This window comes from Onychostruthus taczanowskii, unplaced genomic scaffold (genome assembly GCF_017590055.1).
Source record: "Onychostruthus taczanowskii isolate IOZ18803 unplaced genomic scaffold, ASM1759005v1 scaffold54, whole genome shotgun sequence".
Taxonomy (NCBI): Eukaryota; Metazoa; Chordata; class Aves; order Passeriformes; family Passeridae; genus Onychostruthus; species Onychostruthus taczanowskii.
The window spans coordinates 1,369,158-1,652,465 of NW_024503013.1; the positions used below are offsets into that span (position 1 = coordinate 1,369,158).

The 283,308-nt window shown below is 41.4% G+C and overlaps 12 protein-coding genes and 9 non-coding genes across 35 annotated transcripts; 7 read left to right on the top strand and 14 right to left on the bottom strand.

Moving 5' to 3' along the window:
- The first annotated feature begins 25,785 nt into the window (after nt 1–25,785).
- CEP295 (centrosomal protein 295) lies at nt 25,786–68,273 on the top strand. 9 transcript variants are annotated; one of them, XR_005953559.1, is made up of 29 exons: nt 25,786–25,824; nt 27,290–27,423; nt 28,135–28,335; nt 30,070–30,194; nt 30,969–31,062; nt 35,776–35,889; nt 36,784–36,924; nt 37,976–38,159; nt 39,941–40,132; nt 40,522–40,746; nt 41,987–42,117; nt 43,583–43,795; nt 44,784–44,875; nt 45,007–46,072; nt 47,014–47,185; nt 47,328–47,480; nt 48,873–49,109; nt 54,477–54,583; nt 56,091–56,205; nt 57,808–58,041; nt 59,533–59,693; nt 59,923–60,079; nt 62,166–62,809; nt 63,465–63,638; nt 64,835–64,952; nt 65,518–65,724; nt 66,286–66,394; nt 66,487–67,022; nt 67,905–67,951. XR_005953559.1 is itself a non-coding variant. In XM_041417012.1 (29 exons), exons 2-29 carry the CDS (start codon nt 27,316–27,318, stop codon nt 67,950–67,952), a joined length of 5,622 nt encoding a protein of 1,873 aa, XP_041272946.1. In that variant the 5' UTR covers nt 25,786–25,824; nt 27,290–27,315; the 3' UTR covers nt 67,953–68,273. The 9 variants fall into 9 exon arrangements, 4 of the variants coding, with proteins under 4 accessions (XP_041272946.1, XP_041272947.1, XP_041272949.1 ...); XR_005953561.1 differs by having other exon boundaries at nt 42,014–42,117; XM_041417012.1 differs by having other exon boundaries at nt 66,923–67,022; nt 67,905–68,273.
- On the top strand, nt 55,749–55,832 carry LOC121342566. The gene has a single exon (XR_005953573.1). It is a non-coding gene; the product is annotated as a small nucleolar RNA U2-19 (small nucleolar RNA).
- A 104-nt stretch (nt 68,274–68,377) lies between the features above and the next one.
- On the bottom strand, nt 68,378–81,742 carry TAF1D (TATA-box binding protein associated factor, RNA polymerase I subunit D). Of its 4 annotated transcripts, none has more exons than XM_041417018.1 (15): nt 81,673–81,742; nt 81,276–81,348; nt 79,327–79,575; nt 78,777–79,245; nt 78,348–78,523; nt 77,714–77,774; nt 77,130–77,416; nt 75,609–75,660; nt 73,841–73,975; nt 73,464–73,511; nt 72,665–72,697; nt 72,285–72,351; nt 70,571–70,638; nt 69,635–69,707; nt 68,378–68,991 (listed from the first exon to the last, which is right to left on the bottom strand). In XM_041417018.1, the coding sequence occupies exons 3-7, from the start codon at nt 79,560–79,562 to the stop codon at nt 77,261–77,263; spliced, it is 1,098 nt and encodes a 365-aa protein (XP_041272952.1). In that variant the 5' UTR covers nt 79,563–79,575; nt 81,276–81,348; nt 81,673–81,742; the 3' UTR covers nt 68,378–68,991; nt 69,635–69,707; nt 70,571–70,638; nt 72,285–72,351; nt 72,665–72,697; nt 73,464–73,511; nt 73,841–73,975; nt 75,609–75,660; nt 77,130–77,260. The 4 variants fall into 4 exon arrangements, with proteins under 4 accessions (XP_041272952.1, XP_041272951.1, XP_041272954.1 ...); XM_041417017.1 differs by having other exon boundaries at nt 72,665–72,701; XM_041417020.1 differs by having other exon boundaries at nt 72,665–72,701; nt 78,777–79,224; nt 81,673–81,741.
- On the bottom strand, nt 69,462–69,591 carry LOC121342571. The gene has a single exon (XR_005953578.1). It is a non-coding gene; the product is annotated as a small nucleolar RNA SNORA25 (small nucleolar RNA).
- LOC121342570 lies at nt 70,792–70,912 on the bottom strand. The gene has a single exon (XR_005953577.1). It is a non-coding gene; the product is annotated as a small nucleolar RNA SNORA8 (small nucleolar RNA).
- On the bottom strand, nt 71,624–71,755 carry LOC121342565. Its single transcript, XR_005953572.1, has one exon. It is a non-coding gene; the product is annotated as a small nucleolar RNA SNORA18 (small nucleolar RNA).
- LOC121342564 lies at nt 72,426–72,498 on the bottom strand. The gene has a single exon (XR_005953571.1). It is a non-coding gene; the product is annotated as a small nucleolar RNA Z40 (small nucleolar RNA).
- Nucleotides 73,179–73,310, bottom strand: LOC121342572. The gene has a single exon (XR_005953579.1). It is a non-coding gene; the product is annotated as a small nucleolar RNA SNORA1 (small nucleolar RNA).
- LOC121342569 lies at nt 73,628–73,766 on the bottom strand. The gene has a single exon (XR_005953576.1). It is a non-coding gene; the product is annotated as a small nucleolar RNA SNORA8 (small nucleolar RNA).
- On the bottom strand, nt 74,081–74,207 carry LOC121342567. The gene has a single exon (XR_005953574.1). It is a non-coding gene; the product is annotated as a small nucleolar RNA SNORA40 (small nucleolar RNA).
- LOC121342568 lies at nt 75,803–75,874 on the bottom strand. The gene has a single exon (XR_005953575.1). It is a non-coding gene; the product is annotated as a small nucleolar RNA SNORD5 (small nucleolar RNA).
- Nucleotides 81,743–81,801: 59 nt separating the features above from the next.
- Nucleotides 81,802–93,398, top strand: CUNH11orf54 (chromosome unknown C11orf54 homolog). The gene is made up of 9 exons (XM_041417021.1): nt 81,802–81,873; nt 84,492–84,614; nt 86,643–86,741; nt 87,673–87,746; nt 88,313–88,414; nt 89,368–89,544; nt 90,271–90,420; nt 91,000–91,116; nt 93,125–93,398. Exons 2-9 carry the CDS (start codon nt 84,557–84,559, stop codon nt 93,296–93,298), a joined length of 951 nt encoding a protein of 316 aa, XP_041272955.1. The 5' UTR covers nt 81,802–81,873; nt 84,492–84,556; the 3' UTR covers nt 93,299–93,398.
- Nucleotides 93,399–93,741: 343 nt separating this feature from the next.
- Nucleotides 93,742–106,238, top strand: MED17 (mediator complex subunit 17). Its single transcript, XM_041417081.1, has 12 exons — nt 93,742–94,068; nt 94,341–94,507; nt 94,912–95,131; nt 96,534–96,670; nt 96,768–96,852; nt 97,978–98,130; nt 98,902–99,032; nt 100,113–100,297; nt 100,812–100,949; nt 101,901–102,018; nt 103,191–103,350; nt 105,306–106,238. Exons 1-12 carry the CDS (start codon nt 93,837–93,839, stop codon nt 105,509–105,511), a joined length of 1,932 nt encoding a protein of 643 aa, XP_041273015.1. The 5' UTR covers nt 93,742–93,836; the 3' UTR covers nt 105,512–106,238.
- Nucleotides 106,239–110,141: 3,903 nt separating this feature from the next.
- On the bottom strand, nt 110,142–115,354 carry VSTM5 (V-set and transmembrane domain containing 5). The gene is made up of 4 exons (XM_041417087.1): nt 115,165–115,354; nt 111,951–112,273; nt 111,711–111,851; nt 110,142–110,185 (listed from the first exon to the last, which is right to left on the bottom strand). Exons 1-4 carry the CDS (start codon nt 115,251–115,253, stop codon nt 110,142–110,144), a joined length of 597 nt encoding a protein of 198 aa, XP_041273021.1. The 5' UTR covers nt 115,254–115,354.
- Nucleotides 115,355–126,458: 11,104 nt separating this feature from the next.
- LOC121342534 (high affinity choline transporter 1-like) lies at nt 126,459–133,925 on the bottom strand. Its single transcript, XM_041417054.1, has 8 exons — nt 133,748–133,925; nt 132,624–132,737; nt 130,885–131,040; nt 130,255–130,403; nt 129,610–129,753; nt 128,478–128,631; nt 127,409–127,626; nt 126,459–126,980 (listed from the first exon to the last, which is right to left on the bottom strand). The coding sequence occupies exons 1-8, from the start codon at nt 133,923–133,925 to the stop codon at nt 126,459–126,461; spliced, it is 1,635 nt and encodes a 544-aa protein (XP_041272988.1).
- Nucleotides 133,926–140,847: 6,922 nt separating this feature from the next.
- LOC121342548 (transmembrane 4 L6 family member 1-like) lies at nt 140,848–151,670 on the bottom strand. The gene is made up of 5 exons (XM_041417071.1): nt 151,490–151,670; nt 147,937–148,002; nt 142,341–142,486; nt 141,375–141,561; nt 140,848–140,897 (listed from the first exon to the last, which is right to left on the bottom strand). The coding sequence occupies exons 1-5, from the start codon at nt 151,658–151,660 to the stop codon at nt 140,877–140,879; spliced, it is 591 nt and encodes a 196-aa protein (XP_041273005.1). The 5' UTR covers nt 151,661–151,670; the 3' UTR covers nt 140,848–140,876.
- A 19,143-nt stretch (nt 151,671–170,813) lies between these two features.
- On the top strand, nt 170,814–203,573 carry HEPHL1 (hephaestin like 1). The gene is made up of 20 exons (XM_041417065.1): nt 170,814–170,983; nt 179,356–179,600; nt 180,372–180,584; nt 182,355–182,534; nt 183,422–183,676; nt 184,748–184,916; nt 185,585–185,721; nt 185,880–186,011; nt 188,490–188,701; nt 189,174–189,324; nt 190,415–190,627; nt 193,196–193,409; nt 194,970–195,109; nt 196,294–196,434; nt 199,440–199,546; nt 200,037–200,259; nt 201,019–201,158; nt 201,748–201,909; nt 203,214–203,292; nt 203,371–203,573. Exons 1-20 carry the CDS (start codon nt 170,814–170,816, stop codon nt 203,571–203,573), a joined length of 3,486 nt encoding a protein of 1,161 aa, XP_041272999.1.
- A 4,345-nt stretch (nt 203,574–207,918) lies between these two features.
- On the top strand, nt 207,919–233,310 carry PANX1 (pannexin 1). Of its 2 annotated transcripts, XM_041417059.1 has the most exons (5): nt 207,919–208,116; nt 217,577–217,716; nt 226,895–227,118; nt 228,579–229,249; nt 230,961–233,310. In XM_041417059.1, exons 1-5 carry the CDS (start codon nt 207,936–207,938, stop codon nt 231,044–231,046), a joined length of 1,302 nt encoding a protein of 433 aa, XP_041272993.1. In that variant the 5' UTR covers nt 207,919–207,935; the 3' UTR covers nt 231,047–233,310. The 2 variants fall into 2 exon arrangements, with proteins under 2 accessions (XP_041272993.1, XP_041272994.1); XM_041417060.1 differs by lacking the exon at nt 226,895–227,118 and having other exon boundaries at nt 207,936–208,116; nt 229,042–229,249.
- Nucleotides 233,311–240,781: 7,471 nt separating this feature from the next.
- Nucleotides 240,782–244,709, bottom strand: GPR83 (G protein-coupled receptor 83). The gene is made up of 4 exons (XM_041417076.1): nt 244,323–244,709; nt 243,353–243,478; nt 242,211–242,344; nt 240,782–241,406 (listed from the first exon to the last, which is right to left on the bottom strand). Exons 1-4 carry the CDS (start codon nt 244,707–244,709, stop codon nt 240,782–240,784), a joined length of 1,272 nt encoding a protein of 423 aa, XP_041273010.1.
- A 3,271-nt stretch (nt 244,710–247,980) lies between these two features.
- MRE11 (MRE11 homolog, double strand break repair nuclease) lies at nt 247,981–268,247 on the bottom strand. Of its 3 annotated transcripts, none has more exons than XM_041417079.1 (19): nt 268,036–268,247; nt 267,354–267,486; nt 264,796–264,956; nt 264,104–264,191; nt 263,058–263,199; nt 261,529–261,643; nt 260,312–260,497; nt 259,675–259,846; nt 258,882–258,962; nt 258,205–258,331; nt 256,339–256,439; nt 255,014–255,187; nt 253,756–253,818; nt 252,562–252,778; nt 251,557–251,634; nt 250,490–250,545; nt 249,975–250,045; nt 249,518–249,596; nt 247,981–248,357 (listed from the first exon to the last, which is right to left on the bottom strand). In XM_041417079.1, exons 1-19 carry the CDS (start codon nt 268,053–268,055, stop codon nt 248,313–248,315), a joined length of 2,109 nt encoding a protein of 702 aa, XP_041273013.1. In that variant the 5' UTR covers nt 268,056–268,247; the 3' UTR covers nt 247,981–248,312. The 3 variants fall into 3 exon arrangements, 2 of the variants coding, with proteins under 2 accessions (XP_041273013.1, XP_041273012.1); XM_041417078.1 differs by having other exon boundaries at nt 253,756–253,839; XR_005953570.1 differs by lacking the exons at nt 247,981–248,357; nt 249,518–249,596; nt 249,975–250,045 and adding an exon at nt 252,417–252,503 and having other exon boundaries at nt 250,502–250,545; nt 252,625–252,778; nt 253,756–253,839.
- A 51-nt stretch (nt 268,248–268,298) lies between these two features.
- On the top strand, nt 268,299–270,535 carry ANKRD49 (ankyrin repeat domain 49). Its single transcript, XM_041417080.1, has 3 exons — nt 268,299–268,357; nt 268,865–269,135; nt 269,579–270,535. The coding sequence occupies exons 2-3, from the start codon at nt 268,878–268,880 to the stop codon at nt 270,035–270,037; spliced, it is 717 nt and encodes a 238-aa protein (XP_041273014.1). The 5' UTR covers nt 268,299–268,357; nt 268,865–268,877; the 3' UTR covers nt 270,038–270,535.
- The last annotated feature ends 12,773 nt before the right edge of the window (nt 270,536–283,308 follow it).

Sequence of the window (283,308 nt, forward strand, 5' to 3'; positions counted from 1 at the left end):
CGCCCGGAGCGGACCCCGCGGGCCGGGGAGCTGCGTGCGGCACGCCCGGCCCCCTCAGGCGTCGGCCCGCCGGCCGTGTGGGGCGAGCGCGCAGGAGGGGGAGAGAGAGGTTTGCAAAGGAGAACGCCGAAATAGGTGGGATCAGGAGTGCAATTCCTTTTTTTTCCTTGTACCAGCAGGACGGAAGCGCCTGTTGAGTTGATCAAACTCCGCGATAACGCGCCGATAATAAAAATGGAGGGCCGGCTCCGCGTCCTCCGGGAACAGGGGCTGTGTGGGCAGAGCTGCGGGACTGGGGTGCTGAGCAGCCCTGTCACACACAGAGCTGCTGTCACCTCTGCACCAGCGACACCCCAAAACACCTGCAGCCGCCTCTCTGCACCAGCGACACCCCAAAACCCCTGCAGCCGCTTCGCAGCTCCCATGGCTTAGGCTGCCACGGAGACACTCTGCTCTCTTACTGCGGAGAAGGGACCTCTCACTGCGTTCCTAAACAGACAGTAGCTGTAACTGGTGGAAAATTGAAGACCTCAGACATCTATTTGTCTTTTCTTCTTGTCAGGATTACACGTTTTGAAAATAAAAGAGGTTTCTTGGCCTGGGATTGGCTGCAGTGCGCCTGACACGCAGCCTTCTACTGAAAAAGTTGATTGGGAGGAATGGTGCCCTTCTTCCATGTTAATAACAGCTGCAGAACTTTTTCCAAGCTTAGTGGTTTCATCCTTTTCCTCATGCCTTTCTTAAAGTGTTTCCTGTGAGAGTGTTAATGACAGGCACCTTAGTGTAACCTTAATAAAGCTTCTAATTGAGTGGTCTTAGACTGTCATGTTGCTATCTCCTATTGCTCTTCTTTCTGCTGAAAACATCCATTTCTCAGAGTGCTGGGCACAGTTTTAATCTCGAGGTGCACTGCCAATTTGAGGTTAGGTTCTGACTTTGAAGTCATAAAGAAGTGCTGTTGCTGATGTTCAAATAATGCTGAACCGCTTAGGGCTAAAGCAGAGAAGAAATAAAATTGTGCTTTTCTAAAACATCTCTCGCACTGTGGTTATCTCAAAGGGCTTTATTAAGTAATGTCAAGTAAAGGGGCACCTTTAAGCATAGCAGCAATGCCATGCACAAACGTACCTCTGAACGGGGAAAATTTTGGCATTAGAGTTATCTACTCATTTAGTAGGGCCATTATGTATGTTTAATGATCACTTGCAGTACCATGAGAAATATCCAATAATGGTCACCGCTTAAAACCATTAAGGAAAGATAAATTATGTGTGTATATTCAATTCCTCCTTGGGCTGACTCTGAGTAAGAAAATGCAGCCAAGTCGATAAAAGGTTAAAGTAAATGTGCGAATCTTTGCTACCTATTCCAGGAAAGCTGTTAAACTTACAAAGTACATGATTTGGTAGTTATTAAGTTACATATTTATGCTAAATATGTAACTCCAACACCAAACTATACTGGAACTTAAAAGTTTGAGCAGTAGATCCTGGCTGGCTGGCACTGTTACTTGCTACTGTGATCACTCCAGCTTCAGAGATGCCCAGCAACAGGATGTTGCCATTTAGAAACACAGATTCCTGTCTAAGCTTTAGGCAGAAGACATTGTGTGGGCCATATAGGTTTCCAACCTGCAGCTGTCCAAAACAGATATGATTAAGTGCATTTTTGTTTAGCTATTGATTTATTCACCTGGCTTCCTCAAATATCGGATATATGTATGTCTCTTGTCCAAGAAAAATAGGGCTCTTCGGAGTATTGACTGCGGCAGTGGCGTCTGCAGTACAGCTCAGTAAAAGATTTGGTTCACATTTTAAGACATTATACTGTTCTAGGTAGTAGGTAATAGTGATAATAAACCTACATGTCCTTTGGATGTAGGTGTAAAAATCTGCTGCCAGGATTATAATCTTTATTATTTATTCTTAATGTAGAAAAAAAAATCATTTCAGGTTGAGCTATCAGTGTGCAGTAATTTCCCCCTGAACCTGCTGAGAATTTATGGATTTGTTTTATGCGGTACTGTAAGAGCATGGGAAATGCTATTGCCAAATTCAGTATTTTGTCCCTTTGTTGTATTCTACTTCTGTGACAGTAGCAGCTTAGTCTTTTAATAAACACATATGGTTTTGCATATGTGCATGTATGGAGAGAACAAGAAAAATAATCACACATAAAGTGCAACAGAAGTGCAGAAACTGCGGTGTTCATTACAAGTTCTAATACAAAATATAATTGAATGGGTTCATATATATGTACACTTACAAGGCCCTTTCCCTTGAATATTTTTCCTTCTCTGGAAACTTACAGTGGCAAAACCCTACAGATGATATCCTTCACAACTGGCAAAATATTTTGTGACAATAAGAAACAGATGTTGCTTGCCAAGACTCTTTGGATTTGTGACTTTCACAGTCTCTGGCAGTTTTGGACTTCTTCTCCAATGACTGGTGGAACCACAGCACAGATACTTTCCACCTCTGTGCAGTTGCACCCCTGGGTTTTGCTGGTGTCTTTGCCTTCCAAGAGCTCCTTTGCCTTTCTTTTGATTTCTTTTTGGTTCCACACTTCCTTCATATTTACTCTGGGTTCTTGTTTTCCTCATTTTCTGTTCATATCAATCTCCTGTGAGACTTCCCCTAAATCTCATCATCATAGTCTTCTTTCTCTCATAAGATTCAACATGGAAATCTCACAGTTACCTCCAACACTCAGATGATCTGTCAAGCTTTGTGTGGGACAGAGGTGCCATGGAAGCGCCTCTTTATCTCTTTCTGACTATGAAAAGTACATAAGAAGTAGATCAGATTTAGACAAAGTGGGGTGAGATTAATTCCATCTTATGATACTTCTCTGTTGCCAGTGAAGTCAAAGACAAATTGAGTCATTTCAGTTCTGAAAGATAAGAAATTTTTATGTCCTAGTAACAGTGGTACCTGAGGGGATGGATAATGAATGCTTTCTTTTCTAACTCAGCAGCTACCTCAAAACACAAGTGACCATTACTTATTTGTAAGTAGCTTGGTATTCTTGGAACAAATGAGAAATCCACATGGCTTTTAGTCTGTGTTTTCAGTGATTGCTTCATGATAGATGTCACTCACTGAACTGTCTCAGAGACCACAATGCTCCTTCTCCTCTGGAGAGGAGATCTTTGGAGCTCCGTCTGTGTTAGAACAAGTATATCAAAAAGGTGCTTTAAGGAGCACAGCAGCTCAGGACTGGAAGTAACTATGTATGAAACAAGATCCTAGGAAGAGATTGTTAACTAAAGTTAAAGCTCAACATTTTCACACTAAGAATAAGATTAAAAACATGAAAGCAAATAAAAAGCGAAAGTAATATACATCCTGTAAAATTGTCAATAATAATAATGTCTAAATTGAGGTAGGATGCTTTCCTGATTTGGGCCCAGAAATTATGATGACCTCTCTCTATACAGAAAGTCAAAGTAAATTATCACAGTGCTTTCTTCTGACTTTACAAATTACCGAAAAAGCTCTTCAAACAGAAAGCTGAGCCATACTGACAAGGTAGAAGAAGCTGGTTTGTACTGTCACCATCCTGCAGAAATCTTTTCTGAAACCTGAATAACACTTTCACAGTCACAACAATTTGCCCAGTATAGAGCCTAAAATAACCTTTAGAAGATGTGAGCTTTGATACAAAACAAAAGACTGGATTCATCTGCTGATGCTAACTTGGCATAGCTCCATTGAAGTCAGTGGAATTGTATTGATTTACAAAAGGAGCAAGTATGATCTATAAACATTTGAAGCTAAGACTAACACACACTAAGACACTATCCTTTTTCCCTAGTACTCCAGGTTGCAGCAGAACTCTTGGACTTTAAGATTCCTTTTTCAGCAGAACATGATATGTAACATTCTGAAAGATATTACAGAAATGTGATGTCACCACAACTTTGGCTGATCTTACCTGAAAACCGTAAAAATATTAGTCAGAAGCTTCTGAGAGATAATTTATATTTTGTGTGTTGGATACATGCCAGTATATTTTGCAGGCTAATTCTGTAGTGAAAGTTTAGTCTTTTTATATTTCATCTGCTGTCAAAAGTGATCAAACGACAGATAAAAACTTTACTTGATAATAATTGAGTATGTCATCTCCTTTCAAAGGCTCACAGTTCCAAAACCAGGAAAGACCGAACAAGGAGAAATGTATAGTGTCTCATTATACTTTATTTTTCAGGTAGTTAAATATTGTGACTAAAAGTCAGACCAGACAGTTACATCTGTACCATGTTTTACAGAAGTGGAAAGATAAGTCACAGACATTGACAAGGCTTTCTTCAGTACATTCTTATTGAAAAAAAAGCTTTTGTTGATCTGCTTATAATTTTTCACGCTGTGTCCTCTTTTGGCACTGAACTCTATGAAATTGACAAAAGCAACACCTGCAGCTCTCTAAATCACAGCCCTTTTGAAAGTTGATGTCTACATATAACACCCTCACATTCAATCAACCTAAATGTGTTAACAGCTATGTGACTTACAGTGAATCCCTGAAGACTTACGCTTGAGAAAGAATCTTCTTTGTTTGAAGATGTCTCTTTCTGAAGAACCTGTCATGCCAACTAGACTTTCAAACTCTGCTCTATAAACACCATGGCGCAGTGCTGAGCAACTTCCTGCGAGTTACTAAGTGCATTCAACTCTTACTGAACTTTTAGGAATTGTAGGAAGTTGACTATTTACAGGAAGAGCTGAGACTTTTAGAGAATGAAGTGCAAACTAATTTTATTAGCTTACATGCTTGTAGCTACTTTTAGGTATAGTTTGACATTTTCTATTTTTTCTTCTTGACATAAAAATATACTTAACTGGCAAAGTCTTGCTGTCACTTCAATTAAGATTCTCACACCAGCCATCAGCTTCTTCTGTTGCTGTTGATGTTAGGGGACAAAATGTTTTGGAGGAACTTATGTGTAAAAAGCTTTAGATTTTTAAGTTAATATGTAGTGCCATGAATTTCAGCAGATACTTTGCTCTCCTTACGTATATAAATGCACTAATGCTGTGAGCTATTTCATATTTTTCCAAAATCATAGCAGTCAGATATCCAAAGGAGCAATTTGGTTGTGAACTTTTCTCTAAACAATCAGTATATTTCCAGACCAGAGCTGTTGACTGCTTAATGATCTGTTGAAAGATTCAGTAGCATTTGGCACATAGATATTGTTTACAGCATGCCCTTCATTCTCTCTGGCACATAACAGAGCCTTCTGCTTCCTTTTGCTTCCCTGATGATCACCTTACAGTGACTCTGGATGTAAAATAATAAAATTAAAGGGAGTGTGGGTGTCTCCAGATATCTCCAGGAAATCACATAGCAGGATTATCCAGATTTGTGCTTAGCAAGTTTAGCGGAAAGATGGGTTCTGTGCTTTTTGACATAGATGTCACTATGATTTTTTGTGATGGGCTTTCACATTTGATGATATTGCAAAAGTAGAGTGGGATAGATTTAACCTTGAAATAAATTGCAATCTGTGTGAATAATTAAACAGGAGAGTGCCTTCACAAGAAAGTGGTGGATCACTATAACTTTGCTTTTTTCAAAGAGTTTATATATTTTTTACAAAATATGCTTAAATCATCTGGAAGAAATTTACAGCCCCTGTACTGAGATTATGGGCTGGAGACATTATAATTCCTTTTGATTTCCAGAACCATGAATCTGTGAAGAGTTTCTTTTCTTTGTGTATCGTGGCATAGTGAGCAGAATTGTGCCCATAGTCCTTGCTTTGCTCATGGTACTAGTAGTTCTGTATTACATTAATGTGTGTAATTAAAAGTTGTCTCTCAGGAGTTCAGATGATTTCCTGAAGTGGTTAGGAAGTTTTCTCCACCTTGCCCCCTCACTTGCCTGGGCAAAACTGGCGGGATGTACTTTTATTTATCTTTCCCTCCACCAAACCCATCAAAAGTGAGACGCTGGAGAGCGTAGACTGGTGGCTGGAGAGGGTGAAGATTTCACACCGGCTGGCTGGAGTTTCTTGTTCATGACCCAGCTTTGGGCCTAAGGAAGAGAGATCAGTCATAAGATGAATGTATATGTTTCTGTCAGAAAGGAAGAGTTGGGGGTTTGTGCTTACAGTTGGGTGGAGGAGTGGAGTAGGTTCTGGCTGCAGATGGGTTCCAGTAATATCACTAATTATGTCACTATCAAACATTTTCATACATAACATGATTCAAAGAGAATGTGTGGTTCCTGTTGACCTGCCTCTGAGAAGAAGTTTGTAACTCAGCTGTAAAGTCTGAGGGTTATATTGCTATGCAGATTGAACTAGGCAGTAAAGACCTGTTCCTCATAAAACTATGCAGGCTTAATTCCAGCCCCCAAAACCTTTTATTTATTAATACCAGACTTGGAGATTTTAGGAGAAGCATAAGGAACTGTCTTATATCAGCAGTTCTTTCTGGGCTCAATTCCAAAGTCTTTCTCCACATTGTATCCATGAATATATCTAATATTACATCTGTGGACATTCTTAATAATTCAGTTCCTTGGATACCAGAGGCCAAATTCATAACTTTCTTTTTTTTTCCCCCTCAAGGTTCTACACTTATAATGCAATGATATATATTGCACTTTTTCTTTTTTTCTTTTTTTCAGTGTTGTGAGAAGTGGAGAGATACTCTTGCCCTCTTCTCCTTCAGGTCCCCTTCTCCTTCAGTCTAATAACTTCCATGAGTAGGTGCTACTCAGCATGAGGGACTATGAGAGCAATCTCACCAAGCTGGGCTGGGCATGAAATTCTACTTTGAAACTGGACCCACATAGAAGCCCACAGTCAGGGGTGGTGGTATTTGAAATAGTACATTGCTGATGGCTTCAGATTTGGAGTTCTGGCTTTGGATCTTTTCCCAGTGGAGGTAAACATGATTATACACCCTAGCAGGTGTTATATAATCTCTAGTCACATTTGGATTCACTGCTACGTATGTTTGATACTTCCTCTCATACAAAATATTAGAGATTAGTTCTCTTCACCTCCATCTGTGTAACTGGGATTTTTTTCCTATAAAATTCAATAACAAGAAAAATCCAATGCATTTATACTCAGAGAAAACCAGTCATGCAAAGCACTCGTTTATGAAAGAGAGATGGTTACACTGAGTCAATACTAATACAATTACCTACTTGAACAAGCTCAGTTACTCAATGCATTACCTAATTCTGTCTTTTCAGAGTCTTGCTAGGTTATTTTTTTCTTAAGGTTCCCTTTCTGTATGCTTTTATTCTTGTGTTTTCAGGAACCACCAGTAGCTAGAAATTTAGAAGTACACACTGTTGTCATGGAAAACCTGACTTACCTACACAGATATCTTACCATCACTGTAAACAAAAAACAGATGCAAGATTTGCAAACTGTATTTACAGATCTGAGACACAGTAGCCTATTTGGTAGCGCTGGGAAATATTTTTTTCTCTCTGACAAAATCTTGAAAAAACCTTTTCTTATTCCCAGTGGGACTGAAGTTTTCTTATTCCAAGTGGGGTGGGACAAAGGTTTTGAGGGCCAGGGAAATGAGTGGGATAAAAATTGTCTATATTAAAAATTTATTCATATTTTATTAAAATTTTATTCATATTTATTTATATAAAAATAATTCTAGATTACTTCTCATGTTTTACCTTATTCTATTCCAAATGTTTTGTTTCAATTTAATTTTCTTATGAGTTTCATCACTAAATGGCAAACCATATTGAGGTTAAATATTTCTAATTTGGAGAATATGGAAAGAGGAATTTTTTACTATTTCCTAATAGAAACTGCTTTGAAATTGATAATTTTACATAACCCCCCCCCCCACACACACACACACTTCTGTAAAAATGTTGCTTTTCAAATAAAATATTTATGTTAAAAAGTGTGACTACTCTAGTTTATCAACAATTCTTAAAAATTGAAGATTGTTGGTTTGGGGTTATATCTGCAACCCTCTGAAATCAATGGGAATCTTCGAGTTTACAGACACTATATTAATTATTTTTCCGAAGTGCTATGTGTCAAGGTCATTAAAAAACCACCCTTATTAAAGCCAAGCTCATATTAAAAACCAACTTTAAATAGGTTTCATTTCATCTTAGGGACCTCCTGAAGTTTACTATAGCCTGACATCGTTGCCCAGGGGCAATGAAACAGGAGCTGATTTAAACTCTGCATCCAAGGAGCATGGAGATGTTGGTTTTTCCGCTTGTAGTTAGAGGAAGTTACTCCACTGCACTATACCTGTATGATTGCACTTGATCCTCCAAAATTGTGGATTATCCCAGTGTGTCACAGTGATCACAGTTTGAAGTCACTTCAAAAGGCACCAGAATCCAATTGTGATCCATGTAGAAGTGAGTGGTAAAGATGCTCCTCTACCACAGCTGTTCATCTCATAACGCAATGTCGTGAGCAAATTTAAGTGTGTGCCATTATGCATTGCCTGCTTAGCATTAATCTTAGGTTTCCCATAACATATTTAGTAAATTAAAACTCATGTACTACCTGGAGAACAGACAAGAAACCCCATTCCTTCTCCAGTCCCCACCTTAATCACTAAGTTACAAGTCATACTCTCTCAGGTCCCTGTGTATGTCAGTTGTTCTACATAGAGTGGAACAGCTTCAGCAAAGGTGGTGAGACAGACATTCAGAGTGCTCTTTGACATTAAGGCACCTTCATGGGAAAACAAGCTCAAACCTTTAAGGCAAATGAAGTAACTGGGGCACTTCTGTCCTATTCTGCATTCAAACTGGAATCCTTATCAGTGAGTTGTTAGGTAAAAACACTTATCCAGCAGGCCCAGAAGAGCTCAGCTTTGAACCTAATCCAAAGCAGTTTGGTAGCAGTACACTGGTCACAAGACCAAGGCTGGAGTTAATAATTATTTAGAAATAATGGCTGCAGTGGTCTGGTTTTGGATCAAGCAGAAAGAATGAGGGTAGAGCAGCCCTCATATTTGCTGTGTCACTCCCAAAAGGCGAGCATGAAGCAGTAGCTCTTTGGGAAAGCTCCTGCTGGAAGTCTGCACCCGCTCCATCGCTCTGCAGCTCACCACTGGGAAAGGGCCGGCTTTGCCGAGCTTGGCAGCAATGAGCATCGCTCGGCTGGCAACTCAGAAAGCTGGGGCTGGCTCACACACAGCCACTTCCAGAGGATGAGCTGGGTCAGTTGGTACATTCACTTTGGGAGTCATAGTAAGAATACTCTCAGTGTGAGCGAGGCTACACTGCATGAGTATCTCCCTCATAGGAAAGAGAGATGAAGGCTGCCTACAGGACAAGATGTGATTAGCATGAGGGAAAAGAAAGAGAGGCAGTATATCTTTGGGAGAGAATAGTTTCATTCATTTTCCCTTGATATTTTTGAAGGTTTGGGGTTTTTTCCTTATTGTCATGTATCCCATTTGTAGCCAATGGGACTCTATGATTCCACCCTTTCCCTATTTTTTACATACACTGCACAGAGGGCACAGATATGGGTGTAACTTAACAGTTGTGCCCAGACTGCATCTCTTCTCCAAAGAAGAGGGACCATTACTTTGCAAAAGACTCGGGAATTAATGACTCTTTTTGAGAGTAAAAGAAGTGCAGCTAAACACAGGAGGGGACCAATCTCTATTGGGTTACAGTGTAAAAAGAGCAGATTTCATGGATCAAATGCCTAGCAGTAAGCATCCCTTCATTGCTTGGATTCTGAGCCGTCTGGAGCAGAGCAGGTTATTTGGTTTGATTTTTTTGTTTTATCAGGTTGCATGATATGGTATGAATAAGAACAATTCACAGTTCCCTTCATTGCTTGGATTCTGAGCTGTCTGGAGCAGAGCAGGTTGTTTGGTTTGATTTTTTTATCAGGTTGCATGATATGGTATGAATAAGAACAATTCACAGTTCAGTACTGCTCTTCTAGGCAGTACCTAATCTTTTTTGGCACAGGGAAACAATGAGCTCTTGGCTTCTTTTTTTTAACGTGCCACGCACAGGAGGAATTCCTCAGGTTTTATACAGTCAGTTGCTGCTAGATTTTTTTCTGCCAGTGGCATTCAGTCTTTGTTTTTGCTGCATTTGCCACAGCTCTAAGTGCATAATAACAATACTATACATATTAGTCAAAATATAGTGACCTGTCACTTGCTGCTATAGCTACTACAAGAACAGTTTTCTCTTCCTGTTTCTGTGCAGGAGGAGAACCTTTCCTAAAAACCCTTAAATAAATCAAATATTCCCAGTGTGCACCTTTTTCTGTCAAACTTTCCTGCTTTTAGGGCAGTGTGCAAGTGTGCAGGGCACTGTTACAGCCTGTGAGCACACAGGACACTGTCATGAGCATGGTATGTCATGGAGGAGCTGGGCCACTCCTCTATCACAAAGGGCCACGTCTGACAAGAGCAGAACAGGCTGGAATCAGCTGGAACCAACTGGAACTGGCACCTGCAGGGTGCAGCCCTTATACTTCCAGACTTGTTGCCTCTGGTCTGTTTACTTCCCTTTGGGACAGCTCTTGGACTCTCTTATCCCCATTAGGACAGCTCTTGGTATCTCTTATCTTCTTGGTATCTCTTACACACTGGGACAGCTCCTGGTAGCTCCCATCCTCCTACTGGTACAGCTTTTCTACTCTCACATCTTCCCATTGGGACAACTCTTGGACTCCTCACATCTTCTGCTTTGTATAGAGATGTGTCATTGGCAGCCTTACAATCCTGCAGTGTTAATCAAACCAAACAGTGGGCTTATTTTGTTTCTAATACAGATACAGAGTCTTAATTACTCCCGTATTGTTTTAACTACCTCAGCAAGTTCTTATCTGTTTTACTGCACTTCATTTCATATTACATATTTCCAGTTGGAGGCTTGACAGGAGGCAGAAGCAATCAAACCATATTGTCTTGCAAAACAGCGGGGAAACTGCCATGTCTCTCATGCAAAAGATTAATCATAGACTGTGTGCTGTCTTTGTTAAACAAAAACATGTCTCCCTTAAACAGCTTAAAAGTTACGTCCCGTGTGATGCTGTCAGGGTGGGGGCCAAAAGTCAGACGTCTAAAGAGTCGAATCTTTGAAGAAGCAGCCGCTTTTTTTTTTTTTTCCCCCTTGTAAATCATACCATAAATTGCTGCAGCTGATCTGGGAGCACGATGCTTGCAGGAGACTGCTGCTGCAGATAGGAAGGGACAAACTGTTGCTGGGCAGATTAGTGGGGGAAGCCGGCAGTGCTTCAGGTGGAGCAGGAATAGCCTGCTACTGCCAGCCGAGGGAGCTGTTTAGGTGCAAGCTTGAATTTTAGATCCAGACACTATCTCTGGAATATAAGGAGCCTAATTGTGTAACTGCTGTCCTGAAATACCCGTGAAGGGCAGAGACTTTATTTCTAGGTCTGACAACAGCTTGGAGAAACCTACATAGGTGCTGTCTCCCTCTTCACTGTGTTTAATCTGAGGAGGTAGGGCTATGTCCAGAATTATTAAACAGAAAAAACAGGAGTAGCACGACTTGTGAGGAGGCAACAAAATTTCATTTGGATTTTTTTACCCACAGATTTATTAATGAGTGCTTCAGAAATACATGAAATGGCTGTAGGGACTGATTTTCAGACCAGGAGTGTAACTCCTCCATATTGCATTTACTGTGATCCATCTTGTCCTAAATATCTGAATTGAAGGTAATGCAGCACAGAGCACTGGATTTTTATTAATCTCACCAAAATACAGAGAAATGGTTAAACATAAAAAATTTGCAGGTGGTGGGGAGGAGGCAAATAGAAAGTCCTGGCACAGGGACTTATCCTCTGCTTGCAGGGAATGTGTCTAATCTTCATTAAAGAATTCAAAGCCTGCTTGGCATGGATCCTAGATGTATAGCAGTTTGTTTAGTGATGATGGAAAGCTCACTCTACATTAATTCCTAATGGTTTATTGCAAAATGTTCTGTAATGATGACGTGCTTGAGCTGTTAATTGATTATGAAATGCCTTGAGATCTTTATGAAAAGCATAAGATACAACTATTATTGGATCATGCCGCTCATTAACTTTAAAGAAAATAAATGTGCTGTAATTCCAACTGTCCTGTAAATCTCTTCTGTTGGGAAATAATTTTATGTTATCCTTCTTTTCTCTGGTAGTATCAGTGTTTGCTACTTGCTCAAATTCCAGTACATTCAGGGAGATTAAGGGCCTGAACCAATCTGACTGAAGTCAACCCGAATTTTTCCCATTGAATACAGAAGGAGTTGGACCAGTCCTTGTTCACTCTGTCCAAGTCTGAAAAGAAAATTGGAAGAGTGTGGCACCCATGAGACTTTCTGAAGAGGGGGGATGTGAAAATTCTTGTTTCTGAACTGAGAGAACTGCTTTATCCTAGAACAGTTCCGAGCTCCCAGTTGTATTGTTGTCAAAAGAATTCTGCGTAAATGGTGAGATGTAGGGATTGAGACAGTGTTTGCTGTGGTACTATTTCATCTGGAATACTCAAGATCTGGCTACAATTACCCCCTAACCTGGTTTCAAGAGGAGTTTGAATTCTCAGGGTACCACTGAGATGTGACAGGGTGACACTGGCTAGTGCATAAGGGCCAATCCAGGAAAGGAGATTAATGATTAATGAGGGCTTTACCTTCTTCTGAATGGGGCTTAGGGAAGAAGCTTGCTAGTGAACATCTGGTTTCAGCTCTAGTTCTCACACTTGCAGCAAGTCTATAACAAATGGAGAGCTGAGAATTTTTATAATTAATACATTAGAACTAATTTAATTGGAGACATGAGAGTTGTATTTTTAAGCATTTCTACCTTTAGAAATCATGCTGTTGCCACCAGTTATTTGGGAGCAAACATGTGTTGTAAAAAAAATTCCAATTTGATCAGAAATAGTATAGATCCCTAATTTCTGCAGAGCATTCTGTCTAGAGAAGTCAGCAGACTCCTGCATTACTCCAGACCTCAAATGCTGACAGGTAGCACTGGCACTCTGGAAGGTGAAAGTGAATTCTGGATATTCATAAGTAAATTGCAGTAACTGATGTCCCATTGTTCTTTTGCTTTCAATTAAAAATGAAGAGAGAGAGAAAATAAGAAATCCCCCCAAATGTAATGAAGCATTTGCACATAAAAAGACCTTAAACTTACATTCTTTGCTCATTGGCAGTCTTTGGAAGCCCATAATTCTTTTCTGATGTTAAATTTACTCAGAAAAAAACTTTCACATTTCTGGGGAAGCAAAAGTTTATTTTAAAAAAATTATTGTTGTTCATTTATTTTCACAGGATGCAGACTGTTCTAGACACAACAATTGTTTCTAGACATGAGCAGGAGAAAAATGTAAGATTCTGTGGTGGTGTGTTATTTTGGTTTTTTTAAAATATCCTAGATAAAGGTTTATAGATGCTATATCAGTAGAAAATCTTATTATGGCATCAAAGGAAATGTGGATGTTTTCAGTTTCTCATCCTGAGTGTGCAGCTTTGTGACTAGATAACCGTGAACAAACGACTTATTATATCAGGGACTAAAGTTAGTGTTATTTCTACTGGTGTAAATCTGGAATAACTCCACAGAACTCAATGGAGTTACAATGCTAATCCAATATTGTTTCCTCATTTGTAAAAGAGGTTAATGACATTATCCTCTCTTGGGGAATATGTCAAGGATATTTAGTTAATGTTGACTCTGTAAAATGCTAATTATTTGTTAGTGCAAAATTTGTACTTTACAGGTGAAAGAAACAGCACACAAGATACCCATGCTTAACCCACTCTGCTAAAGATAGATTGGCTTTCACTCCAACATCTCAAACAATTTTCCCATTATCTCTTTCATTTGGGAGGGAAGACTGATCCATTCTATTTGGAAAGCAACCAGATGAATGTAAATAAATTCACACCAAAAGATTACCAAGCGTAGCATGTGCATATGTCCTACACTATGCAGCTTGTTTGCGTACCGGTCCAAGGAGAACATTGTAAATTTAAAATAAGCAGCTTTGATTCTGCTAACTAATTTGTTGTTATATATAGACTGAAAGAGCATAAAATATACACAGACAAAATGGTGGACAGATAAATAATTACTGCCAGAAGTGACCTGCAGCTTTCAGGCAATCCTTTCAACATTTTTCTGTCTCATTATTTCTGTATATAAATGAGAAGTGTCTTTGTAAGGAGCAGCATGAAAGCCCTGGTATATGCCTTTCCAATGCAAACAGCAACATGACTGTAATTCTTAGTAACTCAGAATTAGCAATTTGTGAAGCACTCATGGGACACTGTCACAAAGCAAGTAGAAGCATGCAAAACTGCAGTAGCAGTAATTTCCACCCTTGTTCTGAGGTTCATGCTGGTAATTCTCAGTGCATTTTTCACAAATGGGTGCATTATTCCCATTTTGCAGATGTGGAAAGGGATGGCCCTGGGGCAAGTGCCTTGCCTGAAGAAAAGAGCCGGTGAGGGAGGTGCGAGGAAGCCACGCAGCTGCGTGCGGAGAAGAAAAGGGCAGGAGTGGGGGCTGCATTTCCAGCTGCAGGCAGCCCACAGAGCCACTCCCATACCCACTTTCCCACGTAGAAAGAGAAACTTGGCCTACCAGCTCCCATCATCTACCCACTGACACTAGATTAAAGGTAGAGGACAGAAGGATACCACATAAAATAGCGTCAAGGAGCTCTTCCTTATGAATGACCAACTCAAGTATTGGGATCTCTTGGATGTTTTCAGGTGCTACTCTTCTCAACACTGTGTTAACACAGATGTTCTGCACTGCATCTTCAACTAACAACCTGCCAGTCTCCTTTTGTTGTCCCCTCTACTAGTGCTGCAATGATGAGGAGGCTGATTGAACAGCTCTCATGTTGTAATCTTTCCAGAGCAAATCTCTCTCTTGAATCAGGTCTGTAGGACACATCTTTCCAGCACAGACCAGCTCAGGTTTCTGCTCCGTCTGCAAGGACTGGTGAAAACAGACAGTAATGGTTAAAGCTTCCTTCTGTCTTAGCCATGTGACTGTGTCCAGTGAGACAGTATTTCCCGAGAAAAACATTGTTAACCAGTTCTGTATTGACCAATAATATTTTTACATGGAACTCTTGAGCTGGCAGTGTAATTGAGTGGCTTTGGGCACCAGCTGCCAAGTGTTTACACAGGATTTCAAGCTGGCTTGTTCCATTCATGCTATGAGAGCTACACTGCTGCTGGTTCCTCAGTCATCATGATACACAACCTGGGTTTATTCACACGACATAAGAAGATGCTAGACTTACCTTTGTTGCCAAAACATTTGCCAAGGAAAACCCAAAAATTCTACAACAATCACTTCAAATTACACACTGAGAAAACATTTTATTTCCAAAATTAAGTTTTTGTATATTCACATGCTAAAAGGAAAAGCAGCAATAATATTTCCTATAAAGTTTTATTTTAGAAAAGAAAATGATCAAGTACCTTTTTCAGTAGCCTCTATAAATTAGCAATAACACAGGTTTGGCCAATTTGTCCTTAAAATGAGCTCATTAAATCTAATTGTACACACTGTATAGCAAAGAGTCATATGAAAAAAAAAAAACTCTGAGTTTTATATCCAATTAAAAGAATACTCTGTGGTGTTCAGCACTGATTCCAGTGGTGGATGTCTGCCAAGATACATTTAACTAAAATAAATACACTTCGAGATAGAATCAGCCCTGACGACAGGAAAGTAATCTATTAGAGGCAATAACTCAAAGATCACAGCAAAATTACATGTTAAAAGAAATCATAAACTTGGGAAAATGTCGATTTTTATTAAAATTTATTTTTATTAAAATTTGTTATCTCTGATTTAAACAGATGGCTTAGTAGAAGAGATTAAGGTATTTTTAAGATTTTGTAACTTGACCGTAGTGAATCAAAATGAATGAACACATGCCTTGCAAGTAGAAAATAGGGCTAATATCCTCCCCTACAGTCAAAAGCAAAGCAAAAATGAACAACTAAATAATGTGAGGATGAGATCCAGAGTGCTTATTTACGCATCACAAAGTCTGGGCTCAGCAGGGGAGCCCAAATAACTAAATGATGCATGTCAGCTCCATATTCCCAGAGAAAATAATTAGACACCGTGCAGGGTAGCCCATGCTACACAAGGGCTTAGTGGCTGGCCATATGAGATCCTCAGTTCCTGCACCTCAGAGCTTCTTTCTCCTCAGGACACACTGCACAAAGACTTCCTCCCACTGCAGTGGCCCTAGCTGAGCATTTATTCTTTCCAGGTGAATGGAATGGCTGAAGGACAAACCTAACGTGGAGTCTCGACTCATTCGTTCACTTTGAAAGTTCATCTCATGACTGCCTGATGTAAAATGCAATGATCATTCAGAGCAGAGCAGAGCAGAGCAGAGAATTCAATCTTGGCCTGATTTCCAGGTCCCCTCACCTTTCTCTCTGGCACTGCCCTGTCTGATTTCTTTCCAGTCTCATTCCTGGATGTGCAGCAGCCCCTTTGGCACAGGACGTGCCCCTAAGAGACTTTTCTAGCCTGACACAGGGTATTTTCAGGTTAAGGATTAACCCCAGATCTCCACTGCTCTGGGTAACTGCTTTGACCACTAAGCAACAGGACTGAAGAAGGAAAAGCAGCATCACTTCTGTAAAGGGTAACTTGACTGTCACGCTTTATAATGAAAAAAATACAGTCCTTATGTGATGTATATTTAAGTTTATAGCTCACATAGTCATTTCTGGTTGCATCATGGTGGACCTTCTGTTTTCACCAAGCAGGAACCTACTTTCACAGAAAAGAACAATACACAGAAGTCTCATTTCATGTGTTGAGAGAACTTCCAAGTCAAATAGGGGCATGCCATCTCCAAGAGCAGGTTTTCTGTGTAACATGGGATTTTGAAGATGAATTTCTTGTGTTCTTCCAAACTTCTTGTCTCTAGGCACAGAAAGGATGTCCCTAGAATTGCTCCTGGCTGCAAAGCATGATACCAGCTATGGGACAATTGCAACCAAAGGACAAACTTGAGTTTCATACATAAAACTTTACCTCCACAACTCTCATCACATTTTGTTAGCCCAGTTCCCAGTCTGTATGGTCTGAAATGGACAGTATGCTTCAATATACTTCTCAAATGCCTTCCCTCTGTAGATCAGGATTTCTCAGAACAAAACCTCATATTAAATCTTTAGTATTGTAGAGCAGAGATTAAAAGACCACATGCAGTGGTAGCTAGCAAGCAAGCAAGAAACTTATGTTTTCAGTAAATCTGGATATTTGTGTGTCTCCCATTACTGCAGTACCTGGAGGATTTATTGCCTTTATATCATTAGTATTAACCTAATTTTATACTGGTCACTGCAGCTCGGCTTTTTTAAGTCCCAGTCCAGCCCCAGTAGCTCAGGCATTCTGTTTTTAACTTGATAATTGTTTTTTTTCTGCCAGTGTTGCTTTTCTAGAAATAAAATCAAGAACATAAACATTGTCTAATTCTGTCTCCTTCATTCTTAAACCAGGGCTCATTTCCATGGAATAAAATTTGACTTTTGGCAGAGGACTGAGCAGCAGATCTAAGCACATTGACAAGTGCTGATTGGCCATGTGTGCAAAGAATTCAACCTTGGTCAGTCTTTCTCATCCAAACAATCTCAGTGTCTTTCACTGATTTGCGCCTGGCTGTTCCCTGCCACCTGCACTGGAATGAGATGCCTAACCAAGCAATCCAGCCTATCTGAAAGGAAGTTAACAGATAATGTGCAATAAAGCTTTATTGTTTCCCCAGTATGTGTTTACTCTCCATCACAGAGAATCAATTTGTCAAATATTAATTGAATTCTTCAACATTTGGCATATTTGCATAAGTATTATGAAACAGAGCATTATCTCCCTTGGTATTATACCCATTTCCCTTAGATGGTCTCTCTTTGATACATAAATCGTGTTTCCTGTATCCTCCCACAGAAACTTAATTGCTCACATCCTGTAGAACCCACTCACAAAGAAAGAAATTAGCTCTATGTAAATCTAAGGTTATTACCTTGCCTCTATAAATGTAAAACAATTAAATTATCCTCTAAAAAGGACAGTGATAAAATTTCAGATGAGCATTGATCACCCAAAGGAGCAGATTGAGGCGATTTTATTGGACCAGTGAGGAAAAAAGTGGTTTTGCTCTACCAAGGACAATACTGGGGCAAATGATACTGCTGCCTATGTCTGTCTCTGCTACTGCTGCTGTCCCCTCTACTGACTTCAGTATTACTTTAATATCTGAAACAAGGGGTTAGATTCAATAGATGCCTCCAATTTTAGTTCTGGTGTAGCCTCATACTGGTGGGCTTTGCTGGAACCTCAAGGTATGATCTAAAGATGTGAGCACACCATTAGGGAGCCTTGTAAAATCAAAGGTGCAGCTGTCTAGCTGCCTTATAGGAAATACTGAGAACAGGAATATATCTTTAATTCCACCCCTCAGATCTGTAAGGATATGATTTTCGGAATATGTATCTTTAGCCTCAAACATCTACTAAATATTGGAATCCACATGAAGAACCAAAAAAGCCTTCTTGAGTACACTAGATTGTGATGTATATATCTATATATATATATAAAAAGACATAATTCGTGAATCTTGTTCTAGTTCAGATTCTGAGCCTTTCAGTCCTGCCAACATCAGAAGATCTTGAGCATATAAAGATCAGCAAATCTAGAAGCTCATGGATCTTTAGCATTGAAAAATGTTAACAGATTCTAGACTTCAGTAGCTTAGCAAGGCTTTTCAGTATCAAGCTTCTGAGACTTAGTTCCATTTATACGATTTATCCCAAAATGCCTAAGCCAGCATTACAGGCACAGAACTCTCTCATCTTGTAGAAAGCAGAAGCCAAGACTCCAGTTTACCAAACCAGCATCTAAATCATCGGTAGCTTCCTTGCACGTTTGTTTTCCTCAGACTTGACTCTAATTCTTTGCAATCGCTAAAGACCCTTTGTTCTTTCCCCCTTCCTTGGTTTCTACAGTATTTAGCAAAATTATGACAGAAAATGTCTCCATGTCTTTAGAGAGATTGGTTTCTGTTAAAGAGTAAAATGGGAGCAGTAAGAACCAGTATATCACTACTCCATGTTCACTGCTTTCTCCTGAACTCATTTGTTCCCTTTTCAGCTTTTCCAAATTTCTTCTCTTGGTGCAAATTCATTCTCACTTCTTGTAAATTTTTCTTCACCACCCATTCCTTTTCTAAGGTTCTCTTTGAAACATATTTCATCCATAAAGCCTTTTAATGACTTCATCTATATAATCAGTTTCTTTGACTAAAGAAAACATCAAAGTTAATCTGCACTAGAAGTGTAATCTGCTATATCACAAGTCTGTCTGATCATATAGTCTCTTTGATTTACAGCATAAAGGTCTTGATCAAACCAGGATCCACTCTTTCGCACTGTGAACATTTTTGCTGGTATTTCATAAACAATATTAAGATGTTATAACAGCTGTCCAGGAACAATGACATGTACTTTCCCAAGAGGAGACCTGCAACCTGTATCATATCCTGTATGCCACCCACTGTATAGGTGAATTGCCAGAGAGATAGCAGAAGCCAGCATTAAGGAAAGGGAGTGTCTAACACACATTTTTAATTGCTTTATGTATAAATGACTACTAAGACACCAAAAAGGATTCTGGGGTTCTGTGCTTGAATTGGTCAATATATTGGCAGGTCCTGGCAATTTCATTTTTTATGATTTTATCCAGAACCTTAATGAAACCTCTTCTTTGGACACTTGTAGACTTAAAGCCTTAAGCTATTCTTCAGGATGTCTTTGCATTAATTTTTTGTTTACAGCATTTGAACACCCATCTGAGAGAAACTGAAGCTTGTGAAAACTCCCATGCCTCCTGTATAAAATGTAATAGACATAATCCATCAAATGGAGGGGGCAAGCAATACAGAATAAGTCAAATTAAGTTGGAGAAAAAGTAATCATTTTGAAATTAGAAAAAAACCCCTAGTTTTCTCCTTTCACCTTTACTACATGCTGAAAATACAATGCTTACTAATAATGTAGGACTAAACTAAAAAGGCATTTTTCATCACATAAGGAGGGCTTTCCCTACAATGCAAAATTTTAAGCCATTTAAGAGGTCTTGCTGGAGTAGAATCTGTTATTTAAAGAAAATGTCAGAAAATCCAGGATTCTGCTTTAAACTACCTGCAATAAAGAAAGGAATGTTCAATATATTTTCTGAAATTGAATAGAAGTGGATATTAGAAGAAGCAGCTCAAGAAGGTTAGCCAAACAAGATATGGCACAGTAGTTGAGAAAAGCTGGCAAAGACCAGCTGTAAACTCACTGGACTGAGCATAATTGGCCTATTAGTGCACATAGTTACTATGTATATTTTAAGAACTAGAGAAAATTCTGTGTATGGTTACTATATATTTTAGAAGGCTGAATGCAGGTTACAAGAATTTAGCAAAAGAATGTGCACACACCAAGTTTTCATTGTAGAAGTCTACGCATGCTGGCATCACTGAGTAATTAGGCAGACTGGTTCTGAGGATATACAACAGGTACACAAGGCTCTTTTTTGTCTGTAAAACCTGAGTCCAGCTCAGTTCTGTTGGCTTCACAATCTGGGAGAGTTCATTTTTTTGAGAGCCCATTTTAAAATGACCTCAGGCAGCACAGTGGTTCATGCATGAATGATAAGTTCTTAGTCACTTGTTGCTGCTCTTACCACCCCAAGGCTGGTTGTTTTCCAGTGACCCAAATCATTAAGCTGAGCTAAGGATGCTGGGTGAAATCCCAGGAGCATTTGTGACACAGAATGAGCCTGGTTTCCTAATAAGAACTTCTAGATCAATGTCATAGGACAGCCAGCCTTTTTTTTTTTTTTGTCTGTAAGACAACACCATATATGTCCGAAACCACATCTGAATTTACAGACATTTCCTTCCAGAACAATACATTTAGAATGTATTTAATTACACATAATTATCATTTTGCCAGCTACCTAGCCTTTAATTCCTCATATTTTACTTCTTTTTTTCTTTTCTTTTTTGAAACTGTAGCATCTTTTTTTTTTTGACAGAATCTGCACCTTGAGAATTTATACAGGCACAGCTCTGGATACAGTTGCTTTGGTACTGAAAAGCGTAGTTTTGCAGCTTTCTATTACATGACACAGAGTATAATAACAAAAGCTATTCTTCCACATCTGTCAAGAAAATTTATCTCCAAATCAGTCTCAGACAGAAACTATTATAGGCTGTGCTTGCACAGGCTGACCATGGTAGATTAGTCAGCCTCAAAAATAAAGATTAGCCCTTCTTCCTTCTTAGGAAACGCCACGTCTTTTTGCAAAGCTTACACATGAATGTACTTATTGCAAACTATTTAACAAAAGCACTTTGCAGTTTTGAAAATGTATGAACTGGAGGATTACAAACATTTGTAAAACCATATCCTGTCAGCTCCTGGCGTTCACGATAATTAGACATCAGGTGCCAGGTGCTAAAAGAGAACAGCATGGGAGAAGTAATCACACATCAAACCAAAATGAACCATAGGGGAACTTTTAAGATTATATGACAGTGTGGGATGTGACATTGAGGAATACTGAATGTGGAAAAAGGCCAATTCAGACTGAGATAAATTCTCATTTCATTCTGATACTTCAGTTATCAGCAAGAAGGAGACTAGAAGCAGAAAACTGCAGTAATGTATAATGATGTGTTAGAGGACTCAGGGCAGGGAGATTTCATGTCTGAATATGACACGTTTTTTAAAGCTCTTCCTTCAGGGTTTTTCAAGGAGAATACTTAATTCATGCAGGGTACCAAGTCCTGTGCAAGGGTGAGCTGTCAGGCGTTTGTACTGTTCCATTACTAGCTTGCAGAAAACCTTTAAAACCAGGGCTTCCCTGCTAAAGATGCAGAAAAGCCTACAAAGTCATCTTTCCCTTGTGCAAATGAGAGACATGAGTGGACAGGGAAGAATTTCTGATGAAGAAAGGAGCAAGCGTTCCTGTGTGGTAGTAAAAGATAGAGGTTGCTTATGCTGGTCTGCTCAACCTGCCCGTGAAACAGGGATATTTTCTCTCAGGCCACACAAGGTCAAGTCCAGCCTCATGGATCTCATATTCAGACCAAAGGGTCCCACAGAGCACACCAAGGCCTGTGCCAAAATCTCTTGCAATGGTCCATCTACTGATGGAATAAACCTCCTCTGTGATAGGGAAGTACAAACAGTCTGCTCTCAAAGACATTTTCTGGAACAGCACAAAGTCTCTTCTGTGATTTGAGCTCCTGACTGTGTACTGCAGGCCAACTCATCAGTGGCTTTCACAGTCATACAGCCCCTCTTCAACCTCAAATGCATTATACTAATACGATTTCTTTCAAATCTGTGTTTTCACATAAATTCACTCTGAGACATTTTTTATATATGAAAAGCATTGTGTTTCTGAAAAGAAATTCAAATTTTCCAGTGGCCATCTTGGGACTTCGGAGATAATTCCTGCGAGTGTAATTTCTTTTCCTCAAGAGGAATGTGACCAATAATTGAAGCTCAGTACCTCCAGTTTTATGTATCCCTGACTAAATGAACCACTACTGCTGCATCACTATTCACCTTTTATAAAAGTAACACCATCTACTTCACATGGGGAAAGGATTAATGCAGACCTGTAATACTGTAATTCAAGTGTGTGTAGTAAAAAGTAGAAAACATTACACTATTAAAATTCCTGGTTTTCAGTATAAGCATGTAAATTAAGCAGTAGCAGAAATAATTCTGCAAGACAATGACAGAAAGCACCCTTGAAACAAAAATCTTACCCAGCACATATTGGTTTCATAATATCCCTTTTATTCAACAGTATAATTGAGGAGCATATATTTGACCTCTTTCACATTTTATAAGTGGAGGATTAAAATCCATAATCTCAATTACTCTCTTAATAGACTATCTTGACTTTTTTTTCACCTGTTGACTTGCAGGATAAAGCTATTTACAAGTGATGTTATTGAGGAGAGCGCTGCCATAATGAAAATGCGGTAAGACAAAGAAATCTGATAAGGAGACCAGAAAACACATTTGGAAGCGCCCTTCTCAAGTCTAATTTATTCAATATGAATACTGTGAAACAACTGTGTGTCTAATGTAGAATCAGGTATTAACTTGGTACCAGCTATTTGAGTCAGTAGTTTGCAGCAAGTTGCAGGCACTTGTCAGAAAGCAAAAGTCTGTGAACAAGAAGGTAGTTTAGCAGTGAAATGCAGAAGGCAGGGAAGAAAGAAAGCACATTAAACTGCTATGCTATCTCCTCTCCTTATGCTGACATCTTTTCTCTTGCAATTCTGTATTTTTTTAGTCTATTTCATGTGCAGCCATGCAGCTGCATGCACCAAACCGCTAAGTTTTACTGAGTAATCTCAGCCCTCCTGGTTTCAGTCCTGTAGGGGACAATATGATGGGTTACTATGACAGATAGTTCCTAGTAAAATTCTTTTTTCCCTTTTCTATAAGAAATTGCCAAAAAAGTAGCTATATTTTGCACTCAAGTTTCATCACAAGACAATTGATTATCCTCTTTGTGCCTGATCTGTTTTAAGTCACAAACACTTCTTTCATTTTTGTAGCAGCAGCTCAGACCCTTGGAATGTGCTCCATGCAAACAAACAAGACTAACACAGCCTCTCTTGCCTCATCTGTATGTGTAGCAGAATTGTTTCCCTCAATACAAATACAATTTACATTCCTCATAAATCAAGGTTGTCTGATGTCTCCACTTTCAAATCCCAGCTGCTGCAAATCTTACACACATGATAAATCGTTCCTTTTAGAAAGAAAGCTGAAGCATGAGGAAGAATCATAGAATGGTTTGGATTGGATGGGACCTTAAAGATTGTCTGGTTGCAACCCCTCTGCAATGGGCAGGGACACCTTCCACTAGACCAGGTTCCTCAAAACCCCACCCAACCTGGTCTTGGGGGATCCAACTTCCAGGGATGGGGCAGCCACAGCTTCTCTGGGCAACATGTGCCAGTGCCTCACCACCCTACAGTAAAGAACTTCCTCCTAATGTTTAATCTGAACCTATTCTCTTTTTTGTTTAGATCCATTACCCCCCTTGTTCTGTCACTACATGCTGCCAGCAAAGAAGCAAGCATTGCATCAGATTTACAGTGAGCAGACATTATTTAAGAATTAGATTTACAAAGGAAAGGTGTAGCTACAAGGTTGAGGCAGCAACACAGATGTGCCCGTTGTAGAAGCCATGTGCAGGCTTAGAAGATAGGCAGAGCAGCACCACACGGACGGGGCACTGCCATAGCCTGAATGGGGCTGGAAATAAATGATCTTCGAGGTCCCCCTCCAAGCCAAACCATTTTATGATTCTATGATACTCCTTCTACTGACACAGTGCAACCAAAAAGAGCGCTGAACAGGGAAGCTGCATAGAAGTAACACTAGTGAGACAGAACTAGCAAGATTCAGTTTTATTCTGCTCTGTCAGTATGGAATACAAAGCTGTGTTTCATGTCAGTACATACAGGCAACGTGTGTATTAGTGATTGTGATATGTGTGGAAACCGACCATGGGACAGTTATAAAGATGAATTCTAATAAATAACTGAGGGAGTAAAGCATGGAAGAAGGCCTTTGAACCTATCCTTTGTTCACAATCAACCTTTATAAGTCTTGAGTTGATTTAGGAGCATTTGCATTAAAGCTTTAAGGATGTTGCTGTTTGACAGGAACTTTCTTCTTGTAGCTAAGCCTTAAAGAGATTTGCAATAATAACCTTTTGAAGTATAATTTTAGAATATTGCTTGTAGTGAGGATCTTTGAAACTATAGCATTAGAATACATAAAGAGGAAACATGCTTATCTCGATGCCTTAACAAAACAGTGAAAAGCAGCTTGAGAAAGGAAGATGAACATTAACTCAAGGATTGATAGTTTCAGCCAAGGGAAGCTGGACATCACTGTTATGAGATTTCTAGTCCTTGCAATTAAAAGCTGGACCCACATCTGGAATCTAGACCTCACCAGCTGGGAGACTTCTTTCTTCTTTCGGAAGCTGGATCCCACCATCTGGGGATACTCCTTTCTGGGACACATCCTGAGAAAAACTAAATCACAATAGTGTATAGAATTGTGATGTAAAAATTTGGAATAGAAACTGCTGAGAAAGCTTATGAATAAATATAAATAAAATATAAATACCTGTAAGCCTCAACTATCGGTGTGCAGTTGGAGGGAAAATTTCCCCCACTGTACCCAGCGCTGTATTGCTCATACTTTACCATATTAATTAATAAATTGATTTCTGCTTGTATATTGGCCTAGTCAAGCTTCTCATTTATAACATCAGCGCTCAAGTTCGGCCAGTGAGTGCTCCTCCCACACGAGCACTAGGGAACTCCGACTGCGGGCTCCTGGGGCGGTGTTGTGAGGGAGCCGCGGTGACGAACCCCTCCCCTGCCGGTATTTCTCCACGTGCGGGCCGAGATTGCCGCGTTAGGCGAGCAAGGCACTGCCCGCACTCAGATGGGCCATGGGGGAGGGGCTGACCGGCACACAGGAACCCCCAAGGGGCCTTGGGGGACAAACACCTTCTTCGCCCACAGAGCCGCTTTTATATAGGGCGCGCGCGCCCCCCCCGCCGCCGTCGCGCGTCCCAATTGGCTACAGCGGGACGGGGGCGGGGCTCGAGCAGCCGGGAGGGCGGTAGCGCATGCGCTATTGGCGGCTCGTTGGGGGCGCGGGGTCACGTGGCGGGGGCGGCGGTTGTTGGCGCCTCAGCGACCGGGAGGGCCCAGGCGGCGGGTGCGTGAGGGGCGGCTCTGCTCTCTTCTCCCCTTCCCTTTCCCCGCTCCCTCCCTTATCCGCTTTCCCTTCCCCCGCTGGTTTAGTTTCTCTTCCCTCCGCGCTGTCCCTCCTCTGCTCGGGCGGACTCAGGTGCGGCCCCGGCGGGGTGTCCCGGTGAGTGGCGGGAGCGGCCCGGCGGAGCCGCGGCCCTCTCCGGCCCGCCGCAACCGCCTTGTGCTGCGGCTGAGCCCGGGCAAGCGCGGCCTTCGCAATCTCTAGCTCCGCTCTTATCCTTTGAATCCAGGCTTTGCATTGGTCATCGTCTGCATTTTCCCCTCTTTAGGAGTGCGTCTATGTGCGTGCGTGTGAGAGAGAGAATGTAGCAATTTGCTACTTAGTTTTGTGCCGTGGTAAACTTCTGTAGCTCATCGGGTGACTGAGGGAGGGCTGGCAGGATCCGGGATGCTACTGACCCTCTTTATGCTGTAAAGAGCTTGGGATTCATTGCTTTAATAACCCTTTACCGAAAGTGTCTCACGGATCTTCGGCTTTACACCTCACCTGATTTCTTTACAGTGTTGTTATTTTATCTGTGATACTGTGTCTCTCTAAATGTACCAAGATCAGTATATATGATGCTGAAAAGAGTTGTTTCCTGGTGTGTCGTGTTGGTTGAACTCTTAGTACTATATGAATTGCTCACTAGATTTTTTTAGAATTGGCAGTGGCTTTTGAAAGTCTTTGCTTGCTTTGTATCAATATTTTCAGGGTTATAAATATTTCAAGATCCAGTAAAAATCTTACTTGATTTGGGGGCAGGGGAATTTTAGGCTTTCACAGTAAGATCTTGAGGGAAATATAATTTGAAGTTTGTCTTCTTAGGAAATCTTGAATGAAAAATCGCTAGTGAGCAGTTTCAGCTTTCCAGTGAAACACTTGGCACGCAGACTGTTGCTAGAGTTACAGAGTCTGTAGGGCAGAAAACCTTGGAGTGCAGCCAAAAACATCAACAAAATTGCTGTTGGATCTTAAGTCTTCTCTCCAACAGTTAAGAGAGTGTTTCAGTACAAATCATCTGAGTGGCCAGCCTGCTTACTGTGTGGTGTGCTTTTCAGTAGTTGGTGGGTTTGTTTTTAAATCTTCCCAGGAGCACTTTGCAAATGATGGTGGCTGGTCCATAGAGTAGACTGTGAATGTCATCCTGCTGCAGTGTTTGGTGCATAGCTCAAAGAAGTTCAAAAGCGTTATCTTTTGTGACTGTGACAAAGACAGAGCCAGTGCTGTTGATTAGAGTCGTTAAGGTTGGAAAAGACTTCTGAGGTGTCAAGTCCAGCCTTCAGCTGGGACAGACATGAGCAGTTGTAGCTCTCACATGCAGATGCCATGATAGAGTTACAACATCATGACAGTATCCTGTTTTTGTAGCTGTTTTGCCAGTGTCATTTATGCACAATTTCTCTTTTTCTTTGCATTGTTCTCATAGAAGTTGATTATTCAGCATATCCAAAGATGAAGAGGAAACTTGCGACAGCTGGGACCTTGAGGCTTAGTCCTAATGAAGAAGCCATGTTTCTGAAAGAAGAATATGAAAGAAGAAGAAAACTAAGGTTACAACAGGTATGCCTGTATTTTTCCATGTGTTGTATTTCATTTGATGATGTAACAAATAATTTAGGAAAAGTAACTGAAAAGATTATTTCCTGTAAGCTAAATTTCAGGGTAATAGTATTGTGGAATGGTGGAATTTTTTATATTGGAAAAGACCCTTGAGATCATCATGTGCAGCTATTAATCCAGCACTGCCAAGTCCACCGCTAAATCATGTCCTGAAGTGCCACATCTACATGCCTTTTGAACTTTTCAAGGGCTGGTGACTCAACCACTTCCCTGGGCAGTTTGTTCCAGTCCTTGACAGCCTTTTCTGTTTAAAAAAAAAAGTCTAAAATACAAAGTGGAAAATAATAAACTATGTTTACTAGGTTTTCAGTATAGTTGTTGATTTTTTTTTAATCTCGAATGGTAATAGGAGCTTGTCATAGATTATTGTGTTGTATTTTTGGAGGGAAAGATATTCCAAGCAGTGTTTACTGTTTGTCACTTGTATGTCATTTTTTGGACTTTAGCCAAAATGTTTAATTAAGATTAGATTTATTATTTTAGTTATTAATTTTGGAAAAAGGTAACAGGAACTTGAAAGTGTTTTCTGGACAGATTGTGAGTGGAGTAGTAGGTGAGATGGAGGGAGGGTAAACTGTTGTGGAAAGTCTTGCTGCAAAAAGTGTTATGCTTTTCTTGAGTTGCTGGTAAACATAAATGCTATTTCTACAGGTCAGAGAGCAGCAGAAGTATATCTCCTGCCAGATAAGGCAGAAGGTAAAGCAGAGGAGAGAAGAACAACTGCATCAGTTAGAGGAGGCACTGAGAGCTGAATGGCAGAAGGCACAGGATGAGAGGATGAAAGCCCTGGAAGAACTTTATCTGTCAAGCTTAAGAGCAATTGGGGAGGGTCACCGACAGGCCAAGGAAAACGTAAGCGAGCTTAATATTATTGTGTCATGGTTTCACCCCAGCCAGCAGCCAAGCACCAGGCAGCTGCGTGCTCACTGCCTCACCAGTGGGATCAGGGAGACAATCAGAAGGGTAAAAGCCAGAAAACTCATGGGTTGAGATATAGACAGTTCAATAGGGAAAGCAAAAGCCACACACAGAGCAAAGCAAAATGAGGAATTCATTCACATCTTCCCATGGGCAGGCAGGTGTTCAGCCATCTCCAGGACAGTGGGGACCCATCATGTGTAATGGTTGCTTGGAGAAGACAAACACCATCACTCCAAACATCTCCCCTTTCCTCCTTCATCTCCCCACTTTATGCAGTGAGCATGATGCCATGTGGTCTGGAATATCTCTTTGCTCAGCTGGGACCACCTGTCCTGGCTGTGCCTCCTTCCAGCCTCCCACGTACCCCTCACCCTCTCACCTGTGTGGCAGCACAAAGAGCAGAAAAGGCCTTGGCTCTGTGTGAGCCCTACTCAGCAATAACAAAAACATTTCTATATTATCAACCCTGTGTTCAGCACAAATCCAAAGCACAGTCTCATACCAGCCACTGTGAAGAAAGTGATTTCTATTCCAGCCAATACCAGCATGTATCGTCAGAGCCAATTTTGATGTTTTAGAAATACCAAAATTGCTGTTTGTTTGGTTTTCCTTTGACATTCCTGATTTTGAAGTCCTGATACGTAAATAGACAACATTATAAGCATGGAAACTTTCTTGAAATGGTTGTGTACTTTTTTGCAGGTATCTTCCCACAGTCTATGGGCCTTTCTGTGAAGGCTTTTGCTGGGCAGACTTTAAAGCTTCTTTGTGTTAGCTTCTATGATCATGTACATTTGTACTTGACTAAATTGTACATAATGACTCAGTATCTCAATTATGCCAGTTATACAGTAATTTTTTCTCCACCATGGATCTTTTCTATGGTTAAGAAAACACACCTAACAGTTTTTTCCCCTTCAGTGCTCCAGTGACACGGAAAGTCTTTGTAAGGGCTTCAGAGGCCTTTGCCTCGACTACAAATGGGTGTCACTTTTTAATTCTGCACCTATAAACTGGTTCCACTTTCTTTAAAAACCTGTAACTTTTGTAGGCTCTGCTTGAGAGATCACCGAGATTGCTGGGTAGAATTTTTCTGTAGGTTTGTCTCTGAATCAGGTTTACAGAAATCAGCTGAAGATTTCTTACATGGATTTTGCAAAGTAGCTTACTTCCTGAATTAGTCAGGATCTTTAAACCCAAGTAAAATAGCATTATGCTTTTCCATTTATCCGTGTCTCTTCTTTATTAAGTCCTTTCCAATGCTAGGATGGGTGAGTTAGCAAAAAACTATGGAACCAGTGTTATAGGAAGGGTAGTAACACGCTTCTTCTACGTAGTTTAGTCTGCATTTGCTACAGGGTGTTTAAATAATTGTGTTTCATTATCTTTTTCATCAAACTGATGTAGAAGAAGCTAGGATTTCTACATCAATATTTGGTTAATTGGATGAGGGATGTGGCAGGTTCGCTGCTGTTTTTGGCAGAGAAGAAGAAAATAAAAATGGCAGAGAAGGAAAAGTTATTAGAGTATTTTAACCTTAATACAGTAAAAGGTGGTTTTGAGGTTGTGCTTCTTACCAGCAGTATGTAATTAGAAATATCGTACTGATAGTATGCAATGTGAGTAAAATTCTATGTTAAGTGATTACAATATTTTAATGTTAAGGAACCTGACTTAGAAGCTCTGGCAAAGCAAGCAGAGGAGAGGAAACAAAGAGCAGAGATGAGACATAGAAAAGCTCTGATAGAGCAGAAGCACCAAAAAGAAAAATTACTTTGTGAGCAAGCCAGGTATGCAATACTTATTTTGTTTTATTAAGAATGAACTTTACAGTGTCACAAGGTGAAGGGCGAAAATGTTGATGCTTCTTGGTTGGAGCTTTTTCAGTCTTGAAATTTTATGGGTTAGAGAATTAATGAGCTTGTGGCTTTTGATAAAAACTGTGTCTTTAAAACCAAGACAAGAATGTCAGATATTCAAACTGGCCTTATAGATTCTCCAGGAGTTCAGTGACATATGAAATGAAATGTTGTCAGGCCAGTTCCTGATGGAGAGCTAACCACCTGGAAAAAGGACCCAGTGCATTTGTCATGGTCTTCCTTCTTAGGTTTTTTTTATTAAGCAGATTGGACCAAACTTGAGCTGGTATGGAATTTGGTCTGTGTCCACTTGGGCATAGTTGTGCTTGGGTAGAGCTAAGACTTGTAAATTAAGTAGTTAACTGTATCTACACTCAAGCAATTAAAGTGTGTTAAAGTGCACAGTGCTTTCTGAAAACTTAGGTCAAAAGCAGAGATTTTGTGTTGCTTTTGGGATGCTTTTTTTTTGTATATATGAACGTTTTTGCATAACTTGAAGAAGGTACTTTTTAATGCTGCCTCCCAGCCCAAGTTCTGTTGTCTTTTTAATATGCTTCCCCGTGCTTATGGCCCAACCATTCAGTGCAGGTACTTAGGAATCTGATTTCAGGTTTACCTTTTATTTTGCACTCTTCTGTCACTGTTGCTTGAATAATTTTCCATTTCTCTTCTCTTTTGTGGTTTGTTTTGTTTTTGTCCCCCAAGACGAGCAGATGCACGCAAACGTGCTCTGGAAGTGGAAAGACAAAGAGCAGCCAAAGTTGCAAGCCTGCCACCTCCTCCACCACGTCCTTTTGAGGTATGTATCTGTGATACAACAGTGATCACAATTTCAGGGGTACCATATATATTTATTGGTCTCACTCCTTGCAACAGGACATCCAGAGTTGGTTTTGCATATTTAAGGAGAGTGGTTCAGCACAAACCAAGAGAATGAATTAATTAGATATTAGCAGATTTCTTGCTACTAAGCTTGGGTACTTTATTGATGTCCTGTTATACGTGAATTTTACTTCTTGTAATCAGACTCTTATTTTTGTAGTTTAATCTGTCTTTTTAAACTTTCATCATAGCTCATTTTCATTTAGTAGCCCCAGTGATATGCGACTTCACAATGATTTCTCTCAGCATGTACATTACCTGCCTCCTCAGCCTGCTGTCATACTGGTGCAGTTAGAAGCATTTTGTTTAGTTCTGTAAAAATTCTGTCTTTTTAGCTGTGGGGCAGCTTTGTTGGGATTTTCTTCTCCCTTCAATTTCTTTTTCTTGTAGGGGGTACTGAATAAAGGGGAAGCTCTTTAATTTTCATAGGAAACCATCACCCAAGTCTGTTGGGGAGGCTGCAGCCTTTTGAGGTGTGGCTTTGTACCCCATTCATACTGCTTTGGTTTCACAGAGCTGGTGTATACATTTAGAATTTCCTATACGATTGCAGATCTGAACTGCAGAAAGAATATTACGTGCATTTTTACTTTGGAGTTAACTAATAGAACTTCATGAATGCAGAGTTTAAAATGCCCCTCATGTGGTGTTGTGCCCTTTTGGACCTTTGGGTTCAGGGATGTTCATACTACTGACAATAAAAGAAAGGGTTGAGGTCTCCCAGCCCCTCTCAGAGCCTGTGAAGCTTTCAAAACTTATCCCAGCATGTTATGTACAGGTTAGCGTGCAGGATGATAGGGTTTGGTATTGTATCTGGAAAAAACTGAGTAAGGTTTGACCCTCCCAGTTTTAAGAATGATTAGAAGGAATACCCGTGGCCTTTCATTAGTACAAGTTTCTCTCTAGATCTTTTTGTTGCCTGCCCAAAGGTTCTTATGTTGTGTAAGGTGGATATGAGTGAAGATTAAAACAAGTGGTTTAAGGGAGTGGTAAAGTTTGGGGTTATATCTGGTGAAGTATATGCTGTATTGAAATTTAGTACATCTGGAATAAGGTCCTGTGTGGTACAGTTCAGGTAAATTCACACACCCTTTCACGCTGCTCTTGCCCTCTCTGTTGTGCCACAGGGTGTGTTCCTGGTGTTGAGCAGGTAAGTTTGTATCTGTCCAAATTTGACTCTTTATTTCCTGGGTTTTAGGTGCTTCTGTTGCTCAGTTTGGCATTGCTGGGAAAGCATGAGATGCTGTGGCTTTGCTTTGCAGTTTAGAATGGGTCTTATGTCACATTTTATTTAACCCTTCCCCATTGATAGTCACTGCAGTTAACCTCCATAACAACTAAAATGACCCAGTACTTAATATGTAATATTTTTATTTAATACTTTTATCTAGCAACATCAATCATGCATCTTCCTTTCCATTTTATAAACACAGAATTTTCTCCTCATTCTTTATTGTTTTGTCATCAGGGGAAGCAGGAAGGCTTTGTTTCCAGGTTCTGGTGAGACCAGAATTGCATATACAGTTGTGTTGGACGATATGTCTGGGTCAGTGCTCTATTTAAGTATTGTTCCTTTCCAAAAATTAATGCATTTCCATCCATTAGCAAGTGTCCTTTACTCTCCTTTTCAACAAATGTGATTTGTAACTCACATTTACTGAAGTTTCCAGACATTGGATTTTCTACAGTGTGTGAATTTTGTTTCTGTTATGAAGTTCATGTTGTGATAATGGCAGATTGAATCAGTAATTTTGCAGACATGTTGAGTTTTTGTTGATGAAAAGAGATTGACACGCTGTGCTGTATGGAAACAGAGCTATTTGTTCTATTTAAAGACTAGCTGACTAAGCCTTTTTTCTAGTTTTCATATTTGTGTAGATTTTAATGCTCTTGTTGTAGACCTATGGCTGGGAGGGCACAGGGCTAAGAATAAAGTTATTTTCTTCAAAGAGTTATTGGGTGCCATGTACTTTATGGGGGAAAATGTTAAGTAATTGAAAGGTTGAGAGATTTTTATTCCTGTTTCTGCTTCAAGAGAGAGAAAACAAAAGATATTGACTGTCAGTTGGGGGAAGGTAAATCTAGGGCTTTGTCTTGCAAATGTGTTACTCAAAAGGCACTGAATTTAAATTGTTTAACTTTAAATCCTGTGAATTACAGCAAATTACAGAGTCATCTGAGTAGTCTGCTTGATTTTTTGAATGTTTGCATAAGAAGCTTATTAAATGCAACTATAATCATAATCTGATGCTCTGTTGCAATAACAATTGACGATAATTTCATAAAAAGGAGCTAGGGCATTGTTGCTCATAGCATGATTACTTAGAATATAAGAAACATTCTCCAAAGATACTCCTATTATTGTGATTTTACCCAGTTAGAAAATAAGTATTTTTACTCTAAGGTCATAACCCATTTCGGTTCTCAGAATTACAGATTTTAGAAGTCGAGGCCGTATTTAGTTAGACCAAATGAAAAGTTACTTAATTGAAGTTAAACTGTAAACACTGTCTTATTGAAAAATGTTGCAGAGTTCTTGGAAGCTTACTTTTTCTTACCTGATCTGTTAGATTTTTATGGAATGGAAACAATACCTAAAAAGTATTACTATACTCTGCTTGAGTATTCATAGCATTTGTAGAGCTGGGGTCAGGAGTTTCTTGTTGGGTTTTTTGTCCCATTTCATGATACTTTGCTGCTCCAGTTTTGTGAGATTTTAGTATAGAATTATTTGCTTTTTGAAAGAAGGAAAAAAAAAAAAGAGGAGGGAGGAGTTAAAAAGCCATGATAGAAGTATGGTAGTTTTTTCAACCTAAATTGCTTTTGGCACTAACTGAAAAATTGCAGCCTCCAACATAATTCTCACGTCTTCATAGCTTTGGAATAAAATTCTGGAGGTTTGATTGGTTATATGTAATTAATAATTATTTGTTACTGGTTTGTTGATTTTAAGTTTTTTAAATAATTCAGAAGAGATGTTTAATTGTACATTCTGAAAGTAACCCAGTACAGGGTAAGCACTGATAACCTGGCTAATGACTGGGACTTGTCTGGTTTTATAGCTATAGTCAGTATCTGCAAGTGTTGATCTGTTTCAATTACTATGATTTTTATTGATTATGAAATTCAGCATGTTGTTTAAGGACCATAAAATAAGCTACTGAAGTTCTGTTGGTAAGGCTAAAAGTAGTTTTACTGGTTTTGGGTCCCTTACGACAAGAAAAACATTGAGGTGCTGGAGTGTGTCCAGAGAAGGGCAGTGGAGCTGGGGAAGGGTCTGGAGCACAAGTCTGATGAGGAGTGGCTGAGGAAGCTGTGAGTGTTTAGCCTGGAGAAAAGGAGGCTCAGGGGAAGCCTTGTCACTCTCCACAAGTGCCTGAAAGGAGATTATAACCAGGCAAGGGTTGGTCTCTTCATCCAGGTAACAAGTCATAGGACAAGAGGAAATATCCTCCAGTTGCACCAGGGAAAGTTTAGACTGGATATTAGGAAAAAATTCTTCACTGTCTTGTCAAGCACTGGAACAGGCTGCTTGGGGAAGTGGTGGAGTCGCCATTCCTGGAGATACGTAAAGGATGTGAGTTGGGGCACTCGGGAACATCATTTGGACTTGGCAATGCTGAGTTAATGGCTGGACTTGATGAAGGTTTTTTCCAATATAAATGATTCTGCGATTCTTTGATTTTCATTTAAAGACTTTACTTTCTACAGTCTTCATAAAATAGTAATAGTTAATCCTGAAATTGTGTATGCCTCATTTTATGCAGAGATAAGTTTAAGATATTCCTGAGACTTAATGCTGCTCTTTGTGTGTGTGTGTGTTTCTTTATGGCCATGTTAGTTTTAGAGCACTCAAGCTATGAATCTTTCCAGTTTAGCTAATGTGGATAAGCACACCTTTGTAGGAGAAGGTTGAGGAAAGAGGAAGCTGAGAGAAAATTAATGGAGGAGATGTTAAGTACAAAGACAGGTCCTACAGGACATTGAGTAACCTAACCTGGCTGCTTTGCTACTGAGAACATGAGGCTAAGCCAAGGAAGAGGGAGGGTCTGATGGCTTATTGTTCAGATATCCAGAAAAGAGTTGAAATGTGTTAGTGTACTCAAAACTTCTAAAAAAACAAAGCAACTTAGCATTCTGTGAACAGACACTTTTCAGTGAAGTTACAGAAAATAAATTGGACATAATGGCTCTAAGTCTCCTAAAGCAAGTCTGTACTTGACAAGTGTTGCTTTGCTGTTGGGTATAATTATTTTGTGGGTCTGTGGCTGCCCTGCTCTGAGGTGAATGTGACAGCTGTTGTAAGTGGGATTTGTATTAATGCATTAAACTCAAGTGCTTTTAAATTAGTGCTTTTGAAACATGACACTGGTGAGCATAAAATTCTGTGCAGGGGTTTGCCTAAAACAATTAGATGCTCTCCATTATTAAAGCCCTCTAGATCTGCCTTGAGCTGATGTGGTTTATTAATTATTACATGTATATAAGGTTTTAAACACTATTTTCAGGACAGAATTTGATGGGGTGGGTTTCTTTAAATAATAATTCAGGTATACAGATCAATTCTGTTTAGTTGCTTTGATGGACATACTGTTCTGTGATGCAGCTGTAGTTTTACTTTTCTTCTTAGAGTTTTGAAGTGAAGAAGATCCTTGGGATGAAGCCCTGTGGTGCTGGCAACTTTTCTGTTACACGTTACCATATTGCTGAAGCTTTGGTGGACAGAGAAGTGGATGGAGAGCAGGTGATTAACTCCAAGTGTTTGTGCTGCAGTCTTACATAGGTGTTCCTTTACATTGCATACATTGTCTGGATATCAGCTGTTGGATTTTCTAGAAGCTGTTTAAAGATACGAACTTGTATAAAGCAGCTTACACTACTCACTAAAGAGAGTCTCAGATAGGAAGCCTTGTAAAGCCTGTTACGTGCTCTGTCACTTAGGGGATCACACCTGGCAGTCCCTTGTGAACAGGCTATTTTACTGGAAGGTGAGATCACAAGACTGGTATAATGTTCAAACACCCAAACTGGAAGACTTGTGGCTCATGCTGAATTGATAGCTGCTGTTGCCCCGTTTTTCTCTCTTCCCTTCTTTTCAGCAATGTACTCCCAGACTTGCCTTGTATTTGCCTTGCTTATTTGGAATGAATTTTTTTTTCCTAAGTATATTTTTATGTTAGATGAAGATTTTTCTTTCAAGAAAGTTGCAGATTGTTTCTGGTTTCCCAAACGAGATGAAAGATACATCAGAGATATTTTCCCCCTTGTTTAAAGCAAAACTACGAGCATAGAAGTACTCAGTCTGTAATGTTGACCATATCATTCATTTTACCATGTATTGTAGAAAAAATAACCACTCTGTGATAACAAATAAATAATATAAATTATTGTCTCTGATACAGTTCGAAATTGGAACACTTTGTCACCTAAACTTACAAAATACGTAACAATTAATTTTTTTTCCAAAGGTAAAAAATTATTTTGGTCCTGCTTGCAAGATAGACATTCAAGGATGTTCATATGGCATTATATGTCTTTAAGTGCTTTTGCTGCAGAATTATTCATTTATTTACTTATTGTTACATATACTTTATACTGTCAAAGAACTTTGTGAACTAAACTACTGATTGATTGCCAGCCAGATGCTCATTTAGCTGCTGAAGAAGAAGGAAGACGTTTGGAGGAACTGCACAGGGAGGCAGAGAGGGAAAGAAGAAAGCAGCTTGAAAAGGCACATATTAGAGGAAGTCATGCCTTGAAGAAGATCCAATTGGCCAAGGTAGGCAAAGCAGTTATGTCTGTTTTTAATGTCAGAACCACCACTGTTATGTAGGTTGTAGGTAGGTGATTAATAAAGGAATTACACTTACAGGAGGGAGATTGGTGGACTAAATAAAGTTTGCAGAATGTCATTGAAAAAAAAAAAGTCAAAATCTGTTTGCTTGTTTTGGCATCTAGAAGGAGTGAATATCCTCTTAACTTTTGTTATCTGAATGTTTGGCCAGCTATTAACCAATAGGTAGTAGTCAAGCAAAACTTTTTTAATATGTAATGAGTTCTGCTTTTCCACATTAGCTTTAGTTGGAATTGGTCGTTCTATACTTCAGGGGAAAATATTATTGCTAAGGAGGTAATAAAGTTTTTTTTATTTTTGAAAACTTTTCTAAGTTTTGACCCAAAGACTGATATTCTGTTAGTGTGCAAGTCTGGCAATGTTGAAATAGTTTTCTTTAAGGAACAAAAATTAAACTACTGAGAAAAATCTTTGTACTGAGATCCGCAATCCAAAAATTTTTGCGGTCTGATAGCTTCGCTATCAGTAGTTTTGTTTGCTAGAAAAAGAAATGGGGATTTCTGGAAATATTACTGGTGCTCCTTAAATTAACAGAAAAAAGAAAAAAAACCCCAACAATTTTTTTTTTTTTTTAAATTGCTCTCACATATATTCAGTGTGCCAAAGAGTATTTAGTTTGCATCTTAAAAAGAAGCAACTGCTGAATTACACACTAGCAAAAGTCACTTGACAAAAGAAATACTCATTTACCTTATAAAACAGGAAGTTTAATTATCTTGAGGAAAGTTGGCCTGCAGGTGTGGAGTCTGATCCTTTATTTAGCATCACATCTCCTAGGTAGTATTGATGACTTCTTTGTCTAAAGGGCTGATACGGCCTTCTCCTGTGGGAACACTTTCTCCCTAGAAAAAGATTAACTCTGAACATTAACCAAACATCATGGTAACCAAATGGAAGCATTTTGTATCAGTCTTGATGCGTGGCTGTCTGAATGTGAATACTGAAGGTTTGTGTTATCACTTCTTCATTCTTGAAGGACAGGGAAAGACTCCTGGAAGAACTGGAGCAAATGCACGCTCTGGATCGGATGCGCAGGAGACAGGTTGTTGCCCAGATGCCACCTCAGCTTTCAGTGCTACCATACAAACGCATGGAAATAAAAGAAGAATGGCAGAGAGAACTGGAGTCTGCATTTGAAGAAATGTGCAGTGAAGACAGGAGTAAGTTCTTTGTTGGAGGTTGCTGAATCTGGTACCCAGTAAAGGAGAGGCTGCTGCAGCTGCCTCTTCCCAGGTGCAGCTGGTAGCGAGGCTGTGTGTGTATTCATAGTTGGCACGCACACAAACAGCCTTCCAGGGCACATCCAGGCCAGCAGGAAAAACACAACACTCACATTAAGTACAAACAGCACAAATGGCCTCTTTCTGTTTACTGCTCTGGCTGACCAACATAAAGGCCTTTTGTGGGATGTATATCTGTTGTGTGGTATGGATCCCTCCAGTAGTTGATCTTAGAGACAGTCAGTCTATCCAAGAGTTGTCTTCTGTATCCCAGATCTCTATCTGCTACACTACAGATCCTTCTCAGGTCTTAGACATCCAGTCTTGTGTCCAGTGATTCATGCTGGAGCCTGGAACCTTAGAGTTACCTCTCATACTCATGTATGTACTCAAATGCACATGTGCTCAAATATGTGCTGTGGCTCACTTTAGACACTCGCTCTTACCTGGCTCTTGATCCTTAGTCTTCCCAGTTCTGGCTGCTGGGCATGTGAACCCCCAAGATCTGCTGCTCCACTCCAGTTGTTACTGCACAGACCCAGCTGGGCATGTGAGTGTATGGTCAGACATGCACATCCTATGGATTCCTGTGGGAACTGACTTTATATACTGTCTACCCAGTAGCTGACCCTGGATCCTCTTGTAGTCTTAGAGATGCACACACATGTGCTGGCAGGTTTCTTAGGATCCCTTCCTCTCCTCTGCAGCTGGTTTGAATGCTTGAATCTCCTGATCCCTCTCCTAAACAGCTTGTAAGCCCCCTGGCCTCTGCAGTACCCAGCCCAGGCTTGCAGCTGCCTGATGCGTAGCTCCTAAGCCTCTTACCATTCTTGCTAGCTAGTCTGGCTTGTGATTTGCTAGCCACTGCATGCTGATAGTCATACCCACCCGAATGCACTCATTATGGCCTCTGCAGTTGGCAATGCTCTAGACACAGGTGCACCTGTGACTGCTGGTCCCTGTTCCAGTTACTGGCCCTTACATATATATGTACACACATGCCTGCAAAACACAGCGTTCCTTACACAGAAAAACAGCTACAGGTGGATTTTAGTGAGAAAACAGAACAGACTGTCAGGTACAGTGCATGGGCAGGCAAGTGGACTGACTGTCTCATTTTATCTCACTGTTTTTACACTTCTATCTCATAGTTCTTCTGCCCTGACTAACTCGATCCTTTCCTTTCCCTGCCTTGGGTTCCTCCTCTAAGTATATGTAACAAGCATAAAATTTCAAGATGATCTTCCCCTGTGTCCCACATCCCTTGTAGGCAGTAACTCCCTCAGTCAGTAAAGTGATCATAAGGGAATTCCTGTTGTGCAACCTTCTGGGATTTCACACCTGGACTGTGCAATCACTCTCCTGTGGCAGCCTTGTGAACAGCCAGGTCAGGGTATGTCTTTTCCCCAGTGAAGTTATTTGGATCACGTGTAATTTTTCTTGTGAGCTGCTTTTGGTGTAAAGCTGAGCTTTTCATCACATCAACTTTTATTTTGAAAAACATAGCATATTCTAGTGGAAACTGCTGTGGGGGTTCTGAATGAATAGATGGCTATTGATCTAAACAGTTTTGAATCTTGTCTTTTTGGCAGGAAAAAAAAAAGCTGGATTAAATTTGTTGTGAAATAACCTATGGGGATTTGTGTGTGAGTGTAGTCTTTTAATGTTGTTTGATTTGTATTCCAAATGGTCATTTTATTTCATTGTGCTCTTTTAATTAGACATGAAAGGAGAGCTGATTCTGCAGTTTGAGCCACAACCTTTGCCAGCCCCTTCTGACAGAGCTCAAGATAATGATCTTGATATCTCCTTGGAGCATGAATCTGCTTGTGACACTCAACCAGAGCTTCCTTGTGATACTCAACGAGAATCAGGACATGTGATAGAAGAGGAGGTCCCTAATGAACCAGAAAGTAAAACTTCTAAACTGCATATTTAAATTAAGCCTTTTCATTTTATATTAGAAAATATTAGTCTAGTATATCAAACAAGTTTTAGTAATAAGTAAAATGCCTTAGGTAGTAAAACTTCTTAATGTGTGTAAAATAATTCAGTACAATTTGATTTATGTTTAGCATAGAGGATAATACCCTAATGATTATTAATTTAAAAATGAAAATGTGTGCAGAGACAAGTTACTGCTTTTCTCTTGCAGGTAAGAGAAAATTTTGCTAAGATTAAAAAAATACACCTAAGGTATTTGTCCAACTCTGTAAGCAATAAAAAAATAGTGTTTTTTAATGATACAAAGATATTTATTACCCAAAACTCTTAACATTCTTAACATATCTATTCTTTATAGGGCATGAAGAAGGAAAAACTTGCCAACCTCGATCAAAACTTGCCTTAAAGAAACTGTTGAACAAAATTAGAAGCCAAAAAGAGGAATGGACATCAAAAAGTGAGAAAGCGAGTCAAAGTGAATTTGAAACTATTGAATCAGGCACAGTTGCTAGTGAAAAGAGACCATTATGTGATTTGGAACTTAACAAGGAGCAGCAGAAAAATACAGTGTCTGAAGCCAAAGGTACATACTTGCATCAAAGTTTGTTGTGTAGGAGCAAAAAGACTTTTACGGGGGGCTGTGACAGTGACTGTGACAAAACTGTTTAATGAGCTTTCAGTGTTAAATATTTTGTCACTCTGAATGAAAGTACAATTTCCTGTCTGTGCCCACAAGGCATTGTGGATTTGTTGAAACTACAAATAGGAGAGGTTTTTTGCTCTTATGTCCAACTTGTCCGTTAAGATCTTGAAGAGAACAGATGTCCAAAATACATTTCTCTTTTAAATCTCACTTAAATTGTTGTCACACTTCATATTGCTGTACCTTCAATGGATGTTTGCCTCCAGGGATAGAATTGTCAGTGCAGGATTCAGCATTGAAGTTCTGTACCTGTTGAACTGGAAAAGCTGCTTTCTTTGGAGATTCATAGCTATAAATGCCCAAGACAAGCATGAGCTGATGAGTGGAGTTTTTTTCTGCTTTTAGGCACCATTCCGAAAAACCTTTTTGTAAAATTGTAATTTATAGCAGTTAGACACTGCAATTTGTGTTTGATAGCCAAATCATCTTGGGGTTACTTCCCATGTCTGTCCTTGGTGCCCTCCTGGTTAGGCTAATGCTGAATTGATGGCCTTGTATGTAGAATGGGATTTCTGAAGTTTTCAAGTGATCAAGTTGTGGCATGTGGTTTTGGGTTTTTTGCTTTTGGGTTATTTGTTTTCATACGATGCTTGTTTTTTTAAACAAGATAAAGTGATTTAGTTCCATCATGTACATGGCTATGCCAACATAATGCCTGGGGACTGGAGAGTGCAGCATGAGTGAAACCATGCCTTGGGGAAAATGTGCTGCTATTTGAAGTTAACAGTACAGGATTGAGGCTTGCTTTTTGTGCAATAGCCAAATGTTAGATCATTTGCCCAGTATTGCCAGTTTTAGATCAACTTTGTTCCAAGAGGTTAATGTGGCTTTTGATTCTTCAGGATGGTCTTGCTCTTGGCCTCCCAAGTAATATTAGAAGTAATTTTCAGTCCCATTGAAGCTGGGATATTACAGTGTATTCGAGAAAGACACACAAAAAAGGGCTATTAAAGACTGAAATAATACAAAAAATTATTTTCGAGCTTATGGAGACAGGCAGAGTAGGAGGATATAGATCTTTTCAAGAGCAGCTTATGCACTTTGTTTAGAGGTATTGGGAGACTGTAAAGAAGATCCAAGGTTCGCTCTGACTGCAATTACAGTAACATGTATATTTTAGACTCTATGAAAATGTTGGAAAATACAGTTGCAGATGAAAAGTCAGTTCTAATCCATCCTCAAGAACAAGCAGCTAAAATCAGAATGGAAGAGGCAGCTAAAATAAGAATGGAAGAGGAGAGACAGAAGTGGGTAAGTGTTTGTGTTTATTCTTACCTCAGTTGTGGTGTAAAAAAAAGATTTACACAAGACTTAAAGATATTTTAGGTTATACAGCAGCTATAGGTACTCTTAACATTTGAACTTTTACTGTAACATTTTCTGTATTTCTCAAAAGTGATGAAGCTTGTAGCTGGAATTTGCAATAGAGTGGAAACCCCCAGTTTCTTCAAATCTAACAGGTGCTGTAGGCAAGGGTAGTCTTGGTTAAATGAAAATCCCAGTTGTAAATTAATACTTTTGTTTTATAAAGGGAGGGTATAGTCAGCAATACATAACTCTGAAAACTTTATTTACCCTGTGTAATAATGTAGTAAAGTCTGTGGGATTGTGTTTAGAGTGGAACCTTAAGTAATTTTTTTTTTTGTTACCTAGGAAGCAAATGGAGAAAGTTTTTTGTATCTCTAGGAATACTATATTTGTCATATTTAGAAAATAATAGCTTTATACATTCTTTCATTATATCTGTTGCGTATTGTGGTTCACTGTATTTTAATTTTTGTTGTATCCCTAGAGACCTACCAGCTGTTACGTGGTGGTTTACCAATTTTTTAGAAAAAGTTGAATTTTGGATCCATGTGCAGCCTTCAGTTGTAGAGTTTAAGTTCGGATATCAAGGAAATAAAAATTTGCCAAAATAGTAATATTTTAAAAAAATCAACAAGCAACAGATTCTTTATGAAAGTGTGGCTGCTTTCTTTAACCTTCATCTCGTCCCGCTTTGCACCTGGCCAGGTGTATGTAGTTCTGTGTCCACATTAACTGTTCTCAGGTCCAGCATTTTCTCAGGTTGCTTTTCCTGACATCCCCATTCAGACTGTTATTAAAGGCTGTTGTCCACTTCATCTTTGCCAGTACTTGGAAATTTTTCTTTGCTTCCATTCTAAAAGCAGATATGCGGTTGCTAGGTGTGGATCTAAGTGAATTGTGGCTGATGGGTATATGGAAAGAGAACAAAAATAAGCAGACTACTTCAGAGGTTTATGGAGTGCTCTCAAAATGGTTATATGTTAGCTATTCCAGAAGCTTTTGTGAAGCTTGAATTAATGTTTAGATGTGCTGTACTCTGATGAAAAACTGAGTAAAATGCAAAATAGATTTTTCAAGTAACTTCAGGAGAAGGACTTCTTTTGCAGTCTTTGGAAAATGATAACATATCTTGAATGATTTTATCCATTTTATTAATTTGAGAACAGATAATAATGCAATAATAAATGGACTCAGGGATTGTTAGAAACATTGAGCCAGTAAAATAAAGTTATTCCTGTAGACTTTGGAACTGCTTTTAAAGGCCTGTTACAATTTGGAAATACATGTCACCAGCAATAGAATTTCTTCTGTAATTTGGAACAAAAGTTTGTGTGTGGTGGTGTGTGTGAGCAGTCTGGTTTCTTTGTCATTCAGTTCTATAGATTCCCCCTCATTTTTCTTTTGGTAGAATGAGGAAATAGAGAAACAGAAACAGGAGCAGCTGGCCTTGATTAAAAAAATTGAGGAAGAGAAAGCTCTTTTGGAGGCTGATTATCTGAAGATCCAAATGCAAACATGTTTGGAGCAGGCTAAGAAAAAAAAGGAAGAGGAAGAGCAAAGTCAGCTGGTGCAAAGCCACAGTCTCCATTCCACAGATCAGCAGAACCAAATGGAAGATGAGGTGAATAATTACGGAAAATTGTGTGTAGGTTTTTATTTACTATTATAATAAAAATAAAGAATGCCATTTACCAATTTTGAACTATTATCAGTTAAGACATTTTTTAGTTTTTAGGCTGTGAGTTAGAAATTTGTACGTATTAAAGCTTCTTTCTTCTAATGTATAAGCTTCTGGTTTTTAATCAAGAGGATGGTTGGGCACTGGAACAGCTCCCAGAGAAGTGGTCAAAGCACCAAGCTTCTCTTGAGTTCAGGAGAGTTTGGACAGTGCTCTCAGATACATGCTGTGACTCTTTGGGATGGTCCTGTGCAAAGTCCAGAAACTGGACTTTGATGACCTTGTGGGTCCCTTTCAACTCAGATATTTTGTGATTTTGTGGTTGTGACTTTTGCTGTTGTATTGTCTCTCTATGGTTCAAGGGGAAGCCTTGATAATAATACTTAATGTTAGTAAAACTGGTTATAGTCACATAATGATTGTGCATATAGACATAACCTTTTTCAAGAAGGTAAAAAAATCATAGTGGGAGAAAAAAGACAAAAATCTGCCTCTGTTTAAATCTCAAACAGCTGCTTAAAGAAGAGAAATTTATGGAGGATGTTGAAGGAAAGTAATCTTTTTATGTATAAAATCTTGCTTCATTTGCACAACCGGTTCTCTTTTGAGAGCCTGATTACCTTGGAAATGCAGCTACATTGGCTCATTGCTCCCTGAGTTTGCAGGGTATATTTACCTCTTTAGGCTGAGCTGCTGTAAGCACCATTGATTTCAATGGTGTGTGCAGAGAGGCTGTAGCTGTGGGCCATCTGTTCTAGAATCTCCTTTAGCTTCATTGCCTCAGGCTGAAATCTCACACACTTCAAACATGGTGGTACCCAGCAGCTCCTGTAAACTTAGGTGCAAGATCATACAGCTTAAGGTTGATGCCATAATAGTTTTCTGTGAGTTAGTTATATATGTTGTATATGTATTATTTTATTTTGATTAGACTGGAAATGTATCAGAAACCAGGAGTCCAGGAGAAGACAGTCATAGACAGACGATACATAATTTTCAACAACGCCTTCTGCAGCAAAAAAGGTAAGTGTCTTTATGAATGCAAAGTGTCTTTATGGAATGCCTGTTCAAAGTAATTTGAATTGCCTTGATTATTGAAATTGCTGTTTCTTTTTGCACTGCCTTGAAAAGATTAATGTTTTCGTTCTGTTCAGGTTGCACAAACAAACCATTGAAGAAGCTAGAAAGAATCTACAGGAGTATCAGAATACACTGAGGCAAAGGTACTTGTCTGCTTCTGAAATACCTCTGAGCACAAGGGAAACAAAACCCATTAGTTTAGAGCCTGTCTCAGAGCCACCCCTACAGATGCAAGGAGCACAGCCAACACAGTACCAGGCACCGGAACAAGTTCATGCCCAAGAGTATGTGCGGTCATTACCTGTGTTTTCAGGAGCAATGGGTATGTTGGAAAAACCATCTTCACAGAAGCAGCAAGAGCAAGTGCATAATATTTGTCCTGGAAAATCAGTGCAGTTTTCAGAAGCTTCAGAATTGAAGCATGGAGGGTTTCACTTGCCCTGTGACTATCCTTCACAGGAACAAGTAGGAATATTTGAAACTGCCAATAATCACATCAGAGAACTACTCCAATCCCATTTACCATCAGGGTCAGTCAGGAAGGAAGTGACTGCAGTAAGAACACACCCAGAAGCACACCAACAACACTTTATTATGTTGCCTGCAGAAAGTTCCTCTGAGTCTTCAGAAACAGTACACTCTAAAGAGTTACCTCAGAAGATATCTAACTGTCCAAACAAGACAGAAGCTGGAGAACAGCATCCATTTAAGACATCCCTCATGCCAGCCACAAAGAGATCAGCCTTGTCTGATGCTTTAGCCTATCAACAGGGATCTGTAGAGAGCAGCAGCAAAACAAGCCCTGATCAACCTCTCAAGCTTTCTGAACCCACAGTTCTAGCACATGAAGAATCTAAAGTCCAGGGAGTTGAGAAATTCTCAGTATCAAAAGCAGGAGATGTATCTTCGTTAAATTATTCTGGTATACTGAGCTTAAGGGACAGAGTGTTGGCCTCATCAGAAAGCATCCAAGCTCAGCAAAAGTATTTGAAAGAATTGCAAGAGCAGCTAGATGCACAAAGAGAAGCTCTTCTTTCTAAACAGAGAATACAAGAAAAACTACTTTTACAGAAGCAAGATAAATTGAAGGAACAGATGCAGAGACAGCAACAGGCTTTGAAAGAGCTTCTAAACAAGCAGGTAAGCTTTAGATACACTTTGCATGGGTAATCATCAGTAGATGACCAAACCTACAAGTCAATGCCACAGTGTACCCCATGGAGTGTTGATAGTTTTAGGTGATTTCCCATAATGAAAATTTTAATTAGGACTTGTGATTTGTAATCAGTGCTTTTCCTCTGTAAAGCTCCAAGAGCAGTTTTAATAAGTCTAACAGAAATACTGTGAAGGTCTGTGCTTGGCGTCTGAACATAATGCCTATTGAAATTGTTGTCTGAAATACCTTTAGGTAGAATAGTCTTCATATCTGTAAATGCACCTCTATGTGTAAAGCAGCCCTTATATTAAAAATATACATACTTAATACCTGAAAGGATATCATAAGCATCTTGAATAAATCATTTTTAAAGCTTGTCTTTTTGTGTGAAATTGGTTTGGCTGCTGCAGTCTTGAGTTGTAATTTGCTTGTTTCTCAGTAACAGAAGAAAAATCCAAGTTTATTTTCGAGCTTATAAAGAGCCTCCTTTTGTCTCTCCTTGTGTTTTTGGTTTTTTTCTTTAACAGAAGCCATCTTAGAAGAATAACTGTTCACAGTAGTTCCTGTCTTTTGATTTTGCAGTTTCCAAGCAGCTAAAATTCTGGAATTCAGGAGCTGGAAAACTAAAAGAGACTTTTCAGGAATTGTTCTTGTTAAAAATGATGAGTACTCGATCTAATCTCACAAAGGCCTTGAAAATGTAACTAATTGTGTTTTAGCACATGATGTTTGTAGAGCTCAGTAAAATACCTTTATGTCCAAATGTTTTTGTGAACTAAGCAGATCTGTCTGGTGTCCTGCATAATTGAAGTACTTTCTCAATGTACTCAATATTGTCCTGCATGGAATACACACAAGAGAAAATGCTCTTTTGATAAATGAGTATAAATACAAACTTACATAAAACTGCTTCCCCCCTTCTCAGGTGAGATATATGTGCCCAAATGAAGAAATGACAGAGGCACAAAAGTCTGTCAGGATTAAGATAACTGACTTCTTCCAAGTCTCAGAAAACTACCAGCAAGAGAATTGTGCCAGGAATAAATTTCACGGGAGTGAAACAATTTCACGGTGCATTGGCCCAGTTGAGCAAACTGGTAAGGCTGTTATGGTGTTTTTCATTATAATTTTTATTGCTTTACAGCTGAGATGGAGTTCTCTTCCATCTCTCCGACTTAATTTGAAGAGTGTGTGTGTTTGTACACATATTATTACAACATAGTAAACTTTGTTTTACAGAACAAGCTGAGAAAGTTCTCTGTAGAGAGCAGAAATGGAGATCTTCCAAACCACCAGTGACAAAAGTCAAGTTAAGGCTTGGTTTGGAACAACATGAACTTAGTGTTATACCAGAGGTAGACACACCGAAGAGTTGCAGCCTCTCCTTGGCAGGTAATGTATAAAATTTAATGCTGTTATGAGTAATAGATAGGAGGAATATAATCTTTTCTGAAGAATCTTTGAGATTTTTAGGAAATTATAGCTGATACTTACTTGCCTTTCTTAAAGTATAACTTATACTGGCAAAGTTGTAGTTCAGAAAAGTTTTCTTCTCTCAGTGTCTGTCTAGAAAAACTCAATTTAAACAAAATGTAAACACCAGAAAAAGAAAATTGAGTTACTCCATGACCTGAGCTCCCTGTTGGTATTTCTTTTGGGCAGGATTTGTGTTAATAAGTAGTTGTACAGTAACTCCAAAGAAAAGTTGGTTGATTTTGTTTAAAGGTTTACTTTTTGATTATACCAAGAAAGTGACTATGAAATCTTTCAAGTAAGGTGTTAGTATCAAGTTTCTACAGAAACTTTTAGACCATCTTTTTAAGTTGTTTTTTCTAGTTAAAAAACACTCATTGCAAAAATTTGGAGAGCAGTAAAAATTTTATGAATATATTTGTTACAGTCTGCTGGCAATGCTTTGCAGTTCTCTCTAAGGAACATTATTTAACAGGTACCACACATCCATGTTTTCTAAAGGTAAACATTTAAATTTTTTTCAGTGTCTCTTTACATTTAAAATGTAATGCATATTTTACAAAGCTTTTTATGTTGTGTTCTTAAAAAGGCTCAGCAGAACAATGTGAGTAATTACAGGCCAGTCAGGCTGGCATTCCTTGCAAAATAATGAAACAGCTGATACAGGGCATCCTTAATTAAAGAAAAATAATTAATGCTAGTCAGCATCAGTTTATGCAGAAGAATTCTTGTTGGACTGATTTGATATCTTGATTAGATAGCAAGTTCTGTTGGGAAAGGTTTTGATGTAAGAATATATTTAGGTTCTCCAAAGCACTTGGCTTAGTAACTTAACACTTAGCTGTATAATACTGTTATGATCCATAGGTGATTAATTCTTGTATTATCAAACCATTGGTAATGGTTGGTAGTAAAAACTTTTATTTGATTGGGTGGCCAGAAAGGGCTGTTTTGTGGGCTGGATTGTAGAGAAAAAAATCTTTAAACCACAGCAGAGAAGTTGTATTGCCTGTGGATCTGGAGAAGTTACTGCAAGTTTTCTTGGATTTGCTGTGTGAAAAAATTTGTTTGAGATTTTTTTGAAGAAATACTGTGGTGGAGTTAGGAATTAGTTTTTGAGAAGTCTATGACCTGCATAATCTTTCAGCTTCTATAGTACGTATGTATAATGTGTAATGATGTGATATGGCTAAATTCATTAAAATGGAGACCATAAAAATTCAGCAGTTTATTTCTGTAGAATAGAATGTGCCTCTTAATGTTCCTCATGAAGTGCAAAACACTTCCTTTTTATACCTAAACTTCTTACAGGTGTTTTAAATTCAGGTAAAACAGATGATGGTACTGGAGAAATTTCTCAGATTTCGACCTCTGGGGAATTTGCATGTGTGAAACATCACAGTCATGCTCTTCGTGAAGTTGCTTTTCCCTCGGGCATAACAAACTATGAAGGAAAAGCCTCCAATGGAAGTCCAAGGCAAAGTAGTCCATCAGGAAGATTATTACAAGAGTTGCTGAAGATGGCTGCTGAAACTTCATGTGATTCAGGTGAGGAAATCTTCTCCCTTCGAGAACGCCATTCAGCATTGCTGATTTTGCTGCTCTTTATTTGTAGAATATGATCTGTTAAAGAACATGCCAGGGTTATTTAATGCTATTGAATTTTGAATGTAAAAGTGTTTCAAGAAGCACTTGTTTCAGAATGAATGAGTTTTTATCTATTGGGTGTTTTGTGATCTGTTACCATTCTGGTAACAAGTCCACATTGCAGGACACTTCGTTGCTGGTCAACAGTTTCTTGTCTGGGGCATGTGCTTTTGACCTGTAACCTTTAGAATTGTAAATGTTTGTAGGTATTCAAGGTGGGAACCTACTTTGGGCAGACCGCTGGTGTTCTGGATTCAGTACCCAGTGATTCTTGTATTGATACAAAGGAAATCGGTGCTTAACAAGACCTCTGGAGTGTTAATGTGTTGATGTAGACATCCACTGAAAGATCAGTGTGTATAATAAATTACTTAAAAATATGGTTGAGATAAAAAATAGAAAGCTGGAGTCATCGTCAGCTCAAAAAACTTTGAAAGAATCATGTCTTAGGTGTGACAGACACAAAAATTGAGAATTGTAGAATATTTCAAATTTAAAGACGTATAAGGTTCATAGAGTCTGACTCCTTGCTTCTCCCAGGATTACCTAAAACTAAACCACTGCCCAGTGCTCCTTGAACTCTGATGGCCTTAGTGCTATGATCACTTCCCTGGGGAATGTGTCCCAATGACCAACCACCCTCTCAGTGAAAAACCTTTTCCTAATGTCCAATCTGAGCTTGCCCTAATGCAGCTTCATTATTTCCTTGTGTCCTATTGCCTTGTTTAGTGTCAGGTAATTATTTTGTATCTGCAATTTCTATTTAATTAGGAAGTTGTAAGCTCACAGTGTATTAGCCTTGACTATCAGCTTGTGAGATTAACAGAATGCTAGAGCTGAGCCAGACACCTGGCATTCTCAAGTAGCTGTGACAGCTCTCCTGTCTAGGAAAGGTCTGTGCATAGCCAGTATTCAAGAGAGGTCCATTCTGCTTTGACCTTTTCTACTAGCCATCATAGGCTTTTCACATGCTCCACTGAATATGTCAAAAGGAGCAGCAGTGTAATACTGTAAGGACTGCTTTAGCTCTATTCATGTCTGTCTCTGAAGAGCTTTTATTGAACAAGAACATCTTTGAGGATAGGCCATGTTCATAGGTGGCAGAGTTATTCTGATTCCATAAAATAAAACAAGTTGTTTTGGTTATCAAGAAAAAGGTTTTTTGTTAGAAAGTTTTGTGAACGTTCAAAATAATTTTGTTACAGGGACATTGAAACCTACTAAGCATATTATGGGTAGCTTGACTGGCTTTATAAAAGAAAAAATATTACTAGTTTGTAAAACATTCACTAAAGCAATTTGAAGCTTATTACAGTACAGTTTTCAGTATCCATCTAAAATATTATTGGAGCTGCAGAGGAGTTCTCAGTAACTTGGCAGCTTTCATATGCCTGTTGTTACAAGCAATACAGCTATGTAGTATGTGTCTCCTGGTTTTGCTAGAAATTTCATCACAGGCCCTAAGCTTTAATTTTTCATTTCATTTGCATTGAGACATCATTTCCAATTCAATCGAATTTCCTTGGAATTGGAGTTGTTTTGAATAAGTACATATAAGCTCATTTTCCTTCAGCTGTTTCTTTATTTCTCAGAATGCCCCTTTTGAAGTATATCTATCTTTGAACTTAAATTATATGAAAACATTTTGTCTTTTAACAATATTTGAAGAAAAGACTTGTATTTTTCTGAGCAAGTTGTAGAACCGTTGCTGGAGCAGCTGTTACCAAATTAATATATCTTGGTGTAGTGCTTTTTTACATTATAGACTATTGTATATGAACAATGCAATAGTTTATATAAGAGGATTAGGAAACTTTATGTGAACGTCTACATTAAAAGGAAAAACCCCAAAGCTTTCTGTGATTATATGTTTAAGAGGATTGCCCTCTTGAGCAGATCAGCAACCAAAAGTGCCAGCAATAATCTTGAAAACATGTAGGCTGTGAGGCTCTCTCTGGTACTTTCAGTAACTAGTGTGGTATTTCAGCAAGAAAATCTACAGTCCCTTGCACTTTAAATACAGAGTTTCTGAAGGGAAAATTTAAGGTTCATTTTAGGTTGTTGCTTATGTTTTTTATTTTATTTTATTTTATTTGGTTTTTAAATATTTTTTGCTACTTGATTCTTACCAGAACATGTTTGCATTTTTTTCATGTTTTCAAGATGTAATTGTATCTCTGCAGGTAAGAGCAATTGAGTTCTTTGTGTGATCCTTGACCTTGTTCTTTGAAGTAATGTTCTTGCTGGTTTGAACCTTTGACCAAATAATAGAAGTCTTTAAAACTTAGGAGTTATACTGCTTTCATGACTACAGAACCACTAGATGAGTACAAATCCCTAGTCACTGCTTACATGCTTTTTCAAATCAGAAATAAAAGATGAAAAGAGAAAGTTGAAGTTGGTAAGTCTGCTTTTTACATGCAGATGTATTACCAATAGAGGTGAGTTTCCTTTGATAGGAGAGTTGCCTTGGGTAACAGGCAGTTTTTTTGAAAAGTCTGTAGTAAGCTGCCTATATAATTTGCCTCTCAAATTTCAAGGCAGCCATGTCTGTAAAATGGGTCTTAAGGACTGCTTGTGGTTAGGTGGGGATGAATTCCTGTGCTCAGTACTGAGTGGTTGCAAGTGCTACTGACCAGCTGGTTGCAGCCAGAGGACAGGTAACTGCTGAAGTAATGTTGCATTGAGTGCCACCAGTCAGTCTAAAATCTGAGTTGCTCTTTTACACGTCACTGATGCATTGATAAGATGAGTTGGGAACTTTGGACACTTGATGTTCTTTCCAATCCTATTTGGTTAGAATGGGCCAATAGAATTCAAACTGTTAACAGGGAATTGCAGAGTAACCCTGCAGATGAGACAGGCAGTTTGATAGGATAAACCTGATTTCCTTAGGAAGTCAGCCTGCAAGCAGTGACTAGGTTTGATACATACACCTCTTCCACGGTGTTCCTTGAGAGCACATCAGCAGGCTTGTCTCTCTGTATATCTCCAGTGGTTCCCTTGAGCAGTGTTCCAGATGTGATTATCTTCATGTGTTGCTACTCTGTACAGGGATGTTATTCCAAGCATGACTTTATTTTGAGATCCAGGCTGACCTAAGATTTCAGTTTATCTTTAGTAATCACAAATAGTTGTCTATAATTTGGCATTTCAACAGACTGTCTTTTCCATTACCAGTTTAGCTTTTGTTTGTTTCTTTGTTTGTCTACATGGCTGGATTTGGACTAATCCCTGTCTTAACGGAGTGGTTACATTTTCTGTAATTCGTCTTTCAAATTGCACCCTAAAATAATTGTTGCTGTTTTACTGCCATTCCTCCTGGGGGAAAAAAGTAGCATTTGGGTTATTATAGATTCGGCTTTTAAATACAAATTCTTTGTGACATTGTGGTGGCCAGAAAATTAAAACATTAAAGTCCCATGTCAATGTCAGGATGCTGTAAGGAACAAGAACCTTGCACTGTTATTTTAGAGGAGGGAGAGAAGACTGAAAAACCTTCTTTTATGAATCACCAAATACAGGATTTTTACAGATATTAATATAATAAAATCATGGGATATGGGCATGGATTTTTAATTAAATAATTTGGTTTATAGCATGAAATTGGTACTGTTCATCCCTGGTATTAATATCACAAGAACAGTGCAGGTCATTCCAGTTCAGTAATAAAATATTTGTAACACAGCTGTCCACAGAATTTATATAGAAGAGATTATTAAATGCTTGAATCTCATCTCTAGTGTATCCTGAATTACTGCCTGTCATGGTGATATTCTAGAGAAAATAAAGTATCTCTAATTTTGATGGAATGGTATCAAGAAATGGAGAATTATGTGGTAGCTTGTTCCAGCATTTACTTTTTTATTACATTTTAAAATAAACAGTCTATTTCTCGTTTCTGAATCTCTGGCAGGCATTTCTAGACTGTGCTTCTTGCTATTACTTTAAGTTTAGCAATCATTTGTGCTATGCATTTTTTTCTCCTATGGAGATATTTAAATAGCAATTGATTAGATGATTGCAGTTTTCATGCTTCTTCGAGGAATTTTTTTGAAGGCCTTGCTTATTCCCACAATCCTCTGTCTCCTGTATCTTGCTCCAAGGAAGAGGAGTAGACTTGAGCTGAGTACTTGATCTCTAATAAACATGTTTTAGATGTATTTTCATTCATGTTTTGTACTTTCTCCTAGATGTCTACTGGGTAATAGTGGCTGTAAGAAATCTTGGATTTTTTTTTCCTCTCCCTGAAATGAGTTTCAAAATGTTTCGTATTTATTGAGAACACAACCTTTATTATTGTCATATCATATCAGTCCATCACTGCTGTTGCTTTACAGAGGAAACGTCTCGCTTTTTTTATAGTATGAATTAGAACAGCCAGAGTTTGCCATCTGGTAAGAAGCTGAGCTTCAGCATATACAAAGTACAAACCAGTGTTAGGATTCAGAAAAAGTTAGATCTGCCTAAGTAGAGAGTCTTGTAAAAGCTGGGGATTTGAAATGTCTGTCATTAGCAGCCTTTTTAGAATTGAGAGAAAACATGCCTACTTTACCTGTGTTTAATTTCAGTTTCATACTTAGTATTTCTTTCTTGAAAACTATACTGGAAATAAGAATATGTATTTGTTTGTGACAGTTAATTTATTATCATAGAATTGGTAAACTTTGAAGGTGCTTATCAGTACTGAATGCAGAAATTGCATTTTTTGGGTGCTGCTGTGGTGATCTTTTTTGCACAGATACTGATCTTACTTACTTTTATGTGTAAGAGCATTACAGCAAAAGTGACTCAGTTCTGTGGTATTAGTCATGCTTTAGTTAAGCAATTCAGTTCTTCTGGTTTCTCTGATTCACTTAGAATGTCTGCTTTTCTTTGTAATCAGTGTAATGGTAGATTGTGAAGGATTCCCCCACTCCAGTGAAATTATTGTGAAACTGTTATATATATATGCAATATATGTGAAACTGGCAAAGCTACGTTTCATTCTGCTAAGCCAAAACATGAATTGTGAGCTCTTCCTGCCTGCTCTGTGGTAGGTAGAAATTACAGGAAGGTGTGTCAAGGACCACAGGGCGCTGATGAAATTGGTGATATGGTGCAGCAAAAACCGTTGTGTGGGTGAAAATGGTTAAGGACGGGCAGAATCAGTGCCCGGAGAGCGAGGCCAGCAGCAGTGGGGTGTTACTGCCCTCTGCTGGGCATTGCTCACTAGGAACTCGAAAATGGCTTTGTGTTCCTTATTGCTTCTGTTACTTTTGTATTCAGCCCAGTCCCAGGATTCTCAAGTGTCTCAAGATTCACCAGTTGTCGCTACTGAAGGTGGAGAGAGACTTAGAACAAGTTCTGGACCATCATTCAGGCTTGATAATACGGTTGGTCATAACAAAATAATCATAAAACTCTTTATTTTGTGATGTAATCTGTTTTTCTCATATTGGGTGACTAAGAGTAGGTGCACTATTCTAGATGCAGCAGTAAAACAAGCACCAAGTAAAGAGGTAACCACTGTGATGCATCTTCTGGCTCTGTTCCTGTTCATACAGCATGGGATGCTGTTGCTCCTCAGTCAGGGCACGCCATGGGCTTACACTCAGCTTGCTGAGACTCCTTTTTTACAGTGCTGCTCCCCAGGCAATCCCAGCTGGGACTGGTGCTCTGCCTTTGTCCTTCCCCAGTGCTGGACTTTGCCCTTGCTGAATTCGTACCATTCCCGTAGAGGCAGCCTCAGAGGTCCTTCTGGATACCAGCACTGCTGTTCAGTGCTGGTATCCAGAAGGATACCAGCTCTTCCTGCCTTTGTGTCTGCAAATTTGATAAAAGTGTGGTGTCACCTCCTCTGGGTCATTGCCAAAGACAGAGCCCTGTGTACTTGTTCCCCACCTCCACAGAGTGTGTAACCCTTCAGTCACTGACTTCTGAGCCTGATTATCCAGCCAGGTTTTTACCCTTCTTACTGTCCATCCATCCAGGTTGCAACATCCAAACTGGGATCTTAGAATATTGTGGGAGTGTTAAAAGCCTTGCCAAAACCAGCACCAGTGTCCCTCCTTTCGCTCCCTCAGATTCCATCATTTTGGTAGCAGATTAAAACAGTATTTAAAACATTCTGTTTATGACATAGATATATAAATGTACCTTGGGATGTAAATGTTCTGCATGTGTCTGTTCAATACACATATATGCATATATATATTTATAGTAGTACGTAATGAGAAATGTAGCAGAAGGGTTTCCTAGATTTTTTTTTTCTTAGGGCACATTTTAAGTCAGCATTTGGGAAGTACTGTTCACATCTAATTCTTCAAAATTTTGAAGTACAAGAACCCTCATTATGTGCTTTCTAACTTTGTAGAGCTTACCTTAGAATTAAAGAAGATAATGCTTTAGAAGGTTTTGTATATTTTAGTTTACTTTCATAGAATTAGATTTTAAGTCTCCTGTATGCAAAAAGTTCAATATTGGAAGTACTTGTAAAGTTCATGAGTTTCCAGTGTTTTGCATGTATGTCCCTCTGAGATCCACAATTCAACTGAAGTGGGTCTGTGATGAGAAATAGCCAAATCTGACCACCAGAAGATAAAACAATCTTCCAGGTGCCATGATTTGTATGCAGTTCTGAGAGGCTTTATATGAGAGTGAGTGTGTGTATGTGTGTGTATATGAGAGACATAGAGGGGGGAGGGGGCTGTTGGGGGGTGATGTTCCTGGGACATGGGGTGTGAATGTGTTGTACTGAGCAAGGATGAATCTATATTTGCCTGACTGTGCAAAACATGAAGGCTCCTACACTTGAACTGAGCTCAGAATAAAATGTGTGGGTTTAAAGCTTTACTTCTGAACATGTGAATACATGGTCATAGGTGTGTTACTTTATCCTAGGAAGTGCCAGGTTCAGAGGCTTCTATGCAACGAATACCCTGTGATGGAACTTCAACAGTTTCCACTGGCACCTTTTCAACCAGTGAAATGTTGAATGCAAGCCCGCTTGACACCGGTTAGTGTTCAGGTTTTGTTGTTCTTGTAGAAGGAAAATTGTGGTTTAATTTTATGGCAGAATGCGTCTAACTCGCCCGACATAAGTTCTGAAATAAGCTTATGTCAAACTTCACTGAAGGTTGATTAACACATCTTACAGAGTTGAGTATAACCAGTCTGTTTTCTTAGGTGCTCATGATTTTTTACTTTTATGATAATTTAATATTATTATACATCTGCTTTGGCAAAGGATATTTTGAGTTTTATTATGCAACTGTAATGCTAGCAGCTTTCAAGTGGCAATTTTTGTTTAAAAATTATCTTCAAATGATACACTGATAAAAGTTTTCTAATCGGTATATATATCATGGGTTATTGCAGAGCTATGATTGTCTTGCTGTTAAGAGACTTGTTCCATTATCTGCTTGTCACCACAGGAATTCTTAATGACTTATTTGTGAAAATATCATTTGAATGCCATAGTGCCTTTTAATAATTTTCTGGGAAATACGTGTTCTTACTATTTTTTGTCTGTAGTCTGCCTCTTGATGTTAGTTTTTCATAAAATTAAGAACAATTCCTTTATAATAGATACATAAGTGCTCTTGACATTATTACTTGTGAACATGGAAGTGAGTTTGAAATTGGTTAGTGACCCTTGGATTTACTTACTTTGAGGCTTAATATTGAGTTATTCTGACACGCATGTGATTTCTTAAGAAACATACGTATATGTGTTATTCCATGCTTGTAAATCAGTTTCTGAAGATTACAGTTTTCACAGCCTGAGATTTCAATGGGTAAAATTTCATTAGAGTTCAATAACATGAGGGTTAAATTTTATTTTAACCCTAATGTTTCGAACAGATGTTATTTTGAGTAATAAACCTTATAACTCAAGTGACACATCTGTGTTTTATTGATGTAAGAAAGCTAAAGCTTTCATTTCTAAGAAAATTTTATTGTAATTTTTCTTTATTCTTTTTTTAGTTGTGAAAGAAGAATACCAGAAGTTTTCATGAAGAAAAATATCAGATGTTACTTGACTAAATAAATTTTTCAAGTCTAGCTGTGTCTTCACCATACACTCAGTGCTTAGTAATGACCTTTTCTGGTAGCTTTGTGCAGTTCTTCTGTAAGCTTGTGGATAAAGAAGGGTTAGTGTACTGTTTAGGAACATGATTTTGGTTGTCTTGATCCCTTGGATTTCTAGTGTTGGTATAAAGCAATTTCTGTTTGATCATGAATAAAACTACTGTGGGGTGTCATGAAGATATTCAAGATCACATGAAAGGATTGACGCATTTATATGCAGTAGATGGTAAAGATGTGCTAGGTAGCATAAAATAGCAATATTGATTCTTTTCTGATTTTATTTCAGTATTTCCTAAGTCTACATGCTGTAAAAGTGCTATGTACTGACTGCTCCCTAATTGGATATTAGCAACTTTTGTTTGTGAAAATGTGTGGTAAGGTTTGTAGGAGCGTTGACAGAAGACAATTAAAGAAACAAAACCTCAGAACTCTTTATGAATATTTCAGGATACTAAGCACTGTCTTTTCAAATTATAATGTCAGTAGTTTGTATGCAAAACTGTGAGCATGTAACTTACTATTTCAGGATTGTCTTCTGATAGTAAAGAAGATGGAATTTTGAGAGAAACAGGAAGCCACCCTTGGAACTCCTCGCTTCCTTTTACCTCGCAGCGAAGGCAGGAGAATTTGTCTGGAGCATCTGAAAGTCAGTTGTCTGAAGGAGAGATGTGCTTTTATAAAGAAAACCAGATACAGCAGATCTTGGGGAGATCTACTGGGAACTTGAGCTCTTGCTCAGAAGACAATACACATTTCCAAGGTATTCATTATTTTATAGCATTTTTGTGCTGCTCTCTGATCATACAGAATGAAGAGCTTGCTCTGTGTTAGGCATTGGTCTGTATTATTTACATTCCATTTACATTTTAAAGTCAGTAAGGATTCTGCATGCAAGAATTCAATACTTTGTTGTTCTTGGAGCTTGGTGTTAGATATATGTTCACAAAGATTATCTAGTGCAGAAAAAAAAAGGACTGACAAGGTCTCTGTCAATTCTGTGCAGCTTCCTGCCACTGTGGCTGGGGTGCTGGCTACCTGTGCCATTTTTGTCATTTCTTTGTGCACAGCTTTCACTTCAGGAGGGTAGAGAAATACTATATAATACTTCATTGTTCACAGTGGGGCCACATAGTTGGTAAAACTCTGACTGGCTGGCTGGTGGGAGTTTTATGCTCTCTAGAAAAGTGTAGCGATTCAAAATGTAGAAAATTAAGTACATCATTATTAGCTATCATGAAGATTTAATTTAAATCACTTCTTCCTGGAGTGTTTGAAAACCTCAAATCATCTAATTATAGATTAATCTAGACCTGGAAGAACCTTCTAGTTATGTGACCCAAATTCTCCTTCCTGCTCACAGCAGAGCCAGCTTAGACCCACCAAGCAACATTTTAATAACTTTCTTCTTTTCTTGTTTTTTTTTCTTTTTTCTTCTTTTCTTGCATGTTCAAGGAGACTGCATTTTCTTTCAACTGACAGAGGACAGATTCAGATTAAATACTAGGACAAAATCAATCATAGTGAGGGTGTTGAGGCACTGGTACAAGTTGCCCAGATAAGTTGTGGATTCCCCATCCCTGCAAGTGTTCAAGGCCAGGTTGGATGGGGCTTTGAGTAACTGCTCAAGTGGAAGGTGTCCCATAGCAAGGGGTTTGGAACTAGATGATCTTTAAGGTCCCTTCCAACCCAGACCATTCTAGGATTCTCTGTGCTGTACCTCTTCAGAGTTAGTAGGCAGTTGACATTTTTTGTACCACTTCCCTCACACCCCAGTTCCTCTTTTAAGATTGAAAAAGTTCAGTTACTTAGCTGCTCTTAGAACATCATGTGCTACATCCATCCTCTAATCATCCTTGTAGCTCTTCATTGCTCTTGTTGTGTTGTGAGTTTTGTACTGAGAAACCCACACTACTTCTGAGGCAGTCTCGTAAGAGCTGAACAGAAAGCTTACAGACTTCACCTTTTCATTTAAAGAATAATAAAATTGAATCAGGGTAGCATTTTCTTACTGCTTTTTGTAGCTGCATTGTGTCAGAGTCAAAGAATTGGATGCTGTAAAGATTTATTTTTCAGCTGGTAGTTGTATACCTGCAGAATTCTATATAGGCTTTATTTATTGTATGTAGAAAGAGTTCATGATATATCCATTGTTTGGGGGTTTGGGGTGGGTTTTTTGTTTGTTTGTTTTTATTTTGGTTTTGGGGGTGTGGGTGATGGTTGTTTATTTTTAAAATAACCTTTTCTCTTATAGCTCTAGCAACTGAACTCTGTTTTCCTGAAATGGAGGGACCTTTTCCAAACTTCCATCACCAGATTTTTCAGCCTTTGGAACCAAGTGTTGACTTTGATACATCATCATCCTCATCCTGTTCTCAATACAGAATTTCCCAACACAGTAAAGAATTTATCAAGGTACTGCAGAAAAAACTGTGGTGGAGGAAGTGCTTTGGCTGAAGATTTTTTAAGATTTAAATGCATAATCCCTACACTATTTAGAAAAAAACACAGTTATTTTTTATATATGTAGATTGCTGGTTGTAGCAGAAACATGACCTAAAAATCAAAAACTACCTTTTTCTTTTTATCCTTCATATTTCTGAGAAAATTAATCTGAAATCAAAAATTTTTTTTATGCCACTAGACTTCGGAATTTTTAACAGGAAGTCCAGATGTGTCTACATTTCTAGAAGAGGAAAACTCTGGTCTGAATGGACAAAGAAGCAGTCTTCCTTCTAGTCTTGAAACAAGTGGGCAAAACATTTCATCAGAAGGATTGGTTAGGGAAAACGTTACTCCAGGTATGTTCAGTGTACTTTTCAAAATCAGCTTTGTGCCAGTGTATAAATACCAGCCCTTAATGTGGGTTTGAAATGGGGGCAGATCTCGCTTCTCTGAGCCCTGCTTTGAAATGTCTTAACTCCACTGCACTCTCACACAGTCTCCTCCACCACCTTTAATGATAGAATTCCTAAATTTTTTAAAGTTCATTTCTTAAGCAGTTATGACTGTGATACAAAAGCAAACCAGGTATTCAAGTCACTGTAACGGATATTGTGTTACTTACTCCTTCTGTGGTGATTTGGTTGGCAAAGAAATACCAACTCTGGCTGAAACTGTCCTTTTTCAAGTATTTGTTAATGTATATCCATTACTTTATAAGTTTGAGTAAGGTAAGGAGGTTCCAAAAATTGATTAAAATTTTGTTCATGTGTTAGAGTCTCTCTGAACTGAGTAATTTGTCTTTTACATACCCTGTGTTCTTCAAGAAACAATTCCACTTTCCCACTGTTAAGTCACAGCAGAATTGTGCACACTGTGATACCTGGTTTGATTACAGAACTGCCTTAGGTCTCTACAAAATAAAGTGGAGGACACGACAGCAACTTTTGAGCTACAGTATTATAATTAATTTAGTGGATTGGAAGTCTGTGATTTAGTTAACTGCACCTTATAGCAGGAAAAATATTTTGTGATATTTTGCAGTTTAAATTAAATTAACTTGATATTTCTTGTAATTCTAAATTCTAAAAATTCCAAATGCAGGTAGTAGTAATCGAAGTATTTCTGGAGCACGTTTCAGTGTTTCCAGATGCTCCAGGAAAAAGCTGAACAGTAACAAGAAGTGTATATAATTACACAAAAATCAAGTAATAGATGTAGTTATAATGTAAATGTTACTGGTCAGTTATATTTGTGACTTGCAAAGTAATAAAAAATGCTAGAAGAGGTTGACACTCCAAGGTGTTGTGATTGATCACGGCAAATAGGATTTAGGAAGCTCCATTCTAACTTCAAACCATTCTGTTTCTAAATTGCTTTAGACAGAATCTTTGTGGTTTAACTGCAAAATCTTCCCATCTCTTAAGTGTTTTTATAATCCCAAACCAATTATTGTTGTGCTTTAAAAAGAGGGAAAAAATAACATAAGGAACAGGCTAAGCAAGTAAAAACTATTTGGGATTGATTGTTCAGGAAAGGCTGATGTGCAAGTGCATCATCCAGGGAATTTTCTGTTGATGGCTGATGTCGCAGTGTAATTCTCCCCTCCCCAGTATTGTCAGCTGTTTATCAGCAGACAATATTCTTTATACATGTAAAACTAGATATTTTCTGTGTATCAAAGAATGCAAAAAAGTGTCTAAAGGAAACCATTAAAGTTTTCTGTGGCACTTTCCATGTGTATAAAAAGCCTGGTGATAGCACAATGCTGTAGTCTGTGTAACTGATTTCAGCAGACTTAGGACAAAAAAAAGTGATTTAAACAACACTGTTGTCTGTTTGGCACATGCTGTTCTGCTGAAATACCTCCCCAATAATTAATGTTGATACCCAGTCTTTCTCTTTGCCCAGCCTCTTCTGGGGAAAAATGGTATCTTGACTTCTATGCTCAGATAAAGAAAGATAATTTAGGGTGCAGTAGTGTACCTTGTAGGAACAGTAGTCTCTGTTCCAGTTTGAATGTTGCTTTCTACTTTGAAGATTTTCTACCCAAGTAGTGGTGTTTTGGATGGTTTTCTTTCTGGTTTAGAGACTTTGTTGCAGGCCCAAAAGAGACTCAGAGGACTTCAATTTACAGACTATAAGCTATAAAATGTTCTGGCTTCCAATGTAGTTATGTCAGCACCATCACAAAGTCCATCCCTAAACATACTCTAAAAGCAGCAAGAAGTGTTGTTTCTTGAAGTTTTGTGTACAGTGATGGAATAATTTTCTGTAATGTTAATGGCATTATGTTTGAGGAAACTTGCAGTCTTTTAAACAAAATGTTCCCTTTTTACTAGACTTCTTGTTATACATTACTGAAAAGTCTTCTTATAGAGAGACTTAAAGTGGAAATTCTGTTTTGCTAGCAAGAAGTTTGACTTCTGACACTTTTTGAAACAGGATCTGAAGAATCTTTTCACCCACTGCAATTAGACTGTACTCTGAGTGATGACTGTCAGAATGCTGATCAGCCAGGGAATATGAACATTGTGTCACAGAGACCTTTTGAACAAACCCCTGGAATTAAAAACAGAGGCAATGAGAGCTGTATTACACCTGCAAGTGGATATGAAGAGCTGTCAAGAAGTATGGGTTGTATTAATCTCCAGTGTTCAGCGGAAGATCTGCAGAATGAAAGTCTGATTCACCTGGAAAAGCCAAAATCATTTTATCAACTAGATCTCGTACCAGTTACAATGGATGAATCTTTCCCTCAGCAGTTAGTAAAAGAGACTGTGTCTTCTGAAAAATTGCCTTTGGAGGCACTTGGTAAGAAGAAGGACGTGAAGCTTCCTGAAAAATCAGTTCCTGTAGATGAAGTAAATAAAGCTGTGGAGCTGCATTCTCAATGCAATGTGGATATAAAGGAGCCAGACCAAAGCTTTCCAGAAGGACAAGAATCTCTGAGGGTTCTCAGAGAAACCAACTTGGAAGACTCAGACATGGGTTTGCACACTGTTGTACAGCAGAACAGTTCTTTATTCCAAGGACATGAAAAACATTCTCATGCTGCGCCCAGAAGCTCAAGTCATGTTCCAGTCTGGGTGAGTTGAACAAATTTCCAAAAGCAGGGGTTTTGTTGTTGCACAAAGTGCGTTAGACCTTTAATATCTGAAAGCTTGGCAAGTGTTGATTTTTCAATTCTAGTTCCTGTTTCCTGGAGTTTTGCCCTACTACTTCTTCCAGATCCTAGCACTGAGATAATTAGCAGTAGTTTAAATGAGCTGAGTTCCCACAATGGTTGGAGGAGCTGCAGCATCCCTACTGCATCTCCTTCTCTTAGCACCAAGTGATAGAGCTCATGCAGCTGGGTTACGTGGCATGGGGGCCTCACTGAACAGCCCCTGGCTCCATTTGGAAGCCTGAAGGAGATAAATAAATTAACCAAAGCATAAGCAAACTTAAAGAAATAGCGTTGATGTAGCTTTAAAAAAAAAATGTTTTCCCCAGAATTAAGTAATTTAAACTTGTGGAGAGGGGGAGTTTTTATTTATTTGGTTGCTTTGGGTTATTTGTTTCAGTTTTTTGAATTCTGATATACAAATATTCTTTCTGCATTTCATTTACTGCCTGGGCAGGTTTTCTTTTTTCTGTATGTTAAATGAGCTTCCTTTTTCTGACAACAGTTGTTGCTATTGCTGAAAATACTGGGTTTTTACTTTTTTTCCTTACTGATATCTTGATTAATTTATTTTCTAGGAGACTGAGTCAGGGCATGGTATTATGGAAGAACCTGAGCTCACTCTGATAAGCTCCAATGACATCAGTATTGTAGAATCAGACAGTGAACATCCTAACCAAGAGAAAATTAAGGAGGATGCAATGCAGAACTCAGCATGTGTGGATCAGTGTGAATGTAATGTTTATCCTGAGGTGAGCATTATCTAATGTGAGTCTGGTTTGAACTTAGTATTAATCACAATAAGGAGAGGCCTCATTGTAGCAGTTAGTCCACTGTTGAAAAACAAGAGGTTGTTGGGTTCTCAAAGTTTTGTAATTGCTTTGGATCATCTTGTTTGATGTTGTGTTTTCCAGACAGATCGAATAGGTTCTAAATTTGGGATATTCCTTAGAGTCACTCCCTCGTCACTAGATAGAGTTTGGGAAGGCTTGCTGCAAAAAACAAAACCATCTTGCTGGTGTTTGCAAGATTGAATTGTATCTTTCTAATTGAAAACTGGATGAAAGGAGAGTGTGGGATAAAATTAAAACTACAAGGTAGACAGGAAAAAAAAGGAGAAACCCCTCACCTTGTGAGGATGGAGCCATACCAGACTGCAGCAGCAGTTAGAGGGAAAATTAATCAGCTCTTCATAACTGCCACACTTAATTAACCTGTGGTGTTCTTTTTTGCTGCTTGCTTATATAAAGCAAAGGCTTTTGTAAACTGCAGAGGGGTGGGCTGTAATTACACCATAGTTTGGGTGCTGAAGCACTGATGTAGAACCAGTGTCTACAGTGTAGAACTGTGTCTGTTAGATGAACAGATCAGATCATGCACTAATTGCAAGAGCCATCTAGAGAATTCCTGAAAGTGTCTTAAGGATGGGTTTTTATCAAGTAGCTGATACATGGGAGAGGTGCAGGTTGGCAGCAGGAGGCTGTACTGCTGCAGTGGGTGTCATCTGCCTCTGGGAAAAGGGGGGAAAAGACAGAGAAGGAAGAGAGTGATGGGAAGAACTGAAGAGAGCAGGAGGAAATTAAAATAAATTGGATTTGCAGACCTGTATTAAGAACACGCAATTGAAATCTGGTGGGCAAAAGTCTTTAATGGATGTCTTTGGGTTTTTTGAGGTTTTGGGTTTTTTGGGGGTTTTTTTTGGTTTTTTGGTGGTTTTTTTGTAGGTGTTGTTGCTTGTTTTTTTAAGTTTTAAAATGTTTTTAGAAAACAGCTTTTTCATACCTATTATCAAAATCCGTTTCTGATTTTTCTTTGCATCAGGCATAAAGGCAAAAGCAAATCTTTTATTTGTATTGGGTCTGTGCTAGTGGTACAGTAGTACTGCTTCACTCAAATTTGTCATACATGTTAAGCATTTCCAATCCAATCACTGATCCTTTTGAAACAGGAGAGAGAATTTCTACCACTAGCTCCAGATGCAGATGATTCAGCTTTCATAAGGCCTGACAGTTCTCCCAAATCGCAGAGTCCCAACAAGAGTCACTGTCCATCACATCAGACTGCAGGTAATATGTGGTTCTTCAATACACTGAAGTAGAAAGTATTTTTTTAGTATAAAAATCATCGACAAAATACACCTCTCATTTGGAAAACTTAGAGCTGATTTTACTTAGGCAAGTGCATCCTGCTGTTCAGGCTTGGTCTGTAATACCTTTGACTGAGGCTTAAGTGTGTGTCACATTGACTTGTCTCTTCCTGGGCCAGGTTCTCTCTCATGAAACTTGAGAATCTCTACCACTATACTTGTTTGGTTTTGTAATTACTTCATTTTAAAAAAATCTGTGTCCTTTTCTGATTTGTTGTCATAATTTATGTACCTTTGTTTATTTCTCATTTTCTGGTAGTCCCCCCAAGTCCTGTAGCCAAAGAATTGTCCTTTTTCCTATTCTTATGGTGATTCCATAGGGTCTGAGCTGCTGCTGGTTCTGCAAGGTGCCTCATCATTCAATGCCATTCTCCTCGTGCCATTTACAAAAGTGCTCAAGCTCAGCATTTTAGAAAAACCTGGAAATGCTTCATTGCTCATTATTAAAAGTAAAAGATGTGGAGACTTTTCCTTTTCTTTCACAGTGATGCTACTGGAGTTTGCAGCTACACCCGGAAGTTTACAAAAATATTTTTTAAAAAGAAAGCAGAATTTCATCCAGGAATCTCTGAAAAGAGTAGAAGCAATAAAAAATAAGGAGAGAGAAAATGAAAAGCTGGAAGCAAGAAAGCTTCTAGGAGGAAAGTCGGATAATCTAAGAAGCAGACAGAAGGAGTCTGGTCTTCTCTCTGGTAGGTTTATGTGGGGGGCAAGACACAGCATTAGGCATCCCTTCAATTGATGTTTCATATCAAATAATAGATTTTATATTTGCTACATGTTTGCTATTGCAAACTGGGATATTCTTTAATTTGTTTTCTCAGGGAATCAGGGAGCTTTGTTTTCCCTCACTGTCTGGCTGCCTGTGTTGTAAAGCCCCTTATGGGGGCTCTTCATATTTCTTCATATTTCATTCAGCCCACCATTATCGTCATAAGGTGCCTCGGCAAATCACAGCTGCCTAGCACAGAAGAGCCATGTTATCAAACTGGTGCAACTCTAGTGCCTGGTCCTGGGGACTTGGAGGTCGGCTGTGGAGATCCATGGATGGCCTAAAGCACAGGCACCAGCCTCAAGAATGAGACTGGGGGGATTTATTTTAACTCGGGATGTAATCTCTGTTGCTTCATTCTGCTAGCTTGTCTTGGGTTTTGTCATGACATTTAAAAATCTTTGGAAATTTCTCATGCTTTTGAGTTAGCTGAACTAGAGATTTAAATTTAGGATATGTTTGGCTTCTTTTTTTCCTCTAGGAAAAAATGGTGCACTTGCCAATCAGTTGAAAAAAGTAGGAGAAGTGAAAGTATCTTCTCCAGAGGATAGGAAGTCTGGAGAAATTGAAATGCACCAGCGTACATCCAGGTATTGCATGAACACAAGTGGGAGAAGTTTAATTAAAAAAAAAAAAAAAAAAAAAAAACAGAAAAAAAGTAGTTAATCTGTGTTTTGTGAAGGCTGCTGCTCAGTCTGTGCTCTTCCAGCTGGATCCAGTGCTGCTTAACACTGAAGAGGTGGGAGAGGCGCCAGGTGTGTTTGATGCAGGTACCTGCTGGGAAATGCCCTTGCAGAGGTGGCACTGAGGAAGGTCACTCTGCTGCTGTCACCCTGCTGAGGCAGCTGTGCCACTTAATGCCTGACATGGGATGAAATATGATGCCAAGTTCACAGTTGCACTTGGGAGCAGTTACAGGCAACAAGTGCAGCTCCAAGCAGGGAAGGTTTGTTTGATGCAGCTGAAAAAGAATTTGAAGTGATTCTGGATTACCAGAGAGTGCTGTCAAATTGTCCCAATTGCTAGCAACTGAGCCAGGGCAAAACCTTGTTACCCTGCTTCATCTTTGCCACTTCCTTCCTGCCCAGACATTGATTTTTTTTTTTCTGTTTTCACAGACTTTATAATCAGCTTGCAGAAGTAAAAATTAGAAATGAAGAAAAAAGAAGGCAAGAAACTTATGCTAAAAACAGAGAAAAGGCTAAAGAGTTTCAAAAGGTGATGACAGTTTGCTAGCGTTTTCTTGCCCTTTGGTCTCTTGATTTCACTGAGCTTCCTTCCAATCAGAGTAATTGAGATGTGTGAATGGGGACCCTCAAACCAGTCTGGATGTTAAGTGATGCCATTGGTACAGCCCACGTAGGAATTTTCTTGTCAACAACTGAGCTCGTTTTCTCTAAAAAGTATCTGTCTCAGGCTGAATATTTTTATGACCTAAGCTTGAGCAAAAAGGCTCCAGCTGCTTGAAACTCTGTAGCAAAAGAATGGCAGCCTTTTTCTTAGTCCAGACTTCACTAGATTTCCATTTTAAGGCAGCATTCTGGGTTTGGTGTTTTTTGGGCTGCTTTGGCTACTCCAGGTAGAGTAAGAGTCTGGGCATGCCCAAACTTGAAAGGTGCAAGAATCTTGTCAGGGTTTTGATGGCAGTAGTTGTAGAATAGGGTTGAACAAGAGGCCTTAGGTTTGTCTGTTCCCCCTTTCCCCTGCTGTGCCTCAGACAGCTGAAAGGAAGGAAATGCTGGATAATCCTAACAGGCTGTGGGGAATCCAGGTCCAATTCTTGCATTTAGCCATGACCAGCTCACCTGCTCTGTGGTGGAAGGAGTGGCTTTGTTACATTGTTTTACCATCATTAACAGAGAAGAGAAATAAGCACACTATCCTCATGCCCTGTAATCTGTGGCCTCTGGAACAGAGGCGGCACAGCTGATGTTCTGGTACCCAGCCATGCTGGCTTTAGGACAGTCACTTCAGCTTCAGTACCGTTCCAGACCAGCACTACCCATTGCTGATGTTCTGGTTGCAGTACCCAGCCATGCTGGCTTTAGGACAGTCACTTCAGCTTCAGTACCGTGCTCTCATGGTTTGCTGTATTTGCAGAAAATGCTGGAGAAACTGCGAGCCAAGAAGACTTGGAAAGCACCATGACAGGGCAAGAGTGAGCAACAAGGACACACGGTGGTGTTTGTACAATCCAGGCCAATGAGTGGTGCAGCCTCTATGGTGCACTGCGAAGCCATTTAGGAATCCTCAGCTTTAAGCTGTAGGAAAACTTGAGTACCCCAAACCCCCGTGGTCCCCTGGTCAGAGCTCACCACAGCAGATGGACTGTGCTGCTTTCTTCATTGTTTGTCTCAGATTGAGTTACTGGCCTGAAAGGCTTTTCTTATATGTTAATATTTTAAAGAGATACTAAGTTTTGTAACATACCTGTATAAAATGTTTTCAAATAAAGTTTTAAAGTTATTAGAATCTCTGGGTAACAGAATATTACTTCTGTAAAGCTGGAATTTTTAATCTGTTCTTTGCACTATGTGATTTAAAATTGAGAATGAAAAATCTCACAGTTACTTCTTCCAAAGAGGGCTTTTCTATCCCTGTTTTCTGAGCTAAGCATGTATCAGGTCAAATTCAAAGCTCAACTTTTGCTGTAAACTTGGTTAACAGGTGCAGTACCAGGGGATTTTCATTAATGCTCATTCTGGTTAAAATGCACCACAGCAAGCCATGCAGTAGTTAGGGGAGGAGGAGTTAGTAAAGGTCCTGCTTAAAGCTCCAACAAGATCTCCCCAGAGCATTTTCTGCTCCAGGAAAAACCCCAGCTCTGAGCCTCTTCCAACAGAAGGTGCTCCCTCCCTGTGCTCATTTTTGCAGCCTCCTCTAAATCTGCTTCAAGGGAGCTCTTGAAAAGCTGATTTTTGATAAATTAACTCTACACTTCTTTTCACTCATTCCTTTCAGTCTGGTGCAGTTGCATGTACTGCAGTGGTGAAGCCAGAAACAGTTTGTTCAACTCCATGGAGTCAGGTGGAGAATTTGTAGTTCTGGGATTTTCAGTAGAGCATGGAGTAGCAAGTTAAAATTAATGCTTAATTCAAAAAACTGCAATAAACACTCCAGAGAAGGTTCTTTATTTGGAATAGCTGTGCAGTTCATTGGAGTAGGCTTGCAGCAACATCAGCAGGATCTAAGAGAGGAAAAATATCCATTAGCATTTTCAATCCAAATAAAAATTTTCTAATATCCAATCTAAACCTCTTCTGGCACAACTTGAGGTCACCTCCTCTCATCCTACTGCTTGTTAATTGGCAGACCAACCCCCACCTCACCACAAGCTCCTTTCAGGTGGCTGTACAAAGTGGTGGCTCACCCTGTGCCTTCGTTCCTCCAGGCTTAACAACCCCATCTCCCTTAGCTGCTCCTCATCAAACCTGTGCTCCAGAACCTTCCCCAGCTCCCCTGCCCTTCTCTGGACACACAAGCAGCAAGTGGGCTGCTCAAACCACAATTGTAGCAGCCCTGTTCCTTAATGCCTCATGCTGCAAGTTATTGCTTCAGAATGGAATGGAGTAGCCTCTCCTCTACATCAGCATCAGAAAACCCCATGGCAGCAGGGTTAAGGCCCTTCTTCAGCCCAGGAGCCTGAGTACACGAGGTGTTATCTCCTCACAAATAGACCATAGCACACACCGAGTGTCCACGGCATCCTGCAGAGGATTTCAATATGCGGTCACCGCGTTAAGAGCTGCTGGTTTTTCAGCCATGCAAACCCTCTTTGAAGTGACCTTCAATTTCTTGACAGCACCGGCTTTTTTGGTAAGTGCCCTTACCTTCACACTCACTTTGGCAGCTCCCACATGGTGTTTCTTATCCCTCTGACACACAGCAACTTGGTGGCAGACCCTAGGAGTTAGAAGAGTTGGGTTTGGTTAGTACAGGGGAAAAGTGCACCTTGGGTGTAAATTGCATGAACAGCCTATGTCTCCCCTTTTTTTCTTCTGTTCCAAAGAACCATCTTTCCAGCAGGAGCTCTGGAGTTCAATCTACAAATTTCCCTCAACTGGAACTTTCTCTCCCCTGTAGCTTAAGCCTTGAAAGTGCCCAAGGATACATCCCTGCAAGCCACATTCCTACACCTCAGGAGGAACTTGCTCTTAACAGCAGAAGAGAGTACTGTGTCCTTGACCTGTGTTAAAAGCTTTATTCCCAGCAGACTTGGTGCCACACCATGTGGCAAGACAGGAGTCTGGTGGATTTGCTTTATGGTCATGTCCACAGCTCACCAGAAACAGTAACATCCCAGCAGCCTTGGTAATGACCAGACACTCCTCTCTCACTGCTCTTATGGGACTTCACTCAATAACCCAGCTGCCCATCGTTTCCAGTGAAGGACCAATCAATCCTGCTAATATATAACCCAAGTTGTGAACAAGCCTAAAGTATGGCACAAGTTCCAAGTACTGAGGAATTCCTCACAACCAACGGCAGAGTAATTCAGACACTTGTACTACAAATGGCTGCACAAGTGTGACAGCAATCTGAAGTATGTACACACACACAAGAATGACTCACAGATGAGTGATCTGCTCAGATACTGCACAGAGCTGCAGTGATTACTACCCAGTAATCTCTGGTACTACACAACCCGTTCTACACTTAGTTCTACAACAGTTTAGTAGTTCCCATGTTTACAGTCATACAAAGCTAATACACCAACTAATACACCAAAGTAAAATTGTATGGAACTAATATAACCAAGTGCTTACCTGTCAAACAAGTTGCTTCCATCTTTTTTAACTTGGGGCAGTTCACTTCATTCTGTATTCTCAAGCACCTGTTATAAAAAATTGAATACACTTACTGAGTTCCAGAGGCTAGTAGCCAGTTTTCACAGAGATAATCAAAATGAAGACAAATGAAGACATCTACTTTCATTTGTTACGTGAAAATACAAACTAAGTACACTGAAATCCGTGAAGAGGTAAAAGACTGTTTCAGCAAAAATACCAGGTTTAACCGACACAGCAGACTGAAAACCAAGGATGCCAAATGCTGCACTGCTTTTTCAACATCCCATCAGGACAAGGCTGCTGGGTGCAGGCACCGTAACACTGCAACAGCTCAGTTTACAATTGAGCTTCCTGCAGGCACCAGTGGGTGTCAGGGAGTAAGAGGTTCTCTTCACAAAACTGCCGTGCAGCTGAGAGGGAGAACAGACTAACATGAACAGCAGCTTCAAATTCTCCTACGTGAAAATTTATACTTTTTACAGAGTACTTTGCTTCTTTTACTTTGAACTCTGTTCTATAGAACAAAATCCAGGAATTTTAGCAGTATAGCAGTAAGGTGCCTGAGCTGCTCAGAAATGAACTCTTTAAACCCCCATACTTGAAGAACTTAACCAAGTATTGCTGCTCAGTATGAAACTGTGGAGCATCTCTTGATACAAAAAAAATGCAGCAAGTTTATGAAGCTGGTTCATAACAGACATTACGGTGTTGTCTCTTCTTACCTATAGCCACTGAAACAAGAAATAATAATCACTCCTGATGATTAAAGGGGGGAATAGACTGTTTCAAGCCATCCAGAAAACAAGCAGCAAAAAAAAAACTGTGTTACAAGTCCTACACAAAAACCTGGCCAAGAGACTAAGTTCAGCCCATGTAATTCAGAATGTCAGTTGCACCTGAAGTCCCAGAACACACAGACTTTTTACTCCAACCAAGCTTTTCCACTTGAAACAATTTTTGTTTTGTATTCCAAGCATGTTTCAATACACCTAACAGAGATCACTGGGCATCCTCAGATTCTACGCTAAGATTTGTCTTGCAGTTGTATCCCACAGAGCTAACAGGTAGTTAAGTGGGTAAAGCCAAACCACAAGTTTATTCTGTGAGGCGTTTCCAACGACACGAACCTACGGAAAAGATCCCATCGGGATAGACCTCAACACTTCTGGTACTATAAATTAACACAAGAGATAATAAAAATCAAGCAGACTGGGAAGATATCTGGTAGAGATCACAGTAAGTGTCATTTTATGTTGTTTCAAGACATTTTGGGGAAGGAAGAGAGTAAACTGATACACTAGCATCTCCTTCATATTACTAAGTTTTTAATTACATGTTACCTGAGAAGCAAACATCAATGGGAATTATCTACACAACTCTGCAGAATCCTCCCTGTAGATTTCCTATTACATGTAACTTACTGATCAAAACTATTAGTTTAAGGAGTTGACCTGTTCACCTTGTTCTTGACTAAGGAATTTACATGAACATTCCTTGGGCAAACTTAAGTTAGGATAAATTCTTCCCTTAACAGGATGAATGATCTATTAGGATATACTAGTGCAATGTTGAAAACAGTCCCTGAAGCCTTCACAAATCAGTGAGCTTTGTCTGAGAGATTTCTGGCCTACTGACAACCAGAGCGCCTCAGTCTTTGAGGTATGGGTAGAACTTCAGATGTCACACTAACCCTTGAAGCAGCTTCAGACTTCTGTGAAACAGCAGCCTGCATTTCTTCCTTTATTTTCTCTAAGTACCTGCCACCAGAAAAGAACAAGTAAAGTTACAAACCAGAACATAAATCAGCAGAACCTACAGCAATACTAAGCAGATTTGTTCAGAAAGGCTCTTCTCACTCACTCTCTTCAGAGCAGTTGAACATTTTGCCGATCATCACAACAATTTTCTCACAGCATTCTTAAGTTAGGGGAAAATAAGTTCTCATGTTTTCAGAAACAACATTGCATTTTCTCAGTAAGAGAGGAGCAGCAGAATACCAGCTCACCAAGTTAAAGACAGGTGGCTGACCTGAAAAAGGCAAGGGTAAAAAAGCCAGTGACAGAAACTTACCAAAATGCTCTTTCAGACTGGACATAAGGCACACTTCCTAAAATAAAATAAATTGTTGTATCAAGTTTCCTCAGTATTTTAGCAGTTCATCAAGACTTGGGTGCTTTTATCCCAGTATGGAGCCAGGCAGACAGTAGTCCAGTTACACTGGCTGAATGTTAATGACACAACAAAGCACTTTATCTGCAATCAAACCATAGCCTAGTTTATCACACAACTAGCAACTAGGTCCATCTGCAGCTGAAGGAACTGGAGCACTATGACACAGAAGGTAAAACTAAGGGAGTTACCTCACAAAGAAAGCATGGAAGAGACCACTGTAAGACACCTTCAAAATATGCTTTTAATAAACCATCTACAGGAATTCAGCACTGCAAGTATTTTTCTCTACCTGCTAATTCTACTTCTTTTAGTACACAGAATGCAGAATTGAGGCACATCAACTGACACGTAAGCTTAAACTTCGTAGTAGCTGCATTTTTAAGTATGATCGCAGAACTGTCCCACTAAGTGAACTTGTTACAGGTCTCATTGTCACCACTGCAACAAAGTGTACAGCGAGGAAAGCAGAACCTGTTACTCTTCTAGCCACGTTTTCCAATTCAGACACACTGCAGGTTGTGTCTAGCTGCTGAAGAACGAGGCATAAAAACTGCACAATGCCTTTAGCATAGCCTGGTTTTTAAAATACTTTTTTTTTCTAGTCACAAAAGGCAGCCTACAAGATAAGAATTGAGCTTTTATCTTCACACAACTACCTCCACCTAGGAAAAAACCCAACTGTTTCCTCAATACTTACACTTGAGTAGAAGCTTTCTAATCTGTTCCACACATCACAGGGATGCCCCTTTAAAAAAAAATTTTTGGAATAATGTCACTAGTCACTATACTTTTATCCCATAACAGTTTAGCAGTTTTTTGATGTTGTATTTGAAAATCTGCACACTAAAAAACACTAAATCTACTTGTTTCAACAGAAATACCAAGTTTAACCAGCACATCTGCATGAAAACCAACGATGCCAGCTGTTGAAATACTGTAGCACTGCTTTTTGAACAGCCCATCAGGAAGACACTGCTGGGTGCAGATACCATACAGTGCACAAATTAGTCTGATTACTTGCTGTGGGAACAGCACTAAACTGAAGAAACCCAATGGTCTTATGGTGAAGCTCACCTCTTTTGCTTCCATGTTGCACAGATGTCCACTGAAGTAAAGGATTTGTGAATCAGGTCAGCAAACAGCCATAAGAATTAAAGAGGTCTTGTAATCAAGCAGTTACAACTGCTGCTGCAGTGTGACTGTGCTCATCTGCAAAGGAAGATGCAATCAAACTACACTTCTGAAAATTCTGAACACCAAACTCTAGATTGATCAGTATTTGAACAAATGAATGCTATTTGAGGCCATGCAAATATTGTCCCTTCGGGTAGGTAACACAACCGATACATTCATCGGCTGTGGGTTGCAAAGGAAGGGCTTTTTCTAAGCACTAGGTTCCAGGTTTTTGTCTACAGCCAAAGACAAAACCTGATCAAGTGCTGGAACAGACTGAACACATTCATTTTTTTGCTATTTTTGAAACACCATTTCAAATTACTTCCCAATTGACTATACACTTAGTGTTAGCAGTAGAACCTGACAGTTACCACGCTGTCCAGTCCTAGAGACAGGTAGCTTGAACCAAGGTAATTGTGGTGAGGAGTTCAGAATCACATACACTGTGCCAACCTGATGTGCTTCCTAGTGCAGTTCTCCACCTACAGCAACAGCCAAGTGAGATGTCTGCTCCTACCCTTTCACTCAAGAATATTCTTGTAAGGTTTCACTACTTGCCCACCCTCAGCTCAGTGTTCCCCACGTCAAAGGGATTTTCCTATGCTGTATCCTTACTAGGTGCTTTCTTCCATGCTATTCCCTACACTGCCCTGTTGAGAGCTTTGTAACAAGCTGGCTCCTGGATAAGGGTCACAGCCAGATTAATCTGCCTGAGATACAAACAGGGGAAATGTAGAGGATTTTGTAGATAGTTAGCTAGCTAACAAAGATCATGCTGGAAGCAAGAGGGAGACAAAGATAAAAGCGGCAAGGTCACTGTGCCCTTGCTGAAACTTGAGGTTGTGGGAGAGGTTCGTTAGCTAGCAAGAATGAAGGAAGGATAGAAGAAACCATAACAAGGTGAACACAAGAATGTAAACGTAGACGTAGTTGACTGATAAATGACTAACCAATGATGAGCTCAATTTTTGCAATATGCATTAGCCTTATTAACACTGCTATAAATGTGTGTGCCTATCCAATAAACTTTTGAGACTTGTTGTTCATCATCTAGTGTGCAAGTCTTCCTTCTCCATCACTGCCCCAAGCCATGCAAACTTGGCAACATCCTACAGTAAGAAGCTTTCACAGCCATGTACATGCAAGACTACCAGTTGCTCTCTGCTGTCCCTCCTGCTCTTGGAAGAGATATAAATTAAGGTGGAATTTTACCATAGGGAAGCCACCAGAAGCTGCAGCTGTTGATACACCCTGGCACAGAAAGTGTGGGTGAGGCACTACGAAGACTGAGAGGAAAGTAGCTCTTCAACATCTTCAGCAGAGAAAATTCCAGGCAGTGTTGTCCAAGCCAAATCAGATAAGTTGCAGCATTTGACAGCAGGTAAAACTTTTGGTTGTTAACAAAAACTGCACTTTGAAGTATTCAAGAACTGAAGTTTTTGTTTAAATAGATGCTACAGGCTCTAATTTTGGTCAGACTGATGAAAGGTATATAGCACTGAACTCACACCTGGGAAGTTTCACACTCACAAGCTGCTGCTCAGCTGTGGAGCACTGTAATATATTAATTTTAACTATGGAGCACTGCTTTTTCAAAACCTTTTGTGAAATAATGCAAAAAAAGCTACCTAAAGGAAACAAAACTGAAACCCAAGTAACAGCTTACCTTATGCAGCAAGAAAACCAAGCGGTATTTCATCTTCCAAAAGCAACATAAACTAGACAGGAAAGACAAGAAAAACAAAGTGAAAAAACTGTCATACAGTCAAATAACTAAAGATTCCTGAAGCCAAAGCCAGATTTTAACAACCAATTTAGCAGCTGTAATAAGCTTGACTTTCATGAATATATTTATCCAGTTCTAATCAATATTGAAATTTAGTTTACTTTTGAGTCACTCAGCAGTTGAACAGCCAAATTCACCACATGAACTGCAGAATGAGCAGGACTCCTCATACACCACTCACTGTGCCCTACCAAGAACCCCACTCCTTGATCCAGGGCAGGTCTTCCAAGCCTTTAAGTATTTTTCAGGAAGACACCTAAAAGAGTTACATTTAGCCATTAATTATGAACCAGTTTTAGTTGTGATCTTTAAATGCTGAAGAGTAATTTTTGCAGTTCTAGCTAGAGCTATCAAGATATGTTTGGGAAACTTCCTTACAAAGGTCTGGGACCTTAATTCAAGCATGTAAATAACACAGCTTGACTTGCTCTCAATACCGAGCATCTACTGCAAATCTCCTTAAGTTTAATTTGAAGGAAATTCCATCAGCAGACAGAGCATTTTTCTGACAACACACTTGTTCAGCACAGATTACTTTTACCTGCTGAACAGCTGCCAGTTACCTGCTGACAGCAATTTGGTTAAGACTACTTGACTGAGGCTGTGAGGTGACTTGTTTTTAAATTTTCCTGATTCACAAGTGAGCATTTTAAACGTTTGTTACTTCAGCTACCAAAACAGCTGCAAGAGGACACAGTGATATTCAGACCACTTCTAAACACTAGCCATGTTTCCCACGGACTAAAACACCTTCCAGAAAGGTATTTGCAGCTGGGGCAATGCCTGGCAAGTACTGTTAATAAAGAGCTTTTAGCTTCTGCTAAGTCATGTCCATATCAGAAGCCATTCTGGACAGAGGGGGGAAACGGAAAAAGTAATTTTTGATTCAAGATTCACTATACTGCTACAGTTATTGATACAGTAACTTACAACTTCAGATTCTTGTATTAGATTAAGGAGCAGAGAATTCGTTTTCTGAGAGTTTATTCCACATGGAATAGACAACCTCAACCACACAAAATTGGATTTTATTATCATTCAAATCCATTAACCACATTTTTTCAACAGACTTTTGTCAAAACTGACCAACCACTTTTGAATTTTTATGGTTGGCACTTGCATAAAGTTTTAATTCTTCTTCAACCCTTTAACTTCTAAAGTATTTCAAACCTGCACCTCTAAGACAGAAAAACAACCTCTCAAGGACCACCCACAAAATCATCTATGAAAGAAAGGCTCTAAACTGCCCTTTCAACTTGATGTATGCATGCTTTTCTGTATACACATCCTTTTCTATCCAGTGCTCTTGATAGAGAACAGCACAGAAGACATTTAAAAGCTTAGCATGAGGACAGGTTATTCTATTTTTGTAACTGTCCCAGACACAAGCTCAATACTCACAATAAGCCAAATGTGCCTAGGCATCTGGGTGGAGAGCTGAACACTGACTCCAGAGCAATGTTTTAAACCAAACAGGCCCAAGAAAGGCATCTGAAGAACGACCACTGCCACCTCATTGGTCCATCTGCTGTTCACCGAAGTGAGTCCTGCAGAGGCCCAGAGTTCTTTTCAGCACCATCTTCTTCATCCTCTATTTCAATCACTTCAGGTGGTTTTGCACGTTTTCTTCTTGGCTTTGACTTTTTTTTACTGGGAATTGTGCTGCTTAGAATGAAAGAGCTGTTCTCCTAAGAAAATTGGAAAACAGAAGTAGTAACAAGTCTAGTTTTGAGATACTTATGTAAGATTTTAGTAGTAAATATGTGGATTTTTAAGGACTCTACAGAATTCCTATACATTTCAGCATTACATTGAAGAAAAGAGTGGACTATCAGCCTCCTTCTGCACTAAGATCAGAATTCAGAGGTCACACTTAACTCTGGATCTAAGCTCAAGAACTGAATACTGAAGACATTATCTACTAATTCTTTAACTTCAGAACAGAAAGGCTAGAGTGTTTCTGAAGTTAAGGAGTGCTTACTTACCACTACTCTGGCATCAAGTTGTTCCCGAGTATCAGAATTCAAGCTCTCCTCATCATCATCACTGAAATAAAAAATTTAGATCAAACTGTGCACTTTTATGGACCTTAAAATGAGTAAACTACAAGCCCTTAAGTGAACAGTAGGTGAAAGACAGCATTGCACCTTTAACACTGTCTTTTAGGCTTTCTAAAGGTTACTTGCGGTTGCATTTACAACAGCAAGTATTCTTGCTGATTTCCTGATCTTTTTACTGCACTAAGCTAATTGCTTGACCCTGAAGACCAAAGATAACACTTTGGTTTTTAATAATGTAAAAAGGTATTAAAATTATCCTTTAGTCTTTGTTTTAGAAAACTGTGTTTTAGTCGGGATAACATTAGAGTGCATTTCACAAAATACTTTATTTCAATTTCTGCCAACAATTCTCAGTCTTCAGATCAAATTAAGAATACTTATTTCTGTGAGAACTTTTAAGTTACCATCTACAAACACAGAATATCCCAAGTGGTAGAGTGCTTTGCTCCCAAAATAAACAATGCTTTCATAGGTTAAAAGGACAGGACAACAACTGAACTTGATACACACACATTTATATATTAGTAAAGCACAAAAAAGTAAGTAAAGATGAACTTACTCTGTCTCCTGAATAGGGGAAATGGGGCCTTCATCATCTAAGTATTTGTGTTTCCGTAACACCATACACTCTTTTTCTAAGTCATCACTGGCCTGAAGAGCTTTTAAAGCTTTTTTAAGATGTTCTTCATATTTAAGCACTTCAATATACTTGAAATATCCCTTTGCAGCTGCTTGCTGTAGAAAAAAATACTCAGGTAAGATCTGAAATGTAATGCATTTACATAATGAACTGATAATGTAATATTCTACCAACACCAATATATATTCTTGCAGTATTTGCTTTAGAAGGTATTAATTCTACAACATTGAGTGTCCTGATTAATAGAAGTAAAACCTGTTTTATTCTAGTAGAAGCACAACATAGCCCATTTTAATTCTTAATTTTTAGACTTGGGAAAATATTTATCCCACAAAACAGAGGACATACCTCATAGCCAAGAACCATCTTTAAGGGAATATGCTTCTTCCCATAATGTTTTTCAACAAAGGGGAATTGAAAACCTCTGTCTAGGAGCCTCCTCTTTTGTTCCTGTGGTGAGGCTGTCAGTGGGGGCCTCCCTGTGGGCATGTGTGTGCTCTCATACTTTTTCTTCTTGCTCTTCCGTGCGTAAATTTTGTATTTTCTGTGTGCGGCTGCTTTGAACTTCCTTCCCCTGAAGTGATAAGCAAAAATGGCCTTCAAGTTGAGTTTTGACTTTTGCTGCTTGGAAACGTCTAATGATTTCCCTGGACTTTGAGGAGACAGTGAAGAATCTGAGGAGCTTTCATTGTCAGGTACTTCTGTAACAGATTCAGCTTGTTGCCTTGAATATTGAGATCGCCTTTTCTGCTTTGAAGGTGCAATGGAACACTCAGGACGAGCATCAGAGACATCACTGAAGAAGAAAAAGTATTTACTTTCAAAAGAAGGCTCACTTTTATGATACATTACACAGGTTCTCCACAGGAAAAATTCTGGACTAGAGATAAAAACTCACCTTTTTGAATCACTGCTGATCAGTAAAACCTCAGATGAAGCAGCTGATGATTTACACATGCTCTTAAGATGATCTGAAGACTCCCAAGGAACAGCCACCTTCTGCCTTGACCACTCTGTTCCTGTATTCCTTTGCCATAAACACACCTCAGATGGCTCCTGCTGCTGAGGGCTGATCAGCTCTTGGGCATCAGGGTAATCAGAGCCAGAAGTCTGGGGTTCATCTGTATCAGTCATCTTTCAGTTTGTCCTAAAAGGCAATGAGAATTCAATAAAATAAAAAGTTACATTAATCAGGTAACAAACTTTCCTCTACTCCACTCATGATCACAGGGTAAACTTAAGAACAATCCTGAGGTAACCTGAGCAGAGATTTTCCTATGAACCATGACCAGTTATATTCTTCATACTAACATTTATTAAGTCACAGCAAATTACCCCAAAGATATTCACAGCATAACTGAAGTCAGAAAATTTTTTAGTCTTTAGTTCAGTTCTTGCCCAGAGGAAGGCAAACATCAGTGGTGCAAGAGATTGTTCAGAGACTTACTGAGATGAATTCTGAATGTTTGAACCCTCTCCCTACTTAGGGTAAGTTTTCCTCCAAACAAGTACACATACACACAGCCAATGCCTTCTTATACTTGTAAGGATATTGCAGTTTTAAGTCATACAAAAATATTTACTTTACTGTGGTTTAAAACCTTAAAATTAATGCAGTGTCATCATGAGAAGCTATGCCATCTTCCTTCTGTTTTGTGAGCTCTAAGATATCTAACATCTCCTGCTCTTAACAATCCATCACCCATTTGTTTGGCTATTAATCATTAGAGACCAGCCCCAGAACAAAAATGCTAATTTTCACTTGAATCTGCAAGACAACACAGTCCAGCTCTTTTGTGGTCCAAGTCTACACAAAACAGACTGTAACATACAGCAAAGGAATCTAGCTTTCCTCTGCATGAGCCTAGAGTTATTTTACCTGTCATTTACTAGCCCTGTAGACCTGTATCTTTCTAATTTTACTGTGAGTTTTAGAGTTTTTTTCGAGTTTTACAAACTTGATCATCCTGAGGGCACATGCACAACAAGCAAAGGACTGGACCTAGTCAGCATGAATTTAGGAAAGGCAGGCCCCAACTGACCCACCTGATCTCCTTCTATGACCAGTGTATGAGGCAAAGGCTGTGGATGTCATTTGCCTGCACTTTAGTAAAGCTTTGGACACCATTTCTCAGTGTTCCCCTGGAGGAACTGGCTGCTCATGGTTTGGATGAAAAACTGGATGGATGGCTGGGCCCTGAGAGTGGTGCTGAATGGAGTTACATCCAGCTGGTAGCTGGTCTTAAGTGATGCTCCCCAGGGATTAGGTCTAGGTCCAGGCCAGTTTATTGTCCACTGACGACCTCAAAAAAGGGATTAAATGCACCCTCATTCAGCTGGCAGGTGACACCAAGTTGGGTGGGAATGCTGATCTGCTGGAGGGCAGGAAGGCTCTGCAGAGGTGTCTGCACAAGCTGGATTTGACAAACTGAAGCCAAGTGAGTGAGGTTTAACAAGGCAAAGTGCTGGGTCCTGCACGTGGGTCACAGCAGAAAAGGCCATGGGGGTGCTGGTTAACAGCAGCCCAGTATGATCCAGAGTGTGCCCAGGTGGCCAAGAAGGCCGATGGCACCCTGGCCTGGATCAGCAATAGTGGAGACAGCAACACCAGGGCAGGGATCATACCCCTTTACTCAGCACTGGTGAGGCCACATCTCAAATCCTGATTTCATTTTGGGCCCCTCACAACGAGAAAGACTTTCGTGCCAGCTCTGCTATGCCTCTGCAGGCACACTGCTCAACGCTGGTTCACCCGTGGCCTGACAAACACGAAGCCCAGAAACAAGACCAACCAACGCCAGCGGCAGCAATGCCACTCTGAGCGCACAGGCCCCGCCTGCTACTCACAAGTCGCAGCTCAGCATCCTTCGAGGTCCCTACCGCAGCTCCGGCCTGCGGCGCTGGCACGGCACGCAGATCCCTTGAGAAGAAAAACAACCACCTAAACTTGCTGAAAACCTGACCAAGGCGCCAGGCACACCCCTCGCCAGGCTCGGCTGCAGCAGCGCGCTGGGGCCGGCGCCACGGGAAGGCCTTTGGGACGGGGGGCAGGCACCATGTCATCCGGGCCGGGGACACCCCACCGGCACCGCTCCCGCGGGGCCCCTCACCGACCGCCGCCACACGCCCCGCTCCTCGGGGCATGACTCCACACCGCTCGGACTGTCCCTCCACCCCCGGCTCCCGCGTTCCCGGGCCCCGGCAGCGCGGATGGCGGCGGATCCGCCGGCCGCGAGGAACCTACCTGCGCCTCCCCCTGCCCCGCCGCAAAGGGCGCGCAATGGCCGCCCGCGCCTTAAATAGCGCCGAGAGCTCGCGAGAGGCGCGCGGGTCGACGGGAAGGAGGGGGAGGAGGATGGCGCCATGCTGGGAGTGGCGGCGGGGCGGTCGCGCTGGGGGCGGAGCCGAGCGGAGCCTTGCTGTGCCAGAGCCGGCGGCAGGGCAGGTACGTGCGGTCGGGCGGGAGCGGCTCTCCGCGCGTGCCAGAGCTCGGGCAGCTCCCGGCTTCCCGCCCGGTGAGAGGCTCCCGTTCCTGCTGTGCTGCTTGTCCTTCCCCAGGCTCCCCGAGCTGGCTGCTCCAGCCTGAGCAGCCCCTTCCTTCCCCCCGCAGCGGTGCCAGGCGTGCCGCTGGCTGTAGCGCTCCCTCGCTGCAGTGCTCTCCGCTGCCTTTGCCTGCCGGGATGCTCTGTGTCCCTCGGACCCCAGCCTCGCCTGGCACGCCTGTCAATACCCTGCCTTGGCCCGTCCCTTCCCCAAATTCCCAGCCGCTCCAACAGTTGCTTCTGCTGCCCCGTACGGGATCTCCGAGCACCGCCCCAGGAAGGAAATACGGCTTCTGCATCTGTGGATGTCTTGCTTTTCTTGGTGTCATCGCTAAACTTCTCTCTCACAATTGCCATCTTCAATTTTTTCCACGGATAGTTCTTCCCCCACCACCCTCCTCCCCGACTCATGTCTAGCCTGCCTACAACCTCTCCTTTTTGGCTTTAACTCTCCAAGCTAATTTCAAATCAGCTTTTGACAATAGACACCCCCCCACACATAATTAATCTAATGTTTCACATTTCATCTGTCTTCTCCTGGTACCTGACTGCTCTCTCTGATGTTTTCTTCCCACTTCAAAGGTAGACTTTTAAGTCTTTACATACTTGTTGCTTCCATTCTAGTTGCACCATCCCACATCTATAACTTTATCACCCCTTCAGCATTTCTGTTCTTTCTCTGAAATTTTTCTGTAACAATTCAGTGTCACCGCACCCCTCCATGATGGATCTTTATTATGTGCTGTTGTCTCAGGTTCTCTCTGTCCCACACCATGCAATTCACTCCCCTGTGAATATTTGCAGTGGTAGGGCACAGATTTACTCTTTTGTGTCTTTCCTGGTAAGAACTACTGTCTACCAATCAGATTGGGTTTATTATGGTACAAACAAAATTTTCCACAGTCTTTCCCTCCTTTCTTGATTGTGGGGAGCTAACTTATTTGAGTACTGTACAAGTCTTGTCTCTGCCTTTTGCACAACAGCAGTTCTAGCTTGTCTTCTCAGACTGTTTAAGGACAACAGTGTGTTGAGTGCTGGCACAGCCTCCTCCTGGATGTGGCAAAAGGTTCTTGAGGGGATGAGGATCACATAAAACAATCCTCCCAAAGCCATGTTCTCACTTTCTGCCTATGGCTAATCACTCCCTTTCTTGGTGCACACTAGAAGTCTTGTGGTATGATTCACTCTACCTGACATGAGGCTTCTACCAGAGGCACCAAATCCAGCCTGCTGATTTTTCCCCCAGAGCCAGAGGAGGGACGAAGTCAACTGTGGAGACAGATAAGACCAGCTAAGATGAAAATTATTATACACAGGTTGCAGTCTTTCTTCCCTTCTCTACTGCTTGTTACAGCAGTAATTTGGGGTGGCTGAGCATTGAGCTCAAAGATTTCAGTTAAGTGACTGCTACGATCTCCCCACTCTTCTTATTTCTTTTTTTTTCTCGCTGGTTTGTTTTTTTGGTTTTTTGTTTCCTTTATGCAGACTCAAGAGGCTAATGGTGTAAGGACAGTTACATTTTTTGACAGTCATAAAAGTTAGGATTTTTTAAAAGCAGAAGCTAGAACTGTACATAAGCAGCTGTCTCACACCATAGTCCTTCCTAACAAAGACTCAATCAGGTCTAGGAATGTAGTTAGGATTTTGGCTCTTTCCTTCTTCCACCTGAGATCTGGGTAAAAGGGACCCTTTTTTTTTTTTTTTTTTTTTTTTTTTTTTTTTTTTTTGCTGTGTGTAGCAAGTATGTGCCTAAGGAGTTAATGATTGCTGCAGCTGATTTTTAGGTAGTGTACAATCAGTTGTTTCTGCACTGACCTAGTGCCTTGCCCTTCTAGCTGGCTTTGCTGTTGCATGGCTGACTGAAATACAGTTCAGTTCTGAAGGGGCTCTTAAACTCATGTTCAAAACTTTTTTGTTACATTATTTTTTTTTTTAACATACTTTTTGTATGGGTACAGAGCCTGATACTGCAGGCTGTTGATTTCTATTTTGCTGCTGTTGATTGCTGCTATTGATTTCTATTTTGCTGCTAGCCTGTTCCTCTCTGGAAGGGGAAACACATGCCTAGAATCAACTGGAGATCATGTCACAGCTGGGGTTGAAAGTCCACCATAGCCAGTGCTGGAAAAGTAAACATTAAGTTTGGGAAGACCTTAGGAGACAGTTGATGTGCTCACAAAAGCTAGGTTTCTTTCAAAACTTTATTGTGACTCCAGGCTTACAAAAGACACCCAAATCTCCAGATCACTTCATCTGCATTCAGTGTAGGATATGTTTTCCCTACACCCAGTTGTCAGCTTGAGGACTAATATGCGTAATGCTCTGAGCCAGCTATATGGCTGACAGGATCTTCTTCCAAAATGCGTAAGAAATTTAACATTGCTATTGAAGCTGTCAGTCTCTCCTGTGATGCCAGAACTACAGTTCTATTTTTTCTATGTATTCTAGAGTGAAATTGAAAAATAATTAACGTGTTGAAAGGAGCCTGTTTAAATTGTTAAACTATTATCTTTGTTGGCAGACCAAATACTCTGCAGTGTGCTGTACTGTAACTTCTTACCTGAAGAAATCAGCACGAATCAGGAAATGGCCAAAGTCGAAAGGTTTGCTTTTCATGTCCCAAGTCTGGAGGAGCTTGCTGGGGGTAAGTAATACAACATGTGACTTTATACAAAGTTGTAATGTACTCTTCAAACTTATCTTAAAGCTCATACCAAAGTCTTTCTACAGCTAGTACATGCAGAATTCCTGTTTTTAGTACACTGAGGGGTGAAGAACAGCACTATTTCTCTATATGTGATGATTTTCTTAGAGAAAACAATGATTTCTCTCCAAGCCCCCAAGATATTTAAACACAGATGGGCTCTCAACTCCTTTAAAACCACTGAATATGCAGATTTCTGTGCAGGTCAAAAAAGTTTGACCACTACACACCAAACTTCTTTACACGTACAGAATCATCTGTCCTTCTCTACCCTCTAGTATTTCTTTCTTTTTCAGGACTGCTCAAAACATAGTTGACAAGATGCAGTGTAGCATGGCAGATCCTCTTGCTTGAACCTAGTTGGCTCCTCTTTGGTGACTGCCTTAGAACAGGGCTGCAGGAAGCAGCTTGTGTAGATTACTTCTGTAGATTGCCTTTGCAATATGTGCTGAGACTAACAGAATGGTTGAAGTTGGAAGGGGCTTCTGGGTTCAGCCCAGTTACTCATGAGCTTCTTTTGTTGCCCTAGTAGGAAGACATTATTCCTTCTGGCAGTCTCTCCCCTGCAGCAGATATACTGAAGGTTTTTTTGTCTTTCACATTGATCCTCAAGTTCAGTTTGCTACTTTCCCAAATCTGTGTCAGTTTGACATTTCCATGTATTGAGAATGTGTGGTCCCAGCAGTGCCCTGGGTGGTTCCCAGTGTTCGCCTCACCCTGTCAGACAGGGGCAGTAGGCCAGGGCTGCTGTAGAGCTGTGAGCTCTGCAGAGAACACCACATACTTGCAGTAGAACAGAAAGAGTATCAGAAAAATTTTATCACAAAACAGAATTTTTGTTTTTTCCTCCATCTGTCCTGAGGATCTCCCGTAAGCTGGGAATTGTGTTGTTGTTCATAATTTGAGGAGGGCTCTTTTATTGTCCTTGTCCATATGCCAGAAGGTACTGAGATGTATTTAGAAATGTGCCAAGTACCAGCTACTACTTTTGGTCAAGAGCTTGATAAATCTGATCTCAAGAAGTATGGTATGGCTGAAACCCTAACTGGAGGAAACAAAGGCACAGGAAAGTCTGTAAATAAGGAACCATCTGATTTGAGATCACAGACTGGATGTTCTGCTCTTTAGTTTGAGACATCTGTCAAAGCAGACCCCCAGGCATGAAAGAACCTGGACCTTTCAACATAGTATTTGAAGCAGTGTCTGTGAAGACAATCCCACACTAAAGGTTTGGAAGTTGTTTCCAAACAATGCACTCATCTAATCCTCCCTGTTGTTTGAGTGACTTTGCAAGTTCTGAGCCTAAAAAGACATTGATATGAAGCAAACCCAAAATTTTAGATTTGGTTCATTATCACTAACACCATTCATTCTCTGTCTTGCTGTGACAGTAGCACTTGCCAGAAAATCTCCCCAAGAGCATAAATATGATAGGCAGTATCCCATGGTGGTAGAAGTTTCCAGACAGCAGAGACAGTTTGAGATTATAATCAAGCTATTGCAAACTGTCTGGTTAATGTATGTAAAGAACTGATTGTTGCTTCAGCTAAAACTTGCTTCCTCCATTGCTCTTGCATCATATCTGACCATGATTGTAATTGTCCGCTCTTTGAAGCAAACCCACTGCTGAATGAGATTGAAGTTTGCCCATGTTACTTCACACTGTGCTGCTCCTAGTGCTCCCTGGAGCAGTTAGTCACTGTATTTCAATGAAAATGGTTTTTAAATTCTTTAAATTAATTAATGTGGCAAACAGTTACCTGCACAAACTTCTGCTCCTCTCTGAAGCTCAGAGTAATGTAACTAGTGCCTGCAGACATTTAAATCAATGGAGTTACTTTGGGTAAGCATAAATAATGTATCTTGCAGAAATAAAGCACAAACAGATACATTTATTGTTGTTAGAAACTTGTCAGACTCTTGGTAATTTTTCATTGTCAATAATTTTGCCATTATTCTTTATTACAGTTTTGCAGAAAGGGCTTAAAGAGAACTTTGCTGATGCTCAAGTCTCTGTTGTAGACTGTCCTGATCTGACTAAGGAACCCTTCAACTTTCCTGCTAAAGGTGACCTAGAATTCCTGTCTTTCACTAAGACTTCTCCAGTTTTTTTTTTTTTGCTTGGTTTTGATCCTTTAAAGATGCTGAGAGAGCTTAGAATGTTTTTCCGGTAACACATATGCATGAGAGGAGAGCTACATTTTATTTCTGGATTTGCTTCCTAGTTATGTATGAACAAGGACAAGTCATTACTAAGTACTTGTCATATTTTTCTTAATCTGTGACTGCATACCTACTTACTTCATAAGCTTTATTTAGTGTACTGAAAAGGTTTTGCATTTAAGTTGTTATCTTTCAGATGGAGAAATTTTTTAGAACCATGCCAATCACTATCTGAACGTAAGGAATTGTACTTCCATTAATTTTTAAATTCTTGGCATTCATGTATGTCAATGAAGTGAACCTGCCTTACTCTGGATGGGATTCATCTTTTTTGACACTAGCTCTCTGGAAGGCAGACATGTCATCTGTGCTACTCATCTGAGTTCCCTCTGGCATCAATGTGAAAGAAACACCTCCAGGAGGTTATTCATCCCTTATTAAAATACATATCCAAATAAGTGGGATGAATTGTCCTGAGACAGCTTTCAGCTTTGCTAAAATTTGCAAGTGGAGTCCCAGCAGAGTTCTCTACTGTGTGGTGGGGGCATTACTGGAGAACTGGCAAATGGAAGGTGTTGTCCACTCTGACAATTTCTTTTGTGCTTAGAGAATGTTATTTTACAACATGTTGTGTAGCATTAAATCCTACAGTGAATAATCTTAGGGCTTGGACTTCTTGATAGTTCAACGCTTTATCTAAGCATGCAAGGGAAATAGTATTCTCAAAGGTTTGAGAAGTTTGAGGAACCAGGTCTTTGGTGGGTTAGAGTGTGTGCTTATTGAAAATTATTGGGAAAAAAATATTTTACCAAGCTAACTGGCTGTATTTTTCCAGGAATCTGTGGAAAGCCTAGGATCGCAGATGTGGGAGGCGTTCCTTACCTCATACCTCTTGTACAGAAAGAAAAAGTGAGTTTTTCTTGTATCTGTGGGGTTTAATATATTTGTCAAAAGAAAAGCAATAAACAAAACTAAGGACTAAGAGATACTAGGATCTAGATACTAGGATTCTACACTTGTGAAATACATTTTTCAGTGTTTAATGAGAGTGATTCTGATGTGTGTTGTATGTCACTAAATCTAGTAAGAACAATAATTCAGTCTTTGAATATAATGAGCAGGGAACATACAGGCAGAATCTATCTTTTAGCAAACAAATGGACATCTACCAAATTTGTTATTACTAAACATTGTGTTCAGAAGCCATGTTCAACATAACTATCAAAATTTTAATGAGGGTGGGTGTTGTGAATTAAATGCCTCCAGGACTACAGTGAACAGGCTGACAATTGCAGATCAGAGCACCACACCAAAATCATAGAATGGCTTGGGTTGGAAGAGACCTTAGAGATAGTCTAGTTTCAACCTGTCCTGCAGTGAGCAAGGATGCCACCCTCTAGGCCAGGTTGCTCAGGGCCCCATCCAGCCTAGCTTTGGACACTTCTAGGGATGGAAGTATTGTTTTTCTTTTGCAGGTTTATGATCTAAATACAGTCGCAAAGGACATAGAGCTGCCTGGAGCTTTCATTCTTGGAGCTGGAGCTGCTTCATCCAAAATTCTTGGAATAAATGCTGAGGTCAGTATGTAAGTGTGATGGTTCTCAGTGAATTCATGGAAGTATCATAACAGTAGAGCAGTATCATGCTGGGTATTTCCCATTTACAACAATATATCTAATAAACACTTTCACACCACAAACACATAAAACACATTAGAAGGAATTGAGATGAGGGGCACCCACTGAGGCAATAGTCCTGAGATAATAAAGATTAATTTTTAACTTGTAATTCTTCAGGAAGCATGTGATTACCTTGAAGCATGCAAGAAACATGTTTTTTGAAACTGATTGACAAAGACCTGACGAGAGGTTTTAATTCCAAGATTTAGAAATGCTTCTCAAACTTACTGGTAAATGCCTTTGAGATACTCCCTGTCTTTTGCCCTCTTGGATGACTTTGCTTCACCGTTGTGAATTTTAAAGATATCACATAAAAAATTAAAAACTGCAGGAGGGGTAGGAGACAAAAACTATTGCCTATGGAGACCTTGGTTAATCACAGTTTTTTTCAGGCATAAACCTTTGGTCTTGCTGTCTCCTTTTGATGGATTTATTGGTAGATGAGATAGTCCATATCAGCATTAAATTTGGGCCTCTATAATAGTGGTTGTTACTGTACACTGAGAGAGTATTGCATAGAATTCCAATACTTGCATGCAGACTATAGATTTTTTTTCTTTCTTTTGTTTTTTTTTTTTTTTTTTTAACACTAGCATTCATCTTTATATAACATTAAGTTTAATTATTCAGAAAAAGTAGACCTGTTTTCTGGACCTTTCAATTACATTACAATATTAGTGCATTTTTCTTACCAGTACAAACCTCATCCTGAGAGACAGAGCTGTGTGATGAAGTGGATTTTTTTCTTGGGATCATGGTCCAAAGCTTAAATTACGTTTATCTGAGTTCAGTTTGATTGGCTGATTCTTAGATGTTCTTATTGACTTATTCTTACATGTTCTTTATCCTAGTTTATCCCTATTGTTCAAACTAAGAGTGAAAAAAAGCCTGCTGTAAATGGGAGCTACATTGCTCAGATAAACCCTGCAGATAAAGGGTGCCTGCTTGAGAAGTACAGCAGTAAATACACTGATTGTGAGTTCGGACTGTTGGCCAACCTTTATGCCAGCGAGGGCAAACCTGGTAAGGTATGTACTTCCATCTAAGGTGATTTTGCAGTGCTTTGTGACTGAATGATGGTTCTCCTATCAACATTCTGTGATAATAGTAAAATAGTAATTCCATAAGAGAAATATGCAAAAATAAGGAACTGATGCCAGTGATTGAGGAAAAGAATTAGTGCAGACATGGACATTTGAATTTTTGAGGGATAGGTATTAGTTTACAAAAACTTTTCCATCATAAACCATTTATCCAAATCCAATCCAAACTAGCAGTGACTTAAGGTAATGGTGCAGTGTACTCGTGTAAATGACACGCGGGCACTTAGGCAGTTTTTTGCACAAGTGCTTCTCCTGACACAGCTAGCACTACGAGGTGCTGGCAGAACAGTCGAAAACCTTAGTGCTGCATGGAAACTGAACGGCCTTCTCCGTTACCCAGTGTTTCTTCCTGACAGAGTGGAAGCCAGCTGGTGGACAGAAGGGAGTTGCTCAAGTCACTGTCTCATGTATAGGTAAATCTCTTGCTACCCAGCTCCCTTTACAGGCAAAGCTAGCATTGAACAGAACTAGGGAAAAGAGAGTTGGTCACAAACTGGAAAGATGCAAATGCAGCAGTGCTTGCATGGAAGCTTATCTTTTCAAAAAGTGATCTTGGGTTATCAGCTTGGGATAATTTCAGAACAGCTTTCACAGACCTTTTCAGACTATTGCGGCAGGAGACGGCAGTGACAAACTGACTTTATCTTCCAGGTCATTGAAGTGAAAGCCAATGGAAGAACTGGGGAGCTTAACTTTGTGACCTGTCTGAGACAAACTTTAGAGAAACACTATGGAGAGAAGCCTGTTGGGATGGGTGGTACATTTATCATTCAGAAGGGGAAAGCAAAGATTCACATTATGGTACGTTGTTCTCAATGCACGTAACTTTATTTGTCTTCCTGAAAACAGAAGTATAAATCAGGGTGTAACATCTTAGTTCCTTCACTTTATTCTGTATTTTTAAATGTATGTATAAACTATTAGGATGAGCACTGTATTAAAGTAAGGAGTTGACATTACAAATCAGTGTTACAAAACTAGTAATTCTGTTTTAGTTGGCACTAATGCCATCATATTTTGAAATCTGTGTGCAGCTAAAGAACTGGAGAACTATTGTAACATGAATTGAAATGAAATACATGAACTCAGATGATACTTGTAAGAAGCATTAAACTTTTTTAAAAATAACTGAGCTTTTAACATGTACCAGGAGAAGGAGCATCCTCACTTCAGTTCTCTCACTACCTGTGCAATAAAATATGTAATATTCTGGTCGCTTCTGTTTCTTCCAGAAACAGAGTGATGGACACTGTGAGCTTCTTTCAGTCAATAAGGAAAATGAACAGAATAGTGGGGAGGGGAAAAGCAAAGTTGCTAGAGAAAAAGTATCCTGATGCAAGTGTCTTCCTTTTACTTAAAAAGCTTTTATTTTTGCTCTAGCCTCCAGAATTTTCTGCCTGTCCCCTGAATACTGATGAGGATGTGAATAACTGGCTCAAATTCTTTGAAATGAAGGCTCCACTGATTTGTCAGCCAGTAATAGTTTCCAGAGACCCGGTGAGTCTCTTTCCTTTCTAAGTATAGACTGAGACCTGTAATGAATTTTTTCTTGGATGTGATTTTCCTTTCAAGAATGGGAGTGAGTGTGTGTGTGTGTATATATATATAGTGTTGGACTCTTCCAGAGCTGGGGCAATGATTGAGAAGCTTCTCATTTCTGTGAGCTGTTTGAATTGTCTGAATTGAGGCTAGGTGAATCTGTTCTGAAACCTAGTGCTTGTTCATAGTGGATTAACTTCATGGTTCTCTTGTATGTGAGCACATGTTTGCACCCCAAACCCAACAGTACAGTTTACATTCACTGCTGGCCACACTGGGAGAAATGTCAAGAGCATGGAAGGTGGTTCAGCCACCTGTTTATGCAGTTCACTTTCATAACAAATCTCTCTGCTAATGCTGTGTCAAAAGACATGAAGCATATGTCCCACTGCTGATGTAAATTACAGTCTGCAAAGTCTCATGGTGGAAACTTACCTAGCATCTTTCACAAGCACCAAGTTCAACAGCAAATAATTCAGGATAAAACCAATCTGGTTTCAAAAACCATTAAGGTGTTCATAATTAGGAAAACTATTTGTTTAAAAGTAACCAGAAAACCATAGATGAAAATGGCTATTTTATAAATAACAACGCAGTCATAAGTAATATAAAAACGTTTTTTTTTCCAGGGGTGAGACATACTGTAGGCTTAAATATGTTGAAGGGTGTGATTTTATTGTGTCATTATGTGGCAGCCTTTGGCCTAGGGCTAAACTGTATCTTCCCATAATCCACTGACCGTCCTTTGAAAGCAGCCATCTGCAGTTGCTCCATTCAGAACAAATGTAACTTGTGTGGTGGATGCCTCTGGGTTTCTCCTGTTTGCATCCACTGCAAGCCCAACAGCACTTGGCTAGGCCTGTGGTTTTGGAAATGTCTGAGTGTCACCACAAGAAGAGCAGGAGACGATGGCATTCCAATGCCATAGCACTTTTCACCAGTATCCCCTTGCAGCCCAGGAAACTAATCATGTCCTGGGCTATGTCAAACTAGGTGTGGCCAGGTCAAGCAAGGCAATTCTTTCCCTCATGAGACCCCAGCTGGAGTGCTGCTTGTAGCTTTGGGGTCCCAAGAAAGATGTGGACCTGTTAGAGCAGGGCACAGGGAGGGCCATGAAAATGAGCCAAGGGCTGGAATACCTCTTCCTAGAAGAAAGACTGGAAGCTGACATTGTTCAGCCTGGAGAAGAAAAGGCTCCAGAAAGACCTTATCATAGCCTTCTAGTACTTAAAGGAGGCTTCTAGGAAACATGAAGAAAAACTTTTTACTGGGACGTGTAGCAACAAAAGGACAGGCAAGGATTTTAAATTGAAACTGAACAGATTTAGGTTGGACACGTGGAAAAAAAATTTTATGCTAAGTGTGGAGAGACATTGGAACAGGTTGCCCAGAGATATGGATCCTCCATCCCTGGGAGTGTTCAAGGCCAGGTTAGATGGGGCTTTGAGCAAGCCGGTTGAATGGAAGATGTCCCGGCCCATGACAGGGTTAGAATAGATGATCTGTGAAGGTCCCTTTGAACCCAACCCATTCTAAGATACATAAAACTGGTGATGTTGATCTCATGGTTTAGGATGTTAGTTGCTATTTTATTCATTGTTCTTCCCATATTCATCTAAGCTGGCTCTCAGTATTGGAGACAATCCATTTACCACATGGGCCTGTGGCAATTCAGTGCAAAGTGGTTTGATTTCCAGTAGAGGTTCCTTGGTGTGACTGCATTATTTAATCCCAGTGGAAAGAAAGGTGGGGGGGAGAAAAGGGTTCAAAAGGACATCTCAGGCAGATTAACACCAAAACTTGGGGGCTGTCAGGGTTTCTAAATTGTTTTGTCTTATTGGTTTCACAAGTATCTTGTGAGTTTTCACTGCTTGGAGATGTGTGGAAATACATATTAGGATAGACTATCCTGTGACTTTTACTGTTCCCATGAGCGCGTTGATGACGGGCCTCTGTCTGGTGGCAGGGCTTCGATCTGCGTGTGGAGCACACGCACTGTTTCAGCCACCACGGGGAAGGAGGCCACTACCACCAGGACACCAGCCCGGACAACGTGCAGTACCTGGGCTACTTCCAGCCCGCCGAGCTGCTCTTCCGCATTGACCGGCCCCAGGAGACGCACCTCGTCGGGAGAGACTGAGCCTGCGGGCCGACTGCGTCTTCCTCAAGTACAAATGCTGATTTTTGTAATGATTTCGATCATCGCTTACCAGATTTAAGAATAAATATGAGAATAGTTAGCTGCTGCCTTCTTACTTTTGTCAAAGGGCAGAACTCGGCGCATACGTGTCATTGGAGTTATGACCGAATTCAAATGGTAATTTAATGGCAATGTTATTGTATGTTTTCCTTTTGTTTGGCTGAACTTCCTGCGTGGCCACAGCTGACCACGGGGAACTAGAGGTGAAGTTATGTTTAGAACGGGACATGAAACCAGCTTCTGGTGAAAAATAAGGCCTTACAAAAAATGGCAGCACCTCCGAGCTTCTGCGCTCGGCACCGTCCCCTCACTGCGCTCGCCCCGCCCCTCGCGAGTGCCGCCGGAGGCAGCCGAGCCCACTCGGCGCTGGCCCCGCCTCCTTCCGAGCTCTCTCCGGAAATAGCCGAGCCCGCCCGGCACTGGTCCCGCTCCTTTGCGGTCCCGCCCCCTGCCGCCTGCGGGCGGGGGTCGCTCCAAGATGGCGGGCGTGCCGGCCGTGCGCATCAGCATCGAGTCGGCGTGCGAGAAGCAGGTGCAGGAGGTGGGGCTGGATGGCAGCGAGACCTACCTCCAGCCTCTCTCCATGTCCCAGAACCTGGCGCGCCTGGCGCAGCGCATCGACTTCAGCCAGGGCTCCGGCTCCGAGGAGGACGAGCCGGGCTCTGCGGGCCGGCCCTGGGCCGAGCCGGGCGAGACGGAGGATGAGGAAGGTGAGAAGGGCCGCCGGCCCGAGCCCTCCGCCGGGGTGCAGCTGCTGGAGGCCCGCCGCGCTGTGCCTGCGGCTCCGCGGGTGGCTGGGCCTGGCCTGCCTTCCCCAGGGAGTGGTCGCAGTGTTCGTGACCCAGCCCCGGTAAATTGGAGAGGGAAAGGACAACAGCAGGTTGGATGTCGTGCTGTTATGATCTCTCTGTGGTTCAAAAATGAGCCTTACACCGTACCTTTGTAAAGCCCTTTGTTTTTCTTTCCTTTGTTTTCTCTTTAGGGTTGGTAAAGTTCCAGCCATCCCTCTGGCCTTGGGATTCAGTGAGGAACAACTTAAGAAGTGCCTTGACTGAGATGTGTGTGCTGTATGATGTCCTTAGCATTGTGAAGGATAAAAAGTTCATGACTCTAGATCCAGTCGGGCAGGATCCCCTTCCTCCAAAACAAGTATGTTGTACCTAGTTGAGGACTTTGTGTGTCTTGATGCTAATGATTTTATTCCAGTGGATTTTTTTTCACGTGTGATACGTACAAAATTTGTCAAAATGTTCCTTTTGATGTGCTAGTGCAGTGCATTGAGGGTCAGAGTGAGGCTGGAAATGGGAGTTGAGGCCAATTTCAGAAGCCTCTTTGCTGAAGCTCTAAGTCAAAATGCTGCTTCCAATCACATAATGGTGGTATGAAAGTAATTCTGAATAAATTACTGGTCATCCAGCAAAAGCAATGTATCAGTCACTGTCAGTTAGTTTCCACTAATAATAAATAAATATTAATTTAAATTATTCATAATAAATAATAGTAGTATTTTGTGAATTAAAGTGCAAGTGTCTTGTTGTTGTGTTTGGTACTAGAATCCTCAGTTTCTACAGCTGATTTCAAAAAAGAAGTCATTAGCTGGAGCAGCTCAGATCCTGTTGAAAGGTGCAGAAAGATTATCCAAATCAGTTGCTGAAAATCAGGAAAATAAGCGACAAAGAGACTTCAACTCTGAACTGCTAAGATTGAGACAACACTGGAAGCTGAGAAAAGTGGGAGATAAAATTCTTGGTGATCTGAGCTACAGAAGTGCAGGTAAACAGTAGGATCTTTTTCACAAGAAGGGATATTTTATGAAATTGTCTTTCTGTAACTGGAAAAAGAGATGGAATCTCTCTTAATTTCAATGTGAATTTATTTATGAGATAGGTTTATAAAGGGACAACTCTTGTTTTAGTATCAGGGAAAATACCTTGGCATCTTCAATCCAGAAAGTGATTTTGAAGGCCAATTGTAGTATTTTACGAAGAATTTGTTCACAAAAACAATACTGCATTTGAATGTAGTTGATCAGCTGACACACAGACTTTGTAAATCCTTGGCTTTTATCTACGTTTGGTGTGTAAAGCATTAAAAAAGGTGAAGAGTTGGTTACCTTTTTTTTTTAAATCAAAGATCAGAAAATCCTAGATTCTCTCAAGTTAGAAGGGACCCAAAAGGCTTATGATGTCTAACTCCCTGCTCCTCAGTATTTACACCAGGTGAAACTGAACCATGTGGCTAAAGAGTGATGTTGAAGGTAGATTATTGTACCTGTTATTCCTACAGCTGAGAAATGATGCTGAGAATATGCCTTAATTCATGGATTACATTTAAAGGGGGGTGAGCAGCCCAGGTTCTGGGGGCTGTTATGGGGTGACAAAGTGAATACAGAATCACACAGAACTGCGATGTAGGTACAAAGCAGGCATGAGGAACGGATGTGTTGGGTTCCTGTTGTCATTGGTGAGGGAGGGGAAGGACAAATTGAGACTTGTCCATGAAAAAGCTGCAGATGTACCCCAGGCTATGTATCATTTTTAGATGTTTTACCCTGGGCTAAGTGAATTGTGCCCCGAATGAAAAAGGTGCGCAGCTAGGACAGATGTAGGTGTCTGCTTTTATCAGTCCCTAAATGACTGGCTATAGAGTTACCTTTTACAGTCAGAACATGGTCATAGTTTTAAGATTTCTAGGCAGACATCATCAGAATTCCTTTAAATCAAGAAGGGTATCTTACTTTAACTAACTACCTGCTTGCAAAACTTCACACATTTACTTTTTGTGTTTTTTGGGTTTTTGGTTTTTTTTACCAAATATCTTTTTTTTTTTTCCTTCCTTGCACCTAATGACTCAATTTCAAAAAATTCTTGGCTTTCTCCCATAATTATTGAATACTCTGTGTTAACTTACTGTAAAATATTACATATTGCACAGTGGAGGATTGACATGCTGGTACAGTGGCATGAGCTTCCTAATTTACCTGGGTTTTTTTAAGAAGTCATTAGGAAATATGAGTCAAGTGCAGCTCTGAAGATTTGGAGACTGAGCATTACATATTCTTCCAAAACAGAAATATGAGCTTTTTTTATTTGCAGAGGTGCTTAATATTTATTGCTTAATAAAAAAAATATTTATTTATTTATTTATGTGTATGTATTTGTCCTTCTTTATTCAGGCTCCCTTTTTCTTCATCATGGCACATTTGAGGTAATAAAGAACACTGACATTGACCTGGATAAAAAGATACCTGAGGATTACTGTCCTTTGGATGTTCAAATTCCAAGTGATTTAGAGGGATCAGCATACATCAAGGTTTGTCAGAGAAACCTGAATAACTTAGTGACTTCTGTTTCAGATTTGTGTGCTTGCAACAGAGAACAAACATTAAATACTGTTCTCTCTTGCCTAGGTTTCTATTCAAAAACAAGCACCAGACATTGGTGACCTTGGGACAGTCAATCTCTTCAAAAGACCCTTGCCAAAATCAAAACCAGGTACAGCTTATATGTTGTTTTATGAATATGTTCTCAAGGGATGACTTTGGATATGAGGCTTGTTTTAAAATTTCAGCATATAGCTGGGAAGAAGAGTGAATAAGACTTCCCTTGTTTAAACTGAAATTTTCTGTTTGGGTGCTTCTTGGGCTTTGGAAATCATGCTTTTGAAGCATGCTCCTTCAGTTTTTCATATGTGTTTATTCAGTTCTGAAACAAAATTATTGTGGTTGTATTTTGTGTATTCTGGAGCTCCTTTTGTTAGACATTAAAAGTTTGAGCCCATAACTGAAATCAAGCCAAGGTGTTGTGTTTCAGTCAGTTACATCCCATTAATTCAGCTGAACTAGTGATTGTTCACTCTTAACTATGCCCAAAATACATCATTTGTGTCTGTTGCTGATATGTTTTATCTGGATCTGAAACTCTGCTGGTGGTCTGTGTGTTAATTACCAACAGCTCCCCTGGCAGATAGTATACTGATTCATTTAATATGTGCCAGTATGTGAAGTTGTAAACTTTTGGATAAAAAACCCATCCTTTACTCTGTAAAGTTAGAAATAAACTGGCAGGATTTTATGTTGCAGTTGTCTGATGTAGATGTTGGTGCTGTCCTGAAATAGACAGAGTGCTGTACTATGAGGTGTTTTATACGGTATTGGGGTACATTGTGCAGCTTGTGTGCTTACTCACTCTGGAATCTCCCAAGAATTTTGGGTCTATAAACCCTGTGAAACCACATACATGCACTGAACATTATCAGGTAGTTCATCATAGAGTGAATTTAATAAAGCCAGAAGTAGCATTGAAAGTAAACTGCAACTTAAGGAGCACAGGTTCATAAAGAGAGGCCTTCTCAAAAGGCCTGGGAGTGTAATACACTGCTCCATAAGGGTGTTGCACTTCACAATACACATATATGTAAAATTGAATCAAAATTAGTTTCAGTTTTACCTTAAAGTGCTTGCTTAACTGAGATAAAATTCTGATAATACTCAGTTTGGGTATAAGGCACTGACTGCTTTATCTTAGTGATCACACCTGGCTACTGCATAATATTTGGCATCTGAACAAAAAGGTGGCTTCTCTTCTTCCCTCCTGCAAACATTGATTTATACTTTTCAGGTTCAGCACACTGGCAGACAAAGTTGGAGACTGCACAGAACGTTCTTCTATGTAAAGAAATTTTTGCCCAGCTGTCACGAGAAGCTGTTCAAATTAAATCACAGATTCCTCACATTGTAGTGAAAAATCAGATAATCTCCCAGCCTTTCCCAGGTAGGATGCTTTTTAAGATGCTTAACCTACAATTATTTCCTTAAATACTGACTGATGTCACATTTTTAATGGTTGATCCTTACAAAAGGAAAAATAAACTCCTTGATTTTCAAAGGTTTTGAAAAACGTAATTTCAACTAATGCAGTAGTTTCTGATGTACTCTGTTTTCCTTTGTGGTTATGTTTTTTGTGAGCAGCACTTAAAACTGTCAGCTGTAATGCCATGTGCATGTGGCAGTTTGGAGCTGAGCATAAGTCATTGCTCCTGGATTGCATGTAAGAAGAAATTTAAGACTTGAGTTTATGGGTCCTCCAAAGAACAAAAGCAAATGCTCTTCAGTGAGGATAATTAAACAGCATAAAGGTAGCTCAGAGTCAGTGGTGAATCCTCTGTTCTTACAAGGGGTGCACAACTGATTGTGTCATCAAAGAATATGTTTCTGGATTGCTTAAAATGTGTGTGATGGTTAATCACTCCTTCTTTGAGAAAGGAATGGGGTCCTGGGGACTTCTTTTTGTGTGGGATTGAGTCATAGAAATTGACGTGAAATGCACCTGGTGAGTTTGTTTGTCAACACTTCAGTGAATATCAAGTTTTACTTGCCTTTGGTGCTGTGCTTTCCATCATTTTTTGATTTTTCTCTGATACAGTGAATACCTGTTGTTAAACTACTGAGTATAAAACATGAAGAAAAGCAGTTCTCAATAGCAGCCTTGAAAATTGTCAGTGCTCACTTTTTAAAACCTTTTTTTTTCCATCTGTTTGTACAGGTTTGCAGTTGTCTATTTCTCTGTGTCACTCCTCCAATGATAAAAAGTCACAAAAGGCTGCTTCTGAAAAACAGAATCCAGAGGATCATCTCTATGTTCTGGAACATAATTTACATCAACTTATCAGAGAGGTACTGCATCTATGGCTGAAGTACTGAAGAGTTTTTGGGCTTTTGTTCAGCCTTCTGCCCAGTGTGTGGCACTGGTGTGACAGCCGAGTGCCACTAGAGGCCAGTCCTTCTCCATCCATTTGTGGAAGGCAGCCTGCTGCTTGGATTTCCATGGGTGTGGGTGGTTTGGGAGTTCCAGTTAATGCTTTCGTGGCATGCTACTTCTTTACTTAACCTCAGACCTCGCTGCTCACTTCAGAAAAGCCATGCAAAGCTTTTCCAGTAGAGTTCATCAGTTCTTCCTTTTTTTGTTGTGTCTAATAGTGCTTACCAAGCACTGTCAGTGAGCATCTGGTCAGCCATACCCTCAAGAAGGAACAATCAATTGCCATAATAGCTTTGTTTATTGAATGTCCACTTCTCTGCTTCAGCATTTTAGATTCTTGAATAATCTAGCAGAACCTGGGGAATGAGGTTGAGGTTGTGTCTCTTCAGGCAAGAAGCTCAGTTTTGTATCTCTAAGTAAAATTGAAACCATGTTCCAGAGAGTGTTCACCTCCTTAGAGCATGGCTCTGCAAGTCATGCAGTCATGTGGAGCAGTCCAGTATTTTAAACACTGATTTAGGATTCATGAAGCTTTGGCTCAGTGCCCACCTTTCCTGTGGATTTTTTTTACTTTAGACATACTGCTAAAACTTTTTGTACTTCAATTTTTTTTGTCTGAAATACGTTGTTTATTTTTAAGCGACTGTTCCAGTGACCATTCTTTCTCTCTCCATAGATATATATAAAGAAGACTTATTAGTTGGAACTACTGCCATGGTACCAAATTTTTGTTAGCTAGCCCTTTTTTTTTTAATTAACTTTTTTTTTTTAATTTAACTTTCTATAATGTTTGAAAGACACATAAATGGAGGAAGCAAACTACAAAGAACTGTCTTTAAAGTGCAGTCAGGTTGATAAAGTTAAAAAGTTGCACTTTTTGAAAGTATGTACCCTCAAAAAACCTGATGTGAAGCAACTTATTGTTGGATACATATTATTTCTTGTAGATACATTATTTGGTCCCTTCCTTTTGTAACATCTGTTGGTTGTTGCAGTGTCACAAGCAAACCCTGAGCTCGACAGTGATGCCACATCCTGCTAGTGCACCTTTTGGCCATAAGAGAATGAGACTTGCAGGGCCCCAAGCTTTTGATAAAAACGAAATCAGTTCTTTACAGTCGAATGAAGGACTTCTGGAGAAGATCATAAAACAGGCAAAGCACATATTTTTGAGACGAAGGTGGGTCACAAGATACTCTTGTTACAGTAACGTGTACCATTAGGTAGAATACAATTGATCTATTTTAGGTGTTCTTAAAACTAGCTGCTGTTTCCTTCATGGTTAATACAGTCTTTTTTTGTAAGTAGTAAGAAGCAAAAATTATGAAAAAACATGAGAAAATAACATTCAGCTAGTAAAAAGAAAAAATACTAGATTTCTTTGACATCTCTGTGACAGTTGCAACATAAGCTGCTGATAATTGTCCCTACTTATCTCAAAGTGCATAAAACCTTCTTAGTATTCTTAGCAGTGCAGTAGCTGATACTGAGTAATACCGGTTCAATACTGCTGCAGAATGTATGAGAAATGTACAGAATAAACAAGTGTACTTCATTAGCACCAAAACAGTGCTGAAATGGAATTTTGCTCCACATGTTTCCATTAAATCTAATAACCTCCTTGCTTCCTGTAAGCAAGATTACAGCACAAACTGCCTGGATTATTGTGTGTGGAATATGGCTTTATCTTCTAGAACTGCTCGAACCATTGACAGTCTGGCGAGTCGTATTGAGGATCCTCAGATTCAGGCTCACTGGTCCAATATCAATGATGTTTATGAATCCAGTGTTAAAGTTCTAATAACTTCTCAAGGATATGAGCAGATATGCAAGTAAGTATGAGAATGCATGTCCTTTTAGTTGTAGAAGCATGAAGCAAAGGCAGCATGTATTCACATTTTGCTTTAAAGGTTTAGATTCTCTTCAGACAGACAAGTAGGAGTCCCTTATTTTGTGTGTTTTTCTGAGTTGACCGTGGGGTGAACAGTCACCTTAAGAAAACTTCACCCACTTTGCCCTTTAATGAAGATATTTAGTACATCTTTAATTCGTACAGTTTCCTTTCAAAGAAGAAATTTGGGAGTGGAAACTTGGGGGAGATTTATTTTGGTTAGAGATGACTGAATACAAAGTATCACTTGATGGTGCTGGATTCTAAACTTCCAGTCTGGTCATGGAAAGCTAATCAATGCTCAGTCCTAGCTTGGTTGCATAGGTACTGAAATGTGGAACTCATGTAGTTCATGCAATAATTATGCATGTTGTTACTGAAATACAAGATGTGATGTTCCAGAAGGAAACCCTGCAGACTGACCAGCAGTGAATTCATTAATGCATCAACAGTGTTTTTTTAGAGCAGTGATCTCTGGCTGTGACCATAGTGTGGGGCAACCTGCAGTCATTGGTGCTTTTCCAGTCTTGGTTCCAGAGTACATAAGCTGGCCAAGTTTTGTCTGTAGCATAGAACACACCATTTTCCCCTGCACAATTGGAGGTAAACTTGGGCACAGGGCAGGCAGGGAGCTGCAAGGCTTTCCTGAACTGAACAAATGGTAGGCCAGGTCTGGGAGACTGCCACAGAATATGTCAACTGCCATACAGAGGCAGCTGTTGTGGTGATAGATGGAACTGGAATGTTTGGAATTGCTGTCCCATTCTGTAGGCTTTGCTCCGTCTGTCTTAGGAATTCTTGTCAATGATTGGGTGGGATTCTGTATTCTTAGTTTCCTGTTTTCTTAAGTGTTTTAATGCTTTTTGAATAAATATGGATCTTGTCTTTAAAGATCCATTCAACTACAGCTGAACATTGGAGTTGAACAAATCAGAGTTGTGCACAGAGATGGAAGAGTTATTACATTGTCCCATCAAGAGCAAGAACTGCAGGATTTCCTTTTATCTCAGGTAGACTCACGTATGTTATTCTTCCCTTTCTCGTGGGAAACAGAAGAAGTTAAAATCTCACTTTCATCTATGTAGAAAATATTAAAAAAGTTCAAATTAAGGTAGTGAAGAAGGGAAGCTGGATGACTGAATTTTCACTATGTTTGTATAGAGTCTTTAGCAGCTGTTACTAAAATATAATGCCATTTTTTACTAGGGTCAGTAGCCATAATAATTTTTCCCTCCAATTTAAAATGCATTTCTTTATACTGCTCATTATGGGAGAAACAAGTCAGTGGTAATCATAGCAGACAATAAAGTATTCTATATATGAAACTTACTGTAGCTAAGTTCTTAATGAACCCACAATTACTGTCATTTCAATGTTGTCTGTTAATGCTCACTTTGCATCTGTTGTTACTAAATCAGCTGATACTTGAATGAACTCTGTTTTCTTAATTGCTTAGAACAACCTGCTGATTTTATTCAGAAGTAACAATCTCCCCACTATGCATTATAAATAGTCAAATTACAGGTCTTTAATAACAGTGGTTGGCCTGTTGCAGTTTTATATAACTCCATGACACAGAAAACAAGTTGAAACAGATTCTGCTGAGGTCATGTCTTTTTACTCAAGTGTTGTCAGACTTGTTCACAGAGAACTGCTGAATGGTGCTGGATACTTCCTTGTTACAAGGGTTAAGTCATGATACAGGAAAACATTAGCATTTAAACTCCTAAACTGTTTGAGCTCAGTGCTTAGACTTGAGCATTACTGGAGATAATCATGCATGTGAGAACCTCAACTTTTTTCTGAATTTTCTCTGCTAATATTTTCTCTGCTAATATTTTCTCATATTTTATATATTTTACAGCAGAAGTCTTTGTTTCTATTGAAAGGATTGTTTACAAACTAATTTTTTGAGACATAAATAGAGATTTTTGTAAATTGATAGCAGCATTTAAATAAAATGGCTAAGTGCATACTGATGAAAAAATCATTTAACTGCATAATAGAATGATCCTCTCTTCTGTGGAGGAGCTAGTCTAAATTCAAATAACACAAAGCCCTACCATCATATAAAAAAATTTCCTCTGAAAGTAGAGAACTTAGTCGCTTCTATAAGTAACTACATCAGCAATTCTTTCTATGGTCTGCAAATGCAGAAAACAAACCTCTTGTTATGTTTCAGATGTCACAGCACCAAGTGCATGCAGTCCAGCAGCTTGCAAAGGTTATGGGATGGCATGTGCTGAGTTTCAGTAATCACGTTGGTCTGGGGCCGGTGGAGAGCATTGGCAATGCTTCAGCAATAACTGTAGCATCACCAAATGGAGACTATGCCATTTCAGGTAGTGTTCCCTCTTGCAAACAGAAGTCAAATCTTTCTGAGAGTGTTTGTAGAATATTTTGCTATAAATTGATACCATACTTTAAAAGTCTACAGACTATCTCTTTTGTGTATGGAATTGACATCTAAATAGGATCAACACCTTGCCCAGGAAGCCACTTAATATAAACCTGATTATATCTACACAGACTTGAAAATATTTCTTACATTTACCATGGAAAATTATATGTATTCTATCATATGTATTATATTAATATATTATTTTAAAATATTGTTTTGATAAATATTATATATTTGTTTGTATAATATGTAAATACATATAATTAATGTATTATTATTAGCATAAAAAAAGATATTACAGAAACCGTCAGGATCCTGAGAGTAGGCAACAAGGTAAACAACAGGATCACAACTCCAAACTCAGGGAGAACAGTTTTGGTCTCTTTAAGGATCTTTTTGAAAGAATCCTATGGGATATGATCCCATGGGATGGAAAGAGGAGGAGTCCAGGAGTGCTGTTTGATTACTGTCTTCAAGGGTCACCTCTTTCAATGGTCAAGCTCAAGAATGGTCATTCTTAATGTTCAGGAAGTTGTACAAAAGTGACAGAAGACCTGTATGTATGAACAGGGAGCCTGTGGCTGAGCTCATGACATAGGAAGGAAGCTCCAAGAGATTATAAGTAGTTGTCCTGGGAGAGATATAGAGATCCAAGCATGCATTGGTAAGGATAGGAAAGCTAAGGACAGGATAGCAATCTGGTGAGGGATGTACAGGGCAGCAAGAAGAGCTTCAAAAGGTATGTCAGCAGCCAAGGAAAGATTAGGGAAAATGTGGGACTGCTATTAAAGAGAGAGAGTACCTGGTGGCACAGGACACAGAGGAGGCCAAGGTACTCAAGTACCTTCTTTACTTTGGTCTTAAGACTGGCCCTTCAGAAATGGATCTGTGAGACCCATGGGAAATTTTGGAGCAAAGATTCATCCTCAGTAGTGGAAGATCAGGTTAGAGAACATTTGAACAGACTTAGACATATGCAAGTTCATGGGACCAGGTGGGATATATATCCATGACTGCTGAAGGTGTTGATTGATGCCACTGCAAGGCCACTCTTGATGCTAAAAGGCCAGGCTTGGGAAGGTCTCCTGAGGACTGGAAGAAGGCAGATGTTGCATCCTGTATTTAAGAAGGAAAACATGGGGAACTACAGTCTGATCAGCCTCATTGCAATTACTGGGAAGATGAGTTGGAAAAAAGTAGTCTCAGAAGAATTCTCCAAACATACTACAGAGAATGTGGTGATGAGGAGTAGTTGGCATCAATTTATGAAAAAGAAATTCTGTTCCATCAGCCTGATAGTCATCTCTTTGTAGAAGGTTAGCTTGGCAGATGGGGGAAAAGCTAGGTGGTACCTCTCTGTTTATTTAAAAAGCCAACACACACCACTCCCCAACATGAAAACACAGAAACCCATCCAAGCCAACAAAGCACCAGCACCCCTCCACTAATCTCACAGAATTTTGTGATTAAAAGTAACTGCCTAATGACTTAGATCTTGTCTATTTGAGATAAATCCACTAGAAACAATGCATTTTTCAACAGAATAGTGGGGAATACATCCAAAGAAAGAATGAGCAATGAAGCCTTTGCCCTTCCTGGCATCATCAAGGAAAAAGAAATGAATTTGTAAGGTGTGCATTTGGGGGTTTATTAAATGTTTCTCTGTCTTGATCTAACCAAGAGCCTGCAGTGCAAAAGCAACAAAATCATAGAGAAGTGGGAGATGAGAGAGAAAATCCAGAGAAAAAGCTTTTAAAAAGAAAGGAAGAGAATTTCCCTGGTTTGCTTTCAGCATGTTTGGAATTGAGTAGAAGTATAGAATACACAAGGAAGAATATTTAGTATGAGGAGTGCCTACAGTGTAAAAATGCTCATTGAAATCTCCTTTCCCCACAGTCCGTAATGGTCCGGAAAGCGGCAGCAAAGTCATGGTTCAGTTTCCACGGAGCCAGTGCAAGGATCTCCCCAAGGGCGATGTCCTGCAGGACAGCAAGTGGAATCATCTCCGGGGGCCGTTCAAGGAAGTGCAGTGGAATAAAATGGAAGGGCGTAACTTTGTGTATAAAATGGAACTCCTCATGGCTGCCCTAACTCCTTGCTAGTGAAGCATCAGTCTCTCTCTGAGTGCTTTGAAGTGTCTCTGTGCAGTGGTAACTGCCAGTGCAGCAAAGGGAGAGGGGAGCTATGGGCCAATACAAGAAAGCAAAATCAAATTTATTTCCTGTACAGAAATAACCATTTTGATATTTGTAAAAAAACCTTCTTCAGTGGCATATAAAATACATACAATTTTTTGTAAAAGTTCCTTTCATCTATATCTTTGAAATTTGCTCTGTCCAGCGTGACATAGATAAGTAATTAATGTATTTTTTGTTTATAAAATTAAATTTGGTAGTCCTCAAGTTGAAGCATTCTTGAGTTGGAATTTTTGTACATTGATGGGGATTCTGGGCGACCCCTTTATTTTTGAGAAATATGTTTCCTTGGCAGTTTAACTTGAGAGAGTTACAAAGTCACTGCCTGTGGCAAAAGTCTTTCCTCTCTGATGGCCTGTGTCATGTCAGCTGCTTTGCTTGTTTTTTGACCTTGTTTTTTGCAAGTATGTAGAGGAGACGGTCTTACTTGGCTGGCAAGTTCTGACAGTTTGAGTTTGTGGGTGACTTGTGTCTTAGTGACTGGATAGAAGGAGGTAACTCATGCAGTAGACCTCCACACTTGAGCATCTGCGTCTTTTTCCTGCATTCTCCATGATTATCATCCAGGGAAATAATATCTTCCCAAATATCAGCTCTCTTGAGTTCTTTCAAAATAAAAGTCATGTTTTTTATAGTTTTGGTTGTAATTGTAGTCTTCTTGAAACTTACAGTATGGTGTTCAACAAAGCTTTCATTTTGTTTGGTACTTAAGTGCTAAGGGTCTTTTTGCAACTTGTCTGTGTAAACTGGTTCATATTCATGTCCATGTTGTCTTATGAGGTGTCTGTATTTATGTATATACATGAACTTCTTGCACATAAACATGATCAAATTGAGCATCACACTTCCATGGTGACAGTTGTTATTTTGTTGTATTGTCAAGTATAAAGAATAATTGTTTGAAAATAAGCAGCAAGCTGCTGCTCAGCAGGTATCCAAAGCAGTTCTTGTACTTACATTGGTGTTGGCCAGCACGCAGCATCTTGTTTCAGTTCCTGGTAGTACTTGCTTCTGTGTGACTGATCTAAGAGAGAGAAAGAGTTTTCCTTTCATGTGCTCATGTGTTACCCAGGACAACTGACGAAAATTAAAAGCCCTCGTTGAAAATAAGTCTCTTGATCTTGGACCCCTGTGATGCCAGGTCCTGTATTGCTGTGCCAGCAGACACTGTGAGATTACAGGCAGAGAGGGGGTTGTTCTTTGGTGAACAGTTCGGCCAACAGCCTGATGCATGTGTTCGTGCATCTGACTAGATGAGGCTGTTCTGGCTCCTGCCAACACAACAAATCTCTTATTAATAATTAGAAGATGAGTCTATGAAACTTGAACATGTCTTTATGCTTTATTGTTCTTAACCTAAATTGACAGGTCTGCATGTAGCAATAGCCTTTTCATCAGGTAAGTTCTTAGTTACCAAGTAATCAGATCACTGTAGAGCTATTACAGTCTCATGGTTACAGGACTTCTCTCTTGGAAAGAAAGACACATCTTGTGTGGCAGAACAGCAATCTCTGCGTGTTAGCATGAAAACACTTGTAAAGACTTCTAGGTCTAGCTGAAGAAAGAATAATAATAGTAACAACATCAAAAAAAAGAGAGTTGTTAGAGACCTGGGGAGTCTGTGTTTTGGTGTTGAATACACAGGGATTCCTGATTTTAATGGAAAACAGACTGATTAGACAGCTAAAAGAGAGATAGTCTTGAAACTTGGTAGTGCATCTTTGAATATGAGATGATGACATTAGTGAATGATTAAGACCTTTCCAATTGATTGCCAATGCAATCTGGTGAACTTGGACATCTCTTTAATTCAAGTTTAAAAGTAAAATCCCTTAATCCCTTTGATCATCTAGAATTCTCTACATATTAAATTTGCTGCTGTTCCCCAGGGAGTTTGCAAGTACAGTAAGAGCAGCTGTTTCTGAATTTATATTGTAACAACCTTCCATAAGACTTTAGATGCTCCACAGTAGCAAGAAACTGCTACAGTTTAACCTCACATTCTGTACCTCAAATATGGACCTCAGTAATACACAGTGACAAACAGCATTTTCAGGAAAATGTCAGTATTTTTCAAGTAACGTTAGTTACCTGTGTAGAGTAAGCATGTTAAATTGTGGGTAAAATTTTTGGGTGAGGAATTGTCTATAAAGAAAGCTACATACAGGTTAACTGTACTGGATGTTCTCTCTGAATACTGTTTGAGTCCGCGCTATTCATATGGGATATTACTGCCTAAAAGTGAGGTTGGCACCAGGTTTAATAGCCAAGGATGGGTGCCTGAAGTTGCAGTGACTTCAGCCAAGCTGAAAGAGGTAGAAAAACTATGCTAGCTGTAAACTTTTGTTGTAGTACCTTTTAAACTGAAGAATTTTAAGTGTTCATTTCCTACTTTGCTGCCAGCTTTCAAACATTGTGGTTTAAATGTGTATGTGAGCTCTGCAGTCACAGCAATGCACTGGAATGGCCATTCATGTCTGGATATGTTTCCTGACTTCCTCTGGCAATTGCAGTGTTCAGGTCAATGTTAGCAGGTAATAGTGGTTTTATGTTTAAGCTGCACTTTTTGAACTTTCTAAGTCTGGCAGAGCATCTGCTGTATATTCAGCTCAGCCTAATACCTTTGCATTCAAAGTGCTTTAATACTTTTTGCCTTAAAAGTGTAAGATGCATTCAAAGTCTAAGACTTAGGGCTCAAAAAAGAGCCCCAAACATGTTTTCCATATTCTATAAGCATACTTTACCAAGTAATTCAAGTTTGGTGATTGACGTAGATGCACTTACAGTTTCCCTGCTGTCAAAGCTTAGTTCACTCAGACACAAAAATGGGCAATATACATTTAAAGTAGAGAATTGGAATAAACTGTTACTTGTCTGTGCTGTTTCTGATACTTATTTCATTTCTCACCTTTTTTGACCTGTTTTAGATGTAGGAAGGAGCAAACTGCTGAATCTGGTACCTCACTTTATGAGTTGGAGAGAGGCCCTTTGTACTACAAATGGCCAGCTCAGGATGGGATGGGTTAAAGGAATGATGTAGGAAGGAGCAAACTGCTGAACCTGGTACCTCACTTTATGAGTTGGAGGCCCTTTGTACTACAAATGGCCAGCTCAGGATGGGATGGGTTAAAGGTATTGTGCACAGGGTGCTTTGGCTTGTTTGGCGCCTACCTGCATCGTTATGCACTTGGTGAGAAATTCCCTGAATGTTTTTCCAAATGGAACCCACAGTACCTCTGCACTTGAGCATCCCAGTCCCTGACCAGAGGCAAAGCTCTGTCAGCCTGTCCTGTAAAAGGTTTTTGCAAACAAGTGAGATGAAAGGCAGTTCCAGCAGTTTGACTCAAACAGCAATGTGGCAATCTACAGGCGCAGACTAGTCCATGATGTCTTCCAAGTTCAAAGTTTATTTCACACTGCAAAATTTTCATTACAAAAGCAAAACAGAATAATTTGGAACTTGGTCAGTTCACTGCTTTCTCACTGACAAACACAAGTGTTATTCCACCCAACAGATCTACAGGTGGAGAATTGCAGTATGTGCAATATGCAGATTCAAGAAAGATTAGTTGGGTCACTTTCATGTTTTCTTACAACATAGGGAAAGCAAAGGTGGCTTCTCAATAAGAGCAATTTTAGAACTGTATTTGTAAATACTATATTTCAAAGAAATGCTGTTATAATTTTTTTTCTCAGATAGATGGTTCAGCACTAGGCTAAGTTTGCAAAGGACTTGACATCTTTCACTTCACCACTTTGCCACCCCAACTGGTGTTGTGTGTCAGTGTTTTATCTGACCCCTCTAATCTTCACAGACGGTGTCCTCTTTAGTGCCTGCCTGCACTGTTCCTTGTACAACCACCTGCTCTAGTAATGTCATAAAATGTGAGTTAACATCCATCCTGGGGCAGTGTAAACAACTGGAAACACAAGTGGGAGAACTTTGACCAGCTCAGCGTTCTTTCAAAGTCAGTTTTGTCTTATGAAAAATTGCAGTTTGTCTTCAGAGCTTCAGGAAGTTCCTGACACCCAAAAGTAGCAGCATAGGTGCAATAAACAGGATTCAATGCTTGCAATTAATTTTTTAATGTAATACTGTAATTAGATATTTAATTTATTATGTTGATGGATGCTAATGACCACTCTGTCTGTAATAGGAGACTTGCTGTATCCAAAATGCAGGTGTCCTTCAAGACCATGATAATTTCCTTTATGGGTTGATCTTAGAGGCTTGGTTGGTTGGTTGGTTGGTTGTTTTTAAGAGTGGTAGAGGCTGTAGATTTTATTAGCTAGCCGCAAAAATGTGTTCATGCTCAGCATGAAAGCATACTCTTTTTTACTCTGACCTTGACTAGCAGAACTAAAAACTTAACAGGTTGAAACAGCTCCATCAGGCACTGCTGAATTAATTACTTTGCAAGTCAGGATGCTTCTGCAGTAGTCACAAACATTTTACCTTCTAGGTTTGTTCTTGCTTTCTTGGCCAATACTTTCTCCTGAGGTAGAATTGTTATTTTTATTATGATACAGTCCTTGGCTAACACTCAATGGTTTCCAGTTCAATCTCTTCTGTTGTACTTGCTGTAAATGAAAGGATATTGTTATTGACTGGCAAATGGATTGGAAGGCCAACATTCCAAAATTAACTGTGCTGAGACATTTTTAACTTTTTAATATTAGCTCAAGCTTGCTCATCTAAAATTAGGTGTTAAATACATATTTTCAAAATATTTAATTGGTTAAAGAGGTTCTCACAATCTTTAAAGTGACAACGATTTCTTCCAGTACAACGCTAAAGGCACTAAGAAAACTAAGTCCATAGGGGCCCTTCTTACATCTCTCTTCATGGCTTCTGAAAGGAGGGCTCTTCTGAGATAGAACTGGGGCAGAAATTAGGTCTCTGCTTTGGACCATTTCCTGGGAGATCACACAAGCTTTTAGAACTGTGCTTTCCTGAGCTCTGCCATATGTTACATGAATATGTCTATTCAGTTCAGCTCAGCTCTGTGGGAAGACTGGCTTCAGCTGGAGGAAGTGGCTTTATCTAAACAAAATCCTGTATATTCTGGCATGATAGGAAAGTTTTCAGTAGCTACAGAAGCTTGTGAGTGGTGTATGTACCATGAAAACAGCAGCAACCCTTAAGAGCTGTAGGTGAGCAACAGAAGGGAAGAAGCAGCTCAAACCAAGTTAATTTCTTCTTCTATTAGAAGTCTGGGCCATGAATCTTAGGATGCTTGAGTGTCTCTGTTGGTCCAGTAAAATACTGATATCTAGGCTGCTTGTTGTAATGTAACACTTATTATAGACGAAATACAGACCTTTTACCTAGAGGGCAAGAAACCACTAGTGAATCTGCACTTACAACGAAGGGAGGTAAACATCTGAAATATTATGAAGTGGTAAAGGAAACCTCCCATTTCAAACATGTGCCTAAGAGCTTGATCCCAGGCCTGTAATGTGCACCTTGTCTTTCTGCCTAGGCCAAATATCCCTGGCAGTGGCTTGGAAATTTATTCTCTTATATGTCCCTTCATTGTAGCCCTTGTATTCCCTTGACCTGCTTTTCATGACTGTTGTCTTCAGTGTCAGGTTTTGATATTACTCAGTGTTCGTTGGAGTCTGCAACTGGATCAAAAGTGAACAGATGAAGAGGGCATGTGAGAGGAAGAGATGCAATTCTCCACTGAGGATTGAATTGAGGTGGGGGCCACTTCCAAGGGTCATTTGAATATTTTCCCCTAGGATACACCCTGCTGATGTGAACTGAGAGAGTTGCTCATGCTCTTGACTTTGTCTCCTGCCCTTTGATGGGAGGTTATGCAGCTCTGGCCTTTTCTCCCCAAGTTTTGCAATCAGCAATGTTGAGAAGTATTTTATTATTTCTAATGTGAAACAAATAAGGTAGATGTCCTGTGGATTGTTCTTCAACTAAACACCTGTTATTCAGTTGCCTCAGCTAGTAAGGAATTAGAACAGGACAACTGATCTGAGCCCTTCAGTCTTGTTTCTCAGTGGCCCTGTTTAGAACCTTTATGGTACAAATTTTAGGCTCAAATTTCAGACTTGAACACCCTATACCCTGACTACATTTTTAGGGAAATACCTGTTAGTTTGTGTGTTGTCTTCTTCTGAAATAGATGCAGAGATTTATTACACAGCCACATGAAGCAGATTAGAATGGCAGATACTGCAGCGAGAAATGCGAAGAGAACTGCTACAAAATGCAAATCTTCGTAGATAATCTCTGCAGGGAAAATGGAAAAAATTAATATTATAAAATTGATTACAAGCAGATTGATGCTTAAACACAGCGTAAAGCCAAGAAGTCCCGTCTAGTTTGTACCGTAAACATTGACTATGATGGTGCCATAGGCATTGGTTCCATGCTCCTCCATTACAGTGACAAAATAGTAGCCGGCATCTCTCATGCCCACGTTCCGAAGCTGTATAGAGCCATTTTCAAAAGTGGTCACTCTGTCCTTGTAGGCTGTGGATATGTTGACATAATTCCCACTTCTCCACTCAACAATGCTGGTGGTGCCCCAGCTTGACACATGCTTCCACTCAATGGTGGCCACACCTCGGCAAGAGTATTCAACTGAGAGGAGGATGTTTTGTGCCACTGTTGCATTGATGTTGGGTTGTGGGACAACTAAGGATACTCCTCTGGGAGCTGAAAGACAAAGGAGAGTGATGAGTGTAGAGGTGATGCTGCACCAACTGTCCCGGGCAGGCTGGGACCTCTGGATCCTGGTAATTCATTCTACCTATCTCAGTGATCTGTTTTAAGAGAGGATAGATTATGCTTTTTAATACCTTCTTCTTTCTGTTGCCATAAAAGTAACATACATACTTGAAGACTAAATACACATTTATAATTTGTGATAGCAAAAATGCTTCCACTATAGAGGACACATAATTGTATGTGTTTCAATGTTTTAACACCCACATAGAAAGGGACTTTGGATAAGCATAACATTTTCTGAAAACTGAGTGATGTTATTTTATTTATCAGTAACTGGCTTCTTTTAAAAATCCTGCATTTACATGGAAAGTTTAGTCGCCATGTCCAAGGTAATCTATCGTATTCATTAGCTACCATCCCCCAAAAGCAAAGACTGTAGTAGGCATAAGTATGTGAAATCTTGGCAAGGACTTTGTGTTGTGTTTTCAGGATGTGTAATCAACATGAGAAATATCAGCTTCTTAAAGGCGACCAGTTAATAATCCAGTGCAGATAAATCACATGTAACCAAAGGTACGCAGTTTCATGAGAAGTCAGGGAGTTCATGTTCCTGATGATATCTGGGCAAAAATGCATATAAAGGAATATTTAATTCTCACCTACTTCCTCCTGATGTGATTACGGAGCTGTTCGTGACTCTGTGAAACTGAACCTACGGCTTAGTTTAATGTGTAACTTCAATAATTTCTGTTTGCATTTGGTGTTTCTGCATGAAGATTTGGATGAACACCAACACTGGAGTTTTAACTGGCATACATTTTTTCTTTTGATTAATGGCCTGTTTGAGACCCTTGTCTAAAGACTGAAATCCTGTTATCTACCCACAAAAATCAAAGCAGACGAAAGGCAGATAAAGCACACAGTAAGGCTGAATGCCTTTTCCTGCTTTGGCTTGGAGCAGCTCACCTGCTCTGCTCCTTACTGTGGGAAGAGTCTGACTGCAAGAGCAAAACAAAAAAGAAATGCTGACCTGTAAATGTTCGTAACCCAGTGGGGGAGTGAGAATGAGACCCTCAACTGCACTACATGAGGGCAAAGCAGGACACCTGGGCATGATCCTGGAGGTTCTGCACAGTCTTCAGGGATAAGAATGATTGAGAAAGGCAAAGGAAAAAATCTCTTAAGGAAAAAAAAAATCTTAAAATAAGAGCCCTCTATGGTCAAAACTCCACAGCCACCACAAATGGAAGAGATGTGTGAATTACAACCTGACTTCACTGTATTTTGGGATCTGAATTCACTAACTCTGCTGGTCATGATAAGGTAGGGGAGCTCAAGAAGCCAGGTCAGTTCCCAGGCTCTCATCTACAGTACCAAATAGGATCTAGGCTTTTTCCAAGATAACATTCCTGGGCTCCCCCTTTCATGAGCATGTTCCATACTCATGCTGCCCAGTCCCCCTGCAGGAACATCAAGCTTTCCGGGCAGCTTAGTGCATCCTCAGCTGAGCTGTGGTCTGCTGTTCAGCCTGTGTGCAGGAGAGACTAACCAGAGCTGTGAAAACGAGGTTTGTGCCAGCTACAGAAACAGAACAGCCGGGAACCTCTGGTAATCGCTGCAAACTGTTCCAATTGTTTTCTGGTCCATGTGTTTATTTAAAGGCCTTCCCCACTGTTTCTGACCAGACAGGAGCTGTCTCCCCTCAGTGACCCTTTCATGGTATTACAGAGGCTTTGTTTTGAATATGCAATTGCAAAATAAATGTAAAAAGAAGAGATAATTTTAATCTTTCCATAAAATTATTTGCAAACATGTTCTGTCCCTATCTGGTATGCAAAGCTAAAAAAGGCAGTACAGTATCTAACCATTCAAAAATATTTTTAGTAGTCTGTGTGCCTAGATCACCTGAACCGGTCTAATCCAACAGAGCTGCACCAGGCTGGAGAGCAAACATCACACCCACACGCAGCGCCCTATGCAAGGTGACAGCTCTGCTGCTCGCAAAACCAGCCCATTCACACCCAGCAGAACACACTTCCAGGAGAAGAGTGTGCAGAGTTGCTCAGAGCTCACTGAGTTTGCCGTCCTGGCATGCTGCTCTGCTCCAAAGTATTTGCCTGGCCAAGAGTCAAAGTGGGAAGCGCGGCTCTGTGTACCAGACCTGGCCGCAGCACGCAGCTGGGCCTGCAGAGTGCTGGGCAGCGAGTGGGAAAGAAAAAGGCTGGCAGCGAGGGGCCTCCACGCAGGAGCTCCGAACTGGGGGGACAGCTCTAAAACGGGGCTCTGAAACCCTGCGGACTGTTTCGCCACCCTTCGGTGTCCTGCTTGGGCGTCACTTCTCTTGCCGGAGCGCCGTGACCGAGCCATGCTCGCTGGCGGCGCAGACACCGCGGTGCCCCGGCGAGGGTGGGGCCGGCAGCAACCTCCTTCAGGTCCTTCCGGGAGGGGAGCGCACGGCTCCTGCGTGTTGCCCTATCCCCACTCACCCCCGTGCGGTGCTGGGTCGGAACCCACCCTCCTTCTCACCGCCGCGTTTCCCAGCGTGACCCGACAGCTCTAGGGCTGACTAACCCGGTTGTTCCCCTCTCCACGCCGTGTCCCCTCGGTCGCTGGAAAAGCAGCGGGGCACGGCCGTCCCTGCCGGGAGCTGGTCCCGCTCGGCTCCTCCGCTCCCTCCGAGCAACAGGAGCGGGGACGAGCCTCCCCTGACGTCCCGTCCCCTCCCCAGCCGCTCCCGGTTGCGGACGCGCTGGGCAGAGCGCTGGCCGCGGGCGGGGGTCGGCGGCGCTGGGGCTGAGCCGGGCATCGCGGCGAGGGGCAGCAGGAGAGCGCCGGGGGAGGGAGCGGGGCAGGCAGGCACGGAGCCGGACACTTACTCTGCAGAGCCCACCCGGCGGCTAGGCAGAGGGTGACGGTGCCCACGACGACGCTCCGGCCCCGAGAGCCCCGCAGCGGTCTCATGGGCGGGAAGCCGATGCCCCAGGGGCTGCATTTAAGTGGCTGGGCCGGCCGCTGCGGCCCGGCCCCGGGGGCTGCCTGCCCCAGGCCTCTCCCTCGCTTCTCTCCCTCCTCTTCCTCTCGCTCCCGCCGCGCCGCCGGGGCTGCTCCCAGCTCCCCCCGCAGCGGCCCCCGGGCGCTCCCCGCCTCACACCCCGCGATCTCCCATCCGGGCTGGAGATGCAATTGGCTGAGGAAGGGAAGGCGCTGCCCGTCCGCCGGCCATCGCCCAGCCAGGAAATGAGCGCGATGGGCGCAGCCCTGCCCGGCCGGAGCCCGGAGCCGGGAGCCGAGCCCGGGATCGGGACACCTGGCCGAGGAGGCTGGTTTTAAGTGTGATTTGGCATCCGCAAGGCAAATTTCACTTCGGGGTGCTAAAACGGAGTTTTTTGTTCCAAGAAGTCTGGTGATGATGCAGGTGAGACAGGGATGGGGGGAGGGCTGGAGAGCAGCATCTCTGTGTCCCTAGAATTCATCTCAGATGACCACGCTGGAAAATGAACCTGTTCCCATCCCACTGTACCCGGCACATGCACTAGGTGCTCCTCTCTTTCTATTGTCGTCCAGAGGAGGTCCCCAGCAATCCTTGTGCTTCTTTCTGAAGCACCGGACAGTGTGAGATAGTGGGAAACGTGATTAGAAAACATGAGAGCATCCCAGTCCTGAAAATTCATCCTTTCTCAGAAGCATCCTTGTATATGGCTACCAGAATCCATATACATCCGCAAGAGATCTGCCCCTCTGACCAGGGAAAGAGTTACATACCAGATCAACCTTTTTGCAGATTTTCCATTCTCTTCCTTGCATTTCCCTCTCCTCAAGTTTTCGTTAGTAGAGTTGTGGATTAAAGAGAGACGTTTCAGCGTGCTGGTCAGTGCAGGCTCCTCAGGGTGAGTGGGGGGAAAGGACAATCACGCAGGTGGTGAGGGACAGCTGAGATCTGCCTGTGCTGAGTAGCCACTTTCCCCCTGTACTGTATGGTTTGCATGCAGGTTTTACATGCAGGTTTCCTTATGTGCTGCCTGTCTGTGAGAGCAGGCGAGTCCCACAGGGGTCTGGATGGCTGAAGCACAGCTCTGGATGGGGGGCTGAGCAGGAGTGAGGCTCAGCTACAAGGGACTCACTCCTGCTGGGGCTTTTCAACCAAGTGTGATGTTATCATGTGCTGCCATGCTCCATATGGCATTACAGCTTCTTTCATGCACATTTCAGGAGGGGACTTCCAGGACTTAAGTCATGCCTTGGACAAGAGAGAGTGCAATCTTCATGGACTCCACGGCCCAGATATTGTTCAGGTGCAAAAAAATCTCCAGCTTCACTGACTTCTGGTGCATCTCCTGAAGCGTCAACGATGATATTCAGATGAAGGGGCAGGAAAGGAGACGTCAGTGAGGCCGTTCTGCCCAGGTGTTTGTTCCACACAGGTTTTGCAGCCTGCCATGGTGCTGGGGTTGCCTTGGGAAGTGTGTTTGCACTGGATCTGCGGAAGCAGGCCATGAAGTGCTTCCCTTCCACCTCGTCTGTCTGAGCTGCTCCTGTGCTTTGCCAAATCCCCTCTGCTGTGTCAGGCCAACGCAGTGCCTGGGTGTCCCTGCTGAAAACGTAATTGCATGAAAAAGTGTGTAGTGCTTCCCCTGGGAGAGATTGTGTCAGATGAAGTTTCTTCCTGATCCCATCACTTTATGGTAGTTTTATTCCTCAGAGCATTAAAGAAGGTCTCATGGTGATGTAACTTTGTGTGATTTTCCTTTTTTATTTCTTTCAGCCTTTATTTAAATTATTTGTGAGTTTGTGGCCCAGTGAACTATTTTGGCAGCACAACTCATGAGCTATATTCTCATATAAAATTAATTGAACCCTGCATATTTTAAATGTATCAAACTGGTTGCATTGAGTAAATGCACTTTATTGTAAAGACAGATAATAGTAATGAAATTGAAATACAGACTTGAGGTCCTCTCAAATTTTCACAGTTTTGGCTACTGTAGGTCAAATGTTCAGTCTTGCAATAAAAGGAAGTCCTGTGTTTGTGTTTAGCATCAATAATTAACAGCAAAGAACTTTTAAATTCCTTCTTTTTAAAGGGAAAATTATAAAATATCTAGAGGTTGGATTTTTTTTAGTATAAACTGCACCTCAAGAAATACATATCACAAAGTGCTCAGCATTAAGAAAGCATTTAATCAAGCTATTATAAACCATATTTATTTGAAAGCTGGCTGGTTCCTCTCTCCCTGAGAGCCACTTGGAAGCAATGCTTCCTCTCTCTGTGCTGCAAACATCCCCCTGCAAGGGAGGAGGTTTCTCTTAAGCAGAAATACATTGAGGTGTGTGAAATGGCAGTGCTGGGTGACAGCTGGGCAGGGTGCGGGCCCACTGGCAAGGCAGGGGAAGTTTTCAGGGCAGTGTTCTTGCTTGCAGCCTGTGGAGAAGTGTGGCCATATGAGCTGCACTGTGGGGGCTGGTGCTGGAGGCCATGGGGTGCAGCCCCATCAACAAGAGACTGGAGAGAATCACTTGGCTTCAAGGACTCATAGAATCTGTTTGGCTGGAAGAGATCATCAAGCCAGCCACTAACCCAGCACTGCCAAGTTCACCACTAAGCCAAGCCCATAAGAACCACATGTACATGTTTTTTAAATACCTCCAGGATGGTGCCTCCACCACTTCCCTGTTCAAGTGGCTGACAACACTTCCAGAGAAGCAATTTTTAGTAACATCTTCTGGCATAACCTGAAGTCATTTCCTCTTGTACTGATGATGGCTGGATTATTGATTAGCAACCAATCTAACTGAATTTAACCTTGATGCTTGACCCATCTGAGTCCCACCAGCACCCACCTGCCTCCCAGCACCCCAAAGACAATGGGGGATGAACTTCAGTAGATATCTGCAGATAACAGTCCTGCTGTTGGGCTGGAGTTTGAAGAGGATGCTGTGGACATCCTGGGCTTTGGTACTTGGGCATTGGTGCAAGGCTTCAGCGGGGAACTGTTTCTGCCAGGTGTGAGTGAAGGGATGCACCCTGCCTGGCTCTGCTGTAGGATTTGGTAGTTAACTCAGAGTAACTTTACAGAATAGCCAGATTGGAGTGTTATTCTTAATTTTACTTACCTTGGCATATTCATTATGTATTTTCCTAGCAAAACTTTTTATTAAAATCCTGTCCAACCACATTCAGATGAGGCTAATGATATGCCACTCCAGGTTCTAGGTTTTTCATCCATTAGTGCTGCTCTTCTGGTTTTATTTTTCTCTGCTTGTCAATCAGCAGTTCTAGAAAGCATAAATGTATCAAGCAATATAATGCACACTGTAAAACATTAGGTTGTCTTTATTTAATTACAAATTGGCCTTAAACTACCGGGCTCTGGGAATGACTTACGAGGTCTGTAACAGATTTAGTTTGCCATTCCTACCCTGCTATAGGCATCTGCAGAGTTTATTGCTACATGCTCAGTATTTTAAATCTTCCCTTTGCTTATTTCCATTATTTTAAATGTTTTTTTTTTCCTTTCTTCTCATTGCCAGATGTGAAACAACAGTCTCTCAAGTTTGTTTGGAGGGCCTGATTTCTCATTCTGGTGCCATTAGTAATGGAACAAAACCACATTAACGATTGCAACAGCCAGATAGGAGCCAGAAAGCTCCTTTTGCTCTCTAATATGCTGCATGAGTACAATGAAGTGCTTTATACAGAGGGTTTGGGGTTTTTTTCTCACCCTTTTGCACTGATGTCTTTTTTGGACTTGATAAAATGTTTGACCTTGTCTTTTACCAAAGAAAAGATAAAAACCACCAGAGTTAAATATTCGAAGAGATTACAGACCTGAGATAGCCCTTTAGAGGTAATTTCATCCTGCAAGAAACCATAGGAGAAAACTCAGCAAAGAAATGTTAACAGCAACTGCAGGGGCATTGCATCTGCCTGGTCAGATGGGCTGCAGAGGCTGCTCACTTGTTTTTGGTTGATGTTGCAGTGAGCTGGCAAACACCTGGCAGAGAGCAGGAGAGAGCTGCAGGCTTCCAGACCAGCAAAGAAACATGCACCTGGCACAGGAGTAGTCAAAAAATAAGTAACATTCTGCTGGCCCCTCCTCTTTCACATGAGGTTAGTCATCTGTGTTTAGCTTATTCTGGTCTTCTGGAAGTGAGAAGAACATTTGTTGTGAGGTCTTGGTGTGTAAAAACATTCCTTCCATTTGTATAAGATGAAAAAGGATTTTTCAGCATCAGAAGTAGAACCTGGTCAAATCTGCCTCTGCATGTCACTGGTTTCTTTTTGACTTTTATTTTTTCTGCAGAGGCACGGTACAAAAAGGCCCTTTCTTACCTCAAATCAATCAATAGCTGTAAGAAGAAAGACAATGGGCAGTTCTGGTCTGTCAGCGTTCCTCCACTTTCTAAGCTGTCTAGACTGCCTAAATCTGCTGGGTTTAGCCTGTGGGTTTGCAGGTTAGGGAAAGAGAGGAAAAATATCAAATGATGATGCAGAAATGTTTATCTGAGAATGCACAGATCTTAGTAGAAAGGAGACATTTAGAAATAGCTTTTATCAAATTGGAGGTGCTCAAAGCACACCTTTGGCCAGGGATGGCTGACATTTGACCACTGGGTGCTGTTGTGGCACCAAATATCTTCCGAGACAATACATCCTCCCTCTATATTCACAGAGAGTGGAATATCCCCATCTTCTTCCACTGGAAAACCAAAGCACAAAGTTGCTTTTTTTTTCTAGGAAGTTTATATCAAAACAAAGAAAATAAATCCTCACTATCTTGAGTCTCTGAGGTAGTCTTTATCCTGCCTCTCTGAGCAACCTCTTCTAGTACTTCACCACCCCCAGTATAACAATTTTCTTCCTTATATGTAATCCAAATTGAATCTCTTCCAATTTAAAACCAATGCCCCTTTTTCTTTCACTCCAGCTGCTCCTTGGCCTTCCTCACCCTATCTTTACACACCTGGGCAGTGTCCCTATACTCTTCCCAGGGTGTCTGTTCCTGCCCACTGCCTGTGCATTTCCTTCATGCCCTTTAGTTTCTCTAGCAGGTCTCGAATCAGCCATGCTGGTCTCTTGCCTTCCTTTCCTGATTTCTTATACCTGGGGATTGAGAGCATTTATGAAAAATGTCCTTTAAGATCTCTCAGCTCTCTTCTGCTCCCTTGCCCCTAAGGGCAGTTTTCCACAAGTGTCTTATTGACTAACTCTTTGAAGGATTGGAAGGTTTTTTTCTGAAATTCAGGGTCCTGATTTTATTCTTTGCCTGACCTTTAACCCTCAGGATGTGAACTCCACTAGTGCATTACCACTGCAGCCCAGGCTGCCTCCATTCTTGATGTCACTGATTAAATTAACTTGTGTTGTGGTGGTAAAAATAAAGTAAGATATTAATGCAATTCCAATTAAATAAAATAATTATGTTCCACTTTGGGCACCAGAAGGTCAGTCATTCCTACAACCCTTGGTGAAGGGCAGGGACATCAATGTCCCAAGGGGTTAGTGTTATACCATACAAAGAATATACAAGAGGAGTGCTTATCATGAGGAGGATTCATCTGACCATTTTCCAAATTTCTAGTTCAATTTTGCAGACCCATGGTATTTTTCACTGTTGCTCATTAGCAATATAAGTATTTTCAATTGCAGAATTCAGCAAAGTGAATGGCATGTCTATCCACTGTGTGCAGAATGAAAACAGTCTCAAAAAGGGAAGGGACAAGTGCAAAAGGGTCTCTTCTGTCTTCCCTTTTTTCCCCTCTTTTTTCCCCCTTTTTTGTCTCCATTGCTGTCCATTATAGCACAAGCTTTTTTCATCTCAAATCTTGGGATGCTCCAGGTGCTCAAGCCTGTCTTTCATCTCTGATTTGATCACTAGGATGCAGGATATGTACATTATAGCTTAATCTGATAGGTACAGGTTGGGCGACAAGTAAAATTAAACATGAGTAATAATTACGAAAAGCAATAATTAAGCATTATTAAGTTGGTCTAGTTGAAATGCATTGTTTAAATATTCACACTTCAGTCTTAACCACACTTTTTATGTGGATCACCTAAACAGCTCTCCAATTCATTTGGCCTAAATTTGGTGCAAAGTGTTTACTTTGCCCTGCCCTGTCCACACAACTGCGTCCTCATGGCGTCTGAGCTGCCAGAACCAGAACTCTTTTTTCTACCACTGATTTAGGCTCACTATGGGCTTGCTGAAGCACTGAGCAAGGGCTGCCACAGGGTCTCTCTAGAGAGCCAGACTTGATGATCCTCACTGCAGGCAACCTCCTTATCTGTGCTGGTTCCTGTGCCTGGACACAGCACCTGCAAGGCAGCTGGAATACAGAGCACTGAAGTGAATTGAATCGAGCCCGTCTGGCCTTGCAGAACAGCTGCTGAAGCATGTCAGGCATGTGGTCTTTCAAATAATGACTGTGATTGAGCAATGGTGGTGTAATTGTGGTGTTTCCCCTGGATACAAGTACGGGTAACTCAGGGCAGTCACCGCTCAGACCCTTGCACAGGCACAGTAGGTGGTTTCCCCCTGGAGCACCACACATGGACATCACAACACCTCTTACAGCCTGGGCCTTACACCCCACCTCAGCCTGTGTGTATGGAGGACTTAGGAACTGCTCCCAACACAGCAGAGATGGAAACTTGATTTTTCAGTGCAGGATGGGTAGGTGGCTGCTGGAGGAGTCATCCAGCAGCATCACTGAGAGAAGACTTTCTTCCCTAGTGTTCGAACAGACCCCTTGGGGTCCAGGATACAGAGAGTCTGCTGACGGAGCACCCAGTTTAGATTTAGAAATCCAAATCACACTGTGTTCTTGACTTCTTATTGCTGGAGTTCAAGTGTGGCAAGCAGGGTTCTGAGCAATGTCAGCATTAAGACAGAAGTGGCAGTGATTACCTCAGTGGTACCTGATTGCTCATCTCCAGTAGGGCTGAGAGAAGTAAGGAACAAACAATGTTGCTGGGATTTGTCAGTCTGAACCCTGGGCTGGACATCAGATACCCTAGGGCTACACTGAATGGATTCCTCTTAAAACAGAGGGATAACTTTGAGAAACGCTTCCACTTTCACTGTAGCCTTTTCAGTGATGGCAAATCCACCTCAGCCCTTGCCAACTTGCTCTACTTAATGGACTTTACATTTAAAATGTTGAACCTCATTTTAGTCTTAATTTGTCTAGTTTTAACTTCCAGACACTGGATGTTGTCATAAACCCTGCCTGTGAGGGAAAAAAAAAGAGACAAAGTAGCAGGAGCATGCTCTGGGTAAGATTGATCTCACCTAAATCTCGACATTGCAGTGCATAGCACCACTCAGGCCTTCCTTTGAGGACAGCACAGCCAACAGTTGGTTTTAGGCTGTGATACACTTGATCTGTCTGTAGACACCTGCATTAGAATGTCCATGAGCCCACACTGACCTGCAGCTCGTCTGACCAGCTGAGCACATGATGTGGACTGCTCCTCATTGCCCACCCCGTCACTGGTAAGTGCAGTTCCATAGCACAATGCCAAGGATCACCCTCCTAGAGGTTCTGGTACTGCATGGTAACTTCCTACTTGTAATTACATTTCAAGCCTGCCAGTTAATGTACCTAATGCACATGGCATTGATTTTGTATGGTTCTTCTTTCTTAGTAAAATTTCAGTCTGTTACCATCTCAGATGCTCTAAAGATGAACTGTAAAAATGTCAAAGAAAGACAAGAGAATGGAAGCCTCAAGCTATCTCAGAGGATCCCTCCAGCCAAAGAAACAATAGAGTACTGCTGGATGCTGGTGTTTGCTGCTTTATGTAGAAGCTGTCTAGGCTGAGAAATGTTAATCAAAACTGAAACTGTATAGAGTCATTGTCATGGACACTTCTAAGGGTCAAAGGAGGTAAATCCACATGTGGAGAGGTAAACTGGAAGAAAAAAAAGGGAATATGAACTGGAGGCTGTAACCCATGAACAGAATGGCTTCATAGGAGTTGGGTCATTATCCCCCATGCTGGCAACACCTCAAGGACCTTGAGTCTGCTGGACTGGAACAACTAGGCATTTGGGCATTAAGTACAGGATAAAAGTACTTTTGTATTTATTTTACTTGCAGCTTTATTTTAATTGCTTCCAAAACTTTGTCCGACCTTGATGAATGTTTTCTTTTTAAGCTTGCTGGGGGATGTTCGGAGGAGAGAGTCATATAAGGATGGAAAGTGGTAAGCATTCATGAGAGTTACAGTAATTGTGTTTTCGCCATTTTCCTCTCTTCACACAAAGCAGAGCGCTGTTAGTGGTATGAAATTTAGGGAAGCTTTGCAAGGGCCAAATATGGCTGAGTATGCCAGATAACCCTGGCAGCAAAGCCTCTCATGTTTGAAGTCTCTGTGAGTTTCTGTGGTGACGCTGGGTGGTAACATGGTGGCAGTAGTGACACTCTTCAGCAGTGTTCTTCGCTGCTCTCTCAGGAAGCTGTGGATCTATTGCCTGCCATGCCAAACCTGTTAGCACAGAAAGACTTCAATATCAGACTTTGGGCCTCTGCAGGGTAAAAGCAGGAGAAGTTGAGCACAACAGTGGAAAGGTATCTCCAGATGTAGGCATTTGCCTGTCAGAGCTGCTGTGTGGAATGGATCCTGCAGTGCTGTATCCAGCTCTGGGGTCCCAGCACAGGAAAGACGTGCTGACTGTGTCCAGAGGAAGCCACAAAGATGATCAGAGGGATGGAGCACCTCTCCTGTGGAGACAGTCTGAGACATTTGGTGCTGCTCAGCCTGCAGAAAAGAAAGCTCCATGGAGTCCTCATGGTGGCCTTCAAATATCTTAAGGGGGCTTATAAAAAGGAGGGAAGGGGACTTTTTGTGTAAACAGGTAGTGAGAGGACAAGGGGCAGTATTTTTTAAATGTAAGAGGGTATTTTTTAAATGTAAGAGGGTATTTTTAGATTAAATAATAAATCTTTACTCAAAGGTTGGTGAGGCACAGGAACATGTTGCCCAGGGAAGCTGTGGATGCCCATTCCCTGGATGTGTTCAATGCCAGGTTGAATGGAGCCTTGAGCAACCTCACCTAGTAAGTGGCATCCCTGCCCATGGCAGGGGGCTTGGAACTGGATGAGCTTTGAGGTCTTTTCCAAGCCCTTAACATTCTATGATTCTATGGTGAGGAAGTAGTGTGATAATCTTGGCATGAGGACATTGGGGTTTCACTCCTATCTGGGTCGTGCAGCAGGTCTGTGCCCTGGTTCAAATGCAGCATGTTGGCTTTGATCTGCCCCACACAGGGGGATGGACAGGTCCCCAAACTAGGTCACCCCTAAGTCTCTCAGGGGAGTATGTTTGAATCAGCATCCAGCAACTGTGCTTTAACAAGAGCCTTGTTCTCCTGGCGCTGGGGTAATGATAGCTTTGGTGCCTCCCTTGCATAAGCACAACCTCACACGCTCCCACTCAAATCCCTGCTGTGCGAAAGGCTCCTGTGGGTGACAGCCTAGGGCCATAGTCATTGGCAAAGCTTATGATTTTTAAACCAGTTTTTTTTTCCCTTTTCTAGACACGTTATAATTAATATTTCATGGCAGTCTCTAGAGACACAGGAGAGAATTTCTGGTCTTGGTTTAACAAAGTATATCAACAGGACAGCTGTGCACTGGAAGCATGCCCAGGTGTTCACTAACACTGGCACAAAACATAAGGTTATGTGAAATTTTTCTGAGGAGGAGCAGAATCTCCACCTTGCTGAGGATGGATATTTTAAAAGAGATAAATGATCCCCCACAGGGAGCAGAATCCTCAAAGCCATATCTAGAGTGTAGGGCTGACAGTCTTCCTCCCAAGCCAAGGCAGTTGCCTTGGTACAATTCAGAGTCTTGTGGCTTCTTGCTGAGCTTGCTGCAGTGACCCTGGTAAGATGCTGCACAGCTGATGAGGGAAGTATAAAATGACAGCAATCCGTGAGCCATTACTATGGAATCCTCCTGAATATTTAATTCAGCTCACATCTTAATGATCCATCTCACTGGGGCATGTTCTCAGTCCATCAGACTTCAGGCTAGAGTCCAAAGTTGCTATTTGTCTGGGTTTCTTGTCTTCCAAGCCATTAAGAATTTATGCAAACAAGGTATTGGGGGTTTTTCTGTACTTATCTGTGGCTTGAATCTTTTGGAATCGTGCCTTCAGCATTTTAGGATTTTGTGTCCCTGCAGGAACTTTTAGGATCAGTTTCCAGCACCTTTCTGTCATCACAGTCCTCTGACTTCTCACACAGCAGTCTGTGTATGTCACACACCATCCGGTTGCTGTGCTAGGGTAAAACCTTGGTACAAGTGGTTTAACAGATTTTAGACAAAATTCAGGTTTAAATTTAACAGGTTTTAGACAAAATTCCAATAGTCTCTCGGGCACTTCTATTTTCCTATCTGTTTTTTGTTAAATAGTGGCTATGTAAATGTTTCTTAGTGAATAATTAAGGGCTGATTCATTACCTTGCTTACCATCACTGCCCTACCAAGTTTTATAGAGGGGATGTCTCACACATTTCCAGGCTGAGGGATCCACTGGCAGACACTGCAGTAGGGAGAGATGTGCAAAACTTTTGCAGTATGAAGGAAAGCTTTGTAAAGCATATAAGGAATGGTGCAGAACTGATATTACTGCTGCACTGCTGTGGCAGTTGCACTGCTTTCAGTAATTTGTGTTTTCAGGGTATTGATGTGCTCCCCAAGGATGATTATGCTAAACCCCTTGCTGTGTAATGGAAACAGGTCTGCTCACCTTTTTTTTTTTTTTTTTTTTTTTTTAAATCAAGAATACCCAATCTATCAGACCTTAATTAGTCTTCCTTTTGGCTAGAAAAGTAGGTGACTTGGGAACACCCAAAGTGTTGAAGCAGGATTATAGCTTTGCTTTCACGTGGAATACCAGGGGCACCTCAAAGCAACCACTGCTGGGGCCTAAGGTGTCCCATGGTCACCACCACAAGATTGTTCTCCATCACCATGTGACTTTAATCACTGCTGACTTCAAACTCACATATTCTCCTTGGATGAACAGAATGCCTCTTTATTTCTTTGTGAGAAATTTAAATAAATCATTAGTGGAGAAGGCAAAGATTGATGCTGTCTGTGCCATGCTGTAACTGCTGAACACACCATGGCCTTTCAAATGAAACCCGACATTTAATCGTGGTTCTCTTCTAGTGCAGTGGTTGGCAAATGCTCCTGTTTCTCCACCTGCTGCAAGGGGATGAGGGCAGCGGTTCCCCCTGTGATATTGCAAACATCCCAGCTGCGAGGGAGGAGGTTGTTCTGAAACAAAGCCTTGGCCAGGTGTGAAACAGCAAGGATTGTGCCCAAGGTAAGAAGCACAGTGAATGTTTTAAAGGGGAAGAGCTGGCTGTAGGTCCCATTCACCAGGGAGCAGGCTGGGTAGTGGATGACAGGGGGGATGCTCAGGGCAGGCTCCCCTGCCAGTAGCCTCAGCAGGAGCCCAACCAAGAAGCCAGCAGCTGATCCGTAGGTGTTTGTGCTGGGTACAAAGAGTGCACAGCAGAGCTGGGGGAAGAGGAGGGCGTACACCAGCTCCCCACTGAGGAACCAGAGGTCGTAGACAGAGCTGGAGTAAAAAGCCAGACCAGCAGCCCCGGCCCCAAACACCAACATTGAGGTCCTCATGGCCCACAGCACCTCTGTCTCTGAAGCCTGTAAAGCAGAGATTGCAGCATTAGAGACAGTGTTTTCTGGCAGGATGGCCAGCACTGCCCTGGCCTGGGCTGGTTCTCCCCAAGCCCTTGATGCTTTCAGGCATCACTTGCTACCAGCAGCCAGGCAAGGCAGGTACCCCGGAGGGGCCCTCTGATTTTAAGGGTCATGGCTTTATGCTGTTTCCATTAATACCTTAGTCCAAATTTTACACTAGTCTTGTTAGAATGAGCAAAGCTCATCAGTATGGGTATTGGTACCCCTGCCAAGGATATGAACATTCCTGGCTTATGTTTGGAGCTCTGTCTCCAGACACCAGTTCAGCAGCTGAAGGACACACACCTCCGGTCAGAGACTGGTTTAGAAATAGCCTTGAAACAAGACTTTCTTTCCTGACACCAAAACTACTGAATGCTGCAACCAAGTACCTTTTTCCTCAGGATTTTCCTGTAGATATTGTGAGCGAACATGGAGCCAGTGGAGAGAAGAGCTGAATCTGCAGAAGACATTGCAGCAGCAGCGATGGCTCCCAAACTAGTAATGGAGATATATGCTGGGCAGAGATGTTGTAAAACAAGTGGTAGGATCATCGCTGACTCTCCTCTCTCAAATGGACTTGGAAGACCATAGCTTGTCTGATTCCAGTCTTTAAAACAAAACAAGGAAAGGTCACAACAAATCCTTCGTGAACATTTCTGCTGGCTTTGAAATTGCCTTTTCACAGGGGCAAGTCACGGAAGGGCTAAGAACTGAGATCCACTCAGTATTTTAGGACTTAGATTGATTTTTTTTGGGTTCTTTTGTGATTCCCCTTAGCATGCTGCAGCTCCCACTAGATCAAAAATTTCCCTTTTCCTCAGCAGCATCTATAGGAATGGGTGTGCTTTGTGTGATTCCAGAGTTGAATCAATTAAAGGTCAACCTCTAGACACTGCTCATCGGATGAAGTCATGACTTCAGCTGATTTCCTTAAATGTTCAGTGATCTGGCTGCCCTTTAACCCTTGCTCACAGCCAACACAGGACTGATTCCCTGCATGGAGACTGTGAGTTTACAGGACTGAACTTCTTGATTCCTTCAAGCAAGAGCCTTATTAACAATCTGTAGTAATACTGCTGTGTCTTACATGTCTAATGCATGAACAGAAGGAAGCATAAAATTTCTTCTAAAATAGGATTATATGGTTATTATAAGGTTTTAGAGAGTTTGCCTTCATCTTTCCTCAACACAAATTCTGGGAAAAGTCATTTCATCATAAGGAAATAGCTTTAAACAGGTCTTGGGGCTGTTTAAACATCTGTAAGTAGTTGTACAGTGTACCTCAGAGGGTTCCACATTTTCTGGACAGATCACCTATCTTGGTGTCGAGGACCATGGGACGGGGTAATTTGAAGTCTCTGTCAGGACTTCTTTGGATCCTGTTTTAATCACCTTTGCTAAAACCACGTTGGTTACTCAGGGACAAATGAGTTTTACCTGTTAAAACAAATGTTTTACCTGTTGATGCTGCGACTGCCCCAATGAGCACCGGGGGGATGGCCATTGCGAAGCACCCGAGTCCAGAGAGGTAGGAGATGAGCCTTGCCTGTCCTGTCGAGGCAGCAGAGAGCATCCTTTGGAAGTAAGTCTGCCACGGGATGCTCCCAAACACCTGAAACATTCATCGGTTACCAGTGGTACTCACCAAGGTGCTGTAGAGCATCATCCGTAATAAATTATAATTTCAAATAATCAAATTCTCATTTCACGTGCATAAATGTTGCCCAGCTCTGACTCTTGAGGATAATATTTCTGATAGTTGAGAATTCCCTGTTGCCTTTGTTTTCATGCATTTCACATTGGATGTGAAATTTTAATGAAAACAGGTTAATGGTTTGGCAGATGGAGAAAGCTGAAAAATGGTTGTTTGGCATTGTGAATCAGGCACAGAGGAAGTGAAAGGGAAGTGTTTCAGGAATGTAGCTTTTGTAAATAAATCTACCCAAACTTAGCTATTCAGCTTTTAAAACAAAAAGTAAAACCATTATTTTCCCTTTCTTAGTAAACAAAATGAATCAGATAAAATCTGAAGATTCTGTCTTCACCAAACAAACTTCTAGGTGTCCCTATTATGTGTTTAGTAAGAGCAGAACAAGCTCCTGGAGTCTTGGCTATATTGGTAACTCAAAAGTTGTGTTGTGCAGTGGAGCCAATTGCACTGTGCTTGCTGATGACCTGCAGTCATGTCATTTTATTATTTTTTTTCAAATAGAGGGAATTTTGCATATTTATGTTAAAAGCAATATATTGAGGCTGCAAGACCAGCATCTCAAAAGGTAGGAAATTACTCATTTAGGTGCCAGGAGAGGAACTGGCTGCCTGGATGGTCTTACCCAAGAGGTATGTTCCTCCATGTGGGTAAAGGATGGAGTGTCCCTACTGCTTCTTTTCATCCCACAGCTGAGCCCTGGGTCTCCCCAGTCCATTTAGGTTGCTGCAGGGCGTGCTGAGGGACAGTTTTACACCTCTAGCCCGTGTCAACTGGCCATTCAGTACAGGGCTCCTGGCTGGTAGGACTCACAAGCTTTCCAGACAGAAAGTCCCCACACAATTCCTCCTCCCAACTACTTGTCCAAGAAATACTCCATACCAAGTAGAAGAAGTCATCCAGCCACCTTCCAAGATACTGTTTTTCTATCTTCCCAATCCAAGGGTCTTGGTAAGATTGATGGATTGCAGTGTAATAAATACTTTCTGTTGCAGAATTCACCAGGGCAAAGGGGATACAGATCCACTAGGATAGAAATGGAAGTTGTTAACCATTTTCCCAGTGTCCTTGTTCTTGGAGAACAGATACCTAAGTTAAGGTAGATGTAGAATGTTGAGCCTAGACTTAGAGTCTTCCTTTCTCCCCCTTTTACATCTACATCTATCTCTGAATCTACATGTTTCTGGTTCATGGCATGATCAAGTTCATGAGTCTGTAATTCAGGTTAACTGGTACTTTCTGTAGACAGATCTCTCTCCATTCAAGATGGTTCTAGATAGGTTCTGCAAACTTCACTTTTGTGCAGACCTTTTTGTGTTCACCCAGCAAGGCCAGTGGCTTGTGTGAGCACTGTCTGAAATGCATAAGGTACAAAGACTTATAAAGACTGTAAATTTTTTTAGCAAATATCCTCCTAAAGGGGAACTGTAGGTCAAGGAAGTTATTTTTCATCTTAGACATGCTGAAAAGAAGAGCAGGACTTTTCCCTTTAGTTAGAAAACTACCAAAGAAATGCACAGCACTTGCCAGGCTGAGGGTAATGAAAACCATCTGGATGACATCAGTGTAGGCAACAGAGTAGAGGCCTCCCAGCAGAGTGTAAAGTATAACAGTACAGGCAGAGATGGTGATAGCCAAAGAGCCTCCAATATCCAAGATGACCCTCATTGTTGCTCCTGCAGACAAGGACAGCAGTCAAGTATTTTAAGACAGATTTCATATGTGCAGAATACAGGATAAATAAGGATATGTTATTCCCCTGGTGCCATTACAACACATTGTATGAAAAATGCAGTCTACACAGAGCGTGCACAGTGGGAGCTTGAGAGAGCCCATGATTCCTTCCTGCTCTTGCTGCTTCACCTTGCTGCATGGCCATTGCCAAAGCACTTTGCCTTTTTACATCTGCTCTCCTACAGGCAAGAGGAAGGTACAAACTCACATTGGAAGAGTTCTCTATTATAATATAATGAATACATAGTACTATTTGTTTTAAATCTGAAAATATATTTTATAGAAATGAGAAATGCTTGTTCCTCTCACAAAAGGAGACATAAAGCACAGCTTTCTACAATTCCCAAAGGTGTACTACACTCTGTCAGTCCTTTAAGACCTGTCATGACCTTTAAGAAATATAACAGGAAAGCAAGTATTTACCCAGGGATGCCAGGATGGCTGCAAACCAGAACACCTCTCCTAGCAGTGGTGGAATGAAGAGTAAGGTTCCCATCATGTTCCCATAAGTTTCTTGAAGGGGGTCCATCACAGTCACGTAATTCTTTGATCTCATTGGATTTACAAAGAAGAAACCACCTATCAGAAAGAAATTACATTTTGGTAGAATTTTGCATATTTTATATTTCAGGAAAAAAAGAGGTAAGAGTAATATGGCACATGTGTATCAGACCCACTTAGTGAATTTGTACATAATGGACCCTAAAGAATGATGCAGTTAACCAGACACCAGGGTTTAAATTCACTTGCTAAATGTAGGGTTTCATCCATTCTAGAGGTGCCATCTTATAAAGGATATCTGCTTACAGCTTATATATATGACTGTCCACTTTTGGCACACCTAGATCTTTCTGAAGTGGCTATTGGAGGTCACCCCCTGTGGCACCCCAAATGGCACAAAATACCTGTGTGACTGTAACAGGAATTTAGCTCAGTGGATACCCCGATATAATTTCCTCTGCATTCTCAAAGACCTACCAATCCGAGACATAAAGTTTTCTGAAAAGCATCCCACGGAACATGACAATAGACAAAGTGAGGCATTGAAATCTCATATTTGGCTAAAAAGAAGGCAAATTTTTGTCCTTGGTCATGTGATGCAACCTGTTAATGTGTGGTCCTTTTCTGATTACATTTTTCGTTTTGGTGGCTTCATTGTCTCTTCACAGAAACTATATTGTTTTAATCTGCACACTGAGCGGAGTCCCACCCACCTTCATCTAAATATTGGACCTCAGATGTGCAGCCATCTCATTAAAACCAAAGGATACGTATTGTGTCTAACCCTGAAGCCAGCAGGACTGCTTGTTTGGGCACTACTGACCTGAGCAAAGATTGCAGGATCAGACCTGCACTCCTCAGTTTCATTAGTAGGAATTACTCACATAAGCAGTCCTGGCAATGTATTTCCAAGCTTGATTCATATTCACGTCAGTTGGACTCTTTTCTTTGACTTGAGAATAAAGGTTATTGTTCTTTTAGAAATTCCTGTGTAAGGTCTGCACAGGTCTCCTTGCTTTCATCATCCTGTGTCCCTAGAGAGTTATAGTATAACAAAATGTGGCCTGAAAGCAACTTTGGTCTTGGCAAGAGAGCTGAACCTCAGCATGAGTCCAGTAATTCTCAGAGTTAGAAATGTCAACTCAGGTATAGAACATTGCATACTTAGCTTAGTTTAAAAAAAAAAAAAAAAAAAAAAGACTAGCTACAAAGTGGAATAAGCTGGATGCATAACATATTCATCCTGAGACGAGACTACTCAGAAGAATGCATTTTAGTGGAAAAATCAAGATACTATTATTTCATCATTCAGAAATTCCAAGGAAAAAATTACATACCAATACTCTCAATAGTCTGTGAATTAGAAACCATGTGAAAAAAGCAATATGCACAAAAAGCAATAGACACATTCTTCTGAATCCTCAGATTAGATTTTTGTCCCATAAATTACTACAAGCAGGCAAAACTCTACACTAGCTCCAGGTTACCCTAACTTATGTTTCAGTTCAGAGGACAGCATTATAAATGCTTATTCTTGATATATGGGAGACTGAAAAAACAAAATCACATTTAAAATGTACTCCATATTCTGTTACATATCTTAATATACTCCTATGATATATTTTTAAAGCCTATGTGTCCTAACCACATGAATTATTTACCAATAACAAGGGACAAGGCAAATCCCACAGGTGCCTGGACCCACAGTAATCCTTTTGAAGGCAGGTAGACAATTTCAGCTGTGCTGTTGATATATGCTCCTCCAACCCAGGTAGCTGTAATCATGGAAGATGAAAGGTCAGAACTGAGAGACACATTCTCAACTAGCCCTGCAAAACACTCTGAGAACTTGTAAACATTTTTCTCATACAAATATTTCATCAGACCTCTATTTTCTTTGCCAAGTTTCCTGCCATACAGAGATGTGCTGACTGTAGGTAATATTAGGTAGTATTAGAATCTCACTCTAAATAATTTTCCAGCTTCAAGAATGAATATTTGTGTGTGCATGGAAAAGCTCAATGTTTAAACATTTAAAGGCAATTTGAATATAGTAATTTTTAATTACATTTTTTTTCTCAGAGGAAGACTTTTGCTAGAGGAAACGGAATTGCCTTTGTCGAATTGCCCTCCTTCAAGAGCATCACTTACAGGGTCTAAGAAAATACACATTAGGGAAACAAACACAAACAGGCAATGCAGTCAGATAACAAACCTACAACAACGATTTAAGTGTCTTAGCCATGCAAATGCCACTGGGGGATGTCTTTACAAAAAACAGGTCAGGGAAGCAAATTTCAGATTATGCCAGGCAGCAAGGAGAGAAAAGGGAAATTGAGGGAAACTCTCTCTTTAACAGAGGGACCAAAGCTCACCATGAGTGACAATTTATTTCACACAGAACTGGACTTTTCTGTGAGTAAAATTCTTCTGTTATGTTGGATAACAGAAACTGGTTCCCGGTTAAGACCACAGTCCTCCTTAATGAAAAGTGTTGTATTCTTTTGTCACTCTTAAATGAAGCTCTTAACTCTTAACTAAACTCTTAAATGAATCTCTTTAATTTAAGAGAATATACATAAACATTAGGTTCTGCTCAGTGTGAAGAGGTTTGTAAGAATCCATCCCAAAATGATTCATGAAACCATACTCCTTTAAAGTCACACTTAGGCAAAATCTACCCTGACATTAAAGGACTTCACTTCCTTTGAAAGAAAAGTCACCTAGATCTAAGCAATACATGCGTTTTAAGAAGAAGTTTTAAAAGTCTTTTAAGAAAGCTTACCTGTTGCAGTAAACAATCCAATGAAAACATGTATATTCCTGCCTCCAACCATGGCCATCTCTGTTGGGCTCCTGTTCTGCTGATCCTTTCTGCTTTTCCAAGAAGCCCAAATTCCAGTAGCTAAAGTTAATGCAAAAAATCCACTCAGAGATACTAAGCCTGGTATATTTAGAGCCATTTTCTGTTGCTCAATTTAGGTTATAGAGAGGAATAAAGGCGTGATGATAATGTTCTTTGATCAAGTACACGATCAGAAAAAATCAGTGGAAAGAGTGGTGCCTTGTAAAGAAACTGCTGAGCGTTTGATGGACTTTGCAACAAAAGAAGCAGTATGAAATGGAGTGAAAAACCCAAAAGTCTGGAGAACCAGATGCAGGATCTCAGTCTTCGGAAAAATACTGGCAATTCTGCAGCCTTCCCCCTTCTCCAGTAGATATCCAATCTTACTTTTGTGAGGAGAAAAGATTAAGAGCACAGGAATTAGTGCTGACATTCCAAATGGAACACTGATGTGTGGGGTATTACCAGATTGGCTTAAAGTAGGGGAAATGTTATATTTTGGCTGATATGAAATAGTATGAAGATAATCCATATTTCTCTGGGTTCTAGGCACAAGGCTAAAGCAGAAGATAGGGCTAAGAATTTGTCTGTTTAAAGCTGACTAGACTAAACTCTCAGCAGTGATCAAAATAAACGTAGGAAACAGTAAAAAAAGATTTGCCATTGACCAATGAAAGGTGATACATGATGATACTCGAAGCAATCATTGGAAAGTGGTAACAAAGCAAGGTGGTGTTGGACTCTTCAGTGAAACTATAGGAATGATACAGACTTTTAAACTTTGTGAAGTTCTCTGCAAACAGAAATAATTCTGGGGAAAAACCTCATATATGCATTATGGAATTAAGTTGGCTACATATATTGTACATTTACTGTAGAGTTGCCACACCAATATCTTTTTAGTTGCTCTGTCAGTCTTTACCATCTCTCCATTTGTGGCTCTTTATAACCAATTCTATGTAAAAACTGCCTGTTTTAGGGTACATATATGGCTTTCCTGGATACCTTTGTTCATCTGTGGAGTGGGTAGCTCATTTCCACAGTGAAATCTCCGATTTCTTCTCAGATGCACTCTGAGTGAAAGGCCAAATCTTTAGGAAGGTTTTCTGCAGTGTGCCCGCTCCTGCAGACAGACGGGAATGGCTGTGCATGGAAGTGACAGTGGCATAGGCTAAGCATATCCTGTTGGCAGGACGTGGTAGGAACACACAGGCACATAGGTGATGGCTGTGAGAAGAAAAGGGGAGAAGTGCAGGAACTCTGTGTTGTCTGTGACACCACTCTGTACAAGGGGAAATAAAGGTTTTGGTAAGATATGCAGCAATCTGGTGGGAAGACTCTATAATTAGTGTTTAAAAAGAAGTGAAAATTAAAAAGAGATGAAAATGCCTGACAATCAGATGATTACTTAACCTACCTTAGGAGAAATATTCCTTTATATTTATAATCAAATGCTATTTTCACTGAGTAATGACTTTTAAATTTGACGCAATTATTTTAAGTACAAAAAGGGATAGTGTGCAATTTAAATGCACATTTTTGGGGTGGTAATTAGAAACACTCCCACCTTAAATGAAGCTGTTGCAAGGTCCTAGAAACTGCAGCTCCATTGCCAGTGGCAGTGAAGCCATTGATTTCTCTAGTTTGCCCTCCTTGCTCAAAATGTTCCACAAATGTTCCACAAACTTTTAAAACAGTGTACACATACTAAGTTTTTTTCTATGAACAAATGTTTTGTAGCATATTTTGTAGGCAGAAACAGGGAAGGGTTGAAGGTGCACATGGCTGAGGGTGAATGCAGCCAGGTCTCAGCCTGCTTTGCAATCAGACGCTCCTGGGAGGACATACCTGACCTTGCACCCTTCATGTGAGGGTCAACTAAATTCAACATGCCCAAAGCAAGATTTGAATTTGTTCTTTGACACCTGCAGAGAATGTCTGGACTGACCCTGCTTTTTTTCATCTCTTGGGAAAAAAATAAAAAAAATTGCCAGACATAAAATTCTCCAGAGAAACTCCATATAAAGACCCAGAGGGATGGAGGGCAGATGTGGTCAGACACAATGTAAGTGAAAACATGACATAATGGGATGAAGGCAACTTAGAGAAAGAGGATGTGTAAGGTAGTTCATCTGAATCTGAGTGTTTTTGCTGATATACAGGGCAAGGAAGAAGGACTGTAAAAATACAAGCTTGTAACAAGAAGACCAGTTCCTCTCTGAATCTGTTATTGTACTCTTTCGCCATTAAATGACTCTCAGCTAAAGCATCTATTTTAAGAGGGGAAAAAAAAAAAAAAGAAATCTCACCAAGAAAGAGATTTTTGAGGTGGGTTTCACTCCCTGCTCATGATGGAGGGCTGCAGCTTTGGGTGCCAGCTGCTGTGCTGCTCATGTCCAGCTCCTGCAGTAACCCATGGGGAGAAATCTTAGTGGGGGATTGACTGACCCGTTTCTAGTCTTGTGAGGCAGGACAGAGTGAGGACAGGTCTCAGACTGAACTCAGGGTTGCTTCTAAGAGCAGTGTCACTGTAGCCAGTAGATGTTTCAGAGCCTGATTCGAATGCTCACATAGAGGTGGCTGGTGTCACCTGAGATGCTATAAAACCTCTGAGATGTCCACTTGGCCAAGCAGAGGTTACAGTCCATGTTGGAGGCACCTTGCCCTCCTGGAATAGCAGCCAAGACACTCTGGTGTATCTCCAATGGTTCTGAGCTTGGAGGATACAAGTCCTTTCCAGTACCTGAAGGGAATACAGGAAAGCTAAGGAGTGACTTTTTAAAAGGGCATGTAGTGACAGGACAAGGAGTAATGACTTTAAACTGAAACAAGGTAGGTTTAGATTAGACATCACAAAGAAATTCTTTACTGTGAGGGTAGTGGGGCACTGGCACAGGTTGCCCAGAGAAGTTGTGGGCGCTGCACCCCTGGAAGTGCTTCAAGGCTGTGTTAGAGAGGGCTCTGAGCAACCCAGTCTGGTGGAAGGTGTCCCTGGTCATGCCAGGGGGTTGGAACTAGATGATTGTAAAGTCCCTTCTAACTCAAACCATTCTATGACTCCACAATACTCAGCTGACCTCTTAAATCTTACACCTCATTAGTTGACTTTGATGGAACAGACTCTGACATGGGCTGCTGATAAGAAGAGAGAAAGTAGAGAAGTGCTGTGTACCAGTGAAGTACTATGTATTGTAGAAATTATCTGCACTGTAGTGAGCACTTACAGCTTTGTAAGTGTAAGCACTGCAGTGAGCTACTCAGCTCTGAAGCTGAAGAAAAAAAAAGATGGACAAAGCAGTGGCCTTTGTGCCTGAGACTGTGCCTTTGCTCTTCCTTTCTGGGTAAAATGTGCTACATTATTGCTGATGGCTCTCTGTGGCCCATGGGCTCAGGACAAAAGGGGTGCTTCCAGGTGAGAGAGGTCCTACAGGGAAGGGCATTTCTGAAGGGTGGCTGCCACTCCTCTGGAAAGGGACAAGCCCAAAGAGCTGGTGCTCTGTAGGAGATTAAATAAGGCACACTGAGAGTCTGGAAAGGCTTGGGTTTTTTTAATTCCCGTTGGGATTTTTAAAGTTTGTTTGCACAGAAGAGTTCACCTGGGAGCAGAGGCACAGTACTGGGACTGGGGCAGTAGAGCAGAGGCCATGGCACTCTGAGGTCTGCAAGGATCAACCTGTCACTGGTTTACTTTGCTCTGCAAGCCAAAAAAATCGAGAACATCGAGTGGTGAGGCCTGAGGCATCTAAGCCATTTGCATCAAAATGAACTGACGGGTCCTCTTGAAATGAGAGGGTATGAACTAGTATGCGGTGTCCAGTCCAGCCCAGGTATTTAGATTGTGTCCTTGATCCTGACAGCTGAAACATGGGGCTGTTGGTCTCCAAACATTTACATTTTTCAGATGATGTCCTTGGTCTAAATTTTTATTCTTATCCCAAGTTAGTCCTAATTGCAAGTGGCTGATCTCCTGTGTGAGTTTCAATGGCAGGACAGAGAGGGATAATTTGATGCAAACCCAACACATTTCAGTCCTTCAATCAGAGCCTGTATAGTGTGATTGCACAGGGAATTAGTATCAAAATTACACAAATACTTTTGTATTTATGTCTGGGTAATTTTTGACTATTAATTATTTAAAGTTGATAGATACAGAAAAAGATAGATAGATAGATAGATAGATAGATGATAGATAATGAATATAGAGAAAAGTTAGATATAGAAAAATAAGTTCCTTAGTTTTACTAAGTTCTTGATGTATACAATACAAAAATCAAAGGACAAAATTTATGGACAAAATTGCTCTTTTCCTTTGCTATGAGATTTCCCTGAAAAAATTGTTTCCATTTTGAAAAAAAAAAAAAAAACAACTCAAGCCAAAAATTTAAAATCTGTAGTAATCCTAATTCTGAAGCATAATATCTTCAGTCAAGCCAACTCCCTGTTCAAATCAAAGTTTTTATTATATTTAGCATTATGCAGACATTTTCTTTTGAAGCCTTGCTCACCAGAAGAGCTTGGGTTCACAGGTCTCCTTGCAGTGCTTGAAATGAGAAGCTGCCCCTGTTGCAATGTGCTGGCTGGCTCCTGGAGAAGGCTCTGGTGTCACGTCTGAGAGCACGGGCTTTGACTCATGTAAAAGGTGATTTGGGGGATCCAAAAAAACATGAGCTGAAGTAATTTAATCTAGTTTTAGTCACCTTTATGTATTTTCACTAAATGAATTTTTAGCATCCTTGTGTTTGCAAGAGACAGCTGTTTTCTTTAGTCAGCCACACCTTCATGTTGTTATCTCCAGATGAGACTCTTGGATCTCTGGACATCTGTGCCTGGGCTCTTTGCTGCACTTCAAAAGGCTCCAGATGTTCCTGTCCATGGTGGACAACTGAACCTTGCTCAGAAAGACAATGCCTCCACTTGCCTTAGGCATCTCTTTCAGTGTGGGCTGGGGGAAGGCTGCCTCTCCCCATGGCCTGTGTATCTTGATGCCTACTCTAGAAGAGACTTCCTCATGGTGATTCAAGTCAGATGATTTAACTCTGCTTTCCCATTTATCTTCCTAGTGGAGGTAGTTTGAACTCACAAGTCCTTCAGACCACACAAATCAAGCCAGAAAATAAGTTCAGAATAGCAATATTTAATATTTACATATATCAGTGAGGCCAGTGGTCACACAGTTAGCAGACAGAGGGTGTTCTCAGGAGCACACAGACATCCCCAGGGCAGGACAGCCTGGAACAAGCAGATGGCAGCAGCACAGTGCACTTATTTTTCTGTGCTGGAGGTGTGCCAGTGGCTGTCTCTTCCTCTCCTGGTTCTAGCACAGCCAAAGTTGGCTTTATCCCAGAGGTGAGAGTCAGAGAGTCAAAACTAAGGGATGAGGAAGGGCAGGTATTTAGGGACGATGTTCATAGAGCCTCTGTGCCGATGAAGGAGCCTCTCTCCAGCTGACTACATGCAAATATCCTTCTTTCCCACTGCCTCTTTAACTTTTTTCCTGATTTGCTGCCTGCTGTAAGTGGTTGCACTGTCCACGCTTCACTGCTGGCAAAGAACATGAGCTTTTTAAGCCACCTGGCAGGTTTGGGTGCACCTAGTGATGGATTGCGAATTTCAACAAGTCTTATGCTTTCTTCTTTACAGAAGTTGCATTTGAATTTTACAGGTAAAATTTCCTCCTTCTAAGGGTGAAACTATGCTCCAAGATGCATATGCTCCTCATCTAGGCAATTGGCCTTTTCATCTCCATTTTATATAAAGGACAATGTGAAGCATTTTGCATGTTGCATTAAAGGACAGCACAAGCAGCCACGTATGTCTGCAATAAGTGTATTTAAAGAGCTTGTTCCCATGCTACAGTGCAGAAATACAAACAACTTTGAGAAAACATAAATCAGGAAAAATAGGCTCCAAATGCTTTAAATATATTCAGGTTTTCATAGCTGCCTACATGCATTCAGGATGGGCAAAGACTATTTCATGGTTTGGCTGACAGTTCATGTCCAAGAATTAACCTTTGAGGAAGTCACTGGAATGAGGAGTTTTCTGAAACTTCCCAGTCATGGACATTAGCCCAAGATCAAGAGTCTGCTCTTCAGTGATGATGGGGAATTATGCAGTTCTCGATTGCTATTGCTGTTGCTAAAAAACTAAAGCTGATGCAATTTACTGCCTTCAGATTAAATCTTCTATTTATTACTAAGCTGCACATAATTGCTACATATATCTTTGTTTATCTTTGGTGAGTTAATTCCTTGATCCATGTGCTCTATTCTAGGGCAGCCATACAGACCTGTGTGGAAGTTATTGAAATTCTTAGGCAGTTTCATGAAGGCAAATTTGGTGGTGAAGTTCTTCACCCTTTTGTTAAACCAGACATTTCTAAAGTCTTGCTGCAAACGCTACTGTCTGTGGTGACCCTAATGCTCCTCTTAGGCTGCCACAACTCTCAGATGCTCCTGAAGAACTTATTTAGAAGTGCCCTGGGCAAGGGGATCTGGCTCCAGGGTGGCAGAAAGAGGCTGAAAACCACATTCTTCAGTTCCCTCTGCAGTGTCTCAAACACTGCTCAATACACTCTCTGCTCATCCTCATTCAAATCTCTGAGTGCCCCATTCGAAAATTAATAGGAACAGACAAGTGAGTTCGTGGTGAGATTTGGGGAGCACGGGACATTATTTACATCAGCCAGAGAGCGCCTGCTTCATGCAGCTGATCAATTAACAACAACTCCATTTCCCACACACATGAGAGGGCAAGTGGTGATCTTTTATCTTCTGTCTTGTGCTTTATACATCAGTACAGCAGTAAGGTACAGACAGATTAATGTTTTTGCCAGTTCCTGAGGTTTAGTAGGTATGTTTAGAGAGATGAAAAAGTGGAGTCTCAGACTGAAATGATCTAGCCCTTTTTCACCCTGACTTCTTTATAAAAAAATAATTTTGCCCTGTGAAACACCTGAACATTGGGGTTTTTTTTGTTGTCCCCCCATAAATAAAACAGCACAGTGCACTATCCTTCTTGTATGTGAATCGGCATTTTGGGGCTCGTCTTGGCATTCCTTGTAGGTCTTTCACATTCCAGAAATATTTGTCTGAAAGGCAATGAATGAAAGATAATTAATTAATATTTCAGGGGATATCTGACTTACTGCAAATATCTTGTACAATGAAAAAAACAATTAAAATGAAGCAATAGTGATAAATGAAACTTGGAAGAAGTTTTCTTCCATTCTGTAAAATAATAACATTACTACGTTTGACCAATTTAAAACATCTCTACTTTTTGTCTCTCACATATGCTAGGGACTTCTTTATTAAGAAGTCTTCTTAAATAGCAACAGAACCATGCAATGAGTATGTCAATATGTCATACTGCTGTTTAGAAAAATCTGAGGACCGGTTATCCCTGACTATGATGTGACAGACAAAAAGAGACTGTGCAAATGCATCTGTACTGCCCAGAGGAGCTCGTCCAGGGACTGTGCAGGTCTCTCAGCTCATGTACCATTACTAGAGCCTGAAAAATAAAACTGGAAAGAACATAAAGCACACTTTTGCTGCATACCAACCTTTCTTCTCCTCATACATGTGCCACATATGAAGCCAGTGAGTCCATTGATGACTTGAATGAAACAAAGAATAGTTTCAATCACACCGATGACCAGGAGAATAGAGAAAAGGACGATATTCCAAAGAATGATGTTTTCAGGTTGTTTACAAACACTCCATGTTGTCTGGTTAAACAAATAATTGTCTCTGTGATAGAGGAAAGTAATTGGCAAGGTATTAGAAAGTAAAAACTTGAGAATGCTTTCTCTGTTTTCTTTCTGGCATTTCATTTTCTGAACCTGGATGCACAAAGTGAGTCTCAAATGGTGCTATAATTACTCAAAGCTGGTGATTCTCCCCTGAATTCTCTTTGCAGAGAGGCAATTGATAATTAGGGAAGAGAGCCACATCCGTACTTTGCTGCATGCACAAGAATCTCCTCTTTGTTGTATGGCAAAATTATGTTAACAACTAAAGAAAAAGGTCCATAATGGTTTTAAAATGTGTCTCCACATTCTCCATTCCTGCTGTGGTATCTCAGCCCAGTCCATTCATTATCTCTAGCTCTGATTTCAAGAGCATAGTTGTCAAGGTTGACTTTAAAGATTCAGAGATTTTTGCTTTGCTTTTCAGAAGTAGGTATAGCAGGCTGAATTCTTGATAATTTAACAGATTAATGTGGCACAGTAAGCAAATATTTCCTTTTGACTCCAGTGGGAGTCACAGCTCACGGGATTTTGAAAGCGTGGTGCAAATGGCACAAGGGACTTGTGGCAAGCACAGCAGATGAATCTCAGGCAATTTGCCCAAGGATGATTCCTTGGTCAAATAAATGACCAGCTGGAACATGCTACTCAGAGAAGTGTGAGTTTAGGTGTACACAGGGTGAACCATCAGTTCATTTTGGAAAAATCCAAGTTCACTTTAAAAAGATACAGGAGGGATCAGGGAAAGCAAAATTGGAGGAGTCTGTAAGCCATACTCACTCCAGAGTGTCATTCCTGAAAGGGTAGAGGTATTCTCCATCACCTGTGTCACACAGAGGACCCCCAATCAGCCCCAACACAGAGATGACCACACAATATGCTCCTCCTGCGAATCCCATCACAGACAGGATCACTGACAGCAGCATCTGAAAGGGAGAAGACCTTCAACATAGTGTGCACAGAGGTTTGAGTAGCATGGAGAAGTCACAGTGAATGAGAAAGAATTCTCTTTCTTGTTTCTTACTTTATGCTGAAAATACTACTGCTGCCTAATTTGTGGGAATAAAAAATAGTTGACTTTTTCTGACTGTTGTAGCTGTCCTAGATGTTAAAGAACTTATTGAGTTTTACCCTTAAGCTGTCAATTATGAAAAATCTGGTGAGTTTTCTTTCAAAAGCCAGTATGAGGCCAGTCCTGGATTGATCTGTTCTGTATCATGTGCCTTGGCATTTCCAACTCTTAATCTTTCTTAGCCCTTGCACCAACAAAAAAAAAGCAAGCAACTAGTGAACCAGGTATGAAAGCAACAAAAGATATATTAATTGTTTTTGCTAATTGATGAAATGCAAAAAAACCTTTCTTTTTGCTGCTTTCCTTCATTTTGCAACACCATGACACGTGATTACCACTTCTCATGTTGAGAAATCTAGTTGTGCTTCATGTGGCAACAAACCAGCAATGACTTCAAATCATACGTAATGCACTCAGGTATTACATTGGCCACTCCCACAGAAATGTTACCTTCACTCCATTCTGGGGTAGTTTTCAAGTAATGAATGGGATGTATCCAGTTGCTGTTTGTCTATAGAAACAAAAATCCCAGGAGGGTGCGAGTGGTGGTGCATCTAAGACAGGCTTCTCAATAATCTTGTTAAGAATCACTGTTTGTGCTTGTTCACAACTCTGCCAAGTGGGGGAAGAAACTCTGGAGCAGACTGATAGACCAGGGGAAGACCTGGAGCAGGGAGAAGGCAGCAGGCCTGCCTTAAAGTCAGGGTAATGGCATGACCAAGGAAGCACTTACAAAATACTTTCATCCATGACTCAGGTTTGAAGCCAAATATCTCAAGTCTCATAATTCCCCATTGCCAGCAAATACCAGGTGAAATCCACCACCCCACAAGGCAGGTGGAAACCTTCTAGTCCCAGTTGTTCCACAGACCACTACAGTCAAATGGAAATATCCACCATCCATGCTGGAGTTTTTTGACAAAGCCGTGAAAAGGCTTCACTGTCTGAACACATTCAAGCTGGTGAAGGCAGTTTCCAGCTTACCAGCCAACTGCTTTCTGTAGGACTTGCACGATGCCGGTGTGTGAATTGGCTGATTTTGTGTATTGTTTTGCCTCTAAAGCAAGCCTTGAGTTAAAAGTTGCTGGGATTTCTCATGGGATTTTTTTAATCTTAACTGATTAACAACTCAGTCTTTTCTTGCAAAGCTGGATACTCTTTCCTTAATCTTTATCTGCATGTTGGCTGAATTGCCTCTTAGCAGAGCTCCACTGTCAGCAAAATGTAGGTAATTTAGCCTGTTGTCCTGGACCAAAACACTGTCTGGGTTGTAGCTGATGCACTGTCTCTCACAATAAGATCACCAACCGTGCCTTGTAGTGAAGGGGAGTGACTGATACTCTCTTTGAAACTCCTACCTATTCTGAATCACTTTTCCCCACTTGTTTTCTCATTTACTTCAACTATGCATTCTGCTTCTTGGTTGAAGGATCTTAATTATGTTAATAATTCATTTTAGTACAGCATAGCAGTACAGGGCATCCCACAGAGAGTTATGAAGAAAAAGTCAAATGGCCTTTTGGTATTACTGTTTTATGATAGCAGTTACTGCTAGTAGTGCTTGTCAGTGCTATCTGTGATGACTCTGTTCTGTCACATGATTGTCTCATTTGGAATCTGTTGACTGCCTGATAGCCTCAACCCAACTATTTCCCTTACTGTGTACAAGATCATCTAGACAGAGACTTTACTTGTAACTGAAAGAGGAGTCTGAAGCTGCTGCAGCTGTTAGATTGGCTCTCCTCAGCATTTTCTAGACAAGCAGGGGCATTTCCCCATTTTATCTACTGATCTGGAGACTTTTCTGGAGGCTTGCCTCATAATCTGTGCAAATCCAAGAATTTTATTAACCGTTTCATCATCTCAAGCTTTCAGCATTTTCCCTAGTTGCACTTCTCATTGAAATATTTAATTTCCTCATTTGTGTCCTTAATTGCAACAGGAGGCCTACGCTGGGACGTTTGAGTGTGTTGAAATTTGTTTCCCATGATGTTGACCTGTTCTGTACTCCTGAAGAGGTTTTGATGACCATTTTTGCTGATTTTCCCTGCTTTATTCAATCCTTTAATTGAATTGTCCCTGGTGAGCTGATGAAGACTCTTAGAATTCATTCTTTGCATGTTTGTATGAGCTACTTTGGTGAAGTTACCAAGTTCCTCCTGTCCCAGCTTGTGCTGCTCTTTAATACCCTGGTTCTTGCTCCATACACATTTCTTTCTTCTCTGTTTCTTTGTCTGGAAGTGTTTTTTGGTGTTCTTAGTTTGTTTGTTTGTTTGTTTTGTTTGTTTTTATGGAATTGTTATTCTGTCTGGTTATCTGGATATCTTTGCTTAAGTTTGTCTGGAAAGGCTGCTATGGCTATTCTTATTCTACTAGTAACTCTTAAGGAAGACTTAGAAATACTGGAGTATATGTTTGCTGATGCAATGAGAGAAGCTGTATTTTGGGTGGGTCTTTTTCCTCATCACGTCAGTGCAGTGGATGATTTCAGATGTGTACGTGCTAAGCTGCAAGACACTGAAGCTTTCTAAATCTATTACTTTCCAAATTCATTACTCCCTAATGCAGGACAAGAAGCCATTGATGTATGTTTGCAAGCAATAATTTAAAGTTGATTAATGAAAAAACTTAATGTAGCATGTAATCACTGTGAACTAGAAAACACACTGAAGTGAATAAAAAGCATGAGAAACATACTATTTTTATTACCGTTGAAGATACTTTGGCAGTGTGTAAAGGCTTTGATGAAGTCTGAAACTATTAAACCAGGAATTGGGCAAAATAAAATAGAACAGAGTCCCTGCACTGTGCAAAATGTTGTGTTTTGATTGAACAGTAAGTCTGATCAGTAATAATTCTTTAACCTTTTTTTTTTTTCCTTTTTTTACTATGACAAGCAATTCTGCAATTTGGAGTATTCAAGTGTAATTTATCATTTTATACCTAAGATTTCCAAAGCAGAAAGGTGCCCAAACTTGCCATTGGATTAACAGAGGCTCCCAAGTAGTCCCATGAGGGCTGTTTCTCTGCCAGTAGGTGGAAACCCTTAGCAGGTCCATCCAGACCTACCTCCCAAGGAGCTCTGGCACTTTGGGAGGTTGCTGAAATTGTGGATTTTTGAACCAATCCCAGGAGGCCTCTGCTCTCCAGGGCCTCACACCACACCTACCCTGCCTTGCATATACAGCCCTTATAGTCAGGATATCTGAGCACCCCTGCTCTGGATGTCTGTGCATTTTCTTCCACTCTCCACAAAGCACATTTTGCCTGAAGCTTTTTCCCTTGAAGAAACAGACCATCAGCCTTCAGATCTCCCTGCAACACTAACCTCTTTCTCAATGTTTGGAAATCACTCTTCCCCAGGAGCTGTGCAGGGTAAACTTGTTTTTAGTGTTGTTCACAGCCACTCACTCTTCGCTCATGTCCTCATCGCATCCCTACTTTGAGCCACAGACTCTTTAAAATATAGAGGATAGAGCTTCACCCTTTCCACCTCACAGAGGTGTATGACTCCAGAGGGTGTGTGCCCAAAAAGACAGCATTTTCATAGACTGTCCTCACCAAGCCTGTTTTCCAGTTTAGTTTGGGTAGCTTCATCACTTGGCCATCAGCCACTTTGTTGATATGGTTTAGTGGGCATGGTGGTATTCATTTGAAGGACATTCATTTGGACTTAATGAACTTGGAGTTTTTTTCCCAACCTTAATGATTCTGTGATTTTTCATTTTGTATTCTACAAAATATCAGTGCATGATCAAAATACTTTCTTAATAACTACTTTATTCCTCCATAACAGCAAATAAAGAAGAGGAGAACAGCTTGTAGGTAACCAATTAGTGATGGGAAGGTGCAGACAGGGTATCTGGCATTGATGTACTGCTGCTAGGAATGGCTCAGACAGTGAAAGAGGAGGGGGAGAATGGAGGATCATGGTGGGTCTGTGGATGTGGGTTGATGGATGACACTGGGCTACCACCTGTGTTCTTGGGCTGGGGAGTGAAGCCAGCCAGCCTGGGGAAGTTTGACTCTTGGCTCTGTAATATTTAGGGCTGGTATGAAGGATGGAGAAGAGACACCTGAGATGTTGTGTGAACTCAGCCCAGTTCAGCTGGATTTTCCCTTGTGACTTAACAGATTCAGTGAGCATAGGAACCACTACAGTGGCTGTATATCATCACTGCTTTCTACATCACTCAAAGTCAAGCAAAGCAGCTGGCTCAGGCACTGTTTGCAGGGTGCCTAGGATCTCACCCCAGCTCTGCAACTGGCCTGCTTGGCCATTGTCAGCATCCTGTCTGTGCATGTGACATTTGGTAAAATCAATGTAATGGCATGTCCCTTGGGATGTGCTTGCTAATGTGTGACATTCTAATAAAGAATGCTATTTTGGTATTATGAATCATGAATTAATTTAAGTCAAATGTTTTAAAGAGGCAAAAGTTTTCTCATGGATCAGACTAAATATTAATTGAAGAGTACAGAAGAGACATGCTTTATTGCATGGAATCTCTCATTCCAGGCTGCTTCTGAGAAGGATACAGACTCAAAAAAATTTTTAAGTCAGTTTATTCTTGCCAATAATGATAGCCACACAGAAGTCTGTGCCCAGGGCTTGAGGATGAATGGAGATGCCTTTATAATATGTTGCTTTATAATATTCTTAATTATCAAGAAAAACATCTCTCTGGCCTTTCTTTAGATGTCAGAGAGCCTAAATTGCATTTTCACATTTCACATGCATAATATTTGGGCACGTGTGAGCTACTGGTCAGAACTGCAGGAAGCAGTGCTGGCTCCTCAGTGCCAGATGCAGCATCTCACGCTTTTGGCATGGACATGCAAATGGGGGACGTGTGTATCCCTACAGAGAAAAGCAGGGATGAACCTGTGGAAAAGCAGATTGCCGTGGAAGGGTATAGAGGAAACAGGACTCTGTGGAAGCAGGAGGAACAGGCAACTGTCTCAGTCTTTATGATTGCCTTGAACAGGGGAAGCTGGAGCCACATTTTACTTCATGAGATGCAGTCCCCTTTGCCATCAGCGTGTGCCTGAGGTCTCCAGCACTGGCCCTGGCTGATTTCCCTCATATCAGCAGCTGCCTCATAACGTTCTTGTTGGCTAACTGAGCTCTCAGCCCCAGCCCAGGGACGCTGCAGATCAAGCTCCTCTTCTCCGTTTCCCTGACATGGCTGCTGACAGTGGTGTGACGGTTTGTCACTGCACATTTCCACCTGCTGAGCAGCCATTTAAAGAGCTATTGCACAAACTCTGCAGTGCCATTTCAACACACAAATACCCACTTACCCCACATCTGTTAGCGCAACATCCTGCTCCACCTGCTCCCAGCATCATGAATGCTGGCAAAATAACCTGTAAGAAAAGCACAGGCTGAATAAGTGTGCAGAACTTCTGCTGGGGTGGTTTTTAAATTCTAAGAGCTTGGGCATCATGTTCCTCAAATGTAAGTCACCTTCTGTCTCTTCTCTGGGAGTTACACCTGCTTGGATGTTGGTGCTGCTGAAGAGTTACCCAGAAATAAGTGTGGGATTACAGCTAGAGCTGTCTGGAAAATTGCTGGTACATCAATTCTGATTTCTCAAGCTATATGGCTTTTTTCAGGGTATAAAAAGATCCATCACAGTATTGTTGGGGTTTTTGGTTGGAAAAGGTGTGTCAGTTTTGAGAAAACTGAATTTCTGCCAAGAAAAGATACATAAGTGACTAAGAATTACAGTCAGTGTAAACCTCCTGAGCATTCTGCTCTGGATTATAATTAGGAAATCAGCCTTGAGCTTCCTGAAACAGATATGACTTTGGTTTGGGGAGGGGGTGCGGTTTGTGCTAAATTTCTGGAAAAATAACAAGATGGACTTCAGTCAATGGGGAACTTCCAGTTCACATAAGCTTTCACCATGGTAATTATCAGATGGAGCTGGACCAATACAATGCAGTCAGTAACTTGAGATATAATGCTGCCTTACAGAAACTTCTAAGAGTTAGGAAAAGATGCCTTTAATTTGGTAGCCAGAGGGCAAGAAAGCTTGGGTGGGTCTGGCTGTGCAACCAGCACACTCCCACTGCCTTGGCTCTACACACCACAGCTGGTTAAAGCATCTCAGAGAGCAGCACAAGTAAAGGCGTATTTTAAAAAGTAGGAAATGGTTACCATAAAGTTAATGAAAGAAGGAGAACCCTAATCAGTCAGTCAATAAATCAATCAATCAAACAAACAAACAAATATAAAAGACAAAAACTGTAAAAATGGCCTGACTAGATGCCGGCAAGATTTTCTCTCATGTAGGACAGGAAGAGCAGAATGTCCATGACATTCTGCCCACAGAACAAAGCCCACAGAATTTATGTGTGTAGTGTGAATATCTCTGTTGAACAGTGTGGGACATTGTTATGAAACTTGCTTAGATTTGTAGGCTCCTAAGTATTTTCCAAAGGATTTATTCTCTGTTGCCTTTTATGCACACCCTAGAGGCAACCTACAGCACCTACAGTGGTGACTGGACCACATCTGGAAGCCTGCAGAAGTAGAGCACTGAGGTTAAAAAGGTGTTCCTCTTCCTGCAAAGAAGTCTGCTCTTAAATAATCACAAATGGTCCCCAAGGCAGCCTCAGCCCCAGTGTTCTATTGTCAGGCACTCAGAAGGAGAGCTAATACCTCTGCCCATCAAACCGACACTCCTTTTCCTCCAGGGCTGTCATTTTGCTTTTGAGGTTTCCCATCTAAGTGGCAAACACATTTGTATCATCTATTAGCCTGGCTCAGGATGAAGGATTTGCTTGGCAGCTTTCTTTTTATGCAGTGCCTGATTATAAACACCTGCCTTTTGACATGGGAATGAGAATTTGCTGGGTTTGGCTGTTGTCAGTAAAACAAGAGCTGTGTGTGAGCCATGACTCAGTCAGGCATTTCCTTCTGTTGCACAGAGGCTTTCTATGAGGAAAGGCGTTACCGTGACATATAGAGTGAGTCTTACTCTCTGTACATCCTAAATATTTGAAATAAGGAAATTGAGATGGTTTCATGTCATATAATTTCCATTAGAAATTCAGCAGAGGAGGAAAGGGTAGAGCTGGCTACTCAGCCAAAGGGTGTGCTGACCATCTTGTATCAGTCTACAGATGAAGTTCCCAGGTAAAGAGAAGTTTACTGGCTCACAGAGCTAAGCCAGGCTGCTCTGAAGTTTCTCCCATGGTCTTGACTCTGGAGGCTGTGTCCTAGTTGTGGGGAGATTCTCTAAGATCAGGCAACCTGTTGGCATGACTTGCCTCAGTTTCCTTTGGGAGGAGTCCAGGTGCATGGGGGAACGTATTGCAGCTTCATCTTTCCTCACTGTAGTGTCAGGATATGGACCAGACTCCAGTCGTGGGACATCCTGTCCCTTGTTTTAACTCCTTAGGACACTGAAAAGCCAATCTTCATTTTCCCATGCTTCCAGCACCTGGAAGATGGAGCTGATGATAACGCTTTCTTTCCCCTTACCTGTGGGCATTTCTCATGCTGTTTTCTGGAAAATGTGTACACTCAACAGCATTGTTTGTGGATCAATAATTACTCTTAATGCTGTGTTTTGAAGGTCAATGCAAATTTTTCCTCTTCTCTGACTAGCTGTTCTCATTTTTGATGTATGTGGTGCTGGCCACAGGCAAGTCTGTGTGGAAGCCTTAAAAGAAGGCACGTTTTCAATGAGCCAATGACGCTCTCATGTCTTACATCTTTCCTTTCCTTTCATTGAACGCCAATGACTCCTGGGCTTGCAGTGATATGAATTTTCCACAAGGTCTCTCATGTAGTTGCACTTCTTCCTTCCACAAACTCACGCTTATGTTCAAGCTCAGCATGAGTAATAGGCCCATGTGGTAGCCACAAGAAGAAGCAGGCAAGCTGCTGGTGGGGAATAGTTTATTGAATGACCTTATGCTTCTGCTTTGGGAAATATGAGTATGAACCAGATCCACTGCAGGCTTTTCATAGACTTAAGCAGCAGCTGCATCAGAGGCTGACTGTGCATGAGATTTACTTTTTTCTAAGTTAATTATTCTTAAAGATGCATTTATTTTTTGGCCAGCTCTGTGCCAGTTTGCCATCTGCCAGTTTGCCCAGTACTGGTCATATGCATGTTACTTGCTCAGCTTTTTTACTGCACTTGGGTAGATAATTGAAAGAGCACAAAGGGAGCAGGCTTTCTGATGAACTGGAAAGATAAGTATTATCCAACGTGTTCTCTTCTAGACATGGATACTCACATAAAAGTGATCTTTCCTGAGGCCTAGAATGGAGAACCAGTTATAGAAGAGCACATTCAAACCAGATCCAACCCAAAAGAAGGTGGGTGGGAGTGCGGGAACAGGAGGCATTTAGCTTATTAAGCCATTTTGCAGCTCCACATTTGTCAAGTGTTAGCTAGGTCTCTAACACCTGCTGAAATATGTTTCAGTTTTCTCCATAATGTTTTTGTGAATTGTGTGTACATAAAATCAGTTGAAGGAGAAACATGGGGTGCAGACAATAGTGAAAACTCATCTTCTCCAGCTGACCTCAGCTTTGCTGTCACTCTTGGAGGATGAACACTCATGTAACTCTTCTCTACAGTGAGCAGTCAGGCCTAGTGCTTCTTCCTAACTTGGAGTCCTGATATTTATTTCAGGAATGTTTTGTATTTCTTTGACTAGGCACTTTTTTTGCCTTAAACGCATTTTCTCAGTTACATACACAGCTTCTCATTTAACCTGTTCACATGTTTATGCAAAACACATTTTTACGACCTTTTTTAAACAGAGATTTTCTTGGCCCCAAATTTAAAACAAAACTGAACAAAACTCACAAGAAATATTAATCTCTTACCAGTATCCCAGCTCCCAGAATGCCGTGGAAAAACCAGACCAAATCAGTTATCTCGCTGAGCTGCAGTACTTGTCCATTGGGGAAGTACAGGAGAATGTTGGAGAAAATGGCACATACTGCCAGTGGGAAGAGAGTGATCCCAATGCACTTTGAACACTTCCCCGTGCACATGGCAGCTCTCTGCTCAGGAAACATACAGGGAGGTTTGGGTTACTGCAGTGCAGCGAGCACCAGATTTCAGCAGTTTTATACCTTAATGAAAGAAGAATCAATTTTGTAGAAAGAAATGTTTCCGGTAAGACATACACAGATAAGCCTGTTCTACAGACCCTGTTCCCTTCAGAGAATTTATTTAAAATTGAATTATTCACAGCTGGGATGTTTAATTGAATTTATTTAAAATTGTAGTACTAAACCTGTGTTAGTAGGAAATTACCAGAGAATTTCATTTTAGTTGTTAATGGACAATTGTCTGTCCGTTGGGAATATCTGTAACAAAACCATGACTCCACAAAGAGATACCCTGGCTGGCAGTCAGGGCTAAGGCCTGGAGTGGAAGGGAAGGCGGATACTGTCCGGTTTAACCAAGTCCGGCTTTCAGCTGGGGGGTGGTTCCCTGTGGGACCTGCCAATCAACTAGCTAGTTTGGAAGATTGGCACCCACTTAACCAATCAGCAGGCAAGTTTTGGAGATTGACACCTAGTTAAACCACTTAGAAGAGCTGGATACGCCTCTATGAAAACACATTAAAGGATGGGCTAGAGGGGGGAAGCTCTCTTGGCCTCTGAAGAAGTAACTCGCTGGGCCTGGGCAGGCCCCGTGCAGCCGGGCCGGGCCTAACCAGGCCGGGCTCACACAGCCTGTGCAGCTGGGTTGGTGTGCTGCTTGGCTGGAATTTCTGCTGCTCCCAGGCTGTGCCACTGAGACTGTCCTGGCACTGCAGATGACCGCGCAGCCAGGACTGCTGGCCGGAGTCAGCGTGGCCAAGACAGCACCGTGCGGCCGTGGCTCTCACATAAACTTTGCTTAACTCCAGGACCAGCGCTGGGGCTGGCCCCGCAGCCAGCACTGGAGATGGCCCCAAGGCCAGGAATGGCCAGGGCCAAAAATAGGTGCTGCTGGCCCAGTCCAGGAGCAGTCGTGTGGCTGAGACTGCGTGGCTGCAGCTATCTCAGCATGATTCGCAATAGACTTGATGTGCTTAGCTGCTTTTAGCCAGCCATGCTGCTAACAGAAAGACAAAAGCAGCAGGAGCAGTTTTGTTTCTTTTTCCCATTGCCTCACATGAAGAAAAAGTGCAGGGGCGGTGCTGGCAGCCAGCATGGCTTGCACGGTGCCGGCGAGGACCACATAACCAGCAGCAAAAGACACAGCCATTCCTCAATTGCAGACATAGATGAGATCAACCTTTCAATGCTGCAAGACTATAAAAACTGTTTCAATTGATAAAGCTTAAGAACAAATGAACCTACAAACACTAATTCTCTTCCAAATCAGGAGAAAATAAGAGTGAAGGCACGTAGAGAAAACAACAAAGAACTCTGAAGTCAGTAAAGATGTCAAATTCTAGATGGGAGAGGATTAAGGAGATGCCTTAGTCTTAGGCTGAAATTCTTTTGTGAGGATATAGTGGAGATATATTTTTTGATACATCAAACTTCATTTTTTCCCTATAATTCATAAAGTGCAAAAAGAAATGCAGCATTCACCCACAGCCCATGAAAAAACCCACTCATGCTAAAGCATATAAATGCTAAAAATCTATAATCCAATAAAAAGCTTAAACAGCAAAACATAAGAGAAATTAGAAACTTTGCCCCAGGGATAGAAGAAGAAAAACCTCTGTTCCCAGAGACAAAAAAGAACTTATGTTTTTATGCTAAAACAGCTTACCCTGAAAATAGCACCCCATGAGCTGATGTGGCCCATAGAAGCAGCTTGAGAAAGATGAAAGCATAAGAAAGACCTTCACCCTGCAAACAAATTTTCCTTTCCCAGGCAGCTGATTCACTATGACATTAAAGCCACGAAAAAACTGTTTCATGTAAAAAAGTCTCCACAGCATGGCAAGAGAGACTCCTCTCCCTAAGTAAACTAAAGAAAGATTATTTTAGAAGTGGTAAACTGACTAAAAGTTCCAAGTTTTATCTCTTCATGTTGTCAGGGGGAAAGAAAAGAGGGTGTGGGAGGAAGAGAAGTGTTCTGAAGATTTATTTTCATTTTCTTATAATTTCTCTTTTAGTTCTGTTAATAAAGTTCTCTTTATACCCTTTAAAGTTTTGAGGCTGTTTTGTCATCCTTCTCCTAATCCATATCTCACAGCAAGAAATGAGTAAATAATTTCTAGTGGCTGCATTAGTGTTTAGCCAGCCCTAAACCCATTACGGATGCCTTGGTTTTCTGGGACCAGAAAACTGTCTTGGGAAGCTGATTTGAAATCTCTTGCACTGAAGATCTAGAGGAACAGGAAATGGCTACCAAGGATAGCATGTGAATGTTCAACCCTGCCTCGGAACTGGGACAAGCAGGGAAGCCTCCCCAGGGTGTCTACCAGCTGTATTTCCTCTATTTCAGTAAAAAATACACCTTCAGCAAGAATTGGAGAAATATTTATAACTGTTTACTGTGGCATGCTTATTCTGCACGCAAGGGTTGATAAGACTGGGGATGGCACCCACCCTAAAATATCTGAAAAGCTGCAATCTTGTCTAATTCTTTGTCTGTTTGCTAAGGGCAGGTCAAAAAACCATCCCGTTTCAGGGATCTGTCATAACATACAGTAGCTTAGTAGTTCATAGCATTCAGGTTCTTTTTTTTTTAAATCAAAGAATGAACATAAATGAAGCACTGGGTGAGAGAGATCTCTGCAGGTGTCCAGTCTGACCTCCTGCTGAAAGCAGGACTACCACCAACACTAGGTCACTGTGTCAGCCACAGCTTTGTGTAGCTGAGCTTTAAAAACCACCAAGGATGGAGCCGCCACCACCTCTCTAGGTGACCTGTTGCAGGGTTGACCCAATCTCTTGATGGAAAAGTCTTTTCTTGTGTCCAGTCTGAATCTCCAAAGCTGTAAACAGGGCTGTTGCTCCTCATTATATCCTTTCACACCACTCCATCACCTCTGTCACACCCCAGTTTTTTGTAGGCTGTTATTAGACCCCTCTTCATCAAAGTCTACTACCTCAGCTCACACTGCACCCATGCTGTGATCTACAGCCGGAGAGAAAAGCCTGATCAGTACAAAAGTGGATCCACAGATATTCCTCCATGTCAGTTTGGAAACTTCAGACTACTGGGTCAGAGATTATTGAATCTGCATATCACCTTCAACTTTATGGCACAAATTGATCAAAGTTCTTCATGATGTTTTATCATAACTTCATTCCAGCTCAAGGCTTTTGAATGCCTAAAAATATAAAATGTGCATGAAAATACAAAATATCAAGCTGTGGATTTCTGTCCTCAGAGAGAACTGTCAGTTTATGACAAAAAGGACTTTGCTGTCCTGTGAGTCAGTTACCAAATGCAAGAGAAGGAAAAGGACATGGGCACACACCATTTCGTGCACACACCATTTTGTGCACATGCAGGTGCCTTTGCTTGTTATGTGCAGATAGTTTTTGTAATAACTGAGGCAGTCAGCAGTGAAATATCCCTCAATTTACTCATGTGCATTGGCTAATCCAGAAAGTTTTATGGGAAAGATTGGTGTGGAGAAGGCATTAAGCAGGCTAGGAACACAGAAATCAATCACAGTTGGGTTCCCAAGCAAGAAAAAGGCCCAGGTAAAAGGTAGCTTGAAGCCATTTGAGAAAGGCAGAGACAGGCTAAAACAGACTTTGGCAACGGAATGAAGACAGTAAAGAGATAAGGCAAGATATCAGGTGATATCAGGTCCTCTGACCTATTCAACTGAGAGGGAAAACAGAAAGACTTTATGGAGTGCCATGTATTGCTGTGAAGCAGCTGTGGCTGACAGAGACTTCTGAGTTTGCATTTCTATAGCAAAAAAATTGCATCAGTCTCTGCTGCTATGAGTTCAACAATAGCACTGTGCTTGTATGCATTTTCTTCTGAGCACTTTGCAGTCATGTTGAGCTTTATAATCTGTCTTTAAAATAAGCTAACTGGCATTAAACTATTCCAGACGGGATCATTTTTAACAGAGATACTTCTGTGTTTATGGTCATTACCTGTTGTATGCACAATGCTCAAAATTTGGCAGAGCATTTTGCAAGCCTCTGGAGAAAGCCCTAGCTCAAAGAGATAAAAATCTAAACTGACAAACAACGTGCAAGTGGAAGATGAAGTGGGGAAAGGGAATGGAGGAAAATGGAAAGAATACTGGATATTTAATTTGTCTTTCAAATAACCAGTGTCTAGGTTATTTTTTTACACTAACTCTTGCCTGCCTGCTTTCCTGTCTCATTCCAGCTTTAGCTTTTCCATTTGTTTGCCCAACCTCACCTACCTTCCCTCCCCAGAGAGTAGCAAACATGCATGGGCACAGCCTAGCCTCCTTCTACAAAAGCTAAGCCTTGTAGTTGAGTTATGAATTTTCTTCTGCAACTTTTGTACGTCACCGGAGGGCCCAGTTCTTGTACTGCACAAAGCAACGTGACGCTGCTTTGGCTGGAAGAGCTGAGGGTTCCAGCCTTTTCTCTCTGACCTATCTCAATACCACTTCAAACTGCAGGGAGAACTTACCTAAACAACAATCACCAGACCTAGGAGAGCCTCTACCACCAAAATCAGTGCCGCTTTGCCACCTGTGCACATCAGAGGATCTGCATGTGTTATTATAGCTTAGGAAAACACTCTGGTTTGCCAGAAGCACTAAAACACTTTATTAATTCACCAAACAAAAGCACATTCTACAGCTTTGTTAAGCAAGGTGGCTAGAGCAAGCTTCTAATTTTTAGTGAGCTTTTTAGAAAGTTTTGCTTTTTAATGCTACAGTAAGCATGTAAATACTTTTGCTTACCTTCTAAGCAGGGCTAAGATAGCCTCCAGAGTTTCCCACAGCCAGCTTCAGGCTTTCCAGCTCCTCTCTCCTGGAGTGTGGCAGTCTGAGCGAGGCACAGCGATGTTTGTGGGTGACGACCTCTATTAAACAAATAGCTGTTTCTCTCTGAGAATGAGGAAATACCCCAAGTTATCCCTGGTTGGCCAGTAAGAGGTTGGCGTGTCACCCATGGTTATTGATTATTTTAAGGCAGTGTTCCAATGGTCAATGCCTCAGCCCCCAGGACACATGGATCGGAGCAGTGGAGACCTTTTTACAGCTGTAACCATTTCAACTGTATGGAGTTTGGTAGAAGAGGAAGGGCAGGAGATGGCAGAGGAACAATGAGTACCTGGCAGAAAATGTGGTTGGAGCACAATGTGGTGGCATAGCAAAGTCTGGCCGTTGGTGTGGCATCACCTTCTGCACACCAGGCTGTGGCTGCTAAAATTCAGTACTGGCTGTGCTCCAAAGCATGCTCTTGGGAAAGTTAGGTGAGGAGAATGGGGATGGGATGGGATGGGATGGGATGGGATGGGATGGGATGGGAAGAAGACTCACAGTAAGACAGGAGAAAAAGGAGAAAGAAGGACAGACAGGCTGAGGAGAAAAGAGAGATGTGACCAAGGGAGGGAACAAGGAAACAAAAAAACACAGTATTCCAAGGAGACAGTGGGAACACAGAAAGGAAACTGAAAATTTGCTTTGGCAGTGGAGAAAATAAAGGTAGAAGTGACACTAGAAATGTAAAACACAGTGAATAGTAATAAGACAAAATTGAACTGGGAGAAGACTCATACTGAGGAGAAAGGGAGTTTCTTTTGTAGGAAACATGATGATAATAATAACTGTTAAAATATGTCCAAACTTTCAAAGACAGAAATATATATGTCACTTGGTAGGTCAGATTTGGCCCCAGTTGTGCTGGGAATATACCCAGATCCCTTCCTTCAACTGAAAACATCCCCTCTCTGACAAGCATCTTCATCCTCACTTCTCACCTTCATCCTCTAAACTTGCTGGGAAAGATTGGTGGTGAAAGGTGGAATTCATCTCATGTGACTTTGGGCGTAGATGTCAGCCTAGGCTGTGCTTGTTTCTTGTGAGAGAAACAGACACTTCTAAGGAAAGGAATCCTAAGATCTATTTTAGGAATTACTGTAGAGTTATAGTAAATCATTAGTGGCAAAAGAATCTCACCTCTTTGTTCAGATCTAGATGTCAGAATCTGTTGTCAGATGAGTACAATACAGAACACATCCATGAGGACTACCAGCATGGCAGAGTAACTACAAAAGCACCAGGAATTCAGTCCCTGCTTGCATATTTAATATAAATAATAATATCAAATAATAACTGACTCACAGCCAGTGAAAATCTTTAGTGATCTCAGAGGGATCTCAGGCAAAGAACTTCCATTAAAATGCAAATGGTAACAAGGAGGAAAACTGAACTAACTCTCTGAATCCAATGCCCCAAACTTTAACTGACATCAGCAATAGCCTTTAATCATGTCTTTTGTGACAGTGCTTCAACCCAAGGGAAAGGAACAAAGTGTCGTACAATCTTCCAACAGGACGAAGGCATGAGGTCTAGTGACATTTAAACCAGTTAAAGAAGTACTTGAAGACCATCAGCAATTTGCACTGACACCTGGAACAACTGGAGGGACCTGCCAGCTTATGTAGAGAGTTAAGAAGCAAATGAGGGAACTTCATAATGATACTTAAGACGAACCTTGCCCCTAAATCTCATATCTTGGTTGCTTGGAGTTTTTATAGACTTTAAATCCATAATATTTCTCAGGCACCACCTTTCCCATCTTCCCATACCCGGCACCCTAAGCTGGGCTCAGCATCCTTCATTTTGATCTGCTTTTCTCTGGTTTTGCCTGGCTCATCCTCCTCCAGGATGATGTGCAAACCACACCTCTGTAGTTTCTTACCTATACTGTGCCCCCAGCATTACACGTTCTTTTACTGACCTTTTTCATTTTCTTCTCTGCATTTTGTAAAGTTTGTCTGTCAACAATGTGGATTTTAAACTGTTTGGGCAAGTTCAGTGTTTTTGTCTACATTTATATAACACTTACGTGCTCAGGGGCTTAACAAAAGACTAGCGCTTCTAGTTACTACAGAAAATGAAAATTATAGTAAGCTATATTGAACTCTATTCTTTTACTAGTTCAATAATATCTTTAGATGTGCTCATTATTAAGTGGGATCTACATTCAGTCTTTGATGAGTTCTGTGCTAAGTACTGCTCATTGTGAGGCACAGGAAGAATGCCAAAAAGAAGAACATAATAAAAATCTGTATTAACACCAAGCATCCTGACTCCTACCTGTTTTTCTAAAGCAACAGACTCACCAGAAAGAAATGAAAGCAAGCAAGCTGTAAAACACTTAGAAACAATGAGCTTTGTCTGTGAAGTGTTTAGTGGCTAAGCTGAGTGTATACGATTGTGTACATCTATTTTTCCCCCTGCAATATTGACTTTTAAGGCAATGAAAACATTTTGTGTTCCACTGATCAATGCCTCCTGATTATATTGACTTACTGTGCCGCTGCTCTGATCCTCCTTTTATTTCTACCCTTTTAGCCATAAATTCTTTATTAATTTTCCAGTTACATGTACTAGCATGGGAACTGAAAGAGGAGCTGTAAATATGTGAAAAATCTTGTTCATCATGATAGGAATGAAAACAGTTCCAGCCCCACATTTTCCATGAGTGGTGCAGTGTGAGAAACTGAAGAATTACGGCCATGTGCAGGTTTTTGAAGGGCATATCTGACTGCCCACTTACTCTATTAATGGATCTGCCCCATTTGGAAAGTGGCTGCTGCGCACTAAGGAAAAATGGCCTATTTGCTGTTGGTATGATGTGGAAAAAGGAGCAAGGAGCTCTGTTCCCATCTATTCTTGTACAAAACTTGAGTGATTGCTCTGAAATCACAGCTTTTTTCTGAGTACACAGTGGCATTCCACTAAATTAAATTTATTCCATTTTGACATAAATTATTTCTTTCTGCTGTTTCCTGTGACACTTTGGTGTTAATGTTCCCTTCAACTGAGTGAAAGGGAGGTTGATTGTCCTGAGGTCAGACTGCTGTTAGGAAATTTAACTGCTGTTAAGAAGCTTTTTCCGAGATGAGCTGGCTCTGAGAAGGTCCATGTGCTTGGGCACTGCAGGTAACATGGCTTGGAGAGCCAGCTACTCCTGCTTCCCTTGCAGCAGGTGCCCAGCTGGACCTGCCTGCCTGTATCCAGGAGCATGCAGATGCTCTGTTAAGGTAGAAGGAGGAAGATGGCAATGGCACTACCAGCATTATTCAGGTTTTCCTTTATCTGGAGTATCCAAGACCTGCACGACCCAGGCCATGAAGAGTTGATTGCACAGCAAGAGTATTGAGGAAGCTGAGAAACAGCTCAGTAAAAAAGGGGTCATGACTTGAATCAGATCAGAGACAGCCAGAAAACAACTACTTTTAATGGCTGAGTGGTGCAAGTTAAAGTTTTTATATTAAGGATACCTACGAGTTTGAAGAGGGAGAATGGAAGTTATTCTGGACAAATTTTGAAATAGGCTCTCTGTACTTTTGGGGAGTGTATTTGCTGCATTGCACCATCATGCACTGGTGGTCCCAACACACAGCATATGCTGGACAGGCACTTCCCAGCAACAACAGCCACATGGATGGATCTTTCCTTCTCTTCTGTTTTACTTATTTTTCATTTCCCTCCTGCTTGTGTCTTTTCCCTTGTGTCTCCTTTTATGCGTAATCCCCTTTCCTACATACTTATACTATCTCTGCTCCCTGAGATGACATCCTGCTAAGCACACTTTTCCCCTGCAATGGCAGCACTCACATCATTGCCTCTGGGGACACTTGCACCACTACCAAGGGACAGTGCTTTGGGATAAGCCTGGTCATTATCAGTTACTCTGTGACCCCAGGGTGGCACAGCCAACCCTCTGCAAAAGCACCTTCTGGAGTGAGAATGGTCCTGAGACAACACCCAGTGAGCTCTGCCCATCCAACAAAGCATTATCCATTGCTTGCTTGTGTGTACGTATGTTGATCTGATTTATAACAAACCTTGTTTTATTTAATTATCTGAGTGGTTTGCCCAGGAACAGCACTGTACCAACCCCAATGTTTTCTAAAATAGCAATGGACTATGACCTGTGGCCAAGGGTTGTTTGTACTCCCAACACAGAGCAACACTGTCACTATCCAATATTAAAATAATTAGAGGTTTGTGCTTTCATTTTGCTGGTTTCATGCAACACTTCTTTCTGGTTTTGGCTGAAAGGCATTTCTCATCCATATGTTTTGACACTGGGGTTTGCCCAAGAATGTGCTTAGGGAGAGGGTGAATTAGGAGCTAAAAGTAGTACTGACTGGAAAATGCCCCTATTTACCTGAGCAAACAGGAGAAATCTTATTGGTGAACCTTCTCCCTTCCTGTCTTGTCCTGAACTGCTCCAGGTTTCTTAGGAAGTCTTCAGTAATGAGGAACAAATATTGGGAATATGCTGAAGAAATATACGGTTTGTCAAAAAATGCTCATTGTATTTTTTATGGATGTTTGACACTGTCAGGAGGGAAAGTTTCTGTAGTGCAGAGTGCTGGTTTTGGTCAGACTGAGAGATGTAGTTTATCCAGGTAACTTGAAAGAGATTACAAATTTCCATGGAAGTCTGAGGCACCCAGAGCAGTAACTCTCACCAGAATGAAAGAGGAGGGCAACACCCAGGAGGTCAGAAGTGACCATTAAGTGTTTTGTTATTGCAAGGGGCACGGTCCACTCGTTCACCATCTCCATCTGATTTTATGCCAAAAAGAAAATCAATACTAGCTGTGTGTGTGTAGTCGTGATGTTTTGAACATGCACATGAGGCCAGGTTTGTAGCCAGAATTTCTTCTTGCTAGTAGAAGTGCTTACTACTTACTTTGCCTGTTTCAGAGAAATTAAAATATGTGGGAAAATTGGATAAGCCTTTGGAAATACAGCTGGTTTTCAGATCCTGATGTTTGTTTCTTTCCAGCTGGTGCTGGCTGGTTGAAGAAAAGACAGTCCATCCTTTTGCTGACTCCAAAGCTGTTAGTTGTTTGCATTCATTGTGGGACAGGATAGTATTTAAAACCTCCACATACATAGCAGAAGGGCCTGAGGCAATTAAATCAATATTTCCCTAAGTGGGAAGTGCTTTTGGGCATTTCTTAGCACTGCATGGGTTTCTGAAAGGGATTTTCTGCTTTCACAGACCAACACATCCCAGATTTTCCCAGAAATCAAGCAATCTTCATTTTCTAATTATTTATTCTTTACTGTTTCTTTGTCCACTGAAAGGCAGATTCAAGGCTTTTTTGAAGGTGAGTGGACATTGAGGAAAGTGGGCTGCAGGCATTTTTTTTGTGTGCAAAATTAGGCAGACATAATTAAAGGTCCTTTCTGAAAAGGGGTGAACTGTCTGTCTCCATCCTTGGAGACGTGTAATCTCCAGTCCTGGAAATATTCAAAAGCTGTCTGGGCATGGTAGCTCCTGGTAGCCCTGTCTGAGCCAGCATGAGAAAGAGATCCAAAAACAAGACTCAAAAAAATGAACAAACCACTGGTGTATGCTCATGTCATTCCTTGGTGGTGTAATCCATTTTTATGTTAGGTGTGGGCCTGAGCTGAGCTAAGGGCAAGACCTGCATTAACTCTGTGATGATCGCAGGACTCCAGAAGCTGGGAGAAAGGCAAGAATACCGGGAAGTGATAAGAGGGAAGATACTGGGTGGAGACAGGATCATAAAAGAGCTAGGTGAGAGATGGAGCCACAAGCATTGCCAAAATAAAAGCCTGGAGGCTTCCTCCAGGGGCACATCTCGCCCTGGGCAGTGCCAGTGTGATTCCCCTGCAATGGCACAGAGGGACAATGACCCATGATGTCGATGGCCATCAGAGGGAGCTTGGAGGAGCCCAAGGGTGAAATGCAGCCCTGGAAAGCAGAAGCAGTGTATGGAAGACAGCTGGTTCAGCATTTTAATCCTATTTTTAATATCCTTGAGATGCTTAATGAGATAAGGAGGCATTTCCCTATGATCTCCAAGAAATACAGCTGCTTCTTCCTTGGAAGAATTGCTTTTTGAAAGAAGCTGGGTTTCTTTTAAGAATAGTTTAATTAAAAGCACATGTCTGGTGGTGTCTTCCAGCAGGCAAAAAAAAAAAAAATTCAGCTGATGTTGTCTTAAGCATGTTCACTAGCTGTTATTAAATTGACTGGATGCTTTAACTTGGTAAAAAGCAAACAAGAATATCATTTGGATTCATACAGCAGTCAGATGAAGGTTCAGCAATTGCTGGATTCACCCAGGACATTGCAGGTCCTGCTACAAGTTCATTCCACTGACGGGCTGAAACAGACCCTGAAGGAGATGAGGGATGCAGATGCCTGACCCCTGGTACTCCATGACCAGGATCTGCTTCTGCAACCCTTCACACTCTGAAAGAAAGTGTGATGGCTCAGACTGGCACATCTCATCCCAGAGCATCCCACTCCAGCTATGCTATTGGCCTTGGTCATGTTTCCCACTCCCTCCACTGAGCCAGCCCTTTCACAGTCATGTGTGAGAGTGTTCAGCATCTGTCTGGGACCCGCTTGGGTTTTTTACTTCTCTGTCTGCCTGTCTAGTCAGGCATTAGATAAAGGAACTAATTACTGTGGGGCATCTCATCACTGCATGTAAGCTCCTCCTAACACCCAGCCCCCTGGCACTTTGGGGAGAATGAAAACTAATTGTTAGAGACTCACTGGGTTCATGGGAGGGAAGAGGGATGAGCTGTCACCCAGCCCATGCTCACTTCCTCCCTGCTGAGCAGTTGATTGACAGTAACCTGTTACCACCAGGAATTTGTTCTGCCTATCCAAATATTTCAAATTGTTCGTGGATAGTTTTGACTTCTTTATTAATGAAATATTTTCAGTGCTCATGGCTGCAAAGAAAAATTTCAAAGCTTGATTTGCTCAAAATTTAGAGGGCAAACAAGGAGAGTTTGCATTTATTACCTTTTATAAAAGACTTTTACATTTTTGAGATGCTGACTTGAGATTTTTAAATACCTCAAAACAGTAATATTGTGCTTTCTTTGGCTAACAGGACACCTGTAAACAGCAGCTGTTGCAAAACCCAACCCGTGTGCGGTAAATCACTACATGCATTGCTGTTGTCTGGGTTTGGGCTCCCTTCCCCGCTCTTTGTCTGGTTGATCTGGCTGGTGAGATTAGGAGCACTGCAGGGCAGGGAGGATCCCCGTCTGTGTATTTGCGCTGTGTCTTGACACTTGTAAAGGAAGCGAGTAATCACCACTCTTGCTGCTTTCATGTCTCCTTGCACAATAGAAATAATGAACAGTAATAGCAATGCTTTGCCTATCTGCGGCCCCTTTCATCTGAAGACCTGAAAGTGCTTGACAAGCATTAACTAAATTAGCTTCCAAATACCTGGAGAGGGAGTCAGATGTAATCATCCCCATTTTTAGATGAGCATACAGGAGTAGAAGCTAAGCTAACTGAGTGCTTACAGTTAGTCAGCTGAAACCATGTTTCCTCCATTGGGGGAGCTTGCTCAGCACTTAGGAGGCTTTTTGAGGTATCCAAAGGTGGGGTTTGATGTCCACTTTTTACTTCCAAGACATACAGGCTGTGGAGCTGTGTGATGTGCCCTGCAGGAACTGGAGGATGCACGTCAGGCACTGTCATTGGTGAAGTTTACCATTTGAACAACTAACGTGGACCGGGAGAGAAGGAAGTTATGCGGACACCGTGTTGGCAAAGCCTGAGTGACACTGAATTAATCCTGATTTCAGAAGTGTAAGTGGCCCCCGGCACAGAAACACTTCAGCTTGGATCCAGGGATGGTGCAGCCAGGTTTGCACCGTGCTGCCTTTCACTTCAAAACCCTTTTGGTGGCAAATTTGATCAGCCTTATATACAGTGTGTGGGCTTACCAGGCTGTGCTACAGTGTTCACAGCCCTTTCTTGCAAAGAAAGATGCTGACAGTCCTGACCCAAATCTGGAGTCTTAAATAGATCTCTGTTAAAACAAGGGTGCTCTGCAACTCCCAGGATTGTACTCAGCAGGGAAAGGAAGAAATTGTCAGTATCAACTGTGTAAGATCTGGTGCTGACATGAAATTATAAAACAAAGGCACATGATGTTTTGAAAGACTACAGCAAGCTCTTCAAATGGTAACTGGGTTAGTGGACAAGAGAAGTTTTTTTTTCCATAGACTGGAATTTCTAATGCTTCTGAAATTATTTTCCTTTTTAATATCAGACCTGAAAGGCTTCCATTCCAGGAATGGCACTCAGGCTGTAACATAGGCTCCTTCAAATAGGAAGTATCAGAGTCACTGAAGAACTGCTCCTTATTGCAAAACTTTGTAGACTCAGATGAAAGGCTCTAACAGTGTTGGCAGCATTTTCCTTAAATCACATTATTTCATTGTGGGCAATCATCCATGTTTCCACAAGGTTGTGACATTTCCCGCATTTTTCTCTTTCCAGCCGAGAAACTGGCCAGAAGAAGCTGTCTGGACATCAGGTAACTCCTGTCAGCTCCTCCACTTCACATGGCACCCTCACATTTAATCAACAGATGCTAAGCAAAATGTCACAATCCTTCTTGGAATATGCAGCTTAAATATCGCTCTTGGGGATGGGTTGCCTGTCAGAATTGAGTTTGCAACAATTTGAAGCCACTTGAGCAGATGCAATCACATCAGTTCTTTCTTTTCTGCTCACAGTGCTTAATACCTTATTTTCTTCTACCTGCTTTAAATAGTCCTGGTTAGGTTTCCAGTGCTGGGGTTTATTACCTCAACTCCTCTATTTATCCAGAGAGAAAATGAGGCAATGATCTCATGGGAGGGAAACAAAAGGGTCACATATCCTCTAGAGTAAGTAAGTAGGTCAGTGCCATGAGACGTGATGGAAGAGGATCCCGTGATGCCCACGGGGTGACTAGAGGAGGCTGGACAGGCAGCAGAGTTGCCTGGAGGAGAGCTCAAGTGGACCTCAGGACTGGCCCTCCTGCTGGCAGGCAGCAAAGGTGTGTGCGAAAGAGTTTCACCATGCAACCAGTCACAGCATCACTTCCACAAACGCTGGAAGTCCAGCAAGACCCTGATCTCCACCAGCCCCATGCTCAGGGGGAAGCCTGGGGGCCAGGAGGGCTGTTGCCTTGCTCCCAGCTCTGGACAGGGAGTCAAGAGACCAGGCAGCCTTGCTTTGTGAGCATCTGGGCATTGCGTACACTTCCTCCTTCCTCATTTGTATAATAGGGTTAATAAACATGTTCTGTCCCACAGTGCTGACGTAATGTTAAGCTCTTTCATGTTTGTTGAGTGCTACAATACCACTCCATGGAAACTCATAAATAATGTGCCTTGAAGTTCTGTCGAGGTATTAACCTTGTTTTAACAGTGCAGATTTACATGAGTTACCACACGCAAGAAGCTTCTTAATTAGCTTCTTAAAAACTTACTTTTTTTAGCCTTGTTTTAATGGCTCTTAAGGATGAAGAATTTTTACTTGCCTGGCCTATTTAGCAATTTATTGTAATCTCCTCAAACTTATAGTTCCTCTCAGTGCACATGGCTTTCTTCTCATCACTGCATTCCTTTAGAGTCTTCAAACTGAAATATCTTTAGGGTTTTTTTACAAACATATAAATGGTTTCTCTGAAATCTAAATTAATCTATGTTATCATACTTTGTTGGTGGTGTGAGAGATACTGGGTTTGGCTCAAAACCTTGACAGAAAAGAAAGGATCTGTGTGCTGCTTCTGATACAACAGAGGCCCTTTTTATCCATTTCACATGTTGCCTTAAGATTTGCCAACAGCTGGTAATGTACCAAAGCAGCTGTTCTGCAAGGAGACTGTCCACACCGAGATGTAGAGAAAATTATTCTGCACTAATGATCTCCAGACAACCAGTGTGGTAAATGCCCAATTGTGACCCTGAGCTGGGTGCGTGGACTGAGCCCAAATGGCTGGAAGGCAACACCAGGGAGCCATGCGGGCTCTGACATGGGAATCTGGAGGGATGGGTTCAGTTTCCATCCTGCCACAAAGACTTCTGGGCAGATGTGAGTCAGGTTCACCGTGTCACATATAATATGGGATAGAGCTGCACTTCTGATGTCTTCACTGATAGTAGATCCTTGTTATTCTTGGAGTTCCAGCAGCTTTTTTGTCCTTCTAGCTCCAACAGTTTCAGTTCTCAGACTTGGAATGCCCCAGGAAAATGCTGTGTATGCCAAGGAAGCCTTTCTCACCAAAGTCCTGTGCAGAACTCTAAACAGAAATTCCGAATGCCTTTTGAGATTTCTGACCTGCCAGTGTGAACTCAAAAGATCCGTGTAATTCACATGCCACCTTGTGTGACTACCCAAGATAACGTGAGGTTTATATTCTGTTCACTACTGCTGCAACTCAGAAAGTGCAATAGAAACTGGTTTTAAGTAATATACAAAGAAACTTTTACATTTAATGTATGTTTGTGTCTGGAAAGAATGGGACAGCTGATGAAAGGAGAGGATGTCTTGATTGAAAGGCTGATGCAAAACTTAGGAGGGTTCAGTTCCCAGATGTATCACATACACTCTTTGTCACCTTGGGATAGTCACTACAGGCACAGCTCCAGGGATGGTGGCAATACTAGCTGAGGGTAATCTTATGCTGGAAACCGAGACCACTTCCCCAACCTGGATTGCAATGGTGACACAGATCAACACAGCAGAGGAACCAGGAAGGATCAGCTACGAGTGGGAACTGCTACTATCAAGAAGAAGCAGAATAGACAATCACAGAGTAGACAATCTGCATGAACATCAGCTCATCATCTGCTCAATGGAGAATCAAAGCTGGGCTTCAGTTGTAGGCAGTCTGAATAAAGTGCTCATCTATGATCTAATTTCAAGGAACTGACAAAGGTCAGCACATCCATCATCTCTCTTCACTGATCTTGCAGCCATCACAACTTAAATATTTTAATTTAATCACTAACATTAGTTAACTCAAGTCTGGGCTTTAGTGCACTAACTTAAGCTAATTCTTGCAATAATTCCTGACTTGCTTGAAAAGAAAGCTCTATTGGTCTTGCTTCGGGGCTCATTCACAAACTGGTGTTCAAGATGTTCACCCTTCGGTCCTATGAACATTGCTTCTCATTGCAAAACTTTGAAACCCAGCCATGCTCTAATTTTACCCTTCAGAGGGACAGAAAGCCTCAGATTAACCAACAGCCAACCCCTTTGCTGAAAGGATCCTGGACAAAGTGACAAATTTAATCCCATGAGCTCACTGCTGGAAGGGAGCTTCCCAGAAATTTTCCTGATGCAAGGGCAAAACAGCTGTTCTTTCATCTTTTTCTGAGTCACGCCCACAGCACCTCCCCGGAATGCAAATGTGCCTGGGTTTAATGATGTGACAAGGTAATTAAGTGTTAATGTGTGCATGCAAAGGGTATACAAGTTGCCAGATCTACTAAGTGCTGAAGCCAAGCTAAGGCGTTTACCAGACTTACAACACATTGCTGATATAGGGTGTTAATGTCTACACATTATTCCTGTTACACAAGTAAATTTTACAGTAATAGACAAATAAATTAACTTCATATTTGAATTTTAAAGAGGTATTCTAACAAGAAAGCAGCCAGGACCCAATCCTAGGTGCGTGAGAAGCAATAGAAAAACTAGGACATAGCACTATTATTATTTAAATGACCATAATGCAGTCAGATGCCAGCTCAGAATTGGACACTCCCCCTTCATATTCCCTATTAGCTTGATGCATTTGTGTTATATTAGTTCACATATACAGAGATTTAAACGTAAAACAGAATTCTTGACTTACAAAAAAGCACACGGACAGGAAGTCATAATAACACTGTCTAGATTAAATTGGCCCTGTACCCAGTCCTTAAATATCTCTAATGGCATGCAAATGGCTAATTTAAGCAATTGAACTCCACACAATCTCATTCAAAGCACACAGTGCCCTATAAATAAACATATTTCCTACTCGAATGCAAATGCTTGTTACACTGTGTCAATGAATATTTGCATAATAGCCAGGAGTTCTTGTAAATGCAGGTGCTTGAGTAACAGGTGATGAAGTTTGTAACTCCCCTGGGCTCTGGAGAGTTCCTCTGGGCAGGGGAAGTATTCCTAGGCCCTGTGAAAAGATGGCAGTGGGATCCTGTTATCTTCCAAGTGACTTCCCTTGGCCTTGTCACAGGTTTGTAGCCCAGCAGCTGGCCCGTCTGTCCCACTCCAGGGGCATGCTGGATGGCTGTGCCACGGGCTGGCAAAGCTCAGCTCAGCTCCCACTGTCGTGTTTTCTTTTGCTTTCTAATTACGCCTGTTAAAGTCACAGTGCTTTTAGTCATCCTCGTTTGAGCAAGCAACAAAGTGACACAATAAAGCAGTGGAAGAGGACTTGAGTATTTAGGAAGAGAGGATACACATTGACGTGAGAAGATAAGAGGCTGGGCACAGTGTGGTTTTGGAGCAGAAGAGTGAAGAGATCAGCAAGGTGTCCAGGAAGACTGTAGGTGCTGCCTCTGAGGATCAGGATCTCTGTACAGCACCTGTATTGCTCTGTTGCACAGCACCTGTATTGCTCTGTTGCACAACACCTGTGTTGTTCTATCACCTCCCCTCTTTCCCATTCTTCACTGATTAACTGACATGAGCAAATGAACATCAGCATGTATCAGAGAGAATTTTGGAGGCCAAGGGACTCCTACTTTTATAACTGTGTCAAGCTAACCATTTGCAGTTTGCCTGACTGTATCCTTAACCCACACATATTGGGCTTTCAATCCTCATAGCTGAAGAAGTGGAAAGCATAGCCTAAAAGCACCAAAAGCTTCTTCAGCATGATACCGCATGTGTCTGTGTGCCTTGTCTCTTGATTTAGATGAGACCTATCAAGGTCCAGGTGGCTGGAGCAAGGCTGCTGTGAACAGCACCTGGTTTTTTGAGTTGTTCTCTGTGACTTCAGAGACACCTGCACACCAATGAGGAGAGGGGAGCTCAGCACAGCTGACCATTGATGTAGCCATCACTGCCACCTGCCAGAGGGTGAATCTCACCTGACTGCCATATAAAACATCATTCACATCACTGAGCTACATCTCAGTGGACAGCATTAAACCTGTGACTTCCAAATCCGTTTCTGAAGCCTCCTGCATCCCTAGTCGTGGATAACCATTAGCTTCCGCAGGAAGAGAGGTCAGATACTTCTGGACCTGAAAGGGGAATTTCACAACTGTTAAAGCTTGCAATGAGTCTCAAGAGCTCTATTCCAGAACTGCAACTTTTTTTATACCTGTAGTCACTTAAAAATTAGGAACAGAGCTGTATGATTTTGCAAAATGTCTTGTCACCTGGATGATATTTTTGAGACATTTCCTAAGTGGTTTAAAATATTCTGTCCTATCCTATCAAGTATATGTTTACTCTGGGCTTTGCCAAGATGGTAACACAGATATCTTCTTAGAAGAGGTTAAGCTATAAAGCGAAAGAGTGATTTTCTAGAGAGCTACGTGGGCATGTTAATTGCCAAGGTTAATAAAAGGGTGATCTTGGTGTGCCTCAATTCTTAGGTGTCCAAATAGAAAGACTTTTATAAGGGCTCTAATTTTCAGGGATGCTTGTAAGAAAGTACCTCATTTTGGGCACTCTAAAACTGAATATATTCAAATCAATTGCTGTCTTAAACAGATCACAAAATTATGAGAGGTATTGGCCAATTCTTTTTCTCTCTTTGATGATGCTAGATTATACCTTAGTGTTATGTCATTAAAAAAAAATGAAGACAACAAGATGGTGTTTTTAGAAATCTCAGACATTATCAAGAAGTTAAATTTTTTTTAAACAGGGTTTTTACAAGGCTGTCAAAAACACTAGGACCTCCTCTGCCCCAATATCACCTAGTCTGGAAAAAGGAGGACTAAAAAGCATCCAGACTTCTAAACACCACCAACTGGCTCTAGCCTGGACAGGTAAGTGAGTAATTTACTCACTAACCGAAGGATTGGCAAAGGTCCTGCCATGACAGCAACCTTCTCCCTGCTCTGCATAGCCTGGCTCTCTACCTATCCCAGTCCTAACCTGCTGGAAAGGAGGAGCTTTGCTCTGTCCCTTCCTTATTTATAACTTGTTGAGAGCTGGGAGGGAGGGAGGGGTGAGCTCCCTGTAGTGCATCCTGCTGCTGCCTGCCCGTGCCAGCCTCGCACGCCAGTCACCACCACAAATGCCTCCCGCGCAGCGCGGTGGCCACCTCCGCGCCCTGGCCTTCCTCTGGCTGTGGGCACTGGTGGAAGCAAAGACCAGAACTTACTACCTTGGGATTGTGGAAGAGAACTGGGACTATGCACCATCTGGGAAAAATCTGATCACAGGGCAAAGCCTCTTAGAGGACAAGTAAGTGACTGGGGGCTTGGATAAGCTGGAGATGTACCAACAACTCCAAAACAAAATTGGTTAATGTGGTAATTTTGGCGCAAATGTCTTAAGACGGCCTTTTCCCTTGTTTTTATTCTGATGATGTTGTCATAGGTGGGAATTCAGTTTCAAGGCAAGAGTGGACTTTGATTTGTTTTCCATTGTGGTTGATTAAGAAAGGGGATAGTTAGTGTGTATTTGAAGAGGATGTTAATGAGCTGATATTTGTCAATAAAACATCAGGTATGGGCTCAAAATCCCCTATCTGTATTTCATGGAGATGCAGGTATCCCTGGGACTTGGTATCAAAAAACAAACTGCAACATTAACTAAGCACAGTCTTTGCAGTAAAACACAAAACCCTGTTTACTGGAATATTATGTAATTTTAAGTATTTCCCCTGATAAAATTTGGGAAACTTGGTAGGATACGAAATTCAGGTATGTATAGTACCTACGAATGGGATACAAGTCCCTATATCCATGCAATCTGTACAACTGTGGGGACTTCCATTTTGGAAATGTGTATAGATAAGTGCTTAGATACACAACAGTGAATGGTCAGACAGAATTCCTGGTGATCTCTGGAGCTGGGAAGTGTGGGTGAGTGCTGTGATGAATCGTGCCTTGGCCATTGAAACAGGTGTCGGTGCTCATGCCCACACGGCTGGGGCTGGCTGTGCGTTCCTCCCAGAGCAGGAGAGCTGCCTGGATGTTGGATGGAGATGGCTGCGATGCCTGGTGCTGTCTAAGGAATGATTTGGGTTGGAAGGAACCTTTAAATGCCCTCTCCTTCACCTCCCATTCCATGCTCAGGGTCATCTTCCATTAGGTCAGGTTGCTCAGAGGCACGTCCGAGCTGAATTTGAATGCTTCCAAGGATGGGGCATCCACCACCTCTCTGGGCAATGTGTGCCAGTGTTTAACCACTTTCATTGTTAAAAACTTTTTTCTTACATCTGAATTGACTCTGTTTTTGTTTAAAACCATTGCTTCTTACATCATGGGATTCAAATCCCATGTATGGGAATATTTTTAACATTTCATTGATATTTTTGACACACAGTGTATTTTGGGGATCACTCCTCAGTGTCTAGGCTTGGGATTGGAGTGGGAGCTGTGAGGAAGTGAGGAGGTCCTGGTCGCTGTACCAGGTTTGGAGGCTCACTAGGAGCTAGATGCTGCCTCCCAGAAGCTAGAAATGGAAATGTACTCTCTGACTTTTCAGGAAATCCCAAGCAAGTCTGGACATGTCTGTAGTGGTAAGTAATTTCAGAATCACTCTCAGATGAATTTCGTAAAATAAACTATTTTGTCACAAGAAGGAGATGAGAAAGAGTTTTATTTTTCAACACAAATTTATGCTTAAGCTTTTAATAGCTAGAGGTCCCAGATAGCATCCAAGTCAATAAGTATTGCATTCATAGGTAGAATTGAGGTTAATAGTATGTTCCCAGCCCATGAAAACAAGCTTTACTGGCAAAATTGTTCTTCATTTATATTAAATGCCTGAATTTCTCCCTTTCCTAGTCTTTGTAGCAGAGGATAACTTTCTCCACTCAATAAACTAGAAGATCTCTTAAGCTACATACATATAAATCCACTTCGATGGAGAGGTATTCAATAGAGAAATACCACAGAAAGATTGGAATCTGTCCTGTAAATTGTACTTGTGATGCCGTGTGCACTTTGTGCTCCCTGAACATCAAGGGGCACATTTACTTTTAAGTTTGTGACATAAATGCAATTTTTTTTACTAAATGGCAACCCAGGGATGGAAGATACCTAATGTCTTCAGTCATCATGGCAACATAATAATTACAGAATGCTAATTACAAAAGGTTTAACCACAGAGGATTTTAATCTAGAGTACACATTCAAAGCTGCGGAGATGTTTGCCACAAACTCCCTATATGCAAAATAATTAAGTGATTTTTGTTATTTTACTCCATTTTAAAGCATATTGAGTTGAGCCAGGATAAACTGCTACATTCTGGAATAATAGTGTCTGCATAAGCATGTGGGTTAAATAGTGAACCAGAAAAAGCTATTTTGACTATTCAGCTCTTTAGGATAATCTCTAATGTAAATTTAAAACAGTATAATAATGGGCTGCTTTTCAGCTAATTAATTGGTTCCTATGGATATTATAAAAAAAGTAGTTCCATAAGCAAAGTTTAAGGATCAGTTTCCAGGCAGGGGCAGGAATGCCTTTCGAGCCATCTCTGTTCTGCAAGCAGCAACACTCAGGCTCGCTGAGCCAAGCACTCCTCACCTTGTGAAGCATCCTCACAGCACCCATCTGATGGGACACCATCCCAGTTTTATTGAGAGCAAAGTGAAGATAACGAGGTTGCAGACAAGCTGATTATCTTTAAAAGAATTGGTGCATACACAAAAAGGAATGTTCCCTTTGATTCCAGCTAGCCCACAGAGATATAATCAAAACCACTTATTCCTCAGTACTTAATGAAAATCCTGAATTAGCAAGTGTGCAGTGGAAAGTGTTACATTACCTAGATCAGATAGTGACATTTAAGAGATGATTTTCAATGATGCTTGCCAAAGTCAATAACATCTTCCTCAACCTTTAGTTTTTAGTAGCAAAGAAGATAAAGGGGGCTTTGGTAGCTGAAGCATGGGGCTAGAAACCAGGTGAGCCGATTCTGGCACCAGACATGGCTATGCTGCTCAGTTTGCTGTGCTGGTGCTGAGCGAGCTGCCTTTGGAGCCAGGAATCCTAGTGCTGCATCAGAACCTTCCTGGGTGTGAGCTGAAAAGACTGTGTCTCATCAGAGCTGATTAGCCCAAATGAGCCCTGTCTTAGCAGAATTATTCTGCTTGGATGATCATTTTTTATTATGCCTTGTCTTACTGCAGTGCTCCAGAGTCAGCCTGCTGCTTGCACAGAATAAGTATCTTACTGGACATCAGTAATTGTAAAGCAAAAAGACTAATGAGGCTGTTCACCTCTTCCCTTTGTCTTGTCTAAGCTTGCGGCCTCAAGCTCTTCTACTAATTCTCATAAATTGGAGTGTTGTGAGTAAAACCAAGACATTTCATTCTCTGTTCTCCCTTCAGAAATTAAACTTACATTTTCTGGAGCACACAGGGCTTTGGAAATCGCATGTCCAGTTCATGGCCACTGATCATAGGTGACTGTGAAAGTGGTCAGCGTCCCTTCCCACCTGACATAATTTGTGGAAGAGCTGACATCATTAAACCATGCTGGACTAGACACACAGGGTGCATGTGCTGTCAGTGCTGCTGGATGTGCTGCAGATCCCAGCGAGATTTCATGGGTTAGGGCATGGGTATTGCTGATGCAGGAGGGTGAGCTTGGATGTTTTCTGCTTTCTCTAATGGGCACATGGAAAATGGCCTTTCAAGAGGAAAATATACCTAGATGTCATGGTTTGACATCCACCAGTCATTCTTTCCTCACTGAAGCTCAGCCCTCAGGATTAAAGTTTAGATGATAATCCCTTGAAATTACCTTGATACGAGTTTATATGATGGACACTTAAATCTTGCTCTGCTGCTGGTAGAAGTTAGTAAGATTTGCCTGATGGAGCAGCTCTTCCCTTCTCTTTTGGCCACCAATCCTACCTTTATTTATCTGGGCCAAGTCTTGCACCCACCAACACTAACAGGTGTTTTTTGTTAGCACAGCATCAAACACAGTTTGTGCAATTTGCCTGTGAGGAGATCCCACCCAGAGAAATGACGGTGAAACTGTCGTCACCGATGCTACACTAATGGCTGAGTCATTATGAGGCCAAATAACCCAATTGCAACAGCAGAGATGATCATTGTGGGAAGGGTCAACATCAAAAGGGTATTTGAGGTGAAATCCTGGCTCTAATGAAGCCCAAGAGGAACTTTGTTACTGACTTCAGGGGCAAGTTTATTGTAGGAGGGAAGCCATCATACCACACTAGTGACACCTCAGAGCCTCCTCTAAGATTTCATGGATTTTATTGACCTCTGTGGCTCATGTGTGTCAGAAAAAGCCTAAAAACATCCTTTGAGGGTTTGTGTCTCTGTCTTTTGAGGACACTCAACTTTGTTGTTGGACGCTTTGTGGTCAGGGTGCCATTTAGAAAGGTGAGTTGGCACCACTGGTCCCCCTTCCCTGGCCATCCCTCAAGCACAGGCATTGCACTGGCCTGGGAGTCATGGAGGTTTCTTGGAGGGTTACCTGGAACAGGTTACGTGACCCAAGGGTTAAAACAGCTGTGGTGGTCTGGAACCCTGTCCTGGCACTCTCCTGGTTTACTTCAGCCACAGGAAAAATCAGGAACTTTGAGGAAATAAAATGGTTATAAACCCAAACACAGAGTATATAAAGAGGATGGAGAGTAAGGAAGGTTTCACTATGTACAGATTTTAGAAAATAAACCCCTAAAAGTGGTTGTTTAAATGGTTATGAGTGTAAAGTCTATGGGACTTTAGTGGAACAATGACAGTAAAAAGGAATTTTGCATTTGTGTGCATTTGCACCCAGGAGTGTACAGTAGCTATGGGAATGTTCACCACAGGAGAAAATTTGGGACTCCACATCTAGTAGTTATCCTGAGTGCTGTTTTTTGGCACTCAGTGGTGATTACAGCAGCAAACAAACTCAGGAGGCTTTGAAACTGTATCTGTGAGGATCTGTCTCCAGGCTACTGAAGAGCTGTTTGCTTGGCCATGCACAAGGTGTCTTCCCATTTCTTACTACTCACTGTAACACAGTGCTCATGTAAGTATCTCTGGGAAAACATAACCTCTGTTAGGTTGTAGCCATCAGATCAAAGCTAACACAAACCCAGTAAAAAAAATTATGGCAAAAAAAGTTACGGCAAAAAAAGTTACGGCAAAACACATCTTCTGTGTGATGAAAGAAATGGGTGTAGAAATTGCACTTCACACATGGATCTTCCTGGAAATGGCAGATTGTCTGCATGTGTAGTCTTGATCTGAAGTAGAATCTATGTGACACTCGTGTTTTACTCTTTTTCTCTGAGGAAGAGTTGTATTGCTTGTCATTGCAGGGAACTGGATGTCTATAATTATGCTTACACTTCTTTTAAAAGACTAGAATTTATTCCCTGTTAATAACTCACTCTTCCACTCAGATGCATTTCCAACTTTTCTTGGAGCTTTGGAAGTGCTGAGAGGGATCAAGCACCAAAATGAAATCAGACACAGAAATGAAGTCAGGATTTGCATGTCTTTCTCAGCTGGAACAAGAATTTTTACGCCAATTTGCAAACCTGCTTATCTCTATATGTAACCTCAAGACTGGCCTGACTGCAGGAGATGAAAAAGAATTTAGGAAGTTTGCATGGGTACTGCCGCAGAGGATGGAGTATTCCCCTTTACTGTGGGAAGAAAAGCTGTTTGATTTTATGCACATGAAGTGCAGGCTGACAACGGAGTTGGAGGGAAATAGTTAAAATTTAGAGGAGCAGCTCTTACATCTGCAGAAGATCAGAAAGATGGAAGAGGTTCAGACAGAAGCATCACAAAACCACCAGGAGGATGAAGCAGTTTGAAGTGAGCAGGAGAATATGAAGAGGCAGGGAGAAGCTTTGTTTTCTTGAGACAAGAGAGGAATGACAGATAGGAAACATTTTGGCATTAGGTCCAATGTGGGTATTCCTTCTGCAAAAGGATTTTAAGCACTGTAATGTGAAGCACAGCAACACTTGTAAAGAGGCACAGAGCTACCAGCTACTTGGCAAGGCTGAGATGGACCCCCAAAATCTCCTGGAAGAAATGAGACAGCCTGGGCACCTAGAATGGGACTCAGAATAGCCTAAATGTTCTGTTTGCAGGTACTGAGGCAACGAAAAGGATGTGCTGAAAATACGTCTCTGTACACACAGAGCATCACTTACACTGTGACTGGCTGCAGCTGATACCCACTGCACCCATTTGAATAGTCCTTTCAGAAAGCTGCCGCTAAAAGACTTCTTTTCCTGACTTCTAGATGGCTTTAAGTGGGAGGCAAATGCAGATCCAGATATTATAGCTTAAGCCTAGAGGGTTTTCTCACGGTAGTTTCTTGAACTTTGATAACTAACTGGATTTTGGGATCACAATCTGTGCATTAAAAGGGGCTAGGCTCACGTGAAACGTTTAACAAATCCTGAATAAGTACATTGTTCTGGGGTACAATTCTCCTTCTTCAGAAGAGACAGTGTATCCCAGGGGTGTTATGAGAGAGTGTGCAGTGTTGTCTGGACATAAAGACACTGTCATCATGATGAAAGCATGGTGCCACTGAACGAAAATATTTGGTGGCTGGTGAAATTGGAAAAAAAAAAGATGAAAAATATCTCCTGAAAATAAGGACTTTCTGAAAAAAATGGATTTGATATTTTTCTAGAGAAAATTTCTTATAAACCATTTAAAAAATCAGTTCATAATTCGCATTAGGACATAGCCATGTGAATACATTGCCATGAGGTAAGGAAGCGCGTGCATTTACACTGCACTCCTACTGACACCACCTCCTACTCACAGCTCTTCCCCCAGGCAATAGAAGGTATCTTCTCCTTGGTGAATGTGGTGTGACTTGCCAGATCTTGCTGTGTCCACAGACTACAGACATGCTAATTCACTGAAAATTCAAATTTCCTGGCAACTCATTCCTTAACCCTGTTTTTGGGGTGTATTTATTTGGCATACATTATTCTGCAAAAAAGCAGAATGAGAAGCTTCTGTCCCTTCCCGCCCATCCTATCCCACTGTTTCTGCCCCAGCAATACTGGCAATGTTTTAACTGCTGCCAAAACTTGTGGTTTCTTATAAAGTGCACATTTCAAATGAAAAAGTGTATTTTTTGGAGGCTTTTATAGCTGGATCATTTCAGGGGTCTGGTTTTTTTTTGAGTAGTGATTGTGGAGGTGTAATGACCACAAGTGGGGGATGTTGTGTGTTATGGCGTCATAGAAAGCACAGAATCATAGAAAGGTTTGGGTAGAGGGAGAAGTGGATGTTGTGGTGAAGAGCTTAAAGCAAATCTTGCCTTTCAACTTATGTGACATCCTCCACTTTGGTTGTTTGCACTTCACAAAAGAATCTAAACAAAATTGGTGAAGCAAGTGAACTGACCAGTCAAAGTCTCATAATAAATAAAAAATTGCTTTATTTCTGCCAGTGATACTTCAGGAAAATTTAGCTCAACTTTTTGACGAGTTTTTTAGAAAACATGAAAGTTCAATCAATCTTCAGGGGATAAAAAAGCTCATGGTCAATTACGGTGAAATCGGTCATAAAACCTCCTGCTTGCTGTGTAGCAAAGGGTCTAATTTCTGCCTTCATTGAGTGTTATAATTAGGGATGAAGATTGTCTGTCATATTTACCAGCTGTAACATGGAGAGAATTAAAAAATGGATTTTATGTCATCACAGATAGGATGAACTGGGTCATCAGTATGATGTTATAGTTAAAAGGGCAAAATTCATTCCCAGATATGTAAGAAATATTGACTGGGAGCTTCTCTGACCCTAGCTGGAATAGGGTCCCTACTTGTCTATTGTGTGAGTTCTTTTGTTCAGACTTCAGAGATAGAGAAATATTTGCTTTCAAAAGAGAGCTTTGCGTAAGATTTGTTGCCTAAAGAGTGCCAGTGTGCTTGGTTTGTCCAGAAGAAGGGTAGGAGGCAATTTAGTCAATTAATTAAAACTTATGCAAGTGTCTGCATAAAAAAGAAGTTTTTGATGGTATGTGGCTCTTTTGATCTGAGAGAGAACTTGTCTGGAACCAGTGGTAGGAATGTGGAGCTGGATGATATTAGACTGCAAATGCAATTTAGGCTTCGAAAGGAGCAGGTATTTAAAAGTTATAATATGTTAACCACTGACCATATGGTGGGTTGCCCATCACTTGAAGTTGCTATAAACATAGACTCTGGAATGTGGAAGCTGTACATTTCATGCAAAACACATTTAATGCTACTCTTCCAGGGAGTCAAGCTGGTTGATTAGAATCTCTCTTATTGGCTTTTGAAAAACCTTAATTTGGTTTTATTTTCCTTCTGAAGAGTCATGCTTTCAGAGGTGAGGTTTCAAACCTTCAAAAGAGGGAGAAGCTGTTAAAATTGAGCAGCTTGAGGCTTGAGTGGCTGGTCCTGAATGAAGGCTTGGAGCAACTGTGCTAAAGACCAGACCTGCAAGTGGGATGGTTGGTACTGGCTTGGGCCCTGCCAGGCCTGTCCTGATGTACTCCTGAGCTTTAATTCAATTCCAACAGCCATGAGATATGTCCCAGGGAAATATTTATCTGCACTGCAAGCACCAATTGTTTGATCAGTTCTTAAGATAGGTTTACTGTCTCAAACTTTCCCTTCCCGACACCAGGTTTGCAAGCGTGTATGCAACAAGAGGAGCCAACCGGATAGGACGTGTGTACAAAAAAGCTATTTTTAGGCAATTCACAGATGACACTTACTCCCAGGAGATCCCCAAAGCAGCATGGTTGGGCTTCCTTGGCCCAGTCCTGAAGGCAGAAGAAGAGGATGTCTTTATCATCCATCTGAAAAACTTTGCTTCCCGCCCATACTCTGTGCACCCACATGGGGTCTTCTATGACAAGGACTCTGAAGGTAAAATCTGGCCTGCCTTTTCCTCTCTTTTTCTCTGGAGTAGCAAATATCGTGGCTACAAGTCTGTCCCAGTATTTATTGTTATTGACATTGACATCAGAGGACTTTAGATCACCCTCTCATAAGCTCATCAGTAATTGCAGCTGATGACTAAAACCAGGAACAGGTGCATCTCAAAACTTTTTGCCACAAACTTTTGACACCTGGGATAAATCCAGTACTGAAACAGGTTAGATGGGTCTTTTTGCCTGAATTATTTTTCTGAATCATAGCTCACCAAAACATCTCCCCTCCTTCCTTCTGCCTCTGGTCTATTTTAATAGATGGAGTTCTTGCAACTAAATGTTTTCCTCTCTTTTAGCCTATAACAGACATGATCTAATTTTCAGAATCCCAGACCTATGCATGCGTATTTTTGTTAGAGAATTGCGTGGATGTGCCTACAGTCAGTATTTCCTGTGAAAAAATACACACTGTTAGATGACAAAATTCTAGATGACTGATAAGAGTGAAGAGACTAGGAAGAAATGGAGCCTGTTAATGCATTTTTAAAGGTTTATCTACCAATAAAAAATGGATTTTAACTCCCAATATATTTGTGGTGAGATTGACAGAAATTCTGAGTTTTTTCAAAATTTCTCAATGATTCTGTATTTGTGAATGCTGCTATTATTTTATAAATACCAGTTAAAATAGAATAAATTACACATTTATTTAACAAAAGCAACTAGGGGATGGCTAAAGTCTTCCTTTTTCCTTTTTATGTATTAGGAGCACTTTACCCTGATGGAACTGGCGGTAAAAGCAAAGAGGACGACTTTGTTGTTCCCGGTGGAAATTACACATACACATGGCCAGTAAGGAAAGATTATTCCCCAACTTTGGCAGACTCAAACTGCTTGACTTGGATTTACCATTCTCACATTGACACACCAAGAGATATTGCATCTGGTTTAATTGGGCCTCTGCTGGTGTGTAAAAAAGGTACTGAGCTAGAAACACTGATAGAGCAAGCCCCTCTGCCAAGCTTGGCATCTTAACAGTCATTTTTGCTTACAGGTTTAAACATGATGGTCTAGAGTCTATCCCTACATAGCCCATAAAAAGGGGCAAGGAATAGATGGGCCATTCCAGGAGCATCCCAGGGTAGGTATTGTAGCTCTGGGACAACCCCCTTCCTGCTCCCCTTTGGCTTCAGGATAGATTTGCCTCGGCTGGTGGAGGGACTGCAGCATGCTCTGAGACCATCCCGTCGTGGCAGAGACCAAAATTTAGTATTCCCAAACTGGGGAAATTTGAGGATGAGCAAAGGACTTACTGCTCAGGAAATCAAATTAGAGCTGGGTGGGTGGATTTGGCATTAGCATTTACATATTCAAAAGCATAATCTTTTGTAATTTTTTCCACATAGAGAGTATGTATTTACTTTTGTTTACAATTTATATCTCACAATCTTATGGGGATGTGCATAGAACAGCCTGTCCTGTGTATTTTATAGCCACCTAATGTTGTGCTGGAGCCATCATGAACCAGCCCTCTCCTCTTCATCAGCTGAGTCATTGCCCATTCTTCCCCTGGGCACATGTAACTCTGCCATCTCTTTTCAGTAACTCCCAGAGTTCAAAATCAGCCCTGATTTCATATGCAGTACTTCTAAGTGAAGTAGGTTCTATATATGAAGAAGAAAAAGACTTTAATGTGGAAAATACAGGCCTGGTTTCCAGCTTAACTCACACAATTAAAATGTCTCAGACTTATATTCTCCTCGAGAGCCTTTGAAATCCACAGAACTGAATATGTAACACTGAGCTGATAACTACAAGATAACACATGAAGCTAGGAGACAGCATATTCCAAACAATCCTAGCCTGAAAGGCCAGATTATCTCCATGTTTGGCCTTGAATTCATGAAGTTGGATATCTACATTATGTAGTCCTCCAGCTGGTGGTGGTGGACACAGGACTGAGAGCAAGACTCTGAGCTTCCCTCCGAGAAGGCAGAGGAAGGAAAAGTTTTCATGGGATCAGAGATGGATTGATTGGAATGAAATCTACACCTGGCAGTGGATAATAACAGACTACTCAGTATCACCAGTCCTATGGTCTCAGGTTGCTCCCCAAAATAGATACAAGGATAAAGATGTTGAACTTAGCTGGAATAAATTTTGTTCATGCTGTCTTCAGCCTTTTAAAATTTAACTATCTAGTCCTGGATAACTCTCATGGATTCCTTGTCAGTCTGTGAAGAATGAGCCACATTTAGAGGGCCACTCTGGGGATGTGGTTCAGTATTCACTTCAGTGCAACAGAAATGCAGGCTACCACTCATCACTCCTTAATTCCTTGTCAAAAAAACCATGAATCACTGGTTTCTGGATAGATCCAGCTCATGACCTGGCTCACTGTGCAGGAACACAGATGCTCACTGACACTGACTAAGGGACAGGGTTGGATGCGATGGGGAAATGGGACAACAGGTACTGGCAGGTGCTTGTGCCCATGTCAGACCAATGAGATACTGAAATATCAACTTAACTTAGCTTAGCTTTGCCTTCTGGAGGCACTCATCTGTTCAAAATCTGTTGGAGGGGGGTCAAAATGCCTTAGAAGAGCAAAATTAAGTGAAATTCATCCTGCCCTACAGACTGTGGGCAAAGAACTGTATTTCCTCAAGTGTGCCAAGGTTATTGTCATTTTTAAATTCAATCCTGTCCCAGGCTTTTTTTATCACTTTCCTTTTCGTTTGCAATTTAGGAACTGCTGATGAGACCACAATAGAAGGGACTGGTGCTGCTAATGCTTTTGCCCTGATGTTTAGCATTGTAGATGAAAACTTCAGCTGGTACCTCGATGAGAATATAAACACCTTCTGCTTAGAACCAGACACAGTTGACAAAGAGGATGAAGGTTTCCAGACCAGCAATCGAATGCATGGTGAGAAGGACTTTTGAGTCAATGGTGGTCTACAGCAGTGGCCAGGCTCTTTTCAATTCAGTAGGACTTTCTGTCCCCTGTGATGTCTCTCCTTTATCTGTGTCAGCAAGGAATGGGTCAGAATGTTGAAGTACTGTGTTGATAAAAACCTCTCCCTAGAAACAGCATGACACTTGCAGAAAGGAGATTTGGCTTTCATGCCCAGCTCTGACATTTGTTTAGCATTTTATCTTAGGCAACAGATTTTTGTCCAGCTGTGAAACGAGCAAAGAAAGCTGCAGAGCAGTTTGAGGTGTGTGTATTGAAAGAATTCTCAAAAGGCTTGTGGATGGTGGGCTGGCTGGCATAACCACTCCTGCCCTTCAGAGATATATTGGCCAAAGGTACTTTGTGTTATTTGGACATTTTGTGTAAGTAGTCAATTCCAGATATTTCTGTATATTTTGTTTGTTACAGGGAGCCTAGGAAATAAAATATTTTGCAAAATATGAGTCTCATTCTCCTAGCATCTTGATACATTATCAGATGTAGAAGTTAAGGAAGACAGAAGCTGACTTCACTGATTTGGCTGATAAAATTTTCAAACCTAAATTGCTTGAGCCTGGCATATAATGGTATATTTATGACATAGGACAAGAGGAAATATATTTCAGCCATGCTAAATAGTTGCAGAACAAGTTAACTTCATTATCAGGCCTTTATGGTGATGACTTGGCCTTTGCAACATCTTGATATTACCCAGGATGTTTTTCACAGACACAGACAGAGAACTGGGGACATTTGATCATACAGAACAGTACGACATATGTTCAAAATGCTACTCCTTAGAAATGGGCCAGAGGCACTTTTCTTTCACCTCTCATAAAGTCTCATCCTTTTGTTTTTAGCTATTAACGGTTACATATATGGCAATCTCCCCGGCTTGGAGATGTGTGCTGACACTTCCATGTCCTGGCACTTGTTTGGCATGGGAAGCGAGATAGACATCCACGCTGCTTATTTCTACGGCCACACGTTCACCAGCAGAGACCAGAGAGCAGATGTGGTCGGTCTCTTTCCAGCGACATTCATCACGGCGGAGATGACTCCTGGCAGCCCCGGGAGGTGGCTGATAACGTGCCAGGTCAATGAGCACCTCCGAGGTACGCTGCCATGAGACCTCCCTCATCAGCCTCTGTTATGTTTGGAAGAGAAAACTGGGAGATGTTTCCAGGGGAAGCAGGATTTGACACTTTTTTTGTGTGACTTTGGAACAATTTGCAACTCTTTCACCAGATAAACATCATGGTCGTGAGTTTAGTCACCAGAAATTATACGTGTTGGCCAAATCTTCAGCTAGTATAAATGACTTGGCCATGTAACTCATGTAAGGAAGACTTGCTAGACCCAGCACTGTCACTACGATTCCTAGTTAAACCTGAGATTTTGATGAGCAACGAGAGGAGTTTTCAACACCAATTTTCAACACAGTTTTTTTGTTGTAGATAAGTACTTACACATAAAAAAAAATCATGCCAGCTGAACACTTAATAGCTTTTTGCTTTATGGAAATCAGGCAAAACTTGGCAGTGTTTTCAGAAACCATTATGTGAAGGACTTTGATGGTGATGTTGTGATATTTGTGTGGCGCAAGACCCCAAAAGCATGTATCATAAACTAGGTGTCATGGCAGCAGGCAGTGTGTAATTATCATAGCAGAGACGAGTTGGGAGAAGTTTTACACATTGATTCCAGTGGGGCTTACATCAGGCAAAACAGACTCAATTCTGGCAAGCAACAAATAGCTTCAGCAGAAACCAGTCTGTATTTCAGTGGAAGCCAGGGGAAGATTATGCTATTTGGCAGATATCTGGAGGCACTCTGACCTCCAAAATCATTCTACCATCCTTATGCAGATTAAGAAATTGAGTAAATAAGTCCACTAAAGAGTGTCATTGATGTTTATGTGTTTCACCTACTGCATAAAGTCACCTTTTTTTTTTAAATTGCATAAAGTCACCTTTTTTTTTAAATTGCATAAATTCACCTTGCAAAGAAAGGGTGTTAGTACCTGGCCCATTGTAGGCAGAGAATGTATTCTGAAATAGAAATTTACTGTAGTAATTGCTTCCAATCCATGTAGCTCCCAGAGAAGTTTGAATGTGCATTTGTATCCATGAGATTGCTGAATCTGCAGGTGGTCAGGGACTTCTCCAGACTCTTTCTTCTCCCAGGTGGCATGGAGGCTCTATATGATGTTCAGATCTGCCAGAAAAACCTGTCTCATTCTTCACCAATCAATCATAAGAGAAGATATTACATTGCTGCTGAAGAAGTGCTCTGGAATTATGGACCTGACGGTTATGATAAATTCACTGGGCAGGGTTTGAACGCCACTGGCAGGTAAGATTTCTTGTCAACTCCCATTGTGCTTTAATTTCAGGAGTCTGACACTGCCCCAGTGATTCACATGGGGTAGGTCCTGTGCTGTCATTAATTTTAATTGGAAGGGGCAGGGAGGAATGGATTTAAACAGCCTTGTCAGGAAGCTAGATGCATAACTGCGATGCTTCAAGGTGCCTTCTGGAAGCACTTATCTTACTCAATTAAATCCATGCGGAAAGTGAGGCCAAGTTCAACACAGTTAATGACCCTTCATTGAGACTCTTCAGGCAGCTTTCACACTTACAATCAGTGCAGTTCAGAGGTGCCACAGTGGCAGAATTTCCCCCCCTGATATTACTGATTGAGACAAATTGCATTACAGTGTTTCCCAGAAAAGCCAACAATGATTAGACACACATTGTGCACAATTCTTGCCCAAAGGTAAGTTGATATAGATGTCTCCCTAAGTAAATCAGGGTATAACATAAAAGTCTAATGTACAATGAATGCTCATTTGTTGGCTAATTCAAACCAGTAATATATTTCTTCATGTGCCAGGAAAGTGTATGGAGATTAGTAACTTGGGGGGTCATTTATCCTGTGTCTGGAGTAATAACTTTATCTGAAATGAAGGGTTCTGCTTAAACCTTCAGTTATTTAACCAGTCCGATTTGCTAATTCCACAGTGAATCTGCAACATATTTCACGCAAGGGACTGACAGAATAGGAGGGCAATACTGGAAAGTTCACTATGTGGGATATACTGATGCAACATTCACTAAGAAGACCTGGTCAGAGGACATGAAGCACCTGGGAATACTTGGTACAGTGAATATTTTCCCCTCCTGTCATAACATCAGGTTTGAATGTAGAACCATCTGGACTGAGAGGGAAATTTAGTGCATGCAGCTCTCTCTTCTTTTGGTGGAAATGTGCTGGAGAGCTGTCCTTCTAATACCTTCCCTCACTCTGTTTTTTAAGGCCCTGTTATAAAAGCTGAAGTGGGAGATACAGTGCTGGTTACTTTTGCCAACAAAGCCAGAAGAAGCTATAGCATTATGGCCCATGGTGTAAGCTTCAGCAAGCTGTCGGAAGGTGCTCCCTACTTAGATGGTAAGTTTTGGCTGCACTACTGGATCTTCATCTCTAGAATGCTTGAGTCAAAAAATCTGCTGCTGAGCTCTGCAGGTTTGCCCTTTTGTGGATGCTAAGGCACAGAAAGGAGGATTTGGTTAGTTTGCATCTACCCTTCATGTCACAACTGATGGGACTCCACAGTCTGCAAATGTGATGGTTCTTCTCCTTGGATATGTGCCAGACAAGATATCTAAAACTAGCTGAGCCCTATGTTGAACAAAAGTCACAAGCACAATCCAATTTCTCTTGGTTCAAATCTAATATTGCTCCATTTCAAGGAGTGGATGACCTCTGCACATGCTCCAGAATTATAACTCTTAGGATCTGGAATGATGGCCCTGCTGAGTCTTTGGCTACAGCTATCCACATGTTCTCAGCTGTATAGCTCCCAGTTCTCTAATCCAGGCTGGCCATTGCCCTTGCTTTACTGTCAGGATAGTCACTTTCAAAGGCAGCTTTTATCTGATTTCCCTGGAACACAGCAGTGATATCACACAGCAGTGATAATCCTTATTAATTCTCATAAATACATAAATGCTGAAATGGAGCATTTATTAAATTCTTCCTCTCATTTCGTGCAAGAACACAGTCTTATCATCTAAGTATAACAACTGAATGTTAAATATCATGTTAATTGGTAGGCACCTTTTACAGTCAGTGACAAGAAAGCCCTCTGGAAATGTGATTCTGTCTCCACCAACCAAAGTCTAGAGTTCGAGTTAGGGACTAAGCTTGAGATGGTCCAGTTAGGGTGAGATGAATTCCATTCATAGCATCTGCAGAGATAATGCTGTGGTCTCTGAAAAAGTGCATTTTCAGCACTGAAAAGGAATGTAGTTTTCTTGTTGCCTAAATTGCTTTGTTTCCACTACAACGCATCAAAAGAAACTCATAGGACATAATCCCTCTTTTGAAAATTGTGCTGAGACAGAATTAGGTCAACATGTAAAACTCATCATAAAATAAGATCAATGCAAAAGGCTTTATGAAATTGTTGTCTCTTGTTCCCAACCTTGTAACTCAACAAATTTGCCAGGAGGCAAAACATAAAAAAACAACTGGTTAAAGTTCAGCCTTGAAGTTATCTGCACAGATCCTAGTGCCACCCATGCCAGAGATAGCTCTCCAATGGCTTGCAGAGCTGCTGTGCTTTCATTTAACAATCCCTGGTAATTGTGCCCTTCAGCACTCCACACTTCAGTGTGTAGCAAAATCAACCCAAAACCTACAATTCAGCAGCCACGTGAGCTGGCACACCTCTGGGTCTTTAGAGAGAAACCTGACTCCAGATTAATCAATAATCTGTCTGCCCCTTCTTCTCTCCTTTTAACTCTTGTGCCGTGGATTTCCATTCCATCTGTCTACAGGTGTATACATGCAGAAATCCTGTAGGTATATATGCAGAGCCTGTAGGCTTATGCTGAGGGTAAATAATTTTTCAGAGGTTGTGCATTGTCTTAAGTGCAGATTACTCACATGAAAATACTGTAAATAAAAATACATCTAGAGATATCTGCAGATATATGTTTGGGGTTTTTTCAGTGCTCTCAGGAAATACCTTTGCATGTTGCATTTGGCACTTGTCAGTCTCAGTGGGCTTCTGATTCCAAGTCAAAATGAGTTTGCCTCATTGAGGACTGTTGCAGGATGAATCCAGTAGTATTGGATACTGTGGAAGCTATAGTCTGTTTTCTATTGCAGTTTGCAGCAAATAGCTGTTCTCAGATGTAATACTGCTATTTTCACTTGTGTCTAAGTTTCTAAGATTTTTTTGGAGTACTAGAGACTGAGTGTGCTGAGAAAATGTAGGCAATGGATGCTTAAGTGTAGAAGACAATCTAAATCCACCCTTTACATAGCAGCAGACAATGGCCCAAATCCTTTAAAAGGAACCTCCAACAAAGAACAATATCATCCACTCTCTGGAGGTGCTGACAAAGGCTCCTGTGCATTGCTACAGAATCAAAAAGAAACAATTACCAGGATCAGATTTGTTTTGAATTTCTAAAGAGCCACAGCTCCAGCTCTGCTCACTAATGTAATTGATTTGTTGGCACTTAATGAGAAGCAGAGTCTGAGTTTGTGCCACAGATGAATTCCATGACAGGGCACGTAAGTTACAAACATTGGAGGAAGCCATTTAAGCACCAGGATGAGCTCTGCGTGTCTTGTCTGATTGAATCCAGATAATCCAACGTAGCGTCGGAAGGTGTCTGAGTGGAGCAGCTAAACTTGTTCTGCGGGGAATTGGCTTGGTTGTCCCATGGCACGGGACTCGGGTGAGATGATCTCATGGCACAGCTGCCCAAACTATGGAATGGTGCTAGAGCTGTGGTGGCAAGGGGGAGCTTCTCTGCAGAAATCTGTAGCTATGCCTGACTTCCATCTAACTCTCTTAGTCAGGAAGACAAAGCCTTCCTGTAATCTTGGTGCATCTCAACTTTGTCTCTACAGGCTACCTGAAGCCAGGAGCCCATGTCAAGCCAGGTGAAACCTTCACCTACAAATGGAGGGTGCCTGAAAATGGAGGTCCAACAGAGAGTGACCCCCCGTGCCTGACCTACCTGTACTACTCAGCCACCGATGCTGTCAAGGACACCAACTCTGGCCTCGTGGGACCTTTGCTGATCTGTCAGAAGAACACCCTGAACCATGACGGGACACAGGTGCCCAACAGGAATATCTGCTTGTCCCTGAGAGCAGGGTGGTGCACTGGGGGTTCCCATACAGGCAATTTGCCCAGTTCCCAACTCAGCTTACAGAGATTAAACAGAGATTAAACAAATGTCACTCCTCAGGGTAAAAGCTAATCTAAGGGGATGGTTAAGAAGACAAAATCACCATTCCCTAATACCCTGGTTCTTCCCTAGCTTTTCTGTCTTTTGCATGAAATAATAACTCTTTTCACACCACACAATGGACACTTTATTCATCCTTCTGGCTGATGAAAAGGTGCCAATTCCTGTCTCTATGCAGACTTAGAAAGAAGGTGGCTTCAGGGAAAAGAAAGCTTTGTTATAAAAACCTATTCATTTTTATTGAGTAGCCTTTTTTTTTTTTTTTTTTTTTTTTTTTTTTTTTTTTTTTTTTTTTTCCCCAAAAAAAAAGTTAATGTCTTGTCTTCATTCTCGTCAACAGAAAGGAATAGACAGGGAATTTTACCTCCTCTTTTCAATCTTTGATGAGAATGACAGCTGGTATCTGAACAAGAATATTGAAGCATTTACTGGAGACCCTTCAAAAGTGGATGAAACTGATGCTGATTTCATGGAATCCAACAAAATGCATGGTACAAAATATCTAATATCTGCTAATGACATCTTTTATTCAATCATATTAGGAAGATGAGTTGGCAGGTTTTATCATCATTCATAGCTTTCTGCACTGCACTGGAGAGTGAGCTGGAAAGCTGTCAGTCAGCTTATGGCCAGCTCCTTATGCCCTTGGAGTGCATGCTGAAACCCCAGTCACAGCAGCAGTGAGTGCATCCATCTACCAACTACATCTGGAAAAAGGGAACAGAGCAGTGGTTTGAGATGCAATACTTAGTTCTGTAAAAAGGCACAGTGCCAGAGACAGGTGCAGAAGAAGCCAATGTTCACTAGTGTTTTAAATTTCACTGCTGGCCTTGGCACTGACTGATGCAGTAAAATCTACCTGCTCTGCTCTGCTGTCTCCCCTTTGGGCAGTGACCACATCTGGAACAGGAGACCCAAAGACTAGGGGTATGGCCAGAAATGTTTCACAACATCATTTCTGGATGCAAGTATCAGACTTCAGCACGGATCTCCACCCTGGGATGACAGACTTGAGCAAATCACATAACCTACCTTTGCTTTAGATAGATATTGTTAGAGAACTCTGGGGCTTTCTGGACCTGTCTATTTTATTCTTCTTCTGTGAGATGGATCTCATACTGAAGGTTTGTTCTTTTATAGCATCTTTCAGACATTGATCACAGAGAACATTTGAGGATTAGGGAGTTTTGCCTTATAACACCCTTGTAACTCAGACTCTTTATGGCTCTCTCCATAGCCTTAATGATGTGGTTATACATTCTCCAGGCTGAAAGGAGGTACCAAATTTGTACACTTGGCTGCTGTCTGGGAGGTACACTCAAAAGCTCAGAGGAGCTACATGACAATAGCAGAGAGCTATTACAAGATTTTACAGGCTAAAACCAAAGAGGCAGAAATTCTGTGTTTATAGGAATAGCACTTAGATGTTAATTTGGTGTCCTCCAAACCTACTTTTGCTTCACAAAATGCCCCTTTAGCGACTTGCTGAGTCGTGAGTCTTTCGCCAGGTGGGTGGTAGGAGGCTCTGTGATGCATTCCTGTGGCCTTGCTGCTAACCAGGATTTTTTCCTTCTTCTCCAGCTGTCAATGGCTACTTGTATGGCAATCTGCCAGGCCTGACCATGTGCAAGAATGACAAGGTCTCCTGGCACCTCATTGGGCTGGGCAGTCACTACGACATGCACGGGGTTCATTTCCAAGGAAACACCATCGACTTGAGAGGGACGACAAGGGATGGGCTGGCCTTGTTTCCTCATTTATCAGGGACAGCACTAATGCAGCCAGACCGTGTGGGTACGTTAATGAACTTATTTTGGTTGTGTGGCGCTTGCAGATACCAGTGAGCCAAAACAACATACAGTGAGATGCTCTGCTCCGCACAAGGAGGCTGAAAGCAAGGAGAGACCCTGGGGACCCAGCATAGCTGAGAATTCAGGCTGGATTACTTTTCTGAGAAGGTGTATACATGGTGCATGTGCACCAAAAAACAGAGGCTTTAATGACCTGGGGACGGGCAGAGCAGCAGGCAGAGAGCCAACAGGATGCTCATAGAATTTTATAATTCTCCAAACAGACTGTTTTTGGAAAAGCAAATTCACTGTCATGTGGATAGTCAGCATCATTTAAGGTATTTTAAGACTTCAACAAAAGCTTTTCAGTAATAGTCAGTCTTTAGGAGCTTTTTCAGAAGCTTATACATTAAAGGTACTTTTAAATCTCATGGGTAATCCAGTGATTCATACTTCAAACTAGGAGAGTGTGAGTTGTTTGCTGGAGACACCAAATAATCTTCATACTATAAAGTACAACATTACCTTGCTTTGCATTGGTGCAACTCTGTTTAAATTAACAGAGTCATCAGGGTTGTGCAAGGCTATGCCAAGGGCCATCCATGGCCAGGGCACCTGATAGAAATGTACATTGGAGTTGTGTATGTGCCAGGTTAGACCTAAGTTGCAGATGCTGTAAGACAACGGAAATTTTTCTTACACAAATCCCAAACATTTCCACTATCTGTCATGAATTGCACTATAGGACTCACACAAAACAATTATTCTAAGAGATTATTAATTTTTGGCTAACTTTCTACCAGCAATAAGGGAAATAGAATGAATTACCAGATATTTACGATTATCAATGCATGTGATTTTATTTTAATTACATGTTATTTTATCTTTTTCATCACTTTTGCCTCTGAAACACAGGAAATTGACTGAGATCTAGTCTGGACAGAGCTATACTTCTAATTTTGGTTCTATCACTGACTCACATACAAAGCAGCTGTGAAAGTGCTTTCCTCCTTCACACAGTGCTAGCAGGTGGAGCTGTACAGGACAACATCACGGTCCGCTCCTGTTTGAGTAAATGGGCAGGAGAGAAGGAGAGTAAAAATACTAAAATCTGCCCATGAACATGCCAAAATATGCTCCCACAATCACTACCATCTTTGACCGCCAGAGCTGCCAAAAAAAAAAAAAAGGGCCCATGGTGGCTTGGCCTTTCATGGAGGGAGTGCAAAGAGTCAGAAAGTTACAGTTTATCTCGACTGTGCATATGGATACATGGTTATAAGCAGGCATTCCTGTATTGTGGGTCTGTATCTGTATTGCAGAGCCCTTCATCAGCCTGATGACACCAGACAAACTGCAGGGGCTCCGTGGAGAATCCCTTGCACTGAAGGCTGGTGCAGTGGCTCTATGGTCAGGGACAAGGAGCCAGCATCTCTGAAACACACCCTGTGTTTCTCCATGCCTTTATTGAGTGTTGCAATGAATGCTTCCTCCTCCTCTTCTTGTGTTCCTCGTGGGCATGTCTGCAGCATGGGCTCGCTGGCAGGGAGGGCTTGCTGGCAAGCTGATTCCTGCTGCCAGACATCTAAGTGCTTTTCAGAGTTTCCTCGGCCAAGCTGATCTAACTCAAATAGTTAGAAGTAATTTATGGTGATTTTTGAGCAAAGATGAAGCAGGCTGGTTTTTCCTATGGAGCAAAACAAGGTCAAGTCCTGCTGGGTCCTGTACTTGGTTCACAATAACCCCATGGAATGCCAAAGGCTGCAGACAGAGTGTCTGGAAAATTTCTCAGCAGAAGAGTACATGGTGATGCTGGACAACAGCAGCTGAACATGAGCCAGTGTGTGGCCAGGTGGTCCAAGAAGGCCAGTGACATCCTGGCCTGGATCAGCACTGGTGTGGCAGCAGGAGCAGGGCAGTGACCGTCCCCCTGTACACAGCACTGCTGAGGCCACAGCTCCAATCCTGTGCTCATTTCTGGGCCCCTCACTGCAAGAAAGACATTAAGGGGCTGGAGCGTGTCCAGGGAAGGGCAACGGAGCTGGGAAAGGGTCTGGAGCACAAGTCTGGTGACAGATGGCTGAGGGAGTGTTTAACCTGGAGAAAAGGAGGCTCAGAGGGGATGTTCTCACTCTCCATAGCTATCTGGGTGTTAGTCTCCTCTCCCAAGTAGTAACAAGTGACAGGAAAAGAGGAAATAACCTCAGGTTGCATCAGGGAGTTTTAGTTCATTGGAGCAGGCTGACCAGGAAGTGGTGGAGTCACAATCCTTGGACATATTTAAAAGATTGTAAAGAGATGGCACTTTTAAAAGAGATGGCATTTAGGGACATGGTTTAGTGCTAGACTTGGCAGTGCTGGGTTAGTGGCTGGCTTGATAATCTTGGAGGTCTTTTCCAGTGTAGAATATTCGATCATTATATTTAAACATCCCCTTGCTTGACTTTCCATACAACATTATATACATTAGGATTATCTGAGAACAGATCAGAGATGTACGCAGGACCTAATTTGCCAAGATGCTTGTTGGTTTTTTTTTCATTGCTTAAATGTCATGTGCTTTTCTTTCCAGGCACATTCAAAGTGGTTTGCAGGACTTTTGATCACTTTGTTGGTGGGATGAAACATCTCTACGAGGTCAGCAGCTGCCACAACCCCACCCAAGCCCAGCAGCAGCGTGGAGCCATGAGGCTCTACTACATTGCTGCAGAGGAGGTTGAGTGGGACTATGCCTCAAATAAGAGCTCAGCACCAAAGGTTTACAACATCAGCAGCTATGAGGAAAGGTACCCAACCCAAAAAAAAGCTTTGGGCAGAGGACATACTTACAGTGGAGGGGAAATTTTGAATCACCCCTTCATGATGCCAACCTTGTGTTTTTAGGAGGAACTCTTCGCCAAACATAATATGAGAAAATGCCTTTACAAAGTCACAGCCTCTCAGTCTAGACTAGTTCATAGGCACCAGTTTCAAATGCTTTCATTTCAGAGTGACTTGTAATGCTGTTGAATTCAAGAAGGCTTCCAAGTTTGTGTTCCAGCCCTGGCTCAACTTTACAATGATGCTCCCCAACCCCTCCTCTCCCTACCTCTCCCCAGCCTTGCCATCCCAGACTTCTGGTTTTCATAGAGGAGAAAGTCAGGCACCTGTTCCAGATGTGAGCTCCTGTAGGCAATGCAGATGTATGATGGGGGTGCTGAGTCTGCTTTCCTGCAGCATGGTAGATCCCCTGAAAAGATCAGAACATAGGTAACCCTGCAACTGAATCACTCTACTATGTGAGGAATAGAAAACTTGTGAAAAAAATACACATTCAAGATCATATTGCATAGACTGGTCTCTGAAGACACTTTGGTGAAAGCAAAAAGGAACATATGTCAAAAATAAACCTTAGAAAAGCATCTGTGAAAGTGCTCCTTGTACAGAGGAAGAGGAGTCTGTAAAAAATATACCTGAAGAATCTCAGGGGATAATGTGACTTTAAAGAAAACATAAATTCCAGTACTGTCAAAGGCTGTTGTTGCACGCACAGCTCAATACACAGTAAGCAGTATCCCTGGGGCAGTTTTTTGGTTTTATTTAGTGTATCGTGAGCCAGCCTTGCAACTCCCCTGCCAGGGGCACCTTGGAGATGAGCTGCCAGGAGACAGCTGCTCCCAGAAGAGGGTTAATGTTCAGCTGCACAGTGGGTTGTGAGTGTCCTCTGCTGGCAAGTCAGCCCTCTGGGATCCCATGGGAACAGCAACAAACCGAGGGTAAACCTGGAAAGCATCCTCTTCCAAGGTGCAGAATGGAAAATACATTTCTCCTTTTATCATCATGCTGGGAAAGCATCCAACCTGTGCAGTACACAGCAGCAATAGGGAAGGGTAAAGCAGCTCCCTCTTATCTCGGATGATGGCATTTGTTTTCAAAGGTCAAGCTTTGTTTATCATCTTCTTGTGGCTAATAGCCAAGATAGCAAAAGCAGCCATCATGATAAGAGGATTCAGGTTTCCAGGGACAGGCAGTATCTTTTTTTGGAGTGAACGATGGAGAGGGCAGCTGAAACCATTCTCATCTCACATTTTACCCCTGCTCCAGCCCTGGCGAAGGATTTGTGTTCCCAAAATTCTTGGAGAGTGCAGCTTATCCTCAGTTTTACCTGTTTGAAGAGGGTGTGCATTCAGTGAGGATTATCTCTCGCTATTTGCTATTCAAAACCTCTTGCATCTCTCAGGGCCTTCACATCCATCAGCACATTGGATCAAGCTGTATATTCTCATTGAATCTGTTGTGAATAGCACAAGAGTTACTAGCTTTCAGCTCTGTACACTTTAGTGCTTTTATTGCATTTTATTTTGCAGCTATGGGCATGTTTTTCTGAGCCAAGCAGAGGACCTGATCGGTTCAAAATACAAGAAGGTGGTTTACCGGGAGTACACAAGCGGCAACTTCACACAGCGCAAAGTGAGGACAGAAGAGGAGGAACACTTGGAAATCCTGGGCAAGTAGCTCTCATGTCCCACAGACCAAGCCTGTGATCAGGGAGGGGGCTGCTTTCCAAAAACTAAGATGTTTTATAGCTTTTTAAAGATGGAAAATACGGAACAGTGATGCCTATTCCAGGTGTCAGTGATTTTACATGCTATTTATGTCATTGCTGAGTGCAAAGATCCTTTCCAAATTAAATAATTTATTCTTGAACATGAATAAGGAGTATCCCAAGGAGTGCTATAATGGTAATTCTAGGATTCACCTTAGCTTCAGAGCTTGTAACATGGGGGAGACTCTTGTAAACAGATTAAGACAATATTAAGGAGACGGATTTGCATTTGCAATTGGCAAGACATCATTTTACTCATCATGAAATAACCATCAGTTCATGTTTTTATGGGGTGAAAAGCAGGCAACAACTGGTCATAAAATAATCATAGAATTTTAGAATATCATGAGCTGGAAGATCATCAATGTCCAATTCCTGGCCTTGCATGAGTCAGACCATGTGCCTCAGAACATTGTCCAAGCACTCCTTGAGCTCTGTCAGGCTTGGTGCTGTGACCACTGCCCTGGGGAGCCTGTTCCAGTGCCCAACCACCCTCTGGGTGGAGAACCTTTTCCTAATACTGAAACTAAGCCTCTCCTGATACAGTTTCATACTCTTCCCTCAGGATAACCTTCTCTAGGTATATATTTACCATTTCATTTCCTGAAGGGCAAGAGTAAAAAAAAAATGTTTGGGTTTTTTTTTTTTTTTTGGGTGTTTTTTTTTTTTGGTTTTTTTTTTTTTTTGTTTTTTTTGTTTGTTTGTTTGTTTGTTTGGTTTTTTTTTTTGTTTGTTTGTTGGCCTATGTCTCCATGATATGGACTTTAAGGGACCTTAAAGATACCAGCTTAAGAAATAAAATTTTGAAAGATTCAGAAACCATCCTCAGGAATTTTTCCTTAAAAACCAGCTGTCCAAAGACCTGTCTTCAGAGAGGACAATTCTCTTCATTGACTGAAAAGAGATTATTTGAACATATGCAGCTTTTAATCATCTGAGATAAACCAATTTTGATGACTTTCCTGGAAGAACAGAAAAGCCCAATGGTTTTGATAGAGACCTTGGCTCTAGTAGACCAAGCTATTGAAGGCTTGTTGAATTCAGAAAATCAGCATTAAACACTGGCATCTTCTGTTCGAATTTAGGGCCACTACTCCATGCCGAGGCTGGTGACTCCGTACTGATCGTATTTAAGAACAAAGCCAGCAGGCCTTACTCAATAAGTGCACATGGCATAGAAGAGGTTGGTTGTGAAGAACAGCCTGAGACACCAATTACCCTCCCTGGTAAGGCTCCCTTTTTTTCTTTTTTCCTCCCTTCTTTTCTTTGAGCTACAAAGGCTGTATATAAAACCATTTTAGCACATTAATGATAATCTCTCTTTCAAACTTGTCCATATCTATATGTTCTCCCAGGCATAATATGCTCAGTGCTTATTCAGCTACAGTTCTGAGTTGCTAGACATGTAAGTTCTTGATCAAGTGAGCATGTTTGGGCAGAGAGTGAGCCTTCATTCCTATCGGGGTAGAGAGAAGCAGGCCCTTAATCACGGCAAGAGAAGTGTGAGCCAGTGCTGCATTTGGCTCCAGACTGACACTCTAACAATGTTTTTAGAACTTTCAAATTCAGATGTAAGAATTGCACATGTTAATATTAACTCTGCCTGTCTCAGGCTACAGAGAATTGGCATTTGCATTCAGAGTCATGCATAAAATGCCAAATGTAGCTGTCACGCGAATTAATAATCTTTGGAAAAGTGTATCAAACTTTTGGAAAAGTGTACCAAAGTTTCTAGTGAGGAAAACAGTGGAAAACAATTTTTCATATAGAAAAATTCCTGTTTAACTTTTTGAACTTCAATTTTTTTGTTGGGTTTATGTTCTAAGTAGGAAGTCAAACCCAGGCATTGTAGTCAATCCAAAATGTACCCACCTTTGCTTTCCAACACCTATGCCATTTTTTTGCGGTATTTGTGAACTCCAGTGTGAAACCAAATGAAAAGAAAATTTGATGTAATAAAGCTCTGTGCAAGCTGACATTTCTTTCCTCTTAGCAGCTGTGTCGGTACAGTACAAATACACAGAAACTCATGTCCAAATGTGAGCCAACATCTGCCTTGCAGGAGTTTGATGAATGTATACCTGAGGTTAATACATGGAGGAGGGGAAAGAAAAGGATGTATATACAATTCCCTTGTTTTGTTATTGGCTCCATGGTGTTGTTGGCACTGTCAGGCTGGTGTTCGAGATGTAACAACGGGCACACTACTGTCATGTCTCCTGTGTCCACATGGGAGCAGGCTTGGGATGAGTTAGATGAGGGAAGGTGTCTGTGTTTGAGAGTAAGCCAAAAGCATTCTTCAGCAAGACCTAAGGACTGACTTTTCCTTAAGAGTTTAGAAAGAGCAGTTAACATAGAAATGAAATCCCTGAAAATAAGAAAAATTCCTGGGCACCTCAGTCCCCACCAGCATGATCTAGAAGTCTTCACTGTCTTTCTTCCTAGGCTAGGCTGGACTGCTTACCCCACACTTGCCAAAGACTGTCTAATTCTACTAAATCCTAAATCAGTCATCAGACAGATTTGCATCCTGACAAACTGTACTCCTGAGAGCACTGCCCTGTCCTAAAGAAACTGTGGAGGGCATGGTAAATAGATGCAGAGAACATATCCATAGCAACCTGTGCTAAACCAGCTCTCATCTGACACAGCTTTGTTCTCTCCCTGACCATTCTTCCAATTACCCAGAAGGAAAAAAAGGGAGAAAACATCAATTTTCCTCATGTTTATCGCTTTTTTCAGGGGTTATGCCTTATTTGCACTTCAAAGATAGGTCTTCGATGCCTTCTGAAGTGTGTCAACTTTTAAGTAGGGTGGAGATTTTTTCCATCTACAGTCTCCAAACATCCTGAGCTGAGGAGGAAAAAGCAAGGAAGGAGTGGAGGACCATGACCAGCCTCCCTTCCTAGATCATACCCTCTAAAAGAGGTGATGACATGTAGGTTAGATACAGGTGGATGAGAAACATTTCCTGGCCTATGTCTCCATGATATGGACTTAATGTCTCCATGACATGATGTTTATCCTGTAAGGGTAAATGATATTGCAATACTGACATGAGACCCATCTCATATTGTATGAGAGTTGAGAGTCACCATTTTTTTGTTTCTGTAGTTACAGCTGTACAATTAAAACCCACTGTTGCATGATGCATGAACAGTGTAGTGACTCAGTGACACAAAAACTAGGCTCAGTCACTTCCCAACCCTTAAAGCTTGAAAACTCTCCTTCCCCAGATGCTCACAGCTATTGGCAGCTGTTGGGTTGTAGCTGTACTAAAAACGTGGTTCTGTGATTTCCTGGTTTTCACCTGACTTGTAGCATGTCCCATGATGCTCTTGGCTGCTGTCACCCTGACAGATTTCTGGGACAGAGATTGCTTGGTTCAACATTTCTCCACCACTTAAAAGGGCAAGGTGTTGACCACATCTTGGTCTCCTACCCTTTCCTGCAGTACCAGCAAGAAAACAAAGCAGGGAAACACAGCATAGGCAGTTCATCTGAACACAGATATTTGTGTCCAGTGCAGAGAAATGATCCTCACCAAAATAGATTATATCCTCATCCATTTGTTACAGATTTTTTTAAATCAGAGGTCAGGGAATTTCTGCTCAGGGAGGATGTGGCAGAGATGATGGCATTTGGGAAGGGATAGAGGTTCTCTGGTAATTGCTGTGGAGAAAGGTCTTATCTGGAAGAGGAAAGAACCCCACTGCTGCTCCCAGACAGCAGGTTGGTACATATCCAGCTCTCCTGTCTGGGCCCCCAGCTAACACACTTCTGCAGCACCCTCTGCAAAATCCCAGTGGCAACTGCCTCTTCTTTTTGTCCTTTTCAATTGAGAAGGTCCAAGAAACATTTTCTGGCCTTGGCTCCCAATGCCTCATCTGACCTTAAGCATCAGCAGCCAAGATCATTGAATTACTGCAGGTTTTACCAAGGGGAAAGATGAAGAGTCCTGTCTGTAAACTTCCTTCTGTGGGATGCCACTTTCATCAGAATCATTTGCAGATCTTCTTTTCTGGAGCAATCTGCCTTCATTTACACCACTGGAACTTCAATGACCTCCTGGAAGGCAGAATCATAAACCCATCCCATTGCTGCATGCTTCCACAGGTAGTTTTGATGCAGACAATTTTTTGATGAGGAGAGTAGGATGTCTGAGTTAGATACTATTCAAAGCCTCTAATACTTAGCTGCTGAAGGTAAAATTGTTCTCTCTCTGTTTCAGGGGAAATAAACACCTACAGGTGGAACATCCCAGAACGATCCGGTCCCGGCAAAACAGATCCAAATTGTATCACTTGGGTTTATTATTCAACAGCAAATTTTGTTAAGGTAACAAAGAAATGGCCATTAAAAAGCCTGCATTGCTTTGGCTAACACGTCATGCCTTGTGTAATCTTTCTGAAAGGATCCTGCTTCTCAGCTGGGAGTGGACCACAGGCTAGAGAAACCATTTACAGAGTTAGATGCTTTGTCCTCTGATAACAGTTGTACATGCCTGGGTAATTTAACCTATGTAAATCCCAACGGATGCACCACAGTAATGTGATTTCCTCTTTAAAGAATAGTTGAAGGGATTTGGGGTAAAGACAAAACATTACACAAAATCACAGAATCACAAAATGAGTAAGGTTGAAAGGGAGCACTGGATGTCATTGCTTTGGTAAATTACCAGAGAGACACACAGAGAAAGAAATTTTTAATCAGACTGATTTTTTTCTTCATCTGCTAGGAAAAAGCAATTTAATGTTCAGCTAATCTGTATCTATTTCATAGCTGAATGAACTGAAAATCTGTAACACATATATTTATTTTATTTCAGGACACATACAGTGGTCTGATTGGGCCTCTGGTAGTTTGCAGAAAAGGAACTTTAAATCAAAGAGGTCTAAGGAAAGATATCGATCGTGAATTTACTCTTCTGTTTATGGTGTTCGATGAAAATGAATCCTGGTATTTGAAAGAAAATATTGAAACATACCTTCACAAGAATCCTGAGGATTTTAATTCCACTGAGAACTTTGTAGAAGGCAACAGCAAGCACGGTATGTAGGACTTGGCAGCAGCAGCCGAGAGGAAAGAGGTTTATTTTTCACAGCCCTTTTAGGAAGACGTTGGACTCAGCCTGCAGTTACCCAGCCGTGTGACAACTTCATAAACTGCAATGCTGGAAACAAAAAGATTTCACAAGGCCCAGCCAAGATATTTTTCTAACAAGATAGTTTACTCTTATACTTTCAGGAAGAGGCTGCCCTGCCAGGATTCCCTTGTCATTTGGGAGCTGTGCTCCTCCAAGTCTTGTTTTTCACGAGCATAGGGAAGATATTTTGAAACTGTGGCTGTATTTGCAGCCAGTCCAGGAGCCAGGCTGAATAGACTGGATGGGGACACACACACAGCCCTGGCAAAGCAATCTTTTCTTTCTACAGCTGGTACTGCTGTAGAATTGTTGCCATTTTAGGCAACAATTCTATTCCCTCTTTTTCCATGTACCTTCTAAGCATAAATCCAGTTTGCTCATGAGTTCAATCTTAACCAGTAAAAAACCAGTTTGGTGCTCTGTAAGACAGAAAGATGTTTGTTGTGTAAACTTACACAATTTGGAAACTGAAACAAAAGCATGACTCTCCCCCTGCAGTGGCAGTGGTCACTGGGGACAGCACTTGTCCTGACCACACATGCCTGTCCCTTCTCTCCCTGAGCACTCCTTCTCCCCTGAAAGTGCAAAGGGTGCCTGAAGTGGAGGTTCTAATCACCCATACCATGGCAAATTAATAATCATTCCTATTTTGTCATTCTTCCAGCAATCAATGGGAAGATTTACAACAGTCTCTTGGGTCTAACAATGAATGAAGGTGATAGGACAAACTGGTATTTGATAGGAATGGGCAATGAAGTGGATATCCACACAGTTCACTTCCATGCACAGACCTTCATCTTCAAGGTTGGTAAAATAAATCAAAGTAAAACTTTTATAGTGTTACGGGAAATTTATGAGAAAAACAAACAAACAAATCCATACTTCCAGCCTGGTTTTGTCACTTAGGCACAGAACCCTGGGCTGATGCTGAGGTTGGTGGGAGTTTTGCATTTGAAGGAAATACAAAATGAACGCGATACTTGCAAAGCTTCTATTTCCCTAGTAGAGGACATGCTTAGGTGGGTTAAAATATGTGATTACCTCTAAGTGTGAGGAAAAATACAGGGAGGAAATTAGAGTTATGCTGGGTTAGAGTATGGTTTTATGCTGTGACAGTTTACCACCGGCAGGACTACCTGAAAAATCTGTCTTTCAAATAAACGCCTTTGCTCAACCAAAAGCTGGAGTCAACAGAAGGGGTCTGCTGTTGTTGTATAATGGACTAAATGAGAGGTGTCCACAGACCCCAGTTTCTCTGGATGATGCTCACTAGAAATGAACAAGAAGCATTTGATCTATCTTAAGGAGCTGGAATTCTAACTGGAATATTTCAGTGCCCACGGGGGAGTATTTGAGGCACGACTCTCACAATTCTGGTTTTGCTTTGCCACAGACAGATAAGGACCACAGAGGAGATGTATATGACCTTTTCCCTGGGACCTTCCAGACAGTTGAACTCGTAGCAGAAAACCCTGGAACGTGGCTTCTGCACTGTCATGTGGCTGACCACATCCATGCTGGCATGGAGACAACCTACACCATCAATAAATCAGGTGCAGTATCAGACACATCCTAGGACTCAGAGGTGGTACTGCAGCACAATTGGATGGAATCTGGGACAAAAGGAAGAGAGCTCACCTGTGCACTGGTGGGAAGCACCTGCACTGCCATGGCCAGTTAGCAGTGACAGGAGACAGGACAAACACCCCTCATGACATGGCAATCTTTGGTGCACTGTGCTTGAAAGCAGTTGGTGCCTCACAAGTGCCCTTCTGAGACACTAGTGGCAGCCTAGGGACCATTTGTCATTTAAAGGTAGCACAGAAAATATCTGCAAAGCTGTTTTTCAGCCTTTTTGCCACACTGTGTGGGGAGGGCCTACAGTCTGGCATGGTGCTGGTTCCTTCCTGTGGGCCCTGATGACTTGCAGAGCTGTTTGGGCTTCTCCCTGCACAGGCAGACACCAGCTGGGATAAAAGGAGCTCCAAAAAATGGTTGCTCATCTTGTCCAAGAAATAGGTGATCTTTTGACTAAGAAAAGTTGGCAAACTTTTTGAGTGGTACTTGTCTCTTCCAACACATGTGAGTGAAGCTGAAAGTGTTTTGTGGGCCTCTCCACATCACATTACTCCACTAAACATCTGGATCCAGCATCTAGGTCCTCACTGTGCTGGCTACACTCCTCTACAAGAGTTGAAACAGTGCCAGTAGGCACATCTCATACCTATAGCCCTGTAGCAGCACGATGACAAATGCAGATGCCAAATATAGCCAAAATACTCCTTCCTTGGTTATGATGAATTTATTTGATTACACATATTCATGTGGGCATGTGAGATTTCACATGGACAAGCAAATGCAGAACTGAATCATGGAATGGTTTGGGTTGGAAGGGACCTTAAAGATCATCTTATTCTAACCCCCCTGCCATGGACAGGGACACCTTCCACTAGACCAGGTTGTTCAAGGCTCAATCCAGTCTGGCCTTGCACACTTCCAGGCATGAGGCATCTACACCTTCTCTGGGCAACCTGTGCCAGTGCCTCACTACCCTCATCATAAAAAGTGTGTTCCTTATACCCCACCTATATCTACCCTCTTTCAGTTTAAAAGTTACTCCTTGTCCCATCACTACAGTAAGTAGTGGAGTAACAGAGATGCCTACAGAGAAGGAAAATGTTGCCCATGGAGCCACCCAGAGGAACAGTTGTGATGATCTAACCACAATTTCTGTTCAGATCAACAAGGTAGAAATAATGAAATAAAGTCAACTCTATATTTTCAAAAGAGGAAAAAAATATTTATTAAGGCTTCCAACTTAACTATGCCTTTTTTTCACCCTGAGAAGAGAGACAACAGTGGGAAGTTCCTTCAGAAGGAGGACACACAACTGGAACATACAACACAACTCCTGCAACAAATAAAACCACTGCAAAGGGTAAGGATTTTTCAAAATGCCATTTCAAACTCTTCAGATTCATGTGCAGATTTCTCATTAACAACTCTCTTTTAACAGATTATGACAACAAAGTGGGCAATTTTTTCGGCAAAACTTTGAGTCCTGGAGAAGCCAGCCTGATACTCGCAGCTTTTTTTTGCATTGGACTTGTTCTACTGTCAACAGCATTAATCTTCTTCTGCTTCATCACCCACCAAGGAAATAGAATCCATTACACAGCTCTGGATGATAAAAGTGCATTTCTGGCAGATTCCCTGTAAATCCCCACTTTTAATATCGTTCACAGGGACTCACTGGATTTCACAACACAGAACCATAAAACCATTAAGTTTGGAGAACACCTCTAAGATCATTGAGTCCAGCCATTAACCTAATACTGCCAGGCAACATGCTGCTAATAAAACTGGAGCAGGGCATATGCTGACAGTCCTACCCCATGGCCAGTGCTCACAAGAGTGAACACGAGCTGTAGGTCTCAGCTCCAAGAGCCAGGTACAACCCATCACCATTTCCACTCCTCTGGAGTTCAGATGAGCTCTGTGCGAGATCCAATCTGGCAGCTGAGCAGAGCAGCACACACCTCTTGGCATCCTCTGGGTTTTCACAGGAGTAAGGAGCAGGCAGAATGGCATCCATGTGCTCTGTGCAGAAACTTGGGGTTCACATTAGAAAATAAACACCATCAGGGACTGGCTTAAGTTGTCAGCTAATGAAGGAGCAGGTGCAAATCTCCAAGTCCCTGCCGTTTCCCAAAGTCTGGCTCAATGAATTCACCACCATTCAAGTGATTGTCTCTTTTTTTTTCCCCTGTTAAATGAGGAAACTTTGCACTGGGGACAGATTTCTGAAAACCTACAAATAAATTTTAGCACCTGATAGGTTCAGCAGTGCCCCTGCTGTTAGTTTCTAACAGGTTTTATTTATCTCTAAAAATCTAGCTCTGAACAACCTCCAAGAGATTAATTGACTTTGTAAATGCTGCTTGTTATGGTCCTGATTCTGTACCTCTTCTTTGCACTGTGCAACACCTCTCTCCCTATCTGTAATGAAGGCATCAGGAGGATGATCTTTGTGCTCTGCGAGGCAGACAGACAGAATCAGGACATGTTTAGTGATACTTGAATGTTTATAGCTAATTTTTTGTTAGGTTGTGTTCATTCTTGCCTGCTCATGCCTGCTATAGCTCTAGCAGAGGAATTCCAGAACAAAAACCTTTGTAAAACTGTTTACACTAATTTGATTTTGAATGTAAATTCAAGTTGCTGGTTTGGTTTTTTTAAATTTTATTTTTTCCACTTCTGTACTTTAAAGTATGTTCAAAGGTAGGAAATTTTACTGTGCAATGCTCTTACTGTAGCTTAAATGTGTCCTGCATTGATATCCAGTCAAACAATACATTGAAGTTTTCTCAGTAATTTCTTTGTTTTCCTCAGTCATTTGAAAGCATGCACACAAACTACAAATGCAGGACCAAGCCCTTATAGAATTTACATCATATCAAAAAAACCAAAAATCTCCTTAAAATCTCCAATTTGACCTGGCAAAAACAGATACTCTAAATCCTTTCATCTTCCTGTCCTTTAAGCTTTAAAATTGGGGTCTCATGTTCTGTACAAAAATACTGTCTGTGCAGAACTTTAGCTCTCTGCGTACATATAAAATTAAAGCCTTTCACTCAAAATGCACTATTAAGAAAGGAAATTATTTGGTACTTCACTTCTAGGGTAGCTAATGTACCTGATGTTTTAGAAACAGTCATAAGTATGTTTTGACTGTAGAAACTAGTTTGCCAAAGTGATTACACTGATAATAAAAAAACCCAGCTATTTGTATGAACCTTCTGGCCCAGTTCATTTCCTCTGTCCCGTTCCTCAGCTGGACAGTTGCTGTGGAACCAGAACAAAGGCTCCAAAGGGCCCCAGGACATCACTGCTGCTGGACCAGGGGACACAGCCTGCCACAGGGATCGTGAAACATCACAAAAAGTGTAAAGCAGCAAGTTTACCATTGCCTGCCTGCCGCAGGCAGCCCTGTGCCAGCTGTGCCCTGACACCTGTGTGAAGGACAGCATCTGTGCTGGGCTGAAACACCAGCAGGAACAGAGTTAAGCAACAAAATTAACAGAAAATCAAGTCACCAAGGCAGGGCTGTTCTCCATGAAGTGCTACAGGCCCTCAGATACGAAAAATCTGGATTATAAAGTGGGGTAGCAGTTGGGAACTGTCCTAAATCCAAAAGCTTGAAAAGTGACAAATACGCGGTCAACCTTTAAAAACTTTCCAGAGGATCAAACAGCTCTGTCAGCCACACGACGGGAGCTGGTTGAAACTTCTAAAAACAAAACCAGGAAAGTGTCCAAAGGAACAGAAGAGAACATGGAAGAATTTATACTTTTTATTCCCCAAAGAAAATTGTGCCATAGGAAGGTGTTTGAAGGACTCAGTGCATAGGTAAGAAGCATGAATTAATATAACCTGCTTACATTTCCATAAGATCTTTGAGAAAGTCTTCTTAAAGCTTCTTAAGGAAATGAAATCACCATAGGATGAGGAGTCCATGGAGGTTAAACAACTGGTTAAAAGACAGTGAAAAGTGTTGAGATTTCATGTTGAAAGTCACTCATGGGGTGCTACATGACTTGCAGCATGTCTTGCTTGTCCTTGCTTTTCAGTATTTTCTGTAAGCGTTTGAAAAAGAGTGGACAAGTTGAGTGACAATCTTAAGAATACATAGCATGAAAAATCAGTGAAAAAGAAGAGGACAAAATTTATTACTGATACATTTACAGTGCTACATGTGGAAAAAAAGCAATCCTACCCTTATGTGTATCATACTGTCTAAACATCTCCAAAATGGGATCTTATTTGTAATGCTTTAATGACATTAGCTCCAGTGTTCTTCAGTGGGCAGAAAGGCAATTAAATATTAGGAATCAGTACAAATTAAGAGTAGAGCAAACAGAAAACCACTTAGTTCCATTACATAAATGTCTGGGGCACCTGCATCTTATATACAGCATGAGTCAAATCTCCTGGCCTCATCCAGCAAAGGAGCACAAGACCAGCACAAAAAGAAGGGGAATTGGTGTTGTAGAACAGTTTCCATGAAGATTGATTTCCTTGGCTTATGGCTTGGCAAAAATATGAAGGACAATTAAAAGCAGATAGGATAGCAGTTTTATAAAGGGGAATTTGAGTGGAGAAGGGAATATTTTGTCCTTTTTGTAGAAAGCAATGAGCTGGGGGACTGTTACATGAAAACAAAGCACACGAAATGGCTCTTCATGGGGTGGACTTCTTCTGTGACTCCTGGGCTGAGGACACTCCAAGCTCACAGAGGTCCAGAAACCAACAGGAAAAGTACAGAGGGCAAGCAAATTAAGGGTTATTAAAGGTGAAGGCACCCCAGTGACTCCCCCAAAAAACTGACCTGAAAAGCAGAGATGAAACATTTTGGGTGGGGAAAATGCCACAGTACATGGTGCTAGGCAGGTTAGGGGCTTGGAGCATCTGTCAGACTGTGGTGGGGACATGAGTGCTGAGACAGCTGGGGCTCACCAGCCTGGAGAAAGTGCCTCAGGGGCTCTCCACAGTGTGTGCAAACAGCTGATGGAAGAGTAGCATGGACAGAGTCAGGGTGTTCTTGGCAGTGCCTGTTGAGATCACCTGAGCTGATGGGCACAAACTCGACACAAGAAATCTCCATTCAAACACTGCACCTGCATTGAGGCAACGACAGACATGAGTACAGACTGGGAGAACCCATGGAGAGCCCCCCTCACTGGGGGCTCTTGTGGATGAAAAGCTGGACATGAACAAACTGTGCTCAGAGTGCAGAAAGCTAATCTCATCATGGGCTGCATCAGAAAGAGTGTGGTCAGCAGGACAGCGAAGTGACTGTGCCCCCCTGCTTCAGTCTGTTGACACCCCACCTGGAGTGCTGTGTCCGGCTCTGGGGCCCCCAACACAAGAAAGACATGGACATGCTACAGCACATCCAGAGGAGGCCACAAACATGCTCTGTACAGGGGCTGGAACAACTCTCCTAGAAGACTAACTGAGGGAGTTCAGCCCAGAGAAGACAAGGCTCTAGACAGACCTCACTGTGGCCTTCCAGGACCTAAGGGGGCTTATAAAAAAGAGGGAGAATGACACTTTACAAGGACATGCAGTGATAGGAGAAAGGGGACTGGCTTTAAATTGAACGAGGGTGAGTTTAGAATAGATTTTACGAAGAAATTCATTACTGTGAGGATGGTGGCACAGGTGGCACAGCTTGCCTAGAGAAGTTGTGGATGCCCCATCCCTGGTGGCTTTTAAGGCCGGGCTGAATCGGGTCTAGTGGAAGGCGTTCCTGCCCACAGCAGCAGGGCTAGAACCAGATGATCTTTGAAGTCCCTTCTAAGCCAAGCCATTGTGCGATTCCGTGACCCCAGGGCTCCCGGCACTGCCCCAGTCGCCGTCCCGAGCCCCAGGACGCCGCTGCGCGCTCCCCGCCCCGAGCCGGGCGGGGGCGGGCCGGGCCGCGGGGGCGTTCCCGAGCCGCGCCGGGCGGGGCCCAGCCCGGCCTAACCCAGCACGGCCCGGGGCAGCCCGGCCCAGCCGTGCGGAGCCGTGCCCGCCATGGCCATCGCGCACATCGCCACCGAGTACGTGTTCTCCGACTTCCTGCTGAAGGAGCCGCCCGAGACGCGCTACAAGGGACTGCGGCTGGATCTGGCGCTCGACAAGATCGTCACCTGCATCGCCGTGGGGCTGCCGCTGCTCCTCATCTCCCTCGCCTTCGCCCAGGAGGTCTCCATCGGTAACTCCGAAGGCAGCCCCCCTTTCCCGGGTCCCGGCGCCTCCCGCGGCGGACAAAGGGCTCGGCGGGCGGGGCCGCGGAGCGGAGCTCCGGGCGGGAATGCTCGGTGGGGCTCGGCTGCGGCGGGGCTCCCGCTGGGGCGGGGCAGAGGGCGCCTCTGGGCCGCGGGAGGGAAAGCTGCCTCCCCGGAAAACAGCCGTCCTGGAGAGCATCCCTGGCAGCAGGCTCATCCAGGTGTGCCGGGCCGCCCTCCCCGCGCTTACCCGTGCCCTCCTCCTCGCTGGGGCATTCCCTGGCCTCTGCCGTTCTCTCGACTCCTCCCGAGCAGGAGCTTTGTCAGCCCAGCCGGCGCATCTTGTCCCGCGGGAGCGACGGGGAGCGCTGAAGCCGTGCCGCCCTTTGTTTCCCGGCGCAGCTCAGCCTGGAGCAGGCAGCCGGGATGTGTCCCGGGAGGTGCCCGTCTGCTCCGCTCCCGGCGCGTGTGGCGGTAGGATCTCGGTGTCGCCCAGCTGTCAGGGACAGGTGCCACGGAGCAGGGCTGTCAGAGCTCTGCCTGGCGCCGCAGGCGGCTCGGTGGGGCTGGTGACCCTCAGGACGGGCAGTGGGAGAGCTCTCTAAAGCTTTCCGCTGCTCCTATCCCCTCCTGCAGCTGTTCCCGCTCAGTTTTCAATTTCTGCTGTGACTCGGTAGATGAAGCTATGCTTTACAAGTAAAAGGCCAAGTTTCCCAATTATTTTACCATCTTTTTATTTACCAACCTCCCCAAGTTACAAAAGTGATCATGCAGCAGCCCTTGGCATGAGGAGTAGAACGAAATGATCTTTAAGGTCTCCTCCAACCCAAGCCTTCCTATGATTTGCTAAGAATAGCACTATATGAATGAAGATCTCAAAGGTGTATATGTGATGCTGTCCATTTTGAGACGGGGTGAATCACAGGATTTCCAGCCTTTCAAAGAGATAGCTGAATTTGCTGTACCTGTTTATCGGCATTCAGTGTCATATATGAGATCTCCATCATCTACAGGATTGCATGTCAGGAGAGTGGAGACTGGAATGGGACTTTAGATGAGTGCAAAAATCTGTGCAAAGCCATTATGAGTAGCATTAGTCAGATACCAATTGCTTGAGAGATAAGATGTCCCAGGTTGCTGTATTTACAAACAGCTACACCCCTATTGCACCAGATTGCTGTGGCCCACAATAACTGCATGGGGAAGTGAAGGACAACCAGACTGGGAATGCTGAGACCAGATCTGAGCCCCATGGCAGCTCTGTTCATCCAGAAACTGGATGGATACATCCATATTTTTGCACTCTAACCTGCTTCTTTTAGTTTTAGATCTGCTACTGATACATGCACATTTCTTCCTCTTAAAGCAATGAAAAAGAGGGTTTGCATTTCCATACAGTAGCTTGTTTGTGGGCCCCTTAATTCTTCTTTCTGCTTCTACTCTAGAATTGCTGGGTCCAGTTTGAAACAGTGCCTGGGTACCAATGTTTCTTTTATTTCTTGAATTTTACTCCCTTATGCAATGATCAAACACACAGTTGAACTGCAGAGTTTCGTAAAGTGTGCCTTTCTTTCAGATGAGTTAAGTTCTCATCTTTCAATTATTTCTAGTTGAATCTGTGAGTGCAGTAAATTCATAAAGCAAGAATAAAAACAAGGGCTGCATCTTGCTAATGTTTCTTTTTGTTTATAATCCTGAGAACCTGTTAGAAGGAAACACTGGGTTGAAAACTGAGCTTTTTTTAGTTGAAAAAGAAATATGCAAATAAATATGAGAAGTACTTGTTATTGTTATTTCCGGGCATGGGTGAAACGGCACCACGTGGTGTCCATACAGAAAGTGATAGTAAATCAGCCATGCTGCTGTGACAGCTGTCACCTATTGCCCAAACAGTCCTTGCAGCTCAGCAGGCTGGCTGCTTATGGGACACCCCAAAACTGCTTCCATTAAGGCATTTGAGGGAACACTGAGGATTTTAGGGACTGCAAATGCCTGGTTGTCTGTGCTGTGGTGTTCAGCTGGCGATGAAATAGACAGCAAGGTTTGTTTTCAAACACTTTGTGGTTTAATCACTCTCTGAAAAAGCTCAGGAGTGCTAAACTGAGCGAAAATGTCAGGGTTCATTTTTAGGTCTGAAAAAGAACAACTCAGAGGTGGCTGTGAAAGCGTTTGGTGGAAATACCTGCTCAGAGTACAAAAACTGAACACCCTTTCCAAAAATGAATGCTCAGCTCCTATTTCTGTTGGGATAATTGCATTCTTCCCACCTCAGGTTCTCTTGGCACCTCATCCTGTCAGCTTCCCTTCCTGCTGTGCTTTCCTGTTCCGCTGCAGTGTGGTGTCAGACACCTGCAATTTTCCTCCTACGCGTGGTTGCTCTTAATTGTGCAAAATCATTAAAATGCTTACAAAGGCTATGGAAGTTTTCTGAAGCCACCAAGTAACTTTTAGTTTTGATGGGAGTTTCAGGAAATAAATGAGATTCCAGCTGAATCACAGAGGATTTCTCTGCTGGAGGCATGGAAAACCCAGCTGTAGCACCCAGCGAGTGAGCAGTGCTGAAACTCTGGGGTTAGTGCCTGCACCCTGCTTTGCCATTCTTCAGGGGCAGGAGGAGAACTAACCTGAGTTTACTTTTTGCTATATTTTAGAAACCTATGGGCAGTTGTAGTTTTGTGAGGATTTTAAGCTGGTTCTGGTAGTAGTTAAGCAGTGACTGACCTGTTGTCTGCTATCCCTGGGAGTGCTTGCTGCTTGAAATCCCGCATCTGTTACCTCTTTGCAGCTACACCTTGTTTTATACAATTTTACATAGTTTTATGCAATTCTATATATACTGGGAATGGAAAAATGGAAATAATAGGATTGTGAGGATTGTATTGTACATGTATATTTCTTATATCATGGCTTGGTATTATTTCTTTATATTATTTGGCAGTTCTTGGGTAAATGATACTAGAGGTGGTCAGATAGTGTGGTAACAGAAACCACCTAAATATAGCTAAATCAGCAATTCTTCTTACAAAGGGGAAAAAAAAAAAAACCCTGAAAGATGGGGCATCCTCAGCAGTGTATGAGCCAGAAATGAATAGAGTTTTATCTGTGCCATTTTTAGTAAGAACAGCTCTGAGTCAGGATTGAGATTCCAGTTTCTGAACTCAGACTGTGTATTGCAAGATGCGCTTTCTTACTGTAAACACTTTGGCTGAAAACATAGATATTTATTTATTTATTTATTCCCAGGGTCGTGCCTGGAGCAGGATGCTGCAGCCCTGAGCAGGTACAGTCAGATGAGCAGAGAGGAAATTGAAACAAACTGCTTTGTTTTGGCCTCTGCCAAAATTCAGCATAATTCTGGAAAAAGTATCAATGGCTGTCTCAGTTTGCAGCTGAAAGAAAAGCAGATGTGAGAGCTATCCACTCAAGATCAAATATTTTCATTTTTTTCTGTAGGAAGGCAACTGTGAGCTGCTCATCCAGGTTTGTCACCAAATTATGTTTGACCTCCTGCATACAACAGCTTCCAGGCACAGCTGTGCGATGGGCAGCATTCCCTGCAGCCTGTCTGGGAGGCGATGGCTGGGAAGGGACCAGAAGGGAGGGAGAGAGCGGAAAGAAGGGAATTTTGTGGTGGCCACAGCAGCCCTTACATGTTTGGTTTGGGTGTTGGTTGTGCATGGCTCATACATAGCTGGGATGAAGTAATCCACGTGTTTGAGCATCTCTGTTTTATCATGTAAGAAAACACCTTGTAAGCCTTTCCAGGACACAGAAGCCATCACATGTTGAGTGTAGACAGCTGGGAAACTTGGTTATAATCATAATGAAGGCTTGTTTGGTGCAGCTGGCTTATCAGTTGTGGCAGGATGCTGGGCTAGGAAGTACCAGACCATGGGCCAACCCACAGCATCTGCATGAATCTGTCAAAATGGAGATTTGTTGCACTAAAACCATCTTATTTCCCTCTGGTGCTCTCTGGTGTATCTTACCATGCTGGAGGATGCTCAAAGGTGGGAAGGTGGAGCCTTGCCTTATGCTCTGCACACCATGGGGTTAATGTCCCCATTGACCACTTTGGACTTGCCCAGTGGTGGCAATCCTTACTTGCCCTGCTCATTTTTCACCCAATTTATGGGCTCTTTTTTCACCAAGTTTGTTTTTTTTTTCGTTTCCATCCTTGCAGTTGGCTGCCTGTGGGATTTGAGGTGCTTTGGCTGGCAGAAAACACAGTGTGAAGGGTGTTAGTGGGGAACTCTGGGTGCTGCATCCCAGAAGCTTTTGTGGGAGCCACGATGGCATCAGTGCATGTCCAGCTGGGCCTGTGTCTCTCTAGATAAGTTAATAATGTGTCTGAAGTAGTCATGAGAATAAAATGTGTAGAAAAGGGAAAAAAAAAACCCCGCCCAACTGTGAGACTAAATCACAACAAATATACTGAAAAATAGTTTTAACTCTTGAATTGGGCTCTTTTCTTCTCTTGTACCTCCCTGTTTGGTCCTCCTTGCTGATGTCACTCTCCCTTCACATTCACAAGTTCCTGGGGAGGCTCTTAGGAAATAATCCTATCTTGTGACTTCGTAAGAGCTGGGGGCTAAAATTGTGTTGGGTGTAATTAAGCCAAAGACTATTACTATGGCAGCTGCTGGCTGAGAGCTGGAAAAACGCCTCCCAGAGCTGCTGAAGCAGGCTGTGTGCTAATAGCTGACTGTTGCACACCTTGCATTTAGTTCAGCAGGATGCTGTGAAACGCAGGGCGTTAATGAAGAACTGAGACAGCAAGTGTGTGAGTAGACTCAGCCCAGAGCAGCCAGACAGGCTGAGCACTCCTGTCAGAGAGGTGCAGATCCCAGCAGGATACACTGTGCTGCTCTTTGGTATGTAAGGAGTGCTCAGGAAAGAGCAGAAGTTCCAGCATCAGGCACAGGCCTGCCTGGGCAGCCAGGGCAAACTTGTAAAAACATTTGCTTTAATATCAAGTTCTAAACTGTCATTGTGTGAGCATCTTCAGCTGTTGGTAAGATTTTTTCTGTTTAACTCCTATAGAGCCAGCTTTACACTTCCTGGGGAAATGATGGTAAGCTGCTTTAGCTGCCAGAGTAAATGTAAAAATCATGGGCCTCTGGTGTTGCCTGAGATTTGGGGTACCACCCATGCTGGCAGGGAAGCTAGATGGTCATTGCCACTGTTTTGTAATGCTTCTCCTTCAGATGAAGGGAAACTTTCTTTGTTTTCCTTAAATCTCAGTGGTGGAAATGTAATTCATAATTCCTATTCCCCATGAATCAAAAAATTTATCACTTGATAAATACCCAGTTCTCTTCCCACTGCGTGATTTTGAGACTTCTCTGAGGGGTAACTTGCAGCCCTGTAGAGAGAGAACTATACCTGCTAATTCCTCTGACCCACTTCGCTTAAACATTGTATCACCTGAGCTTTACATTCTGCTCATACTCCTTTGCCAAAGTACCCCTGGGAAGAGGTTCTTTTCTCCAGTCTCTTCACTTTTCTCCACCCGTTTGCTCCATACTTTCTTCTTCAACAGATTCTGTTTCACCCAACCTTCTACTTTGCTCATTCCTTCTGGTCTGCTCTCCACGTGTACATTTGTTTGGTATGCATTGGGATGCCTTTTTTCATTCTTCAAAATATTTTTTTTAATGTTGGTGTGGAGGATGTGTGTTGGATGGTGCCTGGCAGTCGGTGCATTGTCTATGTGTGCCTTGATTTTCTTGTTTAGGTTTTTGTTTAGTGGCTACTAAAGGGCACAATTCTTGCTAGAGCAAATCAGATGTTTGAGTATCACGGCAAGTTCATTTTGCCTTGTGGAAAATTATAGTAAAAATTACTGGCCAGGTTTTCCTCCAGGTGTATGCAGATCTTTTTGCAGTAACTGCAGTGTTTTGGAAGCCAAATAATTACTTACTGAAGGTTTAAGCCTGTCAACTGCAATCATTTGATCCTGGTTCAAGAAGAATAGTTAAGCCTATGATTAACATTGATTTTTGAATGTCCTGTCTGTTAGCTGCAGTTTCTTAATTAGATGTGTAAGTCAGCAGAGAGGTTTTGAGCCACTGAAGAGGAAACCAGTCTGGCTTGCTGGCTTTACCCTTTCTTTTGTAAAGGATGCAGCCAGAGGGTGCTGATCCCTCAGCTCAGCCTGCCTTGGATCCAGCAAAGCAGTCCAGTACTGAACAGGGATTCTCCTTTCAATCTGAGATTTCCTTGAGGTTCTGAGAGTTTCTTATCATACACAGATTTCCTGCATAGGAGCTGCAGAAGAGCCAGTTGCAGGGGAAAAAAAGGTATTCCTAGTCCAGATGTGGAGGCAATAGCTGGAAGTTTGTTGGCAAAGCACCCATGAAGGTGCGCCACAGCTCATCCTTGCTGTGCACTGGCTGCAGTGACTCAGGCTTGTACTCTGCACTCAGTTGCATGCCTGCAAGTAATTCCTGCTGCCAACAACCAGCCCCATCTGGTAATCTTAGTGCTCTTGGAAAAGTGTCATTTCATCATATGTGGCTGCACCCCTGCTGCTGCCTTAGTTTTCTGCAGGTCTTTCGGGGGGGGTTTGTCTTTAGGACAGCCATCATAAATGGCATTTTTTTAATCCTCATTTGTTTGCAAAAGTAAAAGTCAAGTCCTTATTGCTCCCTCTCCAAAGCTAATTTAGTATCAGGAAATGATTACAGAAAGAGTCTGTTGCCAAGAGTAATGATAAATTGGCCAAAGACTGTTGTGGCAACTGCTTAACAAATGCAGTCTTTTGTTATTCCTCATCCTTCTTGCTTGTGTATTTTATCTCCCTGTTGTTATGGGCTTGTTAGCTGCTTTTCTCTTTCCCAGGCTATTACTTGTGGGAGCAAGGGAAGGCAGTGGCTTCATGTCACCAAGCCAGAAGGCTGTTCCTGTGGTAGCAGAGGACTATTAGCCTCTCATAAACCAGCCTTGTGCATAGCTCTGTGCAGAGCCAGTCTGTGGAAGGCATGTAGCCCTGTGCCAAATTTCTCTAATAGAAACTACAGATTTTCTTTTCAACTTCCTCCAGAATAGTCCAACATAAAGTAAATTATCTCTCTATACTGCTGTTACTCCTTTGGAGGAGAGAAGGAAGGAAGGGAAAAAAGATGGAAAATGATGACGATTTTCTGAGGCATGTAATGGTCTGTGTTTTGCATGGATGATGCACAAAAATATCTTCCCTATATAAGTCCTAATATTACTACCATTACTGCAAAGTTGTAATTTGAATTAACAGGTGTTTACAAACAAGACTGCAATCAGATGGTTAAAAACTAGTACAACAAGTGGAGTGTCCCCCTGCTTGAGGCTGAGCTCCATCTGCTTGGCTCCCAAGTCAGGTTTTTAGTGTCCCTGCTGAAACACTGGGGGTTGTGAGTGATGGTCTCTGCTCTGCTGCAGCATTGGCATTGCTGTAGCTATTCTGGTGTGAAGCTGTGCACATGACATTTTGGAGAAGGAGTCTGGATGCCTTTTTCATCCCTAGTTTTGGAGAAGAGGCATGCCTGCCTTTTTCCTCACTTCTGCCTTTCAAACACTCCATCACTTTAAGTGGTGTTCCACCCGTTAATGAGAATGAACACATGGAATGTGTTTCTTTTTGTGGATACACAAACATGAATAAGACAAAGCATCTTTCTGAACACTCCATTGCTCTTCCTTTGAAAAGGTCCCTTGTTTGCTGCTCCACACTGGGCACAGCCACCAGCAGGAGATTGGTTAAATGATGAGAGCAGGGCATGAATGGTCCCTATCTAGTGGACAGCAGACATTAAATGCTTGCTTTTTTCTTTGCTTTCTTTCCCCCCTCACTTTTTTTTTTCTGCAATATATTGTTTCTTTGGTTTCTACAACTAATGGAAGTCATCTGGAAAACAAAAACTCCCCAGGCTTTGGGGGAGTGCAAGTGCTTGTGTGGTGCCAACTTAGCTAAATCACGTGAGCTTTGCTCTGATAAACAGTGACTTGTTTTCCATAAGGGAGACTTGTGACAGGTCAAACCATGATGATCAAACCATGTCTTTATGATACTACAGCCCTAGAAATAATTATAATAGTGACTCATGTGGAAAGGCTTTTATTCATAAAGCTCCTTGACTACATTGTAAAGAGGCTGTACAAGTTACAAGGCGAATGCAGTTGGCTCCTTTTCCAAAAGAAGTTGTTATTCTCTGAAAATCAAACTAGCTAAAATGCAGGACAAATTATACAGGCTTATTTTATATACTTACTCCCATAAAGCACAGAGCAATTCCATTAGCATAACTTAGATGAATGTGTTAAAGGGAAAAAATATAGCAGATTTTCCCCTGTTGGTCTTTTGATATTGGCAGAAGTGTCGCACTTAGAAGAAATGTTCATGGAAGAGCCATGTCCACTCTGTGTAATTATTTGGTGAAATGACTGTCCTGTTGCAACATTTCTGAAAGCCTGGTGGAAATGTATGTGTGTTGGGGGGATTGCTTTCACCATCAAAGCTGCAGGAAGAAAGTTGAACCCCTTCATCCTGTTTTACTGGCATTACCTGAGGAGCCACTGGTACTCCATGCCCCATAACCACTTTTCCTTGTTGAAGTATGCTGTGGGAGGAGTCGCCTGGTGCCTGTGACTGGCCAGAGCAGAATTTGACCCTTAGGCTGGTAAATAGCTGTTCTTGCTGTCAGTTGGGGCCTTGATCTTAATTTGAAGCTCCTGAGCAGCTGGAGAGGTCCTGGGAGTAAATGGACAGTGCTGTGCATAGTCTTGGACACAGCACCTCACTGCACTGATGAGGAGGGGCCTGGCACCCTTTGGAGGTATCTAGGGCCACAATTTCTCTGCCAAAAATTACAGGAGGAAATCCTTGTTTTCACAGATATAACTTGAACCCCTCCAAATAATGTGCAGTCTCAGAGGCAGAAGTAGCGGCACCCTGGGAAAACCTGCCCTTCCATCATTGCAGGGACTGCTGGGCTGCAGGAATGGTGTTGGAGGTCTTGTTAGAGTAGACATGTGAGCTGTAGGTTGTGCTTTTGGGAAGCTGTGACACGATAGTGTGTGATGGTGTTTGTTGCCTCGGGCCTGATCTGGTCACACTTTGTATCTGTTAGTTCTCCTTTGGCCAACCTGGGTTAAGTGCAAGTGCGAAAGGTCTTAAATGTCACATCCCCCACAAGACTTACAGAAACTGGCCTAGAAGATAGGTGTTCTAATGTGCTGTCTCAACCCTTAGGAACATCCTTAGATGGATCCCTGTGGGAGTTACAGCCTTTGGGGGCAGTGGGAACTCAGGACCCTCCTCTCTGCAGGATTGCTGGGCTTTGTCTGATCGCTTAACCTGATAACTTTGGATACCATAACATCTTAAATGTGGGCTTTTCTTCCTAAACTTGTTTTCTGCTTTTTTAAAAATCTTTTGAGGCTGCAATAACTTTTGCTTTGTTTTCCCAGGCGCTCAGATAAGCTGTTTTGCACCCAGCTCTTTCTCCTGGCGACAAGCTGCTTATGTGGACTCCTACTGCTGGGCAGCTGTGCAGCAGAAGCAAGCATCCCACAACAACTTGGAAAACATACCCCTGTGGCTGCATAAAGTATGTATGGGTCTCCATCTCCTGGCAAAGTTATTCCCATGTAGAAACCTACCTTTGTCTCACTTTTCTTGTTTCTCTGCTCTGCTGTAGTCCTTGCTTTCAATTTGACTCTGTATTTTTAGAACGTTTTCTTTCCCTGACTTCCAAAGAGGGTAGTGCTAGAGAAGGTATTTTCTGCTTTTAAATAAAGGGTCTGATAAAATAATCTGACACAAGAGAAATGTTAATGTTGCTGTGTTGTCCTGGAGTGAATGCTTCACCTGGCTTTAGCCAGGAACTATTTTAAAACTGGAATACAGGACACAACAACTACCTTAATGCTTGTAAAAGCTTATTTTAGGAAAACAGGGTAATAAAAACATTTTATATTTTTATTGTGTTACTCTTGGCCAGTTGTGCATGGAGAGAGAGACTTGTGGCTGATAGGCATTTTGGGGGAGATGAAATGAATCACTGGTACCAACAGGTTCAACCCCTGTCTTCAGCGTGCTCTTCTCCATGTCCGCAGGCCAACCGTGAGCTGGCTTTCATTGCTTCAGGTAAAGCAGTATCATATAAAGCACAGAAGGAGATTTATTTTATGGGTTAAAAGTGCAGTAGGTATTGAGATACTTGAGCTGGCTCAAAGCAGTTAGCTGGGGTTTGGCAGGAATTACACACTGGGTTAATGCCATGACAATGCCTGGAGCTGACTCAACTCGAGAGGCAGCTTTGGCCTGCTTGAGCAGTGCTGATGCCAAAGTCAGAAATGCTTGCTGGGCTCTGCAAATTTGTGTTCTGCCTTCCTCAGCCCTTTTATTACTTGCCCCAGCAAATAAACCCCTGGCATCTGGGAGCAGAGGAGAACCTGGTGCTAGAGGGAGCTCAGGTATGAGACCAGCAGCACCTGTATTTCTGGCTTTTGCTTCTGTATCCTGAGCCTCAGATTTTATTATCCAGTCATCTGGTGGTATAATCTCTGAGATGCTATTCAAGCCTGTCTCTGATTTGTTTGCTGACTCAAATCATTAATTGAGGATTTACTTTTGTCTTCTCCAGTTAGCCCCAGTGATAACCTTGACCCAATAGGCATGTGTTTCATGAGTATTAAAGCCGGACTCTGTTGGTTTCTAGCCTGGACTCTTCCTTGCGCAGTTAGGGCTCCACTTCAGCCAGACCTTCTACAGAGGCCAGTTGAAACTGGAACATCTCACAGTGCTGGAAACTCCACCTGCAAAAAACAAATTCCACCTTGCTGCCCCTTTCTTTGGAGGGAACGAGCTCTTGTTACCCAAATTTTTTGTGTTGAATTTCATGTGATAGTCACCTGCTGATAGCATTAAGTCTGCTTGTTTGGCAGCCACGAATAGCTTAAGGGCTCATACTTTTATGATGCAACCCATGTTAATTTGCTGACTAGTGCTGTATCAGAAATTGCTGCAGTTCTCCATGACGTGTATGGCATATGATGTTTCCTTGTAAATATCCTGCAGACTGTCTGCAGGAAGTGCATCTGCTCAGCTGGGCCAGGGGCTGTAGTGGGGGCTGGTGACTCATCTTGGATCCATGATTGGCCACCCACCCTCTGATCCAGACATTGGGAGCTGCAGGTGCTCTTTGGAGGTCAATACTAATATACTTCTGGTTGTTCATCAGCCTCCATGCTTTATGAGTTTACAGGGAAGGAGTGGTGTTACAGCTGTTTAACAGTGAACTTTGCTTCCCACTCTGGTATCTAAGGCTGTTCTTTGCATCCAGGGCCAACAGCTGCTCAGTGGTTTGGGATCGCTTCTGCAGTCAGACTTGGGTTCCCCCCCCCCCACCCTTGCACTGCAAAATATGTACAAGCTCATTGCTCTGCAGATTTTGGCTAGGTAATTATTTTAAAAATGGCTGGAGCAGAGCCTTTTGGGAGCACAGTGATGTTAAGGAGAAAAGGGAGACTTCCTGTGCTCAGGTTAGTGGAGACAACTCTGCATCTACAGGGATGTACACAGAGGGACAGCAGGGCTCATTAGGCCCAGTTATTCTTAACACTTAAAACTCTTTTCCTGCTTTCTGGGAAGCAGAGCTTCTATTTGCAGGGCATCTCATGTTCTTTCCACAACTGACTCACTTAGTATCTCACTATATTGGCATGCTGGAAGGCTCCATAAAAAACACTTAAGGAGGCATTGTATTAAGTTTTGGGGGAATGAGATTGTAGGCCCCATTACTGATTAAAATGGATGGATTTCCTTCTGGCATGCTCTCTGTGCTGTGTCAGAAGTACTGCCTCCTGGGGCAGTGCTCAGAGTGGCGCAGAAGGAAGTAGGAGCAGGTAGCTCTTTGGTGACAAAGCCACCATGTAGTGACCTGCACTGCTTTTGTTCTCAACATGTGGTTGCTCTGGAGGATTATCAAACTCTCCAGAGGTGTTTTGGGTTTGTGTTTTTTTTTTTTTTTTTTTTTTTTTTTCCAGAAAAACTGAAACCTTTCCATCTCCCTCCTATTTCAGAGTTCAAGTTTGCTCTGAGATTTTTGGTTTTTTGAACAGTAAAATGTAAGTTTCAGTTCTGAGCACTCCCTAAAGCTTGGCACCTTTACTGGTTGTCCTTTCTGCTCTAGGAGATCACTGCCAGGGGTTGAATTTATCAGTTTGGAAGCGGAAAAGGACCATACTGCAAACTTCTGGGTTCCTTGACTCTCCAGTGGTCATTGTGCTCCTAGAGGGTGCCCAGGACCTCTCTCCATGGAGAACAGGAGTTAGGAAATTTCCAGTGATCCTGGAAACTCCTCACACTGGATATTCCTTTGCAGGGAGCAAAATGATTTGTGTACTAAAATGCACAATTCAATGAACAAAATACCTGCAGGTGAATATAAAGAAGAGACTGTGGAAGGTCCTGCCTGTATTCTTAGTTTAATGCTAAGATTTCCTTCTCTTTGTCAGTGAAAGAGCTGTCAAAATGATTATATGGCTGAGTCCCCTGACAACAGTCCTCTTCAGGTTTTTCATTGAGGAAACTTACTCTGGTCAGACTTCACTATTTCGTTGCCTCTGTTTTGTTACGGGATTTTCCATTCAGGTTTAATTCCCTTAAGAGGTTTCTTGTGTCTGTCTGAAGTGTCAGAACAGAGATGTTGGTTTCTAGAGATGAGTGGTAAAGACAGACAGTCAGTGGTGATGGGGATGGAGGAGTTTTGTACTTGACTGCCCTGTGCAGATAGTTTGCTTATTGTCTCTAAAGGTGAGTGTTCCACGTCACAAGTTATTTTTGTAAAACTTGTCTTGATCCTTAACTGGAAGGAGAAGAAACGGTTTTGGCCATTGTGTGTGGGCAGTCCTCGCAGTCTAGTGGAGGAGGAGAGGAGGGGACTGCATTGTGAACCTTTTTAATCCATAGTGCACAGAGAAATTTATAAGAACTCAAGCAGGAGAACAGTGAGCATCATCTTACTGGCTCTTGATAGCAGCCAAGCAAGTTGAGGGGTGGTTGAACACTGAGTGATGACCACTTCATAGCCCTGAAATTTGGATTGCTAGGATGGAGCTGCCTATGACCAAGAGTCTTCTGGGGATTTTTTTAATGACTGTATGTTCTAGTCTGCTATAACTGGGGAGAAGCAAAGAAGATAAGGTAAGCAAAGAAGAGGTATAGGGTTGTTCAGAAAAAGGGGATTTGTACTCATATGAAGTGCAGGCAAACAATTCATCTGACTGAAAGAAGGGGGTCCTCACATGTGGCACAGCCAGGAGAGGTCAGTTGTCAGGCTCAGATCTTTCAAACTGCAGGACAAGTGCTTTGGGACCTGCTGGAAGCATTGCCTGCAGAGAGTGGGTCTGCAGTCTTTGTATGCATGAAGTAAAATTATGTGGAAACTCTCTCTTTTTGTAAAAGAAGTAAAGTTAACCATGGACCCTAGAGTTGTTCTTTGAGTCACTTGTCTGTGAATACGCCAGAACAAACCTTGGGGTTATTTATTATATTGCTGGTACAGGTATAATCGTGATTTTTACCTGGTTCTAGTGACTCATTGTTTGTGCAATTTCTTAGTTGACTGAGGGCTCCTCACATTTCACTTGTAAACCCTTCCCAGAGAGATTAAGGGCTGTCAGAGCAAGGACACCCATATGCAGATGCATTTACAAATAATTTTGTGTAAGTGTAGTGCTAGAGCTACTTCAGTCTGCGGCAGATGGAGTCATCCACTTCTCTTATAAGAGAGAAGCAACAATGTGTTAATACAAAGCAGAGAGTCAATGCAGTTCAATAAATGTGAATGTGGCAGGGGTTTATCGAGGTTCAGTGGGCAGACACATTTCAGTACTTAGTGCATAGAGGATAGAATGAGAATTGTTGGAGAGACCCTCCTGTTGAGTCATGAGTTTCAGAAAGGATTCCTTTGTATTCTGAATTTGTCAGAGGGGAGTTCAGGTGTGGATAGGTTCAAACTTAGCCCCAGACCTCTTAACAGTTTATGTCTAAATGATTGTATGTACACTGTCAGTCCTTTATATCACTTAGCTAAGATTTCAAGCATGCTGTTAATCACCTACAGATTGTGTGTTACAGCAAGGAATTTCTCAGCCTTGAGGAGTAACCTTGAGAGGTATCCCTGCTCAGGGGGAGAAGCTGGCATGCAGTCTGTAGCCATGCAGGAAAGCTTACCAGGCCCTGGGCTGCCCACTGCTTATGGAGTGTGATGATTGACTTGTGTACACCAGCAAGAGGTCTGGGTCACTGTTCCAGGCAGCCCCTGACTACCACGTTGCCATCTGTCCCCCAAAGTCCAGAATAAACTGGATACAGCCATCACAGCCTCCACTGGTGATGATGGCTTGAGCTTATTGAAACTGGAGAACAGTTTTGAAGCTGTATCAAAAAAGAAAGTATGTAACAGGAAGGTTAAAGATCACTTAGGGTTTGAGATTCACCTGTGGGTTTGGAGACAGGACCGGACCTCATTTGGAATGATCTGTCTTCTGTAGCTGTTTCTGCTGAGCACCTTCCATTGCTGCAAACAGGAACAGGGTCATATCCAGAGGGAGTTTAATGCCTTTGCTTCTGGAAACGTAATTACTGCCATTAGCCTGTCTGGGGACTAGTGCCTTTGCTTGGGCTTTTTCCAAAATTGGAACTGAAGAGGGAGACATCTCACCACGTTCATGTATTTTAATGACGGCACTTCAGTGCTTCACTCTTTTAATTGTCTGCCAGTTAATTTTCTCAAAGCTGTTACCCAGAACTGTGCAGCTCAAGTTTTGTGCTGTTGTACTTAAGTTACTCTCTGACCATGGTCAGGTAGGTGGAAGTCAGAATGCTTTCAGTCACTTGTATAGTGTTTGCCCAGAGGAAATAAGGACTGAAGATATAGTAAAATTAGAAAGCTGTTGTTTTCTAAATACCATTAAAGTTATTTTCATCTTCTTCCAGACATTTTTTCCAGACCCTGGTAAGCTTTCTGTAGATTAGGTCCTTGAAAATGCCCTTTGCGTCACTCCACCAATTCCAGCTATATTTTTTTGCACGATAAAAGCATATTTGAGGTTATAAAGCTGTTATTTTAAATGCCCTTCTAACTTATTTGCTGTGTATTTACTTCACCTTAGCTGAGTTGAAGCTGGTGATGACAGACTATTTTGTGCTTTAGTCTGATTTTATCTTTCACCTTCAGGGAAGTGTGGCACTCATGCATCTTCCAAAGACAGCCTTGTGATTCCAGCACCTTGTGTGCTTCTGCAGATGCACTGCTCAAATGCCTCTTCTTCTCTACCCATGTATATGTTCTTGCTGAACAGTAGCTGAGTACTAACAAATTTACTCAAACAGCCTGGAGTGTGCACAGGCCTCAAGGGCTTGTCAAGTGAATGACGTGCAGCAGTACAGGGGCAGCCTCTTGGCTTCCAAGTGCTCTGCCTCCTTGGGAGCCTGCTGTTCCCCCCAGTGTGCCATCAGACTAAGGGCCAAGCAAGGCAGGAGAACCTGCTTCCATCATCCTTAGCTTTCAGGAGCTCAGCAGGACACAGCAGAAAACTTACAGGGCACTGCAGTTTGAGTCCCTGCTGCACACACCACTTGCTTTGTCAGTCTCATGCGGAATATGTCGAGAAGGGACTTGATAACTGCACAGCAAAGGAAAAACTGAGTTTCACTTCTGGGCCAGTGTCTTCCTCTGGCATACCTTTGACCATACAGTTCTTGGGATCAGTGACACTTCCTTCTGCTTCAATGCTCAAACTGCCCAAGACTGAAGGGGCATTTCCTCCTTGTGCATTCGGCGCCTTGGGAGCAAATAAACCGTAAAACCATAAACCATAAAAGACAGGCTGATGGCACGTGGTTGTCTGTGCACAAATACCACAGGGTCCTCTTCTTAGAATGGGAAGTCATTGTGTTTGACTGTCAAATGTAGTCAGATGAGCTGGTCTGTTGCTCTGAAACCTAGGACTCATGCCAGATGACATTTTCACTTCTCCCTGTCATTCAAGACCTTAAATTTTAAATTTAATTATTCAAATCAATTTGCTGGTTATCTAAGCCTACTGTTAACAAGTGAAACAAGTGTATCTTTGATTTTTAAAAAAGCCAGGATCTGAGAAGGATGGAATTGTGCATCAGGTGCTGTGGGAAAGGTGACAAATAGAGACTTCTGTTCTAAGACATAAAGAGCTGCACTAATGATTGTGTACTGCTCCAGTTTTGAGACTATTCAGAAAAGAATTGCATAGAGTTCACTTACACTGCCATAAGCTGCAGCTTTGGGAGTGATGAGAGCCTGGCAAGAGGAAGCCCAGCAAATGCATTGTATATGTGCCTTTTCCCCAGCAGTGTGATGCTGCCAGGTGAGGAGGCAGTGGTGAAGGAGTTGGGGAGAACAGGAGGTGCAAGATGGCAGAGGCTGTTTTTTTTAAGGCAACAGCCTAATGAGGGCAGACATGGGAGGACATCTGGGATGGAGCAAGAGGGCTGCTGCCAATGTGCTACACAAGTGCAGAATTCTTTTGAGTTAGAAAGGAAGAAGTGGAGGCTGGAACAATGGAGGTTTGGGGCTGTAACTTCAGTGTGAAAACTATCTTGCTTATGTTTTGTAGTACTCGGGGTAAAGAGATCTCTAGGATTGTATGGGATACTGCTGACAGCGTTTCCAGTTTTGAGGGTCAGAAAAGGAATTAGTAAATCTTGTTATGCCTGTAAAATGTGAAAGAGTGAGTACTAAATCCTAGTGGTGTAAGCCAGTGTAAGGCATTTTGGTTGCTCCTTGCTAAATCAGATGTGTCTTTGTTGTTTCTTTCCCCACCTGGCATCAGTGCAAGGTGGCTCAGAGGTGTATGACACAGGTGTAAGTGAAGTCAAACAGCCTTTGCAGCTATGCAGGCAATCGTAAGCATTTCTTAAGACCTATGGAAAATGTGTTGCAGCAGCTTAGAGGAGCTTAAGTAAGTAAGAGATGGGTTCAAAGACAGATCGTTTCTATTTCTACATAATACAGAATTCAGAGGATTGAAAGAGCCTGGACATGAAACCATGAAGTTTTGGGTAAACCAAGGCATCAGGACTCAGACCTGGTGGCATTGTCCACAGTGATAAATAAGAAGACCAAATTCTTGTGTTGATGATGTGTCCAAAATACATGGACATGCCAGAGCTTAACATCTCGATTGGAAGGTCTACACCTGGGAGAAGGAAGATGATCTGGTGTTATCTGTTGTGTGCAGAGGAGAGGGAGAGGCAGTAGTGAGGGCAGAGCTCTGCACAGTTTTTGTGGGCTGCTCTGGGTAGGGGGAGTCAGTCATTTAAGGTCTAATACAGCATATGCATTCCTACTGACAGTAATAACACAGGATTTTGCTTTGATGGTAAGTGATATTAGAAGTAATTTTCCTGAATAAAATGTTCCATAACATCACATTACTTACTTTGTGCATGCAAAACTTTAATCTCTCTTGATTAATGCAAACACAAGTTAACATAGTTATATTAGGCCCAGATTTTCATCTTGTTAAATACCTGCAAATGTTCGTGTAGCTTTTCCACTTGCAGTGATTAATGACTTCAGTTCAAGCTTCCTCTGAAAATCTCCACTGGCTTTGCCAATGAACGTGCATGGGCACATGACTGTAACACTTATGATGTCTTATATCTGTTTCATATTTGTTCAACTGATTTAAAGTTCCTTATGAACTGATGCTAGATTTGAGTTGTGTGTGCTTGCTAGCAAAAGCTGAATATAATGAATTAGAGGTTGGCTGAATTTGCAGTACATTTCATTACCAAACTGCTTGTCTAACCAGGTCTTACATCGTGTCTCTGTAAGGGTAATATTATGTATGATTTTATGCTTCCAATATAATGTCAGAGTACATAGAAACACCATCTTTCCTGCAGCTGGGAAGAATCAGAGTTAAAATTGTATGACAAAAACTATTGATGAATAGAAGAAAGATGGAAAAACTTCAAACTTGTATTTTATACCTGCTTTAACCCTTTCCCTAAGCAGTTGTGACCATGTAAGGGCTGACTTCTCAGTGCTGCATTACCACCAGACCACTCTGATGCTGTGTGTTGGTTCCCATTTACATGTTATCTGAAAATATTTAAATACCCTGAAGTATTACATCACACCTATATCCTTTACAGTCACTGGATGCACTCTGAAGAGATGTGTGTTTGCAGGCAGAGGCAGAGCTGTAGCAGCTCTGTTCATTAACCTCCTGACAGCTGATGGAAAGCAGGAGAGATTTTGCTGGTATTTGGAGTGTTTTAGTTGCTGTGAACAGTGGTGACACATCGAGGAGGGAGAGTTGGATGATGCTGTCTTCTTTCAGTCAGCCCCTCTGATAGCTGCTTTGCTGTGCTATTTGTTTTTTCCCCAGGTTAATGCTGTATTTCTCAATGTCAGCTCCGGTGGTTCTGAATACGCAGAAATTGTTATCAGGATTGAAAATGTCATCAGGATCATGGCACCTTTTTTTTTCCTTCGGTGGGGGAAGCTCTAAGCAGCAGCAAAGTTGCTGGAGCTGTCTGAAAAGAGATTTTGCTTCCCTGCATATCCCTGCATATCCTTCCCTGCAATCCCATAACTAAAATTGGGTTTTAGTAGAAGGATTTAAGTAAAATTATAGGGATTTGCTAGGCCTCTAGGAAACATAATCCTTATGGGGAGTGATGGTGATAGACTAACATTTTACTTATGCAGGGTTTTTTTCTCCCTCCAGTTCTTCCCATACATCCTTCTGCTTGTTGCTATCCTGCTGTATCTACCATGTTTGTTCTGGCGCTTCACTGCAGCACCTCACCTTTCCTCAGACCTGAAATTTATTATAGAAGAACTTGACAAAGCCTATAACAGGGCAATCAAAGCTGCTAATAGCATTCGAAGTGGAGAGCCCAGAGACCCCAGTGACTTGATTCCAGCTGCTAATGAAAACTTGACACAGAGGTAAGATGTTGGGGCTTGGCTTTCTCTGCTCTTCAAGTTCGTGACAGATGTGACATCTGTACCCACTTAGAGATGTACTGCAAAGGTTTGAATGGTGACCTGACACAATTTTAAGTTTGGCTTAAAAAAAAGAAGATATCTGAAATGATTACTTTGGCCCTTGGAGCTGGAACTTTTCTTTTTTCAAAGAAAACATGTAATGAGCTCTTCAGATTACTTATTACCTGAGACGTTCTGATTTCTTTAGTTGCAGTAGGTGTTAAGTAGTTTTGCCCATCAGTGTAAGAAAAGAGACACTTCAGTCCTCAGTTCTCAATGTTCTTGACAGTCGCTTGCACACTGTCGAGTTACTTGTCATCTCCTGTTCTTTAAGATCTAGGTCTGCAAAGCTTCTGATCAGAAAAATGATTAAAAAACCCAAATGTCAAAACCCACAAAAGCAACCCCTTCCCCTTCTGATCAAGTTGGTGCACTGTTCCAACCAGATCCAGTTCCTGCTTCCTTGTAGGTCAAGGGTACCTGTTTCTATGTGGGGTAACAAGTAATGCAGCAGTCTTCAGTCTCTGTGAAATGTGGAGTTAGGTCTTGGCAAGTAAAAAGCCTTCTAGTGTTCTATTATTGAACAAGTGCTTGGAGAGTCTGCTTTTCTGCATGGATTTGCTTACTGCACCTGTTTCGTACTGGAAAAGAACAAAAATATTTTGTTGCTGTGAGGGCTATACTTTTTTTTTCCATTGTCCAGTGTTGGAACTCTTTTGTTTCTAAAGCGACTTTTCTGTATTAGAGTGTTGATATTTTTCATTTATCTGCTATTCTATTGGTTTTCTACTGACTTCAATAAAACTACCCTTGATCTACCTCAATAAGAGGATGTGAACATGTTGGAGTGCGTCCAGAGGAGTATTATCAAGATGAGTAGAGGGATGGAACACCTCTCCTACAGATACAGGCTGGGAAAGCTGGGGTTGTTCAGGTTGAAGAAGTGTCAGAGAGACCTTAAAGCACTTTCCAGTACCTAAAACTGGAGAGAGGGTTTTTAGAGGGGCGTGTTGTGATAGGACAAGGAGGAATGACTTTAAACTGAAAGAATGTACGTTTAGATTGGACATTAGGAAAAAATTCTTCCCTGTGAGGATGGTGAGGTTGGCACAGGTTGCCCAGGAAAGTTGTGGGTGTCCCACCTCTCAAAGTGCTCAGGGCCAGGTTGGATGGGGCTTTGAGCAGTATGGTCTAGTGGAAGGTGTCCCTGTCTGTAGCAGAGCACAGGGATTTGGCAGAAATATATGATGTTTAAAGAACCCTTCTAATGCAAACCATATTTGGTGGTGATTCTATGATTTTAAGAAGGTTTCCAACCTTTTATCTCATTTAGAGTACTAGGTTTTGTTGGTATTTGTGGTAGGTGAATGTTGCAGCCTCTGATCTGTATGATTTGATGGGATTTTTTTTCTCTTTTTCAGTTTGTGGGAAATATCTGAAAGCTACTTTAAATACCCAATTGTGGAGCAGTACCTGAAGACAAAAAAGAATTCCAAGTGCTTAATAATTAAATACATTACTTGCCGTTTGCTCACACTAATAATTATTTTCATTGCATGCCTTTATCTGGGCTACTACATTAGTCTCTCCTCTCTGAGTGATGAGTTTCTGTGCACTATCAAAACTGGGATCCTTAAGAATGACACAACTGTTCCAGAAGTGGTTCAGTGCAAGCTTATTGCTGTTGGTGTCTTCAAGGTACTCAGCTATATAAACCTGATAGTCTATCTGATGGTGATGCCCCTGGTAGTGTATGCAATGTTTGTTCCATGGAGGTGGAATTCAGGTGTTCTCAAAGTGTATGAAATCTTGCCAACTTTTGATGTTCTGAAACTTAAGTCAAATCATTTTGATGACTTAAGCCTTTACCTCCTCTTTCTTGAGGAAAACGTGAGTGAACTTAAATCATTTAAATGCCTCAAAGTGCTGGAGAACATTGCAGTTTCTGAGAAGTTTGATGTCATGCAGCTTTTGGTAAACCTTGGTACTATTAAGACTGATACCATAGATGGGAAGCCAGGGACTGCTGAGTTGGAGAAGCCTGAAGAAACAACTACAGAAGAGCTGGAAAAAGATGCAACAGAGTTACAAGGTAAGCTGATCTAGATGTGTATTCCTACCAAAAACTTACTAATATATTCTGTAAGGTAATGGACCTGCTTAGTCCTTGCTATGTTGCCTGCTGTGTAAGTGCTGTCACCTCAGAAGAATGTGGTGGTGTAAATCTGTGGCACAGCTGAACCCTGGATTGTTTGTTGGGTTGGTAGTCCTTGCTGGCACCTCTGCTCTGGCACTAACAGGCTTCATTCAGCTCTTTGAACTTTAACTGCCTAAGTTAAAGTTAAACTTAGTTAAACTCTCCCTGCACAGTAGGAGAGCTCCAGGGTGGGTCGTGCTTGAAGCTGCTAGGGTGAGAAAGCTGCTGGTTTCAGGAGAGAAAGCTGCTGGTTTCAGGACATTTCTTCAGAAATTGGCTCCAAAGTGTAGTACTTGCTGCTTCTGCTTCTATTCAGGCTTTGGCAGAAGTCGTGGGTGAATATAAAAATAAGTCTGATGCTCAGAAATGCTGCTGGCAGAGGAGCAGGAAATGACAAAAGAAGGGAAGTGGGACTGGGGTCAGTGAACACACTCCTGTTCCCGCTTTCGTAGAGAACAAGGAGATTGTAAAGTGATTTTTATCAAAATGGTCCAAGTCAATCTGGATTGATGCAATGGTTCTCTGGAAATCCCATCAGTCTGCACTTGAGCAGTCACTCATATACAATCCAGTCTAGGATTCTGTCCTAAAAATTGTGGCATATCTTAATTGTGAAACCAGTTCCTTCCTCAAGTGCAGAATTAGAGAAGCCCAATGTCCACGGAGAGGTATAAACCAAAAGTGATGGTGCTTTAAAACATTTAGAAGCTTACCTGAGTATGTGAGCACAATGCTGAGACAAAGTTCAAGAGGTGTTTCAAAGGTAGGAAAAGAATAAATCTATTTTCTCTTCAGAAAGCTATGCCCTGTAATTAATAAAAAAGAAGCATCAGTACCCAGGGGTTAGCTGTTCCTCTGTCCTTGAGTCAAGCAGTTGTGATAGGCTGAGATTTGGACAAGTCAGCTTATAAAACAGGAGAATTCAGAACAAACAAGGAGAATTCTTTTTGAACCAGAAGAAGCCCTTTTGGCAGCCGGCTCTTGTGCAGCAGCTTGGAGTAGTTCTGACAGCATATATAGTTTTCCTTTCAAATCTGTCCATTTTTGAAATACAGATGGGTTTGGAAGTAAAATATAAGAGCCTCAGTGGACATCTGGGCTCAGGGAGCTGAAAAAGTTAATTGAAAAAAGTTAAATTGAAAATCTGACTTATTTTTATCTGAAAGCCGAATTTTTGACATTGTTTTCACCTCACGAAAACACTTCAAAGATCTATTTTTGTCTAGATCAGAACAAGCTAATTCTTGACGCTCTGTTAAAATAGATTGCAGAAAGAAGCTGCTGTGTGCCTGACCAGCTCGGGCTGGTGCAGCCCCTCTCCTTCTGCCTGGGGACAGCTGCAGGCTCCACACCCATCAGCAGAGCTTCACCCACAGCTCATCATCTTTTCCTGTCCCTTCTGGTGTCAGCACGTTTTTATTAGGGGCTGTGTTAGCAAACCAGTGGTATGGGCTGGCTCTGGCAGAGTGGTGTGCAGGGCACCCGGGATTCCTGTGGGGACAGCACAGGCCAGCCAGCAGTGCAGCACAGGCAGTTCCTCTGTGCACCAGAAGCTGTCGAGTGCTTTGATGGCCCTTTCTCTTCTAAAGCTTTGCCTTCTCTTCAGTTCTGGCAGACCGTGATGCAAGTGGCAGTGTGAATACGAGAGAAGACAAGAGACTTCGCCAAAGACTTATAGATTCTTCGTGCTGATGCTTCCCAGCTGCAGGAGCCAGGAGCCCCTTCCCTGGGAAGGCTCCTCCACTGCACTCAGCGCAAGGTGCTGCTCTTTAATGCAACGTTCTGAGTCCCCTGACAGTTCCCCAGAGGCCAAACTGGTTTACAGACTATTTGTTATATAACAATCAGGAGTCATGTGCCTGAAAAAGCCTGTTGTACTCTTCCGTTATTTATTAAAAAAATCAAACCATACACGAGGAGAAAGAACAAAACAATTCTGTCATGAGTAACAAGTGGTGTGCATTGAATGCAGTTGAAGCTGGCAGCTGGACAGAGCTCACTCCATGCTGGACAGGGATGGGAAACATAACCCTGCAGTTAGCAAAGAGGTACGGCCCCATTGCATTCTGAAGCGTTGCTCTGCAGCAGTGGCCATCTCAGTTCTGGGGTTTAAGTAAATTAACTTGGGCTCTCTGACCTGGAAAAGAGGGACTGGGGATGGGGTTTTATAATGAATCTGGTTAATCTGTCCTGGGTGGTGGCTGCCACTTGCACTGCCTGTGTCTTCAAGGAAAAATAGAGGTTACCCTGTTCAGCCTGAGATGTCTTGGTTAGTCATCCCAACATTGATGTCTGGGATTAAGTACTTGACACTGGTGGAAAAGAAACTACAAACAGTTTTAGTGTTAAGAAGGTACTGTAAATATTAGGGATTTTGAATTTTCTATGTATTAATAAATTAATATGTTTTAACATTTTTTTACAAAATGTAATGATGTGTAAGCTAAGTGTTGGTTTAATTTCTATCCCTCAGTTGTTTAGGTCTTTGTCTAATAAATTTGCCTTGGAGTTTTGGACTGAAGATCAGTGAAATTGGTTATATTTTTGTAATGGTTTATTGAAATTGTTTTGTAATATTTTTATGTGTAGAATTTTTCTCAATGTGTTTGTAGTATCAAATGCAATATTAGTTATGCTGTTTTCCAAACCACACTTGAAAAAACAATGTTGCATTAAAGTAGCATCCAAATGCCTCAGCAGAGCCAAGCACCCGACAACCAAGGTGAAGTAGATGTAAATACTCTGAAAGGTTGTTCTCCCCCACACACATTGTGACTGTATTTTAATTAAAGATGCTTAAGTGTATTGGAACAGACAAAATAAGGACGAGTGTTTGTATACATAGGTTTGTTATCAGACCATTTGGAGAAAGTAGAATTCAGCTTTAATGTTGTCCCTTCTGCCCAAGACCTCAGCCTTCACTGAGTATTAAAATGACCTCTGTCTTGAAATACTAGATGCAAGGTGAGGTGGGTGGGGAGCGTGAAGCACCACAGTGGCAGTGTATATCTTTCACAAATGTGATATACTGACTTGTTTTTCTGTATTGTCCATGAAAGTGAGGTGACTTACCTGTCACCTCTTCCAAGGTGGCTTTTTAAACAAAGGAGGGCATTTTTTATGGCCAGGTAGGACTTCCATTTTCCAGTTCCATAGTGTCACCCACTTTTGTGCTCTTGTCTGCTAGCACTCTCCATATGGTTGTGGATGAGGGGCAAACAGGAGTAAATGGTGTTACCATTTTTGCACAGAACACTTTATGTGCTGCAGCAGATTTCAGAGATTGTGCCCATAAATCAATCTGGCAGCTGCTGTGAACAAATGGATCTGAAAGTGCTGCTGTGCTACACTTAGGGCTAATATTACGAGAACTCTTCCTTTTTCTTACGGCTTTCAACTAAGACAAGCCTTATTTTAAAAGAAGTCTTTAAAGCCATAGTTATATGCTACCTCTGCCCAGGACAGCAGCACAGCTGTAATCCTTATGTCTCTTGCATTACCAGCACAAAACAGGGCTTATGTTGGACACTGGTGGTCCACACTGCTGAATTTTACTGCCATAATTCTGCCACCAAGCCTATGATCCCTTTGACCTTTCCTAGATTCTCTCTGGCTGTGCTGATGTGTTGCTGATGGTCCTTTGTATGTAGGCAGTGCAGGTGCACATTGTGCATTGTATGTCTTGGACAAGGAGCTGTAGTGCAATACTAAGATTTTGTGATGTGGATGTGTTTGAACTGTTTGATGTAAGTGGAGTTTTCAGTCTTTAAAATTCAAAGCTCCTGAAAGCCACATGTTCATGTTTCATGTTGGATATTTACCTAACTTTTTACTAATTCTCCTTTTGTATTTAAAAATATGACTTGCTGCAGTGAATCTGTTGTTGTCCTCTATAAAGTGTTCAATAAAATGCCCATCAATCCTCCTTGGTTATATCAATTATAAAATAAAAAAAATAAAATCAATTTTGTGAACTACAACAGCATAGGCGTTCGAAGGTTGCAGGAATGGTCACGTGTTGCCATAGTGCAAATACGTGTGGTCTGATGCTAAACCCTGAGAAAACATTTTGGACAGTCATTATAATTCTGCTCTTTTTATTTTTGTTCTCATAAAATTGTCAGAGCAACAGAAAATGTCAGCACATGGTAAATAGCATATGCACTATGTAATTTACTATCTACAAATTTGCCACAGTGTCAGCACATACTTTTCAGCTGTATCTTCCTGTTTTAAGATGTGTTTCTGAACTGCCCAGCTCAGTTCTACTTATGTTTTAGTGGCACTGCTCCTGCTGTGTTTTGCCATTTTCAAAAGATGGGCTGAGTGCAAATTTAGGCCTTATGGAAAAGAGTCCATTTTCGGCCCCTTCACCATTATACTCTTTTAAATATTCCTCTTCTAAATTTTCCAGAAAGTAAAATGACAATGTCAAGGTTCAGGATTGGTCCATGCCATTCCTTCTTGTCCTTTCTCTCTCCACCACTTGGGTATTAATAATCCTCTAAATGCAGGAGAGTTGCAACTAGTTCTTCAGTACATGCTTTGCCTTACAGTGGCTCTTGTGAGATTCAAAACTTGTGATTTAAACTGCAGAGAACAAGTAAAAATGTTTATTCCATTAGCAGATGATGTGCCTCTAAAAGCAGCAGTACCCCACTGTTTTTCTGCCTCTGGATGTTGTCAGTCACTTTTAGAATAAAGATATATTTTAGATCCTTTTTTTCTTTATGGGGAACAGTGGATGTTTTAATAGCAGCTTTGATTAGTAGTTTAGTGCCTAAACCTAGAGCCCCATTAACAAAGGATGTCCTGACTGCCCTTTGTGAACAGAAAGACAGAAATCAGGTCTTGAGTGGTTTTCTGAAGATGGAGGTGGTAAGAGGGATTTAGCCTCCAGTGCAGGCACACGTGAGTCTGTCACAGAAGTGGGGAAGAATCAAAGCTGTGTCGTGGGAGTAAACTTTCCCAGAAATCTTTTCTTTGAACACCACTTTGCACAGACCACGTGAGAGTGGCACAAATGAAAACCTAGCTGTAGATAGGGGCAGTTTGTGTGTTTATGTCATGCAGGCTGTGTGGCCAGAAGCTCCAGAAGACTGCTTTCCTCATAATGGAATATTTGACTTAAATTACTAAATTACTAGTGTAATGATAAGAAGTAATTACTCCTATTAATCATTAAAAAATATATTTCTGAAGTTACAAAATGTAGTGAAAATACTATGACTTTATATCATTATGTATTCAAACATCTCTTTGGTTCATTTCATGTTATCAACCCTCCCCTGAAGGACTGCGACGAAGAACTCACACTATAACACTGTTTAATCTTTTTAGGTAGTAAAATTTGCATCCTCTCTTTCGTTTCTTCAGATTCTTTGATGTGAGTCATTTCAAACTTTTTATAATCACTGAGATTAACCAAACACCTTCATGCAAACAACATTCCTAGGTTGGAATTAACTCCCACCCAGCCCAGCGGCTGCTGAGTTAATCCCCTTCAGTCAGATTCTTGCTTTTCCCACAGAGCCCAGGTAAAGTGCCTGGTGCCTTTGAAGGCATTTGAATGGGTAAGCAATCCAGGGATGAAAACAGCCTGGGCTCCCTCTGCCTGTGCTACCTTTCAATTGCTTTAGCTCTTGCACACTAACAAACTTCACATACCTAAACCAACAGCAGTGAAATCTCCCATCTGCCAACAGAGGAACTGGGGGCTTTGTTTGCTTTTTCCCTGTTGTCTGAGCTCAGTTGGGATGAGAGAAATCCATGCTGCTGCACAGCTCAGAATAAGGCCTCTCTGCTGGGAATCTGAGCTGCAGGATGAGAAACAGAGCCTAAGGCTACTGTCTGCTTCTCTTGGAATGTGTTTGCACTGCCAAACAGGAATGCTGGCTACCAAGCCCAAGGGTTTGGTCCTTGCTGTCCTCCTTGTTCAAGTGTCAGATCATTCCTCAGCTCTGTCTCAGGACTTCTTCAAGACAAATTCTGGGCAAATAATTCACTTCTAGAGCAACTTCCAATAATCACTAGGGATGAGGCCATAACAATTTGGTTATCACCACCCTACATGTCCCTCCAACATATCCCACCAAGTGTTGTACCTTCAGAGGCTGATTATGTGTTTTTAGAACATCTGATACATGTCCTTAACTTCAAATTATTAAAAACTAGTGATCTCTGACAGTGTTCATAGTTTTTTAACTGAAGAAAAGCCTACAAAAAATATAACTGTCTTAAAATCCTCAAATCCCTGTGACCTCAGGGGCTAAGAGTCAAGCACTTGTACCACCACATATCTGCTGTGGATGGACCTGACCCTACATGTTGTGGAAATAAGTAAGCTGACACCTTAGAGCCAGGAATCATTTGTTAGAACTTCAGTTATTTAATTGGTGCCCTGGTTTCATCTGGGATTCAGTTACTTTTTTCTTAGTAACTGGCACAATGCCATGTTTTGGAGTCAGTACAAAAATAATACTGATAACACACTGATGTTTTGGTTGTTGCTGATCAGTGCTTACTCTAAGCCAAGGACTTCTCAGTTTCCCAAGCTCTGCCAAAGAGCAGATGCATAAGAGGCTGGCAGGAGACATGACCTGAACAGCTAACCCAAACTGGCCAAAGGGATGATCCACACTCCATTTATAAACTGTGGCAGTTGGCCAGGAGGCACTGATTTGTTTTGTAGATAAAGGCAATCTTTTTCCTGGTCAGGATATTGTGATGATCGCTAGATTCACCTCTGCCTCTCTATCATTAAATGGCTTTGAGCCTAAGGCAAGAGGTGGAAAGTTTCATCGCACCATGACTCAGAAACCCCTACAAACTTGCAACCCAGAGGACAGGCTACGGGGGACATTGTACCCAGAAGAAAAAAGGATGGGCCAAAGAATTTCCCTGCTTTAGTGCTGGTCCAAACCTTCTCCAAACCTTCTCCCAAGCCCACTGTGCCACCCCCAGGTGTTGCCCTTCAGTAGGGCTGTGCAGGATGGGGAGAGCAGAGCAGGATCCCATCCTCACTCCCCTTCAGTGGCACAAGGAAGATCAAGAATAAGACAGCAAGGCACCAGCCACCAGCACTGGGCACCGAGGCTGTGGGAAGGCACAGCACTCCCAGCCAAGCCTCCAAGAGCTGTAGGGTGGTGTAGGTGCCTTTGCAGGTGCAGAGAGTTCACAGCCCGCCGCTTCAACACAAGGCTGGCAGACTGCGTCAGCAGGGACCTGGCTGAGCTCTCACCAGCACTCAAGATCTTTATGAATAAGGCAGATGTGAATAATAGTTAGTCTCCTGGGAAACTGCTATTCTAAAGCTCTCCCTGTGTGTCCACATGCAGTTTCTAGGTCAGTCTACTTAGAGACTAAGACATCCCTGGAGCTCTTGAAACAACTGAGTGCACACATGGGTCATAGCTCAGTGCTGTGTAGATGTACCTGTTCACATCCCAAAGCTGTACAACTTCATCCAGCTGTTGCTAAGCCCAGCATAAGCTTCCTACTAGGTAGCTTCAGTGCGCAATTGTAGCCTGAAATTTGGAACAAGCAGACAAGTCTGTAGCTGGCAATGATATCGTGGTCTTGTAGAGCAACCTATTCATGACCTCTATAGCAGTTCATAGCCAGACTTTTTAAAACGTGATCTACCCAAATACATATTGAAGTTTCACATTTAATATGCAAATATTTAAGACTCCCCCTAATAAAATATTCATAAAATATCCTGAGTTGGAAGGAACCCATCAGGATCATTCTAGCCCTCCACAGGACACTCCAAGAATCACACCCTGTCCCTGATAGTGTTGTCCAAATGCTCCTTGAACTCTGTCAGGCTTGATGCTGAGACCACTTCCCTGGGGATCCTGTTCCAGTGCCCAGCCACCCTCTGGGTGAAGAACCTTTTCCTGATACCCAGCCTAAACTCTGCCCCACACAGCTTCATGCCATTCCCTTGTGTCCTGTCACTGGTCACCAGAGAGGAGATCAGTGCCTGCCAGATATAAAAACCGTGTTTGTAACAGCTAGTGGTGGCTATTTAATATATTCATTGAAGCAATTAGCGGTTTGTGCTTTTCAGAAAACAGATTTTGAAATCTCTGCAACGTCCCAGCGCTTTTTCTATAAGAAGGGTGGAAGTAAATAAAGACAGTTTAGAGATGGTGTCTGATATCCTTTGAAAATGCCAGAGAGACAATGGAATTGCTATTCCTGAAGTTACAGGACATTACTATATTTTAAGCAGCTGCCTTTTCATTTCCATCAGCCAAGAGGAGAAATTCATCCCACAATGACAGGAGAAGAGGTGGGCTGCCCTGCAGTTAGAAACAACACCAGCCAAAGCTGAAGTTACTTTCTTCTGTGCAGGAGAAATTTGTCATTTTTTCCTTGTGTGATCTCAGTGTGCTTCGAAGAGATGTCCTCCTTTTATGTGTAAAAGCAAGAGGTGGTTTCAAGGATTTGATTTCCCCTGAGTGCTATTCAGAATAGCACAAGCTGCAAAATACATCATGGCACTGTCTGTGTTCGCTTGCAAGGTCTCTGCATCTTTTTACACAGAGAAAATGTATAAAACACTGGGAAAACACACAAAACACCTGTTCTTGGGCTATGCAGATCTCCTGCAATGAACAGCTGTTCAGTGCCTTGTGCAACACATCCCAAATTTAAAAGATATCAAAAGCTCCGGCTACAGCAGGCAAACACACACCAAATGGAAAATTGAAGATAGTCTCCACCCTATACACTATGTCTCATTTTATCCACACTCAGATCCTCCCTTCACACCCACCAAGATGGCATGTGAATGCAGTTTATGCACCAGTGGCTGTATTAGAAGCTTAAGAGAATCTTCTGGTCTGCAAGAGAGATGGAGTAGAATGGAAAAATACCCACAAAGCCTGGGTGCCCAAAATAAATTGCCCAGAGCATAATATTTTTGGAGTATTTTGCATCATATTGCACTTGGTGTACACAGAACACAATCCCCCCACTGATGATGGCAGCACTGGTGAATGCCAAATGTCTGTCCAGAATCCCAAATCAGACATGAAGAAAATGAAAAATAACTAATTATTCAAAATTACGCTGTACCACATTAAGCACATTGTAGCACACACAGTGTATGATGTACGGTTTCCAAGGACACCATTTCCAGGGCTTTAATTATGTCCCCCTCTTCCACGCTGTCCAAGTCTCTCTGAGACTTGTACCTCTGCTGGCCACCAGCCACCAGTTCATTCCTGGGCAGGATCCCGAAGTTCACTGTCCAATCTATCTCTTCCTTTTATCCAGTCCATCCCTCCTGTTCCTTTTATTCAAATCAAACAGCTTTGACTTCTTGCATCCCCCCCTTGTGCCCAGATTCAGGATTGAGCAGAGCCTGGAGGAGAAAGGTTTGCCACCCAGTGCAGAGGTGCAGGACACAGAGCTGTGACTGCAGGAGCCTCACTCAGACTCACCAGCAGCATTTGAGAGGCCATTTGAGGATTTTGTCTACTGGAGTTACAGCAGTGTTCTTCATATATAGCAGGATGACACTGCACTCAAAAACTGTGAATCTTAAGATGTTTCATTTAGCTTCAGAAAGGACATCTTACTAAGGTACTCAGTATTCTCAGACATTTATTTGCTAGTAAAGTGCTGGATTCTGCTGCCACTGGAATGGGGAGCATGGTCCACAAGCTCTGTTCAATTGGGAAATAATAGAATAGAATAGAATAGAATAGAATAGAATAGTTCATTTTCAAGGGTCCTACAATGATCATCCACTTCAACTCCCTGAACAATTCAGGGCTGATGTGTTGCAAGTGTTGAGGGAGGAAATGGGACTTGGTGTAAGGGGTCAAAGAAGACAGGAGGAAAAATTAGACTCTGGAGAACAGTGACACAAAATATTCTGACTCCAGGGGCATTGATAAAGGGCAGTAAAATAGCACTGGATTCACAGTAAGAACTTGTGCAAGGGCAGGTTAGCTGCAAGGAGTGGTAGATATTTCAGTCTCTTTAAATACTGAGGTGTGAAAACTCTGCACAAGGCTTAAAATTATTTCAGAACTGTAAGTTTATTACAGGACACTGAGAAAAACATCTTCACTTTTTTTTTTTTTCCATTTATAACAAGATTTTTCTCACTTCATTCCTGAATGCTGCAAGTTAAATGTGGAATGGGTCACCCTGGTGTGATGTTCAAGCTAATTTCCACAGCACAAAGAAATATTGTTTTTCTATGCAATATAAGGTACAGTTTTTGGAACACCATTTTTTTGGTTATTCAAGCCCATATTTTCTTCTGCTAAGAACATTAAGTTCTGAAATCTGCTTCAGACACTTGCAGTCATGAATTTTCTTAGCCATTCCAAATAGGACACATCTAAGCTATCCTTAAATGCACCAAAATTGTACAATCGCCAGAGAATAAGTTGCGGGCTAATATTAATTTTTATTACTTGCTATCAGAGATACCATCTCTTCTCTCAAAGCAGTTAATTTATGAACTGATTTCAGAGAGCTAACTTCTTAGTTGGAATGAAATGTCCCAAATGTCTGAAGTGACTAGTACACAGGTGCTTTACAAGGTAAGAGAGCAAGGTAAAGGCAAGGCTTCAAAAGCAAGTTAAAAATTCAAATTGTGTGATCCTCTAGCTGTAACTTGACAATGATGAAAAGATGTTTTGATAAAAGGTTCTAGTCCAAACCCACAGTAGCACTTAATTATCCATTCTCCAACTGTGAATGTTATGGCCAACTTTTTGTTTAGTTATCTATTTGAAGAAAAAACATCTATTTACTTGAAGAATAGACATCTGCTTTTCTTCACATCTATCTTAGAAAAAGTGCCTGTGATGTAAGAGGCTCCTATTTATCAATGTCTATCATATCCTCCACTTCTGTAAGTGTATTTACACACACACACACACAATAAATTATGGAATAGATCTGTTCATTCATTCTGAACAGGTCTTGACTTTTCAGACCCCAGTTCAGAAGAATGCTTTCCTACCCATTTACATTGGATCTCAGCAGCCTAGCAACACTTCAACCATTTCCATGTTGCTACAAGGAGACTCAGGAAAGGGGAAGGGAGATCTGATATTCTGAGACTGTTGTTTAAGTACAAGCAAAACACAGAGTCCTAGTTCTAAAAAGGCTTAGTCATGCAGGAAACAGTAACACACATGCAGGGAACCCCATCCTGCGAGCCAGTCCAAAGTCACCTTGACAAAGACAAAAGTTCCTTCCTGGGAAGAGTTTACTTTCTCCCCTCTAGGGTCTCCCCACCATTGTCACCAGCCTGCATCAAGCATGCAGCTCTTTCACACTGCTTCCTGCAGAACCTCCTTCTTGGTTTTATCACCTGTTGTGTGGCCAGGGCTTCACATCTTCCCACCATTTTAGCTCTTGCCAAATCCATGTGCAGACCAAGGCCATCGTTCAACTCACAGCTACTATTGGCTCAACTGCAGAGATGTCTGTCTTTCCTGACTGGATGGTGGAGGATGGTGGAAGAGCATGGGAGGCCCGCAGCCTCTTGAAGTTGCTGTTTTCTGGCCAAGCCAGTCGGTAGGATGGGACTGTGGAGGGAAGCTTCTGTTCCGTGGGCCTGGGGGGTTTCCTGCACATGCTGAGCAAAGCCTTTAGCTCCGATCGGAAGCTGTCATTGAGCCAGCAGTAGATGAAGGGGTTGTAGCAGGTGCTGCTCATTGCAAACCAATGGAAGGCGAAGTACAGGGCGTTGTTGGTGTGGATGGTCTGGCTGGAGAGGAGGACGACGTAGCAATTCAAGGGGAACCAGCAGACTGCGAAGAGGACGACAACGAGCATCAGCATCTTGATGGTCTTCTTGTTCTTCTTGCGAAGGACGAAGTACTGCTCCACGGTGACGTCCCCGATGACGTTGCGCAGCCAGAGCTTCTTTGCCACTGTCACATAGGCAGCGGAGATGATCAGAAGGGGCAGGACATAGAGCAAAATGAAGGTTGTTAAATCAAGGTACTTCCAAAAGAGGTCAGCGGGCTCAGGGAAATCTGGCAGACACAGGCACCGGGTAACATCCTCACTGCAAACGGAGAGACGGGACAGGATGAGAGGCACATATGGCTGGGCACGGTGGGATACGTACATCAGAAACAAGGAGGCAGCTGGGAGAGGGCTCCTGCCACAGGGCCTGAAAGCAAACACTGTGTTTATCTCACAAATGTCACAGCTGAGCAGAGCATTGCTCTTCAAGGATCTAAGCCATGGAGCAGCCAGTGAGCAATGTGGTGATAATTTCTTATGGGCATTCATGACCTTATGATAATTTTATGAATTTCATCAATTACAAAATTTCCAGTTGCACATAAGTAGTTTTTTATTTTCTGTCCTTTGGCAAATAGGAACATTGTCTGCACATATTAAGGACCTTTCCCTCATTAAAGCACTTTCCAAATACTAAGGGTCTTGACAGCTGAGACCAATTTATCTATTTTCCTAGGGCTAAAGAGTAGATTAAAAACTACTGGGTTTTAGTGTGTTTCTGTTTGGTTGGTTGGTAGGTTGGGTTTTTTATTTCCCATTTCTGGTCTGCCCAAACAGACCAGATTGCGATATGTAGTGTATAGAAGTAAAGGGTCAAGACAGATCCTCTAACTTCTTAGCCTGTTTTGTGTGGTTAGTGGGACAGAATAAAGATAAAATGTTTAAGAATGAAAAGGACGGGATATCAGACATTGCAAAAGGAATCAGATGAAAATTGTAGTTTAGATCCATGTTTGGCTGACCTTGATATATGCTTAAGATTTTTAGTAGAATGTACCAAAGTATGGCTGCTCAGAGTTTGGCTTCCAGGGAGACTGTGGAGGAAAGCAAAGCACATCCTCACCTGTATTCAAAGGTAAAGAGCTTCTGGTAGATAGCATGTGGTAGGGAAAAACAAGTTGCCATGATCCAGATTACACAGATGTACATAACACCTTTTCCAGTAGATATGCGAGGTTTAAGGGGGTGCATTATAACCTGTACAAAATAAACCAAAATCTAGGCTTATTACATTTCTGGAAAAAATTACACTTTTTTTTTTTTTTCATATTATCTTCCAGCCTGAAATCTATTACTTCTTGTGGCAATTTAACATGCAAGCAGTACAGTCTTCACCCAGCTCCCAATGACTGTAAGCTGTACATAAAAACCTGAATTTTAACACCATGAAATATGGTTCACGTTAGATCCTAGTCCTATCCTCAAATTTCAGTACTTTCATCTAGTACTTTTCCCAATTTCAGCTGTTAACACATGTTCATTACCAGGTTCAATTTCCTTCATAGAGAAAAAAAAAAGAAAAAAAAAAAAGTTTCAAACTCTTCAGTATCAGTGACCCAAAGAACCAAAGGGTTTAACCAGACCTCCATGGGAATGCTTCTGATAGTGAGTGCATTTTCTGGAAACAATCTTTCTAGCAGAAAATGCCAACTGTAAAGAGTTTTGGGTGGTTGTTGGGTGACTCCAAGATGATAATACCCAAATGTCCCCAGCTTTGAGCCAATTATCAACAGCAAGCTACAGCTCTGCTTGTGACAAACACCAGTGTGCTACAGTCAGATCTCCAGTATTCAGGGTGACAGGAGGTAGGACATCCCAGAACATCAGGAGATAGAGCTGAGAAAGTTAACAAGGATGTCCCTTACAACCCTGGTGCTGGACAAACCACCACAAAGGAGAGCTTTCCACATGATTTCCTATCAGGATCTTGACCTTTCTCCTTGTTTGAGAGCTTCTGCATAAAATTATCTACTGCATAAAAGCTCTCTTTAGTCAGCTGGAAGAGATAGCAAGGTGATGGAAACCTCCTTCCTTCCTGTGGACTTGAAACTGGTCTGACAAAAAGAACTGTCCCCCTGCCCTGTCAGCTCCTCATGAATCTTATGGTACTCTAGGAGCTGAAAGAGAAAGGACATGGGATCATCCTTTCTCAGTTTACTTATGCCCTCCCAAGCTTTCCACCTCTCTGCTTCAGAGAGGTCTCACCTGGTGCCTGTCCACAGCAATGGCTGTAAGGGTCAAGGCAGAGACGTGGAGGGAGCAGTACTGTGCAAACCTACTGACATGGCACATCCCCTTCCCAAAGATCCAGGTACTGTTCACAAAACGAGCCTAAAAAAGAAGACCATTAGTTGTGTGCCCCCCATATCTGCTTATAGGTACACCTCCAGTACACAATTCCTTGTGCTGTGTAAAAGACACTTATAAGATAGCAGGTTCTTTGTATAATTGTATAATTTTCTGGCTTCTGAACACTGAAGAAGCAGGTTACTGCTGCTCAGTGGTCTCCCCAACAATACAGCAGCGCTTTGCAAAAAGGTGTTTGTTCTATTTACAGTGTATCCTTCTGCAGCCTCACTATTGAGTCAATACATTTGTTCTTCCTTTTAATCTCCATTCATGAGATAGGGCTGACCTGTACATCTCATCTCACTTCAAGCAAACTACACCTTTTCAGAACAGCTTGTTAAATGATGCTAAGCAGTCACTTTTTTCAAGAAGTTTATAGCATTGCTTTCAAAATACTTTAGAAAAGAGAAGAAAAAAAAAAAAAGATCAGATGCTACAAAGTACTAAGTAATCACTGCAAGGCTATTATTGCTCAAGTACTATCAGGGCCACATTTAAAAAATGGGCAATTTCCGATCTTCAGCTAGATAACAGGAATCAGAGAAGAAAAACACATGTGGGGTTTTCCAAAGGCAACTCCAATAGCTGTAATTTGGAGTGGATATGTATCTGCAGAACATCCACACAGTGCCTATAGCAGTGTAAAGCAGGAAAAGACACCAAAGCACCTTTATGGCACTGCAGAGGCCCCGAGAAATTTACTTTAGTCACGGGGTGGGTTGTGGTGGAGCATCCCTCCCTCCCCGGGCTGCACCACGCCCGAGAATGCTGAGGTGCTTCCTGTCCCTCCGGGGTGGGGCATGCCAGGCATCTCTGCCCCTCTTACCAGCGTGAAAGGCGTGTTGAGCAGCGTGATCATGATATCGGCTACGGCCAGGTTCACAATGAACAGGCTGGTGGCGGAGTGCACGCGCTTCGTCTTGATGACAACGTGACACACCAGGACATTGCCGAAGAGGGCGAAGACGATGATGAAGGAGTACGCCGCGATGAGCAGGGCTTTCACCGTGGGGCTCTGCGACTCCGCTCCGTAGCGGCTCCTGCCCACAAAGCTCTGCCAGTCGGCCAGGCTGTCATTGCCCCAGGAAAAGAAACCCGACACGTTCGGGGCTACAAAAGTCTTCTCCAGGCTCCCATTGAGCCGCAACTTTCCTGGGGTCACAAAGGCGTTAGCCAAGTCGGGAAGGGCGAGCCAGACAAAGCAGGATAACATCTGTGCTCTGCTCCTGCGGCTCTGGAAGAAGAGCTTATTGGCGGGAGCAGCGCCCGCTCCGTGCTCCGGCAGAGCCGCTCTCGCCTCGCTCAGCCCTCGGGGCTGCGAACACGGCACACGAGCAGCAGCGGCGGGGAGATGCTCCTGCTCCCGCAATGGGCTTCTATCCCGCTCCGCTCGCCGCTACTTTTGCTCCTTCAGCCAGCTTTATATCCCCTGGCGAGCTCCGAGCCGGGATCTTCTGCGGTCATTGGGCTGCATAACATAATTTGTGCTCTGACGTGCTGCTTTTCCATGCAGTTGCGCTCCCGGGCGCTACTCCGAGGTAAGTACAAGAATGGCAAAACCACTCTCTTCAGATGTCAGAATCCGTTTTCTCTACCAGCAGCCCAGCTCAAGCAAATTCCACGCTGTTTATACACCAGCAGCATGTGTGCCAGCTCTGCTGGTCAAACCTCAGCTGTTTTACAGGTCTGGCAGACAAGTTTCAGCCTATTTCTTAGCATAAAGAATAGAATAATAGAATAGAATAGAATAGAATAGAATAGAATAGAATAGAATAGAATAGAATAGAATAGATGAACTGTAAATAACAAGCTACCTTATTGTAATTAGAGTATTTCCCCAAAGATATTTTTTCTTTCAGAGAGACACGGAATACTCAAGTTGCCCCTTGGTAGGCATTTCCTCTCAGCCAAAGGAATAAAAGTCTGATGTGAAACTGCTTTCTAGGGTTTGTAGAAATAGAGGTAGTTATAAAGATGTGATTACACAGGACAGAGAACAGGAACTGTCCCAGCCCAGTGAGTCCAGTATCCAAAGCAAAAGAAGCTGTATGCTGCTCCCAAGCGCTGATGAGACAGCAGCATGTTCCCTCTGCCTCTCCCACAAAACACAGGAGGAAACAGAAAATCAGGACCAGGAGACTAAGACCCACAAATTTTACACAGAAAGATGTGCCACTTCCCAAGTGCACATGTACAGCACTGCACCTCTGCTGAGGACAGATCTGCTTGGGTGATGTCAACCAATCCCAGCCAGAGCTGGTTTTATATATAAAAGGCTTTACTTAATGATTAATTAAATGACCACTATCTGAAAAGCTTGTATTATTATAGCTGGTCACTCATTGGAGACAATAACTCTTCCAAAAGATGTTTGTGACTGCCTCAGTGAGCTGCTCAGGCTGCCTTCTCACCACCTCAGGAGCTGGGTACAATAGAACAAGCAGAATAGACAACCCACAGTGCTACTCTGCACACTGCTGCCACAGTCTGTTTCTTACATTAAATTGTCCAATTTTAGCTGTTCGTGCAATTCAACTGTCTCAGAGAAAGCTTTCCAGTGAGCCTGCTGGAGTTGCTAAGGTGGCAGTCCCACCTGACCATTCAGAGAGAAGAAACATGTCCCACTCACAAGCCCTGTCAGGAAACCAGTCTCAAATAAAGGCCCAAGAAAATAGTGGAAAGCAGGACAGAGCAGTGTTCTTATAGGTTTGGGATGAGAACAGAGGGGTCAGTGGCATATGTCCCCCTGCTTGCTATGTTGCTCCAGCAGCTCCCAAGTCCCCCTCTCCCTTCCAGCACTGCCTGGCCAGTGTGTAAGGGCATTCCCTCTTCTCCCACTCAAACACCAGCTCTTATTGTTGCACATCTATTACATCCTGTTCTCCTGTACTATAATCTGTATTTCATCAAAAATTATCAGCTTTATTTATGCTCTCTGATCTAATTCTTAATTTCTAGCAGGGTACCCTTACATAGGTAGCTAGAGCTGGCATTGCCTTTGAAGATGAGGTTCATCCAGGTATCTTCTCACCTCCTAAGCCAGGCTGCTGCAGGATGGGAATCTCCCTCCCAGTCAGCTCAAGCCCACCCTCCTCTGAGCTGCATTCTGTGTCTTGTGATCCAGAGGAGGTGGTCCAACCGCACTGGGCAGGCACACCCAAAATATCCACAAAGGGTCAGGGAAAAGCCCAGTGGAAGCTCTCTGTGTCAGGTGTCTCCCATGTTGCTGGTGTGCCTTTCTCTGCTTCACAACACCTTTCTGATTTAGTTTTGTATTTAAAACATGCTCCAGTATGAGCTATTTAAGCAGCTCACCTATGTTTGGTTGTTACTAGAGAACAGGCTATAGCAGATTTGGCAGTTTGGTACCTGCTCCTGCCAACTTCACCCTTGCTCAACAATCCTCAGCACTTGAACAGTAAAACAGGCAGCTGCACAGAAATGTCAGGATTTGGCACACTGAATGTGGTTTTTATAAAAGGTACCTGTGAAATGATGCAATTTCTGAAGTGAAAAATAGTGTTTTAAATAAAGCTATATGGACGGACCATGAATTCAGGTAATAAAAAAGTAATCAAAAATACCTTTGCAAGAATACTCTTAAGATTATAACAAATTAGAAAACAGGCCTGGTGGGAATAAAAGATTATAAGAAGAAAAGAAAAAAAGTCAGCTAGACATGCCAAAAAGTTTGGAAGCGTTCAAAAAGAGGAATGATGCCTTTTTTTTTTTTTAATACACAGCACAGCATGCTTTTCTCCCTGCCCCTGCTCCTGAGAACAATCTTTCACTACCATGGCTTTAATGACTTTTTGAGCCTTTCTGGGGCAGGGGAATTGAAGTTACATGAGTGAGAAGTGATTTTTCAAAAACTATCCAGTGTGACCTCTGAGAAATCATGTTGATTTTCAGAGCATCTTGCCCCCTCGTATAACCAATCACATTAATGTTTAGGACAAGCATCTCTTTACAGTACAGTCTTTCTCCATACACCAGTTACATGTTTTCCCCTGAAGTGAAGGCTGCTGTGTTTATCTTCCATAGATGAAGCACAAAGCCACTGTGAATTTGACAGCTGACAGAAAAAAAAAATTGTGAAAAGGAAGAGCCTTTGATATGATTCCTATTACTCATACACATTCAACTAAAATATTTTCCTAAGATGTGTATAACATCAAAACACAGAGTCCCCGTTCATACTGCTTGAATTACAGAGCTGAATTCATTCTCACATACCATGATGTTTAATAACAGGGCAATATTGCGTTTAAGTTCTCTTGGTAGAGTTGAATCATTAAGGCATTTTACAGCTTCAGTACTGAAAACTGTATTCTTGTGTCCAATTATGACTCTGAATTCAGAGTTTTTAACCATATTCACAGCAGATTGCAAGTACAAGTTGCGTTGTACTGAGACTGTGCCCATATTCATACCTGCAGACTACTATGAATTTACTTCTCTGCAAAATTCAAACCAGAGATGGAGTTGTCTATAAAAGATATAACTGTCATTTTTATTATCATCTCAAAAAGAAAACAGAGTTTCAGAGCTTTAGAAAGAACTTGCACTTTCAGGCAGTAATTTAGAATATGAGCCCTTCTAGCTAGTGCATCAAGCAACGTAACAGACATTATACCAAATTTGGTGCTGCTGGAAAAAAACAACAAACCCAAACCCAAACCATTTAACTTCATTTCAGAAGTGAAAATAGAAGGCAAGCCATTTACAGAGAAATATCACACAGACAAAGTTTTGCAAACTGCTTTCCATTTTCTTCACAAATTTCCACAGTCTCTCTTGCATAGTGAGTCAGAAATCACTTCGTTCTTCTTGATGTTGCAGGGCTCATGAATGGATCATCCTGCAGTTTGCAAAGAGAAACACATTACTCAAATTAGCAAGCATTCCAAGTCATAAAAAAGCAAAGTCACCTTTAGACTAAACTAGAAAGCCTGGCCATACTATTCCATGTTTTCTGACAGACCTGTTTTTGTTGGTTTTGATAGGAAAGAGGCCATTTATTAATTTAAAAGTCCACGTGACATATGTGCAGAGAATAGAAGTTTATGTGAGTATGACCAGGATAGCTACTTTGAAATAAGGAACAATCTATATTTCAGTTGTAAATGAGCAGCACTCATAAATACCTCAGTTAAATTATGTCTACATACACATTGCACATCTTAATTTACTAATATTTGTATTTTGAAAAACAACTAATGTTTGTTTTTGCATATTCAAGCAAACATGTAGGCTTTTATTCCAGGTACAAGAAGAGGTAGCCCAGTGGGGAGAAGGGACAAGAACGTAGTATTTTCTCTGAAGTGGCCATCATCTGACACTGTTAAAAGAATGGATTCTGACCATGCATGACAGACTGTGAAAACAAACTGCATAGTGCTTGACAGAACAGTGTCTTCTATTCAGTGCAAAACCGTGTAAAAAAGTTCTATTTGTTTAATTATGGAAGAAACCATTTCCTAGCAGTTCAAAGATACACTGCAAGAAGAGACATATTAGACTTGAAGACAGTGTTTTAAAATTTTTAAGAAGTGTACTTGGATAATTTGCAATAATAGAATGCCCTGACAATGCCCAGCTGTTTCTAAATGCAAAAAAAACCAAACCAAAAAAAAAAAAAAAAAAAAAAAAAAAAAAAAAAAAAAAAAAAAAAATTCTTCAAATTCTTCCTTTTTGCAAGAATAAAATATATAACTAAATGAAAGGATATAGCTAAGCACTAGAAAAGATTATAATTACTTTCTCTCCCAGGAAATTCCAGGTCCACATTTCAGTAATGACAATTCACTGATTAAAAATTATTATTCTGAGGTCCCTTCTAGCCTTATTTCTGATAATTATGCAGGTAGTCTAATCAAAGTTGGTTGCAATAATCTAGCCCTGTTAGTGAAAAAAATAAATTCAATTTCACTCTGAAATGCTTTACTCAAATAGTTGTAAAACAGTGAGCCATATAAACTTACACAAAATAAAATTAAAAAATAGTACTATATACCATACCTCATCTGACTCAAAATCAACTCCTCTAGATGCTTGGCTTTGTGAACCTCTTTTACTAAGTGAAGATGTAGCTGGCAACCTTGAAACACACAAAGAGAAAAAAAATGGCATCAGCATGTTCTCAGTTACCTGACATTCCAATAAGTTCCCCTTTACCTTAAGAGTTGGACCACCAATACATAAAGTAAAAATAAACAGACATAACAATAAGTAGAACAATACAAATTCTTAAAATAACATCTTCATACTAAAGCTCTGATCAAGTTTACCTCAACCAGTAATCTAATTTTTTATGTTACAGAAAGATAACTCATATTAGCAAGTAAAAATTTATATAAATTCTCTAAGCAGTGTAATGACTTTCCTAAAAATCTGGTAGTCAATCAGACTCTTGGACTCTGCCCATTGCCAGTCAAAAATAAGGCACACATTGCATTAATGAAGCAAACATACTGACCTTTGATTTATTTTGGAAGAGGAAGGAACAAAAGAAGTATCTTCTGGATCAGAATCAGCATCTATAATATCCTGGAAAAAAAAAAGTATAAAGTTTTTCCACAGAATTTATCCTTACAGAGAAAGTGCATAATGTGTCAGCACTATAGCACAGAACCTCTGTTTTTTTTTCCAGTTATACACCTGCTTAGTTAGAATATTATATACTTAAGAGAGCTCCAGGCTAGAACTGCACAAATTTGCACAAGTTTACTCTTCACATCTTCAACCTTGCACAACCCATGAAAACACTCACGTATCTTAGACTATGGTCACAAAGAAAACATGGCTTTTCTCAGACAAAGACCATAACAAAAAAGGATACAAAAGGGGTACAGATTAACATGTAGAAACTTAATGCTGAAACTGGTAGGTTGGGAACATCTGCTGATTTAGGCTAATGCTTTGACTGTGTATTTATTTTTCAAGTCAACTGTAAAAGACAGCACAACTTCACTCATACAACATGGTGCTTACCTCAGAGTAAGACTGGAACGAATTAGAGGAGTGGTCTGTTTTGGAAGACCTAAAGACTGGAATAAAACACATGTAAAACTTTTAAAATGCTCACACAATTAAATGCAAACAACATTATACACTTCTTCTTATTTAAGATCTGCCTAGCATGCATTTCCACTGCAAAAAACCCTGTAAAACATACAAATCAACCCAAAACATAAATTAAGTCTGCAACCCAGGGATATAACCCTCTGTGCAGCTGCAGGTGCTTCCCAGTCCGGCTGAAAAACCATCAGTAACGCTGGTTAAGAGGATGCAAAAAATACTATTGTAACTGAAACTCCTGTATATCTAACAGGCTAATAATGAACACAGCTGCTAAAATTCATTTCTCTGCAATATTTCATTTGCTGACCAATTTAAAATTGAGGTAATTTGCTGATTAATTTAAAATTCAGTCTACCTTGGGGCATTTTGTGGGGGATTTATGTGTAGTAGTGAGCAGTATTTTTTTCTTTAATTCTCAGATGACCTGTGCTGTTTCCTCAGTGCCTTTCCTCTACAGCAAGGAATAGCTACTCTCACTTATGTAGGTGGCTTAAAGATAAGGTTTTCTTCCCTAGTAAAAACTGGCATTTCCAAAACCCACTACAATGTAAGATTAAATGGATTTGTATTAAAGCTTACTAACTTGTAAACATCAGTCAAATATAACTTTTTATCCCCTGAGGAGGGGGGATAAAATATCCCGGAGGAATATTCTGCCTAAAATATTAAGACATATTCTTTCTATGCTTATTCCTTAAGAAACTGCATTATGTAATACACTTCCTATTTGCAGTTCTAGCCAGAAGTTCCTAACACGTTCCATTTTACCCCATGACAGAAGAATATCACTAATTCTTTTCCTTTTCTTTTTTCTTTCTCTCATCACTGCTAGTCTATTTCAATAGCGCTGAAAGAACCTCTCACAGCTGAAATGGGCTAACAGAATAAAAGGCAATTAAAGCACTTCATCATTGAACAAACACCTTCACTACAATTTGAGAGAGCAGATTAGAGTGACAGACAGATCACAGGCCTACCATCCAGGATAGACATATTTTTGCCAGGAACAGGCTTGGAGGATCTGCTGCCAGAAGCTGACTCTTGGCTAGTGGTTCCTGTAGAGATAACAAACAAAATACAAATCTTTTCAGCAGTTTTTTTTTTTTTAAATTTATTTCTTTAATCTATTATTACTGAGCGAGAAGTCACTTTAAAAAATCTACAATCCTCTTTACTCCTCACTTTCTCCTTGAATTAAAGCCCTCCCTACATGCAGAAGAACTTGTCTGGGTCAAGTGTTCAAAGGTCCACAGACACAACGCCTTCACACACAGGGCTCTGCTCTGATGGGATCACAACAGTGTTGGAGTACAGACTCACAGAACTAGTTTAAAAGCACTAATCAAATCAGACCCAAGATGATAGCCTTCATTTCAACTCAACCTGCTCTCAGACATTTGGGCATACTACTGAGACAACTCAAATGAGTTGTATATATATATATATACACACACATACACACAGTGAAAGTACAACTGTAAAGGAAGTACCACTATCACTGCAAAGTGTACAATCACACTCAGTCCAGGAGCTATTTAACCCCTTTTGCTTAAGAAACACTCCTCATTTTTTCAGTCACTAGAAACACTAAAGTCTCTTGTAAATTACATTAGGATAGAGACAATCTGTACCTCCTCTTTACACTGATCAAATGCTTTACCTTTAGCAGTAACAAAGGTCTACCCATGCACTTTATTGTACAGACCTTCCCAATAATGCATCTTTTAGGAGTATACTATGTTTCCACAGCTGGGAAGCATGATATTTTTCTTTTAATCACAGTGAAAAAGTCCCAACTTAAACCTTGTAAGGCAGTCAATTGTATGTAATACAATACCACAAGTATTTGAGAAGAGTTTTTTTCCCAGTAGCAGTTCTTAAGCAGCATATTTCCACTTGATGGAAGCATCAGAAGAGAGTCACCCTTTAAAGAAAAAAAAGGGTCAGGAACTGCAGGACAAAGACTGCAAAGTTTTTCTTACCTCTTCCTCTTCGAGATGAACCTCTTGCTGTTGAATTTTGTCCTCTTGCACCTCTTGCCCTACCTCTTGCCCGACCCCTTCCTCGGCTCAGTGTTGAAGAAGGGCCATCACTTGGATTGCTAGTGCCTGTCATCTCTATATCCACGGAATCTTCATCACTGGAGGCTTCAACCAGAACTTCACCCTCAGATCGGTGGGCTCTGGCTCTAATCATTGCCTGAAATGGAAAAATAATTACAGGAAAAAGAATCTTAAATCACGAAACACACCATTGTTAAATCCTAGTTATGTACAATAAACATATAATATAACTATAAATGTGTAATTCTAAACCAGTGAGGCTTAGAAGACACAAATCCAGTGTTATGGAAGATGAGGACATCTCTGCAAATACTTATTTAATTAGATGTGTACATATAAAGTGGATAGCTAAGATCTGATAAGAGAGTGGAGCTCGTTAATATGACACATTGTTGGTGAAGTTTGGTGATCAGCTCAGATCACCCTGTGTCAGCTCCACGTGTCTGCTCAGAGAAAGCACCCTGTGGGCTCCACTGACTTGAACTCTACTGATGACAGTGGGTGCTTAAGACAGCTCAGGTGATGACATCCCAGATTAGGAGAGCTGAATCTTACCCCAGCTGTCCTCTGCATCAAAATTTCATTCCAGTCTCACATAACTTGCAATGACAATGGAGCAGCCAGGCTAACAGAGGATGGCAATTTTCTTTGGATATACATATGCAATCGAAGTATGAATATGTGGGACATCTAAGATCCCAGATTGCTCATAAGGACACAGTACCTAAAGGTTTACCAATACTCCCCATTTGTTCCAGTAATACCACCCAATACAGTCCATCCGCATGTCCACTGGTGACAAAGAGCTTAGGCTGAAAGATCTTTGAAAATCACCTGCCTGGTCTAACTTCAGTTAAAAGCAAGAAATAATGAACAATCAGGTTCACAAATTTGGACAAGAAAAGAGACCTCAAAAGTCAAATTGAGCAGTAGCTTAGGTACATATTATCCTAAGAAAGATTTAAAACAGACTTACTAAGCTTTAAAGGCAGACAGGCACATTTTGGCAAGGACAATGCTAAAGTATTGCTGAAGCATTGCTAAATGACAGCATTTATATGCAGAAGCCACCACTCAATTTTTCAGTCTCTGTTCAAAACTCAGAGTAATTACCTCACGGACTTCCTTATCTTCTTCTTCAGTATTCTTTTTTCTACTCTCCCTGAATTTTCGTACCTGAATAAAAAAAAACAGTTCCTGTCAAAATAACAGTCCATGTCATACAATAATCAAAATACAGTAAGTGCAAAGCTTTATTCTCTGAATCATTAAGTCAAGCTCATGTGAGAAGTGGACAGTCCAAGAATAACTGAACAGTTTGTTTAGGGCCCTTTTATGCAGTGCTGTGGTTTAAGAATCTCACATTCTCTTAATAACTGGAGCTACATCGCTGGGAAGGAAGAAAGCCTGGCACAAAATGAAGGAGATACTGTGGTTAAGAGAAGAAGAGAATAGTAATTTTGACAATAAGGGACACTGAAGTATGAATAACTGGAAAAAGAGGTAGAGATGAAGAAGCAGACAGAAAATAACTATTACGAGAAGAGACAATGTTGCAGTACATGTACAATTAAGGAAGCTCAACTTGACAAATATGGAAAAAGATTTGAGGCATGACAGAAAGAAGACATTAGTCCTAAAGACAAACAACAACAACAACAAAAATACACCCTAAAGTGTCACAGAAAGCCTGCAGGCACTGATTGTTTATTGTCTCTTTCAACCCCTCAGGAATTAAAGCTATCAGTAAGAAAATACGTAGAGGCAGCCATCCTTCCCCACCAAATTATTCTTTAAAGAGTGCACAGATAAGCTGCAGACCAATTACTTCTACAGTGTTTGAGTATTACAGCTGAATACATGGGAAGCTCAACTAATTGACAAAAAATATCTTTCAAGGGTTGCTCAATACACACAAACCAGGCCTGTCTCTGGGATACCCTGAGCTGCAAGCAGTTAGAAGCAAGAAGAGCACCTGAAGGATAAATTTCCTTTTTACTTGTCCTGCTCTTGTACTCTTCCCTAAGCCAATATGAAAAAGCTACAAAGAGATTATACCTACCATCTTTCTCACAATAGTAGTAAATATGTAGTTCTACGTGTATTAGACAGATTTTTTGTATGACATGTGTGCAGCCTAAACCCCATTTTCAGTACAAGTTTTGAATCCTGTATTTGAAACTTCATCATAAATTAATTATTCATTTATTAATTGCAGAGAATGACTAGAGGCAAGTGTTCCCTCTGCTTGGGGCAACACTTGCCTCAAACAGATACTCCACACACAGGCAAATCTATCAAACCATGTTTGAGCACTGATTTTTCTACTGTCTTGACCACTCTTGGGGAACCAACATTAACAGAACATTACCTCCTCATCTATTTTTTCCTCCACTGCATCAGTGCGGCGCTCCTTGAGAAACCTCTGTGTTTTTTCTAGTTGAAATTTCACCAGCTCTTCTATGGCATCTTTTTCCTCTTTGTCAACGAACTCTTGCACTGCTTCTCCCATTCCTCTTTCAGTTAGAAGTGAAAGCTGTACTTTCTTTAGAATTTGAGAAAACAATTCGTTAAGAAGCATCTACCATTAGAGAAAGCAAGCAATATTCCAGCTGTTTCAGATAAATATTACATTAAGTTGGTTGCAAAACCAGTAATGTGCATTATTTAAATCAGAGCAAAGCACAGCAATAAGCAAATATTATGTGCCATAAACCAGTTACAACTCTCTTGCTAGTTACTAGCATGTCACATTAACTTTACAGAGTATTTTTCAAACTAGTCAAAGCAAAAGGCTTTATGAACAGTAAAGAAACCACAATACTAGTAATGTCTAAAATAAAAACTTCCAGGAAATGATGTTGCCCAGAGGAATAAACTTTCTAGCTATTGTAAAATAAAATGCTTAAATAAAATAAGTATAACAAAGGAACATGATTTATGCTGTCCTAATACTAATACACCTAGTATGTGTATAAGGTTAGGCAGGATGATGTAATTTGAAGGATCTTTACCTCAAGAATTCTTGCTCTAAAGACTTTCTACAACTGAAATAGCTTCTGCAAGTTATGTTGAATCAACTACATCAAGCATTTGTGCACCTGGCTCACTGATTATTTTTTTATCTCATAGATGTTACTGCACTGGTGCTGGGAAAGGGAAATATACTAGATTTAACAACAGGGTGGGAAGAAAGCAAATTATCATGGGTCTCCCTTCTCCCTGCTCTGCTTTAAATAAAATGTGGACGTGCACTACATCTGAGGACACAAATACACTGCAAAGTAACAAGTGACTCTAAGTCAGATGGTAATAGTAAATGCTACAGTCTCACACTAGCCCTAGAGTAAATTAAGGTAGCTCTTCCCTCACATGCTGCCTCACATTCTCCTCCTGTACTTGAGCACATGACACATACTACAAGGCACACAATGCAAGCTCACACAAAGAGCTGTCATGCTCTCGAACCAGTGTGTGTTCACACACCTACACAACCTAGACACAACAGTTACTTGCTAAGCTAAGACACACACTTCATGTAGTAATCATCAGACAGTTTTTTGGGAAATAAATTAATTTCTTTGTGAATGTCAGAGTCTTTTCAAGGCACACTACTTCCAATAAGAAAGAAAAAAAAAACGTGATAAAAATATTTTATGATATTAAATAAGGAAATGATAAAAGGTAGAAAAATACCTTTTCTGCTGTCTGGAAATACTGCTTTACAAGGTCTTCTACCCTCAGTGTTGTTCCCTCAGCAGGTCTGCTAACCAATTTTCCAAAATTAAGATCAATGTCTAGAATAGAAAAGCACAGTGGCATCATCCAGATTTACAGCTTTCAATTATTACCATCCCACTGACAGTAGCAGGAAAAAAAGTTAATACAAGCCTCCTAAGAATTGTGGTCCCTTTTATATGTAAAGCTTTTTGCTCTTTTTAGAGTCTATTCATTGGAAACACAGAGAAACATAATAATTGTGCAGACAACTCCATGTCTAGCAGATATAAAGAGCTCTAACTAACATATGTCTGGAATTGTATATTGAACACTGTGTTCTGAAGGTTATTATAATTGAACTCTAGAAGGTTACAAATGGAAGAAAATCATTGAAGCATTGAAGTTTTTTATAAGTAACCCATTTACTACAAAAGAGATTCTCCTCCAGAGCATGCTGACTGATTTTCAATAGCAAATGCTCATAGCTCACCCCCCCTTCTCAGGCAGCAAGGTAGGAATGGCAGAAGGATGAGAAGGGTAATCACCCTAGGTGAACACATACCACACAAATAACATAAAGTGACAATACACTGCTTTAGACTGAGTTCCTGAAGTCTTGAAATCCCCAGTACTGAACCACAATGTGCACATGTAATGAAAACGTTGAGTGCTTCATTAGCCCCTTCCCTTGCATAAGAGGCTGTCTAATAAAGCAGTGCAAAAGCCATGGCAGTGCTTTCACATTCCCTTCCTGAAGCTGACATGCCCATTAAGTAGGAAAAGTAAATTAGTGGCAGATGTGGTAGCTACTGTGTATTCTGAAAATGTTAATGAGATTATACAACTATAAAAAAGGAAACCAAAGAAAAATAAACCAAGACCAATACAGTATAATTTTAAAAATGCCTCACTAATAGCAGTTTTTATTCATGAAATGATGTTTTGAACATTACAGAACTGATAGTATTCATAAAAACTGTCACTGGAACTAGACAATGCACTTGCAATGTACTAATGCAAACTAGTTTTTTAGCACATTATGTTCCTGTACAAGCTGAATGTTCATTAGCAACTATTACAAATCCAGTATTTGGACAACATCTATTAACCATTTATTAAAAATTCTAGGCAACAGTGAGAAATAGTGCAATAGTAACAGCTATTATTGGTTTTGCACAAATATTTGAATACAAACAAACCTGGAAGAGACAAGCCAAGAGCACCTCATAGACACAATTAATTAGGGCAAACAAAATGCTATCCTACATTTGGACCTTTTCTAAAAAAACATATGAACAGCTCTTAAGCCCAGACCCTTCCTTACTATTTTAGGTATGAACAAATTAACTACTACAAAATAAAATTAAAATATAAAGGAAAAAAGCACTTCACCCATTTCTTTTCCTTTAGAGTGTTCAAAACACCTTATTCTAGGAAGGATATTCATCTTATTCTAGGAAGCTTTGGGAGTGAGCCACTTAATGCCTTTCATGGTAATTAGCAGAGAATCACAGAGAACTCAGTCTGGCACAGGCCTGTATGTTCTACTACAAACAACTCAGTAAGGTCTGAGGCCAAAGGAAAATGAAACTGTTTATGAATAAACATAAACAGTCTTCTGTCTGTCAGAAGACACTGTGCTAAATATCAGAATTTCAGACAAACCCAGAAACAGAAAAGAAATAATTGTGCAATATATACACTTAAATAAGACAATGCATCTTTACTCCTCCTGTAACACATTAGATGGTAGACACCAAACCTTTTCAAGTGCTGGGCAACAAAATACAGAGAGATGAACAAAAACAAAAGCAAGCCAATGACTCCTTCTTTCATAATCACCTTTTTTCTCCTTTTGTTCACGATGCCTGAAAAAGTGTATGATGTCTTTTGGGTTAGCCACCCTATGCATGTACTTCTGACTGAAACGATGGACACTGAACGGCTCAAAGCCACCTGCATAATCAACCTAAGTGAGGAAAGGACAAATTTAAATATGAAACAAAAAGAAGTGGAGAAGCCACACCATTCAAAACAGATTTGTTGTGCTTCAAAGGAAAAAATGAATAGTAAGAAATAAGTCAACCTAAAATTAACGCCTTACTATGCAGAATAGTTTATGGCTAATAACAGCTAATAATAACAATAACAGAATAGCTAATACCAGCTCATATTTATAACTTGTTCTTAATTTGTTTCATTTACTAGCCTTCACAACAGTTTCCAAATGGGTTAGGATCACACACAGGATAATATGACTTAAAAAATCTTCACAGTAAATAGCCACTTTTGATGCCCTTACTCAGAAAAGCAGTGAAGGACATTTACGACCAATCTCATTCTTTACCTTAGAGTACAGGTTACACAGGTAAACAGAAGCATGGCAGGTGATTTATATTTGCCTGGACACAGCAAAAAAATGTATGCATTATGTGTTTACACAAAAAACATGACTTTGCTTTGAAACTTTTCACAGTGAGCTTTAAAAACAAAGCAATCCAAGCTGAACAATTTCTTACTCTTAATCTTATGATAGGCTTCTCTGGCTGGCGGGGATTTCCCAAGCGTTCTCTTTCTGCAGTGTCCAGCATCAATTCCACCTGTGAAGGAGAATTATAAATTCACTTCTACTTTGTTCTCTAACAGATGCCTGAACACATCAAGTATAACTTTAAATACATCCAGTTGCAAGGGGAGCAATCAAAATAAATCATTATAGAATGTGCTCTCATTCCTGAACACATATGTACCAAAATGCAGCCAAAAGCCATTAAGAATGACTGAGAAAAACATGACAAAGAAAGGCTTATCCTTCAGATACAGTGTAGTCCAGCAGTATCTACACCACTGATCGGTCATATTTTATAGCCACTATGCTTTGCTAAATTTCTAGTTCCAGGGAAAAGCAGAAAGACCCATATAAACCTAAGAACTAAGCAATTAATAAACTTGCTTTGTTACTTCTGCCACTTCAGACTGCATGGCTGAGCCCTCAGGGTTCAGGTCAATGTATTTATGCTGGTTCCAAGTTCACATCCAACACAGCTCCACTCTTAGGTGCAAGCTGTTGTACAAAAATCATATGGACACCTAAAAAGCAGTTCCAGGCTACTTTAATAGGTCATCCCAATCAAGGAAGCCAAGGCTGCAAAGTGAATGTCATGGAATTAGCTTCCTATGGAAACACTGTCTAAGTTTGTTTTAATATGGGGCAAGACACAAGATTTCTCATCTTCCAGTCTCAAAACCAGTCACACATTCCATCCCCTGTCCATACACTGTTATCCATACACTGTTAGCATCACAAGTTACCTTTTCCATGCAGAATGCCTGTATTGCCTGAGTAACATTAGGATTGTCAGCATTAAAAAGATCTGGATGATCAGCTAGAACAATATCCTCTATATGGAAAGTTCGCACTGTCTCTAGAGCAATCTTCTCCATTTTCATTTTTTTCCCTTTAACATGCAGCAAACCAATGTGTCTAGAAGGAGAAAGGTAACTTACTAGAAGATAAACTTAAGAGAACTATGGTATAAAGATTTGTTTTCAAATTCATGTTTACTTTTCACGGACAAAATTTCAAAAGCTACAGAAAGATGGGTATTTCAGGGTTGGTTCTGCAAAACTTCCATTTTATTATACTTAGATTATGCTTATTCCATATACAAGCACCTGCACTCAGTTCCTTGTATTCCAATTTATCAGCATGTAACTCCTCCTAGCTAAGTTCCATTTGCTTTAAATGTTAGATTAAATTGTGAACAAAGCAGAAGTTATAACACGTGCTCATTCTATCTACTTTGCTTATTATGTCACACTCTGAAGCTAATCCACACAGTAATATAAGTCTTTTCATATTGTATTCAAGTATTTTTCTGTTCTCAACAGAACACCTGAGACATGTCAGACAAGGGATAAACAAGAACAAAAAGAAAAGCTCACGCACTTCTTCACAGCTTCTCCGGGGGACAGAGATGTCACCACTGAACTTCCTGGCTGAGAAACATAGAAACGTTGCTGTTCATTTTGGAATGGAGCTATTTTGCACTCATGTTCATGACCCCACACAACAAGATTAATAAAGTCATCTAAAAACTGCTCTGGAATATAGTTGGTTGCTCCATGTTTGCTCCTGTGCAAGAGAAGAGAAGAGAAGAACAATGGTAGGGCAAGGGGAGAGTGAAGGAGGAGAAAAATCATCAGTGTGATTTAAAATGATACAGGAACTCCAGCAATGTATCAGACATATGTCAGCTCTTCTTCACATTTATTCGTTGCACAGTTGTTTAGGGTTTGGTTAAACAGAAGGGCAATTTACATAGCTCATTTTTTTACATAGCTCACTGTTTTCTACTCCCCTCCTTTTATGTGGATCTCCCTTTTCTTCTTACTTGGCTTGTAAGACTTTTGTTTTTTTTCTATACGAATGCTTTTACAGCATCTCATGGCAATCAGAATTGGTTGTTTTTTGTTTTTAAATGGTGGGGTAAAACCAACTGAATTAAACAGATGTGACATGCCATGCCCAATCCCCTTCTGGAAGACAAGGGAGATGGGGGAGTGAGTTCCTTCAGTCTACAGGACAGAAATCAGTACACAGGGTAATATGAGCTCCATTTGTTTACATCTGCCTCACCACTATTTGAGCATGAGGATTGCCCTCTTCTTCAAGAAAAATCAGAAGAAAGTATTTGGAAAAGAACTCTGCCTGTTCTTACTACCACTGCTGGGAGACGCCTGTAGGCAAATAGAACACATTACCCATCTGTAAAGCACAGCAGTGCAAGGGAACATAAGGAACTTGTTGAACTATGGTTCAAACAAGGACAGAAAAATACAGCATGAAGTTTGGTGTTCTTCCAGCTCTAACAAGCAGAAAGGACTCAATTATATGCATATTACACTACAAACCCTCCTCTGCCTCTGACTATAAAAGTTTGGGAAGAGATCTCCCAACTCCCCTAACATATTTTTTCCAAACCTTTTCCTTTATAATTCTTCTCCAGAAGAGCTGTAAACCAATGTTTTCACTTGTAAAAATCTTAAGAAACCAGCTACTCACAACAAGCATGAACTAACACTGCTGGCTTGCTCGCCTATCCCTTCCCAGGCAGTTCAATGAAGTAACACAGTAAGTTGCTGTAATTCATTCAGTACTGTTACCTATTTTGATGAATCACAAACAAGTTAAACCAACTATCTTCATCTTCCTTTGGTCTCAGCATAGTCACTTGCTTATTGACAAACATACGATACAACCTCTCATCTGGAATTGCTCCTGAGGTGGACAAACAAATAAAATAAATTTGTATAGTAAACAAGTCTGTATTTCATAGCATTTTTACTAGCACCTCTATTAAAAAAAGCATGAGGAACAAAAATACAGCAGCCTCCCAGTACCCAAAGTGGGCTTACAAGAAATCTGGAGAGGGACTTTTCAGAAGGGAAAGCATGATAGGACAGTGGAATGGCTTTAAACTGAAAGAGGACAGATTTACGTTGGATATTACGATGAATTTCTTTACTGTAAGGGTAGTGAGGCAAGTGGAACAGCTTGCCCAAGAAAGTTGTGCATGTCCCATCCCTGGAAGTTACTGATTATTTCCTCAATGTTTTTAACTAGGAAAAAAACCCCAAATTTAGCCAGTCTCATGATAGATATCAATAAATCCCATAGAGTGTTCATATTTTGTATAAGAACAAATGCTCTCTGAATCAGAGAAAGTAAAAAAGGGGCAAATAATTCTGACACAAATGCAAAGAAACCTGTCATGAACATCTTCATGCAGCAACATTGGTACCTTAGAAAGTTGTTGCATTTCCCATTAACAACTTTGGTACTGAAAACTTATATATTTTGATATTAGAACATTCCACTAGCTAACAGCCTTTCAAACATCTAGCAAGCTTTCAAAGTATCTCATTAAACACACAAAATCATGGCCAACTAGGACTTAATTTAGAGCTATAAAATTGTTTGGAGTTAAGTGTTTAAGCACCCATGACTGGACAAAAAATGAGGGTAAAAAAAAGACCTTAATAGTTAACTTCTCTAGACAGAGACTTTTCTTCTCAGAAAGCTGTCAAAAATAACCTTTCTAAGTATGAAGTGAGGGTAGAGGGGAATTCAGTTGAGAAAATTCAAAGGAGCAAACCTGAAGTTGAAAACATATCATAGAACCACTTTAAAGTATGAAATACTTGAGTTTCTTTAAAGAAACTGAGATTATCCAGGACCAATGTTGCTTATGAACCACTTCAGATGGACACACAAGACATTAGATTTCTGCTCAGACAGCTTATGTTTTTAAGTATAACCAAAATGGCACATGAACATCGGGTGTTTAAGTTTTGTCTAAGTAAAATGAAATAACCTTAATACACAACAGAGAAAATTTAAGAGTGTGACTGCTCTGACTTGATACACCAGCACTATGGTTAACTGAAGCAGGGTTCATTTATCACCAATAAAAATACAAAAATCAAGTTAAGGAAGATTTATCTAAATGAGCAAAAGAATCCTGTCAGGAGGAAAAACTTGACATTGTCACAGAACTGATATGCTTTGATTTAGAATCACATACACCTTCATGTTTGTTGCACCTTATACATTTGTTCCAGCTTTATTTAGATCTATTAAATTTCAGTAATACATGAACAGTCTAGTCACAGTCTGGCAGACAAATACTTACCCAAGCCATACAGAGCAATTTTTGTTCTACCTTTACGCAATAAAATGGGACTAATATCTATTTTCTCCACAGAAGTTGAACGTCCAAAGTGATTCAGCAGTCCTGCACAGCTTAAAACATCCAAGGCACACAGTGCATCTGCCTACAATATTAAGAAACAAATACAGAACTTTGAATAGTAAGTTAAGTGTTTAATGTCTAAATGAAAGTCTCAAAAGTAAGAGAGAGTATCTGTCCTTAAGTAATTTCTGCAGTTGAAAAGCCCCATAACATATATTAAGGGTTTTGCTAATACTGTAGAGTACAGAAGCAATTCCCTTTTCCTTACAAGTCATACTTCATTTGAACAATATGAAATTAAACATTAAATCATTCAGAAAAACAAAACCACAAAAAAACATTCAAACCAGCCAGTCTCTAAACTACTACAAAAATTATCTGGTTAAGGTAACTACATTATAGTAAGTTCAAAGTTAAACTGCTGCTAAAACACTCATCTCCATGATACACTGCTATTTCAAATAAAATGCAAAATTATTAATGTAACACATGCATTTTAATGCTTTCTAAACCATTTCCCGATTACTTTGAGTAGCTTGTTTTTAAACTACCATTTCACTATTCTTAGATTATCCTCCTTGCAAATAAATGATGCATATCAATTACATATGCACAAATCAAAATAGCAAAATTCTCCTTTAAGAAAGAAGCTTTCAGTCCCTACAGATGGAATGTTTTAGAAACTTTCTGAAAGACTGCCACTTCTAGGCATGAAAACTGATTCTGTTCTCAATGACAAAAATCTACATACATTAAGAAAGTAAACACAGTTCATACCAATCTCTTATTTCCATTTGCTTTTAAATGTCACACTTACACTTCACTTGCTGTTACTTATTAAAATAATTCCTAAAGATGCACAAAACATTTACATCAAGAATGGAGCAATTGACTAAAACTAGTGTGATCTCCCAGAACTGTATTTCTATACAAGTTTCTATTTCTATATATCTGTATTGCAACAGTACAATTATGATAAAAATTACCCCTGTGGGATCATCATGATTGCCATGAATACTAAAAACTGGAATAGAAATGTTGAGATTTTCATCCTGATAATTCACCCAAGGAAACCTAAACAAAAAGAGGAAAAGAAGTTAAACTGTATCTGCAAATTTGTGTATGATACTCAATATTTTCTTCAAATTAACTTCATCACAAATAGTGTGCTAAAAATCAGAAAGAAGTGATTATGAATAAGCCTAAGCTTCAGCTTAAGCATAAGAAGATTCTTACTCGTGGTCTGGAATGGCAATTTCTATGGGGAATAGGGTAGCAAAATAAACCTTTTTTTTAGAACAAGCCATGAAAATAATTGTATAAAAAACTGTATAGTAGTAGTGGATTAGGCTGTGCAACCTTTGCTTATACACCAAGAACTCTGCTGATTTTACCAGAACAACTCATGTGAATTCAATTACTTGTATTGTACTTGCAAAATGGAAACTAAAATACATAAATATATCAAGAGTCACAGCACATTCAGAAGTTTCTCAAAATATTGCACACATTTCTTTAGAGACTTAGATGACAGGTGAAGTTATCCTGTGAACTGTCCCACACAGACAGGCCTAAAAATTCCAGGTTCCAGTCATGGAGGATATCAAATAAAAATCACAACACACTCACCCAACACACAAACCAAGCCTTACATGATAATTTGTGGTAACATACTTACTTGCTGTAATGAAAATTAACTGCCTGATCACTCAAAATTTCAAACTGAACAGGACGATCACCCATGCAGTATTTTCTTAGTGACTCCAAACAAGAGTGCACTGTTTTTCTGGAGGGTTTGTTGTCGTGAAAAAGGTCCCCACCTAATAAAACAAAGTCCACCTGTATGCAACAAAAAACTTTATTATTTTAATACAACATTTTGTATTACCCTGAAAGACTTCTAAGCAAATTGTTCAAATAATTTCTTCTAGGGAGTTCCACATACTTCCTCAAATATGAGGAAATATACTTCTAGGTAAAAGGAGTTAGTTGTAAGAGAAACAATATTTAACTTCCTTATGAAAAAAACCCCAAACTAATTAAATTATTAATTTAAACAAAATCAAACCCAAAAAGTCCCATTTACAAAGAGCCATAGGAGAATACAACTGATAGTGGTAAAAAAAGGATCAGTCTACAATCGTAATAAGGGTCTCCAAACTGGCTCCTGAACATTTTTTGACAGGCATGAAAAGCTAAATTATTTTCTCACTGCTGCACTACCTCGTACGAAGAAGCCAGTAGCTATCACCACGTTATTTTGACAAGGTGCTAGCCTCAGTTTCTGCATATATTGCATATATTTAGCTTTTGGTAAAGCATTAGGAAAAAAACCTTATCCAAATTACAAAGAATCTGACTGATGAACATCCAGTCCTTAAAAAAGGAATCACAGAATTGTTTAGGTTGGAACTCTAAGATCATCCAGCCCTGGTGTTAACCCAGCACTGCCGTGTCCAACATGAAACCATTTCCTAAAGTCCCACATCCATACATCTTTTAAATATGTCCAGGGATGGTGACTCCACCACCCTCCTAAGCAGCCTGTTCAGGGAAGAAATCTTCCCTAATATCCAGTCTAAATCCCTTCTGGTGCAACTTCTGGCCACTTGCTCTAGTCCAGTTGCCTGGGAGAAGAGATCAATTCCCACCTGGCTACACTCTCCTTTCAGGCAATTGTAGAGATCAGTAGGTCTCCTGAGCCCCCTTTTCTCCATGCTAAACACCCCCAGCTCCCTCAGCTGCTCCTCACCAGACTTGTGCCCCAGACCCTTCCCCAGCTCTGTTACCCTTCCCTGGACACGCTCCAGCCCCTCAATGTCCTTCTTGTAGTGAGGGGCCCAGAACTGAACACAGCGCTCGAGGTGTGGCCTCATCAGTGCTGAGTACAGGGGGACGGTCACTGCCCTGCTCCTGCTGGCCACACCAGTGCTGATCCAGGTCAGGATGCCACTGGTCTTCTTGGCCACCAGGCACATGTTAGACCATGTTCAGCTTCTCTCAACCAACTCAGGCCCTGGGAAGGCAGCAGGCTTCCCTAAGAAGTGGAGCCAGTCTGCATATTGGGCCTTCTGTTCCCACCACAACGGGGTCTCCTATAACAACCCACCTTTTTCTTCATGGAAGGAGTTTTGATATTGGGCACAGGCAACAACCTCAGCAACACCTCTGTGCTAGATGAACCACTGTCTTTGTTCAGTTCCCCTTGCAGAACCTCACACCTGCTGTGCCAGGGCACGTGGGAATGTGGGGCAGTCACAGAGGAGATGCACCTGCTGTGCTGGGCAGGAACTTGTTGCCATTGTTCCCTGTCCTTTAATTCAGTGACTCCATCCAGAGAGAGTGAGGATAGGGAATCCCCTGGATATTGTGTCCTGTCTGCCTGTCAGACCTGCCCTAAGGAAAGGAGGGTGTGATTCCAGCAGTCTCTCTCTCTCTCTCCTACACACTGCCTGATACTCCTCAACCACAGCTGTGTCTGGACAGGGACTATAGTCTATCTGGGCAGCTCTGTCAGCTGTGGTGGATGCAGAGAAAGGCCATGGCTTTCTGCCACATAAATACCACTGCTCCCTGGTGGAGCTGGCAGGGCTCAAGTGCTGTTCCTGCACAAAGTCACGCCACAGCAGGTCTGTTTGCCATGTTGGAAGTGCTGCCATTCCCCAGGAGCTTCTTTTACAGGTGTGGGGTGGGCTCTAGGCTGCCACTGCTCCTGACTCCACCCAGGTCCCATCAGCGGCTGCGGGCTCCTGGTGGCTCTCGGCTCCCCCGACACTGCCCCAGTTCAGGAAGCCCCTCTGTCCAGCCCACTACAGGATTCTGCTGACGACTGTGCAGGCACCGGAGCTGCTCGGCACCAGAACTGCTCACTTCAGCGACTCAGCACTGCATGACATTCAAAAGCTTCTAACAAATCTCTACTGATTTGTCAGAAGACTGTATATCACTACTCTCACTCTCCTCAATTATTTTTCCCCCTCGCAGTGACAAACCCTCTCTAGATACCACTGAAACCAGTGCAGGCAATCCAAAACCAATGCTAAGGCAACCAAAGTCACGATTCAGTAAGAATGCTCTCACAAAGAATCAGGCATTCCTTTCACTAAATCAGAAATGAAACTAAATGCAACAAATAGTTTTGCCATTTGATTCGGTATTACTGCTTTACAGCTTCTGGCAGATTGGACCATATTTTCAACAGCCTCAGTCCTTCCCTCTCCAAAAAGTTGCACTTACTTCATTTTTTTGAGCGTGGTCCAGAATTTCATTAAAAGTTACAAATGTGTCATTTCCACGCACTGGATCCTTCTCCAAATAGCCAAGATGAATATCAGTAGCAACAAGTATTTTAAAGGTATCTTCATCATCCCTGAATAAGACAGGAAAACTAGTGTCAGAGAGCAATACACATAGGGAATTTCTAAAGACACAGTCTTTACTAAGGTAAGCTTATCTGTCCAAAGTCATGAAACACGGAGATTTGCCATAAAACTCTACCAAGTATCAGTCCTGCAAGAGTCTCAAAATACTTCACTACTTGTACTGCAAACAGCACATCACCAAACCAGCCACTTGAAAGCTTTGTTTATCCCAAACAAATTCGTTATCTGTTTTTGTATTTGTATTTATTATTTGTTATCTGCTCCAGTAAATGGATGCAAGCACCCCTCTGAAATGTCTAATTAAAAACTAAAGAACCCTTTGTATGTTTTCTGTTTTTAAAAATACTTGTTGAGCAGTCTAATTCTCTCTTTGCACCGGTAATCTATACGTGCATGAAGGCAAGCACGGTGACCATAATGACCAGAGGGAAAACACAACTGATGATCCCAGCTCTTCTTAACTCGTCCCAGACATACAAAACGCTTGATGCCTGATGTGTCGGGACCGCAGGGAGCTGCAGAAAACGGGAACTTACTGCGAGTTGATGGTGCTCATCCTGGTGCCGAGGTTCCTCACGGGAAGGCTCTGGCACAACGCTGCCAGCTCAGGGAGTCAGCTTCTCTTTTCACAGGCGGTACGCGAAGCGCAAGAGACCAAACCAGGCGCTGGGCCAGGCAGGGGGCACAGTGAGGCGCGATCACTGAACGATCACTGCCGCCGCTCCATCTCCCGCTCCCGCCGCTCGGGCCGAGCACCGCCCCCGGCCCGGCCCGTTCCGTCACGTCCGGCAGCTGCGGCCCGGAAGCGCTCGCCGGGCCGCGCCCCGCGCGGAGCCGCCGGCGGCGCTGGGATCGCCGGTACCGGAGCAGGGCCGAGCGGGGCCGGGCGGGGCGGATGGGAGAGCCGCGGGGCGGGTGGGGATCGGCCGGTGTCTTGCGGCGCGGTGGGGCCTGCCCGGGGTGATGTGGGCCCCGCGGAGCGGAGCGGGGCCGGTGCTGCGGGCCGGACCGCTGGGGCGGAGCAGAGACTCTGCCCCAAAGTCCGGGCTGCTCTCCAGACCCTCTGTCAGTAAAGTGAGCAGCGTTTCGAGCGCACTCAGCAAACCCCCGCACAGTGTTGCACTGCAGTCTGAAGGTGGTGCCGTTCGGGGGTCGGGGTAACACGGTTCTTTTCTAGCGTGGATGTTAGCTGTGAATTCTGGATGAGCTGGGGTAGCAAAGCCCGCGTTAGTGGAGGATCACTGAGTTTTCCCTTGGGTTTTGCTGTTTGTTGACATCAGCATCATCCATCAGATAGTTTAATTGACAGTGCACCGATAATAGCCACAGTTGGCATAAATTCTGTTGTACATCTGCTGCTCACAGATGCTGACTGAAAATGAATAAAGACAAGCAAGCTAATGAAGATGATGATGACAGCGAGCTGTTTGAAGACTTCACAGAGCATTTTAACCAACTTGAACTGCTGGAGACGCACAGGCATTTGATTCCTGTAGGAACTCAGAGCTGTTGGTCAGGACAGTCTGATGATGATGATGATGAACAAGAAAGAACCGAGGAATGGTACGAAATGCAAGAAAAGAAAATGGAAAAACATCCAGAAAAATTGCTACTCTGGGCAGCTGAAAACAATCGGGTAAGGTACTTGTTCTGTAAATATATATAATTTACAAGAATGTTCTTTTGAGCACATCTGTAGTCTCATCCACAAACAAAAATTTACCTATATTTTTCTTTCTTTCTTTCTCTGAGCTGTTTTGATCTGGTTTTGCAAGGCACTGTATGTAAACTATCCCCCTTTGTAGCCCGTACACACTAAAGCATCTCTGGATCCGTTGGCTTTTAGAACAAATTTTTACTCCAGTTCAAAGTTCAAGTAACAGCACTTTTCTTTAACTTCTATAAACTGAAAGCATGCTAGGCTCTGCATGGCAAATAAGCCTTTTAACTAGAGTGGAGAGGCTGTATCTGAGATTTTATAAGTGCTTTTGGCACTGACAGAAATTAAACTTCAGGACCATGAAAGCCATACATCTTGTTTCATAGAATCATGTGAAGTTCCCTGTTTTCTTTAAACAGCTGAGTACCGTGAAGAGGCTCCTGACGGAAAAGCTGGCTCCAGTGAACACTCGTGATGAAGATCAATACACTCCTCTCCACCGAGCTGCCTACAGCGGGCACTTGGATGTTGCACACGAGTTGGTGGCCCAAGGGGCTGATGTCCACGCGCAGACCGTGGACGGCTGGACGCCCCTGCACAGTGCCTGCAAGTGGAACAACACCAGAGTGGCCGCGTTCCTGCTCCAGCAGGGTGCAGACATCAATGCGCAGACAAACGGTCTGTTGACACCCCTGCACATTGCTGCAGGGAACAAAAACAGCAGGGAAACCCTTGAGCTCCTGCTGATGAACCGCTACGTGAAGCCAGACTTGAAAAACAACTTGGATGAAACTGCCCTTGACATTGCAAGGAGGACTGATATCTATCACTACCTTTTTGAAATAGTAGAAGACTGCATAAACACTGTGTCCCCATAAAAGCTTGTGAATGTGAGGTTTTCTGCCTCTTTCTTGTTGGTGTTCTGCATGCCTGTCGGTGGTGGTCTGTCTCTTTGCAACGAGGTTTTAACGTAAGATCTTTCAGTATTCTCCTCAGGCAAAATGTCACCTCCTGCCGCGCAGTTCAGTGGCCACGCTCGTACTTTGAAGCGTTACTGCTGTTAGTCAGGGTGGTCAGAAAGTCTCAGTAATTCCTGTGAGTTTCTGTTTAATAAGTGCAGATTTGGAGAGGCCTTTGTAAGTTGTCTGTAGTGTAAAAGCAGGAGGAAAAACTGGAATATTTACTTGATGTGAAAAAATTCTGGCTTGGTTATGCAGACTTTATTACGGCTCACTTGAAAATTATTTTTTGAGAAATTCTAACTTTTTTAAAACTGCATGAAAGCTCAGAATGAGTGTAACTTATTTGGGTTATACACAAAATGTTTAATGAACCTAATGTAAGGCTTATTATAAAATAAAATAAAATATTAAACCAAAAGTATTTTGTCATATTTTTAATTGAAAGCCCATTTATCAATGCAGTCGCCTGTTCATAAATCAAACACATTATTCATAGGATAGAAAGTAGTTTTGCTTTATTTTTTTCCTGGTGCTTTTCACGGAAGTGATTTTCTATCAAGATCCTGTTTACTTTTCCCTTGCAATTAAGTTGCATAAAGACTTAATGTCAAGAATGTGGCATTAATTAATGTGGAAAAAATGAGCCACAACCATGTGAGGATAAACAGCCAGCATAGTCATGTCTGATTTAGTTACAGGTAATTGAGTATTTTTCTTGTACTTTTGAGTTAGTACACTAAAATTTTGCCATGGTAAGGGCATGCAGTATGATTTTTCAGGTTCAGCTTTACCATCTAATTTAGAAGCGGAGAAAGTCGCTTCTCTGTTAAACAAACTGGAAATTGAATGTAAGTGCTGAGGTATGTCACTATGAGAGCTGTAGTAAACCATGCAGATGCCTTACTGGGTGATCCCAAGCTCCTTCCACTAACATGCAGCATAATTGCAGCTGTAGCAGGGTTGGGATATGTTGGACCACATTTGGTGCCCTGATCAAGCCACTGTGGAGGGCAACTTGGTCACCCACCTTTTAGAAGCAGTATGTAATGTTCAGCACTTTCTGTTGGAAAATGGAAACAGCTTCTGAACTACGAATGGTGTAACATGGTTTTAATGCTTATTATTTTTAAAAGTTTGGTTTCAGAACATCTGTGGAAGAAGATGAATATACCTTGAGATGCATCAAGGAATAATAAAGATGTGGATTACAAGGCCACTTCAGTCCAATAAGCAGTGTTTGAAGATGCCTCGTTTTATGACCGAACTAGTACTTTTGAGTTTCAGTAGATACACATCAGTTAAACGGGACTGTCGTTCTTTCCCTCAGCCCGGCATCCTTCCGTAGGGCAGGCCCGTGGTGACAGCCCACAGCGGTGCGGAGTTTGTGATGTGCGTGCCCCGCTGCCGTGGCGGTGCTGAGTGACACAGAGGAGTAGCTGCTGATGGCACCCAGAGCTGTCCCCCACCCCGTGCTCCGAGCGGCGGCCAGGGCCCGCTGTCCCCGGGGCTGGCAGCAGCCGCAGCCGCAGCCTGCCTGGCGGGCCGCCTCCGTGCCCGGGGAGCGGCGGCCCCGCCTGCCGGGCAGCCTGGCAACCCCCGCGGCAGCAGCCGGCCCAACGGCCGCAGCGGCAGCCATGAGGGCGGCGGGCCGGCACACTTTCGCGGCGGCGGCCGGAGAGCCGGGCAGCGGCAACCGCGGCGAGCAGCTCCGTGAGCACGGCCGTCCCCGGCCACCCCTGCCCCAGCCCGCGGTATCCCCTCGGGAGCCCAGCCGAGCCTCCCCTTGGCTCCTCACTGATGTCCCCCAGCACCGCGGCAGGTGCTGGCCTGGTGCCGTGCGGCGTCCGCATCCCTCTTCAGCTCCCTGGAGACTCCTGCAGCGAGGACATCTTCTTGGATGCCTCTCCATCTAAGGCCCTGCCCTGGGATGTCTGTCAAGGGGAGGCACGGTGGCCAGCTCCCCGAGTGGCCCTGGGGTAGCTTTGGCTACCAGCACACCCCGTCTGGGTGGCCCCACCAGGGTCGTGTCCTGTACCATCCTCCTGTCCTGGGGAGGAGGACCTGGCTGGATACTGTCAAATATTTGTAAATTATTTGGTTCACATTTATTGAAGGTGGATGCAGAGTAGCATAACTTGACAACTGCATTCAGCAAAGTACATCAGCATTCAGGGGATTTATAATAACTGGTTGTTTTGTAATGTATTTTATTAACAGGGCAGAAATGTGTATATGTTGAGCCACCTAGGAGAGTTAAAGAAATACTGGAGGAGCACTTTCATTTACGGGAAGAAGAATGCAATGTTAATAATCATCCAGCTGCAGGTAATCCTCCTTATCAGCAAACAACAAGTATTTGTCAAGACAAGTGATTGTTTTGAGGGACTGTGGCAAAATTACAGAACATTTATGTAATATCGTGCGGAACATTTAAACAGCAGAATTGCATATAGTCTTTATTACTTTTTTCTCTCTTTTTTTTTTTTTTTTGGTCAGAAATTATGGGATCAGAGAGAACACAGTTAATTCCATATGATGTATCAGTTTAATAAACCAGAAACAATTGCCCAGCAGTAGGGAGGCTTTGTTACCTATTTCTTTGAAAGAAATGCTGTGGTTATTAGTACACTATTTCTCTTGTGTAGGATTGAGACCCATTTCTAAACTCACTCAAAATGAATTAAAAACAGTTGGATTCACAGACAAAAATATACGTAAATTAGGTGATGTAATCAGTACCCAGCAGATGTAAAGACCATTTGAGCCTGTAATTCTTATTACTGCGATTAGGCTCTGTAGGGAATTACAGCACGCACCTGCAAATGACTGACTTAGGTAGGCTCTTTTTAGTAAGCAGAGGAAAAAAGTCACTTTGGACATTTTTTTGACTTCTCCTAGACACCTGTCATTGTGTGTGTCATGCTCTAAAAGTGCCTTTTCTTTTCCTGTTGACTGAAAAGGGATCCAGGACACAGAGCTGAGTTGCAGATGTTAACTCTGGTCTGCTCAATCTGCTCATGTGCCTAATGTTACTAAGAGCTCAACACAACTATCTACACAACTATTTCTGCATCCATCTGCCAATGGATCAAAATTGTCTGGAATATTTCAGTCTGTTTGAATAAACGGATGTTACTTTATATGTTCTCATGACTTTTGAGGAGTGTCCCAAAGAAATGTATGTTAAAAGTGCAAAGATAATAGAGAAACACTACATGAATATTTGTTACAGGACTCTATATTATGGATCTATAGCAAGCTCAGTACAGAAATGGTAGGTACAGCACAATGTTATAGGCATAGCATAACAATGATGAATGATAAATATGATAAATGTAGATGTTGGTGTACAGATTATTCAGTGAGTACTGAATTCCTTTTTCAGCTGTTTGGAGAATTAGAGATGCTTACTAAGTGGCCTGGGCTCTGATAAGGAAGAGTTGTCAGGTTGGATGGTTACTGATCTACACAGTTTAGACTACTAAAGGGTATTGTTTAAAATAAATTAGATGGCTAGTAAATTGTAACCTTTCCACAAAATAAATTAGCTTTTAATTTCGTTCTGATGGTGATGGCTTTGGTTTTTTGTTTGTTTGGTTAGTTTTTGGTTTGGGTTGCGTTTTTTGGGGGCGTGGGTGTTGTTGTTTTCTCCATTTTTATGAGGGCATTTGGTATTCCAGTATGACCAAAAAAGGATGCTGCCTGCATCAGTGGTATAACTGCTGTTTCTTATTTATTATAGACAAGCTATATCCTGCTTCAGTTGGGTGCCTGAGTAGTCCTAAGAGCTTCTATAAACAGTAGAGAGTGTTGTGTGCCTTTAGCAATCTGAATTTCTCTCTGAAGATGTCAATCTGTTTTCATTAAGTATGGAAGAATATTATTGTGTAGTTTTATATTAATTCTAGAATAAGCAGCCAGTTATAAAGCTGTTATTTTGCCAAATTGTTAACAGTGGCTCTGGAAGGAGTTTGGAATGTGAAGAACAATTTCTCCACTAGAAGCCTGAAACCAGTGTCACAGAACAGCAGCGATTTACTTTTACAGCCTCAATTCTACTCAAGACATGCAAAAGTGAAAAGTAAGAGTCAATAATAAGAAACTTTTACTATAGCACCTAATTTTTAAGTTGCAGGGCATCTTTCTGCAGAGCTAACCCATCTCATCCTTTAGTAAGTAGGCAACAGACTTTGAAATCTTTGCAGAAGAAATCAGTTCAGGGCTGCTGTGTTGAGTCACCTTATTTCATATTCTGAAACCTTTTGTAAAGGTTCCACATCTGTTCTGTGGAATAATCACTTGGTTCCTACTGGTAGATGGTGAATGTTGGTTTCATGTTCATTATGAACTTTACTGTTCTTAGCATACAGCCCTAAAAAATTCAATTGTTTGGAAAAGCACTCCTCCAGCACACTCTCTGAAAAGAGCTTGGTCTAGTAATTCTTTCAGGCATTTTAGCGTTTGCCTGCAGTGGTCAGCTGGTGCTCTGGGAAATGTGTTTCTCTCCTTACAGTCTGTAGAGTGTAGCTTTTGTGGAGCAGACCTGTTCTTTATAGATTTTAACTTAGTGTGTGCCCACATTCTCTCCTAAGTTAACTCTCTTTAAACCCTAAGGAAACAGAGTTTGTTTGCTTTTTAAGAGGAATATTTTTAATGCCATGAGCTTGCAGAATATATGAACTCAGCATATTTTGCCATTACATGAAGCTCATTCCGACATTCTTGGGGGATAGTGGTTTAAAAATGCAGGTTTATAAATACATGACTAGCACCCCTTTCTCCCTTCCTATCTTGATCTTGTGAGATCAGGAGATAGTGGCTTATGTACCTCAGGCTTCTAGTGAAGGCAAGCAGAGTTTTCAAAGATCATGATCTTCTCCATTTCCTGCTCAGAACCATGAAGAAAGAAGAACTTTAAGACATAGCAGTTCATTCAGATTGATGTAGGTGCTGAAAATCTGTTGATTTTCCTTTGGGAATTTGAATGAGATTTCATTCTCAGGGACTGCTGCTAGAGACAAGTGGTGCCCTCCTCACTCAATATGCTGCCTGTTTTGCAGTGGGCAGGCAGGCATCATGAGAGAAGAGGTGGCAGAAAAGATACCTATGGGAGTAAAACTGGGAGCAATCTAGCTTCAGCTCCTGTGTTCACCAAACCATCTCCATTCATGCACTCTTTTCTCTGTAAGGATCTGGGGAAGAAAGGAGAGACTAGTGGGGAGATGGAGTGGGCACAGGCTAGAGAAATGGACAAAAGGGAAGAGGTGATGAGAGAAGGTGAGCCTGCTGTGTTTAGTGCCAGAGGAGAGGAACCACTGAAGGAAAAGGAAGAAGCATGAAAGAGGAGACATACAGAAGGTTAGAAATTCCTGAAGGAAACAGAAAAGAGGAGAATACAGTTCAGGAACACAGAGATAGAAACTGCAAAAAATGAAGGGAAAATATGCAGAAGATATAAACAGAAGATAGAAAAAGAAAAAATTTATTCATATTGCTGAATTTACTTAAGTAAATGCATTTTCCTTCTTCCTTATACTGCCTTTCTCTAAAAGTGACCAGTGGTTTGGAGGGCTCACTGTGTGGTATTTCATGCATCCTTAGACAAGATGTTGTCTTTTTTACAGATTGCTGAATGTCAGTGCTGTGAAGACCTGAGCCTGCTTTGATGTGTCAAATCAAACATCAGCATAACTAGCTACCTTTGGAAATGTAGATGTTTATTTATAGGATTTTGAATAAAGTTCTACTTGAATATAGACCTATTTCCTTTTTGTTGTTTTATTCACATCCTCATACTACTTTTTAATCTGATCTTGTAAGTAGTCAAATCTGAGCCATATTTCCACCAGTGATGAAAACATCACAATCCAAAGATTACAAGATGTTCTTGCTGAAAAATGTTTAACTGTGAAAGCACGTTTTCATAGTTTTCTATTTTGCAAAGTGATTCTAAGTTCCAGCAGATGGTTTTAATGTATTGATGAAGTGGCTCATAATGGTTTAGGCTGAGTTCATCCATTAAACAGAACATTTCGAAGGTGTTGCAGTAAGGCAGAAAAATTATAAAAGAAAGGCCTCATAAAATCAGACCTGGTCTCTCAGATCAGTGGCTAGCCTGTCATTTCTTCAAAGTGAAGCTAGCACTTTACAAGTTCCCACATGAAAACAATCCTGGTGTGAACAGTTTGTTAACATAACAATCTATTCCTCGGTGAAAAACAACTAGCACCTGCATAAACATTAAATCTATCCCATGAGAATAATTGAAGAAAATATGTAAACAATTTAAGAATAGAGAGATTTGAAGGACAAGAAAAATACCTTTTACTAACCAATAGAGTAATTGACAAGAAAGCTACAAATTGGAATCACACATGAGGTCTATAAAATGATGTAAAAAGAAAAGGCAGCAATAAAAAAAGCCTTTGATACATTGCTCAGTGTGTAATTTCGTCCGTCTCTACAACAACAAGAAGGCAAGAGTTTGTGATTCAGTATCTAGCCTGATTTAATGAAAGTTTAACATAAATAAGCCTCTCTCCATGTAAGAGCTATCATAGTATTGAAGAGCCACAGAGACAGCATGGAACATGAAATAACTTACCACTCTTAACTCTTAAACCATTATTACAGTGAGGTAACACCAAATGAATATTAGTTTGCTTTGTATTATCATGCCACTTACAAAACAAATCTAAATCCTTCATACTGTATAAAATCAGAAGATATATGGAGTCCTCCAGAGGCTGTTTCACCATGGACTTCTGTGTGCTACAGGAGCACAGCTGACTCACCATGGTCTTCCCCAGGGGCTGCTCTGGCTCCTGGAGCACCTCCTGCCCCTCCTTCTCCACTGACCTTAGGGTCTACAGGGCTGTTCTTCTCACATATTCTTACTCCTCTCTTCTCTGGCTGCAGTTGCTTCAGTGCAGTGCCTTTTTCCTTCTTTAATTTGTTATCCCAGAGGCACTACCAGCATTGCTCATTGGCTCAGCCCTGGTTAGCTGCGGCTCTGTCTTGGAGCCAGCTGGTATTGGCTCTGTTGGACACAGGGGAAGCTTCTAAAACTCCTCACAGAATTCACTCCTGTAGTCACTCCCTGGTACCAAAACCTTGCCTAAGAGGTGGAGATGGGATTTGTTTCTGGGCCTCTCAGTTCCTCTGGAAGTATCTATAACACACTGAATATTTTTAAAAAGGAAGTCTCAGTGACTACTTTGTGAAACTGGACTTTAATTTCCTTTGTTTTGTTTTTTTTTTCTACAATTATCTGTGAATTAAATCAGATGTTTGTTCTTTTTCTGGATCTCTGCTCTGACATTAGAAGTTTGATTTTACTTTTGTGTCAGTGAGAAGGGAAAAAGAGAAAAACCAAAACCAAAACAGTCCCTCAGCAGGCTTCAAGCCAGCTCTTTTCAGTGTTTCCATTTGACTTCTAAATGAAAAAGGTTATTGTACTGAATATTGTACCTGAGGCACTAGAGGGGTAGCTCCTTTTGAAAGTACTGTTCTCACTTTTTAGATGCAAATTTGATCATGAATCACATAATAATGTTTGAAAAGCACTGGATTTTCGGACAGAGACTTCGAATAGGCTTGTTGTATCTTGCTTCCACTTTGTTAAATTTTTACCCTACTCTCCTCTCCTTGCTTTCCCATTCTGTTTCATAATCTTGTTTTAAAAATTTCCAAATGAGAAGACTTTCTGGCTCTATCCTGGATTCCTGCACTAACTCAGTTTTGGTGCAGCATTTGGTGCTCAATTTCTGCCTCTTCCTTTTTTGTGTGACCTTCTACAACAGAGAAATTCCTGTTGGATCTTTTCTACCGAATATATTACCTCACTTATGAGACTGTGGTAATTCTTACCTAGTCTGATATATTCATGTTTGTGACCTTTTTATGTGTATCCTCTTTTGTTTGAATAAAACAAAGCAATTTGTTTAAATTTAATATTGCATAATAATAATGCTATTAATATTACAGTGATATTTGTAATATTTTATAATATTTCATTGAATAGGGTGTTGGGTAATTTAAATTACTGTGCTCACATTTTATCATAGTGACTTTTTACCATCTAACTGTTTGACTCTCCTTTTCTCTTTTTTAATTTTATTATTTCGTTGCCAAACTCAACACAACTGTTTTGAAAGACAATTGTTATCATTGCTTACATCATTACATCATTGCCTGTATTAGTACCAGTGATTAAACACTTATATTTTTCCAAGGCTACATCTACATTATTAAGTAATGAAGCACAACAGGAGAGGGTCAAGTTATTAGAGCAGTTGGTATTGAGAGCCCCATAACTAGATTATGTGTGGTTTAGAAGATTTACTTCAAATTAGGGCTAGTTTTGTCTCCTGGACTGAGATATGACCACAACCCCTGATCTTCAAAGATGTCCAAAGAGAAGTTTTGTCACAAATCCTTGCTCTCTGTCCTGGGAGATGCTCAACTGGCTAAAATGAGAGCATCAGTGCTGCTGCACTGATCCCTGTCTCTTGCCAGTGTGGCTGCGCAAGATGAAGGCCAATGCTGAAAAAAAAAACCCAAGGAAGATTGAAATTATTGATAACTGCTTACAAATATCCACAGAGTCAAATTCTGGCTTGCTGGTACCCACACATGTGTCAAAGTGTGTCTGAGGATCATGTGGGACTGTTAGGAAAATTTTCTGCTCTGATTTCTGCTCTGGTCTACACTGGTGAACAACAAAGCTGTGTGCTTCAATGGAAAACTGAAGAGTGTCCTGGACAGGATCTTTCATTCACAGTGTGCACATTTGTTCATGCCTGTGCCTTGACCTGGAAATATCAACTTCACATGGTTTTAATCCAGCATTGCTCACAGTCACAAGTGAAACTGTAGCCAGGCTGAATATTTTAACACTGCCTTTGCTGCATATGCAGAAATATGAGTTTGTCTGTCCAGAAACTGTTCAGGCATCAACTTTCAACTGGATCTTCTCATCGTATTTCCAAATTTTAAACTTCCAAGCAGAAAGATCATAATCGTACATATGAAACACTAGGTAATCAAATTACAGGCATTTAAACTTCACACTGAAATACAAAGGGTATCATTTATACAGAAAAAACCTTTTACCACGCCTTTTCATAGAGAATTTAGGTTCTTGGCAAAACTTGCATTGAAACCATGGGGACTATTTATGAAGAGACTGCAACATCATTCTTATTGTCATTTTGGTACCAGACAGCATCCTCCTACACTTTGAAGTTGATCACATTTTCTTATGATGAAAAAACTTCACAAGGTTTCCCCGCCTGACAGAATGTCTGGGTTGATAGCTATGGTTGAAAACACAACCATGTCTTACAGTACCTTTTAAACTGCCTTTGTAAAACGTTGACAAATAGCTTCAAACAGTTTTCTAGGCTTAAATATTTCTGAAGTGCAACAAAACAGTGTGAGTCAGAGGAGAGGAGGAAGCCAGTTGGGAAGTTCCAGGCAAAAATATTTACTGCTGTTAGTGATGGCATCTATTCAACCTTCAAATAAGCAAAATATTTTTTATTTTGCAACAGCTGCATTACTAACACACAGCATATTATTTTACATTTTTGAGTATCAGCAACATGAGAACTTGCTGTGATTTCCACAGAGCAGTTAAAGCACTCCCAAGCTGCATATATAGTGCCAAGAAGCCTGGGTGGTCCTTAGTCCATGGGGCTATCTCCTGGACTGGTTTATCTCCAAAGCAGACCAAATCAGATGTGTTCCCTGTGGGAGGTCTTCAGGCATCTGGCAACACTACTCCGCTTTCATCATGTTGTACTTCTCAGTGATGTCCATGGAGTTTTTCCTGAGTCAGAGTGAACAAATCTGCTTGAAAAAACCCTGTTAGCACAAAGTAGCTAAGTGATTGTGGCGTGGATGTACTGTGTATTATGGCAGAAATGAGGCAAACTGAAGTTGACATGGGTTACTGCCTGGCTGGTGTTTATTTTTCCAGTCAAGAAATGAGACATTAAAAAGGGAAGAGAAACATCTGACCTACACACAGACCTGAGGACACCTGATTTCCAACCTTGGTCCTGACAGTGAGGTCACTCCCTGTATCCTTCACTCTACAGCAACACATCCCATCTGGCTCTTAAATGTACTACACCAAGATTTCTAGGAATCTGCTGGACTTCTAGATGAAGGCACAACTGTCATCACTTTCAGCAGTGACTATGATGAATAGCCAATTAAAATGTATTTCTGCTATTTCCCATACTGGGAGGGTTTGAAGACAGCATCAACAAAACAGTCAGATCTGTGATTTGTAAAAATTCTAAAATATATCTCAAATATACATCTCATCTTGCTCTAGATATAAATTCTATAAAGTTTTTTGAACTAGTGGACTACATACAACATGTAAATGTAAACATATATGTAGCTTCCACAGCAGCAGGTGTAACAGGAAAATTAATTTAAGGTGACAACATTACTCATAGAAATTATTTGGGCTACTGCTCTCTCATCTTGAAATTATTAAATTCTTATTTGCCACAATAAACCAAATATTGTTATAGTTCTGAATATCTGTGTTGTATAAAGAACCACAACTTACTTACTGTGGATTTCAGTAATAGCTTTTTTTTTTAAGATGCAGAGAGATGTGGAGCTTTAGCTGATGTTGTGTTGAGGAATACAGAAAGCCATGTTTTGATTTCATGCTAAATAATTCAACAGATTTGTCTCAGTGTAACAATCGTTTTAATGTGGATGCCACTGAAGTGCAGATGAAAGTCACACTGAAGTTTCACTGTGAGACTGCAAAAAATCAAAAGTAACTAGGCAACTTTTGCTATGAATCCTCACAAGAGATTTTTTTTTTTTTTTTTTTTTTTTTTTTTTTTTTGTCTTCCAAATTTGTCACTATTTGGCTTATAAAGATTTCCATGCTGTCCTGAAACATTTCATAAATGCTGAATTAAGGCCAACATTTTTGTTGATTTACCATAGGCAGGATCAGACCTTGCATCATCAGTGTAACTAGTCAGGCTTTGAATTTGGAATGCTTAGCAGTGAATGCTTAGCAGCAATGGAAATGAAAGCATGACTAGATAAAGACTCCTCCAAAGTCACGTATCAATGCTGAAAGCTCCTGAAGGAAGAGTCATCATTGCAGTTGATATGATCAAATTTATTGAGTGACTCAGAATTCCACAGAAGACAATTGAGCTCTCCCACTCACTTTCACAAGTCTCAGTTTTCTTGTATTATTGGAAAAATGTTTGAATAAACAAAATAACTAACAGTTGTGGGTTTGGACCATTTTGAATCCTTGGTTAATGCAGACTAGGGATTGTGTTCATTTTGTGTAGTGTTCACTGTATCAGGTGGGGTCTGGACTGAATCTACATTTTAAGGCTTCACAGGATTTTACTCTTCCTCAGCATTGTATTTCTGTATTTTTTTGCAGTTTTCTACTGTAGCAAAGTAACTTTCCCATTTCCCATTTTGTGACTAAAACCAGTTATTTATCAAGACAGGTGCTAGTGCCGGCAATGATTCACATCATCCACTAGGGTGGACTAGTGATCCCTGGAGATCCTTTCCAGCCAGCTCTGCATGTATGTAGGAGCAGGCAGCCAGATACCAACTCCAACCACAGCTGTTGGCATTTCTTTTATTTTATGAGTTTTTGCAGCATGGACTATGGAAGTACTATGTACACAGTATGGAATGACTACGTACTATAGGTTTATGGGTGTAGATGACTTAGTTTCTAATCTAACACCACTCTCACACACAACTGTGCTTTATTTTTTTTGAGACCTGAATCACTTTTCTTACTTCTTGACTTACTAGAGTTAAGTCACGGGGCCTCGATGTACGTGTCATGTAAAATCTGAAATCCAAACAGGCAGTGAGAATTTCTGCCTGCTGTAACTCTGCTGCCTTCACTAGATATATATGAGAGGACCTTGGATCAACAGCTGTTGGATATGAGCTTGTGCAGTATCAGACCTGGAAACTTGCTCAGTTCTGTACAAACACTGCCTGAACTGTGTGAGTCAACAACCTCACAGTTCACTGAAGCAAATTGCTTAGGAAAAAGGTTTTGAGCCTATGTAATATACTTTTCACAGCAACTCTGTGAAGCAGAGTTGGAAAAAGTAATTTTCTGGTAATCATGAGGTTTTGCAGTTTTTAAATAACTGTGAGATTTTAAAGTAAGCATGTATGATTCTAAGAAAGCTGTAAAGGAGCAAAAAGAACCCTCTTTTAAAATTTATTTTCTTTTAGTTTTCCAAATTGTTACTCCTTCTAGAGGTGCTTGAAACTGATTGAATTTGACAGGAATTCAAAGCTATTGTTGCAGCTGTCACTTCTTTTTTTTCTATTTTTTTTTTTCTAAATAAGTGACTTATTCAAACTTGCTCTCAGCCTCACTCTCTAAATTACATCTGTTTTAAAAAAAATCCACTCCATCTTCCAAAGTACTTCTCTGTGAGGCCACAGGATACAGCACGTAAATCATAGCTCAGCTGGTGTGGGAAAACCCTTTTGCCAGAGTTTAAAACCTCTGGCTGGTTCAGGTGTGGACTGGAAGAAATAAATGAGAATGCACACGGGAAGCAGCAGAGCACTCCTGCTTTCTCATGGGCAGTAGGACAGGGGAGACCTGAGACTATGCCTGCTTTCGTGATGTAAATGGCAGGGTTCTCCTCCATCTGTGGCCCTCTGCCCTGTGCTCATGTATGGGATTTGTGTGGCAAGGGTCTGGTACTGATGGGGTGGCAAGGCGGCCCTCTGCCCTGTGCTCCAGCTGTGCTCATGTATGGGATTTGTGTGGCAAGGGTCTGGTACTGATGGGGTGGCAAGGGTGGCTTCTCTGAGAAGGCACTAGAAACTTCCTCCCATGTCTAGTGGAGCCAATTCCAGCCAGCTCCAAGACAGACCCACTGCTGGCCACAGCTGACCCCATCAGTGATAGCAACAGCTCCTTTGGGATAATGTATCTAAGGAAAAAAGTTATTGCACAGAAGCAATCACATGCAGAGAAGAGAGGAATGAAAATATGTGAGAGCGGACACCAAAGTCAGTGCAGAAGAAAGGGATGGAGGTGCTGCAGGGGCTGGAGCAGAGATTCCCCTGAAGCCCGTGCTCCATGGTGAAGCAGGATGATCCTGGATGGAGGACCTCATGCCAGAGCAGGTGGA

Excerpts from the sequence above, each read along its gene's own strand:
- MED17 (XM_041417081.1), top strand. The coding sequence starts at position 93,837 with ATGGCGGGCGTGCCGGCCGTGCGCATCAGCATCGAGTCGGCGTGCGAG. Across the intron at positions 94,508-94,911 it reads ATCCCCTTCCTCCAAAACAA|AATCCTCAGTTTCTACAGCT; the intron begins GTATGTTGTACC and ends GTTTGGTACTAG. Across the intron at positions 95,132-96,533 it reads TCTGAGCTACAGAAGTGCAG|GCTCCCTTTTTCTTCATCAT; the intron begins GTAAACAGTAGG and ends TTCTTTATTCAG.
- GPR83 (XM_041417076.1), bottom strand. The coding sequence starts at position 244,709 with ATGTTATCCTGCTTTGTCTGGCTCGCCCTTCCCGACTTGGCTAACGCC. Across the intron at positions 243,479-244,322 it reads TCAACACGCCTTTCACGCTG|GCTCGTTTTGTGAACAGTAC; the intron begins GTAAGAGGGGCA and ends CTTCTTTTTTAG. Across the intron at positions 241,407-242,210 it reads CTCTTTACCTTTGAATACAG|TGAGGATGTTACCCGGTGCC; the intron begins GTGAGGATGTGC and ends CTCCGTTTGCAG.
- VSTM5 (XM_041417087.1), bottom strand. The coding sequence starts at position 115,253 with ATGAGACCGCTGCGGGGCTCTCGGGGCCGGAGCGTCGTCGTGGGCACC. Across the intron at positions 112,274-115,164 it reads GGGTGGGCTCTGCAGAGTAA|AGGAGTATCCTTAGTTGTCC; the intron begins GTGTCCGGCTCC and ends TTCAGCTCCCAG. Across the intron at positions 110,186-111,710 it reads GACAACACACAAACTAACAG|CAAGTACAACAGAAGAGATT; the intron begins GTATTTCCCTAA and ends TTTCATTTACAG.
- CUNH11orf54 (XM_041417021.1), top strand. The coding sequence starts at position 84,557 with ATGGCCAAAGTCGAAAGGTTTGCTTTTCATGTCCCAAGTCTGGAGGAG. Across the intron at positions 86,742-87,672 it reads CTTCAACTTTCCTGCTAAAG|GAATCTGTGGAAAGCCTAGG; the intron begins GTGACCTAGAAT and ends GTATTTTTCCAG. Across the intron at positions 90,421-90,999 it reads AAGCAAAGATTCACATTATG|CCTCCAGAATTTTCTGCCTG; the intron begins GTACGTTGTTCT and ends TTTTTGCTCTAG.
- LOC121342548 (XM_041417071.1), bottom strand. The coding sequence starts at position 151,660 with ATGTGCACGGGGAAGTGTTCAAAGTGCATTGGGATCACTCTCTTCCCA. Across the intron at positions 148,003-151,489 it reads TTCTGGGAGCTGGGATACTG|GTTATTTTGCCAGCATTCAT; the intron begins GTAAGAGATTAA and ends CTTTTCTTACAG. Across the intron at positions 140,898-141,374 it reads CATGTATGAGGAGAAGAAAG|ACAAATATTTCTGGAATGTG; the intron begins GTTGGTATGCAG and ends ATTGCCTTTCAG.
- MRE11 (XM_041417078.1), bottom strand. The coding sequence starts at position 268,055 with ATGAGCACCATCAACTCGCA. Across the intron at positions 264,957-267,353 it reads ACCACGCTCAAAAAAATGAA|GTGGACTTTGTTTTATTAGG; the intron begins GTAAGTGCAACT and ends TGTTGCATACAG. Across the intron at positions 253,840-255,013 it reads AGGAAAAAATAGATGAGGAG|GAACTGTTTTTTTTTATTCA; the intron begins GTAATGTTCTGT and ends TTATTTTGACAG.
- ANKRD49 (XM_041417080.1), top strand. The coding sequence starts at position 268,878 with ATGAATAAAGACAAGCAAGCTAATGAAGATGATGATGACAGCGAGCTG. Across the intron at positions 269,136-269,578 it reads GGGCAGCTGAAAACAATCGG|CTGAGTACCGTGAAGAGGCT; the intron begins GTAAGGTACTTG and ends TTCTTTAAACAG.
- LOC121342534 (XM_041417054.1), bottom strand. The coding sequence starts at position 133,925 with ATGGCTCTAAATATACCAGGCTTAGTATCTCTGAGTGGATTTTTTGCA. Across the intron at positions 131,041-132,623 it reads TGCCTTGTCCCTTGTTATTG|GTGGTTTCTTCTTTGTAAAT; the intron begins GTAAATAATTCA and ends TCTTTCTGATAG. Across the intron at positions 127,627-128,477 it reads GGCAGTCGCAGCATCAACAG|ACTGGAATCAGACAAGCTAT; the intron begins GTAAAACATTTG and ends TTTGTTTTAAAG.
- TAF1D (XM_041417019.1), bottom strand. The coding sequence starts at position 79,562 with ATGACTGATACAGATGAACCCCAGACTTCTGGCTCTGATTACCCTGAT. Across the intron at positions 79,246-79,326 it reads ATCAGCAGTGATTCAAAAAG|TAAATACTTTTTCTTCTTCA; the intron begins GTGAGTTTTTAT and ends TTCTTTTGAAAG. Across the intron at positions 78,524-78,776 it reads AGATGGTTCTTGGCTATGAG|CAAGCAGCTGCAAAGGGATA; the intron begins GTATGTCCTCTG and ends TTTTTTCTACAG.
- PANX1 (XM_041417059.1), top strand. The coding sequence starts at position 207,936 with ATGGCCATCGCGCACATCGCCACCGAGTACGTGTTCTCCGACTTCCTG. Across the intron at positions 208,117-217,576 it reads CGCCCAGGAGGTCTCCATCG|GCGCTCAGATAAGCTGTTTT; the intron begins GTAACTCCGAAG and ends TTGTTTTCCCAG. Across the intron at positions 217,717-226,894 it reads TACCCCTGTGGCTGCATAAA|TTCTTCCCATACATCCTTCT; the intron begins GTATGTATGGGT and ends TTCTCCCTCCAG.
- HEPHL1 (XM_041417065.1), top strand. The coding sequence starts at position 170,814 with ATGCCTCCCGCGCAGCGCGGTGGCCACCTCCGCGCCCTGGCCTTCCTC. Across the intron at positions 190,628-193,195 it reads AATGCAGCCAGACCGTGTGG|GCACATTCAAAGTGGTTTGC; the intron begins GTACGTTAATGA and ends TTTTCTTTCCAG. Across the intron at positions 201,159-201,747 it reads CACAGACCTTCATCTTCAAG|ACAGATAAGGACCACAGAGG; the intron begins GTTGGTAAAATA and ends GCTTTGCCACAG.
- CEP295 (XM_041417012.1), top strand. The coding sequence starts at position 27,316 with ATGAAGAGGAAACTTGCGACAGCTGGGACCTTGAGGCTTAGTCCTAAT. Across the intron at positions 31,063-35,775 it reads CTCCACCACGTCCTTTTGAG|AGTTTTGAAGTGAAGAAGAT; the intron begins GTATGTATCTGT and ends TTTTCTTCTTAG. Across the intron at positions 59,694-59,922 it reads ACAGTAAAGAATTTATCAAG|ACTTCGGAATTTTTAACAGG; the intron begins GTACTGCAGAAA and ends TTATGCCACTAG.